This window comes from Sarcophilus harrisii, chromosome 3 (genome assembly GCF_902635505.1).
Source record: "Sarcophilus harrisii chromosome 3, mSarHar1.11, whole genome shotgun sequence".
NCBI classification, from domain to species: Eukaryota; Metazoa; Chordata; class Mammalia; order Dasyuromorphia; family Dasyuridae; genus Sarcophilus; species Sarcophilus harrisii.
Genome location: NC_045428.1, coordinates 143,503,141 through 143,721,689, shown reverse-complemented (window position 1 = coordinate 143,721,689; position 218,549 = coordinate 143,503,141). Strand labels below are relative to the sequence as shown.

The 218,549-nt window shown below is 33.8% G+C and overlaps 1 protein-coding gene, 1 long non-coding RNA gene and 1 pseudogene across 3 annotated transcripts in view; 1 reads left to right on the top strand and 2 right to left on the bottom strand.

Moving 5' to 3' along the window:
• Window positions 1-17,653: 17,653 nt before the first annotated feature.
• Window positions 17,654-135,205, bottom strand: CLDN10 (claudin 10). 2 transcript variants are annotated; one of them, XM_031958558.1, is made up of 5 exons: window positions 134,957-135,205; window positions 42,470-42,631; window positions 42,299-42,380; window positions 19,453-19,560; window positions 17,654-17,997 (listed from the first exon to the last, which is right to left on the bottom strand). In XM_031958558.1, exons 1-5 carry the CDS (start codon window positions 135,168-135,170, stop codon window positions 17,877-17,879), a joined length of 687 nt encoding a protein of 228 aa, XP_031814418.1. In that variant the 5' UTR covers window positions 135,171-135,205; the 3' UTR covers window positions 17,654-17,876. The 2 variants fall into 2 exon arrangements, with proteins under 2 accessions (XP_031814418.1, XP_023356305.1); XM_023500537.2 differs by lacking the exon at window positions 134,957-135,205 and adding an exon at window positions 51,256-51,684.
• LOC105750014 lies at window positions 34,896-35,752 on the top strand (annotated as a pseudogene).
• Window positions 135,206-181,455: 46,250 nt separating the features above from the next.
• Window positions 181,456-218,549, bottom strand: part of LOC116422271 — a 44,767-nt gene continuing 7,673 nt past the window's right edge. Inside the window, exons 2-3 of the long non-coding RNA XR_004232840.1 lie at window positions 201,831-201,977; window positions 181,456-181,656 (exon numbers count right to left, since the gene is read on the bottom strand). This is a non-coding gene — a long non-coding RNA (uncharacterized LOC116422271). The remainder of the gene's footprint in view (window positions 181,657-201,830; window positions 201,978-218,549) is intronic.

Sequence of the window (218,549 nt, the reverse complement as noted above, 5' to 3'; positions counted from 1 at the left end):
CAAAAGGGAAAAGCCATGGGAAAGATAAAACATTTAAAAAGAAGTGAGGATAGAATATATTGATTTACATTCAGTTTCCATAGTTCTTTTTCTGGATGCAGATGGAATTTTCTGTCCAAAGTCTATTGGGACTGCTATGGATCACTGAATTATGAAGAAGAACCAAGTCCTTCAGAGATGATCATTGCACATTCTTGCTGTTATTGTGTACAATGGTTCTGGTTGTTTTGCTCAGCATCAGTTCATGTAAATCTTTCCAGGAATATTCTTTTTTTATATAACAATAATATTCTGTTATTTTCATATACCACAACTTGCTCAGCCATTCCCCAATTTATGGCTATTTACTCATTTTCCAATTCTTTGCTACCACAAAAAAGCTGCTATAAAATTTTTTGTATATATGGGTCCTTTTCCCTCCTTCATAATTTCCTTGGGATACAGATCCAATAATGGCACTACTGGGTCAAAGGGTATGCACAGTTTTATACCATTTGGGCATAGTTCCAAACTGCTCTCCAGAATGGTTGGATCATTCCACCAACAATGCATTAGTGTACCACTTTTCCCAATATCTCCTCCAAAATTTATCATTATCTTTTCCTGTTAGCCAATCTGACAGGTATGAGGTGATACCTCAGAGTTGTTTTAATTTGCATTTCTCTGATCAATGGTGATTTAAAGTATTTTTTCATGTGACTATAGATGGCTTTAATTTCATCATCTGAAAATTATCTGTTCATATCCTTTGACCATTTATCAATTGGGGGATGACTTGTCATATAAATTTGATAGTTTTTTATATATTACAGAAATGAGACCTTTATTAGAAACACTGGCGGTAAAGACTTTTCCCTAAATTTGTACTTCCCTTTTAATTTTTTTCTATTGGTTTTATATGCACAAAAACCTTTTAATTTAATATAATCAAAGTTGTCCATTTTGCCTTTCATAATGTTCTCTAGTTCTTCTTTGGTCATAAATTCTTCCCTTCTCCAAAGATCTGATAAGTTAATTGTCCCTTTCTCTCCTAATTTGTTTATGGTATCAACCTTTAAGCTCAAATCATGTACCCATTTTGGCCTTATTTTGGAATGGGGTGTGAGATGTAGGCCTATGTCAAGTTTCTATTTTCCAGTTTTCCCAGAAATTTCTGTCAAATAGTGAGTTCTTATTCCAGAAGCTGGAATTTGGGGGTTTATCAAACACTAGATTGCTATAGGCCTTGATTATTGTGTTGTATGTATCTAATCTATTTCACTGAACTACCATTCTATTCCTTAGCCAGTCCCAATGGTTTTGATTACTGCTGCTTTATAATATAGTTTTAGGTTTGGTACTGCTAAGCCATCATCCTTTGTATTTTTTTTTTCATTAATTCCCTTGATATTCTTGATCTTTTGTTTTTCCAGTTGAATTTTGTTATTATTTTTTCTAGTTCTACAAAGTGATTTTTGGCAGCTTGATTGTCATGGCACTGAACAAGTAGACCAATTTAGGCAGAATTGTCATTTTTATTATATTAGGTTGGCCTACCCACGAGCAATTGATATTTTTCCATTTGTTTAGATTTGACTTTATTACTGTGAAAAGTGTATTGTAATTGTGTTCATATAGTTCTTGGATTTGTCTTGGAAGGTACATCCCCAAGTATTTTATTTTATCTACAGTTATTTTAAATGGAATTTCTCTTTCTATCTCTTGCTCATGGGCTTTGTCAGTAATATATAGAAATGTTGATGATTAGTGTGGGTTTATTTTATATCCTGCAATTTTGCAAAAGCTGTGAGCTGTTTCAAGTGTGTTTTTGGATAATTTTCTAAGATTCTCTAAGTATGTCATCATATTATCTGCAAAGTGATAGTTTTTAACCCACCTCACCCACTACCAAACCTTCCATACCCCTTCCCTCTTCTCTTACCTTTTTTTTTCTAATGTTTCTGCCCTTCCTTCTATTCTGCCCCTCCTTTTTCTTTCCTGTTTGTCCTCCTACTTCTTGATAAGATTAGGTAAATTTCTAAACCCAACTGAAGGATTAAGTTATTCCCTCTTAAAGCCAAAACTGATTAAATCAAGGTTCAGACAATGCTCAGTCCCCCTCCCTCCTTTCCTCCTGTTGTAATAGGTCTTTTCTGCCTCTTCATTTTATCTAATTGTCTCATTATACTCCCCCCCCTTTCCTCTTTTACCAGTACAGACCTTTTCCCACCCATTAATGTCTTTTTTTTATATAATCATATCAGAGTCCATTTACAACCATACCCTCAGTTAATGTAATGCTCCCCCACCCCCAGTAATAGATATAGTTCCCAAGAGTTACAGATACCATTTTCCCATCTAGGAATGTAAACAGTCTAATCTTTAAATAATATATATTTTCTCCCTATTTATCTTTCTATGCTTGAGTCCTGTTTTTGTAGATTAAATTTTCTGTTTAGTTCTGGGTTTTTTTTTTTTTTTCAATAAGAATGATGTAAAATCTCTTACTTCATTAAAGATCCATCACTCTCATAAAAGATGATGCTGAATCTCTCTGAGTCATTAATTCTTGATTGTAAGCCTAAGTCCTTTACTTTCCAGAATATGCTATTCCAGGGTTTCTAATCCTTTATTGTAGAAACTGCCAGATGCTAGGTATGGTTGTTTTTGTTTGGCAGCTTGCAGTATTTGTTACTTGAGACTGTAGTTCTGGAGTTTTGCAACAATGTTCCTTGGGGATTTACTTGTGGGATCTCTTTCCAAAGGTGATTGATGGATTTTTTTCAATGACTATTTCCTCCTCTCTTTCTAGAACATTAGAATAGTTTTCCTTAATGATCCCTTGAAGAATGCTACCAGGCTCTTTTTTGGACATGAGTTTTAGATAGGCTAATGATTTTTAAATTTTCTCTTTTGGATTTATTTTCAAGGTTGACTGTTTTTCCAATGAGTTACTTCACATTTCTTCTATTTTTTCATTTGTTTTAGTTTGTTTGATTGTTTCTTGCTGTCTCACAGAGTCATTAGCTTTCATTTGCCCAATTCTAATTTTTAATGTGTGATTTTCTTCAGTTTTTGTCTCTCTTTTTCCATTTGGTTAGTTCTACTTTTAAAGGTTTTTTCTTCATGGATTTTTTTTTTTTTTTTGCATTTGGTCAATTGTATTTTTTAAGAAATTGTTTTCTTCAGTTAATTTTTTTTCTTCTTTTTCCAAGATGTTTACTTTCTCATGCATACCTCTCATTTCCTTTCTTATTTTTTTCTTCTACCTCACTTATGTGCCTTTAAGATCTTCTATAAGCACTTCCAAGAAGCCTCTTTGGGCTTGAGATCAATTCATATTATTCTTTGATATTTCATTTGTGGACATTTCATCCTTGTCTGAGTTGGTGTTTTAGTCTTCCCTTTCACCATAGTAGCTTTCTATGTCAAAGTTCTTTTCTGTTTCTTGATCATTTTCTTTCCTTTTCTTTTGGCCTTTCCTCTTTTTTTTTTTTAAACTTTTATGGTGAGCTCTGCTCCTGGGATAAAGGGGACGCTGCCTCAATTTTCCTGTGCAGCTCAGAGTCTTGGCTTTGCACACAGAGGCCTGTTGTGTTTATAGGGGGAGCTTTGTCTGTTCTTTTCATGAAATATTCTAGTTTCCCAGAGTTGACCTTCTGAGCTGGAACTGGAACCTGTCCACTGATTTACTCTTTACTGAACCAGAGCTGTGGGTCTTAGTGGCTGATTGGCTGTGATTAAGACCCTCTCACTGGCTTTCCCAGAGTCTGCCTGAGCTGTGCAAGCACCCTTTTTATCCCAATGAGACTGACCTTTTTTGAAGTTTTTCCAGTCTATCTCGAATTGGAGAGTGGTTTCATTCTGTCAGACTCTGTTCAGAAGTTTGGTTTCATATGGTTTTCAAGGGAAACTGGGAGAGCTCAAGCATTTTCTTGACTTTACTCTGCCACCTTGATTCCATCCCTGGAAGTGAATGTTTTTAAAATTTTCAAAGAAGAATTATTAAAAAGAATTAGATGAGAGACTTGAGCTTATGTTTCTTTCAGAATTACTCATATTTCTTTGCCTTCTTTTGTTGAATCATATATTGAAAATAAGATTATTTTTTCTCTTCATTTCTTTTCTCCCTGTCAAAAAATTATTGAAAGGTATCTTTAAAATAAGTTTAGGCACAAATCATAGTCAAAGTACATTTAGAAGTAAATTAATGGAGTTGCTTATTAGGAGATATGTTCAAGAAGGCCTTAGCTTTTTTTCTCTTATATGGTACTAGTAAAGCTATTTCTATTCTCTGTAAAAAATATTGCATTCTAAAATGAAAAACAACAACAATAGCAAAAACAGGTGTACTACCTGAGTATTGTCCAATACAGTGAAAATAGTTGTTGAGAAGCAGTGAGGTGAGCATCAATTCTTAATTCTTAAAATGATGGGGGGCTGGTTTAGATACTTTCTGTTGCCCCTTCAACATTTATAGATCCATGATCCTATGAAATAATTGGAGACTATTTATGACATGAAGACAATGAGTTACATCTACCACATACCTAGATCAGTGTGTTTTCATGTAGAAAATGAAAATATAAGAAATTCTGCATGTATAGTTAACTTTAAAATAAAACAAGCCAGTTATATTTTAAAATTTCTTCCAAAATAAAATGCTAAATGGAAAGTCTATGATTTAATGAAAAGAAAAAATGTTTTAATTTAATTATCTATAGTATAAGTATTTCTGTAGTAGAACTCATTTAAATAAATATTATATAAATATATTAATTATACGTACTACTTTTCTGCATTTTAAAAAGTCATTTTGCAAGTCTGACAAAAACCTTCCTTTAAATATCTACATAAATGAAATTTTATGAAAAAAAACATAGAAATTATACCATATCTTCAGAATTATATTAGAAGACTAATTTTCCTTTGACCCTGTCCTTCTGTTGTCCTGTTTGTGCTATTCCTATTTTTCCAAGTTGCACATACTAGAACCAATAGAGGAATTTTCAGATGAAGAAAAAGTTAACAGTGATATCAATCAAGACATAAGTATATAAATGATCATATTTTATTATGAAAATAGATGAAACCTTAAAATATACTGTCAATAGTGGTAATACTGTACCTATAAAGGAAATATTTAGAACTTTCAAATATTTTTGTGATATATATTCATTCATTCTACAAATATATATGAAATACCAACTGCACAGCACCATGTAGGTTCTGGTATACAAAACCACAAAATGAAATGATTCCCACTCAAAAGGAGACTAGAATGCTAAATTGTATGCAATACACTGCAGATTAGTTAGGTAAAAATATATACCACATAAATAATTTTGGGGGGGAAGTAATAACTAAAAAGATCAGAAAAAAACATACATAGTGGTGGCTTCTGATCAGAACCTCAAGGGTTCCAGGAGATGGCAATAAGGAGGGTTTGCCATTCCAAACATGAGAGACATATGAGAGTGAGATGTTTTGGATAAGGATATACAAGTAGGTATAATGTTGCATGTATAAAAAAGAGTAAATTATGAAATAACTCATGGATTAGAAATAGTCAGATCAAGAAAAATTTCAAATAACCCTCACAGAAAATTTTTATTTTATACTGGTAAGCCACAGAAGCTGTATTACCAGGCCTGTTTTCTTATTAAGTACTTCCCTATGTTTTACAATGTGTAATGTTTTAAGGGGCAACGAGGTGGGTTCAGTGGATAGAACACAGAACCTGGAATCAGGAAAACTCCTCTTCCTGAGTTCCAATTTGGCCTCAGATACTTACTAGCTGTTGACTTTAGGCAAATAACTTAACACTATTTGTCCAATTTCTTCATTTGTAAAATGAGCTGGAGAAGGAAATGGCAAACCATTCTAGTATTTTTACCAAGAAAACCCCAAATGGTATCATGAAGAGTTGAATATGACTTAAAACAACTGAACAACAATAACAGTGTTCTAAGCTCATTGCTTTTATAAATAGGCACTTAATAATTATCAGTTGAATTGAAATAGAAATGAATAGTAATAAAAATACTTTGAAGATTCATCCAAATTTAAATAGTTTCGGAATTTTTTTTTAGAGAATCTTATATACATGCTCTGGAACATTTTAAAAATTTGATAATAAATTAGCAGGTCTGTATCACATACTGTCACATGTCATATACCACTACCAACAAAAAGGACATACCATTTAGTGATATATAAATATTTGATTTATTAGTGAATACCTAAATATTAAATCAAATCAGGCAAAAGATAGTTCTTGGTATATAAAATGATTTTTAATAGCAAGAAAAAGACAATGTAAATGCTGTTTCAGAGGCTTACATTTAAAATTGAAATGTCTTTATAGGAGACTGAATGAGCTGTTGCCTTCTGTTGGGGAATAACTGACGCTGTTACTGATATGATTTTTTTATTGTTAAAATTTTTATTACTTTAATTAGAAAATGCTGAAGTGATTCTTTAATAAGATCTATATAGGTCATTTTAATTCCATATTCATAATTTATAAAACTTTTTACAACTAATTTGAGAGATCTTCAGTGTCTTCATATTGAGTGTTATAAAAAAGCAAACATCAGTTTTCATTGCAAACAGAACAATTATTTTCAGTTACCTCACAACCCTAATGTCTATACACTAGAACCATTCTGTTTTGTCAGTGTTCCTTCCAAAGTGCATTACAGAAATGAAGATAAGTCAGCAGGAATTTATTAAACACCTCATATGTCCCAGGAAGTGTATTAAGAGAGCACTAGTTCAAAAGGAATGGCAGAAGCAGTCCATGCTCTCATGGAATTCAGAATCTAATGGGGCAAACAATTACGTCATCACAACATATTTTCAGGGTGAATTGGAAATAATCACAAAGGAAAAATTACAGAGATTCAGGAGGACAGGGAAAGACTTTTTGTAAAAGGTGAGACTTGAAGAAAACAAGGAGGTGGAGATGAGGAGGGAGATAATTCCAGCAGTGGGGTCAGCCAGTGGAAATGACCAGAGATTTAAGATGGAGAATCATAATCAAGGAAGGGCAAGGAGGCCATTATCAGAGGATTATACAGTGTGCAAAAAGAAGCAAGATTATGAATATTTTGAACATCAAACAAAGGATTTAAAATTTATCCTGGAGATAAAAGGTAGCTATTGGAGTTTATTGAATGGTAGCTAAAGAGTGGAAGTAACCTGTACTTATTTAGGAGGATCATGTTGATGGTTGATTGGAGAAAAGATTGGAGGAGGAAGATGAAACTATTCCAGGTTTGTTCATACCACCTAAGTGATTAGATAAACATTCCAATTCTGTTCACTGCAGAATTGAAGACATAGTGAGGTTAAGTGTTTTGGGATCATGGCAGATAAAAAGCTGAAATGAGCAGAACCAGGAGAACAATTTGTACAGTAACAGCAATATTGTAAACATAACCAATTGTGAAAGACTTAGTAACTGAACTACACAATGTCCCATCACAGTTCCAAAAAGCTCACAATGAAAATATTCTAGAAACACTTACAAAGAAAACTCATGGATTGAGAGTGCAAATTTAAGCACATTTTCTTTTCCTTTCTTTCTTTATTTTTCCTTCTTTCTTTCTTTGTATTGCAATTTAATAAATTATGAATCCTTGTGCTTTCTGATTGTTTTGCAAAATTTAGGACTCCTCCCTTTAATTCTGAAGATGAATTAGATGAGGATGACATCATTCAGTCCTTTGTATCCCCAGAATTACTTCGCAAACAATCTGCAAACAGTTTCTACTCTCTTGGAAATGATGCTGCCAAAAGTGACACTGATTGGATCAAAGGAAGTGAAATTAAAGATAATGAAATTTCTACAAAGCCTGTAGAAGATTTTCTAGACTTTTCTTTGCTTAAAAATTATGGAGAAAAATTGGTTTATTAAACATTAATGATAAGAATTTTATTAATTAGATTCTAACCACTATTAATTGAAATTTTTGAACCTGTGTTTTGTAAGTTTTTATATTCAAAAAGAAGCAGGAAGTTGTCTTTGTAGTTTGACATATAGACAAAAAAGTTTTCTAAAATGAAAAAGAAAGAAAAAGGGGAATAAAGATGTTTCTACCAATTCTGAAATTCAATCTGCCTTACAGTAAATACTATGATAAAACATTTCAATAGAACCTTTGACAATCCATGAAATTTTTAAAAAGAGAACTAATTCACTGGACTTGCAAATTTGATAAATAGACACAAACTAAGGTGATGATATCCATTAGAAAGGTTCCCAACTGTAGAGCAGCTCTCATTCATAGCCCTGACCTTCTAAGTAGCTCTAAAACACTTTCCAATTATCCTGGGTATATCAGTCAGTAATTCAGAGTGTTGGTATAGAGTGTGACTATAGCAAGAGATTTGAGAACTTTAGAGTTTTAAAATGGAAGAGGATAATAGACTTAGAGCTAGAAATAAAACCATCTAGTCCAATATCCTGTTTTACAGAAGAGAAAACCAAAGGTGAGACTGGTAAAGTGACTTGCTCAGCATCTCACATGTCGTAAGTGACAAGAGTTGGGATTCAAATCTGGATTTTCTGATTCCAACTCTATGCTATTTCTAATATCTGATGCTTTTCTGAGTCTGGATCAGTCTCTAAGATTTCTAGAGCTTTTCTGTGGACATCCTGCCCTTTGATGTCTATAAGGGAAGAACTGCGTATATGCGATCCCTCTAGTGCGGGACGTGTTATTTTCATTTGTTTTAGTTTTCTGACCCAGAAGGTAGTCATGTCACTGCTAGACTAAGGAATGAATGATTTGTAATAGATTTATTGGTGTTCATTCCAGTTCATTATATGGTGTTCATAGCCCATAGAGCTATTCATTAACAGAGGCAACACTTCAATGGAAAAACAATGAAAGATTATAGTATATAACAAGAGACCCTAAAATATCAAACCATTGATCTTCATTCCTTATTCATTTAACAAATATGAGGTAAGCTCCTACTATGAAAAAGGAACTGCAATAACGGCACTACAAAGGTAAATAGTACAGAGTCCTTTCTCCTTCCAAATAGGGGAGATGTACATATACTATACATACACATGTGTGTGTGCATATATATATATATATATATATATATATAGATGTATATAGATGCAAAAAGTCATAAAATAAGGCAAAAATAGCTATTTCTAATATGTATGCATGCACATGTACATGCACATACATAGTGTTAAATGCCATAAGATTATTAGTAGTGGTACAAGAGAGGTATAGACACAGTTGTTCAGGAAAGAACATTTCCGATGGAGTAAGGGATAATTACAAGGGGGAAATCAAAGAAGATTTCTTGGAATGGTAGGATTGGGTAAGACAAAGTACAAAAGACACAGAGAGCATGTCACTAAGAGAAAGCATTAAGATTGTAAGCTCCATGGCTAGGATCCTTATTTGAGGAAATGTTTTCTTTCCCCCCAGTATGTAATATAGTTCTTTGTACCCAATAGAACTTAATAAATATTTCTTGAATGAATTTTGAATTAGTCCAAGGAAGGCACAGAAAAAAGTGCAAAGCATCTTCAGGAGTGACCTGTAGTTCAGTTTTGTATAAGGTGTGTATAAGGGAGTAGTGCCTATAGTAGCACACTAGTAACACTGTAGCTTATAGTGTAATAGGAATAATTCACAGGGAAGTAATAGTAAAATAATAAAAAAATGGATAAGATTATCAAAAGAAGAAATATAGAAGGAAAAAAATGAAAAGACCAAGAAAGAATGTTGAAAAATGCTTAAACTTAGGAAGTAAAAGTCAGAAAAGAAATTAATAAAGGAAGACCTATAAAAAGTGGTAAAAGAGAAAAAAGAAAGAAAATAGAGCAATCTTTTGAATTTGAGTTTCAGGGAGGCAGTAGTGTCAGCTACTAGAAAGAGGTCAAACAGGCTAAAGCCATTGGATCTTTCCATTAGAAGAATATTAGTAGCCTTTAAGAACATAATTTCAGTAGATGGATAGGGGTGGAATCAGATTGCAAAGAACAAAGTGATTAGGGGATGAAAAAGGCAAAAAAACAAAGAAATAATTATGCTTTTGAAAAATTTGGCAATGAAGAAAGGAGAGAGCTTAACTGGACAATAGTTTGGGGATATAAAACAGGGTAGGAAGGGTATTTTAAGATACAATACAAATGTATTTATAGGCAGTGGAAGAGATAGATGGAGAAGATGTTAGACAAAGAAGGAAACTATTGGGACAAAGTCCTAGAGTGTGTGGGAGGAGCGAGATTAAAACACTGATGTAGAGTGATTAGCCTTGGGAAGAAGCAAGGATACATATTCCTCAGAGAGAAGATAAATAAATGTGCAGAAAATTTTGAGATAGGTCAGACCATCTGCTGAGCATGAGGGATTTGGTGGGCTTAAAGAGATAGAATAAGATTGGATTTACACATTTTAATTTAACTATAAATACTACATTTTCCCAAAGCCCAAATCATCAAGTTTTAAAAAGCTCTAAACTGCACTGGACTTTGGGGATATTTTTTATAATTTAATCAGATATACTTTTAATTTAAATTAAATTTTTTGATTTAAAAATACAGGCTAGATTTTATTTTGAAAACCATTTTTTAATAGAATTCTTAATTGGAAAGAGTGTGTGGAATAAGAGATAATTTTTTTGCATTTTTTATTAAAAAGATTAAACTGATTTCATGTTGGTAACATTTTTGAAGTACAAGTTTTCTCAAAGTACTTTGTCCATAAAATTATTTTTTTTTAACCAAAGATCAATAAAACTTTCTTAAAGACTCTAGTTCACTAACTTTTAATTCCCATAGGCACCTGCATTAAGTTGCTAAATGAATAAGTTGAAAAGACAATCCCAAATCACAGAAATGTGAGTAAACCAGTAGGTAGAATTAATGTTGCTGAGGCATTTGTCAAAAAAGAAGAATTCCAAGTAGAATTAAAAGTGGAGTCCCTTTCTAAAAAATATAAACTTTCCTTTCTTTAACAGCTTTTATTTTTTCTAGACTGTAAAAAAATTAGAGTTGGAAATCTTCCCATATTCGGCTATTAGTCATACTAATTTTCACTATTTAGTCACTGCCTTCCCAGGAATGGTGGGTTGGGGGGAACTGTGGAGAATTAGTTTCAGGAGGCCCAACAGAATGAATCTGATTTAAAGATGGAATCCTGACCTTCTTAAACTATATTAGGCAGAAAGGTGGTCCATCTTAAAAAACAAACTTTTTTTATTTGTGAAGATAAAATATCAATATGTTATACATTTCTGGACATAATTAATCTATGTTCTGCATACTCTGAGAATTGAATTAGTTAATCATTATCACTGTTTTGTTCACTAATTTTCATTTAATTAATTTTTACTTTCACACTACCTTCTCTCCACTGAAGCATTACTCCAATGTTTTATCCTAATAACTGGCATTTATGGCACTTTAAAGTTTGCAAAGTGATTCAAAAATTCTGTCTCATTAAATCCTCTCAGAAGCTCTAGGAGTTAGATGCTCTTATTATTCTCATTTTTCAGATAGGAAACTAAAACTAAAATTGGATATAATGAGTGAGGAAAGAAAATCTGAGATTTGTCCAAAGCCATACAACTAGTTCTGAGGCAATGAATTAATTGATCATTAAACAGTTATTACATATTTACTATGTACTTAATACTAAGTTTTAGTATTACAGTAGTAAACTAAATACAGTAAATAAATATTTTAGTAAGTAAATACTAAATACAGTAAGTATTATAGTACCAGGCACTAAGCTACGTCCTAAGGATACAAAAAAGCTTATGGTCAAATGGGCATGACTTTAACCCAAGTCTTCCTAATTTGAAAATGACTTGAAATATCAAAAGCATTGCCAGTGGAATTGTAAAGTCTGGCAGATTCCATAAAACTGGGGAGGCTTTTGAATATGCACTTGGCAGTGAACTGTGTACCTGGGAACAAAGGACTGGTTTAGCTAGAGTCAGAGAGGCTCACTATGGTCAATGTAATAGATCAGGTAGAATAAAGCAGAAATGTCAAACACTTGGCTGTAACTTGCCCACAAGGAGTTCAGCATGAACTTAAATTAGAATGTAATTTGACAATATTCAACAAATTAAAAATACAACAGAACATACATAATGGCAATATGTGATTTTTCTAAGTCAATATTCAGCCCACAGAGATCCCATTGTATAATTTAGTGTCCTCTTTTCCTCCATTTCTAGTTGAGTTTGATGCCATTGGACTACAAAGTGATTAATTTTTAAAGATAGCAACTCAGTTTTTTTTTTTTGTTTTTTTTTTTTTTTTACCAAATTGCATCAGTAGAGATGCCCACAGCCAACAAAATCACAGTTCCTTAATTACTAAAATTTGTTAACTATAAAATTTAAAACATCCTTCTATGTGATTTTTATTATTCAGCACTCTGTTTTCTACATAAAAGTGAAAAATTTTATTTAACAAAGTTAAATAGGATTTCAATTTATCATTTAGCCAGAGTTTCTTTTTGGTTCAACTTCCCTGCAATAGAGTTTTTCTTTTTTTTGTTTTTTTGCATCTGATTACCATAAAGTTCTTTAATGATTAATTATCTAGTTTTAAATAGTATGGAACTCCAAAGGACCTTAAAAGCTACCATATATATTGCTTATATACTAATATATGTACAATATATATAATATATTTATATATATTATATATATATCCATATAGTCCATCATCTTACTTGTAAAACACAACTTCTTGTCTTTGATTTCACAAACTTGTTTTTTTTTAATATTTGATAAATACTTTTGTTTTTATTAATACATTATTGGTTAAACATTGGTCCTAAACAGCAGAGAATATGTGCAAATTATGCCCTTCCCTCCAAAATACCTCAGACTGCCAAGGACTTCTTCTCCTGCCCTATCCCTATTTTTAAAAAGGTACCTGTTCACTCAGATTCATAATCTTAGTATCCTCCTCTGCTGTCCTTTCTCAGTCACCCTTCATAGCCAAGCTTCCAAGTGCTGTCATTTCTTTTTCTGTCAATATCTCTTCCACAGATCTCCTTTTCAGAACTCACACTGTTACTGACATAATTTAGGACCTCATCATCTCTCACCAGGACTATTGCAAAAGACTTCTAACTAGGCTCCCTCTCACAAGTCTCTTCCTATTCCTACTTCCAATTAATGGCCAAATTGCCAAAAAAAAAAATTTCCCAACTATAGATCACCAATTCTGGTTTTCAAAGAGTGGTTTTCTTCAGACAACTTCTGTGTTTCCTTTTCCAAAGCTCTCATTTTCTTTCCCCATTTTTTCCCTCTCTTATAAGATCCTCTTTGAATTCTTCCAAAAGAGCCTTTTAAATTGGAGAGCAATTCATATCACCCTCTTAACCTTCATCTGGAGACATTTTGTCTTTAGTATCCTCAGAAATTGAAGTCTGTTCTTCCCTGTCTCCATAATAGCTATTTTTGGTCAGTATTCTTTTTGCTTTTTTGCTCAATTTGAAAAATTGAGGTCTGCTCTTAGAGCAAAGGGAAGATTGCTCCAAGCTTCTTTTACAGATAACAGTGGCTTCATACTGCCTTGGAAATTGGGGTACTAGCTTCCTTCCCATGCTGGGTGGACATGGCCAAATCCTGCTTGTTATGCCTCCTGATGCATTTTAGCTAAGAATTTCCCACAAGATTCCCCCATTGCTTGGAGGCTTTTCCATCCAGGGCCTCCTTGCAGTGAGCCTGTGCTGGACCTCATCCCCTGTCCTATTGACACAGACCTTTCTTAAAGTTCTTCCAAATTATCTTCTGCTGCAAATTTGTTAGATCCCAAATACTTGTGGGTCCTATCACTCCAAAACCTGTTCAGAGATTTGATCTAGTTTGATCTGAAGGAAGCCAGGAAGAGCTCAGATAAATATCTGTCTACTCTCTGTCATCTTGGCTCCAATCCTAAAATATAATTTTCAAATAGCTAATTAGGTTGCCTAATTATATCATTAGGAAAGACAGAGCTGTTAATGAATTCATGTATATGTTTGTGGCTATTATTATTTTTTATATTTTAATTTTAATGGCAAGTCTGTATTATAAAATATCAAACTTAAAAAATTAAGTTGTATTCTTGTCATAAGAGGCTAAGAAGTTCATATCAATTATTTTTGCATTTTTATACACTGAAAATAAAGCATTTTAAAAGATATTTTCTATACTTTGTGCAATGTTTGGGCAAGATCCTGGAGGTCCTCCGGACAGACCTTGGTCTCATCAGGATAGACACCATGAGGATAATAAAGGATAGAGTCTAAAGTCTTTATTGTCTCCTTCACAGTCTGTGTCTGTCACAGTCTTGATCTTAATGGAGGAGTGAAGGAGGCAGGAGAGCCACTATGAGAATGGAAAGATGAAATGTTTCATTTCTAGTCTTCTCAATCCTTAAATACCCTATTACAATTACATCATTACAGCATACTAAATATGTGTGAATTAGAGAACCATTACATCACTGTGCTAAGTACTAAGTATATGTATACTAGAGAACCATCATCTCATCAATTCCAGTCTTGTTGTAAGTATCCTTGTTTCAAGTATACTTCTCCAGAATTCCAGGCCTTTACACTTTGAAACAGAGACATTCCAACTAAATGACTATGTTGAGGTTTTAATTTGATTTTCTCTTTACTTGTAAATCTCCTAAGTAAAATCCTATATTGTATCATTGTAACTGAATTATTATAGAAATATCTGAACTACTTCTTTAGAGATCTTTTGTTTTTCTGATTTAAATTTTTTATTTGAGAATTCATTAAAGGAGATGTTCAATTGTCATAATGAGCAAATAATGTGATCTAATGTTAGAATGGTAAGATCTTGTTTATGACTCATTATTATAACAATTTAAGAACTTGCCTCTGATTTTACATAGTCACAATGGACATATTATATTGATGTACTTCACCTTATATAATAGATGTGTTCCAGAAAAGTTGTACAGTATACAGAATGAATCAAACTTTCATTTATTAGACAAGAGACAAGCAACTATCAGTGTGCTCACCATCCTTAGCTACTGCCATGCCATGTTCCCCTTCTGGCCTCTCTCCAACCAACTGTAGGAAATTAGGACAGCATTATCTTGCTTCCTTTCTCATCCCTCCCAACAAGGAAAAGGTAAGGGAATTTTGGTTCACCATTTTAAAATGCTGATGACCTTTGCATTACAGTAATATTTTAAAATCCTATAAGGAATTTTTGATAAAGCAAATAATCCAGAAAAAATGTAAGGAATTCTCGTTAAGCAGAATTCAAGATTTGGAATCTGAAGGCCTAGTTTCAAATATTGGCTCTGCCATAAAATACCAAGTCAATTTATGTCACTTCAACTTTCTGTACTTCAGTTAACAAATGTGTAAAAGAAAAATGTTGGATTATATAATCTTTAAGATTTTTAAGTCTATTCTGTGATCCCCATAAATAACTTATAAGGAACTTAAAACTTACAAATCCGAATTTTGCATTTCATACTCAGTTTGTTCAAAATTACTCAGGGATCTACATCTTAGTTTTTATTTATATATCTGGATGCTTTAGACATATTTACTCCCTTTGTGTATTCATTACTCATGAAATTTGCTTGTGAATTTTAGTCAGTGAATTTGAAGAATAAGTTTAAATTTCAGATGTTTTTGGCAGTGATTAAGAATTTGCACTTCCTCTCGTCATAGAGAACAGTGTAAGCCATCTATTTTACATGGTTCATAAAAAATGTGACTGATCATTAATGCATCACAGAATAGTTAAATATTAAGACCTGTATTTTATCCCTTGCAGTAGCATCAAAGAACATTTTCTGGGAGAACATAATGGTTTTCCATGGCCTTAACCTGAGAAATGTTCAACTTCTATTAATAACCTGTTTATGTTATACAAAATTCTTTATTGATTGATCATAAATGTATCTTAAATTTTCCTGGTCTTCTTTAAGCTTAAATATTTTTTTACTTAGGGAAAATGAGTTTTATATATTGAAGACTTGATCAGGAACTAAGATAATTCCTTTTTTCATGTCTTTGATTTATCTTTCAAGCTTCAAAGGATTTCCTTAATTCTCCTTTCTGGTAGACTGAGTTGGTATTTACCTTTCATGACAGAACAACACAATTTCATATGTCTTTCATGGACTAATTTATAGCTTAAAGCAATAACTTTAGAGTTTAGATTTTTTACCCAAATCATTGTTTTAGTTGCCCCCCAGTAATGCTTATCTAGTTTATTTCTCTTCATTCACAAAGATTCATGAGATTTCCCTGGATTCAAAGAAACTAAAATATTACCTGCATACTAATAAATTTCACATTGTGCTCTTTTTTTGCAGATCATTTAAGGAAAAAAATGTAGCTGGTTCACAAACTGATCCTTGCTTTCTATACTTTCTCATGTAGCTTTAAACCAGTCTTCTTTTTATGAAGAAATATCTCATCCAATCCCAAACTATCTCAGTTTCTATAAGGCATCCTTTCAAATGGAATCTCCTCCACTCATTTTCTAGGTCTTCTTTGATATATTGAAAAATATAATTTATTTTTTCTTCTCCCTAGAATCATATTGTGATCTTTTATTCTGTATCAAATGATTTACAAATACTTCTGTGCAAATTCCTGACTCTTGCTTGGACCCAAGTCTAGTAGAGGTTAAGTCTCTAAACCCTCAGTGGAAAATAACTAGACCATTAGCATTTACCCCCACAGCTAGGAGTACAGGGGACAGAGTCCTCGTGAAATCAAGAAGACCTAAATTTGTCTAGATTCAGACACTTATTGCCTGTATGATTCTGAATAAGTTACTTAATTTCTATCTGCCTCAGTTTCCTCATCTGTGTATAATGGAAATAATAATAATAGCATCTAGCTCTTAGGATTGTTGTGAGAATCAAATGAAATATGGGAAAAAGTTAGCATTTATCTAGTACTGCTATGTGCCAGGCACTCTACTAAGTGCTTTACCAATATTATTTCCTTTGGTCCTCACAACAACCTTGTGAGGTAAATGATAATACCTGGTTTGCAAAATTCAAGTGCTGTATAAATACAAGCGACCATCATCATTATCATTCTTTTATTAAAGTTCACCCTGAGCATTGTATTAGAAAAGTCCCTTGAAACAATGTAAGACTTGTGTGTCAATGAGATTTTGGCTAAGATCATTTTCACTCCAATATCAGTGTTCTTTTTTTATCAACCATTCTCATCAATGTTACCACTTTGACCAGTGGTGAGAAACAATAAAAGTGGTCAATATGTCACCAAGATTAGGTTCCAAAACCAAAATAATTTTGAAACTAAATCTGATTTTCCCAATGGATGATCAGCTTCAATTTGATTCAACAAACTCTTATTAGCACTTACATCCAATTCAGAGGAAGTGAAGACATTATCCTTGTGATGCCATTGGTCCTCTTCAAGAAAAAAAAAGTGGAACAACAAATAATATTAAGCACTTCCTGAGTGATGTAGGAGCCAGCCTCAAGTAGTTGTGCTTTTAGGTACATTTAATATTCTATTTTAAATGAACAGAAAGTCAAAGCTTTCATTATTGTCTTAGGTTAATTTGAAAGTACTATATCTATGAGCTAAACTGTATTTAACAAAATATTCTCTATTATAGTTATTATATTAATCAATTAAAATACCTGGTAAGTAAACCTGTTTATTTTTTTATAAGAAAGCTGCAACAGAGAATGATCAGTACATAACTATGTAAGAAAATTTACATCCATAAAATCAACAATGCTACAATTCATATTTTAAAAATAGCTTGTGTTAATTACAGTGGAACCTTGATGGAAATCACTCTATGAACAGTTCACATTTTAATGACAAACTTGGGTTTGTAATTTGTACCAGTGCTGGTTAGACATAAGCATTTTTATCAAACTGTTTCGAAGAGCTTGTGTTTTTAAAATCTTCTCCACTCTGGTACTTTGGCCGAGAAGACAAAACAGATGTCGCCCCATTGTATGTATATGCCATTCTGAAAGGCAAGGAAACAATTTTGCATATTAAAACATGTGTCTGTGGTATGAATAAGGTGAAAGGAGAGAAATATTTCCCTCCTTTTTCTATAAATAACTTTGATAACATTTCTTTAGCATTTCTGTATAATACTGAAATATAGCAGGCTTTTGAGCATATCTCATTCGTATTTATTAGCATTCTTGCCTCTGCTTTCCCCCCCCCCCAATTCTTTTTTTTTTTTTTTGCTGAGGCAATTGGGGTTAAGTGACTTCCCCCCAACTCTTAAACACACATCATTCATCCTAGTCAAGAAGACATTAGAAATTGCTAACAAGAGTTTGTGTCTCTGTTGTTAAAAAATGAGCTGTTGTCAGGCCAAAATGATGGTTATGATTTAGCAACCTCTATCTACTGTTTCCTTTAAAACCTAAATCAGGCTTTTCTATCTTGACCTTATCTGAGTTGAATTAAGAAGAAAAGGTTGTGTTGACATCTTTACTGAAAGAATCTCTCTCACCAATCTTGTGGAAGGTTGATGGAAGTAGGTAAAATTACTGGACCCTCTAAGTTAATGGTAGAGAGTTCAGTGCTAGAATCTAACACAGTTGCAGCAGTTTCTTCACTGTGTACTCACACTTGACTATATTTTCATATTAAAATACAGGACCTTTTGTTTCAATACTGTTCTTAAAGATTTACATAGCAAATGAATTTATATAGTTTCAGGAACACAGCCATGTAACTGATATTATTAACTGAGGGGTTTCCCTGCCAAGCAAATCTTAAAAGTTCTGGCCCCTTTACATGCAACCTCTCCAAATTTGATTCAGTAGAGTTTCTCTTTAAGAATTATATTAACTGAACTGAACCATCTACACCCAGTGAAAGAACTCTAGGAGATGACTATGAACCATTACATAGAATTCCAAATCCCTCTATTTTTGTCCACCTGCATCTTTGATTTCCTTCACAGGCTAATTGTAAACTATTTCAAAGTCCCATTCTTTTTGTACAGCAAAGTAACTCTTTGGACATGTATACATATATTGTATTTAACTTATAGTTTAATATATTTAACATGTATTGGTCAACCTGCCATCTGGGGGAAGGGGTGGAGGGAAGAAGGGGAAAAGTTGGAACAAAAGGTTTTGCAATTGTCAATGCTGAAAAATTACCCATGCATATATCTTTTAAATAAAAAAGCTATAATATAAAAAAGTTAAAATAAAAAAGAATTATATTAACTATATTCAATTTTTTCACACATGTAACTTGGAATCTTAATATCATAGATTCAGAAATATCAAAGGGAATTTTAGGGTTTATGAAGCCCAATTCTCCTCCTTTTCCTGAAGATTAGGAACTAAGATTTAGGCAAGAGATTTGCCTAAGGTAATACATACAGTAGCAGAGCTTGGATTAGAACAATTTTGGAATTTTCAAATAGGTCATTTTGGGCTGCATTTCTTACCTGGGTGTCTTGCTATTGTCAGATATTGAGAAGCAAAATATAACACCACCAATTATGCAAAGTGAAGCTCCTGCCCATCCAATGAACAAAGCAGCTCCTAATTCATATCTGCCGAAAATGGGACATAAGTTCTGAATTACTTATTTTGAAAGCAAATTGAATTTTAGATTTGAAACTCTGGTGATGAATTATTAAATTATGCTCTTCAAAAGAAGAGCACCTTCAAAAGAAGATGAGTTGGAATAATTTATATGAGGCTCTATGGCATTTGCATTTTATTAGTAACAATCACATTTTTTTTCAAGGAGGAGTGTGTCATCATTCTAGTGTCTCAGAGTCTTTTTTAAATCATTAAACTTTTATATTGGTATGCAAAAACAAAAGGGCAAGAAGGGCAGTATGAAACATAACTAGAAAGAAAGGTGAGAGTCTCTCCTATGAGAAAAGAAATGACAGACCAGTAAAGAAAAGAGAAAATATTAAGGGAAGTTTGAGGAGCATAAGTGTTAATATTGCTAATGGTCAGATTCCATTTCATAACTTCCCGAGTCAGAATGAGAATAAAGAATCTTAGTATGCTGGATGATGAGTACCAGACATGGAGTCAGACATCTTGGGCTTGAATCTTGGCTCCAACACTTGGTTTTATTCCTATAGACAAATTACCTTGAAGTATCTATTTCCTTATGTGTAAAGTGGTACCTACCTCACAGGTCTATTATGAGTAAAGCCCCATGTAAATATTACATAAATATTGGTCTGTAAAATATATTTTGAGATAGAAAATATTTTAGAGAATATCTAGTGCAACCCGTGTTTTTCATAGCCGATTGAGTGACATGTCTGTGCTCACATGGGCAGTTAAGTGGCTGAGCCAGGCTTTCTAACTCCAAACCCAATGTAGCTTCCATTATACCATATTATCTCCCAATGAGTTATTAATATTTCACTCATACTTTGCTCCTAGAGTGCAGATGCTGTTTTGTGCTTTCATTTGCATCTCGGGTCCTAAGTGCTGTTTCTAGCATGCATTGTTGCAGCTGTTTTTTAGTCTTGTCTGAACCTTCATGTCCCCATCTAGGGTGTTCTTGGCAAAGATACTGGAGTGGATGGCCATTTCTTTCTCCAGCTCATTTTATAGATGAGGAAACTGAGGGAAACAGGTTGAAGTGACTTGCCTAGGGTCATATAGTTGGTGACACATTTGAAATAGAAAGAAACACACAGAGTCAAAAATAACAATGTGTTTCATCTGACACAAAAACGTGTAGCTAGAGGCAGCTGGATGGCCCAGTGGAGAGAGCACCAGCCCTGAAGTCAGGAGGACCTGAGTTCAAATGTGACCTCAGACACTTAATACTTCCTAGTTTTGTGACCATAGGCAAGTCACTTGACCCCAATTGTCTCAGAAAACAAAAGATATAGCTAACAATCCTGATCTCAGACAAAGCAAAAGCAAAAGTAGATCTAATTAAAAGAGATAATTAGGGAAAATACAGCTTGCTAAATCATCAATAATGAATATCAATACTAAATATGCACCAAATGTTGTAGCATCCAAATTCTTGAGAGAAAACTTAAATGAATTACACGAGGAAATAAACAGTAAAATTATACTAGTTGAAGGTTTTCACTTTACCTTCAGATGTAGGCAAACTTCAGATGTAGATTTGTAGATTGTATATAATCACAAAATAAAAAAGAAGGTAAGGAAATTAATAGAATTTAAGAAAGTTATATATGATAGGCCTCTGGAGAATTGAATGGAAATAGATAGAAGTTTGCCTACCTATTCTCTTAGCTATAATGGCACCTTCACAAAAATTGATGATATATTAGGGCATAAAACCTCACAAACTAGTGCAGAAAAACATATTAAAAGCATCCTTTTTGGAATATAATGTAATAAGTCCATCCAATAGTTAGTCTTAGAAGCATAGACTAAAAATTAATTGGAAATGAATTCTACATTCAATGAGTGGGTCAAAGAAAAAAAGTCATAGGAATAATAATTTCATTAAAGATAATGAGAATAATGACACAATGGGCCAAAATTTGAGATGCAGCAAAAGCAGTACTTAGGGAGATTTTCATATATCTAAGTGCTTACATAAAAAAGAAAAAAAGATCAATGAATTGGGTACACAATTTTAAAAAAAACTAGAAAAACAGTAAAACAATCTCCCTCTAAATACCAGAATGAAAATCCTGAAAATCAAGAGAAATTAATAAATTGTAAAGTTTTAAAAATGAAATTAATAAGGAAAACTGGGATCTGTTTTTATTGAGAAAAACAAATAAATTAGATAAATCACTGGCTATTTTATTTTAAAAAGAAAGAAAACCAAATGAGTCAATTCTCCATATATTTTAGAAATGAGGCCTTTATCAAAACCCTTAGATGTAAAATTTTTCCCTGTATTCTGCTTCCCTTCTAATCTTGTCTTCATTGGTTTTATTTGTACAAAATTTTTTTACTTAACATAACCAAACTTATCCATTTTTCATTTCATAATGTATTCTATTTCTTTTTAACCACAAATAGTATCAAAAGTGGAAAAGGTAAATGCACTACCAATGAAGATGAAATCAAAACAAATATTAGGAATTCTATTATATGCCAATAAAACACAATATGAATGAAATGTTTATAAAAATACAAATTGCCCATATTAAGAGAAAATAGAATGCTTAAATAACATTAATATAGAAAAAATGAATAAGCCATAAATGAAATCCTTAAGGGGGAAAAAGTCCCTGCAGGTCATATGGATTTATAAGCAAATTCTATTAATATGTAAAAAAAAAAAAAACAATTCTAATATTGTGTAAACTATTTGAAAAAACAGGCAAAGAAGGAATCCTATGAGATTCCTTCTATACTACAAGTATGATTTTGATACCTAAATCAAGAAAAGCAAAACAGAAAGAAAATTATAGCCCAATATCCCAACTGATATTGATGTAGACATTTTAATTAAAATACTAGCAAGGAGATTACAAGAATAAATTACAAAGATCATACTCTATTACTAGGCTGGATTTATATCAAGAATGGTTGGTTTAATTTTAGGAAAACTGTAATCATAGCTGATCATATAAAAATAGCAAAAAAATAAATAAACAAATAAGGATTATATCAGTAGATACTAAAAAAATTTTTGACAAAACATGACATCCATTCCTACTTTAAAAAAATAAACAATAGAAAACATACGAGTAAGTGGAGTATTTCTAAAAAATGATAAGTAGTATCTAAGCAAAACCAAGAGCAAGTATTATTTGTAGTGAGGATAAACTAGAAGTATTTTCAATATAAAATACTTGGGAGTTGACCTGCAAAGACACACCAAGGAAATATATGAACACAATCACAAAACACTTTTCTCATGAAGACGACTCTAAACAATTAATTGCTCATGTGTAGGCTGATCCAATATAATAAAATGGCAATTCTACCTAAATTAATTTACTTATTCAGTACTATACCAAAAGAGTTAAACAAATAATAATAAAATCCATAAAGGGGAAAGATTAAAAAAATATAAAAGAATCAATGAAAAATGGGAAGGAAAGCAGTCTCATGGTACAAAATCTCTAAATATACTTCAAAGTGATAATTGTCAAAGCAATCTGGATAATAAAGAGTGCTTTATCAATGGAATAGATTTGGTACTTAATATTCAAAAGGAAATGACCACATCACCTAGTGTTTGATAAACCCATGAATCAGTGAGGAGAAAAGAAAGGTATGCTAACTCTCATTATTCTTTGGATCATGAATCAATGAGGAGAAAAGAAAGGTAGAAAAGAGAAGTGGAGAGGGCACAGGAAAGAAAGGAAAGGAACTAGAGGAGGCAAAAAGCAAAAGATAGCAGGGATTTCCAGATTCCTTCTTCATGTAGCAATCTCATACCCATCAAACCTTGATTCTGGCCTTATCCTTCTGCCCTTCTCACACTTTTATACCCCTGAGTCTTATATTGTCAAGCAGCTATTCAGTTCCCAGGAGTTGACCTGGTCAGTCTGTACTGCTGCTGTTATTATTGGGTTAGAGGAATCCTTCAAAATTGTCTAACTCTGTGGTTCTGAGAAGGGCAGGACCGATCCTATCTCCCTGTACTCCTTCCCTAACCAGCAGCCTGTCTTCCTGATTTGAAAGTGAGATCAGAAAGAAATGCAGTGGCTGTACCTGGGGTAACACCGGCAATACTCCCAAGTTGGAATAGGAAGCAAGTTTCTCTGTGGAAGTGGGTAAAGGATTAAGGAATTTACAACACACCACAGAATAATCAGGATGGCCTGGCTGGGATTTTTCTAGGCCTACATTATTTCTGGGAATATAGATCTTGCAGAGTGTTCTGTACTGTACTGTACACAAAGAGAATGTCCAATTAATGTTTCTGGCTGATTTCTAGCTGCCTCACCTTATTAGCATTAAGCTATTATTAGCATAAGGGAGAAATGTCATTCAAAGGTGACAGAGGAGAGTAATAGTTCTGAAAGTTTAAGAATGAGCCTGAAATCTAAGTTTAAACAAAAATTAGGGCAAAACCATTGACTCCATCTCAAAAGAATAAAAAAGCAATTAAGTTTGCACACTGTTAAACATTTTCATCCTTCATACACAATTGAGAAGAATCAAAGCTGTGATCCTTGGCAGTGAACTGGACACAGGGTCACTTCCCCAAATAGTACAAATCACGGGCACTAATGGGAAAGGGAAAAAGAGGGGAGAAGGAACAACTATTAATAAAGAACCTACTGTGTGCCAGGTATTGTGGTAAACACTTTACAAATATTTCATTTGATCCTCCAGGCTCTGGGAGATAGGTATGCTGTTATTATCTCTATTGTATTGTGGAGCAAATGAAAGCAGATGGAAATAGGTTAAGTGATTTGACCAGAATTACACTGCTAAGTGTCTGAAGCTGAATTTGAATTCCGATTTTCCTGACTCCAGAACTCTACTCAACCATCTAGTTTCCTCTAAGGGATGAGAAAGGCCCTGTGTAAAAGATGTGATTGAAAGAAATAATCAGGTCCAGATAATGAAAGTTTCATAATCCTTCTAACCCTATGTAGTATGAGTGGTATGAGGCAGTTCACAAAAGTAGATGACTGGTTAAAATGAAATATTTGAAACATGCTATTTAATGAATGCAAAGTAAAGCAACTTTATATTGTATTAAATTAGATTTGATTATTGGTATAATTAGATTGGCACAAATGAACTAAAGTACACTTGCTCACCAGGCAAGAGCTGGCCTCAGAAGCAGGAAGACCTAGATGTAGGTCTCATTTCTGCCACATATTATGTAATCCTGAGCATGGACTCATAAGTTGCAGAGTGACTATTGATTTCTTCTGGGAGAGGGAATTTCCTCACTGAAAACTCCCTGTATCAGTGAAATTATGGGACTGGATTAAAGATACCAATTCACCTATAATTGGTCTAAATCAGGGTTTCTTAAAACATTTTCCTCTCGTGACCCCTTTTTGACCAAGAAATTTTTTATGTGACCCTGGGCATATAAAATACAAGTCGAACAATTATAGATAATAAATTATAATTTTGTGACCCTCACATTCAATTATGAAACCCCATATGAATCTGTGAATCACAGTTTAAGAAGCAGAACCCTCGATAACTGATAAAGTCCTTTGTAGTTCTAAAACTGGAATCCCTTGATCCTATTTATTAATGTGAATTTTCTTTCAGGCTACCAATCTTGGATTCAGTTTCAAATTCAGCATCATTCCATATTTATTATCTTGAATTCTGTTGAAGAAACCCAGGATAATCTTTTAAATATGTTAATTCATTGCTGATTTTCCTTCTTCTCTTAAAAGGTGAGTCAACACAAGTATATAGGTCTTAACCATGCTGTATACTTCGACCCCTTTTCTTATTCCAATTATGAACAAAAGCTTCTTTGTCTTTTGATGATTTTTTCTTCCAGAAACTTCTTTTCATTTTGTTGAGGAACATAAATCTCTAGCAACCTCAACTCGCAATTATTTGCTTATGGTATTTTGCAAAAGCTGATTTTGTGGTGGTTGTTTGGAGACAGAATTACATTCTAACAATATCCTATCTATCCAAATATATGCCAAAGGCAAATCTCTTATAAGAATAATTCAACCTTTCTCAAGCTCTCCTGGGACATGACAAATCTCCATTCCATGAATAAACAGAAAACACCCTGCAATTTGTATTTTCCTAGCACCCCTGTTCTCACCAAGGGGAGTTCACCTAGCTGGGTCTATCACCACCATAGAAATGGAACAATGGCCAATGAGCCTTATATTCTTTACAAAATAAATATTACCACTTTTTTCCTAAATATGAAAAGATGAGTTTAAAGTAAATGTCTATGAATATATATGAAAAAATGGGAATGGAAGATAATAGCAAGAGGTCTATAAGTATTGAGAACAATAGAGTACAATGCATATTTTCCAAGTTCCTAAGGCTATATTTCTACATAACATGAAACAACTTGAATATTTGTCACTATCTGCTTGCTCTGAGCAGTGAAGGCACCAGTCATAGATGGTGGTATGATGGAAAGAGCACTGACTCTGGAGTCAGCAGACATGAGTTCAAATCTTGCCACTGATACTAGCTTTTGTTTTTAAGCAAATCATTGAGCTTCTCTGGGCCTTTGCTTCCTCATCAATTTAAGTCAATGAAGATCCCTTCCTTCTAAGCCTAGATCTATAGTCTTATTAAATGTCTCAAATGTACAAACTCCATAAAAATATTTTGTGGGAAAGTATGGTATAACAGATAGAGGATAGTCATGGAATCAGGAAGGTCTGGATTCAAATAACACCTGTGACTCATATAAAAACTGGGTGATCACTAAATCCGGTGCTCTACCCCAAAGCTTCTGAAACTGTGGTTGCATCTCCAAATGGGATCACATAATTGAATATGGGAGGGTGTGAAATTATGATTTGCTATCACTAAATGTTTGCTTTTTATACCCATTTTATATATCTGCATACCCCAAGGTCATATAAAATTCCTTAGGCAAAAAAGGGTTACAAGTGGAAAATGTTTAAGAAGCCCTGATCTAGATTACTAAGACCATAAAATGCAGAGCAGACATCAACCTGCACTGGTAGAAAATTTGAATGAAATTCCAGATCAAATATCACCTTCGCATAAAAAAAAAAATGTATTCATTTAATATCAAATTTTAGCATTTAACAGCTTGTATAGTGAATTAACAGCATTCATTTTTTAAAAATTCCTATCTAAACAAGGTGAAATTTCTGATAAGTAGACAGACATTTACAAAGCTTTCTATGACCCAGTATATAAGGGACTTAAATCTTGAATCAAATTTATGAATGTTTGAGAACCTCTGTTATATATAATTACTAAAAGTATACTATTTATATTTAATGATTCCTGGATGTAGTATCTCTCTCAAAGACTACCTGGTACTTTTTCTCTCCCTAACTGAATTTATTTTGTAACTGTATTTCTACTTATCTCTTTTGTATCTATACACTTATACATGTACATGTTCTCTCCCCTAACAGAATGCAAATAAATATTGCTTCAATTTTTGTAATTGTTTCCATATCATCTACCAGAATACCTGGCAAATGAAGAGCTAATTAATGTCTTGTTTACTGACTGTTTATGAGCAAAATGATGAGGTCTTTAAGAATATTTACCATTTTCAACAATTCCCTAGCTCTATTTTGGGTATATCAATATAGTATTCTTTTGATGGGGAAAAAATGAATCTCAGAAAGATTATAAGGGCAGGTATAATAGGGGATTCTGGCACTAGCTCAGGTGACAGAGCATTTACATTATCTAGCTGGGTGAACCTGACCTAGTTATTTAAAAATAAAATAAAGCATCTCTGTGGTTGTTTCATTGTTTTTCTTTTTCTTTAGAAGTTCCTCCAATCCTATCATTTCAATCTTTAAGTAATATTCACTAAGTAATTCACTTCAAGAAAGAATTATTATAAAAATTCATAGATTATAAAGTCTTGAACTTATAACTAATTTTCTTTTTTAATGGCCAGAATTAACATACACTTGTACATTCTTTTCTTAATAATTATGATTAATAACTTATGATATGGTAGTGTGAAACCTTGTCAATCATATATAGTTATATCAATTCAATTATTTTTATGTAGGTTATCTCCTTTGGTGATAACATGACAATTATGAAAAAAATTTGCCTTCTCCAGTAATAGCTGAAGTAACTTTAATAAACATCTTCAAATAGGTGTGTACTGGGAAATGTTTTAACAGTTGAGTCCCCCAAAATGCATGCAGGACACACTTTAAAATTTAATTTGCATTATTAATGCATTTTTCACTACTTCATTAAAGTCTTTATACCACAAAACAATAAGCCAAGCCCTCATTTATATTTTTGTTTAATTCTGAAGTATGTTTGCACTGGACATTTAATAGTGTGAGCTAGTATGAAGAGGATGCAGCATACCTCTGACTCCAAGTCAAATATATTAACAATAAAAATCTGATACTTTCCCTAACCAACTATTTTTTGTAAGCTAATTTCAAAGCCAAATATGTTGTTTTGGAATAATTTGCTATTTCTAGCTATCTTTTTGCTGTCATTCATTAATGTAATTGAGAATTAAATTTATTTTGAGTTATGTTAGGAGCAAGTAGGTAGTACAGTGGATAGAGCACTAGGCCTGGAGTCAGAAAGACCTGAGTTCAAATCAGATCTTAGGCATCTACTTGCTGAAAGATCCTCACCAAGTCACTTAACTCTATTTGTCTTAGTTTCATCAGTTGTAAAATGAACTGGAGAAGGAAATAGTAAAGCACTCCAGCATTTTTGCCAAAAAAAAACCCAAATGGGGTCTCAAAGAGAAAGACATGACTAAAATAGAACAACAACAACAACTGTCACAAATGGGACAATATGTTTAAATTTTGAATCTAAAATAGATCTTGAGAGTAGTAATTAATAGATTGAAAGTAGTAATTGAAATTGGGAATTTTCAAAGCATTTATGTCAGGGGCTAATTAAGTGAGTGACCAATGTAGTTCCAGACATAAATCTTAGTTTCTTTATTTTTAAAATGTGGGAAATGAACCCCATGATCTCTTTAGATTCCTTCTAACCTTGCCCTATCAATACTTCCTGACCAACTGTCATCAAATGGTGGGGAAGTCTATGAAGACTTGGAATCATTAGATCACTACTCCTGTTTTTAATGCTTCCCTAGTAGCCATAATCTGGGAAAGTAACTCTGGTAGGGATGGGGCACATCATCTACTGTTCCCATCATCTGCTGTCCAACCCTCTTCACCTGCTTCAGAGCAGGCAGGCTGAAAAAGCAAAGTATCCTGAAGAAGAGATGAGAATGGCATGCATCTGGCAAGTCAAGATTGCAATGGAAGACCCTGGGAATAGAATTTTCCTCAGACCACTGAGCTCTGCCTCTGGATTGACCCTCAGAGCCTTAAGAAAGGGGAACAATTGCTGTGGAAAGAAAGCCTACATTTCCTGCCTACACCAACTGCCTGGTGGCACAATACCCAACCTCCAGAGGGTGAGGCACAAATAAAGCCAATACCCAACCTCCAGACCATCAGGCCTGCTTGCCTACTGCCCACAGTCATGATTCCAGGAAACAAGCCCTGTGGAGCTGCAGCCTGGCTAATGGTTCTTTGGATGCTGGAGCCACAGTGACTAAAGATACACAGAAAGTATTTCTTATCACCGCAGTCCTTGGCCCTATGAAATAATTCAACGTCAGAAAGTGTCCTTATTACTAGAAATGATGTAAAAGAAGAGGCATTACCATTTGCTTTGCTTCTACACAGTCAGGAACACTAGATCTTTCTATTTTATACCTGAAATCATGTCATATATGCATGTTGCCTCCTGTATTACAATGTAAACTCCCTGAGAGCAGGAATTGCCACACTTTTCCTATTTGCATCAGCACAGTGCTTTACACAGAATATTTAATAGATGTTCTTCTTAAACTGTGGTTTGCAATCCCATATGGGGTCTTGTAACTGAATGTGAGGGATCATGAAATTATGATTATCAGTAAATGCTTGATTTGTATACCTATTATATATACCTATATACTGAGGTGTTCCTCTCCCACACTGATTCTTTTATGAAGGCAAACTAGGTCTTCTTTTGCCTCAGTTCTTACCTACTTAATTACTGAATATGTGCTGCTTTAGACAAACTGAAATCTGGGTTTGTATACCTATATATAGCTCTTCATTTGCCAGGTATTCTGGTAGATGATATGGAAACAATTACAAAAATTGAAGCAATATTTATTTGCATTCTGTTAGGGGAGAGAACATGTACATGTATAAGTGTATAGATACAAAAGAGATAAGTAGAAACACAGTTACAAATAAGGGGTCATGAAAAAATTTCTTAGACAAAAAGAGGTCATAAGTGGAAAAAAATTTAAAAGCCTTGCTTTATCATTCCTTCCAATTCAAAAATTCTATGGTTCTATTTGCTTATCATATTTTAGGGCAAGTATCATTTCTCCCTATTTCATTGTTGTTGCCACCTTTACGTATGTAATATTCTAGAAGACGGCATCTCCAAATCACAGAATCTTGGGAAAACTCTCTGAAAACATCAAATCCATTGAAACCTGAACAATAACCTCCCTACACCCTACTTTGCAAGTGGTAACAACTGTTTCTATTTTGGCCAGAAACTAAGGGTGTTCCTCTCCCACAATGATTCTTTTATGAAGGCAAACTAGGTCTTCTTTTGCCTCAGTTCTTACCTAGCCTTTAATTACTGAATATGTACTGCTTTAGACAAACTGAAATCTGGGAAAAATCTCAGCTTAAAAAGGCCAAGGTTTCCAATTGTACTCAGGACCTGATCTAACTTTTGCCATTGCCTTCGGAGCAGGGGTCCTCAAACTACAGCCCAAGGCCAGATGTGGCAGCTGAGGACGATTATCACCCTCACCCAGGGCTATAAAGTTTCTTTATTTAAAGGCCACAAAACAAAGTTTTTGTTTTTACTATAGTCTGGCCCTCAAACAGTCTGAGGGACAGTGAACTGGCCCCCTATTTAAAAAGTTTGAGGACCTTTGCGGGAAGGAAAGACTGACTCTATACAGCTTTGCCTCACTTAAATCCAATTCAATGGAGTCAAGACACCACTTACTGTCTTTGGTCCTCTTTAAGAACAGTAACAGCAAGTGGTCATCTAGCATTTGCTTGAATATTCCACTGAAAGGGAAGTTCCTACATCCTAAGGGAGTTTATTTTATTTTGGGAGGGAAAGATGTCCTTAGTTGGAGACCTAAATTATTGTTCTGCAGTTTCAACTCTTTGCTCTCTGAGGTCAATCGAATAATTTCAATCCATCCCCTAGAGACATTTGATAATAATTATCATGTCCTCTCTTCTCCTTTAGGATAAATATCCCCAGTTCCTTCAATTGATTCTTTAATTCTTTCACTAGTCTGGTTATTCTACATGTTAGCTCACAAATATCCAAATAAGACTTGCACAAGTGAAGAATTTAACATTTATTTCCATTGATTTTTATGTTATATTTCACTCAATATTGTAGTCTATCAATATTTGATAATTATGCTATTTATACCTTTATCTTATTGATTTTAAAAAAAGGGCAGAGACATATCTGAAAGGTACTAAAAGAAGAATATTCCAAATAACATGAACACGATTTCAATTAGGATTTCAAAAAGAGATGAAGCAATAATTATAATGAGTTTTTTAAAAATATTTTATCAATGAAATTAGAAAGCTTGAAGTAAAAAAATGGAAAAGTTATAAAGTTATGGAAGAAAGAATTGGAAATTGAATTAATTTGACTTAAATGGTTCAAATCTTTGCTCAAGCAATAAACTCCCTGAAAATCAGAATAAACCATGTAGAAGCTAATGATTTAATAAGGACATAAAAACAAAGACAAAAAGAAAAGAAAAACAGAAGATAATCTAAATATAACAAAAACAAAAATGACCTTGAAAACAGATTGAGGGGAAAAAATTTAAGAAAAAGAAATAGACATCATATTCAAGAAATAGGTTATCCAGATTTCTTAAAAGTGAAAATAGAATCTATTGGTTGCTTCCTTAAGAAATCCCAAAATAAAACCTTCTAATAATATGATAACCAAAATCCAGAGCTTCTAGATCAAAGAAAAAAAAAGAGTGCAAGCAGCCAGAAAGAAAAAATTTAAGTATTAAGAAGTCACAATTAGAATCACATGATTTAGGACCCACCATGATTTTCTCATTGGGTGAAACAAGTCCTAGGTTCAATCTCAGATAAACCTGTGATAGACAGTTAGGTGGCACAGAAGATAGAGCACTAAACTTGGAATTAGGAAGACTCATTGTTGTAAATTCAAATCTGGCTTCAGACACTTAGTAGTTATGTGACCCTGAATGAGTTATTTAACCCTGTCTGCCTCAAGATCCTCATCCTGGAGCTGGAGAAGGAAATGGCAAATCATTTAAATATCTTTATCAAGAAAACCATAAGTGGGGTCACAAAGACAATACTGAAATGACTCAACAGCAACAGCAACAAATATAAAGAAGTGTAGAGCTTGAGATACATTATTCCAGAAGACAAAGAGTATAGGCTTACAGTCAAAAATAACTCATCCAACAAAACTGAGTCTAATCCTATCAGTGTGGCAGGGAGAGGAATGGATCTTCAATGAAATAGAAGACTCTCAAACACTTTTCTTGAAAAGATCAGACCTTCAAAGAAACTTTGAAGTAGAAATATAGAAATTAAAAGAAACATAAAAAGTTAAACATGAATGAATGGTGATAACAGACTAAAGGAGGATAAACTGCTTATATTCTAATATGGGAAGATGACACATGTGTCTCCTCCGAACCCTATTATCAGGGCTCATAGAAGGAGTCTAATTAGAAAAGACTTGGAAGTGGTGTTATTATGTCTCAATGAACTTTAAAAAGCAATGGAAAGGGAAGGAAAGAGGATTACATTGAGAAAGGAGGTATGATTCGGGAAAGTTTATTGATGTCAATTACTTCCAGGAATAGAAGAAAGAAAGAAAGAAAGAAAGAAAGAAAGAAAGAAAGAAAGAAAGAAAGAAAGAAAGAAAGAAACAAAGAAACAAAGAAACAAAGAAACAAAGAAACAAAGAAAGAGAAAAAGAAAGAAAAGAAAGAAAGAAAGAAAGAAAGAGAAAAGAAAGAAACAAAGAAAGAGAAAAAGAAAGAAAAGAAAGAAACAAAGAAACAAAGAAAGAAAAACAACAGAAGACTTTCAGGAAATTTGTGGTTTGGACTACTAATTGATAGTGGTCATAATATAAATTGTTTCAACACTTTGGAATGGATGAATCATATTCAGAGGTATCTGTTCCTATAAGATTTAGGAAGGAAATTTTGTCGACTTTTTTGGGGACATTGTGGTTTGTTTGGGGTTTTTTGTTTTTGGCAAAGAGAAGGAAGTTAATTTCAAACAGCCTAAAGGAAAGGATTGAGAAATATTTTTCAAGGCACTGAATATTATTGATGTGGATATATTGGAATGATAAGACAGAAGGGTAGTGTATAATAAAAGGAAGGAAGCAAAATGAAAGAAAAAAATAAACTCTCATGGTGAAATATCAAAATTCAAAATTTTACTCATGTCAAAATTCTTTAATAAAAAAAAAATCCAAAAGATTAATGTAAAGGACAGGCCTTCTCCAGTACAGGGTGGGATTGAAGAACAAAAACCATTAACTTAAATATAAACAGTCTGATAATAAAGCCATATTTTTTTCTATTTTTATCTCTACTACCTCAGCTCTATTTTCTTCAGGCATTATGCAGGACATCAGCCATTTTTCCTGAAACAATGTATTAGATATAGGCCTTTACAAATTTTTTGTTCTAAGACAACCACAACCCATTTTACTCACTTTTGCCCTATGAATCCATATCAAAGTTTCAAATATAATATAAAAACCCAAGAATTGTGCTACATAGCTATGAGATGTAATTTAAAGTTTGGTTACCAAACTACGTAGGGGAAATTTTAATTACAGTCACAGAATTATGTAGAAGATAGTGATTTTACTTGGTAGGAGAGTCAACTTCCTTGCAATCAGGAATACCTAGGCCAACTATTATATTGCTAGACAACTCTTTAAAAATATTGCTGATCTTTATGGATATTAGATTCCTCAACAGGAGTTCCCTATAGCCAAGAAAATACAGATTTGGACACTGTTCCTAAAGTTGTTTTTGGTAGCTTGCACATGTTAATGTGCAAATAGAAGAGTACTATTAAGATGGAAAATAATCACTTTCTTTCCTTCTTTATCCCTAGGACCTCCTCAAGTCTAGGTAAATTATAGAACCTTATAATGCTGTTGTTACCTGACCTTGCTTCCATCCATGAGAGAAATGAGAAAGCAGATAATAGCCTATTTTATACTATTCTGAAGACAATGCACTATAGCCTCCACTTTTTCCCTGTGTCTGAAGATGGAAAGATGTGACATAATGGAAAGGACACTGGATTGAGAGTCAAAGGTACCTAATCTATATAATGCTACTACCTAGTTATGTCAGTTTGGACAAGTCATTTAACTTTTCTAACTTATCTTTTTTTTTCTTTGTGAAATGACAGGACCGGCAGAAGTGGCTCAGTACAGAGTCTAGAAAGCTGGCATTAGAGTCAAGAATTCCTAAGTTCAAGATGAGAATCTGTGACACATACTGGCTTTATGATCTCATGGACAGTATTTAAATTCTTGGTGTCTTAGACAATTCTGTAAGCCTCTAAGTCTTAGATTCTCTGGCTTTCTCTTACTCTTCTATAACCACCTTCCCAAAATGGAGAAAATTTCATCCTGTTGCACTATTCTCCTGCTTATGACTTCCTTTCCAGAGTTACTAATTCAGGAAAAGCTCCTACTGTGTTTTACTTCATTCCCAACTATCCAACCCTCTCTTCCTCACCAACTGTTTGCCCCTTTGAAACTTTTTTTTCCTTAACATCCTTTTTCCTAATTTCATCACCCACTTCTGGAATCATAAACTGAATTCAAATCAATTCTCTCATTGTTCCTAGATTGGATGTGTCAACTTACTCCACTATGGCTCCCCTTGCTATCCAAGAAACTTTCCAGAGTGCCCCTTTCTGGCCATCACTTCCCTTTGGTTGTTGCTTTCTCAATTAGAATATAAATTCCTTTTGGTTAGAGATTATCTCCTTTTTTTTTTTCTTTTGTAACACTTATTCCAGTGCCTGACACATAGAAAGCTCTTAGAAAATGCATTAATAACCCCAATAGAAGAAAATGGATTGAGTTAGACTGCATCCTTGCTTTCTCAGTGTTCCTTTGTGTATCTGTCCACACAAATGAGAGGAAATATGTTAAAGGCCTCTGGATGATTACTGATACCTGAATTGGAATGGACAAACATCAATCTGGAATTCAAAGTCTGAAACTGGATGATTCAATTATAGAAGGAATAAGTGACCAAGTCCTTGTGGCAGTTCTGATCAGTTTTGTTCTCACTGATACACTGATATAGATTCTTTTAAGAAATGCAGAACAAAACATTCACCCTGATAAACAAGAGCTAGTATGGATGCTTCAGTAACAACTTCAGACAGGATGTACCTGCTGTTGTTCGGCAGCAATTCCTACACTGATATGTTCTGTCCAATCTATTTGCATCAGACTTCTCTTCCTTTTGAAACAAAGTGTGGACATCTTTTTTGTGGTACCTACTTTAATGCATATTGATGATATGGTTCATGATTGGTACCATTAGTTATCAAATCTACAACTAAAACAGTTACCTTAATTTTATCAGTATCAGGTTTAGGATGTCTCAGAATTGTATCAAGATATTAATGACTATAATCGAAGATTCTCAGGAAAACCCAGATCAATTGTGGAAAGAATTATGCATCTGCCCATTTTACTGAGACATACATTCAGGGAAATGTTTTTAGTACAGAACCTTTTCTGAATGTTCCACATTTAAATATTATTTTGTTTACTGGGGGCTTTTTTCTATCTGATATCAACCTTGGATTTTGTTTCTGAAACCTTGTTTGGAATTTTCAAGATTTCTAGATGATTTCTTTGTCATCTCTTTATTGCTTATGTACATTTATCTCCATCATGTATGGAAAAGTACTAACACAAAGGCTAAACAGATTAAATAAAATAATGTTGCTTGAACTTATGTGGAAAACCATTCAAGAGAATCATAACAAAACACTTGAATATCATTTTGCAGGTTCAAAAACACCTTAGGAAATTTTTCTATCTGGAACTGTATCCAAAGTTGTAAAACTGAAGTTAGATTTATAACCATCTAAGCAACGTGTATTTGTTCAGTAACTAGCTGTATAAAATAATATCTTCTGAAAAAGTCACTATATGGGGCGGGGTGGGTGGGTTTAAATGAAAATAAATATTTTTACATCTTGACTTTACCTATCCCTCAAAACTAACCAAATTGGCTGTGGATAAAGTTATTATTAAATATACAATTTATCTGCTACCTACCTATATGAAGTATAAATATTATAATGGATAATTTTCTTGTTAAAATGTTATATAAAATTATTGAAGTATCTTTTAGTATTTACTATGTTTTGTGCATTTGCAACACTGTTTTGCTTTTCCATTCCAGCATAATTTCTTTTCAGCAAAGTTTTTTCATTTTTTCAGTTAAAGCTTTAACCTTGCATAGGACTCGTTTAGTTCATACATTGGCTTACATAAAACAATTTTTAATTCCAAATTTCATAGCCTAGTGCAATGCCTTACAAATAATAAGCACTCACTAAATCTTTGTTGGTTGAACACAACATACATTTCTTCTCAATGAAAACATTTATTATTAATAATTATAATTAAATTAATAACTTGATCTTTTCAAAGGGTAATCAAATAACTGTAACTTGAAAAGGGAAAACTGAATCCAGGAAGCTGAATGAAATGATAAATGATTGTAGCTGGATCAATTCTATAGGAATAAAGCCAACTTTCACAAACTGATTATAAAACTTATAGCTGAATTACAAACAATACTAATTACATGTTACCAGAAAAGAACCTTCTGATTCATTCAGTTCAAGCTTGGGATATATTATGGATTAGTGGCATAACAGAGTGAATGAGAAGAATATTTCTTTTCCTGGGAGTTGACATGTTATCTTAAAATTCCTCAATTAATTTAACCTGGCATAGTTATTTAGCTTTGTCAGAATAACTGTATGCTGTGACAGCTAGTTCCTAATGAATCAGCAATGACAGATAATGAAAATTATTAGCGTTATTGATGAATTTATTGAACTCTAACTATATGTAATACTGTCCTTGGCATCAAGAGGGAAATAATCAGAAAATCCTATTTCTCATTTTAATCTCCATTGTAATTAATTCAGAAACAAACATTAACTTGGTATTGACTCTAAAATGTCAACAATAATGGCCTTATGTTAGTTTTTTCTGTGCTGCAGGACAATAATTGTTGGTGTCTAAGGCAGAAAAAAAAGAGAAATAAAAAGTGACATGCTGTACATATTATATTTAGGTAGGAAATATTTAGGGCAAAAGACCAGAATAGATCTTTGGAAGTGTTTTGATACAGTCTTCATTTTTATTTCTATAGGATAATTTTGGTATCAGTTTCTATAGACCAGATACTTTCTTACTATTGTTTATAAAAACTTTATTCTTACAATGACTCATCAGAAAAAGGAACAGTAGCAAGGAGAATTTTTGCTACACCTAACATTTATTAAACTGAGGGATTCTGGAGTGCTTCAAATCAAAAATAAATCTGACTTGGGGTACAAAATTGAAGCATCCTGTGAAAGAAGGAAGCTTTGGGGCAGTTAAATGGTGCAGTGGGTAGAGCACCAGCCCTGAAGTCAGGAGGACCTGACTTCAAATCTGCCCTCGGACACTTAACATTTCCTGGCTATGTGACCCTAGACAAATCATTTAACCCTAATTGCCGGGGGGGGGGGGGGGGGGGGGAGGAAATTTTCAGTATGTATATTCTACATATACTACCCATTATTAAAATTCTGATAAACATTGGTTTTATTTTAATATTCTGGATAAAAGTATTTTAACCACAATTTATAGCATTTTAAGCATTATGATATTTGAAATTATATCATGTTAAACAAAAGAACATTTTAAAAATTTATGGACCTTCTTATGTTCATTGAATTCAATTCTGTCAATAGATATAAAGAGATTTTTAAAAATCTAATGTATTTAATTAACTCCAACAAAGTTAAGTGCTTTACTTTTTAATCGTTGTTTGAAAACAGTCTAAACTCCTTTGAGTCAGGGTAAAAATCACATAAATCAAAGTGATAATATATAACTCCCCACAGGAGTACATAATAAATACATCAATTATCTGAGGAGCAAGATAGAGTCCAGACAGTTGCCCAAACTTGGCCCATTGGTCAGATATGGCAACCATTACAATTTCCAGCTTTTCAGTGATAAATCTTTATTATTGAAACAAGAAAACAAAAGTGGCTTAAATAACTTATTACTATGTGGATATCTACGTTACAGTGTTTTTATGGAGAAATAATATTTCGGTTTAAGCTTTGAATTTATATGTGCAAAGTAATTAGCTCTTTCAAATAAAAGCTTCATATTTCAAAAAGAAAAAAGAACAAAAGAAAAAGGGATGTTGGAATATAAGAAAACAAAAATGATCTGTAGTGGAGATAGTATATTTGTGTAATAAGTAATGGCATAATAGAGAGAATGCCAGCCTTAGAGTGAGGAAAACTCCTTCTATTTGGCACATATTCATAAATATTAGTATTGACATAACACTCAAGGTTTGTTAAACACTTTACAAATATTATCTCATTTTAACCTCAGAAGTATTATTATTGTTTCTGTTTTATGGATGAAGAAACTCATTAGATGAGATGGTCAGTTGCTGAGGGTCACACAGCTGCAGGATTTGAACCCAGATCTTTTTTATTCCAGATTCCGCATTCTATTCATTACCCCATCTAGCTGCCACAACTGACTATGTGATTCTTCAATAAGGTGATTAACCTTTTAATGACAGAGGCAAAAGTCAGTAAGACTATAAGACAACTTATAAAGTAAGCAGAGTGCCAAGGCAAGAGTCTGGAATTCATTTTCCCGAGTTCAAGTCTAGCCTCGGATACTTATTAAGGTCATAAAGAGTTGGACACAACTGAACAACAAACGACATAAAATAACTGCCACATAATAAGTGCTTGATACATACTAGGTGCTTACTAAATGCTTGGTAACTAGCTAAGTAAAATACTTATTGATTTAATGGCTACAAATCACAAAGGAACTGCTAATCTATATAAATGAATGAAATTTTTGGTTTGAGAATTCCCTCCACTAGTGAAATCACAGGTCTAGACCCAAAAAACACCATCACAATAAGAAATGGAAAAAGTCTCTCACTTGTTAGAAAATTATAGTGCTTAGGCTAGTTGAAATCTGAAAAGAAATATAGAATTCCAATAATAAATTAAATGAGATGAGCAAACATATAATGGCCAAGAGAATTTGGCTTGGAAAAAAACCTGACTTTGATAAACATTAATTTATGTTTATCTGACAATGCTAAACATGCCTGTATTTACTGTAACTTTCCAAGGAGGAGATTCACAATTAAAAAAAAAAAAAAAACTAGCTCAATGAAGGAATTGTTGCCAGGAAAAGATTAATAGGTGGCAACATATAAGGAGAATATTATACATAAGTTTATAACAGTTATAAGTTTGTAGCAGACAGCCAGTTGACTCAGTGGATAAATGCAGAGCCTGGTGTTGGGAAGATTCATCTTCCTGTGTTCAAATCCGACCTCTGACATTTACTAGCTGGGTTACCTTGGTAATGTCTTTTAACCTTGTTGGCCTCAGTTTCCTTATCTGTAAAATGAGCTAGAGAAGAATAACAACCCACTCAAGTATCTTTGCCAAGAAAACCCCAAATGAGGTCCTGAAAAGTTGGACATATAAAACAAAAACATGCTTATAAAATATACATATGATATATCATGTTAAGAGCAAAGACATTGTAAGGCCTGCAGATTTTTGTTTAAAAATGTTAAACAATAGTATATTTGTAATAATATTAATAGCTAAAATATAATGTTAAAAGTTATAAAATGTTATTATTTTATATTATATATTATATTATAATTTATTATAATATTAAAATATATTATAAAATGTTAATAGTTATTATTATCTCATTCGGAACTTTGGTCTCCAGAAAATTTAACTTTCCAAATTCCATACAAAGTTTGTGTTATGTATCAGTTTGGATTTTTTTAAGGGTGGTTTTTTTTTTTTTTTTTGGAGGGGATGGTTTAAATAAGTTTAAAAGGAAATGTCTAAAATGGAAGACAATGTTAAGGTGAGGTAGAAGGTCCTAGAAGAGGAAATCACAAAGAATAGTAATTATTCTTGGGGGAAAAACCTTAAGACAAATAGATTAATATTGTACGTATGAACTCATAATTAATTCCATTTCCCAACACAAAGAAACTAGAATTATTTTCAATAAAACAAGTAACACAAAAATCATTTAGCTTTCCTTCAAGATACATTTCCTCTCTGCAATACATAGTACACTAACATGAAATTACAATTTGGATCCAAATTACAATTTGGAGGAGAATGTTACATTCTGAGAGATTTTGATAGGTAAAAACCACACATCCTAAACTGCGACAAGTGCTACAAAGTTATTCTCCCAGAATTTTAGGATGAGAATCACACCAACTATGGGATGCAAGAAGTACTGTATAATTCCAAGTACATGGTGAAATTTTGGTTTTTTTTTAAACATGTAGAATAAAATAAGAAAGAATATCCTAACTGGGGAGGCAGTCTTGTATATTTTTACACTGTGACTTCATATATCTATGTATAAGCATATTCTTAAATCAAGCAAAACAATTTTATAGCAAAACATAAGGGATGCTTTTCCAGTGATTTTGCTACTTCCACATTGGTATGTTTAGAATTTTCCAAATCTAGATTAATAATTTAAGGAAACTATCAACAACCTACACTTCAAAGGCAATAAATAGCCCACTGATATTCAGTTATTCCTCTGCAACTGAGATTTTTTAAAAAATAAACTTTTTTATGTTTCTAAGGAATGTAAGCAAAACTGCAGTGTTGAATTTCTTTACATCTCTACTATGCATATACCTCCATAGAAAGAAGAAAAGTTTCTCCATACAAAAAAAGTATTTATTGTAGCTATTTCAAACTGGAAACTAAAAGTGTCTATCAACTGGGGAATGACTGAACAAATTATAGTACCAATAAGAAACTTTGAAAAGAACAGTTTTGGAGAAATAAAGGATAATTTGTATGAACTGAGTCAGAGTAAACTGAGCAGAATCTGGAGAACAATTTATATTATAACAACTTTGTAAAAATGAACAATTGTGAAAGACTCAATTACTCTGATCAAAGTAATGATCAGCTTTGATTACTGATGACTAATTATGAAGAGTGATACCCACCTCCTTACAGAGAGGTGATGGATTCAAGATGAATTAATTAGATATGTATTTTTTGGAAACAGTCAGTATAGGAATTTGTTATCTTTGTATATTTATTACAGTGATTTTGTTTTCCATTTTTTCCCAATGAGAGGAGTTGGGAGAGAAAGAATATAAAATTTTAGTTGAAAAAAATTAATTGAAAAACTTTTACTAGGTATAATTTTACTATAAAAATTTAACAGATGAAAAGTGCTGTCCACCTCCAGAAAAAAGATGTCCAAATACAGACTGAACCATCTGATTTTTCACTTGCTTTTTTCTTTCTTTTTCTTTCTTCTTTCCTTCTCTCCCTCCCTCCCTCCTTTCTTTTTCTCTTTCTTTCTTTTTTTCTTTCCTTCTTTCTTTCTTTCCTTCTCTTGTTCTCTCTTATTTCCTTCCTTCCTTCCTTCCTTTTCTTCCTTCTTTCCTTTCCTTCCTTCCTTCCTTCCTCCCTCCCTCCCTTCCTTCCTTCCTTATTTCCTTCCTCCCTCCCTCCCTTCCTTTCTTCTTTCCTTCCTTATTTCCTTTCTTCCTTCCTTATTTCCTTCCTTCCTTCCTTCCTTTCTTCCTTCCTCTCTCCCTCCCTCCTTCTCTCTCTCTCTCTCTCTCTCTCGCTCTCTCGCTCTCTCGCTCTCTCTCACAAAATGACTAATAGGGAAATGTTTTACATAGCTGCACTTGTATAATCTATATCAGATTGCTTACACCTGGGGAGGGAAGAAATAGAATTTGAAACTTATAACAAAAACAAAAACCTCAACAAATGTTTAAAAATATTTTTACATGCAATAGAGGGGAAAAGAAAACATTATTTTAAAAATTTAGAGCAATTTTGATAAACTAATAGATGAAACTATGAATACAACCACAGAAAGCTTTCTGCTATATACAAAGGTTGATGGCCTCTATGAAACCCCACTTTGAATTTCTATTATTATTTCTTTTCGTTTTCTCTTCCCCATTTTTAGCTCCTCTCTAATTCCCCTCTTTTTTTTAGGAGCAATTCTCATTATTTTCAACTTTCTAATGTTCAATGTAATGACTGATTATATTCAGTGCTATTTGAAGAAAAGACACTATGAAAAGTTCATAAATGAATTAAATGTAGCCTTACTGCTTTAAGTTTCCTCTCTATAATACATCCCTTGCCTTGAGTCATATAATCAAACATCTCTAATTTTCATTATTCATTAAGATGTTTGTTTCTTCAGAATATTCATAGATGAATAAGATATGTGAAAGAAAAGAGTACTTACTTTTGTTCAACATAAAGAGGGTCAAAGAACTCAGTTGTGATTTTATTTGCATATAGGGAGCAGCCTGTCATAGAACACAGTCCTAGAACATACCAGAATGAAGATACTAACATTAGAATGAGGGTAACAATTTTACTACATTCATGAAATAGATGGAAATTTACTCTTTACCTGAAACAATGAACACGGTTCCAGCCAAAAAAGCAATTTTAGCTTTGGCTTTATCTGAGCCTCCAACTTTTGTACACTTCATTCCAAACAGTGCAAATATGGTGGCAAAAAATCCCAGACTGACAGCAGCAATCATCAATCCTCTGCATGCTTGGATATAACCTGCAATTACAATGCGACTTTTTTTATATTACAATTTATGTTATTTTGAAAAGGTATATCCTCCCTTTGCAAAAACTCCCATTTTGAGTTGATCTATTTTGTCTTCTGGAAGAATAACTGCAATAGTTAAAATTCCATCACTTTGATTTTATGGTGAGAAAGTAGAAACTGGAAATACTCTTTTCAATGCCACACCCTGAAACTCTTCCTCAATCTTACTCATATTAAAAGATGTTTCTGACATATGAAAGTTTTGTTTGTAGGGTTTACGCCCCATAGAGAACTAAATCTAGTAAAACTTCTTTAATTAAGACTAGTTGGAAGGTCATTTGGCTCTGACAAGTCTTAAGTTCTAGACAAAAAAAGTTGATTATTTTCACACAGACACAATTATTTGATGTAATCTATGGTTTTCATTTAGTAGGAATCCTTATGAAATCTGTTTTTTAAAAATAGAGATGAATAACTTGGAATTGATATATTATTAGTTCACAATGTCATAGGATACTGTGCTATAAGGGACCAAAAATTATATAGTCTAGATCTTGTTACCTACAAAGATTAGGTCATTTGTCCAACATAGTTGACATGTGAATGGATATTTCAAAACGCTTGAGAGTGGCTTGGAAACATTTTGTTCTCTTAATAAGCAATCTGATTACTTCAGCTAAAATCTTATTTACAGTAATTATTTGCTTTGTAAACCTATTTTTCATAGATAGACAAAAACAAATACCTATGCAATGTCCAAATTATCACAAAATTCTAATAAGTAAATGCAAATTAATGAATTTTTATTGTTTGATGTTATTGAACCTACAACAAAGAACAGTGTCTTACATGTGACAGATGAATGAACACCCATGAATAAAGTCTTTAAGTGTAGCAATATGTTATATGTAATATATTTGTTTACCATTTAATTATTCCAAGAACCACCAAACTTTGAATTTTCTCTCCCTTCTGATAAGGACTAGTATTGAATTCAAGAAACAGGAAGTCCCTTCCTATTGGGAAGGAACTGAAGAAAAGTTTATTAAGTATTAGCCTTAAAATGTTTAAGTATTCAGACTGATTCCACCTACATTTCTATGAGCAATAGATGGACTAAGTACTGGGAGAGATACAAAGAGATTTGGGCCAATTATGACAAGAATAATCTGCCAAAGGGAAGGTCATGGAGTTGGAGATACTACCAAAAGTTTCATATCAGTATAGGGACACAAGCTATTATAAGAAACTCCAATTACAAAAAATTTCAAGCCCATCCAAATGTAAATTGTTGTCTAAGTCCTGATGAGCTTCTCTTTCTAGAGAGGGAGCCTTTATGAACAGTGAACCTAATTTCTCCTCCATGCTGATACAAGTAAAATCCAAGTTATTAATGCAAACTACATTTGCTCTTTAGGCGTCCCAAATGACAATTGTCACCTCAAATAGAAAAAGGAACACATTACTTATTTCTTAGCACACTACTTATTGTATTACAAAAATATATTTTCAAAGATATCAGATGCCTACTTTTTTCTTTACATAATTTTTATTTTGAAGTTTACAAGGTATATTGGATTTAACATATATTTTAACATATTTAACACATATTGGCCTACCTGCCATCTAGGGAAGGGTGTGGGGGGAAGAAGGGGACAATTTGGAACAGGAGGTTTTGCAAGGATCAATGTTGAAAAATTACCTATGCATATGTTTTGTAAATAAAAAGCTTTAATAAAATAAAAAAGAAAAAAAAATAAAGTTTATGAAGCAGCTTTGCTTTCCTATGATAAAATATTTATTGTGATTTAAAAAAATAACCTTACAAAAACAGCATAAAGACACTGACATTCAGAAAATATAGTTAACACTAATTAATTTGAATGCTAGTCATTATGACATGGTTTTACTTGTGACACTGCTGCTAAACACTGAAGCCTAAAAGTTCTTCTAGATAAGTATCCCTTTACTCCTCCTTTTTTTTCACCAGGAAGCCTCATTCAGACTCTAGGCAGCAAATAGGATTTTTGCAAGCTGGAATGAGAATCCTCAGAAGGGAAGGAGAAAAGCATCCATTAAGCACTTATATGCCAGACACTGTGCTATCCACTTTAAAATTATTATCTCAATCATTGCAACAACCTTGAGAGGTAGATGTTATTATCATCCCCATCTTACAGATGAGAAAATAGAGGTATACATAGCTTAAGGGACTTGCTCAAGGCCACATAGATTGTAAGTGTCTGATGCTGAATTTGAAGTCAGGTCTTTCTGACTTTACACCCAGGTCTCCCAGAACTCTATCCATGGATTCCACTTCAGGGAAGTTTCAAGAGTATGTAATAAATTAGTAACAGGACTAGTTCATTGTTTGGCAGCAAAGGTTCAGCCAGTACTCTACCATTTTTATGATCAAAGAAACCAATTTTAGTCTAGGACTTTAAACTTCTTTATCCTGCTTTCAATTGTAATCACTGAACAAATATCAGACCTTAGAAAGACAAAAATGCTAAAAATAAATGAATGAACAAATAAATACATGAATAGAATAGGAAATTATTCTTCTTCACTTCATTATGAATTGGTAGAGTACAAGTAGTCCCAGTTTACAATTCAATTATAAATTCTATAGTATGGAAAATCTAAATGCATTTTTAAATAGAAGCAGTACTTATAAATAGTGATTAAATTCTTAAGTTAATTCCTAAAAGATCATAACAGAGCTAAAAAGGCAGAGAATGCTATTCTCTATTCCTACCTAACTACATTTGTAACAACATTTCCATGGGAAAGTATGGACCAAATTTCACTTCAAGACATCAGAGACACATCTTGTAAACTGTTCTTTTGTTTGTGGCAAGATGAAGGCAAAGGGACTGGAAAAACTGCAGCATCATATCTTATTAGAGTATCAGTTGGAAGGAAGGGAGACTGATACCTCTGGAGCAAGGATTCTGAACCCTAGCAATCCACAGAGAGGTCCATGAATAGCATTCAATAAGTTTATGAATTTGAACTGGAAAAAATTATATATATATATATATATATATATATATATATATATATCAACTTTCACTAACCTCTAACTGAAATTTAGCATTTTCTTCAATTATTTAAAAACAGTGTTCTCAGAAGTAGCCCATGGCATTAAAAAATTAAGAACAACTCTGAAGTAACATGTTAACTCTTACAGAAGTATAACATCAATATATAGAAAATATATATTTATTTATTTTAGGGTCTGAATTGGGTAAGGAAGGACAGTTTCATGGATGGCGTACAAATCCTGATCTGTGTAAGGAGTGTTTATATAAGTAAAGTATTCATAAATTAGGTAAGGTCTGTCTTATAATTTTAAGAAGTAGCTAGGTAGCACAATGAATGGAGATCTGAATCTGTAGTCAGGAAGTCCTTAGTTCAAGTACTTCCTTAGAGACACTTAATGTTTGACCTTGGACAATGTACTTAACTTCTGTCTGCCTCAGTTTCCTCAAATGAATATAATAATACCTACCTCTCAGAGTTGTTGTGAGGATAAAATTATTTAATATTTTAAGTACTTAAGTGCCTCATACCTAATAGGTACTTAATAAATGCTTGTTTCTTTCCATTCTTTTGACACAGCTAATCTTTGCATGATTAAAGATCATTATAAGTATCCATGTAGTGATATACCTTTTGAAATGTGGGTACATACAACCTTCATTTAATATTTCCTGAGGGTAAAACTTATTTTAGATAATACCATAGTAGTAAAAACTGGCTAAGGAGGCCATTATTTCTGACAGACCTAATTTACTGGCACTGTTAATAGCTAATTAACACATTAAGGTGCTGAAGCATGAACATATTTACTCAGAAGTTCTCTAAAACAAAATTTATAGTTAAATCTCCTAGGAGAAATGGCAAACATTCACAGTAAAAAAAATAGATGGCACATACTAACAGCAAAATGGCTGAGATTGATTCCCATCTAAAGGTCAAATGGCATTTTGAGAGTAATAGAGTTTAGCAAGATAGCCAGAAATCATTAGTTCATTTAACTAGGACATAGTTTCAATTAGCAAAAGAATTGTAACTTGTATCAATAGATATTGTAAGATAGAAAAAAAAAAAAAAACCTACATTCTGACTTTCCCAAAACTGACAGCTTAATTTATCAGTTGAAATACACATTTGATTTTCAGTCAATCTCTAAAATGTAAAATATTCACTTGAAAAGAAACTATTAGTGGCACACATACTGGATTTTACACTCATGTAAAGAGAGATTAGACTGGATCTGTGTTTTTTACTGACAGAGACATAAGAAAACTCCCTTTATCAATAAGGTGTCTACACCTAAATAGTCTATCCCTTAAACCACTTTATCTATAAAACTGAGGTAATTGTTACACAATTTTGTTAATCAAAACTCACAAATACATATTCACATACAATATTACTAACTGAATTAGCATCATATTTATCATTTAGTTTGATTATTCCCTTCAAGATTGAGGAGGGGGGAATCACAAAAAAAGGGACCATTTCTAATTTAAATCTTTCAGCAAGATGGCTTTATTTTCATTTTCAGTATTAGTTTTACTTTCCTAAAGTCAACTGTTTGCATGTTACTGAGGCAGCCTTTAAAAAGAAACATTTTCACACTCCATTAAATACATTGTTGCAAGGTTGGTATATCAGGTACTTTATCAGATTCTGCTTTATGGACAACAAAGCCTTCAGTTCCAACCACTGCACACCATCTTCCTGATCTAAATAATGAGAAATTAGAAGCTGACTAACTCTAGCCAGAGATATTTCATTCATAAGCGTGGATGAAAATCAGAGAGAGTAATCTTTAGTTGGGAAAGCTAGGTGAAAACAGAGCTAGCCCTAGAGGCAGAAAGATGCATCTCCCTGAGTTTAAATCTGGCCTCCCTAGCTGTGTGATCCTTTGTTGACCTGGTTTCCTCATCTATAAAATGAGCTGGAAAAGGAACTCTAGTATCTCTGCCAAAAAACCTCACATGGGGTTATGAAAAGCCAGACACAGCTGAACATCCACAACATTATGTGATTCACCCTCTTCTTCACTTTCCAAAATTCATCAATTGACAAGTCCTGGTGATTTTAAATCTGTAAAATATCTCTACTCATGTGACCAACACCCAATTTAGGCCATTATTTTCTCTTGCCTAAACTACAGTAATGATCTTCTAATAATTTCCTCTCTTCAATCCATTCTCTACAACATTAACAAAATAATCTTTCTAAAGCACAGAAAACATCATGATCAAAAATCATCTGTGACTGTCTTTTATCTTAGGATAAAATAAAAATTTCTCAGCCTGACATTTAAGTTCCTTGACAATTTGATTTCTACCTACCTTTCCAACCATATCTCCTATTGTTCTTTATATTGTGGTCAAACCAGTTGTCTTAATGTTCCCCAAACATGAGATCCTATCTCTTGCTTCCATAAATTCACACAGACCTACAATGCATAATTTCTTCAATACTATCTTTAAAAATTCATATTTCCCTTTAAGCCTCTGCTCAGGTACCATCTCCTCAGTGAAAAAGTCCATGATTTTCCTAGTTGGTTGTGTTCTCTCCTTTATTGATTATCTTGGGTTTTTTTCTTTCTTAAAAAGTTATCATCACTCTACCTCCTGTAGATATAAGCTCTTTGAGAAAAGACACTAGTTTTATTTTGGGATTTTTTTTCTGTTTTGTATCCCAGTAACCTATACTTATAGATTACTTAGTCTTAGTACATTTGCATAATATGTGTGTGTACCTGTATATAATCAATGTAGAGATAGTGTGTCCAGTAAATTCCTTCTGCTAATATAGATCAGCAAAGTTTTTAAACTTAAAGTTGTTCAGGGCAATTAGAAGATAAGTGATTTGTTCAGAAACACTTTCTCCAAGATGGGTGGGAGCTGGAAATTGAATCCAGTGTGCTACTCCTTACACACACACACACACACACACACACACAGAGAGAGAGAGAGAGAGAGAGAGAGAGAGAGAGAGAGAGAGAGAGGATTATTCACTACACCATAATGTCTCTAGGTTTACACATAAGAGACACGTTATAAATAAATATTTGTTTGGATTGAAGGTTTTTAGCATCAGTTCTTTATTTCCTCCCTTTCCCCTTCAATTTTTCATTCTTTAGTGATTTCAAAATAGAAAGGCAAAGCGATTTTAGTATGGATACAATTGACTGCTCTCAATTCTACCATTCAACACCAGCATTTAAGTTTTCTTGGTCAGGCATTCATCCATTCCATCAGTTTTCCTCCACTGAGAAGGTGAGCATTTCAGCATCCTATCAATAATGTTCTTGATGCTATTTTTCCCCCTCTCCTTTTCCCTGCCACGTAGGAAGCTCATGTAGCTCAAACTAACTCTCTTTTCAATACTATTGTAACAGAAGAATGCTCTCAGGACAGTTACTGTAAATCCCATATTCCTGAATGGCAAACCATAGAAACAAGAGTCTACCTGTTCACATCATCTGCCTGGCTTTGTGTTTTGGACAACAGAGACAATTCAACAATAGTTCTAGGGAGTAAACATGGCACAGATCATTCAGAGATGAGGGTACTACTCAAGATGTTCCTTTCAGAACAATGATTACATTTCCTACTCACTGTGTCCTCATCAAATAATACATTGAGCAAGAGTTTTCTTTTCAAGGCGCACAATTACATACACTAAAACAAGTGCAACTTTAAAGGCATCAAAATCTTGTCTTTACTATTTACCCAGCTATGTAAATAAAAACTTGAAATACTACAATTAGAAAAAAATCACCTTAAAACTAAAAATAGTGTAATCGTTCCTCTTGCGCTATAGCAGTTTATCTATGCAGTACAACCTATTACTTTCCCCCCACTGTATCAGAATCCTAATTTCTACTTCAAAACTCTATTGTTCTTCTCAAGGTTAAACAAAGCAGGTATTATCTGAGAATAACTTTGTAGATTTTCTGAGATGCTACAAGCAAGAAAAAAATATCTAGTCTTATGCATAACTGTTTGAAAAAAAAAAAAACCCAAAGTCTATTTCAAATAAAAGAAAAAGGGAAAATCTCACAAACAAAATTAAAAGCGGGAGGAAGAAAACGGAAATATTCTTTCTATGCCAACCTTCTCCACGCTGTAACTCAGGTTTCAGAAGCAGTAGAATAATAACTAATCACTTTGTGACTTGAAAAGGAATAATCAATTGTTGGTCTATTGTTTTAAACCTTAGAGAAAGAATTTAAATCCAACTGGGCGATTTTATAATTTTAAAGAAGCACAATTTTCTGATTTTTCTAATGCATGATTTTTTAAAATATGACTGAAGTGTAAGGACAAAAGATTTTTGCTTTTAATCAATTCCTCATTTTACAGATAAAGCTGTGATTTCAGCAATAGCGAGGATTTTTTCCCCTTTAACGCTGGTCATAACTTGGGTATGATTTTTTTCAATAAATCTTAGCGAGTTAGCTGCTTTGAGGTACTTAGAAGCAAAATGATCCGACCAAGGTTACACACACCTTATCTGAGGTGGGATTTGAACCTCGGTTCTTTAGAAACTACGTGCGAAATTTTACACACTATGCCACGATTTCCTCCTCAAAAAAGAAACCAAACAGAGTTTTAAATAAGGGGGCTGGTGCATCATTTTACAGTTACTAGCTGTAAAAATAACAACAGCAACACTATTTTTTTTTTGCTAAAGAATACCTCTATAAGAAAGGTATTCTTAGCAGTGGGATAACCACCCCAGGTTGCCAAATCCTTTCTTCCAAACGCCTTCTTTTCTCCTGCGTGTAAGGTCTTGCTGAACACACGCACAGGACAGGAGGCGGGTCACCTCAGCCCTTGGCAGCCGCTCTGGGATGGTAGCGATCTCGGGTGCGTTGCTTGAGTTAGAAGGGGCGGCCCAAGTTGTGCACCCGCTACTTCCCTTCCTTCATTCTGGCTGGCTCACACCTGGCAGTCAAACCAGAGAGACTTTCAGCTTACTCGTTCACTTTCTCAATCTTTCTCAAGAGCAGAACTTCTTAACCATATTACTATTATTATTTTTTTAAATCACGGACCCCTCTGGCAGGAGGCAGAATCCCATGGATCCCTTCTTGGAACAGTGTTTTTAAATAGTTGGAGGAAATGCTACATTTCGGTTTGAGGTTAATGACATTAAAGATGAGTCTTTTCCCCCATCCAAGTTTACGAATTCCTAAAAATGTAACCATGGACCCCAGCTTAAGAATTTTAGAACAATCCATTCCTTAGATTACGAGAATGAACGAAACAAAATCGAACTCCAGGCTGTCCTCTGAACGTCCCTCACCTCCTTCCCTATCCCGACGCAATTCCCACATTCCGGCCTCCCGAAACCTATCGTGCCTGCTGAGCGTTAAAGTACGAGCAGCACGCAGGTATCGGACCCCATCTAAAATGTGGCTCCCTGAGCTCCTGAGCTGCTTTCAGCTACGCGCGCTTCCTCTCTTGCGCGCCCTGCTAAGATATAGGACGCAGTTCTTCGAGTGGAAGGAAGGAGAGAGAAGAAGAGCATGAGAAAGGGTTATTGGGGGAGACAGGGATGGGGGGGGAGGGTCACGGGGGAAAGGAGGAGATGCAGACCGTCCAGCGCCAGCATGGAGGGGAAGTCCTTGCAGTTAGAGACACCCGTGGAGTCGGTGACACATGTCTTCCACAGATTGGCCCAATAGGTGGCAGTGGTGATGACCGTGCCATCGATGGTGGACACTTTCCAGTAGTCGGTGGGCAGCGTGGAGGAGACCAGCACCCAGCCGGAGATAGATACTAGGAAGGCGATGATCTCCGAGGCCATATTCGCCATGTCGCTGGCTGCTGCAGCGCTTCCCGCATCCACTCCTCAGCCTAGCACCTTTTCCTTCTATTGCTCCCCACTCCTACCCCTCCTCCGACTCCGCCTCTTTCCAGGGTCCCCTCCTCCAGCAGCCCCAGGGCGCGCGACGGAAGAGGGTCGAAGAGAGCCCCGGAGCTTGAGCCCACAGTTCAGTCAGCTCCGCCGAGGGAACTGCCAGCTCACTGAAATGAATCCCAGTAATTTGTTTCACAGCATCCTGCCCCCGCCCTAGCTTTCTCTCCACCCAACTAGGTCCCCCTTTTCACCGCTTCTCGTTCTCGTCTCCCCCCAAACTCCCGCCCCTTTCTTTCCTTCTAAGTAGAGGGAAACTAAGAAACTCGGCCTTATAGACTATGATTTCTAAATGAGAAAAGGAAGAAGAGATAGAAAATGAAAAACTTCATTGTCCTGCTGTGCCCCAAATTTCATTCCCACCATTCCTTGCCGATTCAGGGCGATTTCTCCTCAGCTCTGTCAGGTTTCCTTGGAAGAAACATGAGAGGCATAAGAGTGTAAGGAGAATGCTAGAAAGCTGGTTTGTTGGACAGAGAGAGTGATCTCTAAAAGGTGACGTCATTTCCTAGATTTTCTTGCCCCCTAGTCCAGATCATCACAAACTTGAATCTGTAGCAGGTTTTCTTTTCTCCTAGTTAGAAAAGACCACTCTGCTGTACCCTCTTATTCTTTCCTCAGAAATTGGGCCAGGTGCCCACATCAATAAGAATACATTCCTTCATGCACCTCTCTCAGTAAACTGTTTTCCCCTCCTCTAGCAGTGCACCTATTATTAGTTTGTTGGTCCAGCCTGCCAACCCAACGAGCCCCTTATTAGAGGGGGATGGTCGAAAGATGCTAAAACCCACAGAGATCTTAACATGAGGTTTCAAGAAATGCTCTTGTTCTGAGGTATTATAGAAGGGGAATAAGGGCAGCCGGATGTAGCATATCTGATGGAACAGATCCTCTTTATGTCCTACCCACGACAAATAGTTTGGTTTCCAAAGTACCTTATTAAATCTGAAAGGAGAAAGCTTTGTGTGTATATATGCTCTGCTAAAAAAGGTAAGCTTAAAGTGATAAGGTCTAACAAGACAAGCTTATTCCATTATCAAGTTGTAATTCTTTATGTTAAGTCTGAGAAATTGACCCTGTTACACCTAGGTGACATAGTCAAGAAGGGTTCACTGAGCAGACTCAGCCTTTGGAAGCAGCATGAAGCCTCTGTATATATATATATATATATATATATATATATATATATATATATATTCTGTGTACACTCCCAGTTCAAGTAAAATTGGCCTGCCAACTCTTTCCCACTCATAACATCTCATTTCCTCCCATTACTTTTACACATGGAATATTCTCCATGTCTGAAATGCCCTCTTTTCTTACCTTTATCTAATAACATCCTTTCCTGACCCCCTTCCACTTATTGACACTCTTTAGGTTTTGAAATTATTTCACCTATGCTTTCTTTATATTTATTTGTGTCCAGATTGTTTCCTCCAAATAGAGTATGAGTTTCTTGAGGTTCATATTAGTCTATGAATTGTGGTGCCTCGCATAGTGCCTTACATATAATAGTAGACACAATAAATATTCATTGAATTGAATTTCTTTATCCAAATATGTGAATAGAGGACAGAATCAGCACAAATGCAAAATCTTTTGATTTAATCAAAATTATAAGTTTAAAAATTCTGATTAGAGTCCTGCCTTTCATCAAGGAAGATGAGGTTACTTACCTGCTTTATATTATGCCTTATGTTTCTAGTAGTAGTGAAGAGCTCATGTATCACTATCCACACTCACTTTGGTGAATATATTTCCTTTGTGACTAGGTTCACACATAAAAGAAGTGAGACCACAGAAGAATAGCTGAGTCTCACAGGACTAAAACCTTGAAGTCATCTGTAACAGACTTATTATTGTCAAGAGGTCTTCTTGTTCCCTTTGTACATTCTTTCACTGAGTCTTACAGAATCTTCCTTCAAATTAATTCATTTCTCTGCTTCCTCTCTCTTCCTTCTGCCAGCTCTATACTTCAGGCATTCAGACTTGCATTACTGCAATAACATCTGTCCAATTTCCCTCAAATCCAACTTGGAAACAACCGCCAGCTTAATCTTCGTTAATAATAGAAAACTGGGATTAATAAAGTGCTTTAAGACTTGCAAAGTGCTTTATAAATATAACCTCCAATTATCTTCCCAGAAAACCTGGAAGGTGGGAGCAACATAATAAATAATATGTATGTATGTCATATATATAATTATATAATAAAATGTAGCATAATTATCCTCATTTTTGCATATGAGGAAACTAAGTCAGAGAGAGTTTTAAGTCATTTGCCCAGAGTTACACAATCAATTATTATGTGAGGTCAGATTTATATGCCACCTAGCTGACTCTTCCTTAACAGGAAAAGTACGTTGCAATTCACAAAACACTATAAAAATTGTTATGTGTTATTAAATATTATTTTGGTTATAGGTTCTGCTGTCAAAAACAACAAAAACATACAAAACCCCACAACCTTGAGCAACTCCTGATTTCTTACCACAAGTCTTAAATTCCTTTGTCTGGATTTCAAGGCCCTCTGTAATCTTATCTTAGCCTATCTATCACAGCTTATCTCCTATTACTTCTCTCTATATTCTGTTTGCTGTGTTAGGACACATTGTCCCAGAGTAAGCTCATTTTTCACATATATGTCTTTTATCATATTTCATTTAACTTTTTCCAATTCTGTCTAAATCCTTCCCATCTCTCAAGACTAACCAAAGACCTGCCTCTTTTAGGATGTCTGAACTACATGGAAAAGAACCCTATCCAAGAGACAATGTTTTTACATAATGAATCTGTGACTAAGCTGGGTTACCCTGCATAAGTTGCTTAACTCTTTGGGCCTTGGTTTTTTTGCCTGAAACTGGGGATACTGAAATAGCTAATTTCTAAATTTCTTTCCAGCTCTAACAATGTATGATTGCATGCTTCTATTCTGTGAAACAAGATATCAGGTCTCTAAAGTGAGGCACATTTATATTTTCATAGTGTGTATGTTGTGTCATCATTTCTCTTCAATAGTCTAAGAACAAATCAATGATGATTCAAGGTGACCACAAAAAATATAGACATCTGAGGTCAATATTTGGCAACATCTGTATGGTCTTGAAAGACATAAGCTTTTATTTTATTATTTTAATTTGTGTCTTCAAAGTTCTTTTAATTATTTTTGATTTCAAGTTTTTCTTTCCCTTGATAATAATACTAGGTCAAAAACCAGTTTGACCATCATAACTATTGTTTCCCAATTTGTATGCAGTGAAACTTGGGTTTCTTCAGATTTTTTTTCATTCCCTTTTACCATTTTGTTTTTGCCAAGACAGCAAAGGGTAAGGTAGTAATGTCTACTAGTGAAGAGAGGAGGGAAGATCATGTAAGTATAGATTTTAAAGTAAGAAAAAACTTTACCAATCATCTCATTGAATCTCCTTCCTACTCAATGAAGGAGTCCTTTCTATAACATCCTTGACAGAAAGTAATTCAATTTTTGCTTGAAAATTTTCTGACAGAAATTTCACTACCTGAAAAAGCAAACCATTACATTGCTGAATACTCTAATTGCTACAATTGCCATCCTTTTATTGAACTAATGTCAGTCTCTCTGTAATGACTATCTGTTGCTTGTAGTATTACTTCATGGAGCAAAGTGTAATAATTCAACGAACATTTAATAAGGTTTACTGTATGGATGCTACTGTGCTATCATTTGAAGAGATAAAAACTTTAGATGACATGATCTTTGTTCTCATGAAGCTTACAATCTAGTAGTAGGGGGAAATGTTGTTCTTGTTCAGTCATTTCCCATGACCTCATTTAGGGTTTTCTTAGCAAAGATACTGAAGTGGTTTGGTATTTTCTTCTCCAGACATTTTGCAGCTGAGGAACTGATGAGGCAAATATGGTTAAGTGATAGCTTGTAAGTGTCTGAGCCTGAATTTGAACTCAAGTTCTTTTGACTCCAGGGATCTAGGTGCCCAGGAAGATATGATACAGATAAAGATAACTATACAAAATAATACATGATAAGTTTGTTAAAGAGGCACATAAAAATGATATATGAGGTCAGGCAGAACAACTAAGGGACATGATATTTGATTTGGACTTTAAAAGCCCGAATAGATTAATAAAGGGTGAAAGGATTAACAAAGAGGGGCTAGCATCTCAGGAGTAGGGATTACTGTGAACACAAGAACAAAGACAGAAAAAAACTACACAGTGTGATCAGAGGAAGATTCAGTTTGGTTGGACCACAGAGTATTTGATGGTACTAGCTGAAGAAGAGGGAAGCTGCATAGATTGTGGAAGGTAGGTAAAGGGGTTTAAGTTTTCCTTAGTAACCAAGAAAGGGAAACTAAAGAATTCTGAGCAGAAAAATTTTCTTTCACAAAGGCAACTGAAGCATGTAGCTTAAGGATTTAATGCATTAAAATAGACATCAATTGTTGGGGAAGATGTGGGGAAATTGTGCTGCATGCATTATTGATAAAGTTGTGAACTGATTCCACCATTCTGGAGAGCAGTTTGAAACTATGCCCAAAGGGCAAACTGTACATACCCTTTGATCCAGCAAAACAACTATTAGGTCAGTATCCTAAAGAGATTACCAAAAAAGAGAGAAAAGGACCTACATGTGCAAAAATACTTATAGCAGCTCTTTTTCTGATGACAAAGAATTGGAAATTGAGGATTGCCCATCAAGTGGAGAATGGCTAAACAAGCTGCGATATATGAATGTAATGGTATACTGTTTTACTGTAAGAAATGATAAGCAGGAAGATTTTAGTAAAAACTGGAAAGACAACATGAGATGAGTGAAATAGCAACATTGTGTGATGATCAACTATAACTGACAGCTCTTCTCAGCAATGCAGTGATTCAAGACAATTTCAAAAGACTAATCATGGATAAATTCTATTCACATTTGGAGAAAGAATTAGTGGAGTATGAATGCAGATAGAAACATACGATTTTTTATTTCCTTTGTGATTTTTTCCTTTTGTTCTGTTTCTTTCGCAATATGACTGAAATGTTTTACATGATTGCACATGTATAATTCATAGCAGATTGCTTGCCAAATTGGGGAATGAGGAAAATAATACGGAACTCAAAACCCTATAAAAAATGAATGCTAAAAAATCATCTTTACATGTAATTGGAAAAAATAACTATTTTTAAAATATATTTTATTAGATGGGATGACTATATATATATATATATATATATATATATACATACACACATATATACTACACTGTAACTCTATCAGTTATCATTCTCAAGAATTTTTTTAAATTAAAAAATTCTTCTAGTCTAGAGAATGAATTTTGTTGAAGAATGTGTCTCTATGTGGGTTGAGGGAAGAAAGGATACATAAGACTTGTCATAGACAAAAGAGAGAAGCAGAGGCCCCATGTAGCTACCTACAAAATTACTCATCTTCCATATGCTTAAATAAAAGCCTTTACTTGATACAGTCATCGCTGGGATATTGCCATGAATCTCTCTTCTCTTTCACTGCCCAACTCCTACAAAGAGTTGTCTTCCTCTCACTATCACCACTCATTTAATCCCATCTCAGTATGGCTTTCAATCCCAATACCCAAATGAAACTGTTTTTCCCAAGGTTACCCATTATTTCTTTTCTTTTAAAACAATGGCTTTTTTTTTTTTAGTCCCAAATCTTCTTGATTTGTCTGAAAATTTTGATATTGTTAGTTACATATTGCGGATGAACAGGCCCAAAATTGAGAAAGAAAAAGACAGCAGCCTGGACTGTGTTTTTGAAATGGTGTGGTGTTTTTAGTAATCTTAAACTACTCCCCGGTGCAAAGATTCATTTTTTCAGTATTATTCTCCTAATGATGCATGTAAATCTCAGAACATCAAAGATTTTGATTAATCAAAATTGTAGGTCACACAAAGATCAATAGAAAAAAAAAACATGGTGGGCACAAATAAGCTACAGATCTGTGGCTGAGAATTGGCATAAGGAATATGTCATCCAGGAAATGTATGATTTGAAAAGGAGCTGAACTAGTTATATAGTATGAGAGAAGAAACACAAATGGACAGAAAATGTACACTGGAAAACTTCCTTTAGATGCATGGGAAAAAATGGAAAAGAATCACACAGGATGAAAAGTTATGGATGAATTCTGATCTGTACTGATAAAAAGAATAGTCACACAAATGAAATCTCAGATACTCTAAAGCAGGATTTCTTAACCTGATATCTGTGAACTTTAAAAATATTTTGATAACTGTTCGTCATTAAAATTGATTTCCTTTGTAATTTTATGATTAAAATTTTTCTGAAAAGGGGTACATAGGCTTCACTATGACACATACAAAAATGAGAAACTCCTAAAGTACCAATGAATTATCCTCACTGCTGAATATAGTTTTTTAAAAATATTTCTTTGATACTTTAATGATCTTATCAATGTAGAAATTTCCTCTAACAGTATTGTTTGCAACCTATTTGGCCATTCTTTGTCCCACCCTTTTCCAAATCCTAGTTTAAATGCTCCATATTGGGTCCACCAAATGTATTGATGACTTAATCTACATCACTTAAAACTGTACCTTTGCCCATGGAGTTTAAGAGATCTCTATTAGTTATTCATTTCACAGACTGTATACAGTCTGCGAAATGAATAACTAGCCAACTTTATTTCTGATGATGCAGCTTTCTGACAAAACCCTTTATACCAACTCTCCTGCATAACTTATCATTGGTAATATGTTGCAACTTATTCATACTCAACAGGTACTCAATGAAGAATGCAGCTTTAATTTTTTGGATGCCTGGCAATTTTAATAATTGAGAAAAGAGGGATCTTCTGTGACTTGAAACCTTTAATCATTAATAACACAAGATTATTTGTGGGTTTTTTAAAGGCTTTTCTCTAAAGAAGAAAAGTTTATCTTGCACACAGTAAGCATTTCATAGACATTTTTCAGAATGGATTGAATTTAGTTCAAACTTTTCATTCTTCAACTGAGGAAAAATGGAATCCATTAAGATAGAGTGACTCACCTAGTGTCACACATACAGTGATGTTAGTGCCAGATTTGGAATGAATAGTCAGTAATAAGCCCCTGATATAGTAGAGAAATTCTATGAGTGAATACTGAGAAGTTAAACAACTAAATGGTCAGTGCTCTTCCTAAAAAATATGAAAATTCTCACCACTGAAGCTTCATCCCTCTGCTTCAAGGTCCTGATCTCTGTTAAAATGTAAACATTACTGGGAGATTCAGGAATTTAAGCCCTCTGCCATTTGTCAAGGTGTTTGAATTTCAAATTGGTTTTCCTAAAAGTAATTTTTGAAGAGGAGAAGAAGGGGGAGAAAACTGGAACGAGTAAGGCTGGTAGTGGGAGTAGGAAATTGCTGGGGTTCAACCTGACCTGGGAATGCAACAGGAAAATTTCAAAAAGGGGCAACTAGAATATTGAAGACAAGTTTCACCATTGTGCCACAGAGAAAAGAGAGCTTGGTGATGGTGGTGGGGGGGTGTATATGACTGAACAGCAGTCTCTACTAACATCAGTTTTTATATCATTGCAGGATTTATTCAATATTTCTTGATGTTGTCCAGACTTGTGATTTCCTCAGTAGGGCAAATACTCTGCACTAATGCAAACCAGCAAATTCTCCATAATTTACACCTTAGAAAATTTTCTGACAGAGCCAAAAAGTTAAGTGACTTATCCACAGTCATACAGTTAATACATATGAGGAATAGGAGTAGAAGCAGGAGGATTAAAATTGCCTGAAGTTAGTGGACATAACAATAATAATTATAATTTATGTAGGTGTACCAAAGACTTTAGTGTATTTTTACAGATGAGGAAACTGAGGCAAATAAGAATTAAGCGATTTACTCAGGATTACATAGCTAGTAAGTATCTGACAATGGATTTGAACTCAGGGCCTCCTGAACCCCAGGAATTCCAAGCCTATTACTCTATCCACAGCACTACCTGCCTGACCCTACATAGCTACCCCTATGAGCCAGATGCTATTCAAGAAAATCAAGTCTTCCTGACTCTAGTCCAGGTACTCTATCCATTGCACAATTTAGCTCTCCCTAGAAAATGAATGTTGTATCATTAAAATGAGCTGAAGGAAGTGGCAAATCACTCTAGTGTCTTTGCCAAGACCCAAGAGGGGTTACAAAGAGTTGGAAAACAATTGAGTCATAATAACAATAATTTTTCTAGACTCAGACTCTCAACTTTCCCTTAACATAAGCTAGAAAGTATTAGACGTATGCTGTGGCTATGAGTCTTTGTGCTTATAATTTTAATGCATCTTAAATGCAGATTTATTGTCCTCTCCATATTATTTGAGCAAATAATCCAAATGTAACAGTCTTTATTTTCCTGTTAAAATCACATAAATAGTATATGCAGAAAGATTAAGTGTTGTGCAGGGATATAAAGTGCAAAACTGTCTCCTTTTTAAAAAAAAGTATAAGAAATATGCTATAGAAAAATAACTACTTCTGTATAATTTATATATATATATATATGTTGAGTTTATATATATACATATATATATATATATAAACTCAACATAAATAATCCTTTTTATTCCATAAATTAACTGCTAGCTGACAGCACTGTTTGTTCTTTGGCATGAACAGATTAGGGTCGTCATGCTTGTGGACTGGATTGGTTTTTCTTTTACTTTTATCCTTTGTCTTTTTATTTTCAATGGGGTTGAGCCTTTCCAAGCCCTTCTTCCTCCTTCTTTTAGGGCCTTGTCTTGGCTATTAGTTCTTGAAAGTTGTATTTTTAGAGCTCAGAGAATATGATCAAAGAAACCAGATTATTTATTTGATTTCAAAGGGTTATTAACCTTCTTTAATGTTAAAGAATATTCAGTGGGAGAGTTAGTCATTTCAGAATCTCAAATCTTACTATGCTAGTTCAGGCATGTGTAACTAAAAGAAACCATCCTACATTTTGCTAAAAAGTCAAGTTACTCAGGAATGGTAAGGCATATGAAATACATGAAGGCCTTTTGGTTTTAAAATGTTTTGTTTTAAACTGAAAATGGAATATAATTTTATTAAGATAAAAAGCAAAATTTGAATGTTATTCTTCACTTTGAGATTATTATCTTGGTTGAAAATTATCTTGGAGAGCTGAAATCCACAAAATATATTTCCATGGATAAATGTTTTCTTATTTTCTGTACTGTTTAGGCTACTGAAATATGAATTATAAGCTATATTAGTAAAGGAATCATGACTGTTAATAAGGTCATAGGGTCATAGATTCTTCACAAAAAAAATCATGAAATTTGGAAGAAAGTAAATGTATGTATAGTACATTCTTCTTTCATTGTTTTCCTGAAATTCCATGAATATATATATATATATATATATATATATATGTCTAATTTAACAAATATTTAGTTTTGTTATAAGCATTAAATGGTGATTTTATTTTCATAATTAAAAATCACTTTGTAGTTAATAAAACTGGACTGAAAAGACTTAATGTACTGCTATGTACTTTGAGATGAAATATCTAAGTCACTTTTTGAGACATACACCACTGTGATTAGCATTGCAATTTATTTTTTCTGCTTTGTCTGATTTTGTAAGAAAAAAAGGAGATTCCCCCCCATTAATTGTTAATTCAAGGCTTTTAAAAAGTACAAACCAGTTTAGTCAAGTAAAGCAGATTTGCAGAAATGCTTTATTTAAGATACATTTCACCTGCCAAAGAACAAAGGTATCAAGAATTGTCTAAGCATCAAATTGTGTCTCAGAATGTAGCAATAATAAAATGGATTTCTGGACTACATAGGAAAGACATAAAAATATTCATAACCATATGGTAGCTTGGACAAATGAGTGACTCTAGATCAAAGAATTATAATTCCATAAAAAAAGAAAGAAATTGATGCAGATACCATTACTTTAATTTCTCATTTGATCTTGATCATTAGCACCAATTATTTGAAGTTTATATTTGGCAAAAAAAGTAGAGAATATTGTTTTATATTATAATCTGGGAAATCAATATTGAATCAGTTAAATTTTCAAAATATCTTTTTCAGTTCTAAAATGATCAAATTATCATTGTGTATTTGATTACTTCTGTGTTAGTTTGGGGTAGATCAAAATTATTTTTTGTATTGAATCAAATCAATTTTGAATTTTGATGCTTATATATTTTATGTGTAATTTATTATCTTTTTACATTTTCTTATCTTTTTTCCTCAGTAAAATTTAGAGTCCTTTAGAACAGAGAGCATTTTCATTTTTATCTTTCTATTCTTAGTCCTTAGAAAAGTGTTCATCACATTTTATAGGCATTTAACAAGTGCTTGGTAAATTGAATTAAATTTGTCCTAAATTGTAGTAGTGTCTCTGGTACCTTTGTATTCTTCTGAAACAGGGGTTGGTACACTTGCTGTGATGCAGGCCTAATTTCATCTCCAGTTTGTTTTTGTACAGCCCCCAAATAAGAATGTTTTTTACATCTTTAAACAAAATTGTAAAATCCATTCTTAGCTCAAAGAACAGATATATAAGCATGTGAAACACGTGACATATTGTTTATGATTCCTGCTCTAGAACTATCATAAGAGTTTTGAACTGGCTCTAGGAATGCTTATAACTTCCTCAATGGAAGTCACTCCAGACCTAGCCTAGCCAGCAGTGTTGGGACATTAGGATCCTCTGGATCATTTTTTTTTTTTTTTTACAAATATAAACAAAAACAAACTGCCATGTTCTATTAGCTGTAGGAGGCTAGTTTAATAAAACTGATCTGCATTTAGATCTTAATGAACCCCAATCACTGATAATTGATGAAAGAGGGAAAATAGGCAAAGTTAATCTTTAATATCCTGGCCACATACTTCTTTCCCATATACTTCTGACTTCACATTTTTTCCCATATATCATAAAGGTAAAAACCTATCTTTGTTTCTGGTGTCTCATTTTTCAGGATGTAAGCTTGACTAGGATATGTGGCATGCAAAATTATGTCACATTCCCTTTATAATTTTTCCTCTATTTAAAATGATAAAACTCCTAAAGAAATTCTCTAATATTTTAAAGACTGACTTTAAACAATTAGGTGAATTATCTAGCCTTTAACATGAATCCAGAAAAATTTTACCTCCAAGGACAGAGAAGGAAAGACCTAAGAGGTAGAGATGGACAGATCAGAAAAAAAGGGGGGGAGGAGAAATCTGGTCCAAAGGGAAGAAAGAAAGGTAAAAATAAGAAAGAGGTGATCTGGAAGGAAGATGAGAATGAGAGCAATGTAATTTGGGAAAAGCAGAGATTCAGAAAGCAGGAGGGTAGGGATAGAAGGACAGAGGGAACTGCTGAGAAGGAAAAGTCTGAAGGGAGGGAATAAATAAGTTACAAAACATTTATTAAGTTCATATTGTATGCATTAGATACTGTGCTAGATGCACTGGAGATACAAAGACAAATGTAAGTTTTATTACAGAAGACAATATGTACATATGTAATAATTATTTACATATTCATATGTAGAACTATTTTCAGAGTCCCCATATATCCACTTTGCTTATTCCTAAGACTTGCTTTGCTCTTATGTCTATAAAAGCCCAACTTAGTGGTACCTATTTTGTTGATGAAAGACTTGCTCAGAAATATTCCCCCCAATGTTTATTCACACAACTGTGTTAGGTACCTAGGAGAAAATGGCTGCTATATTCAGGTTCTAGGAATTACCCAATGAGTATTTACTCCTAATGCTATATAAAGCTCATAAGATTCTGCCAGCATACTTCCTATTAAGAACAGCCAAGTAGATACAATTAATTCTTAGTAAAGGCATTTACCAAGACCCACAAAGTAAAAATGATAGCTACAAAACAGCATCCCTAAAACATATATATATATATATATATATATATATATATATATATATATATATATAATGATTCTTCTTTAGGTTCACTGTTATGAGAACTACTTGTTTTTAAAAAGGCTACTTAGAAATAATTTTCCAGTTAGCATGTTTCATGTGGGAAAATTTGAAATAGCAACTTAGCAATTAGCAACTTAAAGGGTCAAATAAAGTACGTAAAAACTTATTTCTTCAAAAAATTTTTAAAAATCTGGGAAATAATAAATCATAATGAATTTTTAAAAGGAGACTTCTATCAATATAATTTTATTTTATGACTATAATGACATTCAAAAGTAAAATGTCAAACTATGAGAATTTTCTACAACTTATTTTGCATTGATTATTTGTACATTTCAAGTGAAATTTCTAAATTTATTTTTTTCCTTTTCTTTATAAATATAAAGTGTTTACTGTAATCAAATAATAATAATAATAACTTAGACATATGGCACTTTAAAATCTACAAAGTACTTTACAAAGTCATTTGAGTCATACAGTCACTTTTTGAGACAAATATTATCCCTAGTAAACTGGCTTATGTACACACAATTAGTTGGAGTTTTCCTGACTCCCTCTCTCACATTGTCCATTATTCTAGGCTCAATCAGAACTTTCATAGCAATCTAAAGTCCCTGTTTCCCTCTGTCTGAATTTGGGTCTAACTACTTTAAACTAAGTTAATCCCTTTAATTAAAAATAACAAAGATGATGAAACAAAAGTGGAGTTGTATGATAATTTTAAAGTCTCCTGAATTGATCGTGTTTTTTTTGTTTGTTTTAATATGTGAATTTTCTCAATAGGAAATCCCATTCCCTCCAATTCAGATGGACAATTCTTTTGTAGTTTATGGTGAATTGATGTGGACTCTTAGAGGTTGCCCAAATATTTTCTAGTATCTATCAGGGGCTGGATGTGAACCCATATTTTGCTGACCTCAGGATCAGCTCTACATTCACTGCATCTCTCTTTAGTCCAAGTCTACCATAAATTCACTAAAGCAAAATATAGCAATGTTTTTGTAGTCAGAAAAACTGAATTTGTATTTTTCCTTTAAAGTTCATGTATTTCTTTAACATATTTAACATGTATGGGACTACCTGACATCTAGGGGAGGGGGTGGGGAGAAGGAGGGGAAAAGTTGGAACAGAAGGCTTTGAAAGGGTCAGTGTTGAAAAATTACCCATGCATATGTTTTGGATATAAAAAGCTATAATAAAAAATAAAAGTTAATAAAAAGTTCATATATTTGAAAATGAATTTATTTTCATGCCCCTGCTCCCATATCATGAATAGTTAGCAAAATTTTGAAGTCATACACTTAAACTGATATTTTTTATATATTTATCTGAGACATACAAAGCTATTAGTAAGTAAATCATAATTAAACCATTATTAAAATCCTTCTGGCTCCAACTGATACTTAGATATTTCCATGGAAATAAATTTTCAACAATAACATACAAAGAAACAACAAAACAATGACATTTTATGTTGGAAAGAAACTGTGCAGATAATGGATACATCTTTATATGTGCTTCAAAGCAAAAGCTTCAAAGGGATGTGTGTGTTCTCCCTCCCTCCCTCCTTCCCTCCCTCTTTCTCTGTCTCTGTCTCTGTCTCTGTCTCTGTCTCTCTCTCTCTCTGTCTCTGTCTCTCTCTCTCTCAATGAGTGAAACTGGTTTCAGATCTGAGTGCCAAATGCAAGTACTATTTTGCATGTAACTATTAAGGCTAGTACAAGAAAGATTTCTAAAAACAAATGATATAGATTATCTACTTTCTACCATTAGTTCATGGAGTTGTTCTTCAAAAAGCTAATCAGTATATTTATTTCCCAAAGAGATTCTTCTGTTAAGTTAAAAAAAATTAAAAAGTAAACACAAATTTAGATGTACAATGTAGTACATATGTTGTACGACATTTTACTAGGATTAATACCATTTATATAGATGCAGGAACTCAAGTAAAAGCAAAGTTTACTTACATATAAAAACTACTAAGAATAATTTGAAATAAAAATGCATTATAGCAAATGCATCCACATGTTGAGTAAGACCTAAAGCAGAAAACTACAAGATGTCCAAAAGTCTTAATACAATTTGAAGCTACTAAAGCTTAGCTCTTGCACATTGCTAGGTGCAAATTAAATGTGTTATAACACTTCTTGAACTGAATAGAACACAAAGGACAAGTGAATAAAATTACTGTGTAGAATATAAAGTAGAAATTTAAAAGAACACCCAATTTTATCAGCTATTTATAGTAAATAATCTTCTAAAATGGTTTAAAAGTTAGGTGCTTACAAGCTTTCTCAAGCTATAATCTGGTTAAGATTATAGAGTAAAACAATACTTCAGGATCTCCTACTTTAGTTGGTCATATTAACCATTAGTTGACTTTACAGTAGGACTGTGATTTTTTTTTCTTTAAAAAATAGACATTTCTTATTTTTAAAAGTTTGACAGCAACTTTTGATTTGTCTTAATTGTTGTACAGCCAGGCTTTGGGATTCTGAGCTATAGCTTGCAACTTTTCTATCATCTACACAGTGAAGAAGGCATTGAATCTTTATTTAGAAAATCAGGATCACCACGTTGTCTGCATCTTCAGCTTTGCTAGCAGAATACTTCTTCATCCTGGACAGTCCAGAGGGGGAGAAATCAAAGGCCCAGGGAAAAGTACAAACTCTTATCTGGTAAGAGAATTAGAATACAGATGTACTAGGCAGGAGTCCAGTTAACATAATGTATACATCTACAATGACACTGGCTCTCCCTTACAAATAAGAAATTACTCAACGCCAGGCTATTAGTGTTGGAAAACTTTCATGGAGCTTTCTCCATGAGTTGGATTTTGGTATCTCCTCCTTGCTGGTACTCTTGGGGAAAAAAATATGAATTTGGCTCTTTTTTGCTTATTCCTTTCATTCAGTCATTTAATGAAAGTGACATGCACACTGTTCATGCAATATTTTCCTTGGCACAGCTCAGGTAAACATAACATCTTGTACTGGCCAAACCAAGATGACAAAGCTTTAGTTTGTCAGTCTGTGAAACTATGACTACACCTCAAATATATTTTGAAGTACAGCTGATAACTTATAGAATTTTGTACTTGCATGGGGCAAGACAGAGACAGTTGGCTTTTAGAAGTTCAAAATCATTTTTATAGCATGCTCCACTTAGTTCTATTCTTCTCATTAGTCAGCTTAACAACACTGCTATGGTCAATTGAAATCGCATGCATTTTGTGTGTGTAATTGTGAATTTAAGAGCAACAAACTGCTAGTAACCTCATTTTACAAACAGGGAACTGCAAACAGGCACAGAGGTAAATTCAATTTGACAAACATTGATTAAACACCCACTGTGTGCAAGGCTCTAATAGACATGCAAGATGAAAACAAAATAATTTCTGACATCAAGGATCTTACATTCTACTGAGGGTGGGGATGGGGAAAAGGCAAGTAACACACATAAACACACATTATAATACAATGCAATCTTAAGGGCGAAAGAACAATAATATTAAGAGGGATCAGGAAGGGCTTCATAGAGGAAGTGGCAAATGAACTGAAACTTGAAAGAAGAAAAGAATTCTGAGAGGAGAAATGAGGGAGAAATGAGGTAGAAATGCATTCCAGAGAGGAGGATAGGGAAATAAGAAGACTAAGGATTTGGTTCAAGGAATAGTGGTAGTTCATTTTAGCTAGATTGAAGCAACACATAAAACTGTATTTTCCTATTGATTTGCACTTCAAAATCAAAGATTCATTCTTCTTAAAAGTGGCTTGTGGACATAATAAATTCATATTTAAAAAGTAGTAAATCTTTAAAGTAGTAAAGGTAGATAGAAGCAGAACTGTGGAGAGCTTTCAATACTCAATATTAAAGGCAGTAAGGAGCCATTTAAAGTCTTTGAGCAGAAGAGTGACATGGTTAAATTTGTGCCTTAGGAAGATAATTTTTTCAGCTATGTGAAAGATGGAATGAGAAATGGGAAGACTGATAGCAGGGAGACTAAGTTGTTGAAAGACCAGTAATATTAAAAATAGCAATAATATCAATAATCAGCATTTATATAGTGCTTTAACATTTGCAAAGTGCTTTACATATGGTACTTCATTTGACCTTCACAAAAATTCTATAAGATAGGTATTATTATTATTATCCCCATTGTACAGGCAAGAAAACAAGCTGAGAGGGGGTAAATGACTTGCTCAGGATCACACAATAAATTAGCTGATGCACAATTAGAGCTGGTCCCTGCAAAAGGTAATGGAGAAATGAAGAAGACCTGAACTGAACTAAGGTGGTAGTAATCTTGTGAGTAGAGAAAAGGTAAAAGAATATGTTATGGAAATGGAATCTACAAAACTTGGCAAACAACTGTCTATATGTGGTAGATTGGTTGAGAATGATCCTGACATTATAAATCCATTTTGAAAATAGTTTTCAAAAATCATTAGATCTAGGGTTTGGGGAATGTGGGAAAACAGAAATGATTTTGTCCTCATTTATCAATCATTTTGACTAGTTTTCCCTAAAGCCTACTAACTCTGGACTTTGCCAAAAAAATGAGAGGGAAGTGATGGAGAAAAGGAAGGCTGTGGCTACTCTGGGACAGTTTGCACCATTCAAAATCAGCAGAGAGGAAAAAAAAAAGCTGTGGAAAGAAGTCACCTGACCCTTTTCTCCCCGGACCTAGTTTTTCCACTAGAAAACATTTGCATCAGCCCTATCCGCATCTACCACAGCTACTCTTAATTCTTCCTTCTTGTGTCCCCCGCTTCCATTTGTCTTGTAATTAAAGGAAAAGAGCACAAACACTTGCCTGAAGAATATTCACTACAAATTCCTCCCTTCCCCCAACCAGGGAAAACCAAACAAAAAGATTTTAGACGGGAGAGCCCAGACTGTGTTCATTTTATGTCATGCTCACTGCCTGATTTCCTTTAGACCCAGGGCAAAGAAGCTTGTGTTTATTTTCATGGTTAGAATTAAATAACTTGCCCAAGGTCCCATGGCAGGTGAGCAATGGAGCCAAATTTAGAATTTCCAGCTGCTGAACTCTCAGTCAGTGACCTCGCCCACTGAGCCACGTGGCCTTTCTTCAGGAGGTTCCAAAGCACACATTCATCATGGCAAGAGACATCTCCAAACTTAGCTAGCCCTGTGAACAGGCTTCAGAAACCAGAAAATCTCTAGCGAAAGGCTCAACTTCTAAACCTTGAAACTAAAAAAATCCTAAACATCTATTTAAGAGATTCCAAACGAAATAACAAAGCATTCAGCCATCTGGAAATAAACTGGTATTGTCAGTCTCAATAGCAAGAGGCAGAATTCTAAGACACGAACAAAACTTAATTCATGATTCCAATTGCTTAAGCTGCTAAGTTATGCTAGAGGCTTGATCATATTTTACATAAAGTGAAGACAGTCCACTTTAAAAATTAATACTATTTTTTGTTTTTAGATCCAAGTTTATAATTCAAACTTGGTAAGAAATGAATGGAAGTTTTCTAAAAGTTTTCCAAGTTGTCCAAAGTAACATACTTACCTTGACTGCAGTAGAGCTCACATTTTGCTAGCAGCAGAAAACTGATCTTTTGTAATTTGAGATGCATCCTAGCAGATTTCAGTGTTGAATAGTTCTTGAAGGTAAACATTTGTTAAAAGGTCAAGATTACACCTTTAAAGCTCAGTAGGACGATGCTTTAGAAAACAAAGAAAAACCACAAGTGACCTGATATGGACAGGAAACAGCAAATATCCTCAGTTTGATATTTGGTGCTTAATAATAATAATAAACCATAATAATAATAATAGCTAATATTGGTGTCAAATTTTAAAGTTTGCAAATTATTTTAGTCACAACTACCCTTTTATGTATATAAGTATTATTGTCCCATTTTTTAGAGAAGAAAACTGAGGCTCAGTGACAGATGACTTGCCCAGGATCACAATTTCATGAGTAACAAAACTGAAATCCACACCTTGATCTCCTGATTTCAAATCCAGAGCTTTCATTATATATTATGATTCTTCTCTTAGTTTATTACTTGAAGATTGTATTTTTGAAGAAAATAATTTGTCTTCATAACAAAATAAGGTGAAAAGGCTACTGTTTGTTTAAGTTTATATTTAATTGTAAATGCTTAATGGAATAATTATCTTCCTGAAAATTTTACTCTTAAATTTTGACAAGTTCAATCCTACTATATTTTCCTATTGATTTCCACGTCAAAATCAAAGATTCATTCTTCTTAAAAATGGCTCGCGGACATAATAAATTCATATTTAAAAAGTAGTAAATCTTTAAAATAATAGGCAGCTAGGTGGTATAGCAGATAGAACACTAGGTCTGGAGTCAGGAAGACTTACCTTCCTAAATTAAAATCTGATTTCAGACACTAACTGTATGACTGGGAAAATCTTGTTTGACTCAGTTTTTTTTTTTTTTTATCAAGAGTTAGATACCACTAAAAACAACTGAACAACAACAATTAATTTGTTTTTCAAGGGCACAAAATTTCTTCAATAAGATCCCTGCCTCCAGTAGCACAGATCATAATTCCTTTATTCTTCCATCACTACATAGTCTTCTTAAGTTATTAGGACCAAAAATTTGAGGTCTTTGTGGTAGATTTGAGTAATATGAATTTGGTTACTTGGCTTTCAGATGAAACAGTCTGTCATCTGGCTTTTGATTGAAGTCTTCCTAAATTAGCAAAAATTGAGCTGGTATTCCATAAAAGCATTGAAAATTTAAGGTTACCTCCATACTTCAAAGTGAGGGATATGGTTAATTTTAATTACCCATATTAAAATGGCTTCTTGACTATGACTCCCTCCTCATTTACATAGATGTTCTTGTGGTTATTGTTCAGTCACGTCCTACTCTTCATGACCCGATTCGGGACTTTCTGGGCAAAGATACTGGATTAATTTTGTCTTCTCCTTCTCCAGCTTATTTTACAGATGAGAAAACTGAGGCAAACATGATGAAGTGACTTTTCTAGGGTCACACTAATAAGTATCTGGATTTGAATTCAGGTCTTCCTGACTCCAGATCCAGCACTCTCTCTCTTTTGTGCCACCTCACTGCTCTCATTTACATATTATCCACAGTATAGGTATAATCCATGGTCCAATACTCTAACTTTAAAGAGACTGGGTCAAATTTTGGGGACCTGTTAAAAACCATATCTTTTTGACCTATTTTGCTCCTACCCAGAATTTCCTTGGGGATAGCTCTGGCAGCAATTGAAATATAGAATGTCTCTAAGTTTTCATAGATGTAGATATAAGTAAAAAGAGACTTAGCTCTTTTACAAGTACTCAAGAAGCATAGCAAGCCTAAAAATGTCCTTTTTTTCTACTCTAAAATTAAAAGCAGAAAATACATAAAAGTCTAATAAAGACCTTTATATAACTCTTCTCTCTGGTGAGCTTCATTTTTCCCCAAAGTCCTGTAATGTCCTTATGATTCATAGCACCACCCTGTGGTTTGGGCTCCCCTCAGAATAGAAACAAAGCAAGGCTATAAAGTAACGGTTCTGATAAGTACCACTTTCATACCAGGTAACTATATGAACATTTAGTATCCCTCCCTACATTGGGGCTTGGATTCCTCCAGAAAGGAAATAATATTTGGGATGCTATATGAGCAACTCTAGTCCCTTCAGAGATGCTGTATCAAAAAATTCACAGAAATGGCAGGATGAAAAGTCCAGATATTTTGCCATTTTTACTATATTTGACTTGAATCCTCTGTTTCTATTGCAGCCTTTGGGTCATACGTGTGAAGTTCCTTTCTCCAAGCAGCTTACACTGCTCAGTCCTTTTCTCTACAAAAAGTTAGTATTTGATGAATTGCTGAAGATATAACATTGGCATTCATAAATTCCCTTTCTCTTTTCAGAGGTTTGGGGTTCTAAAACAACCACAACTTGGTTGTATAATTTCCCTTTTCCTAGGACTATATGGCTAAAAGCATGTGAAATTGCTATCTAACTCTCCTATTGACTATCCAGACCTAGATCCAAGTGTGCAGTATTCAGGAATTTGGGGTTCAGGAACTCACTATTCTAAAATTGCTGCTGGGAGGCTGTCATTTCTAGTACCAATGGAGATGTATTTGAAAGTCAAGGCACAGGGACCAAAAGGGCCTCGGGGATCAAAATCCAATTTCAGGTATTTCATCTCTGTCATGAGAAAAGGAGGAAAATGTGGGAAAGGGATACAGCTCTTAAAATTATCCTCTTTTTTAAGATATGACAAAATAATTGGCTCTGGCCTAGGATAATTTAAATCAATAAATCTGTCCTCCAATTGATGAGATATAATTTTAAAAGTTCCAAAGGCTACACTATAATCAAATCAAGTATCAGGAAACTCTTTGGTTAACCCAAATTTATATATATTTTTATAGACTATGCCATACAATTGATATTATAATCAATATAATCAATAAAATATCATTTTAAAGCATAGTAAAAACCATGAAAAATAGGAATAAAAATCAGACTTCATATTACTTCCTATCTACTAGTTAAACCATGTTGTTATATTTCAGATTCCTTTAATTATGAATAATCTGAATTTATGTTAAAAAAATTAGCTATGTAAATCTTATAAGTACTCTTTTAGATAAGATTGTAGTATTTTTTTTAATTTATAGCTATAAACAACTTTTTTCCATTTTCCATTCAATCTGAAAAAGGCTTAATGATGAGAAACTAGTTGGTGATAATTTAAATTTAAGAATTAATGAATTGTAATAAAACTATGGTTAGAAAACATTACGAAAGCAGAAAAAAAGCAAATTTTACACTTCAGATCTTAATTCACATGATAAAAATGTGAATATTTCTATCATTAGTGTTGTTACAATATTTCAACTCTAGGGAGTAGCAAATTTATTTTGGACAATATTATTTTTTGTTTAGAATTTGCGCCCCCTTCTGGATAAATGTGTTTACATACAAAACAAAAATTTTGATGTTTTAAAAATTCAGATATATGGAAAACATTTAAAAAGTAAAGATAAAGTCTATGGGGGATGGGATCAGAATTGAAGATATTTGACTTTTTGGTGCCAAAGAAGGCTAGATAAATGCTCAATTTCAGTAGCCCTATGTTCAAATTCTATGCCACTTTTTAAAAATTTGGGTAATGATCTTGGGCAAATCATATTACCATTTTAGGTCTCAGATCCCTCATCTATAAAATAAGTCTTTTTGAGCTTGAATCTATAAACTATAACTTTTCAAATTGTTTGGCAGGAAATAATTCAATTTTCCAAATATTTATTAGAAACTATGTGCAAAGCCTTAATTCCAAGTGCTATGGATAAACATGAAAAACAAAATTTACACACAGAGAGTTTATAAAGGCAAATAGTTCAAGTAGGGAAAGATTACTAACAGCTTAAGAATGTGAATGTGATAGAATACTGTTGTATAATAAGTAATGAGGAAACAGACTTGAATTTCAAAAAGACTTGGAAAGATTTATATGAACTGATTGCAGAATGAAGTAGGCAAAAACTGAAGACTAATTTTTATTATAGCATGTGTATTTTAAAAACACTTTTGAAGATTTTTATAAACCGATAAAGAATTAATTAAATTGATGAGTAGAACCAGGGAGACACACCTACAATAACCACCTTGCCAAAGCAAACAACTTTGAAACCTGTAAGAATTATGATCAATACAATGATCACTTATAGATTCTAGAGAGCTGATGATAAAATATGCTGATCTTTATAAAGAGAAGATTGATCTAGAGTAAAAATTGAGACAAAATGTGTCTATTCATGTATGGTATATATATGTGTGTGTGTGTGTGTGTGTGTATGTGTGTGTATCATAAATAGCCATTGAATTTTTTTTGTTTGACTATATTTTTTATAAGAAAGTTGGTTTGCTTTTCTTTTTTAAAAAATAAGTGATGGGAGGAAAAGAGAATAGATTTCTGTTAATTTTTATTTCTAAGAGATGGATTACTACAGATGTAAAATGTTGCATACACTTTTAAAGTCATTTGTACATTAAGTTTTATTTAATTATTTTATTTTGTCACAAGAAACTTCTTATGAAGCAGAAATAATTTGTAAATTAAAAAAAATGTTTATAATGTAAAAATAAAACACATTAACAAAACTTAACAAACAAGTAAAAACAATTAACTTATAGGAAATGTCTCCTAGAAGAAGAGGAGTCTGAATCTTGAACCTGAATCTCAATTAAAAGAAGCTAAAGATCAGAAGAAATGAGTAAGGAATATATATCCCAAGAATGAGTATACCCTATGCAAAGACAGAGTGTGTCATTTTTACTATATTGGCATGGTTTACTAATTCATATTTTTCTGTTTATTTAATTTTCTTTCTCTGATTTGCCTCTCTCATGTTTAAATATCAAGATCATATTTGTCTTGCATAAGGAGATGAAAATTATTCCATTTTTCAATTTTTGCAAGTATTCTATTAACAATGAAAGTAATTGTTCTTCGAATATTTGATAGCATTCACTTATAAAATTATGTTGTCTTAGGGCCTTTTCTTTGGAAGCTAATTTATGGTTTTCCCAGTTTCTTGTTTTAAGTCAAATGAGACATTTGATATAGATTACTCAGTAGTATGGCCTACACATTTGTAGGCACATAATAATTGTATATTTCCTTACTTTAAACATTTGAATAACTTAAAATTTCTATTTCTTGTTCAGTTAATCTGGATATGTCATATTTTGTAAGTAGTTATCTATACTATGGTCATGTATTTGAGCAAAATAATTTTTGATCATTTGTATTATTTCATCTTCATTTGATGTGAATTCTACTTATTTGTTTTTTATACTGGAATTTTCATTTTGCTCTCTTTGAAAAGGAATTGGCTATGTTTTTCTAAGCTCCTACTTTCATTTGTCAATCAATGGTAATTTTACTTTCAAATTTATTAATCTATTTGATTTTCAAAATTTGTTTTGCTATTATAGTTTCTTGACATGTTGCTTTTTTGGCATTTTTACTAGTTCCATGTTCAATTTATTGTTCTATTCTTTTTTTTTCTTTTGTCATTGAATATGTTTAGCAATGTAAATTTCCCCATAAGGATTATTTTGGCTTTATTCCAAAAATGTTGGCGGTTTGTCTCATTGTTGTAATTGTCTTTGAAAAAATTATCTGTTACTTCTAAGATTTGTTCTTTACCCTTCTAATTTAATTTCAAATTAATTTTAACCTTTTCTTTAAAGGCCTTTTGTTGATTGTCAATTTTTTTTTTAATTTTGATTAGTAAAGAATATACTCAATATGTTGGCTTTTTTCATTTTTATGAGGTTTTCACGTCTAAGTAAATGTTTGATTTTATAAAGATGGCTTGCTATAGCTGAAAAATATTTACTCATTATTCCCACTCACTAATCACCAGGGATCAATTATATGTAATTAAAAAAAAATTCTATTCATTTCCTTAATTTCCCTCTTGGTTTTTTCCCTTGATAATATTTGGCAAAGTGTGAAAGAAGTATACTGAAGTCCCCAATTATTTTAATTTTAATGTCTATTTTTCCCCTGTAAATTTGATTTCCTTTAAGTATTTAGATATTATAATTCATATTACATCATATTCATATATTTCATATCTGACAAGCATAATATAGGTTTCCTATTTTTTAATCATGTCTATTTTCCATTGTTTTATCCAAGATCATGATTGCAATTCCTGCTTTTTTAAGTCCATTTGAAGTATAATAGATTATTCCAGCCCTTTATTTTAACTCTGTAAATCTTGATGCTTTAATTGTGTTTTCAGTAAACAACATTATTGAACTAGTTCATTCTTCTAAAATTTTTTCTTTTATAAATGCATGCTGATGATTTAGATTATTAATTGCATATTTACTTCCATCTTGTTCTCTTATAATTTCCTCTATTTACCTCCTGATACTCTTCTTTACAAAAAGAAGGTAGTGAAAAACAGTGTGCTCAACAGTAGAAAGTGATTATTGGGATGGGAGCCCCTATTTGGTCCTGACAGTTGGTGGCATGGTGGATAGAGTACTTGGCTTGGAGTCAAGAAGACCTTAGTTAAAATCCTTACTAGAAGAATCTTTATTAGCTGTGGAACCTTAGACAACTTTTAAAGATAATTGCTTCAATTTCTTTAACTGTAAAATGGGGCTAATAATACCACCTACCTCCAGGGTTTTTGTGAGGATCAAATGAGATAATACGAATAAAGTTCTTAGGACAGTGCCTAATTTATTCTCTACTCTCCAGATTTCTATTGCCTGCGATCCTACCTCTGGCATTCCCTTTCAGTGATGTTTACTGTGCACAAAGTACTGGTAAAGATACTACTTGTGTCCTCCAAGTACAGAATACTGGACTCTTCCGGAGCATTAAGGCTGGCTCATAGGAAATTCCTGTAAAGTTTCAGAGCTCATGCCCAGAAAAAGAACTCTGGGAGATGACTAAAAACCATTACATTGAATTCCCAATCCCTATATTTATGCACACCTGCATTTTTGATTTCCTTCACAAGCTAATTGTACAATATTTCAGAGTCTGATTCTTTTTGTACAGCAAAATAACGTTTTGGTCAGGTATACTTATTGTGTATCTAATTTATATTTTAATATATTTAACATCTACTGGTCATCCTGCCATCTAGGGGAGGGGGTGGGGGGGTAAGAGGTGAAAAATTGGAACAAGAGGTTTGGCAATTGTTAATGCTGTAAAGTTACCCATGTATATATCCTGTAAATAAAAGGCTATTAAATTAAAAAAAAAAAAAAGAGAGAGAGCCATCTACACCTAGAGAGAAGACTGTAGGAACTGAGTGTGGATCACAATGTAGTATTGTCACTCTTTTTTATTGTTGATTGCTTGCATTTTATTTTCTTTCTCTTTTTTCCCCCATTTTGATTTGATTTTTCTTGTGTAGCAAGATAATTTTATAAACATGCATACATATAGACTTAACATATATCTTTACTATGTCTAACATATATTGGATTACTTGCTATCTAGGTGAGGGAGTGGTGAGAAGGGGAGGAAATTGGAACACAGGGTTTTGCAAGGGTTATGTTAAAAAATATCCATTCATATATTTCAAAAATTAAAAAGCTTTAATAAAAAAACTGCCAAAAACAAACAAAAAAAAAGTTTCAGAGCTCCTCAGGGAGAGGTGCAGATTGATTAATGCCATCTTGGAAGGAGCTACATAGCTCCTTGTCCATCTTGGGGTTTCCTGGTTAAAGCACTTTGGTCTTTTGGTCCTCATGGTTGATGCTTGCATGACTAGCATGAAGCTCACTGGCTACAGTGCTCTGAGGTTGTCAAAGTCCTCTGAATTTGCTTCACCCTAATATCTCAGGCTGAGCCAACTCCTTAGTGCTTAGAGGCACATGACACAAATGCTATCTTTGACAAACCTAGGCCAGGTAATGATAATTACCCAAGTTTTAAATTTTTTAATCATTATTTAGTCTGGTACTTTTTCATTTTATCTTTTCTGGAATCTGTGTGTGAGACTTGAGCTGTTCTGCTTCTATTCAATTCTTCGCCTTAAACGGAAATATACATATACCTTTTATTTCCTTACTGTTTGCTCAACAGACTGCTTGTATTATGATCTCTCTCTATTGGATCTCTCCTAATCTACTAGTTCCTTTTCTGCTATTTACAAATGTACTTTCTCATCAAAAAACCAAAACAAAACAAATCTTTGACTTCATCACCTTTAATAATTGTCCTATGGCTTTCCTCTCTCAGCCAAATTTTTAGAAAAATTTCTTTCCTCTCATCTCCATTTTCTCCCCTTTTGCTTTTCAACCCTCTACTCTCTGGTTTCTGTCCTCATCACTCAACTAAAATTGATAACTTTAAAGACACAAATAATTTCTTAATTTCCATGTCTGATAACCTTTTTTTTTTCAGTCCTCATCCCTCTGGATCTCTCTGCAGTAAATGACATTGTCAACTAATTTTTCCTCCTGGATAATCTATCCTCTGGGTTTTTATGAAACTGCTTCTTTCCCACCCAATCAAGTTTCCCTAAGGCTTCATATCAGGTTTTAGAGTTAAAGGACATTAGACATCACTTAATTCAATCCTTTCATATAGAAATTGAAGGGTTCTATAGTCAGGTTGTAGTAAATAGATGAATAATTATTCAAACCAGGTCTCTGAGTCCACTATAATACTTTTTACTACAACACATGAATTTTTTTGTGTTATAATAATTTTATCTTCCCCAGTTACATGTAAAACAATTTTAAAATTTGTTTTAAAAACTTTGAGTTCCAGATTCTCTTTCTTCCTCCTCACCTACTCCTCCCTGCCCAACGCCCCAATTAGAAGATACACATAGCACATGAATCAATCTTCCATCGGTCATATTTCTGTACTTATAGTACAACCAAATTTTCATTCCGTATGGCCTCTTCCAAGAAGTCTTCCTCTATTCAAGTTCACTGTTTTTTCTGTCTCCTTTCCTTATTTCCCATTTCCCCAAGACCCTGTTGTCTGCTTTCTGAGACTGCTGGCACATTAGAAAGCCATTTGTTTCTAAATAATTTGTGATTGTTCAGATATTTCAATCATGTCTGACTCTTTGTGATTCCATTTGGGGTTTTCTTGCCAGAGATGATGGAGTGGTTTACCATTTCCTTCTCCAGCTCATTTCATAGTTAAGGAAAGTGAAGAAAAAAGATAAAATGACATGTCCAAGGTTACCTAGCTGGTAAGTAAGTGTCTGAAGGCAGATTTCAACTCAAGTTTTTTTGAATCTAGGCCCAGTGCTCTAGCCCACTGTGTCACTGAACTGACCTTGTCTGAGCAAGTAGCCTAAAATAAATAAGATGATGGGAATAGGGTAAAAATACACATAAATATTTAAGAGGCAATAGTTTCTCATCTGATAGCATCCCTACTTGTGCTTTCTGATAGGAATCATAAAATAATCTTTAATCTGAAAGAACATTAGAAATAATCTAGTCTTTCCTTGATTAAGTTTGATGATTTTTTTCACTTTAAAAAGCATTTTTGTTGTAAAGGATGATTCTTTGAGAAGGAGAGAAGGGAAGGGTATACTAGGGAAATAAGTGTGATATAAAAAACCAAGGCGCTCAGTAATACCACAAAAATTGAAATTGTGTTATTGTTTAACAGACAGAAAAAGTTCAGTTCCTAGATGTGGAAATTCTTTCTGAATTAGTGGTCAGTACTCTTGAATCAACTGTGTATTATTGCAGACATCAAAATCAATACAAAAGTACCAGAAAGAATAAAAGGATTTGGTAGTTTATCAAAATGTCTCCAAGCTGCCTTACTCTCAGTGTTTCTGTATATGAATTGATTGAAAATTTAGAATCCTTATATAGTTTTAGCCCCCAATTAAGAAACTTTTTCATTTATAAATTCATTATTGATAACCATTTTCAAACAAGGCTACCATATCATACCCCTCCCTTTTCTAACTTCTCTTCTAATTTCCTCTGCAATTGGAATTTAAATCTGAGGTCAATGATTGTCTTGTTTCCTTGTCCTTCTGTCTTCCCATGTGTTTACCACAGCGTATGGCACATGATAAGTGTTTAATAAATGCTTTTTCAATCATTCATTCATTAAAATCATCAATACCAGTTCTAAAGGAGTCATTCTAATTTTGGGTCAGGCAGGAGAAAAAGGATGTGCTGTGTATGGTTCACCAGCAGGCGACATGTTTGGGCCAGGGTTGGGGGACAGACAGGATTTTATGACATTTAGGCAAGGGTTTATTTTGACTCATGGGTTTAGATGCCACCTACTTCATGATCATTGAGCACCAGGATTAATAGATGATAGATTAATGAAATATGAAAAAAGTACTAGTTTTTTATTTTGAGTAGGTGGGTCCAAAATCAAGCAATGGAAAAGAAGAAACAACAAAAAGGACAAATTAGACTATAAATAATGAAGAAATGATTTAATTTCAACTTCTTAAATATAAACAGTATTATTTTTTACTTACCTATATCATATGGACGATCCGCATCTTCCCTTTTGATTTTTCTCTAACCTCGTCTAGAATTTGTTTGCTCAATCTATTGCAGAGTATAACATTTAGCTAGCTGGGCAATTTATTTAACTTCTCTGAACTTTCTCTTAACCTATGAAATTTGGGTTATGATATTTACCGTACTTATCCAGTCCACTGTGTGTGGTAAGCGCTTGAGGATACAATAAAAAGAAAGACAATTCTTGTCCTCCAGAAGCTTATAATCTAAAGAGGGAAACATTTTTCCCCACAGGGTGCTATGAGGAAAACATGTTGTTTACTTTAAAGGTTAGCTTCATGACAATAATAGTTTTTTACTTTGCTACTAAATTTTTAGAAAATCCTGAAAGGAATCTGAATTCCTATTAGACACACAAATTGGCACTTTTTAATACCAGTTTATTCTCCAATTTATGTTTATTTTGTCTTTCCAACAAAACTATTTTTACAAAGAACAAAAATCATGATGCCTTTTCTTTCTTTTATAGCCTATACAATGGTAAATATAGTGCTAGACATGTATACTCACAAAACCAAAGAATCTCACAGTTGGAAGGTTTATAGGATTTAAAGCTAGATAGGATCTTAAATTAGAGAAGTCTAAACTCATTTTACAATGAAGAAACTGAGGCCTGAGAAGGTTATAACTTACTCATGCTTATTTTAGAGTGAAAAAGTCCTTATTTCTGTGATTATTGATTTCTGAAAGTCTGGGAAACATGTCATTCAATAAGCTATAAACTAAAACTAAAAAAAAAATTTTAAGTATTCATTATGTGTAATTTCGCATGCTATGAAACATATGCTCATTTGTGGAGTCTATTCTATCCACATTTAAGAAAATAGAACAGTTAAGTTGTAAGAAAATAGGGTGGGAATAGGGGAGGGAATATTCATTTATTAAGCTTTTATTATGTACCTTATAAGCAGCAACTACTCTCCTTTTTCAAATGTTGTTGTTGTTGGGCAGCTAGATGGCATAGTAGCTAGAACTCAGTCAAGAAGACTTCAAATTTGACTTCAGACACTAACTAGACAAGTCACTTAATCTTGTTTGCCTCTGTTTCTTCATCTGTAAAATGAGCTGGAAAAGGAAATGGCAAACCCCTCCAGTTTCTTTGCCAAATGGGATCACAAAGAGTTGGACACAACTGAAATGATTGAGCAACAATAAGAATAATGTGTCAGACACTGTGAGAAGTATGAACAGCTCCTTTAAAAAGGAGAGAGTAGTAGTAGCTGCCTATGGCACTAAGAAATGCATCAGGATCTCGTCTTCTCTTCTGCTGTACCTAGAAAGTTTTTTAAAAATATAAATGGCTAAGACCTCTGGGCTGGTTTTCACTAAATTGACCCTGAGATTGTCTGTGGAGTTAAGCATAGTTATAGGATGGAAAACAAAATCAAATGAAAACAGTTAAATGGTATGTTTGAAAACTAAGGTAAATTGAGAGACAAAGTTCTGAGCATGATCAACTTATCATTTAGGTTGGCAGTACCCAATAAATTGGGTCAATAGGTTGGCAGTACCCAATTTTCTCTCAATTACTAAAGACATTGAGTGAATGCTTGACAGGGATTATAAAAGAATTAGCAAAATGACACAACCAAGTCTCAAACAACATAGGTGTGTCTGGTTCTGATTGGCTATTGATGACATAGTCAGAACTGAGATTACATCATTTGGACCTCCTACTCTGAAACCCTCTTAACCACAGCTAAGATATGTGATTCCAGTGACATGACAAAAGTTCCCAGAAGATGGGAGTTGCTACAATAGTTTAAGTCGATGAGATTTGAACTTTTATATTAATGAAGTCTGTCTGGAAAATGATTGACAGGTTGACCTTTGGGAAAGTTTCTTGGCGTGTGTTATTGGTAATTTTATAAGGTAAAGAATTGAGAAAAGGAATATTAAATCTAGCTTGATTAAACCTTAGCAAAATAGAATTGAAATCAATTTTTAAATTTTATACAAATGACCTTGCCATAAGAGAGTGATATAACTCCAGGAAATCTCCTACTTAGAGAGCTCTCTCTGTTTGCATGTCCCTTGGTAAGTATATCAGGTTATCTACCACTGGTTAACTTAATTAGGAGTACAAGATATAACAAAATAATGGCCAATCATGCTTGTTCCAAAGCCGAGATGAACAACATGAGTTCTTTATTCTCTTTAAGATCTTTGCAGTTAGTGACCACAGGATCTTAACAATCTGCAGTCAATTTCATCATACCCATTTGTGTTCTGACTAGCTTAGGCTGCCAATTCTCATTTTTTTCCTCTTGCCCACAGAGGAATAATCTTTACAAAAGGTATTTTTTCCTTCTTGTTCATACACAATAATAATGCTTGTGCCCAAGTGTAGGGACACAGACAGAAAGGCAGTCCTATAAAAGTCACAGGAATGGATTAATTATCCCAGTCTATCATGATTAATAAGAATTTCTTATGTGCACATTGGAAATGCATAGTAACTGCCCTGAAATAATTTCCCTTCAGTCCACCAGAAGGTCAAGGCTTTAATCATACTGTCTCTAGTAGAAAGTTTTTCTTCCTGGCTGCAAAGTGTCCACCTGCATAAAATTCCCTACCAACAATTAGAGTCTTTCTTTTTCTGGAGTCCTGCCTGCTGCTAAACCTAGATAGTAGGTATAATTCCCTGTGGCTTTATTCATGCTTCTCTTGCCTTTTCTCCTTAATGATCAACTCTAGATGTAGCAAAGGCTATCTGAGAGGTTTTCTAATCTAGCCCTCTAGTAGGGGAAGGAATTCCCATCTATAACATTCCTAATCAGTAAGCAAGCATTCAACTCCTTTTGGAAATTAACAGGAGATTCATCTTATTTTTTTTAACCCTCTTTCACTTCTACATATAATCTAACATATTAGCCTGATTGATATTTATAACTATTTGTTAAGAAGTTAATGAATGATTTTTCATTTCTTATTATGAATACCAATTATTTTAAATATTATCTGATATAAATCTATTGTTCATATGCAATCTTTTCTGTTCTTTTATGTACTTGTTATATTTATTAAGTTTAGAATTTAAAAAGAAAGAAACAAATGTTCTTAGAAGCAATTTTCAATATTAGTGATATCAATATAATTTTTAATTATATAATTAACACAGGTAGAATTTTACTAAACAGTTTTAAAGACTTCTAATAGTCTAATGACTATGTATCTGTACCTTAAAAGAAGAATGTCCTTTTTCTTTCAGAACTGTTTAATTTGTGCTACTACTCTCAACTTTGGTGATCTTGATTTTTTTAAATTAATGCACAATTTTTAAAAAAATGGAAGAGAAGAGAAATTCTTAAGAAATACAGTTTTAAGGAACATAATTTTGTTTTTAATTTTACATTTACTGCTAGATTTTATATTTAAACTTTTACTTTATCTGATTCTTCCATAGGAAACACTAACACAAAGACAGCACATTGGTTTACAAAGAGCTTTATATGTAATTATATCAGTTATTCCATACCATATTACTATGAAGAGTAGTACAAGTTTATCTAATTCTGTTTTCACAGATGAGAAACGTGAAGAATGAAAGCAAGTGACTTACTTAAAATTCCCATTAAGAAAGTAAGAGCTGTTCAAACCCAAGGCTCCAGATTCCAAATCCAGTGAATTTTTCTACTACACCACACCTCCCTCTGTAGGGATAATATTTCTGTCTTCCTCAAAGGTCATGTAAAATAATCAGAACTCTGATTTATGAGTTTTTATTGCGATGTTTGCATACATCTCACAAATTCCCAATTTCCATTTCTTCATCTGTTAAATAAGGGTGGTCATACTTAGATGAACCCACCCCACTAGACCTGCCTGTCTCCCTGATGTGTTTTAAGGATTAATAAATTTGAGCAACATTTTTCAATGAAATGTCTGGATGAAAGGAATTGTAAGCTATACACTATTAGGCACTAGGCAAACACAGGATGTTTTCACTGTATGCCTACCATGTAACAAGAATTGAGCTCCCCTTCCTATTAAAACAGTTAAGCCATTGTATTCACATTCTCTTCTTTTTAAATTGGGTATTATTCTCCTTGAATTAATAGAGATGGAGAAAATACGTTGCTCCTTCAGATTAAATAAACTCAGTATACAGACTTTGGCTGTTGAATAGGGAAGGTTTGTGTCAATCCCTTTTTGGCAGTCTGATCTCCCACCCCTCCTGGATTTGTCTGCTCTATAGTGAAGTAATTCAATAACCTGTATCCTTCCGGTAGCAATGGCCTGACTGCTTAATGCTTGCTATGGTTCTTTGTTTCATGCTACTCATAAATGTGGTTTAAGCACAAAGAATTTCCCACATCCCAAAACAAACAGCGATTCTGGAAATGTCACAGTACTTTTATTATACCGGAAATAGACAGAAATATTTCGTAGTGCACTCTAGAAACTTTCTTCCGGCATTCAAGGAGAAAAAAAAAGTTTTCCCTGTGAAATAATTATGTTAAAGCTCTGAAGAAGCAACACTGTATAAATTCAGGTTCATGGAAGCCCTAATAGCTTGTTTTGTTTGTAGGAGAAATATCATTTTAAATTGTTTTGCATTTTTGGTGCTACCTTCTGAGATAACTAAGCTAGATTTAAAGTGTCAACAGACCTCTCCCCACACATCTGTTTTGATTTGATATTACCCCATTCTGATTTATAAAGAAACTAAATGACAAAGCGGTTTTTAGCACCACATTGCAAAAAAGAATATTCATTAAGTAGATCAAATTTGTTTCTTCTGATGAAAACTTCTCCCAAATGAAGAAATCACAATTCTACACCAAAATTCTGTCCACAGCCTTCAAAATGCAAAATCATCAGGCTTAAGTAACAGATAAAAATTCAAGTTATATTTCATTTTTATCTCAATTATCTTAATTAAATTCTTAATCCAAAATTTCATTAAGATTTGATAGATGTGATTCTAAGTATTTAGAAAAAACACAATATGTAGGAAAACAAAATAAAAACACAAGATTATCAATGTCCTCCAAAGGACTTTTTGAGAATGGAAAAGGGCTAGTTAGGCATGAATATTAGCTCATGAGACCAAGAATAATAAGACTTTCAGGAAAGTCAGGTGATAAAATTATTCCAGCCTGGAGGCAGACTCACCTAAAAATCTAGGACCTAGAAAAAGGGTAAGTGCCCTTGACAACAGGATAAAGGTAATATTTGAATAAGGCTAATGGACCTTGAGCAATTTCTTCAAAACCTTGTTTTCTATGCAGCCATGATACATTCTTTCTGGAAAAGCACGTTTATTCAAATGAAAGTGGAATTTCCTACCTAGTCTAGTGTACCACCTTTTATTGAAATCCAACCTATTAGTACATAGGAAATGAAATCGCATCTATTCTGCAATAAGAAAATTGTGTATGAGATAAGTTTATCAGTGATCAAAAATTGATATTCATTTATTATTTAATATTACTTAATATTATTGTTATTTCATATATACAGAATACATACAGAATAAATTCAAGCAAGCACAACATTTTGGTATAGGTTAAAAAGCAGAGAAAATGCTAGTAGTGTGACGATTTTCCCCATTTTTTTTTAATCTAACAATATGCTCAACTTTAAAATGCAAAGGAAATTTTAGCATGGTCCTAGAATGATGACCTAAAAAGTTCAGAGAATGAACTGGTAAGAAACTGGGTGTCAACAGAAGCATTTTACTGGCCCAACCAATTTTATTCTTTTTTTTTTTTTTTTAATCCATGTTTCCATCTTGATTTTAGAAGGAGGGAACAATGATAGGGATGCCCCTAAAAAAGGTGAGAAAGAAGATTCATAGCAGTGCTTTTCAAAATGCACAGAGAAAAATAGAAACATTTTTAGAGCAGATAGTAGACAAGAAGGACAGTTCTGAAATTAAGTTGAAATACTTTTAAAAAAAAGAAACCTAAGCTGTACATCAAAAATTCACAATTTCATATGTAATTACCTTTTTTTTTTTGCTTCTTTCTGTATAAAAACATTAATGTTTATTGGTGTCTTTAAAACCCATCTAGTGAAGAAATTGAAACTTATTTCTTGTCATATGAAAGAGTGTTCCAAATCAGAAATTGATCAGAGAAATGCAAATTAAGACAACTCTGAGATACCACTACACACCTCTCAGATTGGCTAAAATGACAGGAAAAGATAATGGAAAAGATAATGATGAATGTTGGAGGGGATGTGGGAAAACTGGGACATTGATGCATTGTTGGTGGAGTTGTGAACGAATCCAACCATTTTGGAGAGTAGTTTGGAACTATGCTCAAAAAGCTATCAAACTGTGTTATACCCTTTGATCCAGCAGTTCTACTACTGGGCTTATATCCCAAAGAAATACTAAAGAAGGGAAAGGGACCTGTATGTGCAAGAATGTTTATAGCAGCCCTGTTTGTAGTGGCCAGAAACTGGAAATTGAGTGGATGTCCATTAACTGGAAAATGGCTAAATAAATTGTGGTATATGAATGTTGTGGAATATTAATGTTCTGTAAGAAATGACCAGCAGGATGATTTCAGAAAGGCCTGGAGAGACTCACATGAACTGATGGTGAGTGAAATGAGCAGAATCTGGAGATCATTATACACAGCAACAACAAGACTGTACAAAAATCAATTCTGATGGACATGTCTCTCTTCAACAATGAGATGATTCAAACCAGTTCCAATTGTTAGTGATGAAGAGAGTCAGATACACCAGATACACAACAAACAAACAACCTGGAGGCAATTTCAAATGCCTATGATTCAGATAAATTATAAAAGACAAATCCAATCTTTCACCCCTTGCTTCCTACTGGTATATGCTTTGTGGTAGATATTACTAAGCAGACCAATATGTCCATTATTGTACTACAAATGCCTGTGAAAAGGAAAACACCCTATAGCTTCTGTATGCAGCCTTTATATTCATTTGTTTTTATGTTTACTACTCATATTCCAACCAATTGTATAACTGTGGCCCTAGACCTCTCCCTCCACACTTGCCTGTGTAGATTCTTTCAAACCATTCACAGTCTGTGAATGTAAATTCATTTAGATCCAGTGATCTGGGCCCTAAACCCTTCATCTCCATTCTTCTTTGCTTTGACTCTCATTCACTTTCCATTTTCATTTAAATGCACACTCAGAGTACCCTCTCACTAACTATTGCCTTTCTTTCCATAATCTCACACCAACAAGCACCTGTGCTGACTTTCACATCTAAAAAACCTTATCTGCAAGCATCCTGCCTATTGTTTCTAATACTCTCTTGCAGAATAACCATCACTTGTTTCTCTTTAAAATTTTTCCTTGGTCCTAAAAGCACATGGAAGTGGGAAGAAAGCCTTCACATGGAAGGGCATGTAGGATGCCCTTTTTTCTTTCTTATATTTGCAGCATTCCTAGGTCTTTCCATGTCTCTGGTTAGAGAAGAGATCAAGTCTTTTCTGTCTAAAGTGATTTCTGAAATGTTTTGACTTAGTAACTGATTAGTTTTGGTTAACTTTTTTTTCCCCTGAGGGAATTGCCTCAGGGTCCCACAGCTAGAGAGCGGTACATGTCTGAGATCAGATTTGAACTCAGTTCCTCCTGACTTCAGGTGCTGTATCCACAGCACCACCCAACTGCCCCAGTTTTGGTTAACTTTTTAAATAAAATGGTGTTGTTGTATACACCAAAATTAGATCAGAGTGTACATCATTTAGACATAAAGGATGATAGCATAAATAAATTATGAGAGCAACAAATTACAATAGTTTATTTGTTAGATCCATGGAAAAGGAATAATTTATAACAAGGGCTACAAAATGTAAATGGATAATTTTATTATATTAAATAAAAAAAGGTTTTGAACAAATAAAATAAAGGTAACTAAGAGTAGAAGGAAAGTGCAAAGATGGGAAACAATTTTTACAGCAAATGTCTCTGACAAGATACTACATTTCTCAAATATAGAGAGAATTGAGTCAAATTCATAAGAATACAAGTCATACCCCATTTGACAAACAGTCAAAGGATATGACTAAACAGGTGAAAAAAATCAAAGCTATCTCTAGTCATATGAAAAAAATGGTCTAATTCACTATTGATTAAAGAAATGCAAATTAAAATAGTTCTGAGGTACCCCCTCACCCTTATCAGATTGGTTAATATGACAGAAAAAGAAAATGATAAAGATTAGAGAGATTTGGGAAAATTGGGGCATGAATACACTGGTGTTAGAGTTGTGAATTGATCAAATCATTCTGGTGAGGATTTTGGGACTATTGACCAAAGGGCAATCAAACTGTGCACACCATTGATCCTGCAATACTATTACTAGATCTATATCCCAAAGAAATTTTTTTAAAGGGGGGAAATTTTTATAGTAGTTCTTTTTGTGATGGCAAGGAATTGGAAACTGAAAGGATGATCATCAATTGAGAATGACTGAACAAGCTGTGATATATAACTATGATGGGATACGTTGTATGATAAGAAATGATAAGCAGACAGATTTCAAAAAAATCTGAACTTATGTGAATTAATACAAAGTAAAGTGAAGAGAACTAGGAGAACATTGTACACAGTAACAATAATACGATTCAACTTATCTCTTCTCAGCAATACAATTATCCAAGACAATTCCAAAAGACTTGTGATAGGAAATGCTATCCACATTCTGAGAAAGAACTTAAGGAATGTGAATGCAAATCAAAGCATACTAGTTTCACTTTCTTATGTTCTTTGTTTTGTTTTGTTTTGTTTTCAGTTCTTCTGTTTCTTCTTTCACAACATGACTACTATGGAAATATGCTTTACATGATTGCACATATATAGCCTATATCAAATTGGGTGGGAGGGAAGGAAAAAAAATGAAATTTAAAGTTTTATTTAAAAAAAAAAAAGAATGTTCTGAATTGATGCTAAGTGAAATGAGCAGAATCAGGAGATCATTGTACATGGCAACAAGAAGACTATACGATGATCAATTCTGATGGTCGTGGCTCTCTTCAACAATGAATTGATTCAGACCAGTTTCAAATGTTCAGTAATGAAGAGAGCCATCTACACTCAGGGAGAGGACTGTGGGAACTGAGTGTGGACCATAACATCGCATTTTTACTCTTTGTGATGTTGTTTGCTTGCATTTTTGTTTTCCTTCTCAAGTTTTTTTTTCTTTTTAAATTTTTCTTATGCAGCAAGATAACTGTATGGATATATATATATATATATATATCCATACAGTTATCTTGCTGCATATATATATATATATACTTGCTGTATATATATATATATATATATATACACACACATATATTGGATTTAACATATATTGGAATACCTGCCATCTAGGGGAGGGGGTAAAGGGAAGGAGGAGAAAATTCAGAATAGAAGATTTTGCAAGGGTCAGTGTTGAAAAATTATCCATGCATATGTTTTGTAAATAAAACGTTATAATAAAAAATGTTCAAAATTGCCTTTATATGTAATTGGAAAAATAAAATATTATATAAAATTTAAAAATAAAGTGTTTTTAACAAAAGTAAACAAACAGTTTATTTTCTTTTTCTCACAATCAGTATATTTAAGTAGATTGGTTTGGAGCTCTTATATAAGATAGTAATTAAAAATGAAGAGATATCCTTTCTTCTAATCTGGTACTGAGTTTTTTATAACCTTCATTTATATGTCAAAGTACTATGATCTCTGACTATCCCCTAGAACAGAGATTTTTATATAAATGGTATTTTACTTTTTCCAATTACATGTAAAGATAATTTTTGATATTCATTTTTAATAAGATTTTGAGTTCCATTTTTTTCCTCTTTCCCTCCCCTAGACAAGTAATCTGAAATAGGTTATACATGTGCAATTATATAAAACATATTTCCACATTAGTCATGTTATGAAAAAAGACATAGAAAAAAGGAAACAAAACAAAAAAATAAAAATATTATATGTTGATCTGTATTCAGACTCCATCAGTTCTTTCTCTGGATATAGCATTTTTCATCAGGAGTTTTTAAGAATTGTCTTGATCATTGTATTGCTGAGAAGAGCTACATCTTCTAGTTGATCATCGCACAATATTGCTGTTATTGTGTACAATGTTCTCCTGTTTTTTCTCACTTCATTCTGCATCAGTTCATGTAACTCTTTTCAGGTTTTCCTGAAATCAATTTGTTCATCATTTCTTATAGAACCATTGTATCTCATTGCAGTTATATATACAGCTTGTTCAGTCACTCTCCAATTGATGGGCATACTGTCAATGCCCAATTCTTTGTCATCATAAAAAGATGGCTATAAATATTTTTGTAAATGTAAGTCCTTTCCCCTTTTTTTATTATCTCTTTGGCATACAGACTTACTAGTAGTATTTCTGGAGTAAGAGTATGTACAATTTGATTGTCCTTTGGTCATAGTTCCAAATTGCTCTCTGGAATACTTGGATCGGTTCCCAATTCCACCAACAGTATATTAGTGATTTAAATACATTTTTTTCACATAATTGTAGATAGATTCAATTTCTTCATTTGAAAACTGCATGTTCATAGCCTTTGATCATTTATCAACTGGAGAATGAATTGTATTCTTATAAATTTGACTCTGTTCTTTATATATTTAAGAGGTGAAGCTTTTTATCAGAGATGTTTGCTGTAAAAATTGTTTTCCAAATTTCCTTCTAATATTAATTATGTTGATTTTATTTTTGCAAAATTTTTTTAATTTCATATAATAAAAATTATTCATTTTTCATTTTGTATTGCTCTCTATCTCTTGTTTGATCATAAATTCTTCCATTCTCCATAGAACTGAAAGAGCAGGGAGTCTTAATTGCAAATCACATAACCTCTCAGGTCCCCAAACATCTGTCTAAAATTATAAGCTATAGATAATTTGCTGAATAACAAGGAAGAAAAAGTGGTACCACAAGAGGATTTTGCCATATTGATACAATTGCAAATCTGGACTGATAATCTGGCAAAACTTTTGGATCCCTTTTCAGAATGTTTTAAATGCATAAAAACACATATTAGTACAAAGGAAATCAATTACATATATTGAAATATAGTTTTTTATTTTAAAGTTTACAGATATCATGTTAAGAATCTCTGACCTAGAAAGGAAAAACTCAGATGATATTATTAAAAAAAAAAACAATTACTGTTGATCTCTGACACAGAGATATCATTGACTAGACTTTTGCTATTCTGCACACCTTAGATTTCAGAGAGTTTGTAGTAAAGGATGATGCACAAATTCCTTCAGGAACACTTATCAATACAGGAGAAACAAAACATAGCCTCAAGTTATGCTTTTCAGAATCCCTGGAGAAAACTTAGATTTGGAAATATTGTTTAACTATGATATTGAACACAATAATGTCACTGCACTGATAACACATCTGAAAATTAACATGCAATATCTTGAACTATTCTACTTTTGAGAAATACTACTTTTAAAAATTACTTATTGATCACAAAGTAGAAAATTTTGATTACATCAAATTAAAAAGCTTCTGTACAAACAAAACTAATGTAAACAAGATTAGAAGGGAAGCAACAAACTGGGAAAACATCTTCACAGTAAAGGCTCTGATAAAGGCCTCATTTCCAAAATATATAGAGAAGTAACTCTAATTTATAAGAAACCAAGCCATTCTCCAATTGATAAATGGTCAAAGGATATGAACAGACAATTTTCAGATGATGAAATTGAAATCATTACCACTCATATGAAAGAGTGTTCCAAATCATTATTAATCAGAGAAATGCAAATTAAGACAACTCTGAGATACCACTACACACCTGTCAGATTGGCTAAGATGACAGGAAAAAATAATGATGATTGTTGGAGGGGATGCGGGAAAACTGGCACACTGATACATTGTTGATGGAGCTGTGAACGAATCCAACCATTCTGGAGAGCAATCTGGAATTATGCCCAAAAAGTTATCAAACTGTGCATACCCTTTGATCCAGCAGTGTTTCTACTGGGCTTATACCCCAGGAGATACTAAAGAAGGGAAAGGGACCAGTATGTGCCAAAATGTTTGTGGCAGCCCTGTTTGTAGTGGCTAGAAGCTGGAAACTGAGTGGATGCCCATCAATTGGAGAATGGTTGGGTAAATTGTGGTATATGAATGTTATGGAATATTATTGTTCTGTAAGAAATGACCAGCAAGATGAATACAGAGAAGCTTGGAGAGAATTACATGAACTGATGCTAAGTGAAATGAGCAGAACCAAGAGATCATTATATACGTCAACAACGATACTGTATGAAGATATAATCTGATGGAAGTGGATTTCTTTGACAAAGAGACCTAATTCAGTTTCAATTGATCAATGATGGACAGAAGCAGCTACACCCAAAGAAAAAACACTGGGAAATGAATGTGAACTGTTTGCATTTTTGTTTTTCTTCCCGGGTTATTTCTACCTTCTGAATCCAATTCTCCCTGTGCAACAAGAAAACTGTTTGGATCTGCACACATATATTGTATCTAGGATATACTAGGACATATTCAACATATATAGGACTGCTTGCCATCTAGGGGAGGGGGTGGAGGGGGGGAGGGAAAAATCGGAACAGAAGTGAGTGCAAAGGATAATGTAAAAAAAATTACCCTGGCATGGATTCTGTCAATAAAAAGTTACTATAATAAAATAAAAAATAAAAAAGAATAAAAAAATTACTTAAATCCTTAAGAAGAATATCAACCACCCTTACTAGAAAAACTAAGTAAATTAAGGCTACCTATTGTTCAAATTGTGATGTGAAGTTGGATTAACAGCCCATTGAGTTAATTCATCAATATATTTATCTTTGACAGCCAATACAGATGGATACATTAAGATTCACTAAGACTTAAATAAGAGATTAGACAACTGTGCAGTGCTCTCAATAATCTCAAGCTTCTTGTTTACATAAATTTACATCTTATGAACAGCATTATTATTTTACTTATATGACTGCAAATCATAGAGCATCCTATCTAAGAAGAATCAAAATTATAGATAACCTAAAAGGCAAAAGTAATGGTGAGTCAAACACATACACATGGTGGAAAAGTTGTATAAATCAAAGACCAAAGGGATTCTTGAGAAAATAAAAGTTGTATAAAATAAAATGAAAAATAAAATAAAGTTATGTAGAAAGTTTGCCTTTCTGGCTTCCTAGATTGGAGATCCTCTCAATTCTCAGAGTAAGGAGAATAGAACATCTATAAAAGAAAACACACGTGATTCTAATTATAGATTTAAAACTGGAGGGGACCTTAGAGATCACTTATTATCATCTCTATACTGACAATTTGCAAATCTTCCTATGCTGCCCTAATTTCTCTGCTAGCCAATGTTATATATTTGACTTCCTTTCAGAAATCCCAAACTAAATGTCTAGTAAATATGTTTAAGATTTCTTAAACATGTCTAAAACTGAAATCATCCCCCCCACCCACCCAAGACCTCTCCTCTGAGAACTTTCCTATTAATGTTGAGGATACATACCACTGTCCTCCCAATCTTCAGGTTTCACCTTAAATGTTATTCTCAACTTCTCACTTATTATATCTCTTGTATCACTTGATATCACTTGTTATATATCTTCTCCAAAACTACCATTACCCTGATGTAGGTGCTTATCCCCCTCATACTTTCCTTAATGGAACTGCCTGCTTTAAGTCTCTTTCTACTCCAGTCAATCCTGTAATGCTCTCCTTCCTCATTTCTTTTTCATGGCTTCCTTCAAATCCCAACTAAAATCCTATCTTCTGAAGCCCTTCTCAAACACTTTTAAGGCTTCCTATGTTAATTATGTCTCATTTATGCTATATATGGTTTATTTGTTTATGTGTATGTGTGTGTGTGTGTGTTGTCTATTGTCTCCCTCAGATTAGATGAGCTTTCTTTTGGCTCTTTTTACATTTTAGCACTTAGGACTGTGTGCCTGACACATAATGGTATTTAATAAGTACTTATTGATTGACAAACTGATTCCATTTCCTGCCATCAAACTTGGTGATTTCACTCCTACCCATTTCAATCATACTCCAATTCAGTAACACCTCAGATTTCACTCTGTCTCTAAGTGCTATCATCTCTAGAATTTAAAACTTTGGAATTCTGTTCTTTAATTAAAATTTCTTGTACATTGCTTACACTCATACTCACAATTAGCCTAGTCTTTTCCCTAATAACAACTTCTGATCCTTTGTGCCATTCCCATTCTCCTAGGCTATGTTCCTTATTATGACTTTACATGTCTCCATACCCAAAATTGAACCTGTGACCTGCCTACTATAATTCATGAATTAAAAGCTGAACTGAATTCTTGCTGCTACTCAATAATGCTATTTATACTATCCTTACTGACTTAATTCCCCAGAGCAACAGTTTAAACCTCCCTCTCTTGCCATCAACCACACTTCAAGGAAATCACTAAGGATTACCCTCTACCTTTACTCTGATCAAAGAGGTATCCTTACTCTTCATTTAAACTAAAGCACATAATCTCATTCTCTCTCACTTTTTCCAGGACCTTGATTCAGAAGGTACCACAAATATGCTTTCCCATATACCTACAAAAACATTTAATCATCCTCATCCTTATCTTCCTCAATAATTAGAATTTGTATAGTCCTTAAAGTTAGCAAAAAAGCTATTATTCATTTTGATCCTCAGAACAATTTTCAGTCATTTTTTTCAGTAATATCTGATTATTTGTGACTCCATCTGGGGTTTTCTTGGCAAGAATACTGCAGTAGGTTGCCATTCCCTTCTTTAGCTCATTTTAGAGATGAGGAACTGAGGCAAACAGGATAAAGGGATGTGCCCATGGTCACACAGTTAGTAAGTATATGTGAGGTTGGATTTGAATTCAGAAGGATAAGTCTTCGTTATTCCAAACCTGACAGTCTATCCAGCTGCCTCTATGATCCTATGTGCTATTAGTCTTATTTTACATTAAGTGGCTTGCTATAGAAAGCAATAAATATGAAGAATTCTGAGAAACATGAGAAGACTCGTATGAACTGATACAGAAAAGTAAGCAATACCAGGAAAACAAGATATACAAAAACTACAAACTACAGAGAAATAATACTAAAATAAAGATAAATTCTTTAAAATTCACTGGCACTTAGTAGACAATAAATGATGGCTCATCAATTGCTTGATAATTCCTATCTTAGCCCAAGAAAAGAGATAAGGAAATATACTTTTCTCTTTTTGTTTGAAAAGAGAAGAAATAAAATACAGAATATTGCATATGCTGTCAATCAACAATAAAAACTATTACTATGAATTTCTTTCTTATGTGCAAGGTACTGGGAATACAGAGATAAAAATGAAACTATTTCCTTTTAGAGATATTTGCTGTGTCATAGATTCAGCTATATTCAGTTACAAGGAAAGACATTGTGGTGGTGGTAGTGGTGATAAATGGAAATGCCTATGATGTAAAAAGAAAAGTCATAAAGTTCAACTTAACTGAAAAAAAAGATGGTGGAAAAGCTAACAGAATTTTGTATCAATCTGAGAAAATTAAAAGAGTAAGGAAAGTACATTTGATCCAAGTTCTTTATAGTTCTGCAGAGAGTTACTATCAGCAGGTGGCACTCTTCCCTTTGAGCATATGACTACAACATTCAAGACTTTCAAAGTTAATACATATAAAGTTAAAGGAAATAAATAGTTACCACAGATATTTTCCAAGTACATCAAATGAAAATGGAGGAAATGTGTAAAGGAGAAACAAAGAGTGCTAAAAACAAGCCTGAGGGTTCTCTGTAATTATAATATTTCTTGTTTCATACTTCTAGGGTCACTGCAAAGTATTTCCCTTGGTGTCAAGGAAAAATCTGTAGGAAAGTAGTAAGTACAATGTTTACCAAAGAGAGTTATTAATTTTTTTATAACATGTTTCAGTTTACACACACTAATACTTTTAAAAGTCATCTTAAACTCTCCCCCTCTCATATGAAATTTTCCTATATAATTTGGCCAATTTTCTTCCAAAAATGTTATTAAAACAGTTCTAAATATAGTTAGTCTAGCATTGCATATAGAAACTAAACATTCTTCAGTCTTCAACCAGAAAAGCTGGCTTATAAACAATATAAGGGTATAAAAATGGTGAAAGGAAGAGGAAGCAACAGGGTGGCTGGGGTTGAGGAAATAGGGAGGAGTGAGGATATACGAATGAGGAACAATATGATATGGTATCTGTATTTTAATTTTGAACCCCAAAGTCAAACTGTTCATAAAGGTCCTGCATTTATTATGAAATACATAGGATCAGAGATTTAGGCTTGTAAGGAAATGTAGAGGTCATCCAATCCAACCCCCTCATTTTAAAAACTGGGAAATTCAGGCACAATGATATGACCTATCCAAGGTCCCATAAGTAAAATAAGTGAAGAGCTAGAATTAGAATACGGGTCCTTTGCTTCCAAATCCAGTGACCTTTCCATTGAACCATCTTCAGCAGCATAATATAGCAGAGAAATTATGTCCTGGTTCTGCCACTTACTAACTAGATGTTTTGCAGCGAGAACTTTTATTTCTGGAACCTCAGTTTCCTCATTTTAAAATGGGAGGACTGGCCTCTATGACTCCTCCAGCTCTGTCATTCTGTAATCCCTTTTGTAAGGGCCTTTAAAATTTTAAGTATGTGATCACAAGAGACTTACAAGATGACAGCAGTATATGAAGATATATCTGGAAAATTCAAGCAACCTTACTGTAAAATGGATGGATCTCCTGTGTTTTGATTTATTCCATTCATAATCACTCTGGGTCTAAAGTGACACCTTGGTGATCTCACATCTCATTTTCATCTTGCTCATGACTATTGTTAATTGCCTTACCATAAAGGAATGCTTTTCTCTGAAATCAGCTTCCCATTCACATCACCCATATTTCTCAATATTTGCTTCTATTAATAAATAAATATAGGCTTGAAAGATTTCCTTGTTTCGTGTACCTTTCTTTCTTCACTATCATATATATCATTAGTTTTGCCTTTTCACTGAGGGGGAAACACACAATAGTTTTGGTAAATCATCCTAATCTGTATTTATAGTATCTCACTTTACTTAATGCTATTTTCAATTCTTACAGCTGACTAACTGAATTGTCTGAATGAATCTTATGGACAGGGTTCTTGCCAAACTGGTTGTTAAATCTTAAATTTTGTGGCAGTTCCAAGACTGGAGGAGGGGGTGAGGAAGGAAGGGCAAACATTCTCTCAGGATCACAAAATGATAAATTTTCCATATAACTATTATGTACTGCTACTTCATATTGATGCAATGCCTTTGTCTGAGGCTCTCAAGCTCCTTTTTTTCAACAAAATTCTTCTTCTTCTTAAAACTTCCAGAAATGGATATTTCACCCCATACATTTTACTCATAAAGAATTAAGGAATAGACAAAGAATAAATGATTTCCCTGAAGACATGAGTCAGTGTTGCAATCCAGTCTCCTAGGAATTAGTAGATATTGCATGTAAGTAAAATTGATAGATTTCCCTGCTACATGGAGAAGTTTCATATTCATATAAAAAAGAGTAAATTTTCAAAATGTTCGAAAGAATACTGACATCATTAAAAGTACTCAATCACTTAATCATAAACATTAAGAACAATCCACAAGGAAAAGGACCAAAATAAAATAAGAATAACATTTAGTTTATAAAGGTTTTCTATGAACTATATGTACTTGTCAAAGTATATAGATAACTATAGAATAGAGAAATGATTAAAAAAAAAAAACCCTCAAAACCTTGCAACTTAACTGGGAAGACAAACCATATACTATATATATATATATATATATATATATATATACATATATATATGTAAATATATATATTATATAAAATTATAATTATATATATATTATATATATATATTATATAAAATAGTCTCTGCTGATGAAGCCCACCATTCATCTTATCACAATAGGCAACAGATCTCAACTCTACCATCTACTTGGAAACAGAGAAGATGAGAAATGTCCAATCTTTCCTAAGGCTGCCCTTAGATTTTCTCTAACTTCAAGATTGATTAGAATTATGAATGCATGAAACCTAGAGGAAAAGAATTTTGTAGAAGAATTTGTTGTTTATCCTTTGTTCTCAAAGACAATCATGAAAGGAGGGCTGTGCAAGGTCACCTGCCTCATTTTCTCCTCCAGAGTCACCCAGTTTTGGTGATTAGATATAGATTAGGATGACTGGAGATGGTTCTGGATAAGTTGGGAGACCTTGGCCTTTTTAACTTAAGGTTTTTAACATGTCTCAGTGTTTAAGGCTACACAATCACTTCCAAAAAGAAGTCAGTTTGGGAGGAAAAGACCCTCAGGATTTCTGGCCAAAACAGGAAAAAAAAATTTGCTTTTTACATGCATTCTGAGCAATCAGGGTTCAATTGATGAGGTTTGAATGCCCTCAATTCCTGGTGGTCATGAGGTTAGTGCCAATAAGAAAGTTGTTTAAAATCCCCTTTAATCAGTCACATTCACTTATTCCCGGATTATTAGTTGCAAAATGAAAGTTTATTGTTGGATAGAAACCAGCTTGCCAAGGGACTGACTTCTATAGTGGCAAAGGCCTATTAGGGAAATAGAATTTGATGCTGAGAAAGCTTTCTCAGCAGGCAGAAGGGTCCTAGCAGTTGAGCAAGCTACCTTGGGCCATCTGAGAAGAGCTTAATTGAGGGAAATTGTTATATTGGGTGTCTTGGTATGGGTTGGGACTGCCCAAGCTAATCAGACCAGGATTCCTCAATTGAATGAGAATTTAGAATTTCTATGGGAGTTGATTTGCTCCTGAATAGTATCCTCTTATCCTGGGAGGATGGGTTCTGTCTCTAGACTTCTTGGAGCCTGGGAGAACCTGATCTCTGAGATCAGAAAAGGGGACACACTCTCTAAGAGTGATAATCTTAAATAAACACAGCTTAATCTTAAAGGGAACAGTTTCCTTCCTTCTTTACAATCACCAAGTGGAATTTGGCCTGGAACATTTTGTTGGTCAATCAAGAAGAACCAGAGTGATTTAGGTTTAAGACTCGGTCCTTAAAAAAGAAATCTACCCTGTGAACAAGATATCTTTTGACATTTCAGTGATTAAAATTTACATTCCTTTGGGCAGGGCACTTACAGAAATGGAAAAGAAAGAAGAAAAAGAAAGGAGGCAAGCAAACAAGAAAGAAAGAAACACCTGCATTGCTCATCCTCTGTGGGACAGTTCCCACTCCTACTCACGGAAGCTATCATTTGGTCTTTGTTCTTGAAGAAGACCATGACTACAGGGAGGTGACAGCCTGACATGCAAGTGAATTGAATTAAAGTGAGTGAAGGTTTTTCAAACAAACAAAAGAAGGGGCAAAAAGGTGTGGACTTGTGTTGGTGAAGGGAGTTTCTTTATCTGGGCATTCTCTACATCAACAAAATCCAAGTCCTGTCCCTCTATTCCTTAAAATTTCTGTCCAAGCACAAACTTTCCCCAAGATGTGAACACACACACTAACATTAAACCAAACATGGTGAACATTCAAATGGTTTTGTGACAACATTGATGTAGTTGTACCTTCTAAGCCTACCCATCCTATGTCAGTCACTTTTGTCCATATCCTTGCGCAACTGACTACAGAAAATCTGCTTGACATATTGAAGGCCTTTCTGACTTTCTGGGGACAATAATGATTGTCATGAAGCATGTGGCTGTCTACCTGTTACCCCTCAATCTTGCCATATGATCATACACATGGAACAATTTAACAGTGTTTCCAGTCCATCAACATGTCAGATACAATTTTCATCTACTTAGTTTTTCAATAGTAGATATTTAGATCAATTTCTTTCACATTATTAATGGATTTATTCTGGGGCTTTGTGTGATGAATAGCAGAATTTGGAAAATATTAGCAGTGGAAAGGAATCCTTTTCTTTGGATTTTTTAACTGATCTTCGGTGTCTTAATCAAGTCAAATAAACAGCAACAACAGCTAATATTTTTATGGTAATTTAAACAAAGCATTTATTTGACTATTGTAATCTCATTTTATTCTTAAAATAACACTGAGGAACAGGGGTTATTATTATCCCCCTTTTACATATGAGGAATCTAAGACAGCAGAGCCACTAAATGTCTGAGCAAAAGTAGGAACTCAGGTCTTCCTGACTGCAGGTCCAGTGTTCTATCCACTGTTAACTAGCAATTATTAAGTGCCCACTGGATATACAAAGACAAACAAAAAAAAAAACAAACAGTCTCTATCTTAAAATAGCTCATTGCCTAATGGGAGAGACAACATGCAAGTAGCAATGTACGACCAATATTTATGTAAATATGACATGTAATTTTGAGATGATGACAGAGGGAAAGCACCAAAATAAAGGGGAATCAGTAAGTCTTTTTTAATAGAAAGTGGAATTTTGGGTGAGACTTAAGGAAGTCCTCTGTTTTCCTTAGCCCTTCCTCAAGTCCCTGAAACCTACATCCCATTTGTTATCCTGTGACCTTGTCACGTGACAAACATGCCTTTTTTCCAGTCATATATATATGTAATGTCATCCTTTATATTGCTTTTCTTTCAATTCTTTATTAGTATTATATTGCAGCCTGCTGTATATGTCATTGCCCTTTTGGGTGACCTTAATCTTAATTCTTTGTAGACTGTGACAATTCTCTGATTGGCAACCACAGATCTTCACCAAAAGAATACTCTTGTTAGTCATCTAATGGTGTTAACCATTTAATTAAAATACAAGTTGTAATCTTTGAGATTGTTTAAGCTTTTTAGGAGTAAATGGATGCCAAAGCCATAAAATTGTTGGCTTTGATAAACCACCAATATTTCCTCTAAAATAAATAAAATATCTGCTTGTTACTTATTTTTATGCATGTGTGTAGATAATGTTCTGTAAACTCACAGTTTAGATGAGATGGCAGTCACCAGCTCTATTCCTTCAGGACCTCCCAAGAATTTCTAGGCTTATTCTCCAATTGATAAATGGTCAAAGGATATGAACAGAAAATTTTCAGATGATGAAATTGAAACTATTTCTACCCATATGAAAGGGTGTTCCAAATCATTATTGATCAGAGAAATGCAAAGTAAGACAACTCTGAGATACCACTACACACCTCTCAGACTGGCTAAGATGACAGGAAAAGATAATGATGAATGTTGAAGGGGATGTGGGGGAAACAGGGACACTAATACATTATTGGTGGAGTTGTGAAAGAATCCAACCATTCTGGAGAGCAATTTGGAACTGTGCTCAAAAAGTTATCAAACTGTGGATACCCTTTGACCCAGCAGTGTTACTACTGGGCTTATATCCCAAAGAAATACTAAAGAAGGGAAAGGGACCTGTATGTGCCAAAATGTTTGTGGCAACCCTCTTTGTAGTGTCCAGAAAGTGGAAAATGAATGGATGCCCATCAATTGGAGAATGGTTGGGTAAATTGTGGTATATGAATGTTATGGAATTTTATTGTTCTGTAAGAAATGACCAGCAGGATGAATAGAGAGAAGCTTGGAGAGACTTACATGAACTGATGCTGAGTGAAATGAGCAGAACCAGGAGATCATTCTACACTTCAATATTACACAATGATCAATTCTGATGGATGTGGCTATCTTCAGCAATGAGAGGATCCAATTCAATTCCAATTATCAGTGATGAACAGAACCAGCTACACCCAGAAAAAGAACAATGGGAAATGAATGTGGACCAAATATAGCATTTCCACTCTTTCTGTTATTGTTTGCTTGCATTTTTGTTTTTCTTCCCAGGTTATTTTTACCTTTCTAAATCTGATTTTTCTTGTGCAACAAGAAAACTGTATAAATATGTATACATATATTGTATTTAAGATTAAAAAAAAAACTTGCCAAATTAAAAAAAAAAAAAAAAAGAATTTCCAGGCTTTACCATTTGTCCTGTACTTCATTCTATCTTGCCATTTGCTTTGTCTCTACTATGTCCACACTCTCATCTGATCTGATGCTATAAAAACCCTTGGGCTTAGCCATTGAAAACTGCATCTTGGGTTTTCTTTTCTGAAATAGAAGCCTATTTTCTTTTAGGTATTGTCTCTCTGTATTAAATTGTGAGTTTCTGGTGAATAGGAAGCACTTCCATTTTTTTTTCTACTTGTACCCAGACTGGCACTTATTATTGTTTATTACATTCTCTTTTTATCCACTTTCATTTATACCCTTATTGATACCTTGTTTAATGTCAAAGCTCAGAAAATAATTTAAGGCTGTCTTTTTGTTGTGTCTTAGGATCTTACATAATTTCATCACATGCATAGAAGGCACAAAGGTTTGCCTTTGGGGAAATATTTCGTTTCTACTGAAGTTAAGTCTTTAAGACATAGGAAGATAGACAGATTAGATAGTTAGATAGATAGATTTGTAGAGTGTATCTACATATAGGTGCTATTATCTCCATTTTACATATGACTAAAGTTGAGGCAGTAATTTGCCCAGTATCACACCCTTAGAGTGTGAGAGTCAGCACCCATACACATGCAATATGTATATATATATATATATATATATATATATATATATATATATATGTATGTATTAATTATAATTTATTTAATAAAGCTCTTTTCAATAGTCCCAAGTAGAACTCAGTGTCAGAGAAAGCAGCATGTCCAATTAAGTAATATAAGAGCACCTGAACCAAAAAGCAAGAGTGCTTATAGGAACCTAGGAAGATGAAAGAAAAGTCACCTTTCTAGATTTGTTCTCTTCACTGGAGGGTGTCAGAGAAACTCCTCTAAACTTGGTAGTTAACCCAAAAGTCAAGAAGAAGGAGGTAGTGAAATTTTTCTTATCTCTGGCAAAGAAACGAACAATAAAAAAGAAATGTTTTATCCTTATGAACCTACTTGAAGAAATCATTCATAGATGTAAGACATGATGGAGAGTATAGGTGATATTTTAAATGGAAGCTTTTGTAAAATGATTTCTTTTATGTTTAGTTCCATAGATATCCAGCAATGAATAGTTTCTGAAACATATTAAAAATCACCTAGGATTAAAATGTTATGACTTTCCCTTTATGGGGGACAACAACATAACAATTGTTAGCTTTTCCAGTTTTGTGTTAATACCTTTATATAGTAATATTCTTTTGTATTACTCCTTCTCATCAAAAGTCAGATTTGTGTTTACATTGTTGAAGGTACTGATCTCCTGCCACCTACTGGCATTCCAGAAGAGTTAAGGTATATGTTTTGAAACAAAACAAATTTATTAAGAATAAAATATATTCAAATAAATAAATAAGAGAAACAGAGGAATTAGAGAATCATAATACTTTGGTCTGGGAAGAACCTGTAAAATAACTAATTCAATCCCTTCATTTTACAGATGAGCAAGATGAGGCTCACACACAGTAAATTACTTACCCAAAGTCACATAAATAGCAAGTAGAAGAGCAATAATTCAATTCAGGTGCATGGCTTTTGGGGTGTTCAGCTATATCTTTCATTCAATTGTATAACAGTATATAGAAAATGATTTCATATTTTCGTCTAGTGTATCTTTTGGTGTGCGGATTCTCATTTTATGAAGGTGAGAATGCACATATACAGATTTGTAACTGCTAATTTTGAATTTTGGTGGAATTCCCTTTATTATTTTGTAATTCTGTTTTCTTTGAGATTTAATTTCCATTAAAACTATGATGCCAAAAACAGCCCTCTGACTGGGAATCACAAGAAAGCAGTCCTCTTAAAATAATGGTGTCAAACTCAAATAGAAACAAATTCCTTCAGGTCACATATTGACTTAGAAAACCACAAATTAACATTACGCTGTAGTATATAGTCATTTATTTTGTTAAACATTTGCATTGCATTGCATCGCCAAAAGCAATAGGAAGATCAGTTGTGGATGTGCCTGGTGATGAAAGGAAAGTCTAGTGCTATAAAGATCAGTGATAAATAGAAGCCTGGAAGGCAAGATTCGTTGGAAAATACCCTGATATTGGGAAAGATTGAAAGCAAAAGGAGAAGGGACAGCAGAGGATGAGGAAGGAAGATAGTGTCATGGAAGCAACAAACATGAGCTTGGACAGACTTCAGGAGATAACAGAGGACAGAAGAGTCTGAAGTGTAATGATCCATGGGGTCTCAAAGAACCAGATGGAACTGAGCTAATGAACAATAAAATCAAAATGACTACTACCCCCACAAAATATTTACAACCTTTAGTTTATAATTCAGACTTGTAAATACTTAAGTTTGTGGGTCTTTATTCTCTGCTTATCTATGCATCTGAATAAGCAAATCTCACTTTGAAAAATATTTGCTTTACATAATTCTTCATTAGTATGCTTGTTAAAAAAAAAAAAATCCTCTATGGCAGTAATCTGACATATAGAGATGGGAGGTCTGGCATTGTGTTTAATTCAGTTGTTACCAGCGGCCTTCTTGGCTTCTTCTCAAAAGAAGCCAATTATATTCTTCAGGCAGAGGTTTTTGCTAATCTGGGCTAGAACCAAAACCAACTTCAAAAAACTAAAAGTATTTATGCTAATGAAGTGCTAATAGACACTTAAGCTGAAGATAGTGAATAAACATCGGATCCTCAAGAAGTCAGGCCTAAGTTATTAATAGATAGTGATAACAACTGTTGGCTCTAAACACAATCATATGTCTGCCTTTCCATGTCCTTTTCCCATTTTCCATGTGGTTTTACTTTCTAATGGGCCAATATCTCTGTATTTAAATATTTTAAAGCCTGTGGAGCCAAAGTCAGTCTCCCACTAAAATGGAAGCAGCTGAGATGTGGGCTAAATTATGGGATATATGCTTTTGATAAATTTGTAAAAATCATAGGAGACATTTAGATCTGAATAGGTCCCTAAAGGACACTTAGTTCAATACTCTCATTGAACAGATGGGGAAACTAAGGCACAGAGAAAGTAAGTGGCTTTTCTGAAGACAAGTAGGAAGTGACAAACCCAGGATTATAATATAGTTTTTCTGTCTCTAAAACCAGTGCTTTTTCCACTGTGCCAAACTACATCTTACTCATACTGAATTATTATCCTTTTTTTTTGCATTCTCTGAAGAATTTGATACATATAGATTATACAAAAGGGCAGATGAATATATCTTTCTCTCAACCTGTGAATATAAACAGTTCTCTCCTATCTTAAAAAAAAAATAGCAATAACAATAACACTTTATAGGGTGTGCTTTGGATCTTGCAGGGTGAATCACTGAAGTATTCACATTCCTCCCTAGGATTAGCTTTGACTTGAAGGGTGGAGGTGGTGATTGAAAATTAAGACAGGTATAAGAGAGTACTAAACCCCCAGTCTTTTATTTCAGTGACAAGGTTAAACAGATACAGGGTTCTATTATTCTCCATGGAGCAATTCTGTCATCTGGAGATTGTGACAAGACCTGCCACAATTTGAGATGACAGATTTGAGACTGCTGAAGTCTATGCAAAGGAAAACAACATACCTAATAGGACAGAAGGAGGGAAGGGGGAGAGAAAGAGAGAGATAATGAGAGAGACAGAGACAGAAACAGACAGAGAGACAGAGAGATAGACAGAGAGAGAGAGAAAGAGAGAGAGAGAGAGAGAGAGAGAGAGAGAGAGAGAGAGAGAGAGAAAGAGATCATGTTAAGATTATCTGCATCTTCAATGGACCAAGGATTTGGTAATCCTTAGATAAAACTAAAGATTTAGGGAAATAAGCACAATGATCTATTTATTATTTGCAAATTTATGGAGAGACAAAGATACCTAGGATACAATGAATAAAATATTTTCTTGTAGATGATGTAAAAGAAGCAAAACTGACAATAAAATGCACATACAGGTTACAAGTACTTTGGGAGTTGAGTTTGGGATGAATGAGGCATTTGTGGAAATTACTAAGATTAATGTAGGGAGAAGTTGGTGTGAGGTCTTTAAATCTTAGAATACAATTGTATGGGATGACCCAGCCTGTGTTTCTGACATATGGGACCACAACATTTAGCTGCTGGACTTTCCAACTTTATGGGCGGTGTTCTTACCTCCAAAACAGACTCACAAGGAGGAGTTCAGATGCTCTACAATAATTTTCCTTTATATAGCAAGATTCTGATAGGTCCAAAACAAGGGAAAGACTATGAGCATCTAAGATTAAGTGTATGAGAGTCTACAGGAAGAGTAATTCAACAACTTGCTAGACTCAGGAAGAGGAATAGGATGATGATATCCCCAAAGGACAGGTGATCCATGTTTGGATCTCAACAGAGAAAATAGACTAAATACAAATTGGGGATATTCTTCAGTAGCATCTCTGTGTGATTAACTAAACTGGTTAATTGGTTAACTTCCAGATTTCTGTCTCTACCTCTAACCTTCCAACTGAGTCCCACATATGAAGATTCCTTTTTAATAGTTATTCTTGGAAAACTTGTGGTCACTTTAGATTCAATAAGTTTAAAATCAAATTCATCACCTCACCCTATACATCTTATACAATTAACTTCCTTGTGACATTCTCACAAGTCTCTCAGGATTGAAATGCCAGAATTATCTTTGACTTCTTCCTCATACCCCCCCCCCATCCAATATTCACCAAATCCTGTTGATTGTTCCTTTAGAATTTCTTTTGCATCCATCACTGCCATTTTATTCCCATTATCACCATGTTAGTTTAGACTTCTATCATCTTACATTTGAATTGTTTCCAGACTCTACTATCTGATCTCTCCATCTCTGCTTTGTCCTGAAATACAAAGTAGAGTAGAAGTGTTGCAAGAGTGATGTAGTTCAGAAAAGAAAGAAATTTTTTTTTCCAGATGAGAATGTTAAGAAAGACTTCATGGAATATATTTGAACTGGACCTTAAAAGATGGGTAGGATTTCAGTAGTAAAGATGAAAATGGGAAGGGCATTCAGGTAGAAAGAATGGCATAAGCAAAAGCCCAGAAGCAGGAGGTGTTCAGGAAACAGCCAGTAGTCCAGTTTAACTTGAACATAGAAAATATAAAGGAGGATCGTGGACAAAGCTTAAAAACTGTAAGGGTATGGAGTTTAGATTTTACTCACTTGTCAATAGGAAACCACTGGAGATTTTTGAGTAGAAGAGTGTGATGTTATCAGATCTGTACATTAGGACATTTAATCTGGCCGTGGTTACTTACTACCTTGACTTCCTTTAAATCCCAACTAATATCCATTCTTCGACAGAAAGCTTTTCCCAATTCCTATTAATTCTAGTGATTTCCCTCTTTTATTCATTTTAAAATTGCAAACCATTCAGTATCTTTGCCAAGGAAATCTCAAAAGGCATAATAAAAAGTTAGACATGACTGAAAAACAACCGAGCAGAATTTATACTGTATATAGCTTGTTTGTTACATATTTACTTATTGACTTCTCCCATTAGATTATAAACTCTTGCAGGTGGAGATTGTCTTTTGACCTTTTTTGTATCCCTAGTACTTAGCACAACTCCAGTAGGCTCTTAATAAATGTTTATTGCCTGACTGATAGTCAGCAGTATGTTTGAAACATGATGATGAGCCGATTTCTGCTTTGTACTTTTGTACTTCTCTGACTCAATTAAGCCTTGAAGATATTTTTATTATCTTTTAAGCAAAAGCTAGCTTTTTGGGAGACAAATGTTGCACTCTGTGGCAAAAGTGTAAAAAATTTCTAAAATAATGATGAAGCACTAGGTTGAGAAAGTTGTTTTGGAATATGAAAAACTTACAAAGACGTTCTTGTATTCAAAAGGAAATTTATTGTCCAAAATAAAGTCTAGCAAGGGAGTCTAGTGAGGTCAAGCCAGACTTACCCAGGTCTAGCCAAGGGATAGGGTAAAGGGATGGCTTATATAGAAAAATTATGGAACTTTCTCAAGGTTCCTGATGCAACAGAACATATACATAAAAAGAGAATATGGAGCAAAGTTGGAGAAAGGATATTGGTCTCTGGAACCTCCAAGATAGTTGTGCTATGGGCTTTATCTGGGAGAGGAATGTTGGCTACTTGTGCAAGGTCATGATAATAACAGTTGAAAGCACATTTCTGGGGCAAAATTCAGGAGCCTGTCCCATCATAACAGAAACTAACATTTATAAAGTATTTTAAAGTTTATTGAGCACTTTATGTATCTCCTTTTATCCTCACAACAATTCTAGGAGATTAGTGCTATGATTATCTCCATTTTATAGATGAGGAAACTGAGGCTGATAGACATTAAGTGACATAAACAGGATTATAAATATCAGGAATGAATATCTGAGGCTGGATTTGAACTTCAGTTTTCCTGACTTCAGGTCAAGAACTCTAACTGCCACTCCATCTGGCTTCTTCTAAAGAAGTGTTTTTCAAACTTTTTTGATCATGTTTCTGTATCAATAAACAAAAATACTAAGGAAGCAAATTCTCCTCCTCCATATAAGTATTCTTTCTATTTTTCATGTAAGTAATCCCTCTTGTTTAAATGCCTTTGCACTGGCTGTTACATCTGCCTGAAGGCATTCCTTCCTTTCAGAATTCCATCTCTTAGAACAGGACTTCTTGATTTTTTTCACTAGCAATCCATTTTTTAGCCAACACCTTCTGGAATCTGAACTGAGGTGCTTCTGGCAACATTCATGTATGCACAGTGCAAAGTGTGCATATTGTGTGTTCAGAATCAAGTCCCCCGTGAAGTTATTTGATGCAACATGGGAAGAGCTGCCAAAAACACCTCAGATTCATTATGTGTTTGGTTTTGAATTAATTTTTGGTCACTGCGTTCAGAAACCTTTCCCTGTTCTCAAATTTTTCACGACTCTCACATTCATCATGGAGTCACAAACCACAGTTTAAGAAGTTTTATCTTAGAAAAATCCCTCCTTTCCTTTAAGGTTCTGCTTAAGCATTACTTTCTACATGAAAACTTTCCTAAACCCTTGAACTCTACCCCACTCCATTATTGTTGCCCTTCTGCCCAAAATTATCTGAGTTTATGTCACAGAAATTTTGTGTATATTTATTCATGTACAGATTTCAACCAATAGAAGGTGAACTCAAGATCAAAGACTGTCATTTTTTTCTTCTTATTTTCAGTATCTAACACTGTGTCTAGTAATAGTAGATTCTGAATAAATATTTGTTGATTACTTCATTATTTCACAGGAAGTTAAAAAAAAAAAGCTCTTATTTTTTGGGTACTCTGAAGACCTATTTTCCGGACAAAAAAATCATTTTTATACTTTATTAAAGTATTTTCATCCTTTGCTTTCTCTTTACTCGTTAGTCTGTGCAGTAATTGACTAAGTTCTACCAGATTTAGAATTTTTAGAAAATCTATTGCTATATTTTTCTCCTCAGTGATTCTTGTTCCATATTTAAGTGTCTAATATCATCTTTCTCTTCTAATAAACATCTTTATTCCATTGCCTATCCTAGGAGGTGTCTTTTTTTTTTACCTGATTCTCTAAAATTTCCCTTTTGTGTTAACTGAATTGCTTTCTTTTGTATTAAAATTTGTATTGTATTTTAACAACTAACTTTTTAGTTATAAAAATGCTTGATTATAGTTTAGAACATTTGTATTTCCACTCTGCCCCTTTTCCTCTATCCATTACATAAAGGAAGGAATATTTTTAACCCCTGGAACTTGGGAGAAAAAAGAACATGCTGATAGACATATACAGATGTTGTTCCATGATGACACTACCTGCATATTTGTTACCATAAATACAAATGTGATTTCAGAACAATATCTAACTAATCAGCATTGACTAAACAGACAATGTGTTCTTTGGTAGCAGTTTTTCTTCCTCTGTGGAGTTATGATTGCTGGATTCAGATTCTGAGCTCTATAACAGCACTTTTTTTTTTTCTTAAATGTAGTTACTCTCTGACTGATGGATGCCATCATTATTAGAGCACAGTCTGCTTTTCTTTTATTCTTTTGAAAATACATAAGAAATGTTTTGCAATTCTTAAAGCACTATATAAATGATCACTATTGTTATTGTAATGGTTATTTTTTTTTTCTGCTTTGTTCTTTTTCCTTCTAACCGAGGCTTAACCCGAAAGAGCAGAACTTATAAATGGAAACATGGGCATGGGTGCATTTGATCAAATTTTCCACAACAAGTAATATAAATTAAGTACTATAAATAATAAAATTTCACATGGACAGAGCAATTTAATGTTTTCAAAGTACTTTATTCATAAGAGGGTCATAAAATAAGTGGCTGTAGGTATTATCACCCCCCATTTTATGGATAAGGAAATTGAGGCTCTTGGACAAGTTAAGGAACTTGTCCGTGGCAATACAGATAATAGTCCACTAAAGTGAAGGTAATTACGTCTAGTATTCCTTTATCAATGGTATGCTACCTCTGGAGACTGGCTTAACTTGGGGGGAAAATACAATGGAGGAAATGGAAAGTTGAATCAAAATACATGATGTGCACTACTACTCATGTAATGAATGAGGGGAGGCAAGAAAAAGTAAAGCATAATCTGGGGTTATTAGGATGGCAGGAAATACAGAATTAGTAATTCTAACCATAAATGTGAATGGGATGAACTCCCCCATAAAGAGGAGGCAGATAGCAGACTGGATCAAAAGTCAGAACCCTACAATATGTTGTTTACAAGAAACACATTTAAAGCAGGGAGATACATACAGAGTAAAGGTAAAAGGCTGGAGCAAAATCTATTATGCTTCAGGTGAAGTCAAAAAAGCAGGGGTAGCCATCCTTATCTCAGATCAAGCAAAAGCAAAAATTGATCTAATTAAAAGAGATAAGGAAGGAAACTACATCCTGCTAAAGGGTAGCATAGACAACGAAGCAATATCAATATTAAACATATATGCACCAAGTGGTATGGCATCCAACTTCCTAAAGGAGAAGTTAAGAGAGTTGCAAGAAGAAATAGACAACAAAACTGTAATAGTGGGAGATCTCAACCTTGCACTCTCAGAATTAGACAAATCAAACCACAAAACAAATAAGAAAGAAATTAAAGAAGTAAATAGAATATTAGAAAAATTAGGTATGTTAGATCTTTGGAGAAAATTGAATGGAGACAGAAAGGAATATACTTTCTTCTCAGCAGTTCATGGAACCTATTCAAAAATTGACCATATATTAGGACATAAAGACCTCAAAATTAAATGCAAGAAAGCAGAAATAGTAAATGCTTTCTTTTCAGATCATGATGCAATAAAAACTACATTCAACAAAAAGTTAGGGGTAAATAGACCAAAAAGTAATTGGAAACTAAACAATCTCATCTTAAAGAATGATTGGGTGAAACAGCAAATTATAGATACAATTAATAATTTCACTCAAGATAATGACAATGATGAGACGTCATACCAAAATTTGTGGGATGCAGCCAAAGTGGTAATAAGAGGAAATTTTATATCCTTAGAGGCTTACTTGAATAAAACAGAGAAAGAAAAGATTAATGAATTGGGCTTGCAACTAAAAAAACTAAAAAAGACCAAATTAAAAACCCCCAATCAAATACTAAATTTGAAATTCTAAAATTAAAAGGAGAAATTAAAATATTGAAAGTAAAAAAACTATTGAACTAATTAATAAAACTAAGAGTTGGTTCTATGAAAAAGCCAATAAAATAGATAAGCCTTTGGTAAATCTGATTAGAAAAAGGAGGGAGGAAAATGAAATTAGTAGTCTTAAAAATGAAAAGGGAGAACTTTCCACCAATGAAGAGGAAATTAGAGAAATAATAAGAGTTATTTTGCCCAACTTTATGCCAATAAATTTGATAACCTAAGTGAAATGGATGACTACCTCCAAAAATATAGACTTCCCAGACTAACAGAGGAGGAAGTAAATTGCTTGAATAGTCCCATTTCAGAAAAAGAAATAGAACAGGCAATTAAACAACTCCCTAAGAAAAAATCCCCAGGACCAGATGGATTTACATGTGAATTCTACCAAACATTTAAAGAACAATTGGCCCCAATGCTATATAAATTATTTGATAAAATAGGGAATGAAGGAGTCCTACCAAATTCCTTCTATGACACAGACATGGTACTGATACCTAAACCAGGTAGGTTGAAAACAGAGAAAGAAAATTATAGACCAATCTCCCTAATGAATATTGATGCTAAAATCTTAAATAAGATATTAGCAAAAAGACTACAGAAAATCATCCCCAGGATAATACACTATGATCAAGTAGGATTTATACCAGGAATGCATGGTTGGTTCAATATTAGGAAAATTATCAATTGGCCATATTAATAACCAAATTAACAAAAACCACATAATCATCTCAATAGATGCAGAAAAAGCATTTGACAAAATCCAACATCCATTCCTATTAAAAACACTTGAGAGTATAGGAATAAATGGACTTTTCCTCAAAATAATCAGCAGCATCTATTTAAAACCAGCAGTAAGCATCATATGTAATGGGGATAAACTACAACTATTCCCAATAAGATCTGGAGTGAAACAAGGTTGCCCACTATCATCGTTACTATTTAATATTGTATTAGAAATGTTAGCTTTGGCAATAAGAGCTGAGAAAGAAATTAAAGGAATAAGAATAGGCAATGAGGAAACCAAAGTATCACTCTTTGCTGACGATATGATGGTATACTTAGAGAACCCCAGAGATTCTACTAAAAAGTTATTAGAAATAATCCACAACTTTAGCAAATTGCTGGTTATAAAATAAACCCACATAAGTCATCAGCATTCTTAAATATCACTAACAAAACCCAACAGTCAGAGTTACAAAAAGAAATTCCATTTAAAGTAACTACTGATAATATAAAATATTTAGGAATCTATCTGCCAAGGGAAAATCAGAAACTTTATGAGCAAAATTACAGACCACTTTTCACACAAATTAAGTCTGATCTAACCAATTGGAAAAATATTAAATGCTCTTGGATAAGGTGAGCAAATATAATAAAGATGACAATATTACCTAAACTAATCTATTTATTTAGCGCTATACCAATCAGACTCCCAAAAAACTATTTTAATGACCTAGAAAAAATAACAACAAAATTCATATGGAAAAACAAAAGGTCAAGAATATCAAGGGAATTAATGAAAAAAAAAATCAAATGAAGGTGGCTTAGCTGTACCAGATCTAAAATTATATTATAGAGCAGCAGTTACCAAAACCATTTGGTATTGGCTAAGGAATAGATTAGTTGATCAGTGGAATAGGTTAGGTTCAAGGGACAAAACAGTCAACAACTATAGCAACCTAGTCTTTGACAAACCCAAAGACCCCAGCTTTTGGGATAAGAACTTACTGTTTGACAAAAATTGCTGGGAAAATTGGAAACTAATATGGCAGAAACTAGGCATTGATCCATACTTAACACCGTACACCAAGATAAGGTCAAAATGGGTTCATGACCTAGGCATAAAGAATGAAATTATAAATAAATTAGAGGAACACAGGATAGTTTACCTCTCAGACCTGTGGAAGGGGAAGGAATTTATGACCAAAGAAGAACTAGAGATCATTACTGATCACAAAATAGAAAATTTCGACTATACCAAACTGAAAAGTTTTTGTACAAACAAACTAATGCAGACAAGATTAGAAGGGAAGCAATAAACTGGGAAAATATTTTTACAGTCAAAGGTTCTGATAAAGGCCTCATTTCCAAAATATATAGAGAATTAACTCTAATTTATAAAAAATCAAGCCATTCTCCAATTGAAAAATGGTCAAAGGATATGAACAGACAATTCTCAGATGAAGAAATTGAAACTATTTCTAGTCATATGAAAAGATGCTCCAAGTCATTATTAATCAGAGAAATGCAAATTAAGACAACTCTAAGATACCACTACACACCTGTCAGATTGGCTAAGATGACAGGAAAAAATAATGATGATTGTTGGAGGGGATGCGGGAAAACTGGGACACTGATACATTGTTGGTGGAGTTGTGAACAAATCCAACCATTCTGGAGAGCAGTTTGGAACTATGCTCAAAAAGTTATCAAACTGTGCATACCCTTTGATCCAGCAGTGTTACTACTGGGCTTATATCCCAAAGAGATCATAAAGAAGGGAAAGGGACCTGTATGTGTACAAATGTTTGTGGCAGCCTCTTTGTAGTGGCTAGAAACTGGAAACTGAGTGGATGTCCATCAGTTGGAGAATGGCTGAATAAATTGTGGTATATGAATATTATGGAATAGTATTGTTTTGTAAGAAATGACCAACAGGATGATTTCAGAAAAGCCTGGAGAGACTTACACGAACTGATGCTGAGTGAAACGAGCAGGACCAGGAGATCATTATATACTTCAACAACAATACTATATGATGACCAGTTCTGATGGACCTGGCCATCCTCAGCAATGAGATCAACCAAATCATTTCCAATGGAGCAGTAATGAACTGAACCAGCTACGCCCGGAGAAAGAACTCTGGGAGATGACTAAAAACCATTACATTGAATTCCCAATCCCTATATTTTTGCCCGCCTGCATTTTTGATTTCCTTCACAAGCTAATTGTACAATATTTCAGAGTCTGATTCTTTTTGTACAGCAAAATAACAGTTTGGTCATGTATAAAAAAATGTAATGAATGAAATAGGCAAGATGGAGGTGGATGATCTAAATATTGTAGTATGACCTTGGTAAGATTAGAATGAAGAATTTAGACCTGTTGCAAGAAAGATGATAGAAAATCATTGTAAAATTTCAAATGAGAGGACATAATCATATAGTAGTTAGGCATAATCATATAGTAGTAGGTAGGAAGGGATGGGGTTCTGGAAATGAAGATTTGAATAGATAGTAAGTGTAAATAGCAAACCATTATTTATCTAACTTAAAGATTGTAAGGACTGAAAGAAATGAATGGAATGATGATATGGTTAATTTATTACATTGTAAAATATTACACAACTGGTGGAGTAAATTTTCTTCCATTTAAAATCAAAGATCACAAAACTTCTGCCCATTTAAAATCTATAGGAGTGTTAACATTTTAAATGAATTTCAGCATATGAAGCAAAATTAAAGATCTTGTTGGAGCAATAAAAAGGTCCTTTTGAGTAATAGAGCAAGAAGATTTTGAAGGGGATAGGGAAAAAAACTAAATCATAGTATTAAAAACAATTGATTTTCTATGTATGAATTTTTATCATTACTGAGCAAATCAAAATGTTCATTGAAAGTTAAAGAATTTTGTGAGGAGAATGCAAAGGTTGGGTTTATTTCTGGAGATATATATATATATTATAAAAAAGTTGCAAAGCTGCATGTCATCTTGGTCAGCTTAGACTACGTTGAATTTGGAAAAAGAAAATTAAATAAAGCACCAAAATTGCTATTTTAAGATAAAGAGAGGATGACTGTATTTTCTTCTCATTAAAACCCTAACTTTACAATAATAATAATAATAATCTCCTACATTGGAAGAGACAGAATGGACAGAACATTGAACTAGGTGCTCTGGGATCAAATACTGGCTATGCTACTCAAAAGCAACAATCACTCAGCTTCAATTTCTTCATTTGGAAAACATTTATTCTACCTTCTAGAGTTGTTATGAAGAAAACACAAATGTGAAACATCTTTATTTAGTATAATAGATTGAGCTGGAAAGATCCTTAGAGGTCATCTAGGCCAGGGTTTCTTAAAGTTTTTCCAAGTGCAACCCCTTTTTGCCCAAGAAATTTTTATGTAACCTTGAGTACATAGGTATATAAAATAGTGTGCAAATTACACATTTACTGATAATAATTAAGAATATCATGACGCCCCACACACATTCACTTATGATATCTTATATGAAATCAAAACCTATAGTTTAAGAAGTTGTGATCTAAGCCCTATTTTCTAATTGCACAAATTAGGGGATTGAATTATATACAACTTTAAGGAATTAACACATTCAGAATCTGAGTTGGAAGGAATTTCAGAGATCATGGACAACCTATTCTTTTTTTTTAAATATTTTATCACCCCCTCCAATTACATGTAAAAACAAATGTTAATATTCTTTTTTTTTCAGTTTTGAGTTCCAAATTCTCTCTCTTTCCTTCTTCTTTTCCCTCCCTAGGATGTTAAGAAATCTGATATAGAAGGAGGGAAGGAAGGAGGGAAGGAAGAAAGGAAAGAAGGAAGAAGGGAAAATAGTATGCTTCAGTTTGCATTCAGAAAACATAAATTCTTTCTCCGGAGGAGGATAACATTTTTCACTGGAGGCCTCTGGGATTGTCTTGGATCATCGCATTTCTGAAAATAGTCAAGTCTTTCAGCTGACTTCACTTTTTAATCAATTCATATAAGTCCTTCCAGTGATTTCTGAAATCATCCTGTTTGTCATTTCTTTTAACACAATAATATTCCATTACAATCATATATCACAACTTATTCTGTTATTTCCTAGTTAATGGCTTTTCCTCAATTTCCAGTTCTTAGCAACCAAAAGAAAGAGTCGTTATAAATATTTTTATACAAATAGGGTGAACAGTCTATTTTTGACCAGTAATACTCTCTATATATCCTGTACAAGTGGCTACCAGGTAATATAGTTTAAAATCATATTAGTTTTTTTGACTATCTGTCATACTGTCCATTCATTTTTGAATTGACATCCACTTAAATTATCCATGCCTTTCCCATCTTGTACTCATGAAGTTGATTTTTTTCTCCAGTTATAGGATTTTATATTTATCTCTGTAAAATTTCCTCTTTACTAGATTTAAACTCTGTTTGGAAGTACTTCATTACAGTGTTTGTGTGTGTAATTCTTTCTTAAAGCAGCTTGCTCTACTTCGAGGCAGTTATAACTTTTGGGAAATTTTTCCTTGAATCTAGAATTTACCTTTCTATAATTTTTCCTCTATATAATATCTCTTACATGTGAAAATACCTCTTAGATTTGACAACAGCTATCCTATCATACATTTTTCTCCATGCCAAGTTTCCTGGTTCCATTTTCTCTTCCCCAGCATAGCAAGGTTCTCATATATTCTCATAATCCTGTCTTTATCCTAATTGCCCCACTCTGGATACTATCCAGTTTGTTAATATTTCTCTTAAATTGTGATGCATAAACTAAACATAGTTGCTTTAAGTTGTCCCTGAAGTTTTTTTTAAGGCCATGCAGTTTTTTTAAGGCAAATACAGGACAAAATGGAATTATTTATGCTAACTCTCAACAGACATTTTTAAGTCTTAAAAATATTCTTCTAACATTCTTAAGATGCTTGCTTACTGTTTCCAAAGGAGAGAGATTCATATGGGAGATGGAATCTGGGAGGTAAAATCACATTAATAATCTAATCAGAATTTTTGTGTTGATTTATCCTGTGAGCTTTTGCTTATTTGGTATTCTTGCTTCATGGCTTGCAATTCAGTTCAATTCAACAAACATTTATTGAGCACTTGTTATGTGTCAGGCACTATAGGTTCTCAGGGCTAAGAAGATAAAACTGAACAGTCTTCCTCTAGAAGTTTATATTCTACTGGAAGTTCCAACCACCTGCTCACCTAATTGTTGTCATTCAGAACCAATATCTGCCTGTGTAAAAATCTCTTCACAGTAAATAGAAAGCTGGAGTTAGAAAGACCTGAGTTCAAATTCAGCTTCAGACACTTGGTATTTGTGCTACCCTGAGCAAATCGTTTAATTTCTGTCTGCTTTAGTTTGTAAAATGAGAATAAATAGTACCTACCTCACAGAGTTGTGGTGAAGGTCAAATGACATAATATATATAAATTGCTTAATAAATTCTTAATAAATACATCTTTCTACCTGATCTCATATCTGCCCATCTTAGCTACATCTCTTTTCTTTCCTTATCTGTTTGGGCTATGCTGCCCAAATGGCCCTGAGCAAGAAGGAATCAGCATACATCTCTGAATATAGAAGCAGTGAGTGGAGCAGGGATGCTGCTGGCTATAGGCACTTACAGGAAGGGAGAGTCCTTAGTTTGGGTTCCAGGTTAGAGGGGAGAATTTAAAGAGGGCAGAGGCATTATCTTCCCCGAAACCCTAGGACTAGAAGTGATTAGACTAACAAGCTCTTATTTAAAAAAAAAAAAAAAAGCAGCCAAAGAAGAAAGAATCCAACCGTAGAAAGTTACTATGAGAATAGAAAAGGCTGGAGTTTGTCTCCAGAGAAGGATACTTAAGCAAGAAAAAAAAAAAAGCTTCTCATGCCTCAAAGAGTAATGTCAAATTGTCACCTGCTTCAAAAGAATTCATAGAAGAGGGGCAACTAAGTGGAGCAGAAGATAGAGCAACAGCCCTGAAGTCAGGAAGACCTGAGTTCAAACCTGGCTGCAGATACTTAACAAGTCACAACCATAATGCCTCAGCAAAAAATAAATTTAAAAAAAGAATTTCTAGAAGAACTTTAAAAAGACTTTAGATCAATTGATCAATGATGGACAGAAGCAGCTATACCCAAAGAAAGAACACTGGGAAATGCATGCAAACTGTTTGCATTTTTGTTTTTCTTCCCGGGTTATTTTTACCTTCTGAATCTAATTCTCCCTGTGCAACAAGAGAACTGTTCAGTTCTGCACACATATATTGTATCTAGGATATACTGTGACCTATTTAACATGTATAAGCCTGCTTGCCATCTGGGGGAGGGGGTGAAGGGAGGGAGGGGAAAAATCGTAACAGAAGTGAGTGCAAGGGATAATGTAAAAAATTACCCTGACATGGGTTCTGTCGATAAAAAAGTTATTTAAAAATAATAAATAAATAAATAAATATGGTAAACATAATAACAACAACAACAACAACAAAAAAGACTTTAGAAATCAAATGAGAGAGATTAAGGAAATTAAAAAATAAGAACGATTGAAGAAAAAGAAGATTATAGAAAGAAAGTCAACCAGCTGAAACAGGAGATTCAGAATGTTATGGAAGGAAACAATTCCTTGAAAATTAGAATCGGGTGGGCAAGGGGAAGCCAGCAAAGATATGAGACCAAGAAATAATAAAACAAAATATAAAGAATGAAAAAATTGAAGAAAATATGAAACATCTCCTAAGAAAAAACAACTGATCATGATGAATGTTGGAGGGGATGTGGGAAAACTGGAACACTAATACATTGTTGGTAGAATTGTGAACTGATCCAACCATTCTAGAGAGCAATTTGGAACTATGCCCAAAGGGCTATCAAAATGCGCATACCCTTTGGTCCAGCAGTGTCTCTTCTGGGCTTATATTCCAAAGAGATCTTGAAGGAGGAAAAGGGACCCAAATTAGAAATAATCCACAACTTTAGCAAAGTTGTAGGATACAAAATAAATTCACATAAATAATCAGCATTTTATATATCACTAACAAAATCCAAGAGCAAGAGATACAAAGAATATTTCCATTTAAAATAACTGTCAATAGTATAAAATATTTGGGAATCCATTTCTCAAGGGAAAGTCAGGAACTATATGAGCAAAACTACAAAATACTTTCCACACAAATAAAGTCAGATCTAAGCAATTGGAAAAATATCAAGTACTCTTGGATAGGTTGAGCGGCTAATGAGGCTACTTCCAATACTTGGTAGAATGCCAGAACTCTGAATGCAAGAAGAGAACTTGGGAACCAATATCAATACCTACTAAGGTTGGTAGAGTCTTTCTGCTTTAAGTTATAGCTTCAAGTTCTAGGGAAAGATGATATCTGGGCTTATAGAGATACCACACCACTGGGAATGTGCCTAGCAAGTGTCTACCATACAATACCATTTCAAAAAACTTTGTATGAGACGCTATCATCCATCAGTATCTTGTACTATTTTTTTCATAGTGTTTCAGCTTGATGTTTTCTCCCTCTCCATACACACATAGAAGCTTTTATCATTATTCTGATTCTATTAAATGAATCCTATTTATCCTTCTCTTATTATTGACACCAGTATCTTGTTTGACTTGACTATAAGCTGAGGAGGTCTAGTCCTGATTGGCTGAACAATTGGCATATGTTGTTTAATAAATTGAAATGCTTGTTAGTTCAAACCGTGTTTCCTCCTTCATTTAATCTTTTACCTATCATATATGGCAGAGACAAACTGATAGTCACACCTCTTATTTTAATACAATTATTATGAACCTCTTATAGAACATAGCTAGTCTGATCCTGTTCACTTTAAAATGTTTCTCCTATAAATGTGGAACAAGATAGAACTGTAAAAAAAAAAAAAAAAAAGAGGAAGCATTTAGATAGAAATGGAATAGAAACTCACAAGTTGCACATTAATTCAGTGAAATGTTCTGGATGTTTTGGTTGAGGAGTTTTGCAAGGAATTCTCCAGATAGGTCACACACTCTCTGAAATTTAAATCTCATGAAAGTAAGAATCTTCTAATCTAAAACTTCCTCAGATTGTAATTTAAATGCTTGGGTTCGTGTTGTGTCAGTTAAGTTAGATTTCAGGTTGACTTAACATAAGGTCACTGACTTTCTAAATTAAAACAAATAAAACTTAATGGTATTACAGAAGTAAAAAAGCACTGGATTTGACGTCAAAGGACCTAATTTGAACCCTGGCTCTTCTCCCTTATGAACAATGCAATCTTAAACAAGTGATTTCACTTCTTTGCCATTTATTTTTCACATATGCAAAATGATGTTGTTTAACTAGATGACTCCTAATGTTACTTCTTCCTGTACTTGTTATGTTATTTCTGTATCTCTTTTGTCTCAGAGAAAAGAAAATCCTCTTTCCAATTCTTTTCCTTTTCCTCTTCTTGATTTGAATTTCTTTTTAATATGAAACAATAATCAAAGTATAAAACATGTAAGACAGCTGGTTTGGTTGCTTTTGATGGACAGGAAGATATATAAAGTGTTAGAATTTATAGGCAGAAAGAGACCTAAGTCAAAATCCAATTTCAAAAACTTAGCTATGTGCTTGTGAGCAGCTAATAATACCTCTGAACTCTAGGTACCTCATTCATAAAGTGAGATGATATCATGATGCCTGCAGATTCAGTACTTTGATTTCAGGAATATTGTAAGCTTCAAATGAGATAACATATTTAAAGCCTTTTGCAAATGTGTATGCTCAATATTTGGCACATAGTATATGCTAAACAAGGACTTGTTGACTAATACCAGGTGTGGTATTCAGTGATATCTGTGATCTTGCAGCATCTTTTGTATTTTTGCAATTAAAGTGCTTCGCAAATAATAGACATTTAATAAATGGTTGTTAAATAAATGAAAGAATGAATAAATAAATGAATGTGTCTAAGAAATGCTTGGCTTAGGCCTGGACCCTGAATGCAGAGAAAGAGAGACTTTTATACATTAAAAACAATCAAATAAGACTAAATAATTAAAAGGAAACAATATAACACTTGGCAGTCTGATCTTTAATTGAAAGAAAGATTAGAAATTTTTCAACTTGAAAGAAGTGAGAACAAAGAGGTATAATTCCCTAAAATCAGAAAAGGAGGTGCCTCACTCCCCCTTGGTATCTGTAAACAATCAAAGGAACATGGAAACAATAATTGATGATCAATATGAGAAGATTTTCAGATAAGATATATGGTTTGCCTGCAATGCACAGTTGTGAGAAAACCCCTTGCATCAATCTTATAATCTGATTTTCTGGATTTCTTGTCAGCATAGCCCAGGTTCTTAGTTAAGGGTCTCTAAGCAGCAGGGAGAGATGGTCTAGTTTACCAGCCACTCAAGGCTATATTCAAATAATGCAATAAAGTTTTTTCCTACTCTCTAAAGTTGAATGAAGTTTTCTTAAGACAAAATTTGGACTAGACCCATAATTGAATAGGAAGGGAACTGAGCTGATTCCAGAATTGAATCACAAGATAGAGTTAGCATGGTATACTCAGTTCCCACCACCACTTGCTGATCTAATCTCCTCAATTTCCTTACTCAGCAATTAAACAATCAATGAATGTTTATTAAGTATTGGGCACTGTTTACTAGGCATTGGGGATACAAGGACAAAAATGAGAGTTCTGTTCTTTTAAAGGGCTTACATCCTATGTTAGGCACACAGCATTTTCACAGATAAATATAGTACTTATACAAAATTAGTGCAAATTTATTTTGAGATGGGACACTAATGATTAAGGAAATCAATAAAGTTCATCTTGAAGGAACTGAGCTAGGATGTGTTATGATTTCCAAGAAGTGGAGGTGAGGATTCAGAGCTTGAACATCATGTTGTATGAGGAACAGTAAGTAGCTGGTTTGGTGGATTGTAGAATGTGGAAAAGGAATAATATGTAACCATCCTGGAAAGAGGCTAGAGACAGATTTTTAAAAATATTTTGAAATGTTTAGGCTAGCTTTCTGGAGAATCTCAGGACCAGCCTTAATCTTAGTGGAAGAGTGCAGGAGGCAGGAGAGCCACCAGGAGCATGGTCAAAAATGGAATGAATCATTTCCAGTCATTCTCAGCCCTTATATATCTTAGTACAATTATATCATTACAGCATACTGAATATGTGTGAACTAGAGAACCATTACAAGACCATACTAAGTACTAAATATGTGTGTGTGTGTGTGTATGTGTGTGTGTGTGACCTAGAGAATCATCATCTCATCAATTCTATTGAGTTAACACCTTGTTTCAAGTATACATCTCCAGAGTTCTGGCCCTCTATAATATTTGATGTCAAAAAGAAAAGTTTCTATTTTATCCTAAAGATAATAAGGAGGCACTGACATTTCTTGACCAGGGGAGTAACATGATTTAATAACTTCAATTTGACAACTACATGGAAGATAAATTGATGAGGGGAGAGACTAGGTGCACAGAGATTAATTAAGAGGTATCATATTGTCCAAAGGAGGGGCAACACAAATGGTATGGACAGTTTTGTCAATGAGAAGTTTACTCACATTAATGAAATTATGGATCTTTGAAATATTGAATTATAAGAAAGATACTATATTAGGTTCTGAAAGGATATAGAGAAACATAAGATATGATCCTGACTCTCTATTTTTCCCAATTGTATAGTAATATAAATGACAATCTAAGCCAAATGGATAAATTTTATAGATATAAAATGTTCAAAAATAGAGAATAAAAATAACCCAATCTGAGGGGAAAAAATTGAATAAGCCATAAGTAAATTTCCAACGGTGGGAGGTGGGGAATAGAACTAGATGGATGAATTTTCAAGTGAATTCTATTAAACATTTAAAGAACAATTAAATCCAATGTTATAAAAAAAACTTTTAAAAATAGGAAAAGAAGGAGATCCTACTAAATTTCCTCTATTATATAAATGATCTTGATACCTAAACCAAGGACAGTGAAAAAAGAAAGAAAATTATAGACCAATGTAGCACAAATATCAAAGCAAAAAAAAAAAATTACTAAAAAGGAGCCAATATCAAAACATCACAAAGATTATATACTATGACCAGGCTGGAATGAACCAGAATTGATTCAATATTAGTAAAAACTTTAAATCCAAATGATTACATTAATAAGATGAACAAAAAAGTGAAACTATTTCAATAGATGCAAACAAAGCTTTTGACAGAATATAATAACTATTTCTGTTTAAAAAAAAACAACTAGGAAGCATAGTAATAAATGGATAATTCTTTAATATATGACAAGTAGTGTCTATTTAAAACCAAGAATTAGCATTATTTATAATAGGAATAAATTTGAGCCCTTACAAAGAGCATAGGGATGAGGCATCCAAATCTATTATCATCATTAGTAAAGGAATTGCTAGAAAGCAATATGATAAGAAAAAAATATTGAAGGAATTAGCACAGGCAAAGAGGAAACAAAATTAACCTTATAGGTACAATTTAAGCAAATTATCCCTTTTGCAGGTGGTATAATAGTTTACTTGGAAAATCCTAGTCAATTAATTTGACTTTTGAAAGACTTGGAACTTCTAAACAACAGTGATCAACTAGTATTCTAGAGGACTCATGATGAAACAAACTATTTGCCATAGAGATGAACTCAACGTAGGGATTGAAACATTTTTCTCTGACCAATGCAAGAATTTATTTTGTTTGACTACACATGTTTGTAATAGGAGTTTTATTTTTTCCTGCTGTCTCAGTTGGGAAGAAGGGGAAGAAGGGGAAGTTGGAGGGAGAGAAGGAAAATCTTTGAAAATGAAATGTGATTTTAAAAAATATAAACATTTTTAGGGAGGTTTTTCCTATCTGTCTTTCCAATTAGTGCTATTTTTTAGCTTGAGAACCATTACATCACCACACTAAGTACTAAGTATATATATGTGAACTAGAGAACCATCATCTCATCAATTCCATTGAGTTAACACCTTTTCTCAAGTATACTTCTTCAGTCAGAACTCTGAACTCATCAATAAGGGAATACTTATTTTGAAAATATATCAAGAAGAGAAGTATAAATACCTTAGAACAAACTTTACCTATGCCATTTTGGTTCCTACAGAGACTAGGCTCAACCTTAAGTGGTTTCTAAATAACATTCATTCCACCAAGTTTACATTCTCTCAGAGCTGCCTTTGATTTGTATTGATCCAAACTGGTCACTCTGGACATTGTGCCTCACCTTCTGAAGTGGCTGCAAAAACGAACACAGATTCCAGCTCCCAGATTTCTGATAACTCAATGTTCTAACCTTTTGAAGCTCACAGTGTCCTAGCTGTCACCAATACTTCACCTAAAAACAGGAAATAACAAATGCAGGAGGCAAAGGATAAAGACCTATATTTATGGGATGTATGTGGTCTTAGACGGAATGAGCCAGAGACTATTCCCTTTACTTCATTGTCTGCCTTATTGTTAATGGGTTAATGTCCAGGCAGGAAAGAATCAGAGTCAGTGCAAGAGACTTTCTTTGACTGGTTAGTGCCTCTTGAAGGCAACCTAAATGTAACCCTGTAGCCAGTCACCACATAGTTAGTACATTCAATCAATTATAGAATGTAGGATTATATCATCTGATAATTCTGAATATACATACATGTAAGGACTGGCCTCATTGGCCAGTTTGCTTCATCTTCATTTCACTGGAATCTCCTGTTTGTTTTCAAAGACCAGTTTGGGTGCCTAATCCAAACCTTTTCTAATTCCCTACTTGTTAGTCTTTTTTGTTTCTTCAAATTATTTTATACTTATCTGTTTTCATAGTATATTATTTTTAAAAGAATGTAAACAAATCCCTTGAGGGCATGAATTTTTTCAGATTTTAATGCAAACCTTTGAAATACTGAAGTACTGAAGTAATCATGAAATTTGCTTAAATCTTTTCTTTAATTATAAACATGGATATTTTCCTCCAGTGCTGTGATGTTTTACTTTCCTGTGGTTATATGATGTGAACTCTCCTTTGAGCCTATTTACTAAATAGTTGTAGAAATTGGTTTGGTAGTTTGTCAATGGAGGCCATTGTCATCATTAATTTAGGAGCTATCATGCCAGAGAATACTATCTAGTCAATGGTTTGTTCCTGTATCCCAAGCGTGAACCCTTGTTCGTCAGATGAACAAGATGCCCATTACTCTTTAGAATTATAGTGCATCAGTCTCAGGATTAGAAGTAGCCTAAGAACTTTGACACAGAAACTGCTTTACTGAGACTCATGTTATCAGGTTTTATTGTCTAAATATAGCTATGAATTCACTGAGATGTTGCTTTGGAGCACAGGCTGTCATCAGCCTGCTACAAATATAGTCTGGGTATCATATGTTGTCTGGAACATGGACAAATATAAGGTTGTTTGTGGATGTTTGGGGAGTGGAGCGGGGGAATGTTGTCTTTTTATGTTAGTTTGAGGTTTCTTAAGTCTGATCAACTTCTAACTTAAAACAAGTTAAGACAAATCAGCCATTCAGATGAATAAAGGACAAGATTATGTCAGGTGCTATTCCTATCATACTGATACACCCAGAAAGAATACACATTTTAAGAATTATTATAAAGCTTTTATCATTTTCTTTCAGAGGAATTTAGCTTAATTGTCACCTCCTATGTTGTCTTTCCTGATTTCTCTCATTTTTAGAGTTATTCTTCCACCCATATTACTTTGTCTTAACTTTTATATACTTCTGTACTTTTGTCTGACTATATATTATTTTCTTCCAGTAGGATAAACTCATTGAAGTGATAAAATGGGTTGGGTTTTTTCCCATAGTTGGGCCTTACAGTCATAGCCACTTAATAAATACTTGCTGAATTGAAGTGGATATTTCTTTACTTTCTGATATCAGTCTTTCATGTTGTTTAAAGTTCACTTGTGTAGTTTTTATGTCATGGATCAAATTATACAGTTAAATGACAGCTATGTTGTCATAGTGTTGCCTTTTTTATTGGCCTTATGCCATGGAGGGAAATGGATTATATAAATGATTTGAGAGTGAAAAATACTTATAGAAGTAAGTACACCAAGTTTTATTCTTTAGGGAAGGCTGGGGTATAGTAATGGAAGAGAGAACTGAAGCCTTTGGGATTTAAGGAAAAATCACTGACTTTTAAATGTCTGAACTTTAGAAAATCACCATTATTAGATAATGTTGCCTTGTTGCCAGATGATTTCATTCCACTGAAAACTTGGCAGTTTATCTTAGGTCATCTAGCTATCTATGCCAAATTCTAGTTAAGATTCCCAAAGCCATTCATATTTTTTAAATTAAAAATAACCAGGAATCCATGTTAATGTTTAGAAGACCAACAAGGAGAGTATTCTTCTATGCAAAAGTAGAAAAAGGAAGCTATGTGTTTCCATTTTTAGGTTTTTGCTGCCAAAATTATTTTAAATGCCCTAATTCTAGCTTCCTTAAAAATATGTCTATGGTGTGTGTGTGTGTGTGTGTGTGTGTGTGTGTGTGTGTGTAGCTTATAATGTAGTAGAATAATGCTGTTAAGATGAAATTTTGGGCTCTGGAAATTGTCGACTTTTTGAGCTACAAGGTCCTTTAAAAATTATAGAAGATGACTCATTTGTATGACATATAAAAAACCCAAATTCCAAAGAGGTCTATACAAGAAAAATTACCTAAAAATAATAGAGACAGGCAATGTGAAAACCAGCACAATCCAGAGGACATCAACACAGGGGAAATCCAAGTTCAATTTATTCAGACACAATCTCCAAGATCCAACATTAAACAAACAAAAAAGCTTGCTAACAATCAAGAGAAGGTCCTGAGAATCCTGAGAAAGGAAATAAAAGACTAGAATATTATAGACCCCCAAAAGTGAAACAAATCAGTTCCTTCCTACTCACACTAAAACAACATATTCTACAAAGTTGATCTTAACTATCAATGAAAAAAGTATGAATTTTTAGCAGGAAGAAAGAATGGAAATTATCCTTATTGAAGAAAGAAAAAGTAAACAGGTCATTTAACATATACATTCATTACTTAAGTTCAACTAGCTTTTCTTATTTTAAATAATAATAGCTTTTTATTTTTCATAATATATGCAAAGATAGCTTTCATCATTCACCATTGTAAAACCTTGTGTTCCAAATTTTTCTTCCTTCCTCATCATCTTCCCCCTCCTCTAAACAGCAAATAATCCAATATAGATTAAACATGTGCAGTTCTTCTAAACATATTTCCATGTTTATCATAGGATTGCTTTTTTTAAATTCTCTAATAATATTTTATTTTTCCAATTACATATAAAGATTGTTTTCAACAATCATTTTGTAAGATGTGTTCCAATTTTTTTTCTCCTTCCCTTTTCTTACTTCGCTACTTCCCAAAACAGTAATCTGATATTGAACTAGTATTTCTTAAATACTTGCTATGTAAATAGTATGCTGGAATAGTTTTGAAAGAATAAAAATCATTTTAGATGAAATTTATAAAAGGGTAAAGACTAAAATGCTCTAAAGAACAGAAAGAATAGAAAAGGGGAAGACTCAAAAAAATATTTCTTGGAATAAGATGTCATTCAAATGAATAAACAGGAGATTGGGACAGAGAAAAAATAGTTCTTAATCTAAATTTAGCAAAGAAAGAAACTTGTGTAAGTATGATTAAGAGAACAGAGATGACATATAAAGGTAAGTTCCATAAAGAAGAAACAAAAAGTATCCTAGAAGAAAAAAGCAGTGTCAGAAAAACTTAATAGGATGGGAGACTTGAAGTAATGGTTTTTGGAGGTTATTTAGTTCAACCTACTCATTTCGTAAATGGGGAGACTGATGCTTAATGAAGTGGAAGGGTTTGCTTCAGGTAATGGGATCTGAATTTAATCCAGGACCTGACTCTAGATATAGTATTCTTTCCATTTCATCATACTCCTCATTTGAGAATTATTGTTTTTGGAAAGAAAGTTTTTAAAACAAAGACACTGAGAGGTAGGAAGAAATCTAGAATCACAACATAGGAAAAGAGTATATCATCTTTTGAAAGTCTTGTGTTATGTATGTTCATTAGTCTAATAATATGTGGTCAAAGCCCATGAAGGATCAGTAACATACAGTAGTAATATAAAACTCATTTAACACAAATATTGACTTAGAAAATCACAAACCAACATTATCTATGTTGTACTGAATTGCATTATTATATATTTTTTGAGTATTTTCCAGTTACATTTTAATCTGGATGCACACAGAAGTTTAGCAAGTAGTTATTCAGAGAATTTCACATCTTTGGTCTAGAGAACCAAAAGACAGAAAGATGTAGGGAAGGGAAAGAATTGTTATTAATCTTCTTAGAAGGAGGAAGAGAAAGAGATGAATTATATTATTAGAAAGGGGTTCCTCTGATTAAGCTTATTCAAATATTTGGATAAGGATAAAGAAAAGGGGAATTATGAACCATATTCAAATTTGTCCAGAACAAAGGAAGTACATTTAAAAAGAATAGTGAATGACAGAAGTCAAAGAAAAATTCAGAGAAACAATCAATAATTATTCCAAAGAGAATAATAAATGTGATAGCATTTCAAAATATATGGAATATGGAAAGATTTATTTGAACTAATGCAAAGTGCAACTGAGCAGAGAGAGATCATTGTACATAAAAGCAATATTGTATGATAATCAACTGTGAGTGACTTAGCTTTTCTTAGCAATACAATGATCCAAAACAATTCTGAAGGACATATAATGAAATGCATTATCCACCTCCAGAGAAAGAACTGATGGAGTCTAAATGCAGATCGAAGCATAATTTTTTATTTTCTTTATTTTTCTAGCATGTTTCTTTGTATTTTGGTTTGTGTTCTCTTTTTTGCAACATGGATAATATGAAAATATTATCTCAAGTAAGGGACATGGAAGAAAGAAGCAGAAGGAGGAAATTTGGAACTCAGAAATTCTTAAAACAAACAAATGTTTGTTTTTACATGTATGTATAAATGTATATTTTTTTACATATAATTGAGAAAAATAAAATAAAAACTTTCTAAAAATATATGGGATGTAGTCAAAGCAATCCTTGGGAAATTTTTATCTCTGAACAACATAGATTAACAAAAGAAAAAGAATTAACAACTTACATATCCAATTTAAAAAATCAAAAGAAGTGCAAAAGAAGAAAATTTGAACATCAAAGAGAAACGGATAAAATTAAAAACTAAGACTACTAACCTGTCAAATTAAAGCTAATTTTTTAAAAGACTAAAAAAAGTATATCTATCATCTGTCTACATATCATGATCTCCTAAAGAAAAATTGACTAAGTTTTAAGTGATTTACCAAAAGAAAAATGTGTCTAATGCAGACATATTTACAAGTGAATTACACCAAACATTTAAAGAATTGCTATGCTCCATAAATACTCTCTAAAACAGAGAAGAAATACATGTTGCCAAATGATTTATATAACAAATATGTTTCTAATACTCAAACCAGAGAAGAACAAAGCTGATGAAGTCATAGATGTTGATACATGTGATACATACTAATAAAGTTGATACATATATTTTAAATTGAGACTACAGCAAATGTTAAAGTCTATGCCTGCCCTCTTTGTAGTGGCTAGAAACTGGAAACTGAGTGGATGCCCATCAGTTGGAGAATGGCTGAATAAATTGTGGGTATATGAATATTATGGAATATTATTGTTCAGTAAGAAATGACCAACAGGATGATTTCAGAAAGGCCTGGAGAGAGACTTACATGAACTGATGCTGAGTGAAATGAGCAGGACCAGGAGATCATTATATACTTCAACAACAATACTATATGATGACCAGTTCTGATGGACCTGGCCATCCTCAGCAATGAGATCAACCAAATCATTTCCAATGGAGCAGTAATGAACTGAACCAGCTACGCCCAGAGAAAGAACTCTGGATGATGACTAAAAACCATTACATTGAATTCCCAATCCCTATATTTATGCACACCTGCATTTTTGATTTCCTTCACAAGCTAATTGTACAATATTTCAGAGTCTGATTCTTTTTGCACAGCAAAATAACGTTTTGGTCATGTATACTTATTGTGTATCTAATTTATATTTTAATGTATTTAACATCTACTGGTCATCCTGCCTTCTAGGGGAGAGGGTGGGGGGGGTAAGAGGTGAAAAATTGGAACAAGAGGTTTGGCAATTGTTAATGCTGTAAAGTTACTCATACATATAACCTGTAAATAAAAGGCTATTAAAAAAAAAAGTCTATGCCTTATGACCAAATTGGATTTATAACAGAAAAAATAATGGCTCAACATTAGGAAAATAATTAACACAATTTATAATATTAATTATAATAAGGCCCATAGGCTAATCTATGTACCAATATCAATAGATAAAAAACAACCTTCAACAAAATATAGCAGTAATTTGTTTTAAAATCTTTAAAATAGGAATGGAAGAGACTTTCCTTAATCTGACCAAAAGTTGTTATACCAGACTAAGTCTTAATATTATTTATAATTGAGTAACACTGGAAACCTGACTAATAAGTTTAGGCAATCTCCTATCTCCATACTTGGATACAATATCAGAAATACTAACTTTATGAGTAAGATTTGAAAAAAAAAAAGGTAAGAAGACTTGACAAAAGGGAAGCAAATTTTGCCTTTTTTCTGGAAATCTGATAGTCTAATGGTTTATTTAGAGCAGAACTTCATATATATATATATATATATATATATATATATATATATATATATATATAACCCTATTTTGCCCGAGAAATTTTTATGCCACCCTGGGTATATAGGTATGTAAAATAGGTATACAAATCAAACATTTATTGATAATACATCTTACTTTTATGACTCCCACCAGCATTCAATTACATGCCCCTATATGGGTCATGACTCACTGTTTAAGAAACTTTGATTTAGAGAATCTTCAAGAATCAATGAATAAATTAAATGAGAAAATTTATAACTTTATTAAAATAGAAGAATAAAAAATAAACACACAAGAATCATTTGCACTTTAGTAATTATTAACAAAAACCAATAAGAAAAGATAGAAAATGACTATAAAGTGAATAAAATATCTGGGATTTAAACTGCCAAAACACCCAGGAACTTAGATAAAAAACAACAAAACACTTAAAAGCATAAAAGAACACCTAAATAATCACAAAGCAATTACTCAAAGCTCATGACTGCAACACCATTATAATTAAAAATGATGATCCCTCTAGCATTAATAAACAGATATAGGACTATGCCAAACAAATTACCAGAGGTATTTTATAGAATTTATATAGCTATCTGGTGTTGATGAAAAAGCAGAAAAGTTGAAAAGTGGAATCCACCAGGTGAACAAAACCTAGAAACAAACTCATACAACAGCATAGTGTTTTATAAATACAAAAACACAGCACTGGGATAGGGGCTTTTTTACCTGACAATCAAGATTGTTGGGAAATCTGAGTAGTTTGGTTGAAATTAAGTCTATACCCCAATATATCATATACCATAATAAACTCCAAATAGACAAATTATTTGTGTTATCTCAGAAAGCAAGTAGAAGAAAGTGGAAGTTATAACCTTCACAACTGTGAATAGAAGATGGGTAGTTATCCTAATATGCTTTAGTATTTCCAAGATGAGTGAATTACAACTAAAAATAATTAGTGGGTGATATGGACATATAACCTTCAGAGGGGTGCTCCCATGTCTGCACACTCTCATACGGATGCAATATCCTTTCTATAATCTTTTCTCTAGAAATAATTCCTTGGTGCTTTATTTGAAGGAGGCTAACCTGTTGATATGGATAAAGAGTGGCTGATTTATAATATTTTTAAGACTATGAACTTCTATGCTTGGGATTTGATATGTTAACTTCACAATAAAAAATAAATTTAAAAAGAAGATATATTTCATGAAGATTATGTAATCTCTATTATCAAAAAAAAAGTTCAAATGGGATGTTAATTGGACATTTACAGAGATGAGCTGCAAGTTGGTTTAAGAGTATTATAGAATAACTACCAATTACTATACTGCTTGTGTAGTAGAAAAAGCTGTGGCCTGGGAATCAAAAAGCCTAATTTTTAGTTCTGATTCTACTACAAACTTGATGTATGATCTTGGGTCAGTTACCTAAACTTTCTAAAGCCTGTTCTCTTAATAAATAAAATAAGATTATTGAGCTACTTGATCTCTAGACTTCCAATTTCAAAGTCTTCTATTCTTAGTAAATATATACTCAGGAAATTTTTTTTAAAAATACAAACTCTTCCTTAGCTGCCAATTTTTTCTTGAAAAAAAAGTCTTGTATCAATAAAATAGTTTAAAATTACATATAATTAAAATATGAGTACATATTCCTTTCCTGGTAGGCGGCAGTTTGCTTTTCCTAGTTACATTTTGTTATAAAGGAAATGGGATTGCAACACTGTATTCCCACTCTGTCATTGTTACAGTTTCACTTAAGAATAAAGGAAGAACCATTAGCAACTTTGGATTTGCTCCATCTTTATAAGGAAATCCAAGATCTGTGAGTTCCCATTTCTGTTGGAAAGATGACTCATTGTTCCTGATTGGTTTTTTTTTTTTTAAGATTTATTCAGCAAAACCTACATAGACCTTTTATAAACAAATTTGATTCCAGATTGTTAAATACAAAGTTCATACTAATTTAAGAGTAGCATTTTTTGATGGCTATCTTTCTGCTTGTTAGCAGGCATTTTTGCTGTGTATGAAACATTCTACTAGGCACTCAGCAATTAAGAAAAATAAGTGAAATCAAGGGAAAAAATTATTGTTTTGAATGAAGAATGTTTGGAGGCAGCATGGCAGATAGAGAAAGAATGTCCTTGAAGTTAAGACGTTGTAGCTGCAAGCCATCACGTTAGCAATGTGACCATGGCCAAATCACTCACTGCCAGTGCTGTAGCTAGCTCTTTAAGACTATGAAGAAGCCCTGGAAATGCACAGGTTTAGACTGATCAACGGATAAATTAAAAAATATATATATATAAATCTGGTTATATGTTATATATATAAAACATACATATAAGATTATACAATATATAATTCAGTGTTTCTCAAAGTTGTTTTGTTTGCTTGTTTGTTTTTTATATCTGCATGTTTATGAATGTGCAATTGCAAATGTAAATTCCATATAACTTTTTACTGGCACACACATAAGTAAGAATATAACAATTAAAAGTCATATGGTCTCATTCTGAATAGCCCACTTTGCTTGCAAAGCCGGTCAAAAATTGGTTCTTTGACAGTGATTGCTAGCTCCTGGCAAAGGCCATGGGGTAAAACTGAGGCTTATATAGCTACTGCTAATTAAAAATGAACTATAGTTACACATCTAGATAACATTTAGTTTCCAAAGCACAACAAAACCCATTTCTTTGCTACTTCTCCTTGCTTACTGAAATATACCCATTGATCATCACAGCAATAAAGAAGGGAAACTACAGAAAGCATATTAGAGAGGCAATAACTCCCTGACTTAATTTGCTTTTCTAAACTTCTCATTCTTAGGAGAAAACAGTTTGTTTTTTGGTTTTGCTTTTGTTTTGTTTTGTGGAAGGAGGTCACAGAAATGTACAGATATAAAATTAGAATCTATTGGAATAGGTCTCATTTCTACTAATATTAATTTCCAAGTAAAAATTCCTCCGTTTGCCACTGATATTGACTCATTTGTTCACTCAAATGGGCATTTTGGCAGTTAGCTGGCATTTGAGGGCCTAACTAGGGCATCCAAGCTTGAACATTTAGTGTGATTGTCATTAGAAATCTCCTGGCTTCAACTAAATACATTTTCTTTATCCCTTGGCACTGATTATAGACTAATGACACACATACTTGACATGAAGTCTCATAAAATATTATGCTTTAGTAACTTCTGAGTTAAAATGTTATTTGTCTTTCTCATAAGGTCAAGGTACATTCTCACCATTTGAATATTTAAATTCTTTATATAATTTTTAAAAACTATTTCTGTAAAATATCCCATTTGAATTATTTACCAGACCCTTGTGATATATATATATATATATATATGTAATACATTTTTCTATTTATTTTAAGCTAGCAATATGACAATATGCAAGAAAGCACAGTGATCTTAAAGCATTTTTTGCAATGATTTACAAGCAACAAATGCCTAAAAAGTAGTATTATAAGTATTTTTTAATGTGTAAACATCTCTTTAACATTTTCATTTGAAAGTAGACGATGTATTTTCTTTAATAACTGAGTAGTCCCCCCCCCAAAAAAAGGATATTTAAGATTATCTATTCTAATTCTCTCATTTAACAAGTTTAAATAAAAACCCACTAAAGCCCAAAAATGTTATGTAGTTTAGCCAAAATCACAAAGGTAATAAGTTACAGGAGGATTTGAATCTAGGTCCTCCAAATTCAGGACCCTTCCATTATGATATTTTGAATATGTAATGAATATAAAAAATAAGCTTCTTTTTTTTTTTATTCTCTTGTGTTGACCTTTTAATCTCTTGCTGAATAACTAAGAAATGCACAAAACTTAATCCCTTCCCTTTTTCAGAAGTGAGCAGGTCATCTAAGGCTTCCACTAATCTGTATGTTAGTTAGTCTCAAAGAACCTTCAAGTACTTATTGGAAGTCTATACCATCATCACATCTAGATTTCCATATCAGAAAGCTTTTCCACATGAGGGCAAGTACAAACTTACTTTAGATTACTCCTTTCCATATGAAGATATATTATAATTATGTCATATCTTTCCATCTTTGAATTTATTATACATCAAATCAACTGGGCATTTCTAGATCAGCAAGCCATTTCTAAATTCTTGTATTCCTAATAAGGCCAGTCTTTGCAATATAACCAATATAACCGTGCCACACCCCTTCTAGCCCCAACCTAAGTGTCTTAATTAAACACTCAGTCTTCCAGAGCCTGCATATGCAAGCAAGTGGTGAATAGGGGTAAAGAGGTGGGAGATAATAGAGAATAAAGGGAGGAGAAGAGGAGAAGAGAGAGGAGAGAGAGGAGAAGAAATTACTTCCTATTCAAAAAATACCATAATTACCTGGTACTCTGAAGAGAGTAAGATGTGGTCTGCAATGGAAAGAACCCAAAGCATTACCTCCACAGTTCATCCAAAGACCCTGGAAAATCCAAGTGGCAGTGATAACTGATGACGCTCTGGTAGTTACTTTCCACTCATTGGACACAGTGGCAGCAATGAGAGCTCCAACTCCACCAATGCCAAACACAAGAGCTGAGATCTGGGTCCAAAACATGTCTCTTAGCTTTCCCTATGGAACTGTGCAAGGCCAAGGAAATGTTTTAGTGGGCTCAGCATGAAGAAGTAAACGTGAACAAATTACACTTGGACAACTGTAACAGAAAGTTAATGTAAGTATGTGATAGTGTTTCATGCTCGGATGGCCTGAAGAGCTATAGAGATTAAGGATACAGATGGATTTATAAACAATTTAATAAACATAGAAAAAAAATGACCTTTCATTTCCCATGCTGACATTTGTAAAAATTTGGAAGATTAGTTTTAAAGGTTTTTATTTTAATTTTTTCTTGCTAATACTGTAGTTAATGCTTAATTTTCAGTTAGCCTGGAGTTTAACGAACCATGTAGGCAGCAAATATCACAAAGTACAAACTCTATTGTTACACTTAAATTGTATTTAGACGAATATTTTAAAGGAGAAAAAAATATGTTGAAAAAGATACAATTTAGGAGGTATCAACAAGACAACAAAATTCATCTCAAATACGAATGAAATTTGCTATTTGGTTTTCTTGGATCTTTTACATCTCTATCACTTCCTTATGTTTCATCTGAAATTCTGCTTGAAAAAATGACTGCATCTTTTCTTGCTTTTTTAAAAGCATTGCCACCATTGGGTGTCAGGTAGGTGGCACAGTGGATAGAGCACTGGTACTGGAGTCAGGGGGACTTGAGTTCAAATCCAGCTCCAGACATTTGACACTTAACTAGCTAGGTGACACTAGGCAAGTTACTTAAGCCTGATTGCCTCACCAAAAAGTAAAATAAAATCATCATTGGAGGACAGCCTGGTGCCATAGAAGAAGTTCTGAATTTGGAGTCAGAGGATCTATATTTGAGTCCCAGTACTGTCACTATTTCCAATGTGACTTTAGGCAAGTGACTTCTCTTTTGAGCCTCAGTTTTCTGACATGTAAAAGGAAGAGGTTTAATGGACTGAATGATCTAAGGGTCCCTTCTAGCTCAAAAATTTTTCATCCTCCCAAGATCCAATCAAATAATTTGGGAGAGGAGCAGTACTATAAAATACAATCCCTCCTATGAAAGAAACAAGGCTGCTTCTTCAGCAGACATTCCTTAATCACAGAACAAACTAATTTTCCAAAAAAGATAAGCTTGGATTGAAGTATAATTTATATCTAATCTCTCAAAATGCTGATAACCTAGAGCAGCATTCATTCCTACATTTTTCTAGTCTCAATTTTTTAAAAAAAATGTACAAAATGAGATTGCAAATGCTTCCTTCAGGAAGAGCAGCAGCTGCTAAAGTCTTTGATCTTACAGATAATTGTGAATATAAAAGTTCACTTAGCCTTTTACTTTGCCAGTCTTTTGAAGTCTTGAAATTTTCAAAAGGAACTTTTAGTTATTAAACTACAATTGTTACCTTAGATGAGAGAATATTTTAAAGGAACATTCCAAGCATAAAGGTTATACTTCAAGTGGGCATAGCCTCCATTGGTAAAGATAGCAAGTCTTTTGGGATTGGGAAAATAATTTGTCTAAATTGCTGTACCTAAGAAATTGTGTGAACTTGGACAAGTCCCTTTACCTTATTCAACTTCAGTTTCCTCATCTATAAAATGGAGATAATAAAAGCAAGATTTTTGCAAAGAGTTGTAAAGATTAATGAAATCAAATGATCAAGTGAAATAACATTTTAAAAAATGAGATACCATATCTGTAAATCATAAAGTACCATATAAATATAAGCTATTGTTGTCGATAATAATAATAATTAATAACAATAATTATTCATCCCTGCTAGCAAACTTGTGGTAATAGTAATGAGCCTCTTTGAACTTGGACAAGCTGGTCCTCATGGTAGAATACATACTGAAAGCCGTGGTAGCTAGGCAAACCACTTTAGTATTTTTGTCAAATAAAACCCCAAATAGGGTCTCAAAGAGGTAGATATACCTAAAAAATAACTTGACTTAACAACAATACTGGAATAAACCCAGGATCAAATTCATTTACTTTATGGACAGTAATAAGTGTGTAGGGTGTGAAATGTAAGTGGATAAAGTTGTGATCATCTAGGTAAGTGGAACAATATACTGAACACAAAACTGCCTTCCAATCCAGCTACATTTGATAAATAATTAGCTTTTTTTTTATAAAAATGTTTAGTAAATTCATCATTTCCCATGTAAAAACTAATATATATAATAAAAATTTTAAATTTGTCTTGAAAACTTTTATAGAATTTAAAATGTATATGAAAATAGAAATTGTGCATATAACACAATAACAATAAAAAGGGAAAAATTTGAAGAGGCAAAAATTTAATTTCATATGGACTAAATTATGCCATCAAATAATTATTTAAATTTAAATGATTTTTTTCTGATTCCATTCCATTTGTCTAAAGTTGAGAGTTCTAAAACTAACAGAATCATAAAATTAGAACCAATTGTAAGAAGATCTCTAGTTATTGGTAGAAATTGATTACTGAATACCCAGTACATTTGCCCAGAGATTAGTTATTAAATGCTTGTGTGAGGGGCAAGCAGAATTGGTGAGAAGCTTTGAAAGAGAAAATGCATGATTTCAACTTCTATTCAGGTACATGGAGGGAAAAAGATTCTGGGAAGAGACTTTAGGGAATTTCTCATTGAATGAGACTGGGACTCTCAATTTAGCTGAGTAATCTTGCTTCCTGTTGCAAGAATTCATTTACTTTGGTATTGTCTAGTATATGTCCTCCTATGTATGCTTTCTCTGATTTCCATTTAGATAAATGACTTTATTCATTTTTTTCTATATGTATATTTTGTGGAAACTCATTTGATATTTGATGGGAAGAGAATCAAATCTTGGATATACAGCTTAGGGTCTCCTTTCTTGGTAATGAATAATAATCAGAAGTGTAGTTTAAACTTTAAATTTTCTTCCCCTAAAAATTCTAGCCCAGCACTCCCTTTGATCAAGAAGAGTAGTCATAATTTGTCCCCAGGATCCTGCCTTTCATCCTGGTAGAAATCCAAGTCTTCCTTAGAAAAGGATGAAGGAATAATTTCTGTTTCCTTTTCCAAAGTCTCCTACAAAGTTCTCATTTCCTTTCTCCATTTTTTCTCAGCAGACTCGTGTGGGAGAGAATTTTGGGAAGAAATCAGAATAGGTAAGAAAATTCCAAGTTCTCCAGATTTTCCCCATAAACAAAACAAAATTGTATTTTAGGGCAAATGTAGGCCAGTGAAAAACAAATCAAAGTTGGGGCAGAACAGAGGTCCTCCTAGGACAAGTAGAGAAGATCCAAAAAAAGACCCCATAAAATTTGGCCAGTGTGAAGTATAAAGATCTATAGGCTAGCTCTGCTGAAACTGCAAGTACTGAGAGTCCGGGGGCTATCTGGGTTAGGAGGTAGCCTCAGCCACCTCCGGGAAGTCTGTGTTCTGAGTCTGGGAAGACTGAGGGAATCTCTGCTGATAAAGAGTCGAATTCAGTTGTGCTACTGAGAGACTGGTTAGGAGTGAACCAGTACACTCCCTGTGAGTGCAGAAGGAGTGGAGCAGAGTAGCTGCTGGCTACAAATACTTAAAGGAGTGTAAAGTTCTTGGTTTGGGGTTCCATGCCAAAGGGGAGAACTGAAAGAAGACCTGAAGCCATTCTTCTCCTATTCCCCTCACATCAGGACTAGAAATGATTATACTAATAAACTATTTTTTTAAAATATACAAGCAAAGGAGAAGGTATCCAACTATAGAAAGTTACTATGGGAATAGAGAAGATCTGGGTTCATCTTCAAAAGAAGATATGAAATTTTTAAAATATCTCCTACCCCAAAGGGTAACATTAAATGGTTACTTGCCCCAAAAGAATTCATGTAAAAAAACTTTTTAAAAAAATCTAATGAGAGTGATTGAGGAAAAACTAAGAATCCAAGAAAAACAAGATTATGAAAAGAAAGTCAGTTAACTAGAAGAGGAGATCCAGAGTCTTAAGGGAGAAAATGACTCTTTGAAAATTAGAAATAGGAGGCAAAACCAAGATGGCAGAGAGTAAACAGTTTTTTGTCTGAGCTCTTCCTAGGTTCCCTCAGATCAACACCAGATCAAGTCTTTGAACTAATTTTGGAGTGACAGAACCCACAAATATTTGGAGTGTAACAAATTTCCAGCAGAAGATATTAGGAAGAACTTTAGAAAAAATATGTTTCAATCAGGGATGGAGGAGGCAGCTGAATGCATGCACAACACAAGAATCCAGGGTGTTGGTGGTCCATGCACTGGGGGAGGATCTGCCAGGAGGCTCTTGGCCAAAATACAGCAGCTATGGCTACTCTGTCCTGGTTCAGAAGCCAGTGGATCAACAGACAAAAGACATACAACAATTATCCCAGAATAATGTGAGATTTAGACACATCTAGTCAGCACAGGAAGGAAGTCAGCAGCACCAGCCCCAGGGCAGGGTGAAGCTACTGTCGCCTGTAGAGGAAGCTTGGGACAATATTTCTTTTGCCCTAAGAGCAGACTCAACCTTTAAAAATAAGCAAAAAGGCAAAGAAAAAAACTTTGACCATAGATAGCCGTTATAGAGACAGAGAAGAACAGACCTCAGAAGCTAAGGACACTAAAGGCAAATCATTTCCAGATGAAGCTCCAAAGGGTGATATGAGTTTGTCTCTATCTCACAATGCTCTCTTGGAAGAATTCAAAAAGGATCTTAAAAGAGAGAAAAAATGGGGAAAGGAAATGAGAACTGTGGAGGAGACTTTGGAGAAGAAAACACAGAAATTATATAAAGAAAACTCCTTTAAAATAGATATAGAGAAATGGAAGAAACATATAACTCCTTACAAAATAGATTTGATGAAATGAAAATTAGAATTGGTCAAGGGCAAGCCAGAAAAGTTATAAAAGACCAAGAAATAAAAAAATAAAGAATGAAAGAACAGAACAGAATGTGAGACATCGCATAAGAAAAATAACAGATCTGCAGAACAGATCAAGAAGAGAAAATATAAGAATAACTAGACTATCTGAAAGTTATGACCAAAAAAAGAACCTTGATACAATAAAAAAATAAAGAAAATTGTCCTGAAGTGATAGAACAAGGGAAGAAAGTAGAAATGGGAGGGGGGGAGGGAATCCACCAATCCTACTTGAAGGAAATTCCAGAAGGAAAATATAAGGGAATATCATTGCTAAATTTCAAACTCCCAGATCAAAGAGAAAATTTTACAAGCAACAACAATAAAAACAATTCAAATATGCTGGATTAGATCATAGAAGACATCACCAGCTATAATAAAAAAAAACTACAGGTCCAAGTATATAGTATTCATAATCAAAAGAACTAGGGGTGTGGCCAAAAATATTACATCCAGAAATAGTAAGTATAATACTGAATGAAAATAAAAATAGGACATTCAATGAATTGTCAGATTTTCAGGATTTTGTTATAAACAAAACTGAACTTAATAGAAAATTTGACATCAAAGACTAATTTCAAGGTGCTCAATAAGGATAAAATGTTTGTTTTATACATGGAAATATAAATCATATGTCTAAAACTGTCATTAGTAATTGGGTAATCCAAAAGAATGATTGGAGTAGAGCTGAATATGATATGACTCTAAAAGGAAAAACTATGTAAGAAAAGATAAAAATAGTAATCATCCTATACAAATGAGGTATGAAAGTAAGAATTGATAGAGAGGAACTAGATGGGGGAGATGGGGGAGAAAGGTTGGTTGTTCTGAAATCCTACTCATATTGGAAATGGGTTAAGGGGAAACAATATATGTATATACCTAGAAAGATATAACACCCTTCAAAATTTATGAAGAAATAAGAAGGGAGGGGAATAGGACAAAGTGAGGTATAGAAATATATGGAGATTAACCAGAGTGGAATAAAGTGTGTAGATTAATGGGAAAGGGATAAAGAGGAAGGGAAAGGGAAGGGGAGAGAATAAAGGGATCCTTGGGATAGGGAGAGGTTAAGTAATACAAAGCAGACTAATGGATAGAAACAAAGTAGAATATGTAGCAGGGATAGGAAGCAAGAGATATACAAAACACAATAATAATGATCAGTAGTAGGATTAATTAGAAAAAAATTAGGGATAGTAACCATTTATTTCAGACAAAGTCAAAGTTAAAAAAAAAAGATTTAATTAAATCAGAGAAATCTATATTGTATGTTAGCTATATTAATATTGTTTTAGATGTATATGTATATATGTGTATGTAGATAGGTAGGTATATATGTTAGGTGTGTGTGTATATACAGAAATATGTCCATGCTTAACTATAACTGCTTGGAGGAGGTGAGGCAGGGAGGAAAAAAAAATAGAGTAAAAAGTGCACAGCAGAAAACAAAAGAAAACCTACAAGGACACAAAGGAAAATACGGACAGTTCTGAATACAATGTCTTCTATTATTATATATTATAATACTCTTCTCTAAAATATAATGTTCTCTGGGAGCAGGTTTCTTGGGGGGCTTCTGGAGGCAGCCAATAATTACTACAAGCGCAGCCAGGGATTAAAGTCCAAATCCTTTATTGTTTCCTTGAAAGTCTTGTCTCCTTCACTTGGGGCTCCACTAGTTTTTGTGGAGGCTCATCTCTCTCCTTGGTTCTGAGAGGCCTGCCTTCTCTGGCTTCTGAATCTCCTGGACTGAATCCTGGCTGAGGCTCCCAGAGCTTCTAGTGGGCTTGTCCTTTCTGGCCCTGACAGCTCCTCCTTATAAGTTCGTTCCACACTGAGTATACACCAATCATTTTATCACTAAGAGACCATTATTTGTTGTAGGATTAAATCAATGCTAAACTAGATTTAACTACTGTCTCCTCAATTCTACTTAGTACCTTGTTTCAAGTTTGGCCCATAACAATATATGCTTTCTGAAATAGAAATTTATTTACATATTTTGATATTCTTTCTTATATTCTGCGCACAAGACGGTTTTTTCTTTTCTGTGCTTTTTTCTATTTTTTAAATTTTGTATGTAAATTTTAAATAAAAACAGATTCATGTGGGTACACAATCTACATTGTTCAACCAAAACAACACACACCACATAAGTAAATAGAAGAATATAATGAATACAATGAATATTATGAATTTACAGAAGCCAAGAAGAATTCAGAAAAAGAAAATAATAGCACATTAACTTCAAGTAGAGATTCAAAGAAAAATATTTTCAACAAAATCTACATGAATGTCTGAAAAAAAATTAAGAAAATATTTTTAATGAATAAAATAGAACTGGAGAGAAAAATTTGGAGGAGACATAATTAGCTTAGAAAAAAAGAAGAAAAACTTTATGAAAGTTTAGAAAATAGAATGAATAGAATGGCATAATCAGAACTCAGTAATTCCATGAAACAAAAAGAAATAGTAGAACAAAATAAAGGGAAATATATGATATCTCTTATCAAAAACAGCTGACCTGCAAAATAGGTCAAGGAAATATATGTCAACAAATATTTATTAAAAACTTACAATGTACTATAAAGAAGGATTGAAATATAGTCCCTCCTCTCAAATGTGGGTAAATGGGAAGACAACAAGCAAACTATGTACCTACATTGTATAATCAAGAAGTAACCTCAGAAGTAGTCCACTAGTAGTATAGGGAATTTGTTGTTGGTTAGTCATGCTTAACTCTTTATGATTCCATCATGGGGTCTTCTTGGTCAGGAGACTGAGGGGATTGTCATTTCCTTCTCCAGCTTATTTTACAGATGAGAAAAACAGAGTTAAGTAACTTGCTTAGGGTCACACAGCTAAGTGTCTGAGGCCACATTTGAACTCAGGAAGATGAATCTTCCTGACTACAGGGCCCCCTTCCTAGTCAGGAAATAGGAAAGGGAGCCTTCCACAAAGGGTAATTTTTGAGCGGAGTCTTGAAAGAAGTCAGAAAGTCAGGGAACAGAGTAGAAGCCACAAATGATTCCAGGTGTTAGGGAAAGGTATTTACATTCCAAAGGCATTTTTGTGCAAGGCACAGATTTGAGAGATGGGTGCTGACATGTAAAGAACAGCAAGAAAATTACATAGAAGGAAGGAAAATGCAAGATTACTATAGAGAGATGGTAAAGAACCTGGTTGTGAAGAGTTTTAAAAGTTAATATTTGACTTCTAAAGTCATAAAAAAAATTTATATTTGATCCTACAGGTAATATATAGCAAATGAAGTTTATTAAATAGAGGTGTATGTGACATGACCAGACTTGCCCTTTAGGAAGATCATTTTGGTAGCTGAATGAAGGATGGATTGGAATATAGATTCATGGCAGAGAGATTTAAGAATATTCCAGTAATTCCAGAATGAGGTGATAACCGCCTGCATCAGGATGATGGTTATCTATTTAGAGAGGAGAGGACATATGTTAGAGATATTTTGAAGATAAAAATGATAAAATTTGGCAACAGATTGGATATATGGAATGAATATGAGTGGGGAATCACGGATAATATCAAAGTTATGATTCTGGTGGACTGGGAGAATGCCTAGGAGTCATCACCAGTAATAGGAAAATTCAGAATAAGGAAGTTGTGGAAGTGGTGGAAAGAGAATCCATTAGATTCCCTGAAAAACATGGAAAAAATCTGGATACTATATTTCAAGAAACAATAAAAGAAAACTGCAAATATCGCATATAATTAGAGGGGAGAAAGGAATATAGAATCTATCTCCTAAAAACAAAAATTAGAAACTCCAGAAAATCAGGCAAGATTTATATTTCCAGTCAAAAAAAGAAAAATATTACAAGTGACCAAAAAGAAAAAATTCATTTACCCAATAAACAGAGTCAGATGAGAATACTCTTAATTCCTATAAAAGAGAAAAAAATCTTGGAATACAGTATTGCAAAAGGCTAAAAAGAAAAGCTAATCAGGAAGTAGGATATGAAGAGGAAATGAGGAAAATTGGGTTAGATATAACACTGGGTATAACACATTATCACTTAGCATCCACAAAACAGTAATTCACAAGCTTCACTAATAGGTTTCTTGCCAATGAGGTATTTTTTATTTTAGTCTATTTTTTCTTTTTAGTTTTGTTTGACTGATTCTTAATGTTTCATTGAGTCACGCACTTCCATTTATCCAATTCTAATTTTTAGTGAATTATTTTCTTCAGTTAACTTTTTTTTAAACCTCCTTTTGCATTTGACCAATTGTACTTTAATACAGATGGTATGCTAAGATGCAATCATAGAAAGGATTATGGCTAGTTAATAATCCCTCCAGAAATCTTATTCAGAGATGATAGAGAAAGTAGTTATTATTATTATTGGCAATTCCTAAAATATAATTTTAGTGTAGGAATTTTAATTTTTCTGTGTGCAGGTATTTTTATTTTTTGTTTGCTGTGGATTAGTCTAGTGATATCTATGTACTTTTTCTCATAATAATCTTTTAAAATACATAAATATATAGAACTACAAAGGAAACAAAAAATAAGCCAAACGTAACCAGTTCCTTCAATTACTTCTTATGTGACTTGAACTCAAGTTCCTTAACCATCCTGATTGCCTTCTTGTAAATGTTCAGCTTAACTAATACCAAAAAAAGATTAAAAAAAGAAAGAAAGAAAATGACCTATATATACAAAACTTTTCATAGCAGCAGTTCTAGAACAAAAAATGTGGAAATTGAGAGGATGCCCATTAATTGGAAAATGTCTCAATAAATGGTGATATGTGTTTGTGACAGAATTTTATTGTTCTATGGGAATGATAAGCAGGATACTCTTAGAAAGAAAAAAAAAAAAAAACATGGTAAGTTCTCCATGAACTCAAACAAAGGTAAAATGTACTGTATGCAAAGTAATAGCAATGGTCTGACCAGCTGTAAATGACTTTGCTATTCTCAGTAGCACAATAATCTATGACTCTTCTGAAGGACTTGTGATGAAAAATTCTATACATACTCAGAAAAGGAATAGATTGTGTCTGAATACAGATTGAAACATTCTTTCTTTCTCTCTCCCTTTTTTAAACTTAATTTTTCTTGAAGGTTTCCATTTTTATTAGGGTGAGAGACCTATGTTTTCTTTTACAACTTGACTTTTACGGAGTGGAGATAAGGGAAAGATCCTAGAACTCAAAAATTTCAAAAACAAGTGTAAAAAATTATTTTGAATGTAACTTGAGAAAATATTAAATAAAATTAATCAGAAAAAGGGGAAGAAAAAAGGGGAAGATGCGCCTCTCATCTTATGTTTGTTATGCTGAATTTTTTTGTACCAAAGTATATAATTTTACATTTATTTATTCCTAATGAATTTCATCTTAATATATCTACCCCAGTGCTCTAGAATGTCAAGATCCTTTTGGATTTTAACTTTGTTGTACAGTCTGTTAATTTTCCTTCACAACATTGTTTCATCTATAAATTTGATGAGTATGCATTCAATGGCTTTATCAAAGTCATCAATAAAGTATTCAACAGCACAAGGCTGAGCCCAGGGTTCCTAGTGGCAGGAAGTCTCCATCCTGCCATTCTAACATTGAACCATTAGTAATAATTCTTTGAATTTATCCAGCCAATTATTTCTGAATCTCTCCACTTACCTAATTTTTGATGAAATACTTTATCAAAAATTTTATTAAATCTAGCTTCATTAAACCTATGGTATCCTTATCATTTGCTGGTTTAGTAAAAAAGAAATGACAACACAACCATTAAGTAGTCATTCTGCCTTTTTTTTGAAGAATTCCTTTGATGGGGGACCTATTATCTGTTGAGACAAAAACAGGTAGATTGGGGGATGGCATGGGGGAAAACCAGATCAATGAATGTGCTACAAACATTATTAAATTCAGTTAAAACAAAGTATGACTGCTAATTTATTCATATTATCCAATAAATATACTACAAAGTGCTAAATGCATAAATATTTGGTATAGGATCACAGGATGTTATAGTTAGAAAGGGTCTTAGCATTAAATCTCAACCTCAGAGGTATTTAACAGGCTTAGAGGACTCAAGTGACTCCTCAGTATCACATAATGAATTAAAACTAAAAGTAGGAATCCATGTGTTCAGTATCAGCATTTAATGCTGCAATTACTGGACTATGAACTAGGTAGTCAGCTGTTTTTTGTAACTTCAACTCATCCTAAGGTAATTGACAGCCAGTTGTTTCTATATGCTTAAATAATTGGTAACCAGTTAGTTGTCTCTAGTAGCATGAAAAAGTCCTAATAGGGCATTTTAATTTTAAACCAGAAAAGCAGAGAATGAATATAACCACTATATAACAGATGATTGGATGTGATTCATTATCAGTTTCTAACTGAATTTATTATGCTGATCCAGCAACCTTATCATCTTACAAGACTGAGTTATTCATTAATATTAAATGATTACAGATGCTTATAAGTGTAAGCCTTAATGCTTACACAATATCAGGATGTTAGTGTCCACTCTGACACTCACTCCTTTGCAAGTCACATAAAACTTTCTTAATCTTTTTCATCTATGCCCATCATTTCATCCTACTGAGTGATTTTGAATTCTGACATCTTAGCAATGACTCCATGAATTATATCATCCACAAAATTGATTTCTATATCCCCATTTAAGTCACTGATAGCATTTTTTGAATAGGACACCATTGTGGACAGAGCTATGTCCATGTCTGTAGAGATTGCCCTTCAAGCCATCATTGATTAAGCAACTATGTTGATAATTATTTTAATGCTCTTATCTCTCATGAAGAGATTTGAATTTTAATGGCTAGATTGTGATATAGTGACTTAATCCATTGAAACTAATTTCTATTGCAAGAATATCAGGCATCAGTTACATTTTGGTGGGAAATCCCTTTGGAGAATTTCCCCAGTCCCATCTAAACCATACTTCATGGTTGACTAACCAACTGGTTAATCTTCAAATAACAGATAAATAACAGATAAAAGGAACTTACTCTTTAATCTGTCAGTACTCTTTAATCTAATGTCAGAAACACCAGATCCAATATATATCTACCAAACACAAATAGCAAGAACTGGAAGCTTTTGGTTTGTTTCTACACTTGCTGGATAAAACCAGAGGAGCTATTCACTACAGTTTAACTTGAGAAATTACTCAGTCATTTTCTTAATCTGGAGGCTATCTATAAGGTAAAATACAGACTCCTTTAATCTGATATTTAAGACCTTTCAAAAGTTGACTCTCACTTTAACTTTCCAGGCTTATTTCATACTCTCTCCCTTTATGACTCTTTATTCCCATGCCAAACTGGCCATTCCCTAACTTTGACAGTCTGTCTTCCCTCTCCGACATTCTTATAAACTATTCAGCATCAGAGGGATGCTCTCTTTTATGAATAAATAAATGAATGAAAAAAAAGCATTTATTAAGTGTTTTAAATCTGTGCAAAGCACTGTGCTAAACACTAAAGATAGAAATGGATATAGTTGCTACTCTGAAGGAGTTCACATTCTAATGAAGGACCAGCACACAAAGGAGCTTTCAGCTGCAAGATAGATATAAATCCTAAGGGGGCAAAAAGGTTCTTAGGATATATCAACAAGCCAGGTGACAGAGGCAGGACTGGAGAAATAGAGCTCATCCCAGGGTGTGAGCAACAATATTTTCTGCCTAGTTTCCCGATGAAATAAGGGTGATCAATGTGAGGAGTTGGGGAAGAGAAAGCAAAGTCTCATGCAGATATCCAGAGATACAGCATTTAACTTTCTAGGGCTCTGGGAAAAGAAGATACAATCCTCACTAGAATGGCAGTAGGTTAGGAGCCTAAATCTGCTGCTGGATACTTCTTTCATGTAACTTTTGAACTTTTTTGAAAAGTGGCACAGCACTTAAAATTTCCATAATATTATATTATAGTCAGGCTGCTGTTATTTTATTTGGCTATTTATTGAAACTTAAAGGCAGTTGTTTTTACTTTGGTTTGCCTCTAGGTGGTACTTGTGCACCAACAACACCATGTTATTCTACTAACACCTGACATCACAAATTCACAGAATCTCAGAACTCAGAGATCTTCCCCTTAGCTCTTTACATACCTGAAAACTGTAAGCATTCCTTCTTCCCCATCCTTTCCCATTCCTTTTCTTCTGTTGAATAAATACCTACTGATTTTGCTGATGCTTTAACAGCTTTTTAAAAAATACCTTCCTATTAAATATTAAATACCTAATACTTCACCTTATTTTTCTAGCTTACTTCATGTTGTTGCCCCTTTGGCAGCATTCAACATCATTCCAATCAAACTGGCTCACTTACAAACAATATTCTCTTTCCCACTTTTGTGTAGTCTAGGCAGAGATGTTGCCCTATGCCTCTGGGGCTCCTTCCTCATCTGTGCCTTTTAAAATCCCTAGTTTCTTTCAGAGCTCCACTCAGATGTTACATGAAGCTTTTTGGAGGGCTCCAATTAGTGCTCTAGTCTTTCTAGCATAGCTTTATATTATTTTGCATATTTGTTGTGGTTGATTAGTCATTTCCGTCATGAACAACTCTTTGTGATCCCATTTGGAATTTTCTTGGCGAACATACTGGAATGGTTGACATTTCATTTTCCAACCCATTTTACAGATGAGAAAACATGGGTAGATGACTTTTCCAGAGTCACTCAGTAAGTGTCTGATGACAGATTTGAACTCAGGTTTTTTTGACTGCAGGCCCCAAAGATTTGCTCATTGTGCCTCCTAGATGTCCTTATTTTGCATATACTTTGTACTTAATTGTATATATGCTGTACCTACAAAAGTAAGCTTCTTGAGGGTAGAGGCTAGTATGATTTTGTCTTTGTAGCTCCAGCAATTAGCACAGTGTCTTGCACATGTTAACTCCTTAATTAATACTATTGGAATTTAGTTGAATTATTTCTAGTTCCCTAGCCCTCTGTTTGTGCTCTTATAGATGTGCTTTTTCAAAAATGCTGTTTTTCCAGTGTCTCTCCTAAAATTTGGTAAACAGAGTAGAATATAACTCTTCAAGTAATCTGACCCTCATTACCTTTCTATGCTGAATATCATCAGAGATTGTTTTAGTTTTATTTGACTATAATTTCAAAAAACTTAATATGTGATATTTCATTTTTTTTTCTTCACAGTAGCCTTTGAGGCTAGTGCTAAAGAAATTATTATCATTCCCATTTTATACCTGATGCACCAATTGCTTTCTGATCACCTTCAAAGTCTGCATTGCACTTTAGCCATTGTGCTCATCTCCTTTTTTCTTATATTTCTTTCTGTATCACCAGGCTTTGATTATCAGTCCTTTGCTTTATCTTGCCCAGAACCAGCCTCATTTTGCTTTCTGGCCATGTCTAGATCAGACCACCGAACATATTTTCATTGCCTTCCACCATTAGGATGTAAGCTTATTGAAGAAGGGAACTATCTTACTTGCTCATATATTTTATAACATAGTGATGATCATATACTAAATATTTAATAAACATTCTGTCTGTCTACCCAGATATCTATTTGGAATAGTCATCTTCTATGCCATCCTCCTTTTCTTATATTGAGTTCTTTCTAGGGCTCTCATTTTGGAGAGAGATGAGATTGGCCCAAATTTCTTCCTCTGCCAGTTGGGCTTCTGACTCTCTTGACTTAGCCACCATGTCCCTACATGAATATTCATTATTGCCCATCTCCTTTCCAGTTCCTTTTGTGTGTTGTCTTCTCTCATTCTAATGTAAGGGTCGGGAGTATCTTTTTGCTTATATTTCTATTCTGAGTGTTTAGTACACTTTCTAGCACATAATAATGAATTTTTTTCCTTCCTTTTTTCCTCTATTCCTCAAATGTATTCTATTAAGCCCATGACTCTTCTCTTTCTCCCACAAAAGGTATTTTTCACTTTTCTCTGAATGGCAACAAAGCTCTACTTCCTTTGATGCAGATTCCTATTTAAGTTCATCAAAACTACTTGGAGTCTGGGGCTCTAAGGCTTATTGAGTACCTGGGACCTCATGAGTTACTATATGCCTCTGCTGACCAGATGCATTTCCATAAAGAGGTGAGGAAGACCATATTTACCATAGCTGATGCTAAGTGATACTATATCCTTGCTAATATCTTTTCTAGGAGATCTATAATTAAACATTTTGTGTTAAATGAATCCCAAGTGTCTCATTTTATCTCAACACTGAGCCTGAATTAACATTAGACTTGCCCCTGAAATCCAAGAAAGTTAAATGACTTGCTCACACAAGTAAGCATCAACAGAGGGATTTGATTTAAGACAATCCAACTCGACAATGTTTTCATGCTGCTTCCTTGTCAATAAATAAATAGTGCAAAAAGTGAAGCTTTAAGTGTTTTATTGGAGAATCAAAGTAATGGACCATAGAGTCTACTTAAAAATATTGGTTTTTAGAACTTAAGATTCTCTACTAATCAATCAATCAGTCTATCTCTACGGAATTCAGCACTCCACTGTTCTTTGAATCAGGTGTCTTAGTTACACAATGAAACAACAGGATAGTCTCTTAGTCTATAGAATAGACTGAAAGGAGCAGGTTCATATTATTGATGTCCTTGAGAGTTGTTATAAAACATGAGTATGTCTCCAATTAGAGAGAGAATCTCCAACAATGGTCTGGGGTTGGCATTCCACCTTGCATTAGGAAAGGTCACTTTCTCCTATATTGCTCCCCAGAAATGTCCCTGCACTTTCATGCTGTGAGCCAGTGAACACAAGACAATACATATGACTGGGTTGACACAGGCTTTCAGGAGGAATAACCAGATACATAAAATGCAGTTTATAACAACATAATGGAACATACTTGAAAACACTTGAAGAAATGGGGAATAGGAATAGTTAAATTTGCAATGGGCCATCATTAACAGGAGCAATTTATACCTCTTTGACTCCCCTCTCTAGATATTTTGACTTTATCTGTGGCCTGGGAAAACCGTTATCTCTGCTAATGTTCAAACTTTCATACCGGCTTCTACATGGGAAAGATCCTTTCCTCAGCCTATTCTCTCCTTACCCTCTTGTGTTCCATCATATATCTGGACTACTAGGGAAAGCAGGCCTTTTTTTGCCTCATACTTTTCTTTGTCTTTAAACGATGCCATATTTCCTTGCCTCGGGAGATGAATAAAAGATCCAAATCCCAGTAGTCTCCATAGGCTCCAACTATTCCTCCTCAAAGTTTAGAGGTATTATATATCTTTATTTTTGTCTTTAGATGTGGTCCACACCCAGCCAAAGTACAGTTTTTTCAAAGATCACATCTACAAGCAAACTAGAAATGTCCCTTGATCAGATTAGAAGAAATACATATTTCTTACATCACAATTACAAACACAGTGGGAAAGGTTGACTTTGTAGAAGAAGAGAACCATCTATTCCTCTGATAACTAGACGGAAATATAATAGTAGGAAATAAATCAATAACAATAGCTAGTTTCACTATATGTGCTGTAGCACTTTGGATGTTATATTATTTCAGATTTTTTAAATGTATACATTATTTTGTTAAATTTAAATTTTACTTACCAATATACATTGTATAAATTTAGGATTTTCAAAATAAACAAAACTTGCCTTCTACATAAATGCACTAAACTCAGAGCACAAGAGATCTTGTACTCAACAAAGAACTCCACACACAAAAAAAATTGCTCTTATTAAAGAGAAGCTACATTTTCGTGAGTCTCTGTTTTTTCCTGACTCTTATAGTGCTGCCAACTTAAATTTCAGTGTGCTAATTCCTCACAGCAAAGAATACTATTCTGTGAAGAAAAGCAAAAGGTTTGAGAACCATTAATCTGGAAAAGAGGTTTGGGACAAATCATAGAGGCTATAAAGGTTATGCTGAAAAATTTAATCTTAACAAAAGGTCAAGAATATCAATGGAATTAATGGGGGGAAATGCAAAGGAAGTACATGACTTAAAACTATATTATAAAGCAGCAGCATCAAAACATTTAGTAAAGGTTAAGAAATAAGAGTAGTGGATCAGTGGAATAGGTTAGGTTCACAAGACACAATAATCAATAATTATAGCATCATACTGTATGATAAACCTAAAGACCCACCTTCTAGGATAAGAACTCACTATTTCTTTTTTTTTTTTTAATAGCCTTTTATTTACAGGATATATGCATGGGTAACTTTACATCATTAACAATTGCCAAACCTCTTGTTCCAATTTTTCACCTCTTACCCCCCCACCCCCTCCCCTAGATGGCAGGATGACCAGTAGATGTTAAATATATTAAAATATAAATTAGATACACAATAAGTATACATGACCAAAACGTTATTTTGCTGTACAAAAAGAATCAGACTCTGAAATATTGTACAATTAGCTTGTGAAGGAAATCAAAAATGCAGGTGTGCATAAATATAGGGATTGGGAATTCAGTGTAATGGTTTTTAGTCATCTCCCAGAGTTCTTTTTCTGGGCATCGTTGGTTCAGTTCATTAATGCTCCATTGGAAATGATTTGGTTGATCTCGTTGCTGAGGATGGCCTGGTCCATCAGAACTGGTCATCATATAGTATTGTTGTTGAAGTATATAATGATCTCCTGGTCCTGCTCATTTCACTCAGCATCAGTTCGTGTAAGTCTCTCCAGGCCTTTCTGAAATTATCCTGTTGGTCATTTCTTACAGAACAGTAATATTCCATAATATTCATATACCACAATTTATTCAGCCATTCTCCAACTGATGGGCATCCACTCAGTTTCCAGTTTTTAGCCACTACAAAAAGGGCTGCCACAAATATTCGTGCACATATTGGTCCCTTTCCCTTCTTTATAATCTCTTTGGGATATAATCCCAGTAGTAACACTGCTGGATCAAAGGGTATGCACAGTTTGATAACTTTTTGAGCATAGTTCCAAACTACTCTCCAAAATGGTTGGATTCGTTCACAACTCCACCAACAATGCATCAATGTCCCAGTTTTCCGCATCCCTCAACAATCATCATTATTTTTCCTGTCATCTTAGCCAATCTGACAGGTGTGTAGTAGTATCTTAGAGTTGTCTTAATTTGCATTTCTCTGATTAATAATGACTTGGAGCATCTTTTCATATGACTAGAAATAGTTTCAATTTCTTCATCTGAGAATTGTCTGTTCATATCCTTTGACCATTTTCAATTGGAGAATGGCTTGATTTTTATAAATTAGAGTTAATTCTCTATATATTTTGGAAATGAGGCCTTTATCAGAACCTTTGACTGTAAAAATATTTTCCCAGTTTATTGCTTCCCTTCTAATCTTGTCTGCATTAGTTTTGTTTGTACAAAAACTTTTCAGTTTGGTATAATCGAAATTTTCTATTTTGTGATCAGTAATAATCTCTAGTTCTGCTTTGGTCATAAAGACCTTCCCCTTCCACAGGTCTGAGAGGTAAACTATCCTGTGTTCCTCTAATTTATTAATAATTTCATTCTTTATGCCTAGGTCATGAACCCATTTTGACCTTATCTTGGTGTACGGCGTTAAGTATGGATCAATGCCTAGTTTCTGCCATATTAGTTTCCAATTTTCCCAGCAATTTTTATCAAACAGTAAGTTCTTATCCCAAAAGCTGGGATCTTTGGGTTTGTCAAAGACTAGGTTGCTATATTTGTTGACTGTTTTATCCCTTGAACTTAATCTATTCCACTGATCAACTAATCTGAAGAACTCACTGTTTCATAAAAAGTGCTCCAAAAAATGGAGTTTGTTAATCACTGCTAAATGAATTCAAAAGGATTTTTATTTTTTTATTTTTTTGCTGAGGTAATTGGGGTTAAGTGACTTGCCCAGGATCACACAGATTAAGAAGGGTTATTAATGTCATCAAAACTTTGGCTTCAGGATGGTGTCTCCTACTGGGATAGTAGACAGTTCAATCGAGGGGGCCAATGGAGGAAGCTGATGGAATACTGTTTCTGTCCTATTCACGTAGACAGGGCAAATCAAGAAATAGATGGAAGGAGAAGGAAAGAATGGCATTGTCCTATCCCAACAGTCAGGAAGAGTCATCTGCAATCAGAAAGAGATCAGCACCTAGTGCAATGGAATCTTTCTATCTCTGTCTATAGCTTGCTTCTCTACCTTCTGCCTCAAACTTCCCCTATCCTCAAAAAAAACCTCTCACTTGATTCATCCTTCCCCAAAGCTATCATCCGATTTCTCTTCTTTTGTGGCCAAACTCTTTGAAAAGACTATAATAAATGCCTCTTTACCCCTTTTCCTCTTCATTCTCTTCTTAACTCTCTCTAGGTTCACTTCCAACTTCCTCATTCAACCAAATTAAAAATTAAAAATTAAAAAAAATTAAAAATTTAAAGTTACAAATGATCTCTTAATTGACAAATTTAATGGCCTTCTCTCAATCCTAATTCTTCTTGACCTATCTGCAGCCAGTTCATCACCCCTTCTCTTCAATACACTTTTTCTCTCTAGGTTTTTTATCTCCTCCTCCTGACTATCTAACCACTGATTCTCAGTCTTCTTTGGCAGATCTTCAAGCAGTTTGTGACCACCACCCTAAGGTTTCTCATGAGATTCTGTTTTGAGCCCATCTTTTCTTCTTCCTCCATCCTTTTTCACTTGGTGATCATGGATTCAATAATCATTTCTGTAATAATCATTCTCAAATCTACTTACTCAGTCCTTCACCCCTGTGCTAAGGTTAAGCTGTGCCAGAATTAGAGCATTGAAGTACTATAACAAAACTCCAGGTCATTTTCTCAAAAGTTTGAAATAGCATGATAGAAGATTGTTGATAATTCCATGTCAAGTTCAATAAAATGAACATGGACAGGACTAAACACTAATTGAAAAAAAATTTTGGTCTGTTTTCAAACCAGTTCCAGGGAAGTTTGATAACCTGAAAGAATACCCCCTCTCCCTAAGAAATAAGATTAGTTGAAATATTCAAGCACAATTTAATCCCTAGAGATGATCAAGTCAATCAAAAACTAGCAGTTACTGTGTCTTCACATACACACGAAATGGAACTTCCAATAACTATTCTGCACCCTATAGTCTTAGAGAACTGTCTGGGGCACTGAAAATTACTGACTTGTTCAGTGTAGGACAGCCTACTCTGTGTAAGACACTAGATTTGAAATTAAGATCTTTCTGAATTGAAGGCTGATTTTTTATCCTTTAGACCAAGTTGTCTTTCTCTTTATATTTACTCTTGTTAAAAACACTGTGGCAATGCCTTAGTCCAATGTGGAGAGGGTGGAAAGAATTATATTACACACTCCTGGGTTTTGGAAGTGGGAAGGAAGGGCGGGGGATTGTGGCTATTAAACCCTTTTCCTATATTTCAACTGTCACTCTTCCCTTTCCCCCCCATCATAAAACAGGAATGTCCACACCCCTAAGAAAACATGAACTGTGGCCAAGATGATATTTATAGCACGATCTATACAATCCCGGCTTTCAAATTTTTAGAGAGTTCCTATTCAGAGAAAAACACAGTAGGAATAATGACTATTTTCTCAGAACTTGCCCTGCCTTATTCTCTCCAAGTTTCTCTATATCTCTCCTTCTCTCCACCTCTATTTTTATCTTCATCTATATCTCTAACGATCTAAAGTCTATCTCTGACTATTGTATTTGTGACTCACCAGTCCATTCTTTTTCAATATAAGCAAAACCTGACCAAGTCACTCAGCAGTGAATACTGTGCCTGCAAGGACAGAAAGGGTCAGCCTATGGCTCAAGAGATGTAGTGCTGCAAGTGGACACTGGAGGGCATCTGAAAGTCAGAGATGGATGCTAAGCAGCTTATCACTGAAGTTTGGGGAGTTAGTTATTAGGATAAAGGAGATCTGGATCAGGTTAAACTCTGATTCCTAGAAAACAAGTAATAATTGTTCAGGGGAGGACATGACAAGAGTTAATAAATACCATCTGAAAATTCAGGGTCTGCAGGAAATGCTAATAAGAACTATTTTCAGAAAGTACATCAAAGTCAGGAAGAAACCCTGGGGATAGCCAGAGCTGGGGATATTTATGTATCCAAAAGCAGAGAGCTTGATAGAGGGTTTTCTAAGAGTAAGATTACACACAGAGATGGCAAAGTATTAGAAACTGAGAGAATGACCATCAATTGGGGAATGGATGAAAAAATATGATATATAAAATACTATATGCTATAAGAAATGATGAACAGGCACATTTCAGAAAATCCTAAGGCCATCTCCAGTCATCTTGATCTATATCTGGCTATTGGCCCCAAATGGTTCTGGAGGGGAAAGTGAGACAGGTGACCTTGCACAGCCCTCCTTCACTTAAATCCAATTCACTTGCATGTCATGGCATCCTCTCTCTGATGTTTGTTTTAAAAACAAAGAATAAATAACAACAGATAGACTTACACAAACCGATGCTGAGTAAAGTGAGCAGAACAAGGAGAACACTGTTCACAATAACAGCAACAGTTGCGATTAATTAACTTTTTTAGATTTAGTTCTTCTCAACAATGCAATGAATGGAAAATGCTACTTACATCCATAGAAAGAACTATGTAGTCTGAATAAAGCATACTATTTTCACTTTTTTTCTTGGTGTTTTGTTTTTTCTTATGTTTTTTCCCCTTTTTTCTGATTTTTTTTTCACATATAGTTGGTGGAAAATACTATTAAATAGGGGGAGGAGAACATACATAGAAAATGAGAACTGGACCAAATGGATCATAATCTGCCACCATCCTCCTCATTAAGATTTGATCATTGATCAGTTTTTAATATAATATAATCTGCACTTAACAAACAATTATTTGCTTACTAAGGCACTTTTTAGGCTTATTTATACTCAACTAGGAGTTTATAGAGCTCCTTGTTTTGGTCATTGATTTGGTCATTGCCAAGAAAATCCAATTGACAATATGGTCTACAGGGTCAGACACAACTGAATAGCTAAACAACAACAAAAAAAATCTATCTTTCATCCTTGCCAGTCTCCAAAAGTTACTAATAACCTCCTTATTATCAAATATAAAGGATATTTTCTTGTATTATCCCTCTTGACTTCTCTGTGATAGTTGACACTATGAACAATTCTCTCCTTTTTAAGTGAAGCCCCTGCACAAGAATTAGATGTAGCAAACAGTCAAGAAAACTACCAAAAAGAAATGAAAATTGATAATCTGGCTTCAAACAAAAATAGAAAAGAGGGAGAAGTTTGCAATGACCTGAAGAGAATGTGCAATGCTTATGCTTCTGCCACTGTCAAATAACACTTATGTAAGCAAAAACTATAAGTCAGTCTTTAAACTGGGCATTTTAAACTAAAGAAGGAGAAAGAAGAAAATTGCCCACATAGATTTAAGACTGATAACATATTAACTATCAGCTAAAACACTGGAGTGATGAAAGCAGGAAAGAAAACAAATAATTCACCAGAGAAAATATGCAAAAAGAACCAATCATAAAACCCGGAGTCTCATATGTCATACAGAAGTGCACAAAGTATAGATAATAAGATTAACTGGAGATGTTGATAGAAGGGGACAAATTAAAACCTCATAGATATTACTTAGAGACTTGGGGATGGAATTTAAGACTAGATTTTAGCTCAGGACTTTTCTTTATTCAAAAAGAAAAGAACTGATAGGAAAAGTGGAATAGCATTATATATCTCTAACTATATACGTAATACACACATACACACACACACACACACACACACACACACACACACATACTGAACATCTTTTTCTGATATCATGGTCCTCGATATGACAAAGGACAGACAACTTGGCCAGATACAAACAGCTAGTAAGTGTCTGAAGCTGCGACTATACCAAACTGAAAAGTTTTTGTACAAACAAAACTAATGCAGACAAGATGAGAAGGGAAGCAATAAACTGGGAAAATATTTTTACAGTCAAAGGTTGAAGAAAGTTCAAGAAGGATAAGGATAAATCATCATTTGATGATTTCATCAGCTTCCATGAGTTCAATTATCATCTCTACAATGATAATTTTCAAATCTCCTTATTCAGTCCTAATCTTTCTGCTAACCTCCAGGATAATATATCTAATTGCCTATTACTGTTAAGGATACCACCTTATCAGTCATCTAGGCTCATAACGTAGATGTCATCTTTGATTTCTAACTCTCTTTACATGCCCATAATCTAATCTATAACCAAAGGCTACCAATGGTACTTTCATCACATTACTTGTATATGTTCTCTCCTATCCTGTGATACTGTTACCCTTCAAGACCTAATTCTTGGACCATTGCAATAGACATTTTTTAGTCTGCCTGCCACAAATATCTTCCTTCTCCAGGTGATCCTCCATTAAATTGCTGAGATCTTCCCAAAGTTTAGGTATGATTATACCATCATCCTACTCAGTCAACACTTAAGTCTCTCTGTCAGCTTCACCATCTCTATTTGACATTCAAGGCCTTTATTTTCAGTCTTCTTATGACAGTTCCCCTTCATGTATTCTTCAATCTAGTGACACTGACTTCTTTGCTGTTCCATGACCAAAACTCCCCATCTCTCGGTTCTAAGAATTTTTCTAGAATGCTTTCCCTCTTCATCTCTGTTTCCTGGCTTCCTTCAAGATCTGACTTAAATTCAGCCTTCTACAACAATCTTTGTTAATTCTCCTAATTCTGGTATCTTTCCTATGGATCGTGTATGGGAACTTGCCTGAGCCACCCCAAAGCAAGCTACATTACAATTATTTCCATTTATCCAATATATAGTTTTTTGGTACATACTTATTTACATGTTGTATTCCCCATTAGACTGCAAGAGGTTAGCAGAAAGATTAGGACTGAATAAGGAGAATTAGGAATTTGTTAACACTGGAGTAAGCAGTTTTGGTTGGATGGAGAAGTCAGAAGTCAGATTTAGGAGAGTTATGAAAGTGAGAAGAAAGGAAGTGGAGTTATCTCTTGTGGATGGCCTTCTCAAGGAGTTTAGCCACAAAATAAGAGATTTGGCCAAAGGTCAATAAAATCATGCATAGTCTTTGACCTAACAATACCACTATTAGGCATGAATCCCAAAAGAGATTTTTTTTTTAATGGAAAAAAATCTATATGTTCAAAAATATTTGTAGCAGCTCTTTTCTCAGGGCAAAGAATTAAAATTTAGGGAATGCCGAGCAATTAGGGAATGGCTGAATAAAGTATGGTATGTTATTATGATGAAATATTGTTCTTTAAAAATAATGTGGAGGATATTCTCAGAAAAACCTGGAAAATCATCCATCAGTTCAAACAAAGTAAAATGTACTGGGTAAAAAGCAATAGCAATGTTCTGGATGATCAGCTATGAATGACCTTCTTATTCTCAGCAATACAATGATCCAAAACTACTCTGAAGGACCTATAATGAAAAAAGCTATCCATACTCAGAGACAGAACTAATTGTGTTTGAATATAGACTGAAGCATACTTTTTTTAACAATAAATTTTTTTCTTGAGACTTTTTTTCTTTGGAGGAGAGGTTTGAAAGATCTTTGTTTTCTTTCTCAACCTGACTTCTATGGAAATGTTTTGAATAACTTCACATGTGCCTCTCAATGTGGGATGGGGAAGAAGGAAGAGAATCTGGAAACTCAAAGTTTTAAAAACAAATGTAAAAATTTGGGATTTTTTTTTCCCAAACTGGGGAAAATAAAAAGAAAAAAAAACAAACAAACAAAAAAAAGAAATAAGAGATTGGAATAATAGTGGAAATGGATAGTCAAGTGAACTTTTTTTGAGATTGGAAAAGATATGGACAAGTGAGCAGTATGGAAACAGCCCGTAGGCAAGGAGAGATTGCAGATAAATAAAAGTAGGGATGATAGAGGGGATAATCTGATGGAAAAGATGGAAGAAATGTTATTGTGCTGACTGAATTTGCTTCTGTTATCCTCTCCCTAGACTAGAGATCAAGAGCATTAGACAAACTATCAGTTATAACAACACATAATGATGTCAGCTTCCTCTTCCCCTATCACTTAGATGTTCTGATATAGATGTTACAGATACTGGTGGAGCAATAAAAACAGTTATAGATAATAATCCTGAGGATTGTGACCCTGTGTGAATCATTCTGATGTACTTTCCCCTCTGGGAACTGCCTGATGTAATTTCTTTTTAGTGGCCTATTAGTTTACCCTTGCCTATTTTTTAGGGAAAGTGAGAGAAATGACTTTCTTCAGTCAATGTTAGTCTTCCAGACAGCCTCTCACTTTTTTTTTTTTTAATAGCCTTTTTTATTAGAAAGGGGAAGCACTTCTATTTAGGATTATTTCATGTGTGAAAACCTAGGTCACTGAGTCAAAAGTGTTGGTAGGATATAGATAGGAAAAGTGAGCACTTGTAAAGCAGGATAAAGTAAGGTTGGGATCTGTAGAGAAGAACTAAAAGATCCCAGAGGTTGACTATAGTCAATCTACTTGCTTCTATGTTTTTAGTGTTGTAGCCTTGGACATCTACTCCCTATTCAATGGAAACCTAATTTCCTTCAATGGGATCAGAGAGGTAGGTCCATAGCTTTCTCCATGATTCCATAACAGCATCCAATATTTTATAATACTCTTAGATGAAATAACACTGTTCTACTCATTTATCTTTCATTTACTTTTAAATAAATGGCTAACACTACCTTAAACTTCTTTATTATCAGTCCTCCTTACACAGAATCAGGAGAATATGTTCAGGTCCTCTGAATTTTAAATCCCAAGTTAACAAGAGGAAATAATTTTTATAAAGTGCTTTGTAAAACTTAAATCACTATATAAATATTATCTATTTATTATTATTATTATATTCTTTTAGTCAGGAGAGCTGGATTTCAAAACTTAACATTACAGGTCAGCTAAACTCTGAACTAAATTCAGAGACAAAGAGCCATGAATTAAGCAATCATAGGACAAAAACAATTATAGTACAAAAACAATTACTTATAGATAGGATCAATAAATAAATGACACAAGATGCATCTTAATCTTTTCAGAGGGACACTCTAAGAAAAAGGGAAAGGGAGAGATAGAATGGGGAAAATTTTATCACATAAAGATGTGCAAATAAGAGCTTTTATGGTGAAGAGGAAAAGGTGGGGGTTGAGGATGGTGGGCAATGCTTTAACCTCACTCTCAATTAATTGGTTCAAAGAGGGAAGAATATATATACACACTCAGATGGGTATAGAAATCTATCTTACCCAATAGGGAAATAGGAAGGGAAGAGCATAACAAATGGCGGTGGGGAGCGGGACATCCTGTTAGTGAGATGGGCAAAATGATGATCTTCACATTCACTGTGAAGTACAGAGGGATGGATAAAGTGAGGAAGAAATGATGATGATTTAGAGCTGGAACAGAATTTCAAGATCATGTAGACCTGACCTTAAACTTTTTCCACTTGTGACCCCTTTTTGCCTCAGAATTTTTTACATGACCCTGTGAGTGTATATATATATGTGTGTGTGTATATATTATAGTTATATATAAAACATATGAAATACAAATCAAACATTGACAGATAATAAATCATAATTTTACAATCCCTCAGTTATGTGATCCCATGGGATTATGATCCATAGTTTAAGAAGCTTTTTTTTTTTTTAATTTCACAAATAATGACATTGAAGTCAGAGAATAATTGACTTTCTTGAAGCCTGAGAGATTCAAATCCATTTGAATCAACTTATGGAAATCCATTTACTTTATATTCACTAATTCATGATTACATAGGTGGGAATTATTTATACCCTAAAGAAGACAACATTGCAAACATTCAAAAAGAAACAAGCTCCCACCTGAGAGCTCTGGAATTTTGCTATAATATTCCTAGAAATTTTCATTTTGGGGGATCTCTTTCAGGATGTGATCAATGGATTCTTTCAATTTCTATTTAATACTCTGGATCTAAGATATAGGGACAGTTTTCCTTAATTTCTTGAAAAGCAATGTTTGTGTTCTTTTTAAAAATAATTTCTTGCAGTTAAACCAATAATTTTTAAATTATCTCTTCTCAATCTATTTTCTGGGTCAGTTGTTTTTCCAGTGAGATATTTTCAATTTTTTTTTATGATTTTGACTTAATTTTATTGTTTCTTGATGTCTCATAGAATTACTAGCTTCCACTTGCCCAGTTCTAATCTTTAAAGAATTATTTTCTTTTGTGAGGTTTTATGCCTCTTTTTTTTTTTTTTTTTTTTTTTTTTTTTTTTTTTTTTTTTTTTTTTTTTTTTTTTTTTTCCATTTGTCTTGTTTTGCTTTGAGAGGAGACTGCTCTTCCTCTTAAGGAGTTTACCTTCCAGGGTGGAGGATAAAATGTAAACAGAAACTAAACTATGTAGAGAATGAATACAAAGTAATTTGGAGGGTGTGGAGAGAATTGCATTTCCTTTCCTTTCTCTCCCTTCTTTTAACAAGCAAGTGAAAAAATGGAAGTAAAACATTTGTATTGACTAACTAGAAACTACCACAATTATTAGTATTGAAAAACACTGTTTTCAGATAGTAATAGTTTATAATTTTAAGAAAAAGGACAGAGACTCATAAGATTAAGAGCTAGAATCCCTGAAGACATTCTTTTAACAGTATTTATTAAGGCAAAGGAATCAAAGAGCCAAATGATTCATACTCTGTTTCATTTATTTTGGCTTGAGAAATTTGGATGTTGTCTCAGCCACTCTATTGAGTTAAAAATATTTACAAAATCCCAGAGGTACACATAACACAAAGAGGAAATGTCTAGATTACTGAAATATATTTGATAAGGTTTAGATTTGGAGTACCCAAATGAAATTAGGGTTTCTGGTGGTCAGGGAGTTAAATGATGTCTAATGGGGGCACAAGATCCTCTGTAAAGGAATTTATAAACCCGAAAACTTAGATTGATAAAAGAGGTTTATTATGGAGATTGGAAGTAAAGTTAAAGTCTGGTTAAGGAAATAGGTGAGGTTCGAGAGAAGAGGGCACTGGAAACACTATTCCCGTGGGCAGAAGATCCTTGGGATGCCAAGCATAGCATAGCATGGCATGTCTGGAACCTCTGCAAAGAGAGGAGTTTAGTTTGGCTCCTTTTATAATGAGAGATTTAGCTAAAGGGGGCCCGTGGGTGGAGTCCCAAGTTGGCTCAGATCTGATGGGGGCTGGGACAAGCACTGATCTCCTATTGAAATTCAAAAGAGGTGCTTTTGACCAGGATTTATGAATCAAAGATACAGGCTTCTTTAATTGATAATGCATCAGCCAGGAGGGGCTGGAAATAATCTGAATCACAAATCAATCAGAAAGGATCACAAATCTGTTTCTTAAAGGGACAACAACCCACTTCAATACTGACAAATACTTTAAACAAATATTGATCTGTGTGTTGCAAATCTGCAACTGCTTACATTCCAAAAAAATGAACTTTTTCCACATCTGAAACATGGGCAGAACAAGTGGGGTTAGAATAAGATGACCTCTTTTAAACAAACTAAGAAATTCCACAATGTCAAGTTGCTGGGAAGAGTTTCTACAGATACAAAGCCATTGTTGACTTTCCATTTTACTTTTCCTATCCTGAAAACATTAAAAAAAAGTATAGGCCTACCATCAGGCAGTAATCCAATTACTCTCTGATACTAGGTTAAATAAGCCTAATTTCTTAGTGTTCTTCTTCTGTTTTCTGGCAATGACCTGTCATTTTAGTCATAACAACCATTCTGGATTTCCTGCTCCACTCCAGGGAAATAGATTGATCCCTAGTAACAATTACTCTATTACTAGAAATACTAAAAAAAGGTCATATAATTTTCCTATGGCTGCAGTCCAAGAGGTAGTATGATGTAATAGGAAGAATAATTAATTTGAAGTCAAAACCTAAGTTTCTTTGAGTTCAGTCCTTGTACTTTTTATTAGTTGTGTGACATGTCTTGGTATTCTCATGTTCTAACTTTACTTTTCTTTTTTTTTTCTTTTCTTTTCTTTTTTTTTTTTTTTTTGCATAGGGCCCTTCCCTATTTTCCCCAGCTACTAAGACTTCCCCTCAAAAAATTACCTTATGTATGTTTTATGTATATCTACATGAATGTTGTCTTCTTGCTAATGTTGAGGTTGGGAAGGGATCCAAAAGGCTGGGAGACAGACTAGTGTTGTGATATGTTTCAAAAGAATTTGCAGAAGATTCTGATAAAGGCCTCATTTCTAAAATATGTAGAGAATTAACTCAAATTTATAAGAATTCTAGCCATTCTCCAATTGATAAATGGTCAAAGGATGTGAACAGACAATTTTCAGATGATGAAATTGAAACTATTTCTAGCCATATGAAAAGATGCTCCAAGTCATTATTAATCAGAGAAATGCAAATTAAGATAACTCTGAGATACCCTACCCACCTGTTAGACTGGCTAGAATGACAGGGAAAGATAATGCGGAATGTTGGAGGGGATGTGGGAAAACTGAGACACTGATACATTGTTGGTGGAGTTGTGAACAAATCGAACCATTCTGGAGAGCAATCTAGAATTATGGCCAAAAAGTTATTAAGCTGTGCATACCCTTTGATCCAGCAATGATATTACTGGGCTTATACTCCAAAGAGATACTAAAGAAGGGAAAGGGACCCAAAAAATATTTGTGACAACCCTTTTTGTAGTGACGAGAAACTGGAAACTGAGTGACTTCCCATCAATTGGAGAATGGTTGGGTAAACTGTGGTATATGAATATTATGGAATATTATTGTTCTGTAAGAAATGACCAACAGGATGAATACAGAAAGGCCTGGAAAGACTCACACGAACTGATGCTGAGTAAAATGAGCAGAACCGGAGATCATTATAAATGACAACAAGACTATACGACACTCAATTCTGATGGACGTGGCTCTCTTTAACAATGAAATGATTCAAACCAGTTTCAATTGTTCAGCAATGAAGAGAGCCATCTATATCCAGAGAGAGGACTGTGGGAACTGAGTGTGGACCACAACATAGCATTCTCACTCTCTCTGATATTGTTTGCTTGAAATTTGTTTTCCTTCTCAGATTTGTTTTTTTTTTTTCCTAGATCCAATTTTTCTTGTGCAGCAAGATAACTGTGTAAATATGTATACATATATTGGATTTAATGTATATTTTAACATATTTAACATATATTGGACTACGTGCCATCTAAGGGAAGGGAGTGGGGGAAAGGAGGGAAAAATTTGAAAGAGAAAGTTTTGCCAGGGTCAGTGTTGAAAAATTACCCATGCATATGTTTTGTAAATAAAAAGATTTAATAAAAAAATAAATTTTAAAAAAAAGAATAAAAGGGGGAAAAAAATAATTTGCAGATCTAAACCCATATCCAAGTCAAGGGATAAAGTTTATTGTAATTGTAATGCCAACTGAAGCAGGCTAAAGTCCAAAGATTTTTAGCAAGGAACCTGAAGCAAAAAGACACATTTATCTAGTTCTTCATGTTATTGATATGGTGATTTTATGTCCAAGAGGTAGAACTGAGAAGTAGTCTCAGGAATTTGGTTATCACTGACCAGCAGACTTAAGACTATCCTAAAGCCAGAAGACTTTAGAATCATTGACATTCAAAATCATTAAAACAATAGTTAGAGAATCTCAGGATCACTAATATGTTCTCTGTAGAGGGTCAGTATTGAATAAGTCCATAAATAGCAAGAGTCTAGTCTAGATCTTACTTGAGACCTACTCTCTGTTAGTGCAAACTACTCAAACTATATTAGCTCACCATCTCCCTAACAACTGTAAAGACAAACTTGGTAAATTCAGGATAATCTTGATGGAGAATGTATGCAACAGGAACAAGGCATTTTAATCATACAATAAATCAAAGATGCACTTGGTAAAAATTAGGATAATCTTGACAAGAACAAGGCATTTTAACTATACAATGAATCAAAGACATACTTGGTAAAATTAGGATAATCTTGACAGGAACAATTTTTTACTTTACAATGAATCAAAGACATACTTGAGGTAAATACATTTGTATGATGATTTCTGCTTTGTATTGATAAATATCAAAACTATTTACAATTCTGTTGATGTTGATGAGCATCACAACTATCCTCTTTACAATTCTGTGTTGATAAACATCTTGGTATTGACAGTTAAGGTGGATATGGAAATGCCCTGAAAGCTAGTAATTTTGTAACACTGATCTAAAAGATATATAAAGATATATATATATATATATATATATATATATATATATATATATATACTATATATACTCTGATACTCAGATTGATAAATGGAGATTGCAAAGCATATCTTCCTCCTGATCTCAGGTATTCATTCATACTCTCAGTATTCACTGGAGCTGAACCCCAACAAACTTCCCTAAAATTTAAGGGAAGAAATATTATTATATTCATAGGCCAGAAAACTTTTATAATCATTAAAAGAACAATAGCATTCTTAGATCAGAGGGCCTCAGCATCACAGATTCTAAAGCCAGATAATTTAGATTGACAGATTGTAAGAACAGAAGCGAATTTAGATCAGGGGACCTTAAAATTATTGCTCTCTCTCTTAAAAGCTATATTACATCATTTCCCCTCTCAAACAGTTGCACCCCAAATTTATTTGGGACAAAGGGAAGGAGATCTCCTCTTATGGAACTGATTCATGCTGATAAGGGGTGTAGAGTTGTCCCTGCCTAATGGGGTCCAGACTGAGGAGGGGGAAGCACGTGACCTGAAGATGGTGGCAGCAGCATTCAGAGGGGTGCTGAGTGGTAGAATCAATTAACCAATGGCATTCAGGGTGAACAAATAATTGGAAGTTCATAGCTTGGAGTCTAGAGAAAACAAATATACCAAGAGGAATGTTAGTTCTCAGGAGGTTATGAAGAATCTTTAAGGAAGGTGGTATAGAAGCATTATGAGTGAGTTTGCCAGAATAATTTTGGAATGGATATCCTACAATTATTATGTGGGTAAGAGATCCTTTCCAGCAAGAATAGTCAGGTTAAAGTTATTCCCCTGAGGGAGTAGCTGGTACAAATGGGGTGGTATCCAGAGTGGGGATGCAGGTCCCATCTGTGGACTGCCTTGAGGATGCTGAGGGCACACCCAACAATCCTGAATGCCCCTCTCTGCCCACAGAGTTCCTTCCCCACTGGCCGGGGGCCCAGAGTGACATTGAGAGAGCTGTAGAGAAAATATACTAAGAGCAAAGCTCTCATCCTCGGAATGTTGTTAAAGGAACACCTGGAAAAAGTGGAAAATAACAAGAAAGAAAGCAATCTAGAATGAGCGAGAGAAGGACACAGACAATCTTACCCTTCTTTATCCAATGTGTTTCCAGTATTTCCAAGAGTCCTGCAGAAGAATAATTTCAGATCCTGCAGAAGAGTAGGTTCAGGTCTACAGGAATATGCAGAAATGTTTGACTCTAGTCAAATAGAGACCCCTGGGACCTGTCCCTATCTTCCATCAATGGACAGTGTAAAAGGATTTAGATTGGGCTAAGATCGGGCAAGTTTTCAGGGTTTTAAAAGCTTTGGCCTGATCAGGTCCCACTCAAGAGGAATTGTGTTAGGGCTTTGAATAGAATCGTAGAGGGTTTTGGCAATAACTACCAGTAGGTGATAAATTCAGCCATATCCAGGAAAGTACACAATGGTTCAGGGAGTGACTAACAAACTGATGGGCAAATATGGGCTTTAGACAAAGAAATTTCCAAGCCCAAGGGGAAAGGGCCTGGAAGTTAAGGTTTGTATGCCTGCAGCCAGGGAAACCAGGTGGGCCTGTAGATCAAGATATCACCTCCATACTGTATAGACAGGGCTTGTCCAACTATGTGAGGGCTGTCATGGAAGCTCCATCTTATGGACATAACTGCCCATGTTAATTTTGGGGGGGGGGAGTGGAGTTAATTTTTCCCTGGATTTGCCCTTTCAAAGGCAAAAAGAAATTGTAAGTCTTTATCCAATAGCATGCAAAGGAAAGCATCTTTAAGATCTGAGGTAGAAAACTATTGTGTCCCCGGGATACTTCTATTGAACTCATGGCTTCTACTGACCATTTCCTTTGATTATAGAAATTTGCTATAAGAGGAAAAAAGCAGGGACGTGATTATAATAGCATCAAAAGAGGTCCTTCAGGCTTCAGCCTGAGAGCACATACATGACAGAATAAAGCATCCTTAGTTCTGTTTGACCATGCAATAATAATTCCACCATAGCCAGACTCAGGAATAATCAGGTGGGATTAAAAAAACAGAATTGGGAAACTGAGTCAGAAGGATTTCACCTTAAGCAGAGACCAAGGTTGTCTTCCCAGTTCTTGCCCAGATGAGACGTCCGGGAAGGCATTCCTCTGAATAACTTATGGTATATCTCTGGAATGGCGGGCTATTGACAATGATCAGGCAATCAAATTCAAAACTCAGAATATCAGTTACAATCCCAAGAGATTTTATCTTGAATAAATAGCAAATTCTGCTAATTACAGCTTAGGGATAGATACATTATTTTAAAAGTTTACCAGGATTTACACTCATAGGAGATTTTGTTTAACATGTTTTATATGTTTAAACTTATCCTGGTGCAAAGGAGCAATCATTATATAGGCTTATAAATTCTTAGTAAACTTTAAATCCCAAGCAGTCTCAGTTCTCAGGGTGAATGATTTTGCTTACCCTGATGGTTTCAAGAAAACTGGCAACCTTACAAATTAAGAGGAGTTGACAGAGACCCCAGAGAAGAGGCTCAGCTTATTGTTGCCCACCCTAACTATTCTGAATGTTTTCATGGGCTGTGCTATTTGATACTTTCCCCTACTCTGTGAAGGAGGAAAAATATTGCACACCTCATACTTAGAGGTGAACTGATAGGGCTTCTATCTCATCCCTCTTGTTCCACACACAGTAATGACAAATTTTATATTTAACATGATGACAACAACTCCAAATAACTTAGTTAACAATTTTAGAATTTTCCTAAGTAATAGCCAAATAGTCTTAACTATAATTTCTATTCCTTTAAATAACTTTCCCTTTTGTTTTAGGAAGAAAACAAGATAATTCTTAAAAAAGAGATAGAACAGATTTTAAAATTGATTTAACTTTAGTTAATTAAATTCCCTAAATTCTGATTAAATGTTCTAAACAAACTAAATGCCATTTAGTTATTTTCTAATTCATGCAAATCATTTCTCTTTTATGATCCAGGAAAAGGATTAAAGTGCCAATTTTTACTGACAAGGCCCTTGGAAGTCTGACTCTAGATAACTTAAAAGCAGGCTGTTTGTAAAAAAAAAAAAAAAAAAAACTGTAGAATTTTTAAAAATAGTAACAAACTGTTTTTTGGTTTTTCTAAAATTTAAATATTCCTTTAGTGGGTTTTAATTAGAGCTTCTTTAAAATTGCTTTTACTATTATATGTCAAACAAATTTCCAAATTATTTTACACACACAGAGAAATCATTTATCAGTTGGTCGCATCTAAAAAACTCATGAAGTTATCAAATATGAAGCACTTATATCCAATAAAGCAGTTAACATTCATATAACATGTTTTATGCTAAGCACTTTTCAATCACGTGATCTTCACAATTATTTCTCTTTACAATCAGAAAACTAGGCAGAGATAAAACAATTTGCCATAAATCACATAGCAAATACATATCCACAATTAAAAAAGAGAATGGTGATCTTACCAAATGCAGAGACTGACTGGCTTTCTCATCTCACATTGTCATGCTGGGTAGTGCAAAGGGTACCCAAATTCTTCCTAGACAGTTCCTGCACAGAACCTGCTGAAAGCTGGGGTGACTGATTCTGGGATCTCCCTTAATGATAGTTTCAGGTGCCAGAGTTCAGGGAATGCTAACCATTGGGCTTTACCCCCATTCCCCCAAAACTGGGTTGGGAGGTGTTTGGGCAAGATTGTCTGGGTCCCTACAATTTTGCTAGTTCCCCTATTTCTGCAGATGAGGCAGAATTTGAATTTCCCTGTAGTTTTGAGATGAGAAGAGTTACCAAACAGAGGAACTTGGGCTTATATCAATTTTTTTAGCAAACCCCACAACTGAGATACACTCAGTACCACTTTGGGGAGTGAAGTGGAGAAGATGCCTTAATACCTCCTGGGGTGCTTATCCAAAGGAGCAGAAGGAGGACTCCAGACAAGATAGGAGTTAAGCAAGGGTTAGCAAAAAGTTGTTATATACCTAGCTTTTTCCTTTTTATTTTTTTTATTTTTTTTTTTTTATTTAATAGCCTTTTATTTACAGGATATATGCATGGGTAACTTTACAGCATTAACAATTGCCAAACCTCTTGTTCCAATTTTTCACCTCTTACCCCCCCCCCCCTCCCCCACGTGGCAGGATGACCAGTAGATGTTAAATATATAAAAATATAAATTAGATACACAATAAGTATACATGACCAAAATGTTATTTTGCTGTACAAAAAGAATCAGACTCTGAAATATTGTACAATTAGCTTGTGAAGGAAATCAAAAATGCAGGTGTGCATAAATATAGGGATTGGGAATAATGTAATGGTTTTTAGTCATCTCCCAGAGTTCTTTTTCTGGGCATAGCTAGTTCAGTTCATTACTGCTCCATTAGAAATGATTTGGTTGATCTCGTTGCTGAGGATGGCCTGGTCCATCAGAACTGGTCATCATATAGTATTGTTGTTGAAGTATATAATGATCTCCTGGTCCTGCTCATTTCACTCAGCATCAGTTCGTGTAAGTCTCTCCAGGCCTTTCTGAAATCATCCTGTTGGTCATTTCTTACAGAACAGTAATATTCCATAATATTCATATACCACAATTTATTCAGCCATTCTCCAACTGATGGACATCCATTCAGTTTCCAGTTTTTAGCCACTACAAAAAGGGCTGCCACAAACATTTGTGCACATACAGGTCCCTTTCCCTTCTTTATAATCTCTTTGGGATATAATCCCAGTAGTAACACTGCTGGATCAAAGGGTATGCACAGTTTGATAGCTTTTTGAGCATAATTCCAAACTACTCTCCAAAATGGTTGGATTCATTCACAACTCCACCAACAATGCATCATTGTCCCAGTTTTCCCGCATCCCCTCCAACAATCATTATTATTTTTTCCTGTCATCTTAGCCAATCTGACAGGTGTGTAGTGGTATCTTAGAGTTGTCTTAATTTGCATTTCTCTGATTAATAATGACTTGGAGCATCTTTTCATATGACTAGAAATAGTTTCAATTTCTTCATCTGAGAATTGTCTGTTCATATCCTTTGACCATTTTTTCAATTGGGGAAGGCTTGATTTTTTATAAATTAGAGTTAATTCTCTATATATTTTGGAAATGAGGCCTTTATCAGAACCTTTGACTGTAAAAATATTTTCCCAATTTATTGCTTCCCTTCTAATCTTGTCTGCATTAGTTTTGTTTGTACAAAAACTTTTCAGTTTGGTATAATCGAAATTTTCTATTTTGTGATCAGTAATGATCTCTAGTTCTGATTTGGTCATAAAGACCTTCCCCTTCCACAGGTCTGAGAGGTAAACTATCCTGTGTTCCTCTAATTTATTTATAATTTCATTCTTTATGCCTAGGTCATAAACCCATTTTGACCTTATCTTGGTATACGGCATTAAGTATGGATCAATGCCTAGTTTCTGCCATATTAGTTTCCAATTTTCCCAGCAATTTTTATCAAACAGTAAGTTCTTATCCCAAAAGCTGGGATCTTTGGGTTTGTCAAAGACTAGGTTGCTATATTTGTTGACTGTTTTATCTCTTGAACCTAATCTATTCCACTGATCAACTAATCTATTCCTTAGCCAATACCAAATAGTTTTGGTAACTGCTGCTCTATAATATAATTTTAGATCTGGTACAGCTAAGCCACCATCATTTGATTTTTTTTTCATTAATTCCCTTGAAATTCTTGACCTTTTGTTTTTCCATATGAACTTTGTTGTTATTTTTTCTAGGTCATTAAAATAGTTTTTTGGGAGTCTGATTGGTATAGCGCTAAATAAATAGATTAGTTTAGGTAATATTGTCATCTTTATTATATTTGCTCGCCCTATGGATGAGCATTTAATATTTTTCCAATTGGTTAGATCAGACTTAATTTGTGTGAAAAGTGGTCTGTAATTTTGCTCATAAAGTTTCTGATTTTCCCTTGGCAGATAGATTCCTAAATATCCTTTTTCTTTTCTTTCAGAATGGGGTAAATTCGTGAAATTATCCCCAATGTTTCGGGAATTTTTCTTGTAATCTTAAAATGATTAATTACCAAACTTCTCCATCATTGCTCTCAAAACTTTGAGAATCTGCTACTACTTTAATTTTAATTAGCTAGCTTTTTTGTGTTAGCTCCTAGGAGCTGAATTGCATAGGGAAAAAAAAGTCAGGCTTTTTAAGAAATTTTCCCAGCCTTTTAACTAGAGCATAGAGATTTTTTTTCTTGCTGGTTGCATTTTAAATCTTTCCAGGTAACAAAATCTAGCTCACAGAACAAACATAACACAGACATTCTGTACAAAGACGCAGATCCAGACAAAATGATATGAAACAGAACTGTCCCATCTTTGCCAAAAGCCGTAAAATTTTGCCAAAAGCTATCCTATAGCACTTTGTCTTCTCTGGCATCCCAGAGAAGGTGAAAGGGTGGCAAAGGTTCTCTAGGAACTTTGCCAAAAATTGCAAGAATTTTCCAGTCTGGGGGAAAACATTTTTACATTCAAAGGTTTTAATAAAGGCCTTATTGAGGTGGAGCCAAGATGGTGGAGAAGGCACACACGACTTTCTAAGCTCCTCTCATTCCCCTCAAAACCAACTATTATCCAGCCTCAGAAACAGCTCTTCACTCCTTAAATTCATGAAGATCAGAAGCATACAACTTACCTGCTGAAGTCAATCTGGAAGATCGCCAGGAAAGGTTTGTCCTGAGGGGCCAGAAACAGACCAGCGCAGGCAGGGAGAGGCTAGCATCCTGAGCAGACCAGGGGCGGGGGTGATCTCTGTGGCTAGAGAAGTTATAGAGACCACTCTGCTATAGGCTAACTGCTCTGTCTTGATTACAAAGCAGTAAACTGACAGAGAAATTAAAGCCTGGAACAGAGGGTACTCTAAAAAAACGCCAGAACCGAACACTGGCTGTAGCTACTCAAACCCGGAAGTGACTCAGGAGACTGAAACACAGCCCTGCAGCTACATCCTGCAGTTCCGGGCTTTTGTGGGGGCAGTTAAAACCACCGGCAAGGGTTTTAACCTGGGCGTCTTAATCAGACAGTGGGGGTAGCCTGGGGAAAAACTCCCCAACAGGCGGGCTTCCCCCGGAGGCCGGGTTTCCCCTAAAAGCTTCACGTCCTGCTAAAACCCACAGCCCCGGGCAGGTTTCCCTTGGGGTAGTGGGCCTACTTCGCCGTTTCCCCAGGGCAGCTTTTCCCAAAAGGGTTCTTTGGGCCATTTCCCACCGCCCCAGGCCGATTCTTGGTGGGGAACCTTCCCAGGCACCCAGCCTGCTTTTGCGGGCACTACCCCGTCCATCATTGCTCACCGCCTGCAGAGGAAGCTGGGAACCTCCTGGCCCTGAGGCAGTCCTAGGTTTTAATAAAAATGAGTAAAAAAACAAAAAGGACAATTGATGTTTCACAAAAGAGAACAGCTTTTTAACCCTGAAGAGACAATAGCAGACAGTCTCAGACAATGTTGGTCCCCATTACAAAAACCTCCTAGAAGAGACAAAAACCCAAAGGAACTAAAAAAATGGGAAAGGAAAGGGCTTGCAAGGTCAGAAAGACATATCCACTAAAAGAAAAATTTGACAAAGGGAAAAGAAACCCCCTGAAATGTGAACTGGAAAAGGTAAAACTCCCAAAGTAGGAAACAAATTTGGTGAAGGAAAAGAAAATAACCACTAAAAAAATTAGTGAAATGGAAAAAATTCCATGGCAAAATGGCCAAAAAAATCGGTTTATACAAAAAGTAAAAAAGCTAATGAAAAAAATAACATGCTAAAATCAGAACTGAAAAATAGAAATGACTGATTCATTGAGACAGGAAGAATAATAATAAAACCAAAAAATGAAGATTAAAAAAATGTCAAAATTTCTTGAAAAAAAAGGACCTGGAAAATAGAAAAAGGGGAGAAAAAAGGACATAGACTACCAAAAATATGATGAAAAAAACCGTCTATTTACAGGTTATTAAAGAAACCCCAAAGTAATAAACCGGAAAAGGTAAAAAATAGGCGTGGAAAGAATCCATCAACCTTCTGAAAAAAGACCTAAAATAAAGACTCCAGGAATATTGTTAAAATTCAAATTTTCAGATTAAAAAAAAATTTACAACATCCAGGAAAAAACATTAAATACCAAGGTGCCACAATAAGGGTCCACAAGATCTCGTCAACATTAAAAGGATAAGGGTAATTTGATATTCGAAAGGCAAAAGGGAACGGAATGCAGCCAAGTAAACTACCACTAAGCTGAGCATTTTTTCCATGGAAGAAGAATTTAATGAAATGACAACCATCTGTTTTTAAAGAAAAACCAGACTTAAAAAAAAATTTATCTCCAAAACAGGGGCCCAAACAAGTAGAAAAAAAGGTAAAAGTAACTCTGAACTGTATTTGGTTTGGATATATATAAAAATCAATGTATAATTTGATTTTTACTATATATAAAAAGGGAATAAAATGGAAAGGGGATATGAAAAAGAAGGGGAGATAAAAAAGGGAACTTCAGGCCCGATGGGCAAAGGAAACCCATCATATCTGGGGAACAGAGGGGGGAGGGTTGTTTTAATCTTCCACGGAGTTGGCCCAAAAAAAATTTGACACATTTGTTTTATAGAGGGTTTTTCCCTCATTAAAAATGGGAGAGGAAAAGTGAAAAGGAAAAGGTAATAAGGGAAGGGTAAAAAGGGAAAGGGGATTCAAAGGGGGAGGGGTTAAAGAGGGAGAGCTGGGTGGTTAAATGGGAAATAAGTTTTCTAAGGAAGGGGAAGGGGGCAAGAAAAAGGCATAATCTGGGGATATTAGGTGGGGAAATACAAATTAGAATCTTAACTAAATTGAATGGGATGAACTCCCCCATAAAAGGAGGATAGCAGACTGGACGTCAGAACCCAAATATGTTGTTTAAAAACACATTTAAAACAGGAATAATACAGGAAGGTGGCTGACAGAATCTATTATGCTTCAGGTGAAATCAAAAAGGGGGTAACCATCCTTATCTCAATCAAGTAAAAGCAAAAATGTCTAATTAAAAGAGATAAGGAAGAAATATATCTTGCTAAAGGTATATAGAAAATGAAGAAAATCAGTATTAAACATATAGCACCAAGTGGTATGCATCCCTTCCTAAAGGAGAAGTTAAAGAGTTTGAGAAAAAATAGACAGTAAAACATAATATGGGAGACCTAATCTTGCACCTCAGATTTAGATAAATCAAATCACAAAACAAATAAGAAAGAAATTAAAAAGTAAATAGAATATTAAAAGACGGTATGATAGATCTCTGGAGAAAACTGAATGGTGATAGAAAGGGATACTTTCTTCCCAGAGCTCATGGAACCACTAAAATTGACCATATATTAGGACATAAAGACCTCAAAATTAAATGGGGAAGGCAGAAATAGTAAAAGCTTTCTTTCAGATCAAATGCAATAAAAACACATTCAACAAAAAGAAAATCAATCAAAAGTAATTGGAAACTAAACAATCCATCTTAAAGAATGATTTGAAAACAAATTATAAACATTAACTTCCTCAAGATAATGACAACGGTGAACATCATACCAAAATTTGTGGATCACCGTAATAAGGGAAACTTATATCTAGAAATTTGAACAAAATAGAGAAAAGAATAAGGAATTCTTAAAAAAATGAAAAGAAAAAACCCCAATCAATTTTAAACTTGAAATTCTAAAAATTAAAAGGAGAAAATTAATAAAACTAAAAACTTGAACAATAAATAGAACTAAGATTTTTTATGAAAAAACCAATAAAATTGATAAACCTTTGAAATCGATTAGAAAAGGGGAGGAAAAAGAAATTAGTAGTCTTAAAATGAAAAGGAGAACTTTCCCCAATGAAGAGGAAAATTAGAGAAAAATAAGGGGTTTTTTATCAACTTTACCAATAAATTTGTTTAAAATGAAATGGAGACATCCAAAATATAGCCCAGACTAACAGAGGAGAAAATTTGAATAGTCCCATTTAGAAAAAGAAATAGAAAGGAATTAAACCCCCTGAAAAACCCCAGGACCGATGGATTTAATTAATTCTGAAACATTTAAAGAACAATTCCCCAATTATATAAATTTTTATAAATGAAAGGAGTCACCAAATTCCCTTCTTTGACACAACTGGTATGAAACCTAAACCGGGTATTGAAAACAGAAAAAGAAAACTATAACCAATTCCATAATGAATATTGATACTAAAACTTAAATAAAATATTAGCAAAAGACTACAGAAAATAACTCCAGGATAATTCACATGATCAAGTAGGTTTATACCGGAATGCAGGGTGGTTAAATTAGGAAAACTATCAATAATTCCAATTAATAACCAAACAACAAAAACCATATATCATCCAATAGATGCAGAAAAAGCATTTGAAAAACCCCATCCATTCCTAAAAAAACCGAGGTAAGGAATAAAGGACTTTCCTTAAAATAATCACAGCATCTATTTAAACCACAGTAAGCATCATATGTAATGGGGACAAACTGCAACCATTCCCAATAAGATGGAATGAAACAAGGTTGCCCATTTATCACCATTACTATTTAATATTTATTAGAAATGCTTCTTAAAGAGCTGAAGAATTAAAGGAATAAGAATGGCAATAGGAAACCAAATTATACCTTTGCTGATGAATGATGCTATTTAGAGAACCCCAGAATTCTCTAAAAGTTATTAAAATAATCCACAATTTTAGCAAAGTTTGGATAAAATAAAACCCACATAAGTCATCACATTCTTATATATCACTAAAAAATCCAACAGTCAGATTACAAAAAACCATTTAAAAACACTGATAGTATAAAATATTTAGGAAGTATCTCCGAGAAATCAGAAACTTTATGAGAAAAACACAAACACTTTCCCAAAAATTAAGTCTGAATAACTAACTGGAAAAATATTAAATGCTCTTGGATTGGGGACAAATATAATAAAGATGAAATACTATAAACTAATCTATTTATTTAGGCTATACCAATCAGATTCCAAAACTATTTTTATGACCTAGAAAAATAACAACAAAGTTCATATGGAAAAACAAAGGTCAAAATTTCAAAGGGTTAATGAAAAAAATCAAATGAAGGTGAAACTTAAGATTAAAATTATATTATAAGGCAGCAATAAAACTATCTGGATTGGCTAAAAATAGATGTTGATCAATGGAATAGGTTAGGTTCGGATAAAAAACGCCAATAACCTTAATTTCTGGTGTTTGAAAACCCAAAAGACCCCAGTTTTGGGAAAGAATGCTATTTGACAAAATTTGCTGGAAAATTAAATTAGTATGGAAGAAACCAGGCATTGACCCACACTTAAACCGATCCAAGATAAGGTCAAAACATGATCTAGGCAAAAATGAATCATAAAAAATTGGGAGCATAGGAAGTTTACCCTCTCAGACCTGTGGAAGAGCAAGGAATTTATGACCAAAAGAAGAACTAGAATCCTTGGACACAAAATTGAAAATTTTGACTATATCAAAAGAAAAGTTTTTGTACAAACAAAACTAATGCAGGCAAGATTAGAAGGGGAAACAATAAACTGGGAAAACATTTTTACAGTCAAAGGTTCTGATAAAAGGACTCATTTCAAAATATTAGAAATTGACTCTAATTTATAAGAAATCGCCTTCTCCAATTGATAAATGGTCAAAGGATATGAACGACAATTTTCAGATGATGAAATTAAAACTATTCTATTCATATGAAAAGGTTAAATCACCTTGATCAAGAAATGCAAATTAAGATCCTGAGATATCACTAACACCTGTGTTGGCCAGAATGACAGGGAAAGATAATAGAATTTGGAGGGAGGGGAAAACAGGGACACTGATGCATTGTTGGTGGTTGTGAATACATCCACCATTCTGGTGAGCAATTTGGAACTATGCCCGTTATCAAACTGTCATACCCTTTGATCCACGTGTCTCTACTGGGCTTATACCCCAAACAGATACTAAAAGGGAAAAGGGACCTGTATGTGCCAAAATGTTTGTGGCACCCCTGTTTGGTGGCCAGAAGCTGGAAAATGAATGGATGCCCATCAATTGGAGAATGGTTGAGAAATTGTGGTATTAAATGTTTTGGAATATTATTGTTCTGAAAGCCAACAGGACGAATACAGAGGGAATTGGGAACTTACATGAACTGATGCTGGGAAATGAGAGAACCAGGAAATCATTATATACCTTAACAACAAACTGTATGAGGAGTATTCTGATGGAAGGGTTTCTTCAACAAGACAAGATCCAACTGAGTTTCAATTGATCAAGGATGGACAGAAAGCTACACCCAAAAGAAAAACACTAGGAAATAATTAAACTCTTGCATTTTGTTCTTCTTCCCGGGATTTATCGTTCTAAATCCAATTCTTTGGCAACAAGAAAACTGTTCAGTTCTACACACATATATTATATCCAAGATCCACTGAAATCTATTTAAATGTATAGGACTGCTTCCATCTTGGGGAGGGGGCGGATGGAGGGAGGGAAAAATCAGAACAGAAGTGAGGCAAGGGATAATGTTGTAAAAACTACCCGGCATAGGTTCTTAATAAAAAGATTTAAAAAAAAAAAAAGAAAAGAAAAAAAAACATAAAGGCCTTATTTAAATATAAAAAATTAATAAATTTATAAGAATTCTAGCCATTCTCAAGTGATAAATGGTCAAAGGATTGAACAGACAATTTTTAGATGAAGAAATTGAAACTATTTCTAGCCAATGAAAAGTGCTCCAAGTCATTATTAAGAAATGCAAAAAGAAACTCGAATACCACTGCACACCTGTTGGATTGGCTAGGATGACAGGGAAAGCAATGTGGAATGTTGGAGGGGATGTGGGAAAACTGGGACACTGACACATTATTGGTGGAACTGTGAGCGGATCCAACTGCTCTGGAGAGCAATTCGGAACTATGCTCAAAAAGTTGTCAAACTGTGCACATATCCTTTGACCCAGCAATGATACTACTGGGATTATAATCCAAAGAGATCTTAAAGGAGGGAAAGGGACCCACATGTGCAAAACTGTTTGTGGCAGCCCTTTTTATAGTGGCAAGAAACTGGAAACTGAGTGGATGCGTGTCAATTGGAGAACGGCTGAATTATGAATGCTAGGGAATATTAGTGTTCTATAAGAAATGACCAGCAGGATTATTTCAGAGAAGCTTGGAGAGACTTATATGAACTGATGTTAAGTGAAATGAGCAGAACCAGGAGATCATTATACACAGCAACAATAAGACTATATGATGATCAATTCTGATGGACGTGGCTCTTTTCAACCATGACCTGATTCAAACCAGTTCCACTTGTGCGGTGATGAAGAGAGCCATCTACACCCAGAGAGGATGGTGGGAACAGAGTGCAGATCACAACCTAGCATTTTCAAGCTTTCTGTTGATGTTTACTTGCATTTTGTTTTCTTTCTCAGTTTTTCTTTTCCTTCTTTCTTGATCTGATTTTTCTTGTGCATCAAGATAACCGTAAAAATATATATACATATATTGGATTTAACATATATTTTAATATATTTAACATGTATTGGACCACATGCCATGTAGAGGAGGAGGTGGGGGGGAAGAAGGGAAAATGTTGGAAAAGTTTTGCAAGGGTAAATGTTGAGAAATTACCCATGCATATGCTTTGTAAATAAAAAGTTTTAATTAAAAAAAAAATTCTCAGTCAGGGCATCCCCAGTCAAGGAACACTTGCTGAGCATGGAGTTCAAGACGACTCAGACAAGTCTTCTCCCAGTGGCTTGGGATGTCCCAGCTATAGGATTGTGGGAGAAAAAATGGAGGGCTTATCTTGACAAGGAGGGAATCAAGCCAGGGGAGGCCAATCTCTCCCTATAGGGGTTACCAATGTTGAGGTTGGGAAGGAACCTCAAAAGTTTGAGGATCACAGACTGGTGTCATGAGGTGTCTCAAAAGAATTTGCAGGAGGTCTGAACCCATTTCCAAGTCAAGGGGGGAAAGTTTATTGTAATTATAACACTAATTGAAGCTTTCTAAATTCCAAGAGAATTTAGCAAAGAAGCAGAAGCAAAGAAACACATTTATCTATTTCTTCATGTTATATATATATATATATATATATATATATATATATATATATGCTAATTTTATTGCCTAAGGGTAGAACCAAGGAGTGGTCTCTGGAATTTGGTTATCACTGACCAACAGACAATGTTTGTTGGACTATTCTAAAGCCAGAAGACTTGAAATCACTGACAGATTGTTAGAACAATAGTCTCAGGATCATTAATATATCTTCCCTAAAGTCCAAAGGAAGAAATATTATTATATTCCTAGGCCGGAGGACTTTTATAATCATTGGCAAAGCAATAGCATTCTTAGATCAGAAGTCCTCAGGATCACAGATTCCAAAGTCAGAAGATTTAGAATCACTGACTTATTATTAGAAGAGAAGCCCCCTAAGGTCAGGGGACCTTAAAATTATTACTATCTCCCCTAGAAGCTATATTACATCACTTGTACTTTCTAGTAGTTGTGTGACATGTCAGGGACAAGTCAGTTTGTCTTTTCAAAATCCTGGTACTCTCATGTACTAGCTTTATTTTTTCTTTTTTTGCAGAGGGGCCCTTCCCTGTTTTCCTCAAATGCTAGGACTTTGCCTCAAAAAATTACCTTATGTCATAAGGCTACATGAATGTTGTCTTCCTGTTAGGATGCAAGATACTTAAAGGTAGGTATTATTTTGATTTTATTTTTGTATTTCCAACATAAATTCCTGGCATACAAGAGTCACTTAATAAATCCTTTATGCTGGATTAATGAGCAATTAAAGTTTTCAAAAGTGAAATGAGGATAGGGGAACTGACTCAGGAAAAGATTTTCTTCAATGAAAGTCTTCAAGCAAAAAGCTAGATGATCTCTTGTTGATTATATTATAGAAGAAATTCTTCAGGTAAGATTTCTATCAACTCCAAAGTTCTATGACATTGATCTTTAATATGGAGATAATACCTGTGATGATAATACCTGTGAAGAAAATACTTTGTCAGCCTTATGTGCTATATAAACATAAAGTGTTCCTGTTTGTTTATACAATTAAAAATTGCTATTTAATCTAATAAATCTAATCTATACAAAACCAACATAATCTAATAAATACCAATAATATTTTCTTATTTTGTGATCATTAAAACACTAATACAACTTCAATTTATGGCCCTTTATACTTGCCTAATTTCGATATTTTAGACCAAGGTGTCTTGTGCTCTCATCTTCCCATTGTTTATGTGAACATAACTTACATTCAAATTCTTCCTCTTCATTTCTGGCTTTAAAAGCAGCTTGCAATTACCTTTCCTGGCATTCTGCCATTCCTCTTGTCAGAAAAAGGCCTCTCTGTGGATATGTCAACAAAGAAAAGCGCCATATTCTTACTCAGATTGAGATGAGTAGAAATCATCTTATAATTTCATTTCTCAGAAGATAAAGGAAGCAACCATATAGGAAGGCAAGGGAAGTCAACACCTTGAGTATAACATGCAGGGGTTTGGTAGGGACAGGAAGGGCAATGAGGAATATTTTTAAATATTAATTTTTACATATACACATATTTTAACACCATAAAATTCCATTGTTCATGGCACAGAGGGATTTATTTTGTGGGTAAACCAAGCCCAGGTATCACAGTAAAGATACCAAATTTCATGTTCATATTAATGAAAAAGGATTAAAATTTCATCTAAGTATTTGATTCATTTGAGATCTTTTACTTTTTAGTTTCTATTCAATGTTTTAATCACTCAGTAGATGTTCATTGAATGTATAAAGGTAACTATCATCTTTTTGGTTGGTTACAGAGGGCTGCTAGGTAGCACAGTGAATAGAGAACCAGGCTTGGAGTCAAGAAGAAATGATTTCAGATTTAGCCTCAGAAACTTACTAATTGAGAGACTTAACCAAGTCATTTATCCTTGTTTGCCTCAGTTTCCTCATCTGTAAAATTAGCTGGAAAAGAAATAGTAATTATTTTAGTGTCTTTAATAAGAAAACCCCAAAATGGGGTTGGAGAGACAACCGAACAACAATAACAACAGTGAATTTGGAATCATAAGGTCTGGGTTCAAATTCTTCTTCTGCTTCTTCCTCATGTGAACAAGGACAAGTAATTTGTCTTCTCTGGGCCCCTGTAAAATTAGATAGTTAGCATAGAAAATCTAGTTTCCTAGATTTCTAGATTTCTGAAATCTAGTTCATTATCTAGCTTGACTATTTAAATGCAAATGCATTGGCCTTGAAGTTCTCAACAAGATATTCCATCTCTGTACCCTGTGCATTTTCTTTGGCTGTCCATTATGCCTGAAACACTCCTCTTCATCTCTACTACTTGGTTTTTCTGATTTCCTTCAACTATCAACTAAAACCACATCTTCTGTAAGAGGTCTTTCCCTATGCTCTTTAATTGTAGTGCCTTCATTCTGTTCATTATTTCTAGTTTGCCCACTTCATAGCTTATTTGTACATTATTGCTTGCATGTTGTCACACATTTGACTATGGGCTCCTTAAAATCAGAGGCTATGTTTTTCCTTTCTGTATATTCCTATATTACCCAGTGTTTAACATAGTATCATGCTAATGCATAATAGATGCTTAATAATGGTTCATTGATTAATTGACTGACACTCAGAGTGTATCATTTCTAGATTTCACTGACTTCAAATAAATGCTTTGTTTCACCTCTTTCTAGACCTAATTTTGATCAAAAAGAGTTAACAGAATAGACAGAGATTCTGAAAACCTCATGAGAAATGGTAATGTTTTTGCAATTCTTTCTGGTGAAATATGCTAGCCCCTAAAAAAGTTGATTTGTAAAAGCTAGTTAGAAAATTCAGTTGGATCAAAGATAAACTCTCTCAAGAATGTAATTCTGATGACATAGTTACAATCCCTATGAGGTAATATAGTTGCATAGAGAACTCTGAATAGCTCAGATTTTAAAAATTATGTACAAATGAAAGAAAGAAAGAAAACGTTGATGGTGGAGGCTCTAAGAAAGATAAGGACACATACATTTTTAGTGGAATTGTAAATTGGCCCAATAATGCTGAAAAGAACTTTGGAATTATATTAAGGGACTCAAATGTCTGTTTTTTGACCCAGTGATCCTTCTGATAGATATTTTACCCCAAAGAGGTCAAAGAAAGAAAGGTTCTATATACTCCAAACATACATAGCAATTTTTATAATAGCAAAAAAGAAATCATATAGATGGAGGAACAGCTAAAGACATTGGAGTATATGAATACAATTCATGAAAATTACATAAAGAGGAATATAAAGAATTAATAGGAATATAGAAAGACTAGAATTGATTCAAAGTCAAATGAATAGACCTATGAAAACAATATAAATGTTAGGTACAGCAATGTAATGTGAGGGGAGGGGGGAGTGAACAGTGAGTAATTATGATAATAAAACTTAGAGCCAAAGGAAAAAGGAGAAAATGTAGTTTGCTTCCTTCTATACAGAAGTGGGGAATTAATGGTGTGGGATTTTGTATATAACATCAGACTCAATTGATATTTTTGGCTAGTTTTACTGCAGGCTTTTCTTTTTCTTCTTCTTTTCTTAATCTTTGTTGCAAAGAATATCTCTGGTGAAGAAAACAAGGAGGAATGTATCTGGAAATGAAGGTGACATGAAAGTAAAAGACATAAATTTAAAAAAAAGATTATGTATAAAAGACTGAAAGAAGGGCATGTGAGCAAGGATAAATAGGAATGATTGACATAGAGTTGTCATTACACTTTTGGAAAGGCTAGAGTCCACAAGGAGCTGAAGCTTCTTAAAAATGCATAAGACACTCCTTTCTTGGCATTTGCCAAAGCTTTCAGAGGACTGTTTCTGGAGAACATTTCAACAAATATTCTTGGCCACAAGCATAAAAGTCCCCAAGAGGTGACAGTCCAAGCAAAGCCAGGTTATTCCATCAGATGACTTTAGTGACTTTTTCCATAAGAAGGATGTCTCAGAACTAGAATGAGGGAAGGAAGGTGTAGTTCTTCCCTCTTTGAGGTTGTAGGAGGGAGAATAAGAATTGAAGGGAGTTGAAGGAGGATAAAGCTAGCAAAAGATTCCACTTTCTCCTAGTGGCAGATCCCTAAAGATTACAATAAGGGTTTCTTGGGTCTCATTTAGAGTATGAATGAATGCTTGCAGCTAATAAAACCTTCCTCTTGTTTTCAATCAATTAGGCACTTTTTAAAATTAATATTAGTTTTCTTCATATGTAAAGAAGGAACCATAATTCTTCACAGCAATTCATCTCACCCTTCTCTCTCATGCAGGACTCTTTTTCTTTCTTCCTTTCTCCTTTTCTTTTTTTTCCTTTCTTTTTTTCTTTCCTTCTTTCTTTTTATCTTTCTTCATTCTTTCTTTCTCTCTCTCTTTTTTTCTTTCTCTTCTTCTTTTCTTAGCTTTGTTATAAAAGCAAGAAGAAAATACTTTAGAATTGTTAAAGATGTAAATAAAAGTGAATATAGTTTAAAGTTTCACAAGGTAAGGAAAAATGTGAGACAATAAAGGAGTTTTAAGTTTGTTTCAGAAAAGAAAAAGAACAAAGAAGGGGAGGTCTGCTGCTTGAGTTGGGGTGGGGCTCCAATGTGAACTGAGGATAGGGACTAAGAGATATTATACAACTGCTCTTTTGTTTTGCTCTTTCCATCGAGGATTGTGATCTTTAAACCAAAAAGGAGAAAACAAAAATGATTATGAGGGGATTGAGGTTTAGGATATTTGAGGCAACTATATGAGAATTCCTTGCTAACTTCAACATTTTGGTCCTGACCTAGAAAAATTATATTCTGGGTCCAAACTCCCTAAAAGATATTGCAAGGGGCGTGATAGCCATGATTTCAATGAGGTTGGTCTTCACATAAGTGGTTACCTGTTAATCTGGTTAATAATAGTTACTGCCCTACCCTGTTTCTTGCTCATTCCCTTTTGACTCTTGGTATACTGATCCTGATGTGGCTCATAGTTCCCATTATTGATTTTCAATCCCCACTATTACTTCATTCCCCTGGAATTTGCCACATGATTTCACAATCCCTGGTCATACTTGAAAAGAATAACTCCTGGCTATGTTTCTTCCTAATCAGATTTAGACCTGTAGGCAGTCATTTTATAAGGTATTTAACATCATTGTTTGTTAGGATCTGCTTCACAGCACAAGGAAAAATTATTGGATGTATTTAAGTATAATTATTGAATCCTTTCTTTTTTTTTTTTTGCCAGTATTTTATAGCTCTTTATTAGATACTTATAATGGTACAGATACTGATAAAATCTGCACCTTTCTTTTTTTTTTTTTTAATTATAGCTTTTTATTTACAAGTTATATGCATGGGTAATTTTACAGCATTGACAATTGCCAAACCTTTTGTTCCAATTTTTCCCCTCCTTCCTCCCACCCCTTCCCCTAGATGACAGGTTGACCAATACATGTTAAAAATGTTAAAGTATAAATTAAATACAATATAAGTATACATGTCCAAACAGTTATTTAGCTGTACAAAAAGAATCAGACTCTGAAATATTGTACAATTAGCCTGTGAAGGAAATAAAAAATTCAGGTGGATAAAAATAGAGGGATTGGAAATTCAATGTAGTGGTTCAGAGTCATCTCCCAGAGTTCTTTTGCTGGGTATAGCTGGTTCATTTCATTACTGCTCTATTGGAACTGATTTGGTTCATCTCATTGCTGGAGATGGCCACATCCATCAGAACTGATTGTCATATAGTATTGTTGTTGAAGTATAGAATGATCTCCTGGTCCTGCTCATTTCACTCAGCATCAGTTCATGTAAGTCTCTCCAGGCCTTTTGAAATCATCCTGTTGGTCATTTCTTAAAGAACAATAATATTCCATAATTGAATCCTTTCTTTAAAGAGGCACAGAGAATGGAGAGGTAATGTTACAGAGAGAGATAATCAAATGTCCTCATTTGCAAAAAATAGAAGATTTCACAATTGGAGACAAGTGACCTTTGTATGTATGTGTATTTAAAGTGTTTCAGTAACTGATCCAGCCATTCTGGAGAACAATTTGGAATTATGACCAAAGGGCTATAAAACTGTGCATACCATTAAACCACACTTAACACCGTACACCAAGATAAGATCAAAATGGGTTCATGATCTAGGCATAAAGAATGATTAGAAGAACATAGGATAGTTTACCTCTCCTCCACAGGTCTGAGAGGTAAACTATCTTATGTTCTTCTAATTTGTGACCAAAGAAGAACTAGAGATCATCATTGATCACAAAATAGAAAATTTTGATTATATCAAGTTAAAAAGCTTTTGTACAAACAAAACTAATGCAGACAAGATTAGAAAGGAAGCAATAAACTGGGAAAACATTTTTATAGTCAAAGGTTCTGATAAAGGCCTCATTTCCAAAATATATAGAGAATTGACTCTAATTTATAAGAAATTAAGCCATTCTCCAATTGATAAATGGTCAAAGGATATGAACAGACAATTTTCAGATGATGAAATTGAAATTATTTTTAGCCATATGAAAAGGTGTTCCAAATCATTATTGATCAGAGAAATATAAATTAAGACAACTCTGAGATACCACTACATACCTGTCAGATTGGCTAGAATGACAGGGAAAGATAACACGGAATGTTGGAGGGGATATGGGAAAACTGGGACACTGATACGTTATTGTTGGAACTGTGAACGGATCCAATCTTTCTGGAGAGCAATCTGAAACTATGCCCAAAAAGTTATCAAACTGTGCATACCCTTTGATCCAGCAGTATTACTACTGGGCTTATATCCCAAAGAGATACTAAAGAAGGGAAAGGGACCTGTATGTGCCAAAATGTTTGTGGCAACCCCTTTTTGTAGTGGCCGGGAACTGGAAACTGAGTGGATGCCCATCAATTGGAGAATGACTGAATAAATTGTGATATATGAATGTTATGGAATATTATTGTTCTGTAAGAAATGACCAGCAGGAGGATTTCAGAGAGGCCTGAAGAGACTAACACGAAGTGATGCTGAGTGAAATGAGCAGAACCAGGAGATCATTATACACTTCAACAACAATACTGTCTGTGTGAGGATCAATTCTGATGGAAGTGGTCCTCTTCAGCAATGAGAAGATCCAAATCAGTTCCAATTGATCAGTAATGAACAGAATCAGCTACACCCAGTGAAAGAACACTGGGAAATGAGTGTGGACCACAACGTAGCTTTTACACTCTTTCTGTTATTGCTTGCTTGCAGTTTTGTTTTTCTTCCCAGGTTATTTTTACCTTCTTTCTAAATCCCATTTTTCTTGTGCAACAAGATAACTGTATAAATATGTATACATAAAAACAAAACAAAACAAAAAACTGTGCATTCTTCTCGATCCAACAATATCATGACTAAGTCTATAACATCCCAAAATGATCATAAAAGAGGAGAAAGGATCCATATGTGTAAATATATTTTTAGAAGCTCTTTTTGTGGTGGCCAGGAACTGGAAATTGAGTGGATGCCCATCAATTGGGAATATCTAAATAAGTTATGGTATATGAATGTAATGAAATGTTTTATGAGAAATGATGAGCAAGCTAATTTCAGAAAAGCCTGAAAATACTTACATAAACTGATGCTGAATAAAGCGAGTAGAATCAGGAGAACGTTGTACATGGTAATAGCAAGATTATGTGACAATCAACTCTGATAGACTTAGCTCTTCTCAGCAATGCAGTGATCCAAGACAGTTTCAATAGTCTTGGGACAGAAAGTGCCATCTGTATGTAGAGAGAAAACTATGGAGACTGAATACAGATCAAAGCATACTATTGTCACATTTTTGTTATAGTTGTTTGTTTTGTCTTTCTTGTGGTTCTTCCCTTTTGTTCTGATATTGTTTTTTACAACATAAATAATATAGAAATGTATTTGAAATGATTATACATGTACAATTTATATTAGATTTCTTGCTATGCTGGGGAAAAGGGAGGTAAAGGAAGGAGAGAGAAAAAAATTTGGAATTCAAAAATTTTATAAAAATAAATATTGAAAACTATCTTTACATATAATTGGAAAAATAAAACTATTGAAATATGAAAAAATGATGTTTCAATAATATAATTTTCTTTCTTTTCTCTTTTGGCACTTGGCACAATGAATAGAGCACTGGGCCTAAAATCAGGAAACCTGGATTCAAATCTAGGCTATCATTTACTACTTATGTGACAATGAGAAAATAACCTCATCTCTTTCTGCCTCAATTTCCCAAACCATAAAATGGAGAGATAATAATGGTATATCTTCCAGGGTTGCTGTAAGAATAGGATGAGATATTTATAAAGTGCTTAGCATAGTACCCAGCACATAGTGGGCACTTAATAAAGCTAGATCTCTTCCCTTGTAGCCCTTTCCATTTTGGAGGGGCATCATTATCATATCCTTCTCTCCCCTCCAAATTCTATCCATCTATTTAAAAAAATCAAACTCACGACAAATAAGTAAAAATAAAATTAATTCATAAACTGGCCGTAGCTAAAGATATTTGCCTTATATCCATCACCTGTCATCAAGAAGTAGGTAATCATCCTTCATTATTGGACAAGTGAATATGACTTCAATCCTCATGAAAGTTGTGAGTAGATTGTTAAATATATGATTCATATAGTTTTAGGAAGGTAGACATTCATCATCATGAAAAAGAATTAGCTTGACTTCTTCTTTTGGTAAATTTACTAAACTTAAAAGCTCAAGGAAATTCTATAAACACAGAATATCTAGTATTAGCAAAAGGCAATTCCAAAAAACTAATCAACAATAATCAATGTCTGACGGTAAAAGCAATTTTCCACAGTCATAGTCCATCATTTCTCCAAAGAACAGAGGAAGGTGGAAAACATATTCTTATCAGCCTTTGTTGTGTGGATTCCATATCAAGCCAGTATTATCAGATGTGGTCCTAAAGTAATTCCAGTTCTTAAATATCGCCTTTTTTGCTAGCTGTTGACTTCCAAAATAATCTTTTTTTTTTTTCTACATCCCTTTAGTGAGGAAAATACAATCTGTGCCAGTGATCTTTAATTTCTTGCCCAAGACTTGGTCATCTCTGACAACACTTTAAATTCTTTATTTTTATATCATTTGTATCCATGTGAATCATCAGAAATAGGTAGTAATCTAAATGTTTTGATAAGTCTTCAGCGCTTTTCCTTCTTTCTTTTCAGAGATTGCAGACTGAATTGGAAATGTTCTATATACTGTAATGTATATGTTGATTGGTTTTGCAGAACTCCTTTTTCTACTATATTATTTAAAGCAAGGGCTGATTCTTTGAATAGGAAAGGAGAGAGGGATTTATATTTTTTTAAGTTTGAAGAAGTTCTCAAAACCTTCTCAGATACAAGCCAGGGGAAGACAATAGAGCTCTTTGTTGTAATATCAGATCAAGAAGTAATGCCTCAGGGATATCAAATTTCCTGAGGTGGAAATCACCAAACTCCACTATTTTTCCCTTCTTCCTCTGACCCATACATTAACAGAGAGTGGAGAAAGAGTTGGTCAAACACCCTACTCTACCCATCTGCCCCCTCCTACTTCATCACCATTTTTGTCTAATGTGGCAAGACCCTAGGCTCATAATGATGGTGAAAGAGAGGCAATTCAAGCAAGGAGTGGGAAAGGTCTAAAATTCTACATGGAGATTTGAAATCAGCAGGGGTATGAATTTATATGTTATCAGGAAAGAGGCCAAATGGAATCCTGCCTGAAGGGTTTTTAATCCCCGTAGGGATGGCAAAGAAGAAAGAAGTTCATTGGCTTTGGGTCAAGTGCAGTTCCACCCTCACCCCTAACCTCTCCCCCCTATCAAAGAGATCAGATTCTGGCAAACATTTCCTTCCAGTTTTCAGGGAGGCCTAAAGAGGGAGGAATGCTCCCAAGGCTAAAATGATGGTTCCTCCTGCTTGCCACACACTGATCAGGGCTTCTGATATTCTAGGTATCTTTCAGTCCTACTCTTTGTGCTCCAAGATGTTTTTTCCTACTAGGAACATCATAAGTTAATTGGGATCAAACTGTACAGGGGAAGAGGGAAACTGAAGCACTATTGGAATAAGCTAATTGGAATCAGGGCAACCCTATATTCCCTCACCAATCCTATTCTTATATTAAGTTACCCTGAAATTCAAATATTGGGACAATAATATACTATTGGTCAAATTGTAAATTGGTTTAATCATTCCGGGGGGGAAGGGGGAGGATTGGAATTATAACAGAAAAATTATCAAACTACTGAGAATGTTTGAACACAGATCAGGTTTTCATCATATATCACCTATTTTTGTTTGTTTGTTTTTGTTATTGTTATTGTTTCTTTCCTTCTTTTTTCTTCCTTCTTTTCTTCTTCTTCCTCCTTCCTTCTTCTTCCCTTTCTTTCTTTCTTTTCCTTCTCCTTCTCCTTCTCCTCCTTCTCCTTTTTCTTCTTCATCTTCTTTTCTTCTTCTTTTTCTTTTCTTCTTCTTCTTTTTCTTTTCTTCTTCTTCTTCTTTGTTCTTTTCTTCTTCTTCTTTGTTCTTTTCTTCTTTTTTCTTTTCTTCTTTTTCTTTTCTTCTTTTCTTTTTCTTCTTTTCTTCTTTACTTCTTTTTCTTTTCTTCTTCTTCTTCTTTTCTTCTTCTTCTTTACTTCTTCTTTTTCTTTTCTTCTTCTTCTTCTTCTTTTCATCCTCCTCTTCCTCCTCCTTCTCTTTCTTTTCCTCCTCCTCCTCTTCCTCTTTCTTCCTGAAGTCAGAAAGTCCTGAGTTCAAATATAGCCTCAGATAGCTGTGTGACTCTGACAAGTCACTTAACATGAAAGCCTCAATAAATAAAAGAAACCAAAAAGGTCAGCCTCAATTTTCCATTGTATAATGGGATATAATAATAATAGCTATTTCTCAGAGTTTGGGGAGGATCAAATGAGATATATGAATAAAGAGCTTTGTAAGCCCTAAAGCAATAAAAATGGAAAGGAATGATGATTATAATGATTATGATGATTATTATGATGATGATAATTTATGGTGTGAAAAAAAAATGGACTGGTCTTGTGGTGAATATTACAGATGATTTGTTCTTTAGATCTCCACTGGTATTTATCAGGAAAAAGTGAGGAAAGCCTCTAGGATGTGGGACAGACTTCTGGTAAATCTTTGAGAGTAACATGGAATGGACAGGCAAGGATAGCCATCTTCTGTATTAGACAGAAAATCCAAATCAGTCCTTTCTGACTCCAAACCCAATACTCTATCTGTCTATCTAGCCTCTATGCTATCTAGATGCTAAGGAAAGGCATAAGAAGGAAAAGTATGAATGGATAACCCACACTGTTAGGGTGGCCATGGCAGAAGAAAAAAAAATGTAATTACAGAATGGACATAGCAGATTTCCAAACCCAAGAAAACAAAGAGGCCATAGAGACTAGAACCATTTAGAAGATTTATTGCTTGATTTGGGAGTTCAATGATCAATGAAGATTTAGTAAGTAGTTTTAAAAGCCATAGGACAAATTCAGTGATTCCCTGTATCAGTTCCAAGAAAAATATGTAATCTTCAGAAAGTTGATTAAGATCAGCAATACTTCAGGCCCAGAGCTTGCCTTTTCTATCACATGTGATTGATAGAAATAGCATCACAACTGCCAGACCACTACCATGTAAAGTCAATGAGACTAGAAAGTCTAGGGCAGAGTCTTTGACATGAGGTAACACTGAAGGGACTAGATGGCACAATGGATAAAGCACATGGATAGACAACTACCTTCCAAGTTCAAATTCAGCTTCAGCCATCAACTAGCTAGGTAATCCTACATAAGTCATTTAATTCTGTTTGCCTCAGTTTCTTCATTTGTAAAATTATTTTTAAAAATTGTAAAATTACTGCAAAAAAGAAAAAAAGAAGAAAAAATAAAATTACTGGAAAGAAAGAAAAAAAAATTGTAGTCAGTATCTTTGTCAAGAAAACCCCAGATGGAGCAGCTAAATGATGCAGTGGATAGAGTATCACCCCTGAAGTCAGTTCAAATCTGGCCTCAGATATTTAACACTTCCTAGATGTGTGATGCTGGGCAAGTCACTTAATCCTAATTGCCTGCCACAAAAAAGAAAAGAAACGAAACAAGGAAAATCCCAGATGGGGTCACAAAGAGTTGGACATGATTGAAACAATTCAACAACAACAAACAATTCTAAGGCATTTACTTCTTGCTTTGACAAAAAAAGAAAAGAAAAATAGAGCACTGTCCCTCTGTAAGAGGGAATGATACAATTAAAATTAAAGTTTTAGTTAAGACTTAAGAGCTCAGATCAACACAATAATCATTCATGTAAAATGGGAAGAATAATTGTAGAACCTGCCTCCTAAATGTGTAGTGAGGACCAAATGAAATAATAAAGATAAATTCTTTAGTACATTATCTGGCAGATGTCGTTGTTTGTTGCTTAGTCATATTTCAGTCTTGTTCAAATTTTTTATTTTCTTGGCAAAGATATTGGGTGGTTTGCTCTTTCATTTTCCAGTTCATTTTACAGATGAAGAAACTGAGGTAGACATGGTTAAGTGATTTGCCTAGGGTCACACTCAAGTCTCACTTATTCCCTGCTGAGCTCAATCTATTGCCCCACATAATTGCCCCTTGGCAAAACTTGGAAGTTTCATTAAGCATATTATAAGGCTGGCACCTCTGATATTTTCCTGGACAGTGGACTTGTCAGCCCTATTAACCCACTGAACAGCAGCTAAGAAATGATGCAAGCCGTATAACTTCACAAAATGGATTGTCTGGTTAGATATTGATTTTACTGACATAGTAAAAAGTGAATTCATTTAATGTCTATCAACTGAGAACTTTGTAAATACATTGAGGCAAGAATTGAGGTAGTTGAGTTCATTCAGTTTTTTTTTTAAATGTCAAATATATAAAAAGGTCTCTCAGTGGTGAAACTAGCTTGTACATGGAAATACACACAATGTTTCCATGCAGTTTTGAAATCTCCAGTATCAGAAAAATGATTTCTTCCTTTAAACTGGACATGAACCCAGAGGACATTTTCCACTTCTAGAACTCTAGCAAAGCTAAGGAAGAAAGAAATAAACTCCAACATCTAGAATCTTATTCATATGAAAATATTTTGGAGATAGAGAAAGTTATATTTATTAGATTGGGTAAATGTTAATAGAATTGAACCTTGTTTATTAAATCCCATAAAGTTTGCTACAAAATTGGGGGAAAGGAGTAAAAATGGGAAATCTTAGTCTAATATTCTAATGGAAGATTAGAGAACAAAGTAGCAGTAAAAAAAACAAAAATAAAAACATCAAATACACCCACAGATGTACTGATCAAGAAGCAAGAGCAAGCATTTGGTAATTTAATTTCATCTGAGCACACTTACTCCTTTGTACTTGTTATTGTGTTGTAATGTTGGGAAATCAGCTGTTTATTTTAAAACATAGCCCAACTCCACAGGATGAAATCATGTTGAAAATCTTATCATTAATACAAAAATATTTCTAAAGAAACTATGTCTTTGAACTTATTTTATATTCCAATTATAAATACAATTATATTATTCCAATATAAATTATAAATTATTATTCTTATGGATTATATAATCAACTTTTTGATAACCTATAAATCTTACTTCACTGTTTGACTCCAGTTTACCTCTAAAAGTTTATTTTCCAATACTATTAAAGAAACCCAGACCTATAACCCACACAGGGCCTCCAGGTTTTTCCACAGGATGTAATTCTTGCATAAGAAGCTAACATTCTACCCTCCTTTGGTCCCACGATGCTCTTCTGAGATCCCTTGTTATTAATTCCTTCCCACAAGCAACACCACTGCTATACCTATGTGACCATATCCAGTTTGTATGATTTTTCACAATTCCTGACATGGGAACTGTAGCATTGACCTAGAGAGCTATTCAATCTCAACTTTAATCGTTATTTTAACATTGTATCTTTTGTATTTTTCTTCAATTACTTGACCTTTATTCCACCTTCTAAGTTGGTCAGTAAGCTTCCTATGCATTTATACTACTCTCTTTAGTAAACTAATCCATTCTAGCTAACTGATTGTAATAATTTGTGTTCACAGTCTCAGAATCTCATCATTTTTTTTAACCAACCAGATAACAAATATTTATTAAACATTAGCTATGTTCTAGATACTATGCTAAATACTGGGGACATAAGGACAAAAAAAGGAACAGTTCCTGCCCTCAAGGAGCTCACACTGAAACTAACAGCTACCAAAGTGATTTTTTTTATTTAAAAAAAATTATTTATTACACATTGCTTTATGAATCATGTTGGGAGAGAAAAATCAGAACAAAAGTAAAAAATTATGGGAGAGGAAAAAAAAAACAGAAAAAAGAAGTGAACATAGCATGTGTTGATTTACATTCAATCTCCACAGTTCTTTTTCTGGATTCTGTCCAAAATCTATTGGACTTGCTTTGGATCACTGAACCACTGAGAAGAACGAAGTCTTTCATAATTGATCATCACACATTCTTGCTGTTATTGTATACAATATAGTCTGTTCTGTTTCTTTCACTCAGCATCAGTTCATGTAAATTTTTCCAAGTCTTTCTAAAATCAGTTTGATCATCGTTTTTTATAGAATAATACTATTCCATTATCTTCACATACCACAACTTATTCAGTCATTCCCCAACTGAGAGCAACTATTTATTTTCCAATTCTTTGTCACCACAAAAAAAAGCTGCTACAAACATTTTTGTAGATGTGGTTCCTTTTCCCTTTTTTATGATTTCCTTGGGATATAAATCCAGTATAGACCCTGCTGAGTCAAAGGGTATGCACAATTTTGTAGACCTTTGGGCATAGTTCTAGATTGCTCTCCAGAATGGTTAGATCATTTCACAACTCTACCAACAATGCAGTTTTCCCACATCCCCTCCAAGATTTATCATTATCTTTTCCTGTTATTTTGCATTTCTCTAATCAAATCAAGAGTGATGTAAAGCATTTTTTTTTCATATGACTATAAATGGCTTTAGTTTCTTTATCTGAAAATTATCTGTTTGTATCCTTGGATCATTTATCTTTTTGGGAATGGCTTGTATTCTTATAAATAGGACACAATTCTTTATATATTTTAGAAATGAGACGTATATCAGAAACACTGACTGTAAAGATTTTTTTCCCCAGCTTTATATTTCCTTTTTTTTTGTTTTGTTTCTGTTGGTTTTGTTTGTGCAAAAACCTTTTAATTTAATGTAATCAAAATTGTCCATTTTGTCTTTCATGATATTCTCTTGTTTTTCTTTAGTCATAAATTCCTCCCTTCTCCAAAGATCTGATAGGTAAATTATCCCTTGCTCTCCTAATTTGTTTATGGTATCATCCTTTATGCCCAAATCATGTACCCATGACCTTATTTTGATATAGTCTATGAGGTGTAAGTCTATGCTGAGTTGCTGACATATTATTTTCCACTTTTCCTAGCAATTTTTAATCAAATAGTGAGTTCTTATTCCAGAAGTTGGAATTTGAGAGTTTATCAAATATTTGATTACTACATACTTTGATTATTGTATCATGAATATCTAATCTATTCCACTCTATTTCTTAGCTTTGTACTGCTAAGCCAACATCCTATTTATTTTTTCATTAATTCCCTTGATATTCTTGATTGTTTGTTCTTCCAGTTGAATTTTGTTATTACTTTTTTAGTTCTATAAAATAATTTTTTGGCAGATTGATTTGGCAGTTTACTGAACAATTTAGGCAAAATTGGCATTTTTATTATGTTATTATTATATTAATTGTATTGTATTATGTTATATTATATTAAAATATATTGTATTGTATTATATATTAAAATATATTGTATTATATTATATTTGTTATACTATATTATATTATATTGTAATATATTTATTTATTTTATTATATTACATTATACTATACCATATTATATTATACTATATTATTATTATATTATTTATTTTATTATATTTATTATATTATACATTATAATATTAGTGGGTTTTTGGATGATTTTCTAGGATTCTCTAAGTATATCATATCTGCAAAGAGTGATATTTTTGTTTCCTCACTGCCTATTCTAATTCCTTTAATTTCTTTTTTTCTTATTGCTAAAGTCAAAATTTCTAATACAATGGTGAATAATAATGGTGATAATGGACATCCTTGTTTCACCCTTGATCTTACTGGGAAAGTGTCTAGCTTCTCTACATTACAAATAATGTTTGCTATTAGTTTTAGATAGATGATTCTGATTATTTTAAGGAAAGCTCTCTTTATCCCTATGTTCTCTAATGTTTTTTATAGGAATGGGGACTCTATTTTGTTAAAAGCTTTTTCTGTATCTATTGAGATTATCATATGATTTCTGTTGTTTTTGTTATTGATATGATTGATTATGGTAATAATTTTCTTGATATTGAACCAGCCCTGCCTTCCTATTATAAATCCAACTTGGTCATAGTGTACTATCTTACTGATAAGTTGCTATAATTTCTTTGCTAATATGTTATTTAAAATTTTTACATCAATATTCATTAGGGAGATTGGTCTATAACTTTCTTTCTCTGTTTTGACTCTTCCTGATTTAGGGGTCAGTACCACATTTGTGTCATAGAAGGAATTTGGCAGGACTCATTTACCTATTTTTCCAAAAAATTTACAGCATTGAAATTAGTTGTTCTTTAAATATTTGGTAGAATTCACTTGTGAATCCATCTGGCCCTTAGGGAGTTCATTAATGGCTCATTCAATTTCTTTTTCTAAAATGGGACTATTTAAGTAATTTATTTTCTCTTCTGTTAATCTGGGCAATTTATATTTTTGTAAATATTCATCCATTTCAGTTAGATTATCAGACTTGCTGCCATACAGTTGGGCAAAGTAGCTCCTAATTAAATTACTGTTTTAATTTCTTTTTCATTTACTTTCTAATTCAAATTTCATTCGGTGGTAAGTTCACCCTTTTTATTTTTGATGGTGATGATTTTTCCTTCTTTTTCTAATCAAAGTAACCAAAGATTTATCTATTTTGTTAGTTTTTTCATAAAACAACTCAGTTTTATTTATTAATTCAATAGTTTTCTTAGTTTCAATTTTATTAATTTCTCCTTTGAATTTCAGAATTTCTAATTTAGTATTTAATTGAGGATTTTTAATTTCTTTTTATTTTCCTAATTTTTAGTTGCCTGCCCAATTCATTGATTTTTTTTTTCTCTATTTTATTCATATACCTATTTAGAGATATAATATTTTGCCTAAGAATTGCTTTGGCTGCCCCATAGGATTTGGTATGTTGTCTCATTATTGTCATTTTCTTGGATGAAATTATGGATTGTTTCTGTGATTTTTTGTTTGATTCATTCATTTTTTAGAATTTGATTATTTAATTTTCAATTAATTTTTAGTCTATCTTTCCCTGTTCCTTTTTTGAATATAAGTTTTATTATATTGTGGTCTGAAAAGAAAGCATTTACTATTTCTGCTTTTTTGCATTTGATTGTGAGGTTTTTATGCCCAAAAACATGATCAAATTTTGTGTAGATGCTACTGCAGAGAAAAAGATGTATTCCTTTCTGTCCCTATTCAATTTTCTCCATTGGTCTATGATATCTAGTTTTCTAGGATTCCATTAACCTCTCTAATTTCTTTCTTATTTTGTGTTTACGTTTGCTTGATACTGAGAGGATACTGACATCCTTTACTAGTATAGTTTTGAAGTCTATTTCTTCCTGTAATTGGCTTAAAATCTTCTCTAGGAATTTGACTGATCTATCATTTGGTGGTACATTAATACATTTAATATAGTTACTACTTCTTTATTTACAGTACCCTTTATCAAGATGTACTTTCCTTATCTCTTTAATAAGATCTATTTTTACTTTTGCTTTATCTGAGATCAGAATTGCTACCCCTTGCTTTTTTTTTTTTTTATTTCAGCTAAAGCATAAAAAAATTCTATTCCAGCCCTTTACCTTTACTCTGTGTTTGTCTCTCTGTGTCAAATGTGTTGCTTATAAACAACATGTTGTAGGATTCTGTTTTTCAATACACTCTCCTATTTACTTCCATTTTTTGGGAGAGTTCATCCCATTCACATTCACAATTATGATTACCAGCTCTGTATTTCTATTTTATCCCCTGTATATATTTATGTCCTCTCTTTCCATCTTGTTCTTAGAAGTGTTTTTGTACCCACACCACCTTCCCACCCACAAATAAAGTCAATCTAAATAATTAGAAAAATATCAGCTGCTCATGGATAGACTAAGCTAATAACAAAAATGAAAATTCTGCCAAAAATTGGTCTACTTGTTCAGTACCATGCCAATCAAACTGCCAAAAACTTATTTTATAGAACTAGAAAAATGAATAACAAAATTCAACTGGAAAAACAAAAGGTCAAGAATATTAAGGGAATTAATGAAAAACTACAAAGGATAATGTACATCTTCTCTTAGTATGTTTTTTTTAACCCATTCTACCCATTATCTTATCTTTCATCACCCCTTCCACTTTTCTTTTACCTTTTTTCCTAGTGTTTCAGTCCTCCCTTCTATCCTGCCCCTTTCTTTTCTTTCCTTTTTCTCCTCATACTTCTTTATAGAATTAGATAGATTTCTAAACCCAATTGAATGATTAAGTTGTTCCCTCTTAGAGCCAAAACTGATGAGATCAAGCTTCAGACAATGCTCACCCCCTTCTCTTCTTTCCCTGTATTGTTATATAATTTTCTCATAATACCTTCCCTTATCTCTTTTTTCCAGTATAGACCTTTTTCCATCTCTTAATGTCTTTTTCTTTGATATCATCACATCAGAGTCCATTCACAATCACACCCCCAGTCCATGTGATGTCCCTTTCTAACTGCCCCAAGGATAGATACAGTTCTTAAGAATTACAGATATTCTGTTCCCATCTAGTGATGTAAACAGTTTAGCTTTTAAATAATATATTTTACCGTTTACCTTTCTATGCTTCTCTTCAGTCTTGTGTTTGTAGATTAATTTTTTTTGCTTAATTCTGGGGTTTTTTTTCCCAATAGTAATGATTGAAAGTCTCTTACTTCATTGGAGATTCATTGTTTCCCCTGAAAGAGGATGCTGAGTTTTGCTGAGTTTTTAATTCTTGGTTGTAACCCCAGGTCCTTTGCCTTCCAGAATATGGTATTCCAGGCCCTCCATACTTTATTATTGGAGCTGCCAGATCCTGGGTAAACCTGACTATTTTTCCTTGAAATATGAAAGGTTTTTCTCTCTGGCAGCTTGCAGTATTTCTTCCTTGAGATTGTAGTTCTGGAGTTTCACAACAACATTCCTTGGGGTTTTCCTTGTAGGATTGCTTTCCAAAGGATTCTTTCAAAGAGTATTTCCTCCTCAATTTCTAGATAATCATAGCAATTTTCCTTAATGCATAATATCTAATAAGTTCTCTAATTCAGACTTTATGTCTGAATCTGATGGCAATTCAATCGAGTTCAAGGTACAAGGATTTATTAAGCACCTGCTATGAGCCAGGCATTGCTAATACAAAGATAAGAATGAAAGTTTTCTACCCTCAAAGAGTTTATGTTCTATGGAAATCTAGGTGGTCCAACTGTTGGACTTGGAATCAGAAGATTTGGAATATGTAAACTTTGAGTTCAAAACCAGCTTTAGATATTTACTATCTGTATGACCCTGAGTAAGTCACTCAAATTTTTTTTTTGGCTGAGGTAATTGGGATTAAGTGACTTGTCCAGAGTCACACAGCTAGGAAGTGTTAAATGTCTGAGATCAGATTTGAACTCCAGTCCTCCTGACTTCAGAGCTAGTACTCTATCTACTGCACCATCTAGCTATCCCATAACTCAATTTTGCCTCATTTTCTCCATTCATAAAATAGGAATAATAAAACCACCTCCCAGGATTTTTATGAAGTTAAAATGAGATTGATATTTATAAAATGTTTTATTAACCTTAAAATACTATATAAATGCTAGCTATTTGTTATTAGTGTTACTATTATCTCATCATTTCACTTGGGTTTACATTTATGATTATTTTTATTTTATTAATTATTTAACATTATTATTTATTTTTACTTCCCAGGCATATGAAGATTATTTTCATTGGTTGAGCAAATGGCACAGTAATGACTTGCCATATTTTAATAAATGAGTACAATAATAATTTTGAAAGTATTTTACATTTCATAGATACTTTTGCCAATTTATCCATAGCTTAGAGTCTGTTACCTTCCTACCACTTGGACCTGACATCTTTAGCTTTGGAACATTAAATTTTTGACATATTCTGATCTAAAAACTTTTGTATGCTAATTCTTATATTCTTAACATTCTTTCAGCATTACTGTTGGAGAAGCAGCATTTACTAAAATTCCTGCCATATGGGCTGGGCTAATTTTTATCTAAAAAGTAATAAAACTGTCCTTGAGACTTAATTAGATGGTGTACAAATTTCTCATTTTATTCCTTAGCTTGAACTACCTGACCAGCCTGAGATCTGGTCCAGAACAACAAATAACAATTGCACAGTTATAATAGCTTACATTTATATGGCATTTGGCACAATGGTCCATGGGATCACAAAGACTCTGACATGACTGAACAACAACATTACCAATCTTTGATTTACGTACTGGAACTATTAGTATTTCACAGATGTGAAAATTGAAACCCAAGGAGGTTTTGTCCAGGATCAAGGTAAATAACTGGTATAGCTGGAATTCAAAAGCAGTTCTTCCTTCTCTGGGAGTGTCTCTTTTTAATTACTTTAAGTACAAACCTATGTAATGTTGATCAAGTTACTTCCTTCATGGCACAAGCAGGGCAGCAGGTGGTATGGTATAGCAATTTACCTAACAAAGGATCAGAATTTTCTCATAACTGGTCTTAAAGCTTTTGTAAAGAATCACAAGCATATTCAAATTTTACACATCTTACTTTATCCAACACTCATTCAACACCTTCTGAATTGGTCAATCAAAATTAAGAGTGCTATTTCAAATAAAAATATAGGATGTGGAACTTCTAGCTTAACAGAGATCATGACTTTTGTTTTTAGGGTTTAGTGGATTGTAAAAGCTTTAGTGATGAAGTGGATAGAGTGCTGAGACTTGAGTCAGGATGATTCTTCCTAATTCAAATATGGCTTCAGATACTTACTAGCTGCATGATCCTAAGTGAGCGATTTTAATCTTGTTCGCCTCAGTTCCTTCAAATGTAAAATGAGCTGGAGAAGAAAATGGCAAATCACTCCAGTATCTTTGTCAAGAAAATCTCAAATGGAGTCACAGAGTCAAACATAACTGAATAACAACAACAAAGCTTAATACATGTCACCAGCCTGTCTTCAAAGTTGCCTATCTTTAGATTGTTTTAATATAATGGATTAATATTTTTATATTTTATATAATTTTATAATGTGGATTATAATGGCTAGAACAAGGAAGGTAATGGGTTTACTTATTCTTTACTAACCAGATTGTATTTGGAGTACTTTCTTCAAGATACCACAATTTAAAAGGGACTTTGACCACTGGAGCACACTCAAAAGTAGGTAACGATGGTGAAGAAACTGGGAGCCTGTCATGTGAAGAACACTTGAAAGTTCCAGGGATGCTTAGCCTAGAGAAAATAATATTAAAAGGAATCATGATCTTCAAGTAACTGAAACTTTGTTAAGTAGAAGAGAGACCACTTCTGTGGAGTAAGTGAAGGCAAAAGTAGGACCAGTGAGTAGACGTTTATAAAAAAAAAAAAAAAAAAAAAAAAAAAAAAAAAAAAAAAAAAAAAAAGAAGGCTTTGGTCTGACATTACAATAAAAATAATTCACTTTTATATAAGACTTTAAGGTTTACAAAAGCCTCTTACATGATCTAATTTGGATCTTCTAATAATCCTGTGAGATGGGTATTCTTTTTATTTCAACTTTACAATTAAAGACTCTGGGTTTCTCAAATCAGTTCCAATAGAGCAGTAATGAACTGAAACAGCTACCCAAGGAAAGAACTCTGGGAAATGACTATGAACCACTACATAGAATTCCCAATCCCTCTATTTTTGTCCGCATGTATTTTTTATTTCCTTCACAGGCTAATTGTACAAAGTCCGATTCTTTTTGTACAGCAAAATAACTGTTTGGACATGCACACATATATTGTATTTAATTTATACTTTAACATATTTAACATGTATTGGTCAACCTGCCATCTGGGGGAAGGGGTGAAGGGAAGGAGGGAAAAAGTTGGAACAAAAATATTTGCAACTGTCAGTGCTGAAAAATTATCCATGTATGTATCTTGTAAATAAAAAGCTATAATAATTAAAAAAAGAAAAAAAAAGAATCTGGGGTTCTAAGAGCTTTAATGTACCCAGTATCATACATCTAGGATCTGAGGTGGGATTGATGTCATAGCTTCCTGACTAGATGGTCAAGACTTCAGGCAAGCAATCAACAGAATGTGCCAAACTTTGAGAATCTAAAGATAAAGGTTAAACAGTCTTTGCCTTCAATGAATTTTCTTGATAGTGATAAGACACTATATATATGTAATCACATATAAAACATATGCAAAGTACAGGGACTGATACCAACAGAGACCAGGAAATGTCTTTTGAAGAAGATTATACTTGAGCTCTGTCTGGAAGGAAACCAGATTCCAAGAGGCAGAAGTGAGAAGGGTATATATTCCAGGTATGTGACAGTCATAACACAGAGGCAAAAAAAGAAAATGGAGTATTACATTTGAAGGTAAAGTGCATGGAGGAATGTTTAAAAAAAACTAGAAAGGTAACTGGAGCCAAGTGTTAAAGATCCTTAAAATGCCAAACACAAAAGTTTACATTTGGAGGTACTAGAAAACCTTCTCAGAAGATGTCCAAAACTGGAGATATAGAATTGGAAGGGACCTTACAGACTATCTAGTCTAATTGCCTCATTTTATAGATAAAGAACCTGAGGCCCAGAGAGGTTAAACATCTTACCCAATATCACACATTAGAAGCAAAGTTAGAATTTTCTTCTAGTTCTACCCAATCATCGCAAGGATTCAAACGAATGTTGGACAATGAACAGTTAGGGATACTTTACGGTGGATTCCGGCATGGGTTAGAAAGTTGGACTGGATCATTCTCTAAGATTCATTCTAACTGTAAAATTCAGTGTTTCAGGTGGAAATGTCCATAAGTGATATTGATACATAAGCACTAAACAGGCTATCTCTCAATAGTCTAACTTGCTCTGTCCACAAAATCATGAAGATTACATGATAATTAGAAAATCTCATGAAATTGCTTGTCCTTCTCAAGGAGATAGGGTTCTTGACAGGTCCTGTGTTTTGTGATAGAATAAAGTTGGGATGTCTCCCCTAGGATTTCATTTAGGATTTGACTGGAGGTTTTTTTTTTTTTTTTTTGATCTTCATGTCTTGGGTCATCCCAAATATCATAGCAGCCAAGAAGTTAAAGAAACTAAAAGGTAAGAGCCAAAAATACCTGTTGATATTGGGAGTGAGAGGGTCTTCGTGAACAACAAGGTCCAATAGGCCCAAGACCAGTCCTCTGCAATTTTAGAAACAAATGATGAGGACACAGGCTTGTATTACTGTGCTGCGATAGTCCATTACTATACTTCTAAGACCAAAGCCAGTCACAGCTTTGAAAGATCCACTGGCCCAGTGAGCTGCATTCTGCTCCAGCTAATAACGGTTGCTTTATCAAAATTAAAATTGCCTTTAGCTCTGGAATGTGGTTCTACTTTCTTGTATCTATTTTCATATAGTTGAAGTCAGGTTCTGACTCAGACTCTTGATTGAGTAAATTGTTTTCCTGGCTGGTTTTCTATCCAAGGCATTGATTTTTATCTATAAAGCCCTGAGAAGTTGAATTCTAGTTACTGTTTAAAAAAAAAAAAAAAGTGCTCTTTCATGCATGGTTAACATAGTTGAAATTATCCAAAGGCTTTTTGCTAAGTCATCCTTACCTTTGAATTTCAAGAGGCAAAGGCCAATTGCAAATCACCAAGTCAGTTAATTCATAAGGATTCCTCATGCTGACTTGATGGGTAGGTGAGACCACTGAAAGGAATGCATACTATACCTTTAATACAATTATTAAATCTCTTTTATTCAGCAAAGTTTTGAGACTTTAAATTCAAAGTTATATTTAATGATCTGGCTGTGATTTTCAGCATTTTTTAGTTAAATATGAAATATATTATAATGAATTTCTCAAGAATATATATTCTATTCTTTTGGGACATAATAATTTAGAAGGGATTAGACTAGTTTACCTTTGCCCTGTCAATGAAATTGTTGAGACAAATGTTTACCTACCTAAGAAAATAAGCTGTTTTCAAACATTTTCAAAACACCCATATGGACTTTAGAAGCACATAAAATGACTTGATAGATAATGTATAAATAATTTTAAAATTACCTTTACAGCAAGACCTTTGATCACAAGAAGGAAGGAAAAGAGTCTGTGAACCTCTAGTTTAAGATTTTACCCTTGCATTTGTTTATGTCTGACTCTTGGGAGAAGTCATTCCAATTCTTCTTTTGCAATGTCTGTCACATTTATCTCTTTTATTTCTTTTCTAAAGCATTTACCATTGTCCTCGCCTTTCATTATCTCATGCTTGAGTTAATGAAATAGCTTCCTAAGATCTCCTTACCACAATTCATTGCTTTGCAATGATTTTTTTCTAAATCACTAATTTTTACCACAGTAATATGGAATAAATAAATATTTTACCACATTAATAGAATAAATAAATAATTTTATCATATTAACATGTAATAAATAATAAATTCTTTAGTTCATCACCTGAACCCATCATACATTTCCCAACCTATGAGAAGTATCAGGGTATATAGCTAAAGAGAAATGACTTTGAGTCAAAAGATCTGCCACCTTTCCACCTCTGCCATGTATCTCTGTGACCTCTGTTATACCTTATTTGTGTGATCTGTGTGTCAACCTCTGTTTTCAGTTTCTTTATCTGTACAATGAGGGGCTTAGAAACAAAATGGGTTCTTTATCCCCTATCCTTCCATCCTTCTCAGAGAACCAGAAAAGAACCTGAAGGAAGAAAACAAGAGACAGATAATGGGATCCTCAGGCTACAAGAGAATAAAGAGAGCAATGGAATCTCATCCAGTTCTAGCTTCAGCTTAGCCCACATCAAGGCCCAATTCAGCCTTTAAAGTCAATCTTATCTAAAGTTATGGGATCTGTATACTTATATTATATTTAATTTATACTCTAATATATTTAACATGTATTGGTCATCCTGCCATCTGGAGAGGGGGTGGGGGGAAGGAGGGGAAAAATTGGAACAAAAGGTTTGGCAATTGTCAATGCTATAAAATTACCCATGCATATAACTTGTAAATAAAAAGCTATTCAAATAAATAAAATAAAATAAAGTTATGGGATCTAGTTTGCCAGCATTCTTTAGGTAATTTCTTCCAACATTCCATGCAGGAGCTGTTCACTTGGGAATTTGCTGGGGACAGAAGAAAACTTTGTAAAATTCATTTTTCCGCTTATGAAGCTGAATTCAGAACCTAATTCTTACTCAAGATGCAACTCAACTGTACTATTCCTTTGACATATCTGTGTACCTATACCTTGTATTCCTACTAGATTATAAATAATACTTTTTGCTTCTATATATTCTTTCCCCAGGTGCCCAGCACGTGCTTTGCACATAGTAGGTACTCCTTAAATATGCATCATGTGAATTGGAAGAATTTTGTTAGATTCCCAGTAAGATAAATTGGTTGATACTCTAGTGGCTGACAGCTATTAACCTTGCAGAATTAAAGAATCTAATAATTAAAATTTAGAGATCACCCAGACAAACTGGTGCCTTAACAAGAATTTTCTACAACATCTGTTGGATGGTAGTCAAGAGCCTTGTCTTTGGTTCCATTGCTTCCCATTCTCTAGCTAAATAACAACTGGCCTTTCATCTAAACTTTCTAAGCCTCAGTCTATTCATCGTGTAAAAGGCAATAGTACCTGTTTCACATGGTTACTTGTTTTGAGATTCCTCTTTATATTTAGCCTGTTCATGATAATACTCCAAGTAGCTGGAATCAGCTTACTATTGACTGGTACATTTAGAAAAGGTTCCATTTCCAGTTGTCTACCCAAATATAAAATAGCACAGCCACTTCAACTATGGATATTCAGCCATATATATAATTTTATTTTCTAGAGTCAGAACTAAATGAGAATTCAAAGATGAGAGTAAGATAGGATATGGTGTTGCCTGATTATTCTCATATAAGTGAATCTTCCACTTATACATGTTCCCAAAAAGCTTATAATTAGATCAACTAAATGTAAACTTTAGCTTTTTTCCTTGAAATCTCAATCCTGATAGCATATAAGGCATATAGTTATTGCCTTCCTCAATATAGTAATACACTAAATATTTTTTAATATCTATAGTCAGAATCAGTGTGGGAGCAACTAAGACATGGATCCTTGCCCACATCTTACAGTCTAGAAGTGTGATATCCCAAGTGTGATAACCATAAAACCTAACTACTACAATAAATGCTTAAAGAATTGCAAAAGCAAGTGCATTGTGAATTCTGGAGAAAATAATTGTGAGTAGAGATTATTGGACTTCTATTTGTATTCCCAGTGTTTTGTGCAGAGCTTGGCACATAATAGGTGCTGAAAAAATATTTGTGAATCAATAACCAATGTTATTATTGATGGGATCCTGAGTAAAGCTTGAAGTACTAATACGATTATAAAATACTCCCTGAAGCAAGCAGGGAAGGGCACTGATGGGGATCCAATCAGAAAGCCAAATTATGATGTAAAACCTCCAAAGTTCAATTTCTCCTATAAATCTATCCATGACCTATGCCATCTTTGCTGAATCCCTTTTGGGTTAGCGCACCTCAGCATTCTGCCTTGCAGTATCTTTCTTCTCCCTCCCTTCCACGTGCTTTATGGGGTCATTCCTCTCACTCCCTCCCCTATGCCTCATAGTACATAGCTAACTAACTCTTTTCATGTCCTAAACTTCCCTATGGATTTAGCCTGCCAGTTAATGGCATACTCCTACTTCATAGGAGATTCCCTTTCTCCTGGTTAATTGTGAGTTCCACTAGGAAATTTATCTTTTCCCTTCTTAATTGTTAAAACCCCTTTTTTTTGCTAATTATATATCTCTTAAACCTATTTCATTTTTACCACTCTTCGTGTCCATTTCACCTCTTCATTTTTCTATAACCTCTTCTTAAAAATAAAGGTACCTTTTGGCAAAAAGAAAGCCCCTGTGAATTCTTCTCACATGTGAATTGTTACCCATCATTTGGTGCTGAATCTTAACCTCATCAGTAAGTAAGGGGCTACAGTTTCAGGGATGGCTTTCTGAAGGAGATGGCATTTCAATTGTCCAAAAAGTCTTAAAGCATTAGAGCCATGAAAGCATTCAAAAATGCATGAAACCCTATCATAGCAAAATTTAGAATAATATTTCTACAATCCCATAACATAAAACTCAAGTAAATACATTTTCTATGGCTTTGGCGATAAGGCGTTCCATTAAGGGAAAAAAGAATGAAAACAGGAAAGATTGTCAATGCAATTTCACCTGCATGATCATAGTAAAAAAAAAAAATGACATGCTTCTCAAATTCATTGTGAATGAAACTGTGACCTTTGTGAAATCCGATAACTTACACCATCAAACAAAGCCTGTTCTTTGGGGTTGGCAGGAGACTTGGTAAGCACCTATGGCCAAAGAACAAAAGTTCCATTTGAAAAGGGTTATAGCTTCTCTGACTCCTGCAAAGGAGCAAGAAACGCAACCTTTTATTTCTTACAGAAACCATAATCTTGAAGTAGAAAAATAAGGACAGTATTTTTTTATCTAAGGAGCCTCCAGTGTTTCCCTGTTGAGAACTCACCATTCATCACAATTCCCTTGGGCAGCAGGCAGGAGACTAAAGGTATTATCCTCATTTTAAAAACAGAGGTGAAAGGTCAGAACTGGCTGGTTTAAGTGGTTCTGAACTTCTGATAATCTGGAGTAGACTTCAAATTAACCATTTCATTAAGGCCCTGTATTTGTATCCTGTCACTCCTGTGCTTGCCCTCCATCCTCATCAATTCTGACAAGACATTTGTTTTTCAAGCTCTACTCTTGCTCCAAATGAGGTCCATGGTCCACTGATCTCCGACCAAATTTTTTAACAGATTTGAGCAATTAGATAGATGAAAAAGTGAACATGAACTATTGTCGACAGAGTTTACCTGGCTGGCTTCTAGGTGACTGTGTCAGGTTCCACAGATAGGAACTGATTCTCCTCTCTGAGAAAATCAAGTGGGACAAAGTGAAAGGGTTGGAGTGGGCCTCTCTAAATCAGATTGAAGATGTGCTGCCCAGATGGATGTATGGGGAAAGTGCCTCAGGTTTCCCCTGCTGGGTGTAAACCTACTTTGCTTGTACATTGGAGTCATATACTCTGGTGTTTGTATGTGAGAGTGAATGATGAGAGAAAGAGATAAAGACAAACAGAGAGAGAGAGAGAGAGAGAGAGAATCAGAGAGAGAGGAAGGGAGAAGGGAGAGAGGAAGGGAGGGAGGGAGGGAGAAAGAGAGAGAGACAGAGAGACAGAGAGAGACAGAGAGAGACAGAGACAGAGAGAGACAGAGACAGAGAGAAAGACAAAGAGACAGAGACAGAGGGGGTGGAAGGGAGAGAGGAGGGAGGCAGGGAGAAGAAGGAGGGACAGAAGGGGAGAGAGAGGAGGAGAGAGAGAGATCTTGATCACATCACACATTTGCTATGAATTTGAGGGAGTGGGATTAAGGGAGTTATCATAGAGAGGGAGAAGGCAGTGGAGTTACAAAACAAACAGTCAGGTCCTAGCTCTGTGACCTTGAATATCATTTAACCACTATTTTTGGGAACTTGGCTCTATTAATGGAATCAGCATATTGGCAGATATAAAAGGCTCTGGAACACTGTACCAACAAATGAAAACTATAGTGCAATCCAGGTATGATAAGGATTAAGGGAACATCTAATGGCAGACAGATTAGAACTGAGTGGGATTAACTGGGGGAAACTTCAATGAAAATTTAGCATGGATTTGGGAAGGAGTAGGAAGAAATGGAGTCAAGAGGCAGGTCTGAAATTTGGTTGTTGAGGTCTTTGATTCATCTAAGACTCCTTTGGACCAGATTTTCTTTCACCTGTAATCAATCAGGCAATTGTGTGTGTAATTGGGGAATTATTTGTCTCTTCCCACACACCTCTCTCCTGGAAATACAAAATCAGTTGTAGTGGGATTCCCCTAGGATACCCTTGAAGATACTTTTTTCTTTGTAACCCCAAGAGTACAGGTTCCTCTTAAGAAACTTTACACCCTTGGAGCCTACTGAGGTTTCAAGTAAGGATGGTCAGGGATAAAGGGAAGCTCATAGGTGATAAGGAAGGATGGTGTATAATAAACTATATACCTTTCATCCTATTGGGGCATGCATGATGTAAGAGTGGTAAGCTGAGCAAGGAGGAGGGATATATGTGAAGATGGAGCATATTGTAGAAGAAAAAACATTTAACTTGTCATCAGACCTGAATTCAAATCCTGGCTCAGAGTCTTGTTACCTCTGTGCCCTTGGGTATTGCTGAGCTTCCTTATTCATAAAATTGTGGTCCAGAAACATAAATACCCAGTTCTAATATTTCTTGAAAGAGGTATCTGTACAACAATATTGTAGAAGAGCATTTTTTTCTTTTAACATTCATTTTTTAAAATTTTAAAATTTCAAAATTTTCTCCCTCCTTTCCTTCCAATTTTCTACTCCAAGACAGCAAACAATCTGATATGTTATACATTTGCAATCATGTAAACATATTTCCACATTAATCATGTTGTGAAAGAAGAAACAGAACAAATGGAAAAGCCCCCCAAAACCCAAAACAGTGAAAATAATATGCTTCAATCCATAGTTCTTTCTCTGGTTATGAATAGCATTTTCCATCATGATGCTTTTGGAATTGTCTTGCATCATCGCAATTCTTAAAAGAGCTAAGTCTATCATAGTTGATCATCACACAATATAACTGTGTACAGTGTTCTGATTCTGGCTGCTTCACTTAGCATCGGTTCTCGTAAATCCAGTTTTTCTGAAATATACCTGTTCATTATTTCTTATAAAATGATATTCCATTATATTCACATACCACAATTTGTTCAGCCATTCCCTGATTGATAAGTATCCTCTCAATTTCCTATTCCTTGCTACCACAAAAAGAAGTTACTAAAAATATTTTTCATATATGTAATTCCTTTCTTCTTTTTATGATCTCTTAAGGATACAGGCCTAGTAGTGCTATTGCTAGACCAAAGAATATATACACAATTTGATAGCCCTTGGGGTATAGTTTCAAATTGCTCTCCAGAAAAGTTCAATCAGTTCACAATTCTACCAATAGCACACAAATGTCCCAAGTTTCCCATATCTTCCCCAACATTTATCATTTTTCTTTTCTGCCATATTAGTCAATATGATAGGTATGAGGTGGTACCTCAGAGTTTTAATTTGCTTTTTTCTAATCAACAGTGATTTAGAGCATTTTTTCATATAACTATAGATAGCTTTAATTTTTTTATTTCAAAACTGCCTGTTCATGCCCCTTGATCATTTCAATTATCAATTAGGGAATGACTTGTCTTAACAATTTGACTCAGTTCTTTGTATATATGAGAAATGAAGCCTTTGTCAGAAATACTTGTTCTAAATTTTTTTCTCCCATTTTTCTTCTTTTCTTCTAATCTTGGTTGCACTACTTTGTGCAAAAACTTTTAAACTTAATATAATCAAAATGATCTTTTTGCATTTCATAATGTTTTCTGACCCTCATTTGGTCATAAATTCTTCCCTTCTCCATAGATGTGACTTGTAAATTATTCCTTTCTTGCTTCTATGCTTTTCAATATTATGTTTTCAGCCATGTTGTCAACCACTTTCAATGAGAACAAACATGGCATCAAAGTTAGCTACCATACTGATGGTGAATTCTTCAACTTAAAAAGGCTACAAAGTCAAAACTAAGTGTTGGTGAATGATTTTTTGTTTGCAGATAATTATGCACTCAATGCAGAATCCAAATCTGAGATGCAATGAAGTATAGATCAATTCTCTGCTGCTTGTACTAATTTTAGCCTAACAATTAACAACAAGAAAATACAGGTCCTCCATCAGCTGATCACACCATCCCTTTGTAGAAGCATCAGTTACAGTAAATGGTGAAGTTTTGAATGTTGTGGATAAGTTCACTTTCTTTGACAATATCTTTTCCAGGGATGTCCACATTGATACTGAGATTGACAGCTTCATTACCAGAGCTAGTTCAGTGTTTGGGAGGCTTCAAAGGAAAGTGTGGGGAGGAGAGGTATTAGACTGATTATCATACCAAAGGTCTATGAAGCTACTCTGCTGACCCCATTGTTGTATACCTATGAAACCTGGACAGTATACAGTTCTATGCCAGAAAACTGAATCACTTTCATATGAATTGGATTTGAATTGGAATGGAATTGAATAGGAAGATTCTGATTTATTTATTGATTTATGACATGGGAGACATAGACACAGGACTGCCCAACATGGTGTGCCTTTATCAGAGAAGATGCTGTACTCTATGAGCAAAGCAAAATTGAATTAAATCAGAAGAAATGCAAGATGTGCAAAGTTAGAAAAGTCACCCCAAATGTTCACAGGGACTATTTCTGTCTGACCTACGGCAGAACATTCAGAGTTTATATTGGTCTGATTAGCTGACTACACTATAACTGAACTACCATAGTGATATCATTTTGTTCTTCTTCAGGAATGAAGAACAACCACCATCCTTGCTCTCCTAATCTACTTATAGTTATCAACCTTTATATTTAATCTTGTACTTATTGTGAATTTATGTTGGTATATGGTGTGAAATGTTGCTCTATACCTAGTTTTTGTCATAATATTTTTTAATTTTCCTAGTAGTTTTGTCAAATAGTTACTCATCCCAGAAACTGGAGTCTGTACATTTATTAAATAGTAAATTACCATAATGATTTACTACTATGATTTGTATATCTAATCTACTGATCCATTACTCTTTTTCTTAGCCACTGCCTGTGGTGTTCTTTTTCCAAAACACAGTCAGGTGATAAAAGTTCAGATCTTTTATTGTGTCCTTCAATATAGCCCGGTTAGCTCAGGCCTATCTCTCTGCTTGGTTCCAAGAGATCTTGCAGCTTTGTCCTTTGCTTCTGCCTCTGCTTTCTTCAGCCTCCAGCCAGCACCAAGGTGGAAGATGCAAAGAATATCTCTTGCCTCGAAGATAGGGCTTGTGGGCTTCCTCCCAGAGTGCTCCTCTCCGACCCCTGGGAATGTTTCCAAATAACTCTCTCGAGTGGCTCACTGGAGCTGTATTAATGCTACTTTTCTGAGAGTGGGATTGTGGGATATCTCCCAGCATGCTCTCTGAAATCTCCAATGAGTACTTAAATATTTCTTGCTTCTATGAGCTCTCTAAAGGTGTGAACACAAGCATGGTTTCTATCAGTTGTACTTAGTACCTTGTTTCAAGTTCTGGCCCAAAATATCTCCTTCTAAGATCAAATCAATCATATTGAACCATGCTAAATTAGATAATTATTGTCTCTATCAACTCTAATGGCTTAACACTTTGTAAAGATTCCAACAACTACCAGTTTTGATGATTGCTGCTTTATAATATGCTTTGAGATCTGGAAGAGATAGGATACTTTTCTTTGCATTTTTTTTTCATTAATTTCCTTGATATTCTTGATCTTTTGTTTTTCCAGATGAATTTTGTTATTATTTTTCTAGATCTATAAAATAATTTTTGGTAATTTGATAGCATTGATTAAGTAAATTGATTTAGACAAAATTATTATTTTTCTTCTTCTTCTTTTTTTTTTTTTTTTTTTTTTGCTGAGGCAATTAGGGTTAAGTGACTTCCCCAGAGTCACACAGCCAGGCCGTGTTAAGTGTCTTAGGTCAGATTTGAACTCAGGTGCTCCTGACTTCAGGGTTGGTGCTCTATCCAGTATCCACTATCAACTAGCTGCCCTCAAATTGTCATTTTTATTATTTTTTGATATTATTTATAGTATATTTTATTGTATTAGCTCAGTCTATCCTTGAGCAATTGATATTTTTCCAGTTGTTTAGATCTGTGTGCAAAGTGTTTTGTAATTATATTTGTAGATCCTGGGTTTGTCTTGGCAAGTAGACTCCCAAATATTTTATATTGTTTACAGTTATTTAAAATGGAGTTTCTCTGATCAGCAGGATGATTTTAGAGAGGCCTGGAGAGAGTTACATGAGCTGATGCTAAGTGAAATGAGCAGAGCCAAGATTTCATTGTACATGGCAACAACAAGATTATATGATGATCAATTCTAATGGGATATGGTTAAGGCCAATTCCAATAATCTTGTAATGAAGAGAAGCAGTTACACGTAGAAAAAGAACTGTGAGAAATGAATGTGGTTCACAATATAGTATTTTCACTTTTTTTATTGTTTGCTTGAATTTTTTTTCTTTCTAATTTTTTTTTCTTTTTTGATCTGATTCTTCTTGTGCAGCAAGATAATTGTATAAATACATATGTCTATATTGGATTTACATATATTTTTACCATGTTTAACATTGGATTACCTGCCATCTGGGAGGGGAAATTGGAACACAAAGTTTTGTAAGAATGGTGAAAAATTATTCTTGCATATGTTTTGAAAATAAAAAGCTTCAATAAAAACAAAAAAAATGGAGTTTCTCCTTCTAGCTCATTGATGGGCATTGTTGGTAATATATAGAAAGGCTGATGATTTATGTGGGTTTTTTCATGTCCTGCAACTTTGCTAAAGTTGTTAATTATTTCAAATAGTGTTTTAGTTGATTTTCTAGGATTCTCAAAATATATCATCCTATAATCTGCAAAGAGTGATATTTTTGTTTCCTTATTGTCTAATTTAATTCCTTTAATTTCTTTTTCTCCTCTTATTGCTAAAGTTAACATTTCTGGTACAACATTGAATAATACTGGTGATAATGTGCATCCTTATTTCACTGATCTTATTGGGAAGACTTCTAAGCTTATCCCCAGTGCAGACAAAGTTTACTGATGATTTTAAATAGATTCTACTTATCATCTTAAAGAAAAGCTCAATTTATTCCTATAATTTCTGTTATTTTTTTAATACAATATTTTTTCAAAAGCCTTTTCTGTATTTTTTAAGATAACACATAATTTCTTTTGGTTTTGTTATTGATATGGTCAATTAACCTGATAGTTTTCCTGATATTGAACCAATAATGAATTCTTGGTATAAATTCTGCCTGGATATAAGCAGTATCCTCATGATAAAATGTTGTATTCTCATTGCTAATATTTTATTTCAAATTTTTGCATTAATCTTCAATATTTATTAGGGAAATTGGTCTACAATATTCTTTCTTGTTTTGATTCTTCCTGATTTAGGTATCACCACTATATTTATATTATAAAAGGAATTTAATAGAACTCTTTTCCTTATTTTTCCCAATAATTTATATATTGAAATTATTCTTTACATATTTGTAGAATTCACTTATAACTCCATCTGGTCTTGCACATTTTTTTCATTAGAGTTCATTGATGGCTTGTTCAATTTCTTTTTCTAAAATATGGTTAAGTATCTTACTCCCTTTTCTGTTAATCTGGGCAATATATATTTTTGTAAATATTCATTCATTCACTTAGATTGTCAGATTTGACATAAGTTGGACAAAATAGCTCCTAATTAATTGCTTTAATTTCTTCTTCATTGGTGGTAAATCCTTTCTTTTCAGATACTGATAATTTGTTTTTCTTCTTTTTAAAAAAAAATTAATCAAAGATTTGTCTTTTTTTTCACACCAGCTCCATTTATTAGCTAAATACTTTTTTTTTTTTTTTACTTTCAGTTATATTAATTTATCCTTTGATTTTCAGAATGTCTAATTTGGTATTTAATTGAGGATTTTTAATTTTTTTTTCTAGTTCTTTTAATTGCATGCCTAATTCATTGATCTACTCTTTTCTCTATTTTATTCATGTAATTTCCCTAAGTACTGCTTTGCCTGTAGGCTATTTTGGTATGTTGTCTCATTATTGTCTTAGGGCATTTCGTAGAACATTTGAGGTTTGTTGATAACTAAGTAAGAGATCTATTTCCCAAGGCTCAGTAATAAGAGTCCAGTTAGCAGTAGCATAGTATGTGTTATATATATTCCAACAAGATTGTTCCCCTTAAGTTTTAAACAAGTTTTTGGAAAAAGCTCCCTCTGCTGTTTTATATTATAGATGCCACAACTTGGACCAAGAGAGATAGCATGATGATGATGAGATGAGCAAAACAGCTGTGCAATTGTCCAACTACCAACTGAACTTTGAAGAAGAAAGAGACGCTAGAGACCTTATGAGAGCACTGAGTGAAAAACTTCAAGATCAGATAATGGAACTATTTTAAATAATGGCCAATCCCAGATATTAAAAGTTGCTAAGGGGGAAAAGAGGAATATGATGGCAGGTACAGCTTATGGAATCTTTAGAGAAGACAACTTCCCATAGATACTTCAGCATTTCAAGAAAATGTGGAGAGGTTGCCTTACCAAGAGAGGGGACAAAACTTATTATTTACTCATTATGGTTTCAGCAGAGTCTCTTGAAAAGATAACACATTGAAGTCTGCTCTGGAATCTGTGGACCTGGGTTCAAAGTTTTCCCCTACATATTTATATTTTATTATATATATTTATAGTTATTTATATTTATAAATATATAAAGTTTAATCTTTGTTTATATATTTATAATTATTACATATTATAAATATTTATAGTTATTTATATATTCATTATATTTTATATATATTTAACGTCAGTCTGATCACGGCAAGTCACCTTACCTCCCAGGGTCCCATTTTCCTCATATATAAAATGAGGGGGTTGGACTGTATGTGCTCTCTCATTTTTCCATCTCTAGATTTATGATAATCGTATAATCTTTTTCTCTCTTAATTTTTTTTTATTTAATATTTCCCCAGTTACATTCAAAACATCATTTTACATTTGTTTTTAAAATTTTGAGGTTCTAGATTCTTTTCCTTATCCCCACCCACAATTAAGAAAACACATATGGAACTATGCAAAATATTTCCATAAAAGTCAAGTTGTGAAAGGAAACAGATTTCCCACCTTAATAAAAATAAAAACCTTCAAGAAAAATGAAGTAAAGAAGAAAGACAAAGAGAGAGAGAAAGAATGCTTCAATCTGTATTCAGACATAATCAGTTCATTCTCTGGGCATGGATATGATTTTTCATTGTACTTCAGAGTAGTCAAGGAATAATCTTATAATCTTATGAAATTCTGGGTGGGGGCTTGAACCAAAGAAATTCTAAACTACAATTCACCATCCTATTCCTGGTGGAAGGTGTGGCCTGAGAAAGAAAGTTGCATAAATTAGTATTCATTTCTGATGCTGGCAGTCATACTTATTTTTGGCTGTCAAGAATTTGGCAAAAGTTTAAAGGGAGGGTCTTCTTCCCCTATACTGGGAGAGTCTGCAGTGGACATTCATCCAGTTAAAAAGCATACAGAAAACTGAAAAGGACATAAGTTGCCTGGAGCTCCTTTTATGTATCTTTCTTTTTTACTTATTGGAAGAAAAAATGGTAAACTGTAAAATATCATACCTAATACAACTTTTCAGATTTCCTATCACTCCAGCCTAAATTCTGAAATCAGATGGAAGAAAAAACCACAAAAGAACCATTATTAAATAATCTAGAATCTTTCAGAGAACTTTACTACAGACTAATGTAATAGAATAAAATTTATGCAGAAAGAAAAAAAATTGTCTTCTATATTCCAATCAGTAAAAGATATTATGGAAACCTGGGTGGGGGAGGGGGGAGAGAACTAATTACCACTAAGATTATCTCATTTCAATAATTTAAGAAGTGATTTCTTTTCAAATTATATTCAATTTTTATATCTGTGCTCATAGCAATGACAATAATTTTGTTCCTTAATGTTTTGGATGAAGTATACATGACTTTTTGCAAGTTGTTCCTACTATCTTATATAACTTACATTATTTAAATAAAATTATATTTTTGTTCTATGGATGGATATCTATATTTAACTCTATCTAATATCTAGGTGTTATAGTGGACAGAGGCCTGGAGTAAGGAGAACTCATCTTTCTGAATTCAAATCTGGCCTCAGACACTTATTAATTGTATGACTGAGCAACTCACTTAATTCTGTTTGTCTTAGTTTCCTCTTATATAAAATGAACTAAGGAAGGAAAATGACAAACCACTCTACTATCTTTTCCAAGAAAAGTCCAAATGGAGTCATGAAAAGTCAGAAACGACCAAAAAAACCCCAACTGAACAAATAGAAAACTCTGGATAGGTAGGGGAGGTATCTTTCCTTAGTCCTAAATTTCAAAAAATAGGTTTTTCTTTCATTTAAATAGCATCAGATTAGAAGAAAGAATAAAGATAAGAAGAAAATAGTTTGTAGGATTATAATAGTTCTGATCCAATTTGTTTAAGCAAATAGAAAAACGCCTCCCAAAAGAGAAACAATAAAAATGAAGACATTTACTCCAATTTCATTTCCTACTAATTTAATTGATTCAAAACAATTGCTTCAACAAGGGCCCAGAAACTGTCCAAGTCTTCAAAAACACCATTCCCTTGTTAGGGTGTGTGACATAGAAGCTAAAGGCAACATAGGTTTGACTATCAGCACCTTAGCAAAACACTCTAAAAGAAGATGTCAGAAAATTATGAGCAATAATCCTTCATAAAACAGTAAAAACAAACAAACAAAAAAGAAACCCACCTCACAAAAAACCCTTTCCTGTTAGTATCTTTTGACTATTTATTAATAGGGATCTTGCACAAAATAATGAAGAGTGAAATGAGCAAAACCAATAGAACATTGTATACAATAACAGTAATATTGTTTTAAGAATAACAGAGTGACATATGGAAATGTTAAGAAATGAAAGTACAGGGGCAGCTAGGTGGTGCAGTGCATTGAGCAGCAGCCCTGAAGTTATGAGGACCTGAGTTCAAATTTGGTCTCTGACAGTTAACACTTCCT

Bases quoted from the DNA above. Each gene is read 5' to 3' on its own strand.
- CLDN10 (XM_023500537.2), bottom strand. From the start codon at position 51,475: ATGGCGAATATGGCCTCGGAGATCATCGCCTTCCTAGTATCTATCTCC. The intron at 42,381-42,469 runs GTAAAGAGTAAA...GGTATGTTCTAG, and splicing joins AACCGTGTTCATTGTTTCAG to GACTGTGTTCTATGACAGGC. The intron at 17,998-19,452 runs GTAAGAAATGCA...CTTGCCTTTCAG, and splicing joins GACAATAGCAAGACACCCAG to AATGGCATATACATACAATG.